General features: G+C 39.5%; 5 protein-coding genes across 7 annotated transcripts in view; 3 read left to right on the top strand and 2 right to left on the bottom strand.

The window, feature by feature from the left end:
• Positions 1-45,719, bottom strand: part of kctd16b (potassium channel tetramerization domain containing 16b) — a gene marked incomplete at both ends in the record, with an annotated part of 67,124 nt that extends 21,405 nt beyond the window's left edge. The window contains one exon of the mRNA XM_083926412.1: positions 44,882-45,719. Coding sequence (XP_083782538.1) covers positions 44,882-45,719 — 838 coding nt within the window. The remainder of the gene's footprint in view (positions 1-44,881) is intronic.
• A 13,799-nt stretch (positions 45,720-59,518) lies between these two features.
• On the top strand, positions 59,519-64,820 carry yipf5 (Yip1 domain family, member 5). Of its 2 annotated transcripts, none has more exons than XM_083927101.1 (6): positions 59,519-59,617; positions 60,348-60,468; positions 60,786-60,961; positions 62,065-62,210; positions 62,382-62,563; positions 63,648-64,820. In XM_083927101.1, the coding sequence occupies exons 2-6, from the start codon at positions 60,359-60,361 to the stop codon at positions 63,808-63,810; spliced, it is 777 nt and encodes a 258-aa protein (XP_083783227.1). In that variant the 5' UTR covers positions 59,519-59,617; positions 60,348-60,358; the 3' UTR covers positions 63,811-64,820. The 2 variants fall into 2 exon arrangements, with proteins under 2 accessions (XP_083783227.1, XP_083783228.1); XM_083927102.1 differs by having other exon boundaries at positions 59,536-59,617; positions 60,351-60,468.
• Positions 64,821-90,931: 26,111 nt separating this feature from the next.
• On the top strand, positions 90,932-152,963 carry LOC310956556 (glucocorticoid receptor-like). The gene is made up of 10 exons (XM_083926829.1): positions 90,932-91,396; positions 94,032-95,260; positions 130,477-130,646; positions 132,877-132,903; positions 137,679-137,795; positions 140,306-140,542; positions 142,734-142,878; positions 145,091-145,221; positions 147,876-148,033; positions 148,441-152,963. Exons 2-10 carry the CDS (start codon positions 94,041-94,043, stop codon positions 148,591-148,593), a joined length of 2,358 nt encoding a protein of 785 aa, XP_083782955.1. The 5' UTR covers positions 90,932-91,396; positions 94,032-94,040; the 3' UTR covers positions 148,594-152,963.
• A 1,513-nt stretch (positions 152,964-154,476) lies between these two features.
• On the bottom strand, positions 154,477-240,894 carry LOC310956191 (rho GTPase-activating protein 26-like). 2 transcript variants are annotated; one of them, XM_083926343.1, is made up of 24 exons: positions 240,276-240,894; positions 202,916-203,011; positions 200,221-200,282; positions 199,701-199,772; positions 195,253-195,354; positions 195,023-195,133; positions 194,595-194,699; positions 194,020-194,149; positions 193,223-193,323; positions 191,681-191,775; positions 190,047-190,125; positions 189,048-189,084; positions 188,733-188,798; positions 187,389-187,463; positions 187,203-187,287; positions 186,355-186,413; positions 178,629-178,734; positions 177,144-177,303; positions 174,054-174,198; positions 173,712-173,892; positions 160,410-160,445; positions 160,177-160,287; positions 159,233-159,324; positions 154,477-156,975 (listed from the first exon to the last, which is right to left on the bottom strand). In XM_083926343.1, the coding sequence occupies exons 1-24, from the start codon at positions 240,427-240,429 to the stop codon at positions 156,887-156,889; spliced, it is 2,349 nt and encodes a 782-aa protein (XP_083782469.1). In that variant the 5' UTR covers positions 240,430-240,894; the 3' UTR covers positions 154,477-156,886. The 2 variants fall into 2 exon arrangements, with proteins under 2 accessions (XP_083782469.1, XP_083782470.1); XM_083926344.1 differs by lacking the exon at positions 240,276-240,894 and adding an exon at positions 205,284-205,377.
• Positions 240,895-247,607: 6,713 nt separating this feature from the next.
• Positions 247,608-250,760, top strand: LOC310956962 (putative fibroblast growth factor 1; the record flags this gene model as incomplete). The annotated part of the gene is made up of 4 exons (XM_083927350.1): positions 247,608-247,720; positions 249,185-249,401; positions 249,929-250,032; positions 250,575-250,760. The coding sequence occupies exons 1-4, from the start codon at positions 247,679-247,681 to the stop codon at positions 250,758-250,760; spliced, it is 549 nt and encodes a 182-aa protein (XP_083783476.1). The 5' UTR covers positions 247,608-247,678.
• Between the last annotated feature and the right edge of the window lie 37,598 nt (positions 250,761-288,358).

The raw sequence follows: 288,358 nt of genomic DNA, 5'->3' as shown, positions 1-288,358 counted from the left end.
CTCAACGGGATATCTTTGTTAATAGTTCATAAACCAAAAAAAAACCTGCCTCTATGGCTTATTTGATGTGTGCAAGTGTCGAAAAAGACCATGGGATAACTTTGTGCCGGAATTTCATTTTAAGTCTTGTTGGCCATGTAAAAAAATGAATGATATTTGGATTTCAGTGAGTGGTTATGGGTGGATACAAGGTTAAAAATGTTATGTCTGATTTTGAAATTACTTTTAGGTCTCATAACGTGACCACACACTTGTTGCAAAGATGTGCGCAACAGCTCAAGAAAATGGCAAAGCGAAAGAGAATTTTGGATTTCTTCATGAACACAACAATAAGAGCAAAACCTAGCAGATCAAAATCAACAAATGACAGAAGCACCTGTAGCACACACAATGTTAGCCTAAGTACCTTGGCGAACTCTCTTTGACAGTAAGAGAGAGGGGGAACCTCGCGCGTACAGCAGTAAGACCAGGTTCATGCACTGCCACGTACAATTGGTCTAAATGCACATTCGCCTAATAACTGTTGACAATCCTATGCCCTTTGCCTGTAATACTAACTATATCAGTGGTCGATGCTCGATGGTCATCAAGGTATTTTGTAAACCAGTGTATAGCTGCTGTTGTATAATTTTTGTGTATACTTTGTGTATGCTTGCTATCAGATCATCACCTGTTGTTTTATTAATCAATATTTATTGTGTAAATCTGGCTTTCCTATGAGCCATTGCCCAGGCGCTGTTGTATGTGCATTTGTAGCCTATATCATGTATTTACTTACATTATTGTTATTAGTTTCATAGACAAATATTGTCAGTTCAATAAATTATACAACTTATTTTATTAACATTCATTTAGTTATTCATTATTATATATATGTTAAGGGCCATACAGCATCGTTTATACAGATCGTTATACATATTGTTGTCATTTGGGGAGTGAGTTAAATACTTTATCAGTAATAGCATGTGTAGCATGATTTCAGAAAGCCCTAATCTATGCCAGGTATTAGGGAAAAAGGATTTGTCTCGATGTAAAATAGGTAAACAGGCGGGGACTGCCGTCTACACACACCCGGCCTTCCAGGCTGATGGATGAAATGGCTTACAGAGGACACAAGCGCTGTGACATTGATGGACAGTCTGATATTGCCTCCCTAATCTTGCCTCACTCACACTTACACACACACACACACAGCTCTGTGTCCCTCTGACTCTTCCATCTTTCTTTCTTGTTTTCTCAGTCCTGCTCTGACTCATACTTTCTGGCTCTGTTCTCTCTCATTCCTCTTTCCTTCCTTTGTTATCTCTAGCTTGCTTTTCTCTCGTCACGTCCTTACGGGGTCTTATGATGTCTCATTTTCTTTGTTTTCAGAATCCTTTGCTCTGCCACTCCCTTCAACTCTACTGCTGCTCTCTCTGTCCTTGTTTGCACACACCAACACGCTCACAAACACACAGATTCCTATAATCATTTCACAAGATCAAACAGCCATTACTTAGTGTGAAGGACACAGGGGAAAGACAGAATTTCCCCCCTAAAAAATATTCACACTATTTCTCCTTTGGTGCAATAGATAATTCATTACCACAAGACTTAAGTCTACGCAGTGGTCTGAAAATAATCATGTCTCACCTGTCTCTCTCTCTCTCTTCCTGCCTTCTGTCTCCATTTGCTTGTGTATATTAGCCTGTGTGGCTGCAAACCATTAAAGCTGCACTAATTTTACATTTTATGTTTGACTATAATTTCCTGTACCAGTTGAGTCAAATGGCAACATGCAACATACGAAGGTGTTTCTTGTATTAACAAACTCACAGAGAATTATCTCCTAACTCAGAGCTTTTTGGCATGCTCATTGTTTTCATTCTGCTTGTTTACGCCCTAATTTGCCTTGTTTTCTGATGAAGGAGGCGGTTAATTTCAGGAAAGAAAGCTGTGATAAACCCAATGTACACTAAGGCCTTTTGTATAGTCCATATTAAACATAACATATTTTATTTGGGGTTTATGGTTTAAGCCACAAAAGAAAATCCTCTTGCCACTAGCCACCCAAAGACAATGCAAATCAATGTCTGTGTGCTTTACCATTAAGAACAAGGCACCACAAGTTTACAAAACATCAAGAAATGCCAGCAAGTTTGTAACTCTAAATACAATAGATCATGGCATGTCATTGGCGTGTTCCATCTGTTACCTTTTATTAATTACTGCCGTTTACCATCTGCTGCTATTTCTTTTTCTCCAGGCATCATTTTATTGGTACACCAACTTTCGCACCCCAGCCAAGTGTAAAAACACTTTTCCCTAGAATTTCCATGAGGCTTTGAGCATTGCATTGAGTTTTACGGATACATTTAAAAAGTGCATAAAAACAAGTGGATAGGAAGCTCGCTCATGGCACACACCATTAAGTGAGAAGAGTACAACTGATATGTGAAGTTTTGTCATTTTGGGTCATTTCTTGTTTACTTGCCTCTTCATATTAAACACGCATTGTATCACACATCCGACAAAAACAGTCTTCCAAAAGCATCGCCCATGCGTTGACTCTAACCTGAGTCTGAAGTTGTGCAGGCTGAATGTAGCCTTTGTCTGTTTCTGCTGTGAAGCACCTCGTCTGCTCTGACTTCCTATCTTTTGCCTGTCTGCCAGCTTGTCTCTCTGCCAGCCCATTAACCTGTTTGCACTTCCTGTCACTTGTCTCTCCTCTTTCAAAGAAGAAGAAACAATGCATTATGTGAAGGGATAAAATAAACACAGCAAGGCCTAATCATCTTCGCAGTTTACCTTTTCTTTGGTCATTGTCTCTGCCACCCACATAAAGTCTATCACAACATATCTATCAGACTCTTTGACTCCAGGGAATGGTGTTTTTTCCACAGTGATGCTGTTGTGTTTGCCTTTTGTTTCCCCTCTTACCTGTGACCTCATTCACTCTGTGACCGGGTTGTGCAGAAAATAGTAGTATTCCGCCCAGCATGGGTTGGAGAAGTGGAAAATAGCACGGCTACAGCCCGCTGTCTGATTACAGCAATCAATAGAGAGAGAGAGAGAGAGGGAGGGAGAGAGAGAGAGAGAGAGAGACAGAGAGGGAGAGAGAAAGAGAGAGAGAGAGAGAGATTGAGGGAGAAAGAAAGAGAGAGAGAGAGAGAGAGAGAGAGAGAGAGAGAGAGAGAGAGAGAGAGAGAGAGAGAGAGAGAGAGAGAGAGAGAGAGAGAGAGAGAGAGAGAGAGAGAGAGAGAGAGAGAGAGAGAGAGAGAGAGAGAGAGAGAGTCCATGTGAACACACAGGGGATTGTGGGTCAGAGAAGGCAGAACAGAAATCACAGATGACTCTCAAACAGCCTCTTCACTCCAATGTGGTGCACATCTAAAGAACATGTGGGACGAATATCAAAAAGAACACTGGATCCTCCTGAAGGGGAGATGAAAGAACAACAAGAGCACACTTTATCCCAGGTGGACCATAGTTTATTTCCCTGACTGTTCTGCTTTGTACTGGGTCGGTCAGAGCGGAAGGTTTCAGTTTGACGTTAACACGCACCGGTGCTCTCTGTCTTCATATCATTGGTTCCCAGTGATGCATTACTGCTCTACTCCAATGTGGAACACAGGTCAGGTAAACCTTTCGGGAATTGAAATTGAGTATTGGTGTGCGCTGGTCGTGAGCTGTTGTAGCGTACCCTGTTTTAGTTTTGTATTTGGGAGGAAGCATGAATAAATGAATGACTGATGTACACTTCAGAATGCTTTATGAATAAAAAATGCAGAAGTCATATCCTCCTATCACATCTCTGCAGCAACTGTTGCCCAAGTCCAGTTAACTGGGTTGCATATCAATTTGGATATTACACAACGCTTCCTTCAAAGGCTATCCTTCTGCATGACCAGACTAGTTTGAAATTAAATAATCCGACCAAATGACTTTGTGAAGCGTAATGGGGCAACGGAAGATTCAGAGGTGAGATGAGTTACACACGTCTGTTCACAGTAGTCTGTCTCGAAGCAGCACCAGAATCCCAATGACTGGATAATGATCTCAGGGACAGAGAGATTGATCCAGTCTTCCATCACTGTAATGAGTGGCTATAAGACACCCAAACCACTCTGATTGGGCTCCCTGAAGAAGTGGCAGTGAATGTTGGACAATTTCTCCCACTGACAAAGACATTTAAGCTCCCAGCAGGGAAAACGGAGGGGGCGCCCCCATTAACCGACAAGCCCTTACAGACTTCCTGCATATTCTATCAGAATGGTGCACACAGTTTCTAAAGTAGCAAAGGATAGGGTTCCCACATCTAACAGCTGCATCCACCGGGATATTAATTCAGCCTCTAACCACAAATGTAGATTGCTATTTACTGGGTGATAATGACTCTAATTTAGCTGAAACTGATCACAAAATCTGTTAACTGATTTAGCAATACACTTTCTTCCTCATATTGAGTAAGAATGTTAACTTCCTTGTGTTTATGCAGCCTGACAAGTACATGGTGGATAAAACAAACCGGAGAGGACTCAAATAACTCAGCACCCTTCTTGGTGTTTTTGTAACCACTGTTCTGTATATTTCAATATACAGCCCACCTACAACTTCACTCAACCCAGGATCATTTCTGCAGTTGGGCTAACATCAAATAAACCAGTCATTTTAATAAACTGCAGAAGTTATATCGAACTTTTCACTGCCATTTTTCAGCATATTCATCTAATATTAACAAAAGACAATTGGACCATGGATTTTCTATACTGTTTCGGCCACCCTCATCTTACTGGTTGCCTACAAGGGGAGATTCCAGTAAGTTCCGGTCCCAGCCAAGAAGTGGCTCAGACCAGTGATCATTGACACTTTTCTGAAACATTATTAGTAACCGATCATAACATACTGCATCTTATTTTCTTAAGTTCACCCTGACTTTACTTTTTGCTTAAAATTTACTTTTTGGCAAAATTAGTTCCCTTCCCACACACATCCAGCTGGCCTAAAAAAGTAAATCAGCAACAACCTAATTTTTAACATTCCCTTCTCCTTGCTCTAACTGAGCAGAACAATTACAGGAACACTGTGCTCCAGAGTTATCTGCATAGAGTAGAGCTTTTTTAGTTTTAGTCTGTTGTATCTGAGCACATGCAGATTAATTAGTTTGTGTATATATGTAACATATGTCGATGTATGTAGCTTGTGTGTGTGTGTGTGTGTTTGTTTGTGTGTGCCAATAATTGTGAGTTGATGAGGTACTTTTGATTGAAAACTGAACTTTATTTCTTCACTAAGACTCATTAACCAGCAAGCGCTGCAACTCTTCCATTTTTTTGTTCATTACTGTTTCCATCTAGCATTATACAGGGTTTATTTGCGGTGCAAATGACTGTAAAGTTCAAGGACTCAGCTTGACTTCAAATACAAGGCCATTGTGCTCATTTCAGAGGAAGGTGCATGTGACAGCTTTCAATTTCTTTCTCTCATAATCTTCATTAGATACTTAGCGTCAGCACAATTAAATGGCCGCCATCTCATTCGCTCTTATCATCCTCTATTCATCGCTGTAGATTCTACTACCTCACCTTCACCACCATACCTTTGAACTAGCCAGATGCTCACATGGGTCTCATTTCCATAAATGCTTTTCAAACAACCTCATAATATGCATAATTGATGCACAAAGCCCAAACAACTGCAGCTTCCCAATGGAAGAGAATGGAAGCACAGTGCATGCACACACCAGTAGTACTTCTAATATATTTATATAAAGCTAAAAATATATTTTGTACGTGTTTCGGTTGAGCGCTCCATGACTGACACATTTATTTCGTGTTGTGTAATGCCTTCACTCATCCGACTATATTTTTTCACTACTGCACAATTTTAAGCTTCATATAGTGAGATTTTTTTATCTGATCCAGACATGAGTAATGTAAGTTTCCTATAAATAGGCACCTTGTATAAGTGTATCTATCACACTTCTTCCTTTCGGCTTCTCATATTGCTTTCAACACTTTGTGTACATTGTTACCAATACTTACTGCTCCAAATCAGATGTTCATGTTTATCATGCCGCTTCATTCACAACTTTGCTCATTTGTGCAGCAGCTTTTTCCCAGTCACCTTCACATTCCATTTGCTGAGGCTACAGTTACGCCTGTTCAAAAGTGTTGTAAAAGTTTCTCCAATGAAGAGGAACATAGGCTGTGTGACTCCTTCCACCCATCTTCCTATGATTTCTCCGATTGTGGACCCAAACAACATTATGCAGAAGTTAAAATGATTCCCAGCTTGGCATTGAATATATCTTCCTCGAAGTGAGTGTTGAAAACCTAATCTAACAGCTAATAAATCTGTTTCACAACAATTGTTAGTCTTGACTTAATATGTTACGGGTTGTGAAAGAAAACCAATCCAAAACAAAACAATTGCTAGTTTAAACTTAATATGTTATGGGTTGTGAAGGGAAACCAATCCAAATTGCACTGAAAGCACAACAGTTTCATGTGACAGTGTTGATTTCACTAGAGTTTGATGCATAAATAACAGGCTGAGAAATTAGTTTTTAGTTTTAGTTTTAAAAAGTGAAAAAACAACGTCTTCAAATATTCCCTCTCTCTATCTTTAACCCCCCCCCCACACACACACACACACACACACACACACACACCCACACACACTCTCTACTCTCATCTTATATACTATCCCATTAGCACTCCTCTCCATTATTCTTGTAAGCCTATGCATCGTCCATTGCTGATTCAACGGTACAGAAATGGATTATTCATTCAGAATATTCATTCACATATGAATGTGTGTTTGCAGAGAGAATTTGCTTCCCTCAGAACATTGTGACACCTGTGCTTACATCCTCTAAAGAAAAACCTAAATGTTGAACAACATATGGAAGGACAAACATGAAGGTTTCATAGTCAGCACAGCATGTTCATAAAAGTAGGCAGATGTAAAGAGCACATGCAGTGATGAGTAATGAGTGGTGTCTTGGAATGTAAAATATTTAAAGTACACATGAATAATTACTATAATGAAGAGGAAGTTATAAAAGGTAGGAGAAGAAGAAGGAGTTCAGTATGCTGAGAAATCAAAGTTGCACTAGGCCCGGTCTCGCCATAAAAGGAGAGAAGGTAGAGTGAGAGATGACTTACAGCCATCCATAAAATAAATCACCTGTCAGCCCAACTCCATCTTCTTGTTCTTCTGAATGGGGCCATCTGTTTTTTCCATGTGTTTACAGTCACCAAAGAGAATAAACTCTTAAAGATAACTCATTTTGGCTGCAAACTCATTGGTATTCATACCCCTAACTTATCCGATTGTGTCACCGCATCCCTGATCTGCAAAGCACCCACACATGACCCAGATCATTCACTCTACCAGCACTTTACTTTATAACATGTCTATCTTTCCACAGCAATCCTCCAAAGTTTGTTTTGAAGGGCCAACCTCTCCAAATGTATAAAACTTTACTCAAAATAGCTGTGACAATTTGAAAATGTTTATCCCTCCAGAGAGTGCCTTTTTTCAAACTTTCAGGACAAGCGCTGTAAAAATGTCAAAGAGTGAGCCGGGTGACGGCTGATGACATTGCAGCTCCTTCTGGTTGGTGTCAAGCACTCTGTGATTTTTGCCATTGCAACAGCGGTGTCACTGCAGCTACAGATTGGTTAGCAGAACTGAGACGACTCAGGGCCCTTTCTCCTCACCTGTCTGCACAGACACAGATGGTAAAACAGACTGAGATGTAGAGAAAGTGAGGAATAGAAAAAGAGGGTAAAAGCAGATAAGTGAGGTAAAGATCAAAGGAGTGAGGTAGAAAATGGAGTGATTTTGTGAGCCAAATGAGATATATATAAGTAATGGGCAATTATATAATATATATAATTGTGGCCATTACCGTCATTAGTCTTGTACTCTCATTCACTTGGCACACACTATGCCCGCACTCTTGCCAACTTGCAAAATGCCCCTAAAATAGCCCTGTGTCTTAAATTATGCATGGCGATAGAAATAGACAAATTGCAGCAGGACAATTCCCTTCCCTCTCACTAGCATATTGCTGCTTTATCAAGTTGGAAAACAATACAACGGGAGCAGTATTTTTCTCAGAAAACTTCATCAAAACAAAAAGGGCCTTTATGACCCCCCCTCATTAAAATGCATAAAATGTCTGAGTCGATACACTATACAGTACCCACTGTTGATTTATTACAGGTAGGGGAGATCATGGCTTCCTTCCCAGTTGAATGGGTTCTGGGAAATGGAGTGAAAAATGAATTTGTGCAGGAGAGTGGGGATAAAATGTAGGACTGTTTGATATACCCCATCTTGGCAGTACTATTTAAATGTTTGATGGTTGTGTTTTTCCCACCTAACAGCCTCTCACCACTATCATTACCACAGAAGATTATACCGCTACATGCTATTTGCTGTCATTGATTTTCTAAATAACACAAAATCCAGGCTGAAAATCTAGGTGTAATATCATAGGTAACCCATAAAGGAGATGTCGTAAAAAAAAACTTAGAACCAAAATAGTAAAGCTGTGGGCCGTAAAAAACGAAATAATGACCTATCAATAAAAACAGCTGTACAGCTGAGTGGAGTTGAGTTGGGTTATAATTCTCAGAGTGTTTGTCGCTAGGAGGGACACCTATCAAATACACAGTCAATTGAACCATTGTAAAAAATAAAAATATTAATTTTAGCAGCTTTATTTTTTCTAATTTGAGCAAAAAGGCTTTGTAGTTCATCATGAATAAAACCTCGAACTGATCTCCATTATGCTTTGGTAGCCTTAACCTAATCTTTACCCCCTACAGCTAAATTAAGCTGATAAAGTTGATAAAGAAGATAAATAAACTTGATAAAGAACAATTAAAAATTGGTTTCTTAAGACATTTCCACCTACATAACAAAATCAAATGTAATAAGTTTATGTAGCTCACTATCACAATCATGTCTCAAAGCTTCTACAGGGAAAGAAAGGAGCTTTTAAGGTCAAAGTAATCAACAGTCATCATCACATTCTTAAATCTGAGTGAAATGTGTGAGAATATGGTGCATAAGAAGTTATAAGGTTTTACGCTTTTTTTGGTGTAAAGATGCAAATATCGGTTAAATCTCGTTATAATTGGATTTTGCGGCAGTTAAGATTTTAACAGCTACAACACCCTTTTAAGGCTGGACCTATCTATGGAATTGTTTGAAAAAATACACAAATATAGAGGGACCAGAAGGAGACAGGGCTCAACATTCACCATGTCTGGAATAATCCTGTAAAATAAGTTTTAAAGGCTGCCAGCTGGCATTACTAAACTGAAATCTTAGAATGTTGTTTACCACTCAGCGTGGTGTATGTTGTCTACTGTTGCATATGACTCACACTGTTTTCTTTGGCTTGAAAACTAAGTTCCCCTTGGGACAATGTGAACATTTTGCATCTTGCATCTTGTAAACTAGTCGTATCATTCTTCAGGCCTTTGCGGCTCTGTTTGTCGCAGAGTATTTCATTTAAATGAGGCTATAATTCATGCAAGTAAGGCATCAAGATGAACCAAGATTATTTTGTGCACTAATTAAAAAAATGATTGAAAGACAATTGCAATTATTAATTGGAAGAAAGCATCTTTGCACTGCATCATAGGGTGTGCATCTTAGCACACCCAGGCGATTCATTAAAGAGGATTTCTCTAAAAGAGCAATCTATGTGTGCTTTTGTTTATATTGTATTTTTTTATTGCCCCAGACTGTGCTTTTACAGCAGAGTGCCTTTCAAAGAGTACTCATTAAGAATGCAAATAATGCTTGGTTCACTTCAGCAGCTACACAGAGGCCTGAGAGCAGGAAAGGAGGTAGAGGAAGAGAGAGGAAGACAGAATGTGTGAGATAGGAGAAAGGGAGTGTACAAGAGGAAATGGAAAAACAGATTTAGAAAAGAAGGATCGAGAAAATGAGAGGGGAAAAAAGAAAAAAAGGAAGTCGGGGGGAAAATGAAACAAAAAGAGTGGGGCAGAGCTCTCCGCACAGACTTTAACACAACATTGAAATTGTTCATTTACAGAGGATGTAGCTTCAAGGCATAGCACAGATATTGTTTGTGGAAATACAGTGACACCAGTTTAAAATTGCTCAAGGTATTTTCCATTTAGATCCACTGCGTATTCATGTGCTTCACCCTGTTGTCAGTTCAGCGATTTTTTTTTTCTTACTACAGGAGCTGAAACTGTTCAGGGAGTTGTGCACACTTTCCTGCAGCTCAATCCTCAGAAACTGACTTCCATGCTGCCTCTTTTCCCTTCCTTTTGTACATTGTGTAGTTGCATTTCTGCATAATTAAAGTCATTCTGTGAAAATGTTTCATCATTTTCAACCTGGCCTCGGTCTCCTAGGGGATGATAACTCTTGTCGCACTCCTGGCATGTTGTATTAACTTACATTGATCCTTCCATTTTCTATACCTCCCTTTCCACTTCATGGTTGCAGGGAGCTAGAGGACAGGGTTGTATAAGCAGGAGGTTAGATGCTGAGCAGCCCCAATTTATGATGTTAATATGAATGACTGACGACCTTGATTGTCTGACAGTCCCAGTGATTGCCTGCCACTATGGGTCACCTCTCAAAAGTTAAGTATTAGTCAACTTTTTGAGAAGTCTAGTGATAAAACAGGTATGAATATGCAAAACTCCAGTTGCAGTATGCCAAAAAAACTAAAGGCCATACCTGTGGGAATCCATATTTTAACATGCACATACTTTAACACACTGACAAACATAAAATCTTGGCAAATTATCTTATCAACGTGAGTAGGAAGAAAACATGTCATGAGCTTCATCAGCAGATGGAGGTTCCTAAGATGTCAACGAGAATTAAAAAGCACCAGTGAAAGCATGTTGTGGACCTTGAAATAGGATTTAAATCTTGTAGCTTTTTTGTTTTTTCCTCCGCAGGTGAAGCTATTGTGGGTCTGTGCAGACGCTTCAACCTGCCATCAAAGAACTAGTGGTGACAAAGGCTGGCTGGAACATGCTGCAAAGACTACAGCAAATGGCCAACTAGCATTTAAGTTCTGTGCTTGCCTGAAAGAAAATAACTTCACATACCAGAAGACGGCGGTAGTCTATATTTGTTTTTTGGAAAAGGGAAACCGGAAGAGTGACTGGAAGGATTCAAGATGCTAGTTAGCCAGTTAGCACATTAATAAAACAACATGATGTTGAAGGAATTCATTATATTTCCTTGTGCAATAACGCCAACAATTATGAATCATTTCCGCTAAGGAGCTCAGTGACTAAAAATATGATCTTACCTACTTTACTTTCCTCACTTCGGTTTCTCTTCTCATGCACTGATTTGCTTAAACTGAACTTCCTACCAGAGTGATTTTTCTCATGGACGGACTCTGCATATTTAACATGCTGAATTGCTGAAAGAGACTGATGAGGATTGACAAGGGCCATCTAGTGGCAATGGCTGGGGGACAGCGCAAAAACTAGGGCGACGCTCACTATCTGCCCCACTTCGGCTAAAGGACGACTGTCAGTCAGGGACTTTAATTCAGAAAATGGGATGTACCTGCACTAACAGGGAGAATGAAGCTTTTAATGCAAGTTCAAGCAGGAAGAGAACTGTTGTTCTAATCTTCCCATCATACTGCTCTCAACTATCTAGTGAAGTCACTGGGTAATGTACATGTGTAATGTACCACCAACAGATCTAGTTAAATAGTAGTTAAACTACTAGTCTTCTGTCTCTTTGCTGTCATTGCAGCAAAGCAGTACCTTGCAGCAGAGTCATTTCTGACAGAACCACAGTTGATATCTCATAGCATTATAGGATCATTCGATCATTTTGACTAATTAATTATTTACAAATAATGCCAGTCTTTATCAACCTCTAAACCGCATTTTTACAGTGCCACTGGATTTCACAGGACATTGGCTGGATTCATTTATAAAAAAGGACCCGGGTCTTTCAGTGCACTTAACATTTCAGATTTTCTCACAGAAAGTTACACACATTGGAATGTGCAAAAAGCTAATGTAGAAAACCACTTCCAGCATGTTTACCCTTGATAGCACAACAGAAAATATTTGATAGGAAAAGTCGTCTTTGGTCCCAATTCCATGAAACACTAAATCATTGCACTGCCAGTCCTATTGCATGCTGTTGCAGTCATCTTTATCCCTCTGTCTGTCTCCTTCATCTTCATCATTATTTTTTAAAGTACAAAGAAAACATTATTTTCTCAAATAGATCTGCTTTCACTGATTGTGTGTGTGTCTGTGCGTGTGCGTGCATGTGCGTGCGTGTGCGTGCTCCCTACCTAGGCTTAGGTCATTAATCAGAAAGAGGTAACGATCAACAATGAGAGCATTAAGGGAATGGAATGAGCTATTCCATTTTCACTGGCCTCAACATGAAAATTGATTCTTGTGACTCAACTACTGCTGGTTATAATAATGTCTTCTGTCTACATGTGCATGTGTGTGTGTCTGGATAGAGCAGTGTGAGGGTTGCCATCGACTGGATGCATAAGACTGAGTAAACCTGCCACTGTGATCCTGTCTCCCCTGAGTCATCTTCTCGCTTACCTCTCCACAGCCCTGCCGAGAGCTTGGCCCTGAGCTCATCTGTAGCCCGGCGTACCTGGGGTATGGCTGCAGATACAGCCTCCACTGCTGGTACAACATCCTCCTTGACCCCAATATAATGCCCTCAAGAAGCTATCAGCAAACCTGGGAAGGCAAGGTTGCGGTGATAATGGTAAGCGTTCAGATGTCGCACCTGCAGGTTTGCTGGGGGCGACTCGATGAGCCATGCAGGTCTTTTTTTTCCATTTGTGTCTCACTCGGTTTTTCTGTCTCTCTCACTTTTTGCCCAGTTGTAGCTCACTGTCTGCCCTCCTTTCTTGCTTCATTCCTTCCAGCTCTCTTCCCTCATATTATTATGTTTCTTCACCCTCCCTTTGTTCCTTCCTGTTCTCCTCGCCTTGACGTTTACTTACTCCTTGACTTACAAATAAGAGGCTGAATCTTAGGGGTTATTTTAGGAGGCACTTGACCTTATTCATTTCCTGTTTTCTTGGAATGCAATTAGTGAAGAGAGGAATGAAGCAACAGCTGAGCATAACAAGAACACCATTCAACCAGCTGCCACTGCAAAGCTAGATATCAGTGTTTATGTAATTGGAACAATGCGCCTTTATAATTGGCTTGCCTTCCTCTGAATATTACAGGGAAATGGGAAAACTGAATACAAAATGCAAAAGAGAAAGTAATAGGTCTGTTCATAGCGATTATCTTTGTTTGGAATGCACAGCGTCGCATTAAGGGATGCATTCAGATGCTTCTACTGAACAAAAACAACACAGCATTCCTTTGTGTGGGTGCTCATAGCAAACAAGCACACAATAAGCTTAGATGTAGTGTACAAGAAGACGTAATTGGGTTAAAAAGCAGGTGGAAGATGTGCAGAAATAAACACCACCTGAAGTTCTGCCCTGTGTTGTACCAGATGCCTCAGCTCACCTCCTGTGCTTCATCTCTGCTCTTCATAGATGAAAGGAGCTGTATACATGCACTGGCACGCATTAGTATTCAGACACCGACCTTCCACCTTATCCGCTGTCAAAACAGCCACCTCTAACTTCCGCAACATCCAGAAACACTTTGACCACCACACATCAATGACAAGCCTCCTTATCATTGGCCTAAACAAGCTTGGTGCATGTCAAAATTGTGGACAGGGGGAGACCAGCTGGGGGATTTTGCTTTTGCAGAGAGAGTCAGACTAAAACCCAGAAAGAGAGAGAGAGAGAGAGAGAGAGAGAGAGAGAGACGTACGACATTTCTAGCGTTATTTTACTGTATGAGGAGACCTCAAGGGAAGCACACATCCCTCTCTAACATTTGTTTGGGGCATCTTTGCAATAGCTTGACTGGCCAATGAAGCACGCAGGCTGGTGAAGACTTGTCATAGAGTGGCTCAGAAACAAAGAGCAAGAGAGCGAGACAGAGGGGAGAGAATGAGAGACGGAATAAGACAAAGAGGCAGCTCAAGTGAGGACAGAACAATTGCAAGGGTCTAAAGGCTTGTCATGATGAAGCTCATATCTGGTGTCGCCACAGGCGGCTGTACCAGGGTGGTAGAACTTGCATGCCTGCTATTGGTAGACAGTACACAGAGTAGGGGAGAAGCCTGAGAAGTACTTTGGACACCGTGTTACTGCAACATCCCCAACAGAGCACAATGCTTTTATGTTAGAGTAAGTGGTCCTGTATTTCAATATCCGCTGTGCCTGCAGTATTTTTACTCTTCTTTTATTCCTATGATTTTGAAACCCTGTTAAGATGTTGCAAAGAGAAAATCTATCTACAAATAGTACACATTTACACTCACTGCGTATTTCCTGCTTTAAATTGAGATGCTCTGTGTTTGAAATATATGGCATTAAGGTCGTTTTCACACCTGTAACTTGTTTTCTCTGGTCCCTGTCAGTTGATAAGTTTGTAAACTTAGAGCGTTTTTTCTTTTGGTTCAGTTTCTTTTTACACAGAGAAAAATCCAAGCAGCCAAAATGCATCACTATAAACCATGTGAGACTGTTCACTCCACTTATTGTTCAGATGGCTCTTGGGGAGGAGCGAGACAGTAAATACAGGAAGAAGGTCATGTGTTCTGGATTGGTGCATATTTCTGTGATAGAAACACTGCTGCGCAATTCTCTGGCTGCTGCTGCTACTACTATAACACTTCAGTGTTCACACCTGCCCAAATAAACTACACAAAGGAGAAAAAACAGGGTCAGATTTAACCAAACTAAAAAAGGGCTGGTGTAAAAAACCATACCTGTCAAATTGATTGATGATTGTTCAAAATATCTATCAGATAGTATTGCAGCAAGTATTGTACTAACATGAACCTGAGGGAGCCAAGAGACGGATTAAAAGAGTGTTTGATATAGTCAGGATAGCTCAGCTTCTGCTCTTTCTAGTGTAACTCAAGCTCAAAAAACACTATCCTTCACTTCTAATAATGTAACTCAAAACCACATTTTTGTTAAAGCTGGTTAAAAGCTTCTAATTTTTAAACTTTACACCCCCAGTTTTTAACACATTTTGTTCTTCATTTTTAATTTACCCTGACAACCCTGGTGATATCCTCTCATACTTGATTAATCTATCTCCAGAGCCATCCAAAAAAAAAAAATTATACAACATGCTGAGTGGTACGAACTATGATGAGTAAACACATTTTGATGTGTTAAATCAGCAGAATTCCCCCTTAAGAAACCGGACAGGTTGTCCACCAGAGAATCCGAAGCCAATTTCAGCCATTTTTTCTATTGCTGCAGATTTCGAATAACTTTGCGTGTGATGCTGCACCTACAGTACAATGATTAAAGAGGAGATGCTCAAAAAACATCTTTGTGCCTCCCAACAACCATTGGGAGAACACAACAGTCCTTTAAGGTTTAAGCATACAGTCCAAATTGACTAAATGTGTAACAGCCTTGAAAGGCAGGCTCATGAAGACACAACAGAGATCTTGAGATACGTCAATATGACAGCAAGCTAACTAAATATAATGCAAATAAAGAACACCACATGAATGCAGAATGTATGTTTGTTGTGTTTTTGTATCAGTTGATGCTCAGCTGTCTGGCTCAATCATCGGAGTGAACTGCTGACAGTGATTCATAGGTACAGCATGAACATTCCCCAGCTTATAAACCCTCGCCTCTAAAGTCATCAACCTCTCTTCTCTTCATCTCTGCCCTCCCTCACGTTCTGCCTGTGTATGTGTTGTATCAGCAGAGTAAATATGCCAGCGGTGATTTAGAGTTTAAAGGTCATCTGCAGTCCTTGCAGAGAGGAGAGGGTGGAGGGCGAAATGTCATTCACAGTCTGGGCAGCGTAGCCAGTGCATGGCCAGAGGCGAGGTCACAAGGTCTGATGAAAACAAATCCATCACTTTGCTGCCCGGGTATCAGGCCAGAGAGCTGAAGGGCTACAGGGATGCAGAAGAGCTTTAGGTTACGGAGGCACAGGGAGAGATGGGCAGGGATGAAAGGAGGTTGTGTGTGTGTGTGTGTGTGTGTGTGTGTGTGTGTTTGTTTGTTTGTTTATTATTTTGTTTGTTTGTGTGGTGGTGGACTGATGCTAAGCAGGGCTGATCTGGCCAGAGAAGGCAGCAGGCTGAGGATGTTTAAAGTCAGGGATGAAGAGGGATGAAGATTATCACAGCCTGGCTACCCTCTTCTGCCTGTGATCAGAGTTTTCTATGATCCACCATCTGGCATAACAAGGAAAATATATTACCAAAAATGCTTCAAACCACTATTCAAAACACACAGCAGACATTGTCATAGCTGTGCAGATAAATATATATTATGTCTGTCAGAGAGCAAGGGGTATGGCACACGTTCACACACTTTTCCACATTAATGCTCAGCCCTGGGTTTTACTCAGAGTGGTTTACAACACAGTGCTTAACTCTGCCAAGAGGTTTGGCGACATCACAATTGCCATTGACAAACAATGGCTCAAGGCAGTGCAAAGTGATTCTTCCAGTGATTATGTGTAGAATAGGGCTGTTCTTGAGCAGACACTAAACTCTTACAATTGTCTACAAGCTGCATCTCTACAGCTTTAGCACTGTAGAATACTATGAGCTCTGACCTTGCTCGAGGGGGACTGGCGATAAGAGAACTCTCCACTAGTTATCATCCAAGTATCAAATTATCATCATTAAAAGAATTTAACTCTTTCAATTCACATCTTTTCAACCATTCTACCACATCCCCTTCTTCTCTCTGCATGTAGAATAAGATAAAGCAGAAATGCTTTACAAATCAGAATTATGAAATGTGTGTTAGCGACAAATAAAGGAGAGTGTAATCTTATACATGAGGCACCTAAAGGAATGCAATACAGATACGTGTCATTTGATATCAGACAGGCTGATAAAAGCAATGATTGTTTCTCACCTCACCTTTGCATACAGTTTTTCATTGGCACATTTGAGAATTAGATTGAGCGGGGTAAGACCGAGCTACACATTTCTATATAACAAAAATGCATTTTATTCATCCTAGATTATCTGTCTAGAGTTTCCCTTTAAAACACACTAACTACCAAATGCTTGGTCACTCTGGGGGGAAAACAGCTTCATTCTGATATGTGATTGGACAAGAGTGCTGACTACATCAAGTTCCAAGAAGTTTAACCAGACAGTGTAATTGCATAATCGTTCAGGCTTGAGACACACCTAACAAGGCGTGCTGGGCTCTGCGCCTTGAGTACACGCCATTCTCTTTGGCTCTCTGACTATAGTGAAAGTGATAGGCTGTCCCCTGAGACCAGAATAATGTACATCTTGCTGCAGCTTCTAATGGGCTAATGGTATGGGTGTGGAAAAGGATGGAGAACAGCCTCCGCCCCGACTTTTACGGATAAAGAAAAACCGAGAGAGACTGAGGTTGCGATGGTGTGAGAAAAAAAAAGATGAAAGTGAGTGGGAGAATATTGCAGAATGAAAGAAATGGACTGAGAGAGAAAGACAAAGCGTGACAATGCGAGCGAGATGAAGTGACAAGGGTAAGAAATCGAAAGATTTGGAAGGAAAGAAGAGGTGAGATGTGCAGCAGTATTAAAGACAGTATAGACGTAGTCGCTAGAGAGTGAGAGGCACAAGGAAAGAATGGTATAAAGATAGAGAGGAGAACAGTAATTATAAAGATAGAAGGCGGGTGAGGGAGACAGAGAAAAAGAGTGACGTGGAACGAACTAAGATAGGGTGTTGGTGGTGGTGGCGGGGCGGGGGGGGGGGGTACTGTGAAAGCTTCAAGAGGTTGAGCGGAAAAGCCATTTAGAGCTCTAATCAGATTGCTATTGAATGCGCAGGAATTAGACTTTGGCCCCGAAGCCATCTTGGCTACAACCAGACACACTCAGCATCCAACACTCTAGTGCAGTTGGATCTATGTCAGCCAGACAACACGGTGGCTAAGAAACCCAGAAACCCATCCTGTGTGTGAGTGTGAGTGTGTGAGCGCGCATGGGATGCATGTGGGATTGTCAGGTGAATTAATGCCATTCCTGTGTGTGTGTGTGTGTGTGTGTGTGTGTGTGTGTGTGTGTGTGTGTGTGTGTGTGTGTGTGTGTGTGTGTGTGTGTGTGTGTGTGTGTGTGTGTGTGTGTGTGTGTGTGTGCGTGCGTGCGTGCGTGCGTGCCTGTAAGGCTCTTTGTGTGTGTGTGCTTGTGTGTGTGTGTCCCTGCTGGGGAGATTAGAGGATTATATAAATTAGTTTAGCGTATTTGTAATGCTTGTGTTGGAAAAGAGATAAGATGCTAGCTGTGGAGTACATTGTTCTTAAATGTGCAGGAAATAGCCAGAGTGACATGAAATTCAATTTATTCGTTGCTCAGTTTTATTAATAAGACAAAGATGAGTAATGTAAGGCATGAATTTTTGTAAAAGACCCAACGAAAGCAATAGCAATGAATGCAAAGCAGATGTCAATTCATTATGCATTTTGTAGTTATTTTTAATGACCACATATGATGTTGCTAATGCTTCCTGTACACAGAAGATAAATGAAGTACACTATACTCTTTTTCCTCCCCTGTACCAGAAGCTGGCAGTGTTATTATTTCCTCTATGTCCTGTACTGGCTCTGTGTTTTCCCTTGGCGCACAGTCTCTAGGCTGACGGCCCTTCCCATCATGTCCAATCTGTCTGAACCCCAGCACAGGACAGGCCGCTCGGCAATGGGAATTATTTTCGACACAATTCACTGTCAGGGCAAATTGGTGCAGTGGGCTGAACTTGAGCATCCTGGGTGATGGAGAAGGAGAAAAGATAATGAGGAGACGGACACAGTGGAAAAGACGGGCAAAAAAGGAGAGACCGAGAGGATGATATAGGGGTAATAGAGAGCTGGAAAAAGGGGTGGAGTGGCAGTGGAGAGGAGGTTAGGGAGATGGATAGATGGGAGGTGAAATAAGAGAAATGGGAAACAAATGGGAAACAAATGACAAATAACCAAGTGAGTTAGCAGTTTTGTTGATTCTTGTTAGCAGTCCACTTTTTTAGTCCTAAATAACTGAAGACAATTGGAGATGTTTACTCTCAGTGACTCTACTTTATTTCCACACTTTAACCATTTGAAATGGACTGACTGAAATGTTGGTACATATTGGTGTGTCTGTGTGTCTAACTGTGGAGGAGTGGATGGTGTGGAATGAAGAGGCGGTGTGCCGTTCCTCAGCATGTGAGTGAATGTGGGAACAGAAATTCATCCAACTGTACTCTCTCCATCCCTCTTCCTCTTTCTCTGCTTTGGCTGTGCTCTCTCTTTATTTTTTTTTTTCTATCTGTGTGTAACCTGACAACTTTGATGTGCCTGAGACTCCGAGGAAAAAACCTCAGCTCTTTCCAAAGGCCCCAATAGGGGAAGAAATGTTTGAAGAGAGAAGACAAACTTAAGACACACTAATTGTGTGTGGGTGAGTGGAAAGCGCAGATCTTGGCTATAAAAACCAAATGATTTCTATTCTTATAAATGCGGTAAAATCCTAGATATAATTGTATTGTTCATCAGAAACATATTTTAAGTCAAAGTTATACATGACTATTTAAATGCCATATAATATTTTTGTGCATGTATGCTCATACACTTACCCACACATCCATTACGTCCCACAAAGATACAGAAAGAAGGGTTTGAATGTTTAGACAGTATGAAAAGAGAGAGCGAGAGGGAGAGAGAGAGGAAGAGCATTTGAATGTTTCAGCGCAGCAGAGACCGTTTGAATATTTCAGCACCAGGGAGAGTAAGAGTGATAAAGGAGCCGTGTCCCAATTTCAAACTACACAGTAATTTCGAAAGGAGTTTAGAGTATGTAGTGCATTCACACTGGACAAAAAAAAAGTATGCGATGTCAGTGATGTTATACATGACGTACTGTAACACACTTCCCTCCAATAAATCACATTATAAAGTCAGAAAACCCCCAAAAATAGCATAAAAGCTCAACTAATTTCACAAAAGATGGCAGCATTTTTTAATTGTTCTTTTATTTCAAAAGGAGGTAACTTATTTAGAGTTTTTTTTTGGCATGCTGGAACAATGTTTTGAAGGAAACTAAATTATAAAAAAATAATTATGCACTACAATAATAGCCCCTTTTCTTATATTCAGTGTCTATTATTTTTGCGGTAGTCTGACTCACCGGATGTAGACTGTTGGGGTAAAGCCAGCCATTGACCACGTATCTCAGCCAGCATGCTCCTCCCCTTCTGCTATCTATTTTGCAAGGGCACGTCACTGCATCTGGAGCTTAACGCCACCCAAGAATATTGTTCAGTTTAAAGAAATACATCAAACTGGTGTTTTCTTCACTCTGTACCAGAATGTTAACTCCTGCAGCCAGACTTTTCTCTAGTGACACAGCGCAGCGAAGGTCTGGAAATCTGACACTAGTATTTTGGCAGTGACAGATGTGATTTTTTTTTTTTTTTTGTTATTCTGATGCACTGATAGCATTTTCATTTATAGTCATTGTGTTATTTAAAATACATTGGAAGTAATGAGTTCGAAGACAACATAGTGAAAAAATGTGTCACCATCCTTTCCATAAATGTCATTGACTGAAAAAACAGCACATCTGTACTCCCAGAAGTGTGTTCTTATTAATAATATTACATATTTTTAATTATATTATATATATTATCTATCTTTCTCTATCTCTCTCTCTCTCTCTCTCTCTCTCTCTCTCTCTCTCTCTCTCTCTCTCTCTCTCTCTCTCTCTCTCTCTTACTTGTTCTCTCTTTCTTTCTCTTTCTGGATGCCTCCTCTCCACTTGGCTGGTTGCTGAATCTTTGCAGTGATTTGGTGCAGTCTTCAGATCTGCCCCTCTGAAGTACACATGAGTCGCTGGTGACTTAAAGTTTCATGTTTTGCCAGGTTGCACATGTCTACGTTCATTACGCCATCCTCCTGCACAGAGAACAAGTTAATGTGCTTGTCCCTCCGGGGAGTTAGTGCACTTTCTTCATCTTTGCGTTAGCTTTATATTTTCTAAGTCATTCTCCTGTCCCTTTTGCCTTACCGGACATGCTGCTTGGAGGCAGCATCCTAAAGTGCACTGAACTGTCACGGAAGAATGCTTCACATAATCTGCATCCCTGTCGATCAAAATGGGAGTCTGGGTCCTTGCAACCCACCAACTCAGCTTGTTGAATCACCACACCACCAAGAAACTAACAGTGGCCTAAAATAGCTTGAAATTCATTACAGTGACTGGAGGTCCATAAACATTACATCTACAAAGATGCATAACATAGAATACTGAGGGGACGCTATATGTGTTTCTTTGCTTCAGTAAAAATCTCATCAACGATACGCAATTGTTGTAGATTTTATAGCATGGGACAACGTGAAGCACATTAAAAACCTATGGTATGCATAAAAAAATTGTCTCTAACATGGGGAATTTAAATAATTCTAACAACAGCAGCAGCAGAAATGCAAAGGGCGCTCTGGGAACTCAATTTTGTCATCATCTTTTTGTTTCTAGTCCTGAAGGAACTACATTCATACAGTATGGCCGAATACAGACTCCAAGTACTAATTTGAAGCTACTGATAGTTTACTGTGTTTACATTTTGTAAAGCTTTCTACATCTACGTTATTACATTTCAGAAGGGGAATGTTCTTTTCATTTTACTACATTTATCGGAGGGCCTTAGTACCAATAGTTCACTCAAATCCATTTGACTGGTAATCTATTTACTTTTGCTTTATTTGAATGTTGCTTTGTGTTACGTCATTAGCACGTCTGATGACCACTGTGGTAATGGTGCTTGTACATAGGATTTATATTACTTTGTCCACTGCTGATTAAAACGGATATTGTTGTGTACAATTTAGTAAGAAAGGTGGGACATCAATCCTACTGTCTGATTGTTTTATAGATGCAGTTTCTCAGGACATGGCTCATTAGCAAATGTATTGTCACCACTACCACAACTTCTGTTGACTCGAGGCAATTCTCACACAGCACAAGGAGGAGAGGATATAAAAGCTCATTCCTCTTTCTACTATAGCAAACATTGCTTTTCAAAAGTCTCCTTCTGCGTGTGAAGAGTGAAGCAAACAAATTCCAAGACAGGCTACATATCAAATTAAACTTCAAAGCTTCAAAGGGTCTTTCAAGTCCAAGTCTTTGAAGTGTCATAATTCTGAGTTTTATAAATCAGAATCAGAACAAAAAAAGCTTTACTGTTGTATGAATGAAAGCGGAATTGACTGGACTTAGATTTCAGGCCAAAAGCATAGTCATGTGGGGTTAACATAAGTATAAACAGCAAGAAACAGTGAGTCCTACCTATTTGATTTTATATCACATTTGTGATTTTTGATGAAAATGCACATTTTTGTTTTTTGTTTCAAAAGGTCATTGTTCCACTTAAACATTTTCCTTGATCATAATAACAACCGACCAGGGGTATTTATAATTTGTTTTACTTGGAGGTGTAGCCTAAAGGTTAGATGGGTGGTGACTCTCAAGGTGCCCTTGAGCAAGACACATGGCCTCTCATTGCTCCAGTGTAGCTGCTCAGTAACAAGGTGTTGTTCCCTCCCTGAGGTGATCATATGAATATAGAGCATGTTGCTGTAAAGAGGATGCTTGAGGAGAAAAATTTAGATTAATTTCCTGGATGGGAAAACAGCTTTGCTCACCCTTCACTGTTCTGGAGAGAGGATTCACCCCCAAGTCACAAAGGCTATCATCGGCATTTTGTTTAAAAGACATTTAAATCTCTCTCGCTCTTTCTAACTCTGTCTATGTGTGTCTCTTTTCTTCTTGTTGAGAGCAGTGTCTAATTAATTAATAGCATGCGACTGTAAAATTGCTTCCGCCCAGAGTTCTCCATTGTGTGTAATGCCAAGTCTCTGTAGCAATTATATTTTCTGTGGTATTGTCAGGGAAATGATTAAGCATTAGCTACATAGTTATTACATTAACTACTTTCTTTTACGCTTTCTAAGTCTTGCTTGAATTCATCTTCAGAGCTTTAATACAGTGTATTATGCTAAGTGCTTGTGACCCTGTGCACATGTGTATATGAGAATATAATTAAAGCTCTAATAATTGATTAGCAAACAACATTGACTGATGATCACCTTATGAAGCTGATATGGCAAACATGTTGCATGCAGCAGATTGGATTGACATTAACCCTTTTATTGAGTGGTGATGTTTTTCCACCTGATGAAATTTAGGTTTAATATTCATCCTCCTTTTAGCTTTGTTTCATCCTACCGACTCCTGAGGGACATATTCAGCTCTATAGCTGCGAAATGTTTCACTATATTAACCAGCTTGCCATTTTTGTTTCTCGGCTGTTTGCTGCTGTAGCTTACAATGGGTTTATCAGGGCTTTTTTGCTGAAAACAGATGCCTGGTGATGAGAGCCTTGGGAGTGAATCAAAACACTGAAGTTGCAGGCTTTAAAACAAAATCAATGTGTTGAAAGACCCTTAAAAGCCTTGTATAGCTGAGGGGAACTGCAGAGTCAGGTGATCATTCTTTGTGGACTCTTCACTATGAGCAATGTCTTTAATTGACACATTGTAATTTGACACATTGTTAATACAGTATAAAAGTTAAAAAACAAACACAGTCTGAAAAGTTTTTTGTTGGATCATCAATTAAGAAATCTATGTAGTACAATATCACAATGTCACAATTAATTAATTCCTTATAATATATACACATAAACAAACATATATATATGGCACACTGCATCACCCTGTACCACTGGACAAAACCTAAAAATCACAGACCCTGCTTTTTTGTACATCTATCTTTGTACATCATATATACAGTATATGTGTATGTGTGCGTGCGTGTGCGTGCGTACATGTGTGTGTGTGTGTGTGTGTGTGTGTGTGTGTGCTTGTTTTTGGGTCAGTGCAGTCCCTGCCTCCAGAGCACGGAAGCTCCCGCACTGAGCGAGATGCCAATTTGTGGGAAATTTATAATGGCCTTTGCCAAGGAGAAAGATTAGCCCCTATAAAGCTATTAATACCTATTAAATAATGTGGCTGTAGCCCTATTCCTTTCAAGTGTTCAAAATTGACTAATGCCAGATTGATTTTTAATATACGATCATTGATTTATGTAACAGGCCTGACAGTGCATGGCAATCTGGTAATGCTCTTGACGATTTGATAAAAGCCACGTGAAGGAAAGCAAAGAGAAAAAAGACTCAGTTTGGTATGTATTTACATTGAGCTTATGCAACACAGTCAAGGTAAGATGCAAAAGACATGAAGCACAAACCTGCGAATTCCACGCCTGACCGAATGCACCTTTGACAGAGCTTGAGCTGCTGTGAAACATTTCAATTTTTTTTCCTTTACATTGCGGTGACAGGGTGACAGCATGGTTGGACTGCCCTTTAAGAGAAAGCCTCATGTTCTGTCCAACAAGCCTTCTTCAAGTGTCGCAAAATGATAAGTCTCTCGCTTAAGAGAACACTCTGGACAAGATTGTCAGGTAATTGCACAACACGTCTTGTGTCTTTTTCGTGGCACTTAAGTCTTAAACTGTGGGCTAACATTCATCAAATGTGGTAATCCAGTCACTCACTTATGTCAGGCAGACATACAGTGTACTTGCATGCATATTAGTTCATCTGTTTGTAGCAGTTTCTAGTTTAATTGTGTGCTTTTACGCAAATCAAGTTCATATGTAATTCATAAGTTGAACCAACCTTTTTAGTTCAGCAGACATCACACAATCACTAATTGCAGAGGTTAGGACACAAAGTAATTACAGCTAGCATTTTTCTTGATGGCATAGACCGACTGAGGCAAGGGACTAACAGCATACAGTACATTAGGTTCACTGTGGGACTTAAAAACCCAGCACCAACTCTTTAATTCATGAGACAAGCAGTGAATTTAATGGCCTACTTAATCAGTTGCCAATTCCATGCAAAGAAATATGTCTCAAAAATTGAAATATATGCGCACAGTCAGAATGCATAATGGCTTTTTCATTTCACCTTAACCGTTGTAGGTTTTTGGATGAAGTATTGCACTTTTTCTACAAGACTATATCCAGTCAAATATCCACTCTCAATCCAATATCTGCCTCTTTCCCTGAATCTCTCTTTCTCTCTCTTTCCCTACACAGCACCTTGCAATCGATTATACAAAACCATAGGTCAAAACGGTTCACTGAATCAATGAGAGCAGAACAGGCTTTCCTATTCAATGAAATAATGAAGGACCTAGCACTATTAGGCCTGGCAGTTGTATAATGCTTGCTGATGTTTATGTGCTGTTACTGCAAAAGACATTGTATTTCGCTATAAATTAGCATTTTGCAAAATTATGTCTTAAACTGTCAGTATTTAACTTTTAGAGTGGCAGAGAATGAAGTAGCTTGACTTTAAAATATGATTACTAAGATGACATTCCCAATATATGCAAGAGCTGCTTACCAGGTTTACTGGTATTTATAATGCTTCCATACAATAAGGGCAGTTTCAGTGTTTCAAGGCGCACTCCCACTGTCCATCTGTACTGTGCCCCGTGCTTTAGGGTACTTGCCCCCCGCCCCCCCCCCCCCCCCTCCATCTCCCCCCACGCCCCAGGTGTGTTTGTACTCACACTGCCAGGGCCTTGGCGGAACGCTTCTTGCTGCCTATACGTCATCACGCCGTAACACGTCACACGCACTGATGGACGTCATCGCGATGCGTCGCTTTGTTTACAAATCTTTCCATAGACCTCAGAGTTTTTGTGCGTCTTGTCCGACTGTTTTTGAATATTTTCATCCGACCAAATCTGCAGTAAACACTCCACCTCCGCATCTACGTGAACCATTGTTTTAAATGTCTGCGCATGGTCCGTCTTTTTTTCTATGTCTGACCAGGCGCACATAAAATGACATCAGAACAGCCGTAGGCCTCGTGCTTGTGCACGTACACGTACGCATGCTCGTGCTTGTACATTTGCAAACAAGCCCACCTCTCCCAAACGGTCCATGGCCGGCAAGCGGACCATTTCTAGGCGCGTAACGGTTGCACTCACACTGGTCAAACGAACGGATGGACAGTGTGAGTGTGCCCTCAAAGGCATTTGCATCTTATCCGTACGATCAGTATTAATCCCTGCTGTTAACCTCCTGCAGTAGATGTTTACATTTGGCTCAGGAATTTGTTTACTTTGAACAGAGTGCATGTTTTTATGACATTGCATTAGATGTTGTCTATACTTTTTACAACTCGTATCATATTTGATACATGATTTTCGCCACTTTTCTGCAACCTCTATGTTTTCTGTGATCTGTTATTTCCTCATAATAACAAGCAAGTATACAAGCTGATGCATGTTATCTGACCCTTGGTTATCAGTGCAGGCGGTAGAGGTCCTTTGAATATGAATTCAAAAACGGCAGCCCTCATTCACAGACCTGCAGATCTTTTCTAATTTTCCAAAGGTTACGCTAGGAATAACATTTATGTTGTTACTAATGTTTCACTATAAATATGATTCAGACTTTACATGGTATACTCAAGCTAAATATTATGAGTGACTGTTAGTATCAAAGAGAGGACTATGCAGCTATTAAAATATCATAAATCATGGTACATTCATATAAAAATTAACATGCAGGGGATGAAAAATCTCAAAAATAAGCAAAAACTGTTCTCTCCCTGAACAAGCCTTCTATAACAGTATGCTTATTTACACAACAGGCAATCATCCTGTCTGTTCATTTGGATTCTAGGCACTGAGCTGGGTCCTGCAAAATCAGAATAAAACATCTGTGCTATATATCTCTTTCACTGTATGCTATGAAGCTAAAGGTCCCCAAAGCGTACTGAGACACACATAAATTGAATTCAATCGAAAATTCCATTTGGGACCAGACATTTCCTGGAGCCATCAGCACGGGCATCATAATGTATGAAAGACACGAAGTACGTTTCAGCCAGAACAATCACGACTTCAAAGGACCCCCACCCTGAAAGCAACTGTGAAAAATCATTTTCAGGCAAACCTCAGGGTCATGTTTCTCTTAGGGCTTTTAGGCTGACTTAAAATGAACACTGGTAAAAACAAGAATCATCATTTGCTCGTTTTATTTTCCAGTTTTCACAATGTCCCGCTGGATCCCTGATCACGTGGTGTACCCTTTGACAATAAGAAGGGGAGGAACATTTTAAAATCTGTTGTTATTTTCTAGGATGTCACAGGTGTAAATGCCATGTCTCTCAGGTCTGTGTAACATTTGGGGAATTGGCTGGATTTTGTGTACATTCCAATACATATGGTGAATAGACTGAATAGACTTGTATAATGCTTTTCTACCTTAGCAGAGAAAGGGCTTTAATATTAACCTCTCATTCACCAATTCAATCTCATATATGGTTGGGGTTCAGTGTCTTACTCAAGGACACTTCAACATGTGGAAAGGAGGAGCCAGGAGATCGAATCAAAAACCATGTGATTATTGTACAACCTGCTATACCTCCTGAGCCACAGTCACCCAACTTAAGGCCTTTACACACCAAGAGCATGACGAATAAGCAACACAAAAATGCTAAATGCTCGCCTGCAAATATTCACACTGGCAGGTAAACAGTTACACATTCTAGGGCTTTTATTGTGAGAGATAAGAACCAAAGGAGTGGATCTGGTATGTGCTGCCTTTTTTTCAAAGTTGCCGACTAGGTTCAGACAACGGGGGGCCTCTGTGATGCGGTGTGATGCACGGTTAAGAACTTTATCTTGCTCCTGGCATGTAAAGGCCTTTCTATGTACATTACATAGAGTGTGTGTACATAGATTACAGATGTTATTATTGTTGTTAAATTTTTGTGTGTCTGTCTCTCTGTCTTTGTTTCTCTGCATTTCTGTCTGTCTGTCTCATTCCACAGTACATGTGAATTCTTCTTTGTATTTGTGTGTGTGTGTGTGTGTGTGTGTGTGTGTGTGTGTGTGTGTGTGTGGTGTGCGTGCGCGTATGTGTGTGTGTGTGTGTGCGCTGTGGAGTCTCCAGAGGCACTGCCAGCCAATAGCATCCCTGTCAGAGTGCTTCCTTATCTGATGATCCATGAGCACGTGAAAAAACAGTGAAAGCAGCCCATAGAGTGGAAATGTCGCTTGATAATACCAGATCAGATCCACTCTTTCATAACACATGGCCTTGCAATTTATGGTTCATATATTGCTGGGAATGCATAGAGATTGTATAAATTGGTTTGGCCAGATGTTTTGTGTTAACTGGAAAAGAAAAAACTAAAGGGTGGAAGTGAATAAGTAATTCTCTCCCCCACTGCTGAGGTGCCCGTGAGAATTGCTTATAACTTATAACAGTCTCAGAAGAGTGTCTTTGATGCAAATGGCAGAAGACTGTTTGCACCCAGTAGCTAATAAATCAAGACAATCCCAAACATTTTTTCTATTTTCTCAGTAAATAAAGACTCAACTTCTTCTTTTGGTAAATATACCAAAAGCAACACGTACAACTTAATTTTTTTTTAACAGGAGTTACAACCACTTCCAAGGCATATATATATATATATATATATATATATATGTATATATATTCTGGAAACCTACCATGACCTGGCATTGAATTTGGACAATCATTTTTTACCTAAATTTACCTTGTGATTTCTCTAAATGATCCGAAAACCCCATGGAAATTATTGAATCTGAATAATGAAAAAACTTTAAATAATGTGACACGCAAAACAAATAACCCGACACAAACAACTAAGATGATGAACTGAATAAAATAACATCAGTCGAGCCAATCAAAAGTAAGAACTAAGCTTTTCCCAAACCATTGTACTAATGAAAAACAGAGTAAGATAAAGTGTCTCTGTAATATCCCAGCCATGACATAATAAAGAATGTATGTGAAACAAAATGAGAAACTGCAGCCACTCTATCAGTTTCAGAGTCGTTCTCAACTAAACAAAGTCATCATATCCGGCTGCTGCAGAGGCTTACAGCACCTCACCTCCCCAAAATGAAGTCGTACTGACTCGCATTCATCACACCAGAACCAAGTTGATCACAGGAAGTCGGCCGCTCAGCGTGAATGCACAAAGTCATCACTTCAGTTGGCTGGTAGCTGAATGCAGTATATGAGAGGCATCCATTCACATTAGCACCCAGCCCAGTCATACCACATCACTCACACTCTCTCTGGGCTACTCCATATTGATAATGGATCCCTGTCTTACCGTAAGCGTTAGTGTGTGTGTGTGTGTGTGTGTGTGTGTGTGTGTGTGTGTGTGTGTGTGTGTGTGTGTGTGTGTGTGTGTGTGTGTGTGTGTGTGTGTGTGTGTGTGTGTGTGTGTGTGTGAGGTGTGTGTGTGTGTGTGTACCCAGAAGAGCAATGTGTTCCCAAATGTTCTGCCTCATTTTCTGGAGGTTTCGATGGCAGCTTAAAGTGTTTCCATTTCAATATGTCACTATGACTCCTCCTGTGGTCATTCAGTGTTTGACTTGCATAAACACACACATGAATACAGAACAAAGATGCAAAAATAAACTAGAGATGTAGTAAATTCAAATAGACGGGCCTGTAACATGACTGACACAATCTCTGGACAGTTTATTTACTGTATGCTTAAGACGGACGTGCACAAGTACACAGGCTGACAATTTCATCCTGAGATTGAAGGTTACAGTCAGAGGCATTTCTATCTGTGTTAGAGAGAAGACAGGAATAAATCACTGTCGCAGAGACAGAATAGAAAAAACAGCATAGCAAAAAATTCTTAACTTGAATTCAAAAGTTATTTTGTGGCAGTAATAACAGAACAAAATCCAGAGAAAACCAACAAAAATCTGATAGCCAATTAAAAACAAGAAAATACAAAAATGTGGTTTCAGTAGTTATACACTTCTAAAACATTGCTGCACTTGAATTGATGCAGCATCGACATGTTTGCATGTTTTTTAATCCATGCATTATTTTTCCTTGTCAAAACCTACATTAACCACAATGCAACATGACCAGGAATCTCCAGTCGTGAATTTGAGTGTTATGCTAGTAGCGGCTAATGTATCCTGATATCCATCCATCCATCATCTGCAACCACTTATCCCAGTAAGGATCGTGGGAGGGCTGGAGCCTATCCCAGCTGACATTGGGCGTGAGGCGGGGTACATCCTAGACAGGACACCAGTCTATTAAAAAGTTGACATAAAGAGACAAATAACCATTCACACTGACATACGTATACACCTACAGGCAATTTGGAGTCACCAATTAACCTAACATCTACATGTCTTGTATTGCATGGGTTTTCTCCGGGTTCTCTGACACATGGAGAACATGCAAACTCCACACAGAAGGGCCCTGGTCCAACCCGGAACCCTCTTGTTTTGAGGCGACAGTGCTAACAACTACACCACCGTGCCGCCCTTGTAATCCAGTATCACTTAAGGCAATTTATCGGACTTTGTGCAGCTCCCTCTCTCACAATAGGCTTTGAAGTACACTCCAAGACCTGTATACCTGTAAGCGTCAGCACACTTCCTCTTCAAGGAGCCACACCATGGCCATGGAGACTATATGTGTTAGATATGCAGCTGTGTCCCATAGCTAATTTGTGTCTCCTCAGGAATGTAGCTAATCATTGGAGCTGGGTTTCTATAGAAATAATAGAACATTTAACAGTCGCCAAAGGGCCCTGAGAAATTGTTCAAAATGTGACCTTTTTTCTCCAACTTTTCTCTTTCCACACTTGAGCAGCAGTGCCTCCTAATTGAGTATAGAATAAACCTAAAACAGTGCACCCAGCCTATCTTACAAATGACTCCCAGTCCCACTCCTCATTCTTTTGCTGACCTTTAGAGGTTTATTTTATGGTCCCATGGACAACCAAAATGTGTAGCTGGTTAGGCTTAGTATTTATGTTATAGCGATTTAATACAAGTGCAACACACACCCTAAAAGTGCATCTCCTGTCCTGTTCTCCAATAAAGAAAATATGAGGATCTAGTCAAGAAATAAGAGGAAAAAAATGAAGTTGATCGTTACAGTGAGTGAGGAGCAGAAAATAAAATGCAACAGAATGAAAAGGACCAGGAGCACTGTTGTTTTGGCTGCTGTTGATTTTACTCCTTAGGCGCTTGGAGAGAAAAAGAGATAGACACACAAACCAAATAAAGAGAAACAGGAGGATAAAGACATTGAAAGCAATGATAACTAACAACTGTTACAGAAAAATGAGAGCTAAATCACAGAAAACTCAAGCTCTGGCTGGAAGACAAAAGCAGAAAAGAGGCAGATACAGAAAGAGGGGCAGGCATAAAGCGACAAAGCCCTAGAGCAGTGAAAACAGCACTGACCAAACACTCCACTCCAGCTGTCAGAGAGAGAGACAGGCAAAAAAAAGAAAGGGATATAGGAGGGTTTAATAAGAAAAGGGCTATGAAACAGGAGCTCAGAGTAGTAAGAGCAGCAAAAGCAACAGAAGTCGAGAACATCTGCCAGCAGCTTCAGCACTGGCAGCTATACGCTCTGTGCACTCAAGAAGAGATGTTTGAAATCAGAGAAACACCAGCCAGAGATTGTTTACGGAAGACACAAGGCTGAGCTCTTGCACAACACCTCCATGCTTTAAATGCTCCAGAGAAAAGCGAAAAATATCTGATCTGCTCAGCTGGCAGAGAATCAAGTGCTCAAAGTAACATCAGATACAGAACAGGAAGGTGGAAACCAGGAAGAAAAACAAGAAATGTGAAAAATCCTGCTTTTGGAATACGTACTTAATAGCAATTTCTATGTTGCCAGTGAGCCAGATCTAAGCGTCTATTTGTACTGTTGCAAACCTGTTTATTATTCATGATGGATTTGTTCAAACTCAGCTGTCTCCATATACCTTTTAAAAGAACTGATAATTTTGCAACACCATCAGGCACGAGATACACTGATACCATCACCAGAGATTTAGCTGTGCCCAATACTAGATATTCTGTGTGTGTGTGTGTGTGTGTGTGTGTGTGTGTGCGAAGGTCCATGTGGTGAAACTAACAGCACAGCATCGTGATACTGTAAGTGTTACAGTCAGCACACAAACTACCTGACCATTAAAATGAGCAGGGAATCAAAAACCAAACATGTCAAAGCCCTCTAATGCCCTTAAGGAGTTGAGGTATTAACAGCTGAGCTGGAAAAAAAAACTCAAAAAGATTTGGATTTCCAAAGCAAACGCTCTTCAACAAACACACACTGAATATTTATTCTGAGTCTTCAGTTTTGGGTCATTGGCTGACTAACTCAATATGCATGTTTTTCTTTGACTTTGTCTGTTTTTGAGCCTATTTTTGGTTTGTTTGCCTGCACAATCTGGTACATCTCTCCAACCGTACAATCTTTTGTTCAGAAAATAACAAAACATAGCTAATTGTGTATTCATGTAGGGAATTTAAACTGGTAGGACATGCATGAGAGAGAAGTGAAGCTGTGGGAAGTAGAGAAGAAAAGGAAGGACCTCTCCAAAGGGTGAGTGATGTCTGAGGGTGGAAGCCAAAGTGACATTTCTTATTGGGTGTTGCATGAAAACAGGATAGTGAAATCTGAAAAGGCCAGTGTCCTCTATTCCACCTCACACACACTCAATAACATATAACACACAGAAAGCCCTAATCAAGATAAATGAGAGTTGCTTTCCAACGAGGACATGCCATTACATTATGAGACAACTACATTATTGCGCTGATCCCACTGTTTTAACAGCGAGTGTAGTGTGTGTGTGTGCTTGTATGTATGTGAGTAAAAGAGAGGACCTTAATGATTAAAAGGGATCGTTGCACCTAAATGCCAGCCTGTAACAGCTTTAATTGGCTAAATGAGTTTCTGAGGTGATGGATGTTGATAATTGTCTTGCTCCATTTGCTTGTTTCTCGTCCCAGCACACACAAGCGTGTGCAAATGAGGCTTACTATGCTCCAGAGGTCTGGGCCCATATTCACAAAACATTTGATCTAACCACTAGGACTCCTCCTACAGTAAATCACACTCAAAGTTTCTTAGCTAAATGTGTCCTCTTAAAACCTATTCACAGAGCTGCCAAGACCAACTTTTACTAAGGAATTGGGAGAAGTCTGAAGCTAAGAGAAAGGGCGGGGTTGAACCTGTTGCTATGGATGATGTCATGTTTCATGAAACTGCGATTGGCTGTCTTGGTTCAGTGAATTCTTGATAGAAATACTGTATGAGGTATGTTGCCATATCCAAATAAAGAGTCACAGATTTCACATGAAACAAAGAGTAATATAGGCTACTGAGTGGTCGAGTATATGTGCAGTTATTTGTCAGCCTTTTACATATATGGTAACTAGTTGACAATAAGCAGATTTCCATGAACGAAGCCTTACATTAATTATCAGACTACAATAACCCTGGCTGATGGTGAGAGGTGCAAATGTAACTGAAAACCAAACAGGACACAAGAACTGCTTGGACTTCTTGCCCAACTTGTACATGAAAGGAAGAGGATTATTAAATGACAGAATGTCTGAAAGGAGAATTTGCATTTGGGATAACTGCAAAAGTCAAGCTCATCCACTATCATTAAAAGTTTCTAAGATTTGGATAAAATTACCAGGTGGATTGCTGACAGCCATTTAAGTTGTGTTTGCGATTTGTTCTCAGTGACTTAAGAGTCCTCTTGACTTCTTCTTTTTTTTTTTTTTTTACAGACTTATAAGCTGGAGTCCTTAAATGTTTTTTTGTGAATACAGGCCCAGATCTAGACTCTAGGTGTATGGTATGGCCATGTGGTATGCAAACATAGGTTTGAAGATTGGAAAACTTTCGGGGCTATGTTGCTGTAGAGAGACACACACTGCTTACTAATCCCTCTAAGCATGTGTCAAACTGATCCAGTGAAGGGTCGCTGTGGCTGCAGGTTTTCATTACAACCAAGCAAGAACACACCTGACTCTACTTACTCAATCAGCTGAACTGTCTTCACACAGTTGATTTGTTGGACCAGGTGTGTTTTTGCTTGGTTGGAATGAAAACCTGCAGCCACAGCAGCCACACCTTTACTGGATCAGTTTGACACCCCTGCTCTAAAGCATTGACCAGGTTAATCTTGTGGTAAACAACGTGTCTCTACGCTAGACTGTGCTGTCTGATCTTATCTGCATAATGTGTGTGTTTGCTGTTGAGTATTTACACCCTGATGCACTTGCTGTTGTCCTGCTAAACCAATTTACCAACAAACCTCGTGTCTGCAGACCATAATCACACAGCTTCTCAGCCAGCAAATCATTATCTACACACAGCTAATACAGGCTTGTATAGTTAGGGGGCCATTATACAGGTAGTATGTGTACATAAGACCCCAGGTAGCAACCCATTACTTTTGCAAACAAACAGCCGAGCCCTCTTTGTGGCTGCCACAGACTGCGCAGTCCTCTGCGAACAACACTCAATTATTTATTACACCCTGAATCATACACAGGAGCGCGAGCAAGATGGGATGATAGCGGACACTTGCATTTTCTAAAAATCATCATCGAGAAAGAAAACACAAAGTCATTAGTCTTGCAATGCCAGACCTTTGTCAGCGCTGAAGTACTGTCTGCAGCCAAGGCAGTAAGATTTGAATCACAGTCATCTTGGGCAGTGCTTAGAAGATGTAGCACAGCCAGATGATTTCAACCAATCCGATGCTATTGTTTCCTCATTTATTTGTTACATCCCAACTCCTGTCTTAAGCAAGGAGTCATTCTTCCGTTTTTAACTCTTACTCGTGTAATGCTCTCTTTTCCATGCATCTGTTGAATTAATTTTATGCCATGTGCATTACAAATGAAACTGAAATTGTCATTGTGTGAACATATGTCTCCATGTATGAATGATAAAAAATGTTGTTCATTTTCAGAACAGTTCCAGTTTCAGTCCTGCTGGCATAGCTTCCAGCTGCTTTTTAAAAATATTCAGACTGTAATTATATTTTGTATAATTCTAAATGTGTAAGCACAACAGGCCATGCCTTGTTCTCCACCAGAAGGAGATCCCAAAATGCCGGCTAAATTGTAAAACAGTTCAATGTGAGTCCAGATGAGCGCAGCCTGCCAGATCAGCTTGGGGTCGAACCTTGCATTTACGGATGGCTTAACACAATATGATTGGCTGTGTGTCGGAAAGTGCATTTACAACAATAGCATCGGGTGACCCAAACACCACAGCAGAAGTGGGATCTGTGCCTGCTCAATGATGCGCTTTCCTGCACTGTAACAAGAGTGTGTGGATGTTGTATTCATTTTACTAATTTAGTTGCAAAAAAAAAACCCAAATAAATTAGCAGCTGGCTAGCTTTGCTGATTTAAATCTAACTCCATGATCTTGGCCATGAAGGGAAACCACACACCGTTCACTGCTATGACATAGAGTTGAGAGTAAATCAGCAAAGTATCCCTTAAGTTGTTAAATTTTATTCATTTAGCAACTGGCTAGCTTGCTAGTGAGGATGAGTCAAGGCAATGAGTACTAGCCAATCACAGTATGTCCAACATTCTTGGAGAAGGACAAAAAAAAAAGTATTTCCGAAATACAGTACAGTCAATAATAAAGTGTTGCATCATCCGTAAGTTGATCTGGCAGTGAGTCTGACAGTGTTATCCGTGGAGTACCCTTTGAATTCAAGCTATGTTTTCAGAAACCATGTCCCTGTTTCTGTTCCTATGTGTGTGTCTTAATGGATGGGGCGCTTCAGAGCCACTTGAAGAATGAAATGGTGATGAAGGTATGCTCTAGCAAGCAGCTAAGTACTTTAAAATGACACAGAGGGATTACAAATGAGACAGTATTGGAGTTTTGAATAATCCTTTGCATAACTTCAGGTACTGTCTGGTACCATACTAAAGACTATTAAACTTTTTAATTAAATAGCTAGAGTCATATGTGATTATCAAAGGTGTTATGAAGTGTAAACTGTAATGGCAAATTATCAATCTCAGGTCTCAATTATCTGACAAATGCTTCCCAACTCTATGCCCTGTGCTTCTATTCTCTCTCCTCACATAAGGACACATTAGACTTTTATCACATGTTACCATTGGTGGTTTCAGTAATTTCCTCCAGAGTTAATTTCCTCTGGAGTTGCTATATTAGTGCCTCTAGCTTTCTTAATGGACATAAAGACTTCATTGCCACTTACAAATGAAATGCCACTGACATTCTGCCCTAGGAAGCTATAAAGCACTGTGGAATGAAATTACAGTGGTATGACCATATGCTCGATCAAGCTGTGGACCACTGCTGTGTGAGTGATTCTAATGAGGCACAGAGGAATACGAAATGATCCAAAACACCATCAAACTTTGAAGTTTCATCACGAAGTTTAATACTAATAGTCTGAAAATTGACCAACTGTTTCATCAGTCACACTGTCTTTGGACGAAAGAAGATAAATGGAGGGGCTGATAGAGGTAAATGAGGAACTGAACTAACTGATGAGAGAATAACAAACCAAGACACATGCATAACACTCTCCTAAGACACCCACATAGAAATGTACTCCTTAAACACACAGGTCAGGTCAGGTATTTCAACTTACATTATTCTATGAATTTCTCCAATGGAGTGAAGGTCCTCTTTTGCATCAGAATCTCTATTTGAGAAACTGTAACAAGTGGCGGTATGCATTAATCTAAACTGTGACATGGACTCCCACAGTGAAAACAGCCGTTGATGTGATTAGGAGATGCAATTACTGATATGATGGCAATTCTGTGCATCCTTTGCATTGAGTTTCGAGCCAACCTGGGCTCGCGCATAGCAGGGCTATTAAAGCATTGATGCATTGCATCAGCCAGCCGGTGGGTTGTGCGAGTGAAGAGGCTCTCCAGCTGCAGTTTCTGTCATTATGGCAACGCTCCACACCTCGTCACACCGCAGAGCACTTATTCCAACACAACAGGGGAAAAGCATCAGCATTATATCAACTGTGCCTACCACTGCAGAGAGAATAGAGTGTCAAGAGTCGCAGAGGAGGAGAAAATGGGCTGATAGACGACGAGGAGAGGAGGGAGTCGCAGAGGGCTTAGGGGAGCTTGTTGTTTACACTCCGGTGTTCACTCTCTTTTCTTTCTTTCTTCCTCTCTCTCTCTCTCTCTCTCCCTCTCTCTCTCTCTCTCTCTCTCTCTCTCTCTCTCTCTCTCTCTCTCTCTCTCTCTCTCTCTCTCTCTCTCTGTCTCTCTCTTACTCTCTCTCAGCGCTCTGTAGTTTCCTGTATCCTCCAGAGTCCAGGGATTATGAGAATCTACGCTACGTAGTTACACTAAGCTTCCAGGGGAGAAGGTCAAGGGGAGGTTAGACAAACAAGAAGGTCTATCTTCTTTTCATATGACCCGATTGCCCTTTATCCATTATGAATTCTATACTGTCCTCCCCTTCCATACAACCCCACTTACCGCTTTGAGCTCCTAGGCAAAATCAATAAAAAATCTGCAATATAGATGCAAACCAATATATTGTTTCAATATAAGGTTGCTCTTTGTCTAATTTCCTGAAATGACTTTTGTCCTACTCACTTGCTTTAACATTGATTTATTGTCTATCATCCTACACACGTGAATAAACTCTTTTTCAAAAGTGGAAGCTAAGTTAATTTTCTGTTTACTCTCAACTACATTCAGGCTTTCATTTTCAATCACATCCTTCAGTTGCTTTTTTTCTAAAGTACTTTTTAAAGATTCATTTCCATTAGGGAGGGGATAGGGTCATGTGTGTTTTCATTTATTTGCAGCTGACAGTCAAAAGTCTCTTATTCTCATACCGTTTGTAAAAAAAAAATGCAGCAGATCTGTTCAAATCAGTTTTATCTTGCTATATCAAGTCTCAAAAGCATTGATTGTTTACTATGTAAAGAGGAAAACAATTTTTAAAGACTTCTACATAGACCACTTAACAAACAATCTGAAAACCATCACCCAGGTTGCTAAAAGGTTGCAAAAGACTAAATCTGTTTCATCCTTTCAAATTCTCATTTTTGTCAAGCCTCCTTCCTTCCTAAAATTTAAATAACTTGAAATTAATTCTCAAGGGTCCTTGCCTTGCTTTTATACTCCTAACCTTGAGTATCTTGCATTTGCTGTTGATTTAATGTGACTTAGTTTTATCCATTCTTTCATGAGGTGGTTTTAAAGTGTGTTTTGAAAACATAGTTGTAGTAGTAGTAGAGGCACCAATGCTTGCTAGTAGCATAATCAGTAGTTAATGGTACTGTAGCAGTAGCCAGTGTTGTGCAAGTGTTTACTGACGGAGAGTTCATGAACTTGTTCATTTTTTGGGCGAACGTGAACTGAACATACTGTATTTCTGCCTGATGGACGTTGCTGAGAACACGTTCATTCTGGTGTCTGTGAATGACAAACTTTCTCAGTTTAACTTCGCTCAGTAGGGTGCCAGATTTCTATAGAGCCTTCCAGGAAAAAACCCAGGCTAAAACCCACCATAAACAGGCCTTAATATGTAGCGGAAAAACACCCAATCTGGCAACACCAGCCGCCAGTGTCCTACCGCCACATGCGTCATCAAAACAAAAAACAGCATGGAAGCAACAACAACGTGTAGGCGACAAAGCAGCAAGGAGGCGTCGCATGATCATTTAAACGAGTTTTATGACAAGTTCTGGAAGGATAGGAAAAACCTTACACTTCTGTACAAACTTTGTCCACCAGCTTTAAAAAAGAAAATTAGGACTTCAGTCACACCCACAGCAAACCTGAAACGGCACATTAAACTGAAGCACCTGGCATTTCAAGTTATGTGCAAGAAACTAAAAAAATCAAAAGACATGACAGATCCTCGACCCAAATCCCATTAACTGCGTACAGTAGCGACTCCATTGGCATCTCCCTGCCGCAGCTGGACAACCTGGTGGTGCAGTATACTGTCGGAGACCTAAAGCCTTTGAGTAAAGTGGAAAGCCCAGCTTTCATAAACTAAGGGGTTGCAGCCATCCAAAAAGGTGCTATCAGTTATAAATTAAAACTGTTGAAATAATTTCTGTCTGTGGTTTTGTATGGGCTGTGGCAATCATTTTAAAAATTGTAGCTTGCAGCAACATATTGAAAAAAAATAACTATGAACTATTTCATTTTTGGAACTGTGTGAACTGAACTTTGAACTAGTTCATGTAGAAAGTGAACTTTCCCAACACTGGCAGTAGCAGTACTATGTAGCAGTACCTGGATTAACAAAGTGCCACTGGTTGTAGTAACATCTAGCAGAAGTCTTAGTACAATTGCAATAGTAACATCACCAGTATTTATATCAACAGAAGCAGTAGTACAAGGAATAACAGTATTTTTGTCTTCTTTCATAAATCAAACTGTGTTCTCCACCTGCTCCTCTCCTCTTCCTTTTTGTCTCAGCCTGAATAATGCAGAGTTGAGATGTGTGGTGGTGGACTCCCCTGTGGAGTTGAGGCCAGGGTAGCAGCTGTCCCTATCAAGACTCTCCTCAGAGCTGTCACGGCCTGTCTGCTCCTCGGCTAATCACTTCCTACTGGCCTGCAGCATGGGACCACCACTGCTAATGTCGACACCGACTGGGCTAAGGGAAGCTCGCTGAATGAACATGATGTAGTTTCATATGATGACGACTGTGTGTATCTGCAAGTTTATGTGTGTTTATGAGGGGTGGGGGTGTGCAGGTGAGTTTAGCCAGCGGCTGCACGGCTGTGCAAATGCCTCAGGTAGTGCAACGCAGTTCACACATTAACACACGTACACAGGCACACAAACTAACACCATCACCATCACCATGGCTCCTTCTTTCCCACCTGCCAAAACACATTTGCTGCACAAGGAGTTACCCATCTGTGTGCAACAGCTAATGGCACAGTGTGTCACACACCAGCACACATGGTCATATAAAAACAGCCACTTGTAATGAAGCACTTTACTCTGGCATGTTCAGCTAAGTTAAAAAACAAAACAAAAAAACAATTAAAGCCTTGGGAAAAACATTCTGACCCAAAAAAAAAAGATTTTTCTACCCTTTCAGGATTTTAAAAAGGTTGTTCTTTTTTGCCACACAGATGACAATGTTGTGTTGCACATGTTGTTCAATGGTACTGTCGGGTACGTAGCCTTTGTCAGGCCCTGCGGTAAATACCACAGAACCGACTGTCGACAGTGATGATTAATTATCAGTCACTCCAGCCATGCAAGATATCGTTAAATGCATTTGCCCTTTGGGTTTTCAGAGGCCATCCTGAATTTGAATAGCCACAAACAGAAGAAAAGATTGATAGGACCGGTGTAGAATCCAGGGCAATAGAACAAGCAAAAGAGGATTTATAGAGACAAAGGTGCTTCTGAAAAGATAAACATTAAACTTGGAAGTTGTGTCAGTCAAACTGGAGGCGGACATAAAGAAATGAATGTATCCCAAATATGTAAAAATGGGATACCTGAAAAAAGATTGCTGAAGTTTGTTGACTTACAGTGTAAAGTTTAGCCTGGACTCTTAAAAGATACGTGTGCTTAGTTGACCTAAACAAACAGCAATATTTTGGTCATATTAGTGTGTGAATGGTAGACTTAAAAATATGGATGTAGTCTCCCTGACGTCACCCATAGATGACTGAGTTGCCTAACTCCTGTCTAATTATAAAAATAGCAAAGAGGTGGCCCGTGGATGGAGCTGAGATTGACCAAAGCCTACAGTCTATGCTAGCGACCTGTTACGTAACTTTAAGACCTAATATCATTTTAATGCTTGAGTTGGAAGAAAACCAGAGAAGAGAGAGAACCAAAATTGATTTTTTTTGTACCAGGCTGTAAACATGTTTATTTGTGCTGTAAAGTTGGGCTTTTTAACATGGGGCTCGCGCTTCGCATCAGCAGAAAAAGACAGATAAAGCCTCCACTCTACTGGGAAGACTTTTCACAAGATTTTGGAATCTGGCTGCAAAGGTTTGCCGAGCATGTGGGAAGTTGATCACTGATTTTGGGATAAAGCCTCGCTCTCAGATGGCTCTCCAATTATTCCTTATATGTTCAGTGGGGTTGAGGTCAGGGTAGAATGGGAAAATAATTTCTTTAAGGTCCTCTCTCTAAAATACCTTCCCTAAACTTCCCTGAAAGCTCAATGATTTCTAAAACATGCCCAAGGCTTTAGAATGTGAAATATGGCCAATAGAGGGCCAACAAATAAGAAAGACAGGCTTGCTGACGCATGTATAATAAGGAGTGGCACAAAGAGGCAGACAAAATACCTTAAATAAACAATCATGGAGATGGACCGGCAGACATACAGAGATATGAATAAAAAGCGAGACAGGAAGCGTGACGGAGCAGTGAGCCATGTAAAGACAACTGGTGCCGCCGCGCTGCTCCTTGCCCCTGCTGCGCACAGAGCAAAATAAAGCTGGAAAGGGGTAAGGCAGGACCCGAGACAAGAGAAAAGCTGGTTATGATTGTCTAATAGTAAAATGAGAACACATGATAGGAGAAGGAGAGTAAAGACAAGGAAGGTGAAGAAGAGGGAGGATGAAGAGAAAAGAGAAAGGAGAATGTGCCAAAAATGTGACAGGCAAATAAACAAGAGACTGTTATTGACCACATTTAATCCACTGGGTGACTGCAGCATTTAGCGTGTGTGTGTGCATGTGTGTGTGTGTGTGTGTGTGTGTGTGTGTGTGTGTGTGTGTGTGTGTGTGTGTGTGTGTGTGTGTGTGTGTGTGTGTGTGTGTGTGTGTGTGTGTGTGTGTGTGTGTGTGTGTGTGTGTGTGTGTGTGTGTGATTGTGTGTGTGTGTGTGTGTGTGTGTGTGTACTTGTAAGCACACCTGTCTCTGTGATTATGCCTGGTTACCAGAATTTATGTGCACGCTCTTGCCTCTTTGTGAGTGTTTGTAGGTTCTTGTGTGACCATGTGTTCAGAGATATAGGCCCAAAACATCTGCCACTGTGCCCTCGCCTTTGAATGCGTGCCCTCTTACAAGCTGAACATTTGTCAACAAAGCAAGGAAGCAGTTGTTGTTTGCCAGTAAGCAAGATGAGGGCTGCAGAGGCAGCCCACAGATACACTGCCAGATATTGCATAAGGCAGGTGTGTGTGCATCTGTGTATGTGTGCGTGTGTGTGTGCGCGCATGCGTGCGTGTGTGTGTGTGTGTATGTGTGTGTGTGTGTGCACGTATGTGTTTATCAGTAGCCCCCACCAACACTTGAATTGGCTTGTTAGCGCTACTTCTGGGGGTTATAAGAGCCAACAGCCACCCAGTCATTGTAGCTGCTTCATGCAGGCCATTAATGCCGAGCTCATTTAGCCTAGAACAAGTCAAGCGAATCACTCTCATGTGTTTTTTGTTTTTTTTAACTCCTTTGCTCTGTAACCATGTGATCAATTGCCTTATGTGATTTATGGGGGTGGCTGTGGTTTTCCCTGAGGAGGGGGTGAACACATGGCTTAGTGGTTTCTAACCAGTGGTCCTGGCCTCCAATCATTACAGGGAAATATTGGGACAAGGTGGATAAAATATATTTTACAAAAATGGTCTTTTAAGGATCTGTTTTTATTTGCCAAACATCTGGGCACCTTGGCGCTGAAACGAGGCAGCAAAGCCAGTAGTAGAAAGAACTGGCTTAGATGTCCTTTTCCTTGAACTGAAAAATGTTTCATATGAAACCACTGCATCAATTACTCAAGGTAGGAGTTTGATAAGAGGATTTAGGACCACAAGGGATGTTACCTATAAGGTCTATGTAGTATTCAAATACCAGTAGAACACACAACTACTCAGTAAAGAAGATTTGAGTAATACATGTTGCCAGAGAGAGATGTCTGTGTCACAACTTGTTTTTGAATTGTAATTTTTTAAGGGACAAATAATCCTTTTTTTTTTCAAACCCCTGCGTCTATGAGAGAAAATGTAGCTTTGCGTGATGATGGATGGATGATAACCATAAGCCACACGCCAATCACAGCCCATCTCACACAAGGCGGTTCATTTATATATGACTCCCACAGCCCTGATCTCTGCACACCACTGCTATTACACACCGCTGCATTGACAAAGCTTTGTCTGCTCCACCCCAGCCTCCAACCTTCTAGTCTAGAGTCCTAATATGTATCAAAGATTAAAAATGATAATCACTGTCTTGCTTTGGGCACGCTCTTGTATACCTATCAGGGATTCCTGCTTTGTGCTCCGTTTCTTAACTCAGCATGCGCTGTCTAATACAGGAAGCATTATTAAGATGATAAGATGGTGCAGCCATCAACGCCACATATAACTGTATTTCCATTTGTGCAATAAATGGTTATATGTATGACAAGAGTGTTTCTGAATAAACTGTTATTAATGAATGCCTTGATAGATGCCTTGACACATTGATCTCAGAACTGTTGGCAGCCTCTCCAGTTTTAGTCTTCTTCCAGTTCTCAATTTAATGGCTTGGGGTTTGAACACAGAAGTCTGCATATGTGTTGAAATTGTAATAGCTTGTAATAGCTTTGGGAACTACAGTATATCAATGTATATCTATGATCAAAATAGGGTTCAGAAAATACAGAAAATAAAATAAAGATCTTCAACTGTCTTGGAGACCTAAAGGGGTATGATTTATTACAGCACATCTGCACAGTTTAGTATGTGTAGATTATCTAAAAAGTTTATTCTGCTTCTTGTGATATGTCTTACACGTTCTCTTACAGCATGTGAGGAAACACATCAGTGTAGGTCTCCCTATGGGTTCGGCGTGGATGATAAAGAAATGTCTTTCATTTTATAGACCTGTTTTTTTTTTTTGAATCTTTCATGGCATCTAAAAAATGGTCACTGCTACTGATTCAGGGGTTATCACAAATATGTTTTAGTCTTCTAGCAGCCAATGACTTTATATGGCTATGAAGATTTTAATAACATTTACAGTATAATATAATCTCTGGTTGTGAAATATTATTCATTGTGGGATCAGAGAATATGGATTATTTTGTGGCATGATAAAATCCTATTTAAAGTCACAATGATCTCTTTTTCACTTCTGCTCTTACCACATTCAGCTAGTAAGGAAAGATGGAGAGGAAAAGGAAAAATACAGGAGGAAATGTAAGAAGTTGAAAGGATTGGGTGGATGAAAGCAGAAAGGGGTGGAGTAAAAAATTGCACCCAGATGAGAAATGGCAAGCATTGACAAATCATTGCTCCGTCGATTACCATGGCTTAGATGGGAGTGAAATTATTGAAAAAGCTAGTTAAATCTTATGAAATATAAACTAGCCTGCCAGGACATACCGAATGCTGCAACATGCTGTAATAGGTTTGCAGACACTGAGATCATAACATGAAGTAGGCTGTCAGTTATGTGTTTGCTCCTCAGGTTTCATCGCTTCCAGGGAGCGATAACAACACCTTGGCTCAGCCTTAATTACTGGAGTAATCTCAAATTGGTTTGGTTTCACAAGGCTCAGACAAAACTTCAGACACTAATTGAGCATGTTTGCATATGGTGATGCAAGCTACCCACATGCCATGGACAAGTGGAACCTTTATAATCTCTGTTTGTCATGGGAATGTAAGCTCATTAAAAAAAACATTTGGCCTGTCCAAGTTAAAAATTAAAAAAAAGGAACACAATTCAGGAACTATAGGTACTAGAAACAGCAGAAGTCACCACACTGAAGTGTTCAGTACACACATCATTCAAAAGAGGGGTTGTCCTATACTAGAAACGCCCATCCACCCAAATAATCACGTCTCTCAGGACCAGTACAACAAGTGCGCCTTCTAGTGGGGGTGTAGTGTGCGCACGTGAATGTTGACGTGCTGTAACAAAAGCAAAGGTGTCACTTACGGTAGAAAACGTATTCTGTGTAGCTGGACCAGATCTTGTCCTCTGTGTGCTGGTTGACAAACGAGGCTGTGACTGAGGAGTTGCACGCCACCATTTGGAAACCGCACTCCGACAGCATGTCAAAAGACCTCTCCAGGTGCTTGAACTTGAGGTAATACCGGGAGGTGTATCGATCCGGGGTCCTGTCGGGGTCCCGGCTCTCGTTCAGGGTCTCCCCAAAAACTTCTTTGGCGAGGGCCACCCGCCCGCATATCAGTATCCGAGGCACCCTCCTGAACTTGGCGTCGGTCTGACTCTCTCGGCCCATGGTGCACGAGCCCCGGTACCCCACCGTGATGAAGCCGCTCTTTCTGTCCGCGGGGACGAGAGAGGACGGCGGACACTGCCGGTGGTCGCTGCCCTGGGACCCATCTTCATAGTCGCTGTGGAAGTAGTCATCAGGGCTGTGCTTGATATCGTCAGGGGTCAGGAGCTTCACTAAGTCGGGCAACTGGAAATACTCCGCCTCTTTCCTGAGTCTCCCTTTTTCCGGGAAGTGATCCGGGAGGACGACTTGCTTGTCACGGAGGAAGTCCAGCACATACCGGAATAAAAACCCGTCCCTGTCGATGAAATAACGGCCCTTGGGGTCTCTCGCCAAGTCATTAGATGCGTCTTTTTTAGAGGAGAATAGCTTACCGAGTAATGAATTCGGGGTGCCCACCAAAGTTGAGTGACGCGTGTAATAAACCTGGCCCCCTACGTTTAATTCAACAACATCTGGGAAACTGTTCTGAACTGATGCTTGCTCTTTGGGGTTAGTCCTACAGTTCCCACTCAGCGCCATCGTTTCCGTCATGAACAGCTACAGACGCGGCTACACACCTATTTCTACAGCAAGTCTTAAAAAAGTAAAAAAAAAAAAAAAAACGAACCAGGATGTTGAAAGTTGCTAAGCGGCGTCCTTGGTTATTCTGTGTTGATGTGGAGCCTCCAACTTCATTCTAGCAGGCTACAGCAATCTGAATATGCATTTTTTTTCATCGATCCGTGGTCATTATCACCTACCAGTCTTTGGCAGTTGTCGAAAATGAGGGGGGAGATTGCAGTCCGGGGCGTCCCTCTTTGAATGTTGAATTGATAGCAGGCTGAAATGGGCGACTCGGAGGAGGAAAGAATCAGTGCTGCGGGAGAGAGAAGAAATGTATCCGGGCGCATCAAAGCCTTGCATCCGTGGCTAATGTAAGAGCATAACAGGGGGGTGCCGGCTGTAAAAAAAAAAAAAAAAAGCACCGAATGAAAAATAAACTTGTCTTTCTCGCCCTTTTTCTACGGGAAGTATCCAATAAAAAGGAATATTTCTGCTCACATTCAACCAGAAAATTACGCAGAAGAACTGGGTAAACGAGAAAAAAAGTGCAACAACTTGTTTTAGGATAGTCCAAATAGGAGAAGATGCTGATGTAGAGTCACTTGCTCTTCCATTTCCCTTGAACACCAGCTGGTCCTCCGTGCAGACCAGCGGAAAGAGGCAGAATCCCTTTCAGTGGCGAGAAACTTCAGAGATTGCCCAAGCAAACCTCGGGAGTCCTTTAATGGTTTTGTCAGTAGCCTGTCACTACCAATACGTCGCCTGATCCGGGCTGAATCAAACTAAGTCCCTTCTTCAAAAAAACACAGTATTGACTGTGTTATAATGGTGTAAAAAAAAATCTCAGTTTAGATCTCTCTCTCTCTCTCTCTTTCTCTTTTTCTCTCAGAGCAGCTGAGAGGACCGACCCGCTGCTGGCTGCTTTCACCGGGAGCTGTCCGCGGTGCTGAAAAGAGAACCCCCCCCCCCCCCCCCCCCCCTTCCACACTCCCGCACCGCCTCCCCTCCCCCCAAAGCTGGGTGGTGTCTTCACGGCAGCTCCCCCATCACACACACACACACGTACACACACACACGCACACACACACACACACACACACACACACACACACACATACACACACACACACACACACACACACACACACACACACACACACACACACACACACACACACACACGCACTCACACACACACACACACACAGCATCTCAATGATTGCCGAGAACCATTGAACAGAAATCCGCCCTATTATCAGAAAAGCCTTATATTCTTAAATATCACACGTTTCTATGAATGTATATAATGAAATGATTACCCCCTGTTACATGCAAAGGTATACACTTGGTGCAGACAAAGGTTAAAAGAACTGCACTCTCCTGTTTGAAAAATAAGTTTAAGGCTTTCACTGCAGTTACTGTGCATAGTCGTGAAAATTGCTGTATCCATCTTTGTGCCGTTATTATAATAAGCTAAACGCTCACAATGCTTGAATTTGACCCCCAGCTTGAATCCATTTGCATGGCATTTATTTTTGAATATGTAAATGCAGAACATATTTGGGTTTCCAAGGTACAAGTATTGTTCCCAGTCTTGCATTTTGACTGCAACATGTTTGTGGTTTTCATTTTGGAGCCCTTTAACAAATTAAAGTCTCCTAACAAGATTACTTTATTCAAGACCAAGATATATGGCTGTAACTGGCAGTGAGTTGTAACATTATGGGAAGTTTTTGTCTTAGGCTCTGTAAGATGAGCAACAGCGCCTCCCTCTGTTTATTTTGCAACATGTCCAGACTTCTTCTTTCAGCACCATGGACAGCTCCTCGCACAGAACAGTGATATAAATATTATGCAATAGCTGTCTTATTTATCTAATATGTTTAAAAAGAAATTAAAAAACACTTGCATTTTCACAAATATTGATTGATGACAGCGACCATATAGTCTTGACTTATCAAGTACAGGATACTATCTATTAGATTTCTCCATAATTCACTTTAGCGATCAATAAAAAAACTAGTACAGTATATAGTGTAATCTGTAGTCTAACAAATATACACCGTCTGCTTCAGCTGCAGGGCCAAATCATGGCTTGTATTAAATACAAATATTATGCAAAAAAGTACAAATTATACAAAGTCTGCTGTATCTCAAAAAGTCTGGTTGATAGTACTACATACTAAACAGAGATCGTATTACATCTCTCTGCCTGTATGCTGTTTCTTTTTTTAATTTTCCTTTGGCATTTATCCACTTTATACCAAACTTGCCTCGAGCAAAACGGCATTTGTTAGCATTCCTTCACTAGATTCTACCTCTGAGGACATGATGAGATTCTAGTCTATTTAGCCTTCTATTAACTGTAGTTTACGGAAATATAGCCTCTTGCATCAGGCGGTATATATAAAGAATCAGTAGGAGCTTGTAGTTATTGTTCAGAGGCACTTCAGCAATATTGGGTATCACTCGATCATATACTTGGAAATCAGCAAGCAAGTCCTTAACTCTTGAGTATATATATTTTATTTTAACTTTTCTCCTCTGTCCTAACTTTCTACATGTTTTCAAACATGCCTCCTCGAATCCCCTAACTCAATTCGATGTAGATGGGCACTGATTCTGAATGCAATCATCAATCGTAAACAGTGGAATTATTGATGCGCATATGTGAAATGTGGTGCAGTGTTTCAAAGAGAGAGAAGAGAAAAAGGCAGGAAAAATGTAAATATAAAGATATGAATATGATATAGAAGTGATATAGTCTGTACTATTCAGTAAAATCATATTGATAGTATTTCTTGGATCAAATACAATAAGGGACATTTTCCTCAGAACTGAAAATCAATTATTCACTATAGGCAATAACTCATACTTTCTAATCAGAGAGTAGACATTACTGTAGAGAAATGGGGCATGGGAGTGTTATATAAAACAAAGTGAATGAGAGGGAGAGAGAGAGAGGTGTGTGCCTGGTCGGGACCTGAGCAGTCACCCAGAAGTAGGCCACGCTGGTAGCTTCATCATAAATACATGTAGGCACTACACCACCCCCTGCTGCATTGCTATTTAAAGGCCAGATGATTGACCACCTGTAAGGAGTTAAACCTGTCTGGGCTGACACAATTCATTTCAACTCAGCTTCCTCAGATCCCAAACGAGCTCTTAGTTTAATGGCATAAAAGCCCAGAAAACACCCAGGAGGACCATCGCCAAAGCAGACGACACATTCTTCTATGGGTTTTGTTCTCTACATGCAGTTCAAAATATATCAACATAGCCTGAGATACATCTTAATAAATGGTCAATTACAAAGTCATTTCAAAAATTCAGAGTTCCCATTTATTTAGTAAGTGAAACAAATCCCAGAGCTAAAAGGACGCCATACTTATCTGTCACGATTATTTGAGTTTCTTGCTTTTTTTTGCTGTTATATCTTTGAGAGCCAATTTCAATTCCATATTAGTCAATACAAAATATATGATAAAATATTTACTCCACAAGCACAGCGGGAACATTAATAATTTATCTTTTTTTTCCAAGAGAGACGCAATATCAGAAAGATTTTTAATTTTTCACTTGCAAAAAGAAAGCCACTTCTTACTCTCCAAGTAAAATCACAAGCCCTTTGCATCCTTCACACAGATCAATTTGGAGTGCAGTCATTTATTTTCCTTTGCAATGCAGAGAAAACTATTAAAGGGAATTTGCAGGCCAGTCACAGATGATTGAAATAAGCAGCATACCACTTCCACTTCCATCTCTCATTGCAGCCTCACTGAATGATGCCAGGCCTTAGATGGGAAATCTGCTAGTACAGCAGGCAAACATTCAATGCATAAATTCAGTTGACTCAGTTGAGTATTTACCAAATTGAGTTTCTATGAAAGCCTCAACTGTCCCTCAAGCTTGGACGTTTATTATTTCTTATTGAACTTGCTCAGCTGTAATTTTCAAACTTCTCAACAGGCAGCAACTTTAAATCAGTCAGTTTTGATTGTTGTTAGGTGAGAAATTCTGTTGAAGATGAGAGAATCCACAAAACCAATTAGAAGAGAGAAGAAGGCAGAGTATTGTGTTCGTCAGGTGGAATATGGTATTTGGTGAAAATGATTATAGACGCCATGGAAAACGACATTGCTGATGGCATAATGCCTTTTTATTTAAACTTAGTATGCTTGTTGTTTATTTGCAAGAGATTCAGATTCAGCCCTGGTGTCCATATTTTGATCAAAATCCAAACAATCACATACTGTAACACTTTTGCTACTTACAGTGTGTATTACAGTGAACGCATTAACTATTCCTTACACTGGGCCACCTACGGTATAATGTATTATATCACCTATTTATAAAAAAAAATAATTTTGGATTTGCTCAAAACTGGCCATTTTTCCAACCAAAACATTTGAAAACAGGAGTGCACACAAACAGTTGCAGTATACAGTATACACACACGCAAACCTTTTTTGTTTTTATTTTTTTTATATTTTAAAATGTATTCCTTGTGTGTGTGTGTATAGTGAGAAAAAAATCTGTGATTGCCTCATGGTTAGAAGCAAACTGGTAGATTATCTCTGGGAGGGAGAAAAGGCGTTTCCCTATAAACAAGGTCTTTAACCCCTCCTACTCCAGTGGGGCCATCAAACCAGACTAGGGTTGAACTGGGAAACTCTCGGCTGTGAACGCGTGTGAGTGTGATTAGAGCATTGTTCTCAGTGAAACTGCTCCGAGGAAAGCAGGAAAATGTGTTATCATACAATTGAGTAAAATGGACAGTTAAAACAACAATTTCTATAAATATATTATAAGATAATCACTAATATTGCATGGCTACTTTCTCCATAATTTACAGTGAGTCATCTTTTCTCCTGTGTGGTTGTTTTTTAGGAACATGACATCTTACGTTAAAAATAAATGTGTGTTTTTTAATCATGTATTTATTTATTTATATATTTATTAATTCATTTTTTGCATGAGATAAAAAAAAAAATAAGCTGCTGATGCTCAGTCCCAATTAGATCCTCTTAGCAGGCTGATGACTGGACTGAGCAGGTACACTCCCAACACCTCCGGCTGTTAACGCAGTGACTCATCACCTTTAAATGTGCCTTCCAAGACTCCTCGGCAAGGTTTTCAGCTTATTATAGTCTGCGGATGAACTCATCATCATTAAGAAAAATCTTGTTTCTGCAGTATTGATCTTTAAACATAAACTCCATGAAGTCCTTGTGGGAATCAGCAACAAGTCCCAGTGCCCCAGATTTGGTATGAAAACAAGTTATTTTTAGCTTTAAACATTTCGCTTCTAACCACTTTCACTCAGATGCGCTTTAGGAGTCAGTTGAACCTAGGAAGTACATTTAGTTGCTACACTTTTAATCACCATATCTCAAATGATGGCATCAATATTATGATCTGCAAACAGATTCTCATTCTTAGAGACATATTTCTTCTGTGGCTCAAAACACAGACTAAATGCCAGCAGACTGACAAATTTGGGATATATTTGTTGTGAATGTCACAGTGTTATTTTTTCTAGGGTACTGAGTAATACAATTACATTATCTCTGGGTTTTTGGTCCAATTCAGCAGGTCAAAAAATAAGTTTCTGCTTGCTTTGTGTTGCTTTGCTGCCCCTCAATCCCCTCCCCGTCCACTTTCTGCACAGTCCGAGGCAGCTTTCCCTGCTAAATCAGGTCCACTGCTCTCCCTGGAGACAAGGCTATTTAACAGGAAGCCCACTAAACATTAAGGGCTTTGGCAGCCAGAGCAGAGCAGGGTGGTGAGGGACAGACAAGCGTCTCCTGGATCCAGGATAAGTATAAGCCTGCAAGACACCACAGAGAGCTGGGGAGTTGAACGTCTCAGCATGTCTTCTTGCCAGCAACACAGCAGCAGAGCTGTCATCCCACTCACTAACTGACTCTGCAGGTGTGCGTGCGTGCGTGTGTGTGTGTTTGTGTGTGTGTGTGTGTGTGTGTGTGTGAGAGAGAGAGAGTGTGTGCGTGTGTGTGTGTGTGTGTGTGTGTGTGTGCGTGTTTTGTGAGTGTTGTACTAAGTGAATGCATCAAGAAAGAGGGTGTATCCTTGAAGCCAAATCCAAACAGAGCAGGTAACTGTGGATCCAAAGCTATTTTGGATGCCGCCACCAGAGCTGGGAGTTATTTTTGTGTTACTTCAAATTTTGGAGCTGACAGCAGCGGCGATGCTAGATGATGATACTGAATTTAGCTCAGACCATTTCTATAATGTTTGTTTGTGGGTTCAGACCCAATTGATAGCTAGTGATTTTTAGTGTTTACATATTTTTGTCTGAAGGACAGGCAGTCGTATGTTCTCACAACTTTTAGAGAGTTCAGAATGTGATAGTTATAGATACACTTTGGACAAAAATGCATTCATGTGTTTTCGTGTAGACATTTATCTTTATATATTATTTTGTGTTCGGCGTGTTACACAGATTCATATTCATATTGTTTTGTAGACAGATTTCAAATTCAAAAATTAAAATGGAGTTGTGTATATCATGTCCATGAGAAGAGCCCATATGACTGCCCCCGTCTTGTGGTATTCACAGCCTCATAGGAACATTTCTGAAAGCTTGTAATTCATGAGTTGCAAAATTTATGCCGACATTTTCAGAAATGGCGAAGGCCATGGGTAAGTTCTGTAATTTAGTTGTAAAGAGAGAGGAAATATTGACGATCCCAACGGCCTCATATTTTCCTCTGCCATTATGCTTTTTACATTTTCTGCGTTACATTACCTGTTCACCAGCTTTCTAAATGCTTAGCCTCGGTAGCTTCTATGTGGCTGTTGCCTAGCAGCGGTGTTCACATAGGCACCCAGGCATATTGTGTACTTGACTCCGTGTGTCATTACAAGCTCAAGAGTTCCATTTCAAGGCAGTTTTAACATCTCAATTGTTTAGTTGCTGCTATACAGTATGTAGTGTGTATATTTTTAGTTAATTCTGGTTGCATCAATAAGGACCTCTATTGACTCAGATCATTGATCTAAATTACTTGTCTCATACTATAGCGTTTATCATGAATAGATCAAGGTGTGTCAAAATGTGGATCCCGGACATGGTCATTAGTGCAAAGCTGTCCCCTCCTTACCTGTAAGCCATTCACTTATTAAAACAGGTGTATGTTTTCCTTCAATTCTTAACAAGGATTATGTTATAACATTAAATATCTTGGTAGACTTGTTCAATGGTCGACAAGCTCGCTACATGCTACCCAAAAAGCAACTGATAATGAATCCATCCTCAAATTAGCTACACCTACCACGTCAAGGGTTGCAAGGGTCTGTGGCCTATCCCAGCATGATACCACTCTGTCACTAGCTCTGTCAACTGATGAAGGAGAGGAAAATTACTTTAATTAGTGCTTTTTGTTTTTGAGGCTTGATATCAGCCTACGTGTGGGCACATAGTACTTGAGTCACAATGAGGAAGAAACAAGTAAATAATCATAATCTTGTTTACAAATCATCATGACAACCGGCCTTTATGTCTCCAGCTGGGATCTGGGACTGTTAAAGATAATAAACATGACAAATGATTATGTTAAATGATTGCAGTGCCAATGACAGATATATCGCAATGCAACATACAGTGGTCCGAGTCTTTTGACATGTATCTTCTTCCTTTCTGCAAGGTGTTTTATTTGAAAAGATAATTATGGTTTTTAGAAATGAAGTAGAACTTATTAAGCAGCAAAACACGTCTTCATCCTACATGGAGACAAAGAGTAATGTTGCTGAAAAGTGATAATAACAGCTAATTTTTTTAGAGAAATAGCCCTTCTGCACTCTCAGAGATGATCAAACTCGTACCAAAACCAGGCGGTTCTGTGTGTATCTTACAGTACAGTAACTGGCGTTTGATTCAATTTGCACCATGTGGGACTCAGAAAGCAGTTGGCCAGGATCAAGTTGTGGGTGTAGTGAAAGGGGGGAGGAGGTGGAGGATCTGACAGCTCCGTGGTGAAAAAAAAATGTCTCTGTGCATTTGTTATAAAAAAACATCCATTGAGTCAGAGTGTGTGTAAGTGTATACTGAGTCATCTTTCTAACTGGGTTGCATCAGAAACAGATGAGCCGTGAAGAGTGTGTACGGAATAACCATTCAGTCAGATTGTATTTACTCGCTGGATATTAAATTTCTACTGAAAGGGGAAATTACATTTGCAGCAGTAATGTGCTTTTAGATATGTTATCAGTATCTGACTTCAAAATCAAAATCAAAATTCTGAAGAAAAAAACAAGAGAAACTGCACTTGAAACAGATGTACGAATCACCTCACATTGGCAGCCTTTTTCCTGCTTTAAGAAGAATAAACTCTGAAGGCTAAAGACTGAGTCTAAGCAACTTAAGAAGGGATTTGTTTGCCAAAAGGGTCAGCCCATATCCGTACCGTTCTCTCCATCTCTGAGGCCACTCCTTGGAGATGCACAGTGCAGTGAGGATCTTCAAGCCCGAAGGGATCTTGACCCTGTTGATTTGGCAAACCATGCAGATGAGATGTTGCTAAGCACCCGCTCTCCCTCTGCCAGCGTAAAGGCCATGTGGGAACACTGTGGAGGGGTAGATAGCTGTGCTAGTTTACTGCCACAGTCAGCTTTCAGCTTTCCTGTGGCATGTGTTTCTGACTCTGTGAGTGTGTAGGAGAGTGTGTGTGTGTGTGTGTGTGTGTGTGTGTGTGTGTGTGTGTGTGTGTGTGTGTGTGTGTGTGTGTGTGTGTGTGTGTGTGTGTGTGTGTGTGTGTGTGTGTGTGTGACACCTTGAACAACTCTCTCTCTCTCTCCCTCCTTCTCTCCGTTCTTCCCTCCAGTATTTTCCACGCTTTACTCTTTGGCTCTTGGGATTAAAGATTGGTTTCCAAAGGTCCTCAATGTGTGAAAAATCTCTTGATCGAGCCAAATCTCCAAAATCCCTTAGAACTGAAAACCCCCTTTAAAGGTGCAGTATCTAATTTTACTCTTTCACCATTACCATCAGCAAATTACTTAAAATGCTTTAATGGGTGGTTCAGTATCTTGCATGATTATATATGTAAATGTGCTGTTGAATGACAAGTAACAAATACTCACCTGACATAAATATTGAAACTGTGATATAATACAGTATAAAGTGATATGCATGTAGTGAACAATCAAGACCGGCACAAAGCTCTCTGCATGCACAGTGAAAATGAATCATTTCTGCCTTTATGAGAAAGTGAAAGCAACAGAAAGTAGAGGATGTACAATCGAGTGTGTGGTGGGTCTCTGTTAACCCTGTCATCAGTAATTTCATCAGGAAAGCAGAATGTCCAGTGGGGAGTTTTCCCAGACAACACATTGTGTTCATATGATATCTTATGAAAAATTATGGAAACTGGTTTGTATGGTATCTTACAAAATATTCTATTAAACGTTGTGAACCTGTAACCATGATGTGACTGTGACTGTTGAGTTTAGACACCAAAAGACTCTTCTTAGAGCAGTTGCGTTCAACAGTCATACATATATATATTTCTCCATTGACAGTAGCTTCAATAATGAAACAATGCACCCAGAGCCTCAAGAAATTATGTCATTTTTTTCAACTGAAGAAAACACAGCCAAAGGCAATATGATCATCTTTCCCCAAAGGATTGTTAAAAAGCATTCTGGGAAATATATAGGGTGATGTAGATATATAGAAGAGGCAGTTTACAGACAGGAAAACACAAAAGAAATTGCAATACTTCATCATAACTTCTGAAACTTCTGAATGCATTAAACATCATAAACTGATTATTTAAAACCACGTGAAAGCATCTGAGGGAGGATTGTCTGGCACTTAGTGGCCAGACTGATGATCAGGTAATGCAAGTTGGCAATTCCACTGGAGTCCCAAAAGAAATATCTGTCTCTTAGTCTCGGACCCACTCTTTCCTTTGTCAAGTAATCACTTTCAGTTAGACAGAAAATAAACTTGAAGAGGAACATTTCATATGGTGAGCTTAGACTTAGACTGATATTGGCATTTTGTCAGCCTGTCAGTGATTTGTCAGTGTACGAATATAAATTGATTGTATGTGATATGTGATATTAATATTCCTATTATAATTAAGAGCATTGGCGTACTAGATGCACTTGTTCTTGCTCTTCTTTTCCTTCAGTATAAGAAATCAAAATGAAACACTGAAACCTTTTGAGGATTCCTAGTTTAAAAGTTATTACATAGTGGCGAGAAATATTGCTTTAAAGCATTTCTCTATCCAAACAAATTGATCTTGGCATCAACCATGATAAAGTTTTAATTGATCATTGCATCAACAATTTAAGAAATAACGAATGATGGGATTTGAATTGTCCAATATTGATTCTGCACCTTTGAAGTCTTTATAAACAACAATCCCCAAGATTCTGTCAAATGGAACCAATATTGACTTTGTTGTCATTTGATCTCCAATAACAAAATACTGCAGCGTTGACCCACTGGGCCAAATCAAATGAATGTCTAGCATGACACATCTTGCAGAGAATATAATCAGTATGATCGCAATTTATAACAAAAATGAAGGGAACTGGGAAGTGAAACTTGGCAAAGTCAGTGTTTGGGTGTGATGGAAGAAAAGGAAGAGGCAAGGCCATGCTACTGTTTATAATATGATACTTATTTTAGAAGCCTCTAAATCTGTTTTGACACATAGAACACTCGTGGGTTGAATGGTACAGTCCCTGATGCCAACCAGAGGCTGATAAGACGGATGGCAAAACTCCACAGTATACACGCGGTCATACAGCATCAGTCCTGTATCACGGCTTACCTAAAGGTTGAAATGAAAAGACACTTTATTAATGGTTCATGTGTTAATTTGGATAAAATATGAATGCAAAAAGAAGCAAAGCATGGACATTTCTGTGAAAAACATTTTTTAATCTATTTGATGCATTTTGTGTCTCTTTTGAGTAATGCCTCTATTCATCATAAATTGCTCGAAATACTCTTATTCCTAAAAAATCTAAACAATATGCATTTTGAAAAACAATACCAGATTTCTGTCCAAAGTGGTTTTACATAAGAGCGACAGCACACTACTCTTATATGTTTAAATGCTTTGGTGTTACCAGTATCATGACTAGATTCCAGAATGAGATGTATCTTTATGTTTATCATTTTGTCAGAAACTGTTAAATCTCAAGTGGGTGTAAATCTCTTTTTGGAACAAACTTCACAAACTCTTCAGCTAATGATGTTATTTTAATTCTTATCTGGCTCACTCACAGAGAGAAAGCTGCTTCAGAGAAAGGAGCCCTTCAAGAACCAGTATGATCTCTGGGAGAGGAGAGGGAGGGGGCAGGAAATTGAATTAGATGAATTATAGGAATTTATTAAATCTTGTTAATATTCTTAGGAAATGTGCACATCCATTTCTGCTGTCTCTGTGTGTGTGTGTGTGTGTGTGTGTGTGTGTGTGTGTGTGTGTGTGTGTGTGTGTGTGTGTGTGTGTGTGTGTGTGCGTGTGCGTGTGCGTGTGCGTGTGTGTGTGTGTGTGTGTGTGTGTGTGTGTGTGTGTGTGTGTGCGTGTGTGTGTGTGTGTGTGTGTGTGTGTGTGTGTGGGTGAAAATGATCTCCCATCTGCATTTTGTTTGTTGGTCCAGAAGAACATATAATAAGATAGCTCAATCCCTTGATTTTTCCTTTCTCCCTTGAAAAGATGAGAGAGAAATCTTAATTGAGGGAACGTAGGTGGTGAAGACCAGGGGTTGCTACGGCAGAGGAAATTCAGTAGTTTTAATCCACTCACCCACCCAGGCATTGACAGCAGGATTACAGCAGAGACTCTATAAAAGGAGTCAATCATGAGAGCATATGGCAATACCCTGCCCTAAATTAAATTACCCTCTCTGGCACTTTTCAATTTTCTTTCATTAAGTGGATTAAGAAGAAAGGCATGTTCTTCAAGTTTAGAAATGATTCAAAGTCTAAAGGAAGATGAGAGGCAATGGAGGCGAGGAGACTAATTTCTGTTTGATTAGTCATGGGTGATTGCTGTAGGAATTTATGTTCCGTGCATCAAATGGATTTTGTTCATCATGAGGCAGAAAAATGATCCATGTCAGGCCTGCAGCTCAAAGGTTTGTTAATTACATTTTTTCGTTTATTGTGTTTGTTTGTTTGTTTGTTTGTTTGTGTTTTCTCACCCACCTGGACTTTTCAAATATCATAAGATGCATTTGTTTGTCCTTCAGCATAAAAAGACACCAGTAATATAACAGTATTGGAGCTATGAGAGCAAGTGATTTAACTTGTGTTCTAGTTGAATCTAGTTGCCAGTATCAACAGGAAACATAATTTGACATAATGTCACAATGTTTCCTGGGGAAAAAAAATGTGCTCACAAATCATGTAACCTTGCTGAGGCAGCCGCTTTGTGCAGCACTGACCAAAAGGCTTCTCTATGTATTGTGGCCCTGAGACCCATAACTCAATCAAAGTTTCTCAAAGACGGAAAAGGCTCAGTATGTCTCTGCTGAATAATGACTAAGTTTTCCTCCATGCCTTTTTCCGCTGTATTATTCTCTCATTTCTCATTCTGTGAAGAATTGTTTTACTTCGGGCTAGGACCAGAGCCAAGTCTGTATTATCCAGTTCTTTTTCACACTGCAACAGTTAATCTATGGCTAAAAGTCAAACATGTTATTGTTATGGATGCCAGAGGTGGTTTTGTTTCAGCACTGAGGCAGAAATAATCTAGTTTTAATAAGCCCTGGGTAGGACGCTAGAATAGTAATTTTCACTGATGTGACACAAGAATATTGGTATGAATTTCCTAGTTTTCTAGTATCACAAAAACTCAATTTAGTCATTGTATATTAACCATATGTCATTGTCATCTAAATTCATATATATTTGGTTGTTCTTACTATTTCTCTTTTCAAATATGAAGATTAAAGAGTATGAGAGAGGATCACCATTTCATTATTTTTCTTTGCGTTCCTCATTTGTGGGCTAGTCTTTCATTCATTTAAGGTCAAACCTCTGTGATGCCGTCCGCCTCTCATTCCCTTCCATCCCCATTTCCTCTCAGCAGAGGTCATCAGCCTATTATTTTACATTATCTGTCATCATCAAAGAGGCTGAATCCACCTGCAGAAATGACAGAGTGATTGATCTGCTCCTCTGCATCCCGATGACAGGGACTACCTTTGTTCTTGTCAGGAGGACAACATTAGTTCATGCTCTGTCTCTATTTGTTACTATTAGACCCTGGTCTGTGGTTTCCTCAAACTATGGCTCAGAAACCAGTAGGGTCTCAAATCTACCTGCGGTGGGCAAAACAGGCTGTTTGAGATGTCTAACCATATCTTTAGGAATTGAACATGTATTTTTTTTGTCTTTGACATGTTTATTAATCATAGTTAAAGGTAGGACTTATTATGTTTCTGTGGAGGGGAGTGACCTCTAATCTTTTATTGGTACTTTGAACCATTGCATCAATTGCCAATTCAGTCACTTTACCTCTTTCTTCTTTTACAGTGTTTAGCTATTTTTAGCTTTCAATTGTTTTTTGCTGTGTACATAGGCTATTCTTATTATATTTGGCATCGGTTATTGATGTTTTTGTTATTTGCACTGTCCTGTTTTACTGCTGTAACACTGTAAATGTCTCCACCGTGGGACTAATAAAGGGTTATCTTAGTTTAGTTTATCTGTCCATGCAATACCCCAGTCGCCTGCAGAAGGCGCCACATTTTTATGCAAAGGATAATTTGCAAATGTCACAGACGGCTTCCCGTCGGCTACGTATCGTCCCGGAAGATGCACCTTTCTCCTGACACGTAGCAACCCCAACTACAACCGAGTTGGCAGGGCTCTGGGATACATTTGTTTAACAGCACGGGTACGTATTCGCATTTGCGATGCTTTTTACTGTAAGAGAAAAAATATGTATGAAATGTTAAAAGGAATATTAACTAATGTTAAGGCACCGCTGACATGCATGCTAGGTCTCCAGACCTGTAAAAGCTAACGTTAGCATTAGCTAACCAACTAGCACAGCAGGAGAGTTAACGGTACGTTAGCCACCCAAAGATTAGTAGCTTTTGTTGCGTTTGTCTTGTGTCCATATAGATGTTAGTTAGTTAGTTAGCTAGCTAATAAGAAGTCGTGTTCGTTGGCTCGTTGTCGCGGTTTTCCGGACGTACCTTAATCATTCTCATGTAACATTATTGGCACCCGTAACTCCACAGAGAGACATATTTTGGACACAACGCAGATGTTTAACATAAGTCCCGCATGCGTGGACATGTATTGATTAAGTAGCGATGCGTGAACTGTGCCGTTCTTCTTAACGTGGTACAGTCATTGTTTTGAAGATAAAAGTGTAGATGTTCCGCACCTAAACAAAATGATGCTACAATGATGGCAAGATGATATTTTTTGAGATGCTTTTCTAGATTATGTACATTTTTTTTTTATTGTTTAAGCCAACGGTACCATCTATTACACAGCAAAATTAGATATTTATACTTGATATATTTACACCCTCTCTCCCATCACTCTACCATCCCTGTAAACCAAAAAATTATTGACCTTAAGTTATGTCCCTGATTCTGCCCCTGTGACTCCAGCAGAGTGAGAGATGGCAGGGTTTGACAGCTTCAACACAGACTTTTACCAGTCCAGCTACAGTGTAGATGAACAAAGCCAGGCAGGCCATGGCTACAGCAACCCTGAAAACCCCTACAACAAGTAAGTGGAAAAAAATAACTCTCCTTACTCGTTGATCCCTCAGTAGTTAACACTTCCAAGAGTAACATTATTATTCTTTGATTTGCCCTTTCAGCTTCTGAAGACTCTTGTTGCCTTGCTGAATTCCTTATTTGACATCTTTTAAGTGTTTGTGGTTAAGGGGAAGGACAATTTTGCTTTTAAAATGTTAATTGCTTAATTGAAACAACGTCCTTGGAAAGCAACATGCCTTTTTAAGTATAAATAGGCTGATTTAGAAGTAATTTAATGTCCTTAATTTAGTTAACTGATGAGCATTATTATCATGTGTTTCCTAGGCCATATGATGGCCAGTACGACTACTCCCAGCCCATGGGCTACTCTCCCCCGGGGATGATGCAGCCCCAGCAGCCATACACGGGACAAATATTCCAGCCAACACAAACCTACACTCCATCTGCGTCACAATCCATGTATAGCAGCAGTTTTGATGATGAACCGCCACTGCTGGAAGGTAAGTGAACCACAACCTGTAGGCTGTGACTTCTATCTGCCTGTTTGGCTCTTATCAATTTCTCTAACTTCTCTTACAATATTTCTCATTCACAAGTGCAGGAATTTTGCAATGAAACTAACTAGTACAGCACAGTTTCAGTTCAGTTAGTAGAAATATTCATTCGTCGCACTGTTGGAATTATTTTAAGTTACTTTTACAAGAGCACCAGTTGACTTCCTAAAAAATAAAGTAATAGCGAACTTGTGGAAATGGGTCTGCAGTATCACTGCTAGGACGTGAACCTGTCTTTAAGGCGTGAAATTAAAGCTTAATCCGGCAGTTGCAGTCACTAGCAGAGTCTGAGAAAAGACTGGCTACTTGACAAAGTGGCTGCAAAATTGGCAGACCCGACTTTTCCAAAAAGCTGTATTTGCTGCTTAAATAACACACGAGAAAGATTTTCATTGGCATACATGCACTGAGCAACACTGAGCTTCTAATTGAGTTGTGGACGGAGCCATCCAGGGGTCCATGTACAATACTTGCACTTCCTGCTCCTCATGTTTTGAGGAAGTGATTTGTTTTAACATTTTAACTAGAGACTAAATCAGTTTGCTACAGCTGAGATCACTGTGACCTAAAGAGCGATCTCCAATCCTCTAATTGTGTCTTTCACTGTGATTGTATACATGTGTGGCACAACCCTACTATGTCTTAATGTCAGATTGAGAGCTGAGCAGAAAATGTTGATGATTGCTCAAGCCTAATTCACACTCTTTAGACTAAAATGAGTGTGACCTAGAGAGGTGAAGACAAACCTCCAGGCTATAAAGAGAAACTTTATCACATGAGTCATTTCTATTTTTATCCTCATGAAATGCACTGACTGAAAAGTCTTAACATTCTGGAAGAGAGAGATTTCTTTGTAACTTTAAAGACATATTGTTGATATTAGTTTAGACTTTTTTTTCTGACCAGTAGCCGACCCTCATTAACCTGCCATTGACCGTTATCAGACAATTAGGTACCTGAGTCCCGGTTCACCTGTCAAGGAGAGCAGCTCGGACATACTTGCTTAGTTCTGGTGTCCAATGTTTTTATGTCTCTTTTCTCTGTCTTAGAATTAGGAATCAACTTTGACCACATCTGGCAGAAGACTCTGACGGTGCTCCATCCAATGAAAGCAGCAGATGGCAGCATCATGAATGAAACAGACCTTGCTGGCCCCATGGTCTTCTGTTTGGCCTTCGGAGCAACACTTCTCTTGGTAAATCGTTAGGTTAAAGTCGGTGAATAATACCTCTTGAGAACTTGTATCAGTAAAAACAGGCACTGACATCCTGCAACACCTTATAATACTGTAGCTGTCATTATCTAGGTGTGTCTATATCTATATCTGACTGTGTGGATGTATCTTTTTTTTCCTTTCTGTTAACAGTCAGGTAAAATCCAGTTTGGATATGTGTACGGAATCAGTGCAATTGGCTGCCTTGGGATGTACTGCCTACTTAACCTAATGAGTATGACGGGAGTCTCCTTTGGCTGTGTGGCAAGTGTGCTGGGATACTGCCTCCTCCCCATGATCCTCCTCTCAAGCTTTGCAGTCCTCCTCTCTTTGCAGTGAGTACACAGGAAATCAATAATGTTTATGGATGTTAATATACCTTGTAAAATATGCAAAGGCATTTCTTAGTCTATAAACTGCACTACTACTAGACAACACGGGTGTAACGATACACAGAAGTCACAGTTCGCTTCATTAGCCGGGTTTAGGAGTCACGGTTCAGTGTGTGTTTGACAAAGCAGAAAAAAACCCAAATGCTCACGTGTACGTTTCTGTTCATTTATTTTGAACAAACAGTAGTGCAAGTGTCAAAAGACAGACAAAGTCCTCTTGCATCCTCGAGGCAACACTTTGCCCGCTAGAGACTTTGGTAAACTACTTTCATTATGAAGGAGCATTTCAAACACTTTGCTTTTAAACTGCACGAAAACTAAACAAACACTTTTAAAAATTCCAATATATCTCAATAGGCTATACAATTGAAGACCGTCTTTTATGCTATGAAACTGAAAATGCAAAATGTGTGTTGCTTTTTCTTTATATCTATTTTTATTTGTCGCAGCACATCTGGGTGAGGCCGTTGAATATGCCGTAGCATGTTCGACGTGTTTCCATTCAAATGCGTTACAACGGTTGAGCAATGCTGCCATACCATCCTTGTCTTATAACTCTGTCTGTCGCTGCTGTGCCAGCTGAGGTATTTCACTTGCGCTCGCTATAGTGTGACTGAGTCTCACGCCAATCAGCTTGTTGTGCTAACCTCACCACATTTTGTGGTCAAAACGGCACCCAGCTAAAAAGTTTCCTGGCAGAACTCTGTGCACTGTACCGTGACCTCTATGCCGTGACAGTTCAACACAATGTCATGAACTGTTACAACCCTATTTAAGTACTGTGGTTAACATTTCTCAGTAAGGGTTTCGTTGTATTAGTATTATACAACTTTAAAAATATAATTGGTATCATAACAAGCTCAGCTAATCTATATCAGAAGTGTTGGACTTGTTTTAACGTTTTTGCATGTTTGATAGGAGTTACACAAATAACTGTATATGTAATAAAACTTATTTACACAGCTTTACTACAGATAACTGTTAAATCGTGAAAGGTAACTCCCTGCTTCTCTCTTGTCCTCTTTAGGGGAATGGTGGGAATTATATTAACGGCAGCAATCATTGGCTGGTGCAGTTTTTCAGCCTCGAAGATCTTCATCTCGGCGTTGGCCATGGATAGGCAGCAGCTGTTGGTTGCTTACCCATGCGCTCTCTTATATGGGGTCTTTGCACTCATTTCTGTCTTCTAAAAAATTATTTAGTAACACTTTAAACTAACTGCTCCTAAGTTTCTGTAATTTCAGTGTAATAAGCATCAGTGTAATTATTGGCCAAATATACTGTCACTGCAGAAAAATGGGAGCTCCTGTCTAAAACGGCACCAAGGCTTGTTTTTGTTTTTTTTAGTTTTTCTTTTTATAAGCCTCCATCTCTCACTACATTCCGACTTGACCATCTGCCTCCTGTCGACTGTGTTTCCCTCAACCATCTTAAAGGAGAGGACTTTCAAATAAACCGGGTGAAAAATGACTCTCCTGTGGACCACATTGAGCCTTGAGTGATCTGATTTTAAGGACATGAAGGAGATGGACTGGTGAGCGATTAGTTCACACAATGGAAACCCAAGGAGGAAATTTAATTTGGACACACATTGACACGGGAAAGGTCCTCAATTTCCTAGAAGGACTGATAACAACCTTCAGCAAATCAGGCTTATTTGTAGCCAGTGAAAACAACATCATGCTTTTTGCAAAAGCTGTTGTTTGCCTTTTCTGGCAAACACCTAAAAATTCAAGACTAAGGGAAACACCAACATCTGCAGAAGACTACGGTAGCTCATTCTACTTCTCCACCCAGAAAAAGTGGAGGAAAATCATCCTCTGTATCTGCTTTTCTCGTGGACTGTGATGTCAGGGATCTCCTCATGTGCTTACCACAGCAGCGATCTGATCTTTGATGTAAAACAAACAAAAAATGCAGCTCTGCTATATCTTCTCACATATTATTATATTCTCTTGAGATTCATTTGAATGTTGATGCCTTTCAAGAAGAATACCCAGTTTGCACAAAAGCATTATCTAATTTTCAAAACCAAACAACTTTGATTAGATATTGGGAATTAGTAGTCTGATATATACTGTATATTTCTAGCTACAGACATTTCTCTATAAGTTGTTGCTATCCTTTACATTTCTTAAGTTTCTGTTTTCGTCGACTCACTCTGTATGCTTTGATGTGTCATCTGTTGTTCCTGTCTTCTAATGCACATTAAAGTCTTTGAAAATGATCTGCCTTGTGATATTAAAATGTACATTGTATGACCAGGCAGATACAGTAATTGTAAGAAGTGGTACAACCTGCTGTGTGGAACAAGAAAGGCAGGTGTGCACCGGAAGAAGTTGCCGTATGATTTAGGATTGCAGTTGCCTGCTTCAGCCCTCAAAACATTTGCAGTTCTTCAGTCATCAGTTTCAAGTACTACTGAAGACATTCTACCTTATTGTGATTGGGTCATTTTTAATAATTTTTCAGCTGAGCAATTTAAAGCCATTCTCATTACATTCTTCTGTTTATTTTCATCAGTTAGGCAGTTGTTGTTGACAAGTGCAGCATGCTCGTCAGTAAAAATACCCTAGCATATGAGCCAAATGCTACACATTCAAAAGCTGACAATTCTTTAATTATAGATTACAGGATTCTTTCCTAATGGTGAAAATATGATTCAACACCACTGTATGTCATTTCTGCCATTTTGATTGCTGAGTGTTACCTTTTATCTCAGGAGGATCAGCTTTTGGACAAAACAAATTGTACTCTTACTGGAAATTGCAGACCAGGCTTCTGCAGAGATTGTTGGAGATGTTGTCATCTTGATCAATACAACTACATGCCACTGAAGCCAGCTGTGTTTAGCAGAATAAAGAGCACAACTCCAACTCATCGGTTGAAGAGATTGGTCAGACTATAGCAAAAAAAGAAACACGAGCTGTAAAATGCAAGAACTCATCTAAACTGAAGGTTTATGAGAAGAAATATTGATTTGACTCATGCTTGGAACACAATCTTCTATTTTTTTCTTCTCCCTTCTTGGTTTCCCTAGCATGCACAAAACCAACATAGAGGGGGTCCTTAAATGGACAAGAACTCACTTAGGAAAGATGAATAATTCAAAAATTTAATTGGAGTGCTTTTTTCTCTTCCAACGAACTTAACATCAAGAAGATACTCAGCAAATCTAACAGGAGCAGTGTGCTCATAGAGGCTGTTCTCTCATCAGTGTTTATATACGCATCTTCTGTGTGTATAATCTGTTTTGTGCGTCAATTTGAAAAGGAGGTAAATTCAACCTGTGTTTTAGTGTCAATTAGATTATGTGGTTTCTCTCTAAATACAACATTGCTCTCATATGTTATGAGTTTCTTTTTCAATTCAAATAGCTTCAAATTATTCTGCCTCGTGGGTACGTACAAGAAAAGTGAGCAGGATGTTGACATTCACGCACCCTTTGTGTATGTACAGTATCTGGTTTCAGCCAGTTAGGTTTTAGTATTTTGGATCTGGATTCACTCAGGGCTATCTCACATTCTCACACTTTTCCCTTGGGGCCTAGAGAAGGAATTCATTCCATATTTAAACAAATCCTTATTTAATCTACCTCACCATCGGATTATCCTAACTACTGATACATTTAGGTTGTGCATTTCTGTGGTTATGTTCAGGTTAAGAAGTTGTGTGACTCACCACAAGTTTGTAAATGAGTTTTAAGCTGTTGAAAATATAAGTTAAGGGAAGGATTTCTGAAACTCAAATTTTGAAGTGGTCCCCACAGACAGAAGAAGAAGAATTGAGAAAGATGTTACAGAAAGTACTGTTACCTTTATGATATGGGTACATTTTCTGTTTCAGATCTGACAACACTACGGTAGAATGAAGCTCCTTTCGGCATAGATAAGTAAACAAACACAAAATCAGTTTCCCATTCATTGTCTATCAAGCAGCTCCAGAATTTATACTTCATGACATCACCGGTTTGAGATATCTCTGGTTTCTGGCTTTGAGAGAGAGCAGCTTATGTTCACCAATAATGATTGAACTTTCCTAGGCCATGGAAATAACATTTAAATTCTTAATTTAGGTGGTGTTCCCTGTCAACATCAGCTGCTGAGGTTTAGAATGACAAAAGCCCACGTTTGGGTAAAACGAGTTGTATATGAATAGGTTTCACAGGTTCACTGTTCAGGATTGGCTTTTCATGTGACAACAAGAAAGAAAAACATTTACACAGTGTAGAGTTACATTCTGTTGTGTGCATTCGTCTGCTTCTCAAATATTAGAATACCGTATACAAGCAGCAAACTATTTTGACTTGAATGGTTACGTGATCCATGTAAATATAGGGGTTGTGCTGGAGAGACAGGTCTTTAGTACAGTAAACAGAAAATGCCTTAACTGGTCATGTGTAGGGAGCTTATTTTAATCCCCACCCACCCACCCCCACCCTTTTTTTTTTTACACTCAGTGGTTTTCAGTCAAATTTACGATGCATTCAAAAATATACTGGACTGTTTTAGATGCAATGACATGGCGTAAGCATAAATTACAGAACTCTCCACATGACTGTACATACAGAAATGTGTAGTGCTACATCTGAAATGCAAAAATATGATTAACACTCACACACAGTGTCAAAAGAGAACTTTGATAGCTCTAGTATTTTATCGCTCCATGGGGCCAATATGGTTTCAGAATGTGTTGCCTGTACTAGTGTGAGCCAGGCTTTAGCAGCTGCATAACATCCTATCCACAATATTTTGACAATCTTAGCACTGAAATCTGAGTTATTTATGTTCTACATAGCCAGATTTATAGATAGTTGAAAGTGCATATTCCTTCCATTTCTAACAGGTGACGAGTCAATGATTCATTGTGTTCACAACGTAGAGGACGCAATAATAGAAGCTCGAAGCCAGGAAAGTAAAATCTCAAACAAGTCGACTGTTTGGGATGTTCTTCCCTGGGAAGTATTTACCAAAGCTTAATGGGAGCCAGGCAGCTGTTGTGAGGATCAAATTGGCACCAATACAAATCCAAGAAGAAGAGCTGTGCCTTCCTGTTTTTCGTCACCTCCTGAAACATTTACACCCAAACCCCTCCAGAGGACAGTGTTGAGTTACATATAATCTGTCCTCTTGGCTGATTGAATGTTGTTTTTGCTGTGTTCTTTGGCTTCAGTCTGACATTTCCCCTGGAGCAATGACTATATCCACACATCATTTCTTTTTCTTTTTTCCAAAACTTCCTTACAGTCATTATCAAGACATGTAAGGCTAACTCTGGGTTAGATCGGTATAAAGCGCTCCTGTCTAACTCACCCAGCTCATGCCTCAGACAGTTTTGAGGATTTGTCTACACATTTGTTGCTTTGTTTGTAGGATAATCTTATTTTATTTAACAAAGCAGAACATGTTTTGTGGACACGTTTTTTTTTTTTTTTTTTGCCTCAAGTGCCTCAAGTATCCTGTATACACATACTGTACGTGTACCATGGGTGGGGCCTGAGAAATCTCAAACAGTCCCTAATGTTCTCCCTGTAAACACTTATAACACAATCTAACACCATAAATGTAACTAAACTTAGAGGATTTTGGGTGGAATTCTTAAGTGATTATTGGGAAACTGCAATAAAAAAACTTTCTGAATGATTATATTTTTTGAAAGAAAACTATTATGTTACAGTTGATTGTTATAGTATTTTTTTGAGTATCTCCTTCATATCTTATTGTATTATTTTTTTATGTTCTTGACCTGTGAGTGAACATCTTTGGGGAAATAAACCTTGTTCAGATTTTGATTGATATCAATATCAGTACTGGAATGTAATATCTAATCCACATACACAATGCTTCTCCTGCTGTCACTTCTTCTTAATATTGTCAAAAATGCAACGAATCATAAAAAGCGTCATTACCATTCTCATTATCACCTACAAGCTGCTTTTTAGAATAGCTGACCAGTTGACCGGTCTGTTTGTTCCCAGGGAATAAGGACCACTATACCATTATGTTATCAAACGGAGGATAATCTTACCTCCATCTGGCCGGCCTGAACCACAGTCTGTTCTGCTCAGCAAGCTGGCCCGGCTGACTGGTGAGTACCAGCTAATGATTAAAGCATTTCCTCCTGTTAGAAAGAAATGCATGGAATGAGATGAGCTAAAGGAATGGAAGCAGAGAGAATGGGTGGATATGAACAGACAGGAGGCATGTGCATAGAAATGCACCTTTACATACAGATAACTCACTAAATACTGTGATGCCCAATGGACATGTTGTACATGAAACTAGTATCTTTGAATGCTAATGTTTTTTTTTGTGAGCCCATACAGTAGTCATGAGCTTAACATATAAAACAAGTAAAGACAGTCATATGAATATGTATTGTGACATGGAATTACATTACAGTATGGCACAGTTTCCTCTTTCTATTTACATTGTCCCACAGCTATTCACAGCTTTTGTCCTATTTAGCTTATTGGATTGGTTCCAGCCCACAAACTCATCAGTCTTGTTTCCAGCTAGAGGTGTCATATTTGAGCGTGTTCCTCTGCCTAAAAGTGGCCAAACACATATTAATGCAGCACTTTTCACAACAATAGTAATAAACTGAATAAACCTCAGCAGCAATATTTTCTATGGATATATTCAATAATCCAAAATTAGAAAAAAGACTTTAGAATTGAATAGTTTGGCGAAATGATTTCTAAGATTGAATGCATTTACTTATTTAAGCCGCTAATGTGTAAGATGTATAATATTTGTTGGCCGTCAGTGGTACTAGATATTTTTACACTGAATGAATCAGAGTAAATCTTGATATGCTATAAAAGATACTGCACAAAGGGACTTTTGCATTAAAGAATTATAATCTCAATACAATCACTTTAAATCAAATGATCAATTCACACTCCTACATCATCTCCTCATATCCTTCTTAAGAGTATTTTGATGTGTTTTCATTATTTTTGTAAAGGGTTTGATGGTGTTTCTGTTTTAAAATGGTGGACAGCAGCAGATGTAGCTGAATAGCATAATGAATATGGCCCGTGTACGCGATGCGCTCCAAAAAGCCTCACAGCAATGAGGCTGATTAGGATGTTATCTTAACTGAGGGAGCAGACGAGCGACAGGTGGAAATGTAATGATTGGTATTCAGCAACGCAGCGCCGCCTTTTAATGCATCGGCAAAGCCAACAGCACATGAATATTCACTGAGCAACTGTTAGCACAGCACTGAGTGTGATTTGCTCCTGCACTTCATTAGGCTAATTGTCCCCTCTCATTGCACTGCGGCCTCTTCTAACAGTTGATTCAGAACTCAATGAACCAACACAAATATTGCAAGGGACGGACAACAGAGTCCAGCTGAGGGAACGTGTGTGTGTGTGTGTGTGTGTGTGTGTGTGTGTGTGTGTGTGTGTGTGTGTGTGTGTGTGTGTGTGTGTGTGTGTGTGTGTGTGTGTGTGTGTGTGTGTGTGTGTGTGTGTGTGTGTGTGTGTGTGTGTGTGTGTGTGTGTGTGTGTGTGTGTGTGTGTGTGTGTGTGTGTGTGTGTGTGTGTGTGTGTGTGTGTGTGTGTGTGTGTGTGTGTCAAGCCACATTGATTTCAGAGCATTATTGTGCAGTTTCCTTGTAGTTTCCTGTGGCCGTGTTACTCTAACTACAGATTCATTCTACCTTACATTAACATATCGATGTTTAAAAACGAAAGCTTCAAATGTGAAAAAAGAAATGTCATTGCAATTACATTCCTGCTTTGACAGTGAAATGGCGCAGAATTTCTTCTAGATTTTTCCAATGCAGATTAACTCGAACAAATCAGCCCGCAGAGTGGATGTTTCCTGTAGGGCCAGACCTTTCGACATGTCACAACAGGAAAAAAAAAAAGAGGTGTAACTGATAATTGTGTTGTGTTCCATTGCCCTGGCATTATGTACGACAACTCAAAATGTCTATATTTAAAGGCAAAGACGAGGTTTAAACCATACACTCTAAGGTTTCAACAGCACAATATTTCATCATTTTTCCTGGTGGCGAAAGAGTGAAAGAAAGTTGAACGTTTGACCTAAGATAAGATAAAGTTTTTGAGTTGCTTAAAGCCAGCATCTACTCCAGTATACTGTAGCAGAAGAGATTCCCTACAACCAACATCTGCTGTGTGGGAAAATGCTCTCCTCTCGTCCAAAGAGCATTTTCACTGCGGCAAAGGAAAAGATAGAATGAAGGGATTTTGAACAGATTGTGAACGGCTTATGATAACACTACTCTTACATAGAATTAAAACCCGAACAGAAGAATAAAATAAAAACAACTACAGCACCTGATGCTGAGTGAGTCAAGCAGCATCTGGTGGATGGCAAAGGAATGATTTATTACATAATCATTTCTATAATATAGCTGTTTACTGATGTAATATTTTTACCCATAACAATTCAGCTTTGACATACATAATGCTAAGAACTCATTTGGAATGACAATAATTCTCCCGACATTACAGACCATGTGTCCGGCCGCTCATTAATCTGTCTGAATGAAAGGTTTTTAGTGTTCACTTTGGGCAGTGAAATTGTGTGCAGCAGCTTCAGATTAGAGCAGCTACAATGACTTCCTGGGGGTGTTCTTATTCAATAGACATGACATAAGCATAATAATTCAGAACATCAGCATACTACAGCAAGCAGCAACTCCCCTGACGTCATTCCGTGTTTGTGACTTTAATGTGACTTATTTACATTTACATTTATATTCGATCCTTTTGTTTTCCCCCTAACTTTATGGCACCTACACCAATTTGTATGAGAATTAGTGCTGCACATAAAACTTCACCTGACTGTATTTTTTGTGGATAATAGACTTCCATTAAAAACATACATATTTTAAGTTTATAAACCACAAAGCTTGGCATTATTTATGCTGGTGTCCCTTTTTACTTGCATAACCCTACGTTATAAAATATAAATTGACTTAATCATCTTGCCTATTTATTAATTAATGAAGGCTACTGCACCCTATTTATATAAAGGGCTGTGGTTCTCTGTAACTTATGTTAAAGCCCCATACCATTACAGCTGAACGACATATGCACAGAGGGAAGAATGAAACAAATTCTACATAGTGAACTGACTCACCCCTGGTGCATTATCATTGGATCCACTGGTAACTAGATTGAGAAGATTATACACGTTATATTGTTGTGTCAATGCTCATTTCCATGTATATGAAATAATAATGGACATGTACATTCACAGATATAAAGCTGATGATATAAACAATGTTTTCTGAGACAGTATCAACAATAAGTAAATTAAAATAGATAGGATAAAACAATTAAATATAAGTGGGCAATGTTAAAATAAATGTGCATATAGTTAATAAAAAAGCCATAAAATAAATCTATCCTATTACTCCTTAAATCATTAAATAAAATGAAATGCTGGGCAAGTATAGGCTACAACTAAGGAACGTCTATGCGCAAAGTGTGATATGAGTGGTTGCCAAATCATGTTATATTGTACCTGTCAGATGTAATGAGCCGGTTAGATCACATAGCCACATATTGGAGGTAGGAACCGTTGTTTCTTTCCATAACCTAACAGTAGTTCAGTAGTAGAGGCAGTAAGAGGGTTTTTTTATCTGGCTGTGCGTCTTTAGATACACTAAGAATAATAGATGAAGGTAGTAAGGTGTATTAATACTTTTAAGAGGTTGTTAAGAGAGCCCAACCTGTGTACTGTGCCGAAGCTATTTAAGGAATGGCATTTATCACATGCACTGCAGATGATATGCTTTATATTTTTACCTGGGGAGTAATTGAACTCTACATAGTCTCAGTATGTAAATATTCCTTACATGCTATAATACATTTTGAACAATGCGTTGAACAATAGTGGTATGACCCTGAATCTCAACAGCTAGTGAATAAATGCAGCATAGCACAGAAAACATGTGCCTCATCTATGTATGATATGTAAGAAGGCACCTCTTTTATGTTGTTTAGAGAGCACAGCACTTCTTTGAATCCACGGATGAATTACTTTTGCCCCAAGGGTTGAGATTTAACTATAATAATTATTTTTGTCACATCCTACCCATCTTAAAGCATATTCATTCTGCTCACTGGGGTAAGGATAACATCATGATTATTTCAGGAGTCATCAGCGCAGCAGTTAAAAGTAGCAGCACATGCGGTCGCAGCAGAAGTATGTTCAACCACTCTCCCCTTCCCTCCAGGATCCTGGAAGTAATTGGCAGCATGTCAGCGAGCTGCAGAGGGAGTTATGGACCTTATTGTAACTCAAAGGGAAGAGCTCAGGCAGAAGAAAGACGTCCCGACAGGGCCTTGTGTAACCTAAGACCTGAACTATTTATAAAAATGGCCAGCGAAAAACATAATGCTGGGTTTGAAACGCTGAACCAAGACAGAAAAAAAGACAGAATAAGTGAGATTGAAAGATGGAAATTCAAGCATATGCATCGTCCCTAGCCTACTGCAAAAAAAAGGCAAGACTGAAACAGTCAGCTATTGCTGAAAGGTCCAATTGTCGTTGGATAGACTGCCTATCACTGCTGTCATCTGTCATATGAGGTGCAGAACATATCCTGCATGTTATCATTGCTGCCACCAAAAAATGATTTAGAGCATCAACAGAGAGAAGATACATGGTCTGTTTAGGGGAGGAGGTACAGTCTGATCTGCTTCAACATTTTCATTTATATAAAGCCTTATCTTATTAGTCATTGCACTGATGTTGGTGTTGTTGTTGTTGTTGGCATATTATGCAATTAGGAACCTTTTACATATGTTATGTGCATCATATCCCTGCATTGTTGTAGGCATAATATAAGCAAAAAACCTGCACATCTACACTGGTTACATATCCCCATTAGTATCTAACAAACCCCTGTTTCCCTTTTTCTAACTCCAGGAAACCTCATAGGGAAATGTAAATAGCTAAAAAGCTAGTGTTAGCAATTTGTGTCCAGTATGGCAAGGGGCGTTAAACATTTGACAGCTCATCAAAGCATGTGCAAATACAGCACAATGAATGGGGTGTTTCCAGACTGTAGTGGAAAAGACTCACTTTGTCAGGAATTTTCAGATCCAGAGTTTTAGCGGACTTACTTTTTCTGATGAATTGACTTGCACAATTCCCAGTAATCTGTGTGTAATTTCAGACATTTGTGCATATTAATTTTGAATGTATAATGCACAGTGTGTATATAATATACTGTGCAACATGCACACAGATCTGCTCACCATTGTGAATGTATCTTTGAGTATAAACTCGGGAACACTTACTGGTTAGCTCAATGATACAAATAAAAAAACGATTTATTAAGCAAATTGCCATTTCCACTGTGAGCGACCAAGGTCACTAATTATTGTGAGGAGACAGAGCAAAATAAATCCCTGATATTCAGTGGCTAATATAATGTGCCTAAATACAAACTAATCATACTGTTGTACAACGGGTTACATGCTTGTCAGGGTCTTGACAAGTAATTTGCTAATACAATTATGACACACATATAACAAAAACATGTTTTCATGTTTTGCACATTTTACCAATATGAGAAATTCCTCACAACCTTAAAAATAATATGTGCACAAATGTAATCCAATATTTTTATACTTAAAAAGGTTTCTTAAAAATTATCTGAAACTGATTAGCTTTTGAGGTAGCTAATTGTGCAATATAGTTATAGATTAAGACTTTAATAAATACAACTTGTGACAGACTTACCATACAAATGTTATTGTCTGGATATCTTAGTGATGCACTTTCCAAATAGCAAACCACCATAACCAGCATGTTCAGACTAGCAGTTACCACCATATACTATATACCATATACCTACCACCGTATAGGCTAATATCGCACCTTAAAGTTTAATTGCACAAAGTTGAACATTAGCTTCAGAAACATTTTACTGACAGCATATTGGTGCTTGCAAGTTCACTATTGCCATAATAAAATAGGTAACAATGACTTAAGCTTTGAAGTTGTTCTTGATCTACATCATAACACATAAATGCAATTATGGTAATCACTTCCTCGTCATTATCCCTGCCTCTCTCATTGCTCCCACCTCACAGTACTGTATAGGCAGTGCCTCTCTGTGTCTTCAGCCATGCATGCACGATGCACAGCTCAATATCAAATTAGATCATTGTGCTCTGATTGTCAGGGCACTAATTACACAGAGCAAAGAGCTACTGCCTCTCTATGAGCGAAGTCAGCTATTACATGTAGGCCACGTGATGTACTGACGCTGCATCGTCAAACTTTGAGTGAACAGTGAATGTAGAACTGCTGATGCACTTGTGTGGGATTTTCTTTTATTGGGCTTTTATAGTAAAGTGAACATGAGTGATGGGAGGCCTGGGGCCTAGTTCAGGAGAAAACGTTCAGTGCATTGCTACACTCACACATGACATACTCCACTTCTTGTGATCTTCTCACAGCGAGAGGTTTCCGGTTTCAAATCCCAAACCACAGTCCAAAGACATGCCGGTGTTAGGTTAGGTGTTAGGTTGTCCATCTCTATATGTCAGCCCTGTGATAGACTGGGGTCCTGTCCAGGGTGTACCCTGCCTCACACCCAGTGTCAGATGGGATCGGCTCTAGCAACCCCTGCGACCCTGACCGGGATTAGTGGTTGCAGATGATGAATGGATGATGGACCCTTTAAGCTGGCTATTTAAGACGTTAAGGCCCTGCCTAGTTTTTCCCTCAGCTATGCTAGTTCCGTTGTAACAGCCCTGCTGCTACTGAATACTTGTTGCATTAGCAAGCTCGTCTGCCAACAGTCTGATCAGGTCAGCTCAGGAAGGCTTTGTCGAGGAGATCTTGTATCCATCTTGTTTATACTCCACAACTCAGTTTGTCATATAAGTCTGCCTCAAATGCCTCTTCAAGCAACATGAGGCAACGTTTTCCTGTTCTGCTGTGGGCACTTTGGGACTACAGTGACAAAGGTTAATTATACGTGTTTAGTCTTCACTGAGTCCCTAGGGATCACTGCTTCAATTCACTAGGTAACTGTCTATGTTGGTGTGTATTGTGAATGGATGTCTTGGCTGTGTAGTTGTTGTTGTGCTTGGCATGGTCTTGGTGCATTTGGCTCTTGTGCTGCTGTTATCACCGATGTTCTGTATTTACATTGGTATTAATTTAATGCCTTAATTTCTTGTAGTACTAATATTGGAGTATTATATGTCATGCCAAGACTTTTTGAGATGCTATTCTATTGGAGGCTAATGTGAAGGCTCTACAGCTCTGGAATAGACTTCCATTGAGAATCACATAAATAACAAGCAACATAGCAACATAAATAAACTTTTTTGAAACTAATTTAAAGACTATTTTTTATCAAGCTTTTAATTCATTTTTGTTCTTAGTTTTTAATTGTCTTCTTATTTCATATTATCTTCATGTGTTATCTATTTCTTTGTATATATATTCTGATTCCATACTTCCTTCCTTACTGTTTTGCTTCTATTTTGTAAGTGCACTGTACATTTTTCCGTTTGTAAATCATATCATTATAATGCTGTTTTTTGGCTTAATATGAACATAAGTATGACTGCTGTTTTGCAAACACACTTTCCATCACTGTAATTTTGCCTTCATGGGATATTAGTATGTCTTTCGTCACACATAGGAGAGATAATCAGATTCACACTCCATGTGACATAACACTCCATAAGACGCTGCTACAAGACACGATGTGTGATATAAATATGAGAAAGTCAGCATGTCATTGTCCTACTGTATAGCAGAAGAGGTACATGTTCCCTACCATTGCGTTGGGTGCTTTGTCAGGAACTGGCAACACAGTGGCTAGTGTTCAGCCCCCATACATTTCCTATAATAGCTGGAGTTAGCTCTGTATTGTATGTATTTTTCAAGAAGTGTGTATTATTGGCATTGTGTGAATGAGAGTGAAAAGGTCAGTGCACAGACAGATATCAACTCTATACATATTATATTTTGTATTCACATAATACATTCAGCTCCTTCTCTCTGCTAATATTTGGACTAAGCACTACAATATCCTCTCTGTCAACTTAACACTCATATTAGAAGCACTCGTCCTTCTATCTTGGGGCAAATTGTGCAACGCATCCTTCATAATAACCGTGTTCAACCTGGAGTAGGCATGGGAACATTCTCTTTGGCTGCATCCTAATGGCAGATTAAAACACTATGTGTCAAATTGATGCTAATCAACACAACTCATTACTCCTCCTAGATAAACAAGCTTCTCATTAGTGCCGCAATTAGCCAGGTAATGAAACCCTTGTTTTTGGATGACTTCTCAATGTCATAAATGATAAAAAGGAAAGGGACAGATCAAGATAAAATACTTAGGAAACAGGGATATTTCTGAACAAAGTGTGGCATATGGAAAATAACATGGCTCTGTAAGGGTCTTTTATTTTCAAGATGTGATTTGTTTGCTTGCATTGGCATCTCTTGGAAAAGCAAAGCAAGAGTGATTACTCACACTAAAGCCCATCTTCAAGAAGATTTCAAATAAACAAACGTTGCCTACTCGATTTTTGCTGGATCATCAGTAAAAGGGTCTCAGATACCTCTCACACAAATATTGCAAAGTCCACAGTCATATCGGCAGCACTTTTTTTTTTTTGGTTTGTTCATTTGGCACAGATATGACTTGACTTCTGTTGATGTACAATTGGGCAGGCTTTGACTGGCCTCTCCTTGTTTGATGAATCATACTATGAGTTCTTTAGCTATTGGTTATGTTAACAACATACTTTGCTGATGAATAAATAATCTAATTTCATTATTTGCTCATTAGAAATACATTGCAGAACGTCCATGGACAGATAGCAGCATGAAGTTTTGTTTTGCAATTCCATTGTCAGATTGTTAATGTGTGTGAATGTGTTGATTTCTCTGTGGTGTTAGCGGAGGGTGATTTCAGTTTGTTCTTGCCTTGCCCTCATTGTTCTTCCACTTTGGTGTCTTGAGTGTCTTTTTTTTCCCTCTTCACTCACAGTTCATTGACGAGTGTGTTAGGCAATGGTGACTCAGAGTGCACCATAGAGAAATGTGTGAGTTATGTTATCACTGAGAGACAGTTACAATCTGTACTGAACCTTTGTTTCCACCCATTCAGCTTTGTAACTGTTGTTTACCCTTTTCATGTCCAAAAAAAGTACAATTAAAAAAAAAAATTGTTTCTAAAAAGGTTGCTGAAATTAGTTACTTGCATAGAAATACATGGGAAACTAGGGTCCAGGTTAAAAAATACCCAAATTCCCCTTTAATGCAAAGTTTGAAATGTTTTAACCTGAGCAACACTTTTGTGTTTATCTCAAAGCTTTGAGACTAAAATATATCGAGACATGAAGAAAAGACAAGGTCTGAATGAAAACAATAAAAAGAGTTCCTGATTAGTTTTGACTCTTAACTGTCCTCATACATTGTCGTCATGTACATTGCTAGCTAGCTGACAACTAGACCATGTGAGTCCAAGACCAGTGTTTAGAGTAAGGCTGAAATAGCAGGATGTGATCACTCCATTTGAAGAAAATTCTGAAAATAATGTGTGACTGTGTTGGAAGCAGAGTTGAGTAAGAGGAGCAGTTTGGTCGATACGTGCACCCTGTTCGTTTCAATTGATCCTTCAGCAGTACTGAACTCTTTCACCTGCCTTACGGAGAATAAAGCAACCACCACTACAAAACAACACAGTTAGATTGGTTTAAATTTAATATGTACATATCCAACAGACATGGAGCAACATTAGCAGTCATAGAAGTTTTATCGCTGGCCAAATGCTGAATGGAGGTCCAATATTCACTTTCCTTTAAGATCTCCACCAGCTGCTGAATGCTAAACCAAAACAGTGAAGTTACAGGCCATGACACCAAAACCTCACCTTAAAAGATGCTGAAATGCTGCTTTCAATTAAGTTAAACGATGAATTTGATGATAGAAAATGAGTTGAGTTGGGATATCCATGCATCCATGTTTGTGTCCACAAACAGCGGATGTTGAGCAGTCCACTCAAAACTCCTCCAGGTATGAGTATTTAAAAACAGTCCTCTTTGTTTCAGTCTTTGGTAACAGCATGTCAGCTCCTGTGCACATACACCCCTCCCTCCCTCTCTTTATCTCAAGGAAATGTTTTTCGTCTTGGTTCTCTTTTGGTTCTTGGGAAGCCGTAGGCTGCATTTGGCAGCCAGGGCTTTGTGATTAAGCGAGTGGAGAGAAGTGCCGCCGGCAGAAAGCAGTCAGCTCAGATTCAATCCTTGGAAACTAGCCTGATCTTTTATGTCATTTTGCTAGGAAATAGGTTGGTGCTTCTTAAACATCTGACAGCTTTCCAAATAGCATCCTGTTGCTCTCAACAGTTTTAACTGGAAACATTTTAGAATACAAGGATGATGGTTTAGTGCCGAGATGCTGCTGTAGTTTCATGACTTGAATTTGTAAGCACTGCTAAAACATCACAACGCCTGGCCTGTCTGTGCATGTGTGTGTGGCACTTTGGGTGTGTGAGCAAGTGTGTGCTCCTATGTGTGTGTGTTCCTTTATGTGAACACAACTCTTTACTAAGCCGTGTCCTCTGCGCTTTGTGTACACCAACCACTTAGAACATGACAGGCCGACCCCGAAAGGTCACAACACAGCATGTATCCATGGTGACAGCTTTGTCAGTAGAAAAAAAACAGCTGGGATCAGAGCTGAAAACTGAACTTAATTTAGCACACAAATCCACGAGTACAACCAAATATACACACAAACATTTGCACACACACTGCTCTCAGCATCTCATGATGGAAACGAAGGAGAGAGAGAGATGGAGAAAGGAAGGATGAGGGGAAAGCGAGCTGAAGACCATGCTGGGATCCTCTATTCAGCCTCCACTTACATCCTCACCTGGTTGCACAGAGCAGAGGTACCAGCAGACGTGTTCGTTTCATATCCCCATGGTTTCTTTATAGACTAGAGGTAATCAAAAAGACGTGTCAACCATTAAACCCTTTTATTCAAAAAAGATTTTACAGTTCCTCTCTTTGATCTCAGCAACTGGACGAGCTCAGCCATCAGACATCAGATAAATACTTTAAATGGTTGTTGAGGAACAGAGACAAAGACACTCATTTTCTTAAGCTTTCTTATGCAATGAATGTGCATTATGTTGTCATGGTTACATTTAACTGTTTTTCCTTTAACATCCCAATCCTTATTCCAAACATACATAAAAGCTAGTCCTACTACAGGAAAAAAAAATGTTATATTGATTTTTAATCCTGCCTTTGTAGCCTAATTAAAATGGTATGAATTGTCTTTATTTCTTTGTGGTTAACTGACAGCAGTTGAACCGTAGCTCGCTGGTTATCAACACATAAACACAATACCCTGCTCTCCTCACTCAATCTGGATCACAATCAATGCCTACATATTCCCGGAGATTGCTTCTGTTTCTGACACAAAAAACTGACAAGTTTGTTGTTCAATATAAGGAAGTACTTCATCTTACGGCAACAAAATCATTCCACCACAAGGGAAAAGCATTGCAGATTACTGTAAGTGAAGGTCAGACACACATTTACCACCAAGACTGTATTTAATTTAACAGTTAGCAGTCAGTGTTTTTTTCCCCCAAAACAATATATTTTGAATAGCACAAGCCCTCCTCCCTATCATAGCACAAAATATATAAAATGGTGCCTCCGCATCTAAAAGGGTTGGCTTTCTAACAAATGCGTCCCTTTCTAGTCATATTTTTGAGGTAGGTGTTTTGAAAGGGTTGTCTTTTTTTAGATGCAGTGGCTGTGAAACGTCTATAATCCATTAACATCGAACTGAGGATTTGTCACCCGATCCCGTTTCACTCTTTTTCTCTCTTACATAAAAGAAGAAGGAGCGAGTGGGATCTGTCTGTCTCTCTCTCTCTCTGTCTCTCTCTCTCTCTCTCTCTCTCTCTCTCTCTCTCTCTCTTTCTCTCTCTCTCTTCTCTCTCTCTCTCTCTCTCTCTCTCTCTCTCTCTCTCTCTCTCTCTCTCTCTCTCTCTCTCTCTCTCTCTCTCTCTCTGTCTGCCACTCTGATTGCCAGGTGAATGACTCACCCTGTTAAATAGAACATCTGTGTGCCACATATCAGCCGTGGCAATAACAGCTGGCTAAACCCTAATAACAAATGATCAGATAACCGTATGAGGGTTGCACAAATGACACATGGTCAACAAAATTAGAGAGTGGCGACAACAGCTACAACAGCAAGTAACATTAGAGCGAATAATAATGAGCCATTTGCAGTTTCAACGGCCGTGTCTACTTTTTAAAAATCTTTTTTACTGATGAAAGCTGCTCTTGTGATAGAAAACTTGGCTTCTTAAACAACATCTCAAATAAATGCACCTGGCTCCTTTATGTGCTGTTGTCACAAAAGAAGAATCCATTACTAATATATTTGATTCAAGATTCAAGAAGCTTTATTGATCCCGAGGGAAATTACTGTGCAACAGTTTCAATACAAAGGTGGGAAAGGATCAGAGTAACAATAAGCTAACATAAATCAAATCAAAATAAAGCTAACATAAAAGAAATCAAACAATAACTAAATGTGACAGACTGCAGCGGACATTGTGGTTAGACGTAGACGCAGTTTAGCAGCAAATTGAAATAAGATAAGTACAAAGTAAATAAGTGATAAGGAGTGATAAGTGATAACAGTGTTAAAATGTAACAGCATTTCTTACAGAACTAAGTTACAGTAAAGTACAGTAAAGTGTAGCAGCATTTCTGACAACTAAATAAAGTGATGTAGTGATGATATAAAGTGGCAAAGTGACATTTGCTCAGGACACAGTGTCTCCATTGTTCCTTACCTGAACGGGGGAGATGAATTTGATGGCCACCGGAAGAAAAGACTTCCTCCGGCGTTCAGTGTTACGATCCATCGTGAATGCTAGTTTGTTGACAGGCAAATAAAGCACCCATTACCTCAACTAGAATTACGCACACATGCAAATAAGTTGGTAAAACAGGAACAATTGAAATGTATTTTTTCTTAATTTACAGTATGAATAGGTCTGCACTGTATTCATGTTACTGTATGTTGTCCAATAAACTTCAATAAAGCTTATATGTGAATGAAACCATGAAGTTGGCTCCATATTTGTTTATGGTTTGATTTTTCCCATCAGATTGGATGAAATCCTCATCAGACTACATTATTGAAATATGTGTTATTATTTTGAACATACATGTAATAACAAACACCTGTAGTATAACACAGCTATTGTTCCCCAGAGACACTTGTAGACTATATTAGTAATACGTAATCCATATGAACAAATTGTTTTAGATTTTAATTTCCAAAAAGGTTTTTTGTCAATCACTTTCTAAAATAAATGATCCCATAACTTATTTCATAAATATGTCAACATTGTTTTTCCAATGTGCCTTGCCTTGTTACCTTGTGATTATATTACCTATTAAATTTAATAACAAAATACTTGTAAGTGTAATTTATCTGTAAGTCAATGAAATACAGTATGTGTCTCTCTTGTTAAGTAACTAATGGCCTCCCTTGTCATGAATTCTACTAATCCTCTGTAAATGTTGGCTGTAATTTGTAATAGGTAACCAAAAACTTCCACTTATCATTTTTCTATTTTTGAATTACTCTTTTATTGATAATAGTAATTAGAAAACATAATTTAGTCAAATGATAACATGACGTTAAAGCAGCTACAACAATAACACAAATCACATATTCTGAGAAACTGTAACATCTCTTTATATAGTGTGGAGGGAACTCAGCCCAGCAGGTCTGGATTTGGCTTGAGAGTTATTAGAACATGTCCATGGGCACAGTTATTATTACTGACTATTGACACATCAAACACATCAATTGTTTTGGGTTAGTGATCTGGCCACTGTGCCAGTTGCCACAAAACCCAACTGTTAGTTTTGTTTTCATATTTTGCTTATGCAGGCACTGAAAAGCCTGTTGATACTGTAATTGGTATAAAAGACTGTAAATCTGAATTTGTTCAAGAAAAAATTGCACTACAGTGATACCACTGTATTTCTCCGCATAACCTTGATGATAATTCATGCTGTAAGATGTGCGACACAACTGCACAGTGTCTTTAAATGTCCTTGTCTGGATATCTCAAGGGGTTTTTGGCTAATTTCGGGGTGGCTTAAACATATGTACTACCAAGGGAGTAGTTTACATATTCTGTTTTTTTCTCAGAAAGTCTGGTCCAAATATATGATCAGGTCAAGAAAGCATACAACAGTAAAAGTTACAGAAGCTTTAGAATAAGGCATACATTAAAAAGAGGGTTAGGCATCCTTTACCTTATGCCGAGAGCTCCAAAAGTGAACATTTATGACCTCATTTGTGCTTAATGTATCACTTTGCTTGTAACGCCAAACCTTTTTTGGAATCAGTGGACTGCAAACACAAGAATCCCCACAGTACGGAACATCATAGATCTGCTGAAATCATGATGAGGCATTTTCTGTCACTGGGCAGAGCCTGATGATGGGGATTTATCCATACCACAGGGGACTTCCACTACTGAGATAGCTCATCTGAACACAATGCCCACATTGCTATGAGACAGATCTAGATTAAATTTAAAAAAAAATGTAAATATCCCTTCAACCATGTGTTTGAAACTGTGACCGTGGAGCATCAAACAGTGTTGGAGGGCTATGTGAAATTCAACATATGAAAAGTTGCGATTCAAGGTATCCGTGGTTTGCAGTATCATACAATGCCAATGTTTTTTTTATAGCAACTGGGTTGGGTATTGCCTTTCTTCTGTCTTTACCACAACAAGATCCTTTGGGGAAACTGCGGTCCCTTGCTTGGCATGACTGTTTTGAATGCAGTGCAGCAGTGGCAGTTGACTGTTATTCCCCTCGAGATGTTTGTAAGAGTTCAGTGAGCATACTTGACTCATTCCTATCTTTGAGGTGTTTACCTCCTCACGCATTTACATATTTGTGTGTTTGTTGTTGTTTAGATTGATGCTCAGTTACAACCTGATTGGGTTGATGCAGGAGAATACTGGTGCAAGTAGAGGTCAGGCTGCCAGAATTGACTGATTACTACACGCAAACTAACTTGCACAATCACATGCAACATATGCCATTTCCCTTTTGACATCGGAAATCCTGAAATCCAAGTTAACTTTTCCCATTTCAGAACAAATTAAGATGAATTATCTGTTTTGATCTTGCATTTAATATAATATGACGCTTAAAAATCATGATGCAGTCGTGACACCAAAGTGAAAGTGAAACCCAATTTTCTTCATGTTGCTGCCTCTCCCTATCGGTCTCTGTCTATGCTTTGGGGCATACAGCATATCAGATTAAAAGTTGCACTACAAGTGAAGTTAATGGTTTTGCTCATGAGGAATGTAAGCAGCACCTCCACCTCAGATAACCTCATTCTCTGGATGCAGTGAACTCACTGACTCAGAGCACCTTTACAGCTCTTTTCAGTTCGTGTTGATGATAGCAACTTACAAATTTGATTAACTCAACAGCACAAAATCAGGGGACACACATATCTGAGACACAGTAAACCATTGTTAACGCTTTGTCCCTAGAGTTTTCCCATTTGTCAAACATGAACTGTCATTGTATGTTTAAGCAAAGATAGATGACATAGTAGTTTGTCCTTATGGATGTAAAGTGCTGGGATAAAGCCAGACATTACCACATGCAGGATGTCAGTACAGTGTTATTACTGCTCTGGACATGGACGCCGGTGAAGTTTGAGAAGTCTCATGGACTTAGTAACGCCCTGGATACTGAGATCTTCCCAAAGCCTGACTATAATGCGGAGGAGGAAACTCACATCCTTATTGTGGAGGACTTTCTGCTTCACACTTACAGACCTTTGATTGATGAACCCCCGGCCCCAGTTTCAGGAACTACAACAAGTCAGAGCGTTTTGTTCCTCCTATCCCAGAATGATAAGCCGGTGTAGCCAGACCATACTCCAGTGGTGCAACAGCGCTGCTGTGGTAGGTCTGGCTATGAGAGAGTACCTCAAGTATAGAGGTATGAGTTCATACTGTAGGTAGACTATTCACATAGTTTTGTAAAATCTCTTGATGGAGTCATTATGGGTGCATCTGACTTATTTCCAGGTGTCATGTGATCATGTTTTTGAGCCATTGGTTGTGTGATAGAGGGATTACATTATTTTATTAAGTAGAACTGCTCGTCTAGCTAGATTGGGGTGAGATTGGAATCATCTGGAACTAAGAAAATTCTTTAAAAAAATTAGGCATTACAGCCTAAAGTTTTGTAAATGGCATCAAAGTGTCAAAAATGAGGATCAGCCAGACCCCAACATGTGGTCGCTGGTTGCTAGGGTCTGTTTGCTTATAGGACTTAGATTTGGATTATCACATCTTTTAATTGCCACTTAGGCATATAACCATGTCTTCTGAATAAACTGTGAGTCACTATAATTTCTGCACTGGCATGGATTCACTTCCAAATGTGCGAGTAAGAACATCTTAGATCAGTCCCTTGTGTGGAATTTTTATAAGCAGATGACATTTTTAAAAAACAACAATAATTTAAGCTGAGGTTTGGAGCTAAGGGGCAGTCAGACAAGTGACCACTTTCTCTAAACTTACTTTAAATATATATGTATGGTATGTGACATGAAGTAGTGTTGTGTAATAAGAAGCATATAATTATTTAAAACATATTTTTTATGCCAATTTGACAGTTTATATTATAGTGTCATTAACCAGAGCCCAAACTATTTTTTTCATATAGTGGAGAAGGTTGTTGTTTTGAAGTTCTATATTTCCAGAGCTGTAGATTGACATGAAACAAAATTGCAACCAAAAATATAATCCTTTAAACTGCTGTCTATACAGCTGTGGGACTGTGTGGTGGGTGGCTTTTTAAAAGAATGTGCTTTTGGCTCGAACACACATATATAAAATGGATTTATGGTTCAAATAAGTTAAGAGAAAAAGCAGTGGCTTGTTTTGTTCCCACGCTGGATGGCAATACATGTTTAACATAACTAATTTAAACTGAGATGCATTACACATTTGACATAAAAAAATATATAGAATACATATATGTATATATTTATTCATATGTTTAATGTGAAGTGGCTGTCTATAAAAAGAATTGCCCACACAGTGGCAATCTAAATGCAGTCTGTCTCCTCCTGCGTTGATCATTTTACCCTACAATGTTTTTTTATGGAATGCCTTTTACAGGAATCATGTTTGCTGTACATTACTCCAGCCCTCTCCTCTTTATATTTGGATCCAGTACATTTAAGATCAGTTGTGAATTTTCCAGTCAAAATCTTAAAAAAAATTGTTTGATTCCTCATAAATTTCTAGACTTTCAAACACATATTCTTAAGATTAAAAGCTGCTAAATGTTCCATGCTGCATCCTCAAAACAAAGGGGATCATGTTTTATTGTTTTTTGTTTCGACATCATAGTTTCCCCCTCAGTATCAGGTCAAAAAAGTTTTTTGTATTCTACAATTTTAAAACTAGTTTCTTTTTTTTGTTTTAGTATTATACTGTTCCAAGTTTGCTTTTACGTATTATATTCTTATAATTGTATTATCCTTACTTCTGACTGAAGCAGGGACTTTTCCCATATTGCTAGGGAGATCAATTGTACACTAATGGTGAATGAGATGTTTTCTAAGATGTCATTCATGTTTGCGTCTTTGCAATCAATACGATCTGTGACATAAGAAAATGAAATTATGCTGTATAGGAATTTAAACCCACACTGACATATGGCGATAAAAAAAAAATCTGCCTCTGGAAGAAGTTAACTTGTTATGTTGAGTGAGAAGTGCTGAAACTATCATTTTCACAAGGATATTATTAAATGTGTAAAGTGGCTTTCTTAGAACTAGTCGCAATTTCTACCTATTAATTGAATCTGTTGGAGGATCTTGACTTTGACATTACTTGAAATAGATTTCATGTGCTTGTCATGTTTGGCATGCTGCACCCATCTTGTCCCTCCTCTTTCTTGTCTTGACAAATCCTAAAGAAAATATTTGCATAAAGTTTAATCAAGAGAGACACTTCGTGTAGGCGTGGAGGTGTGTATGTTAGCACTTAAACATTTAGGCTTATAAGGGTAAGAATACTCTCTTTTGTATGGCAGAAAGAGGGACATAGGTCAGATGCCATCCAGGAAGAGACAAGTTTTCATCCAGACTTACAGTCTGACAGAGGCGTGTTCGACTACGTAAAGAACTCAAGAAAACTGATCTACTAAATCTACTGTACTGTACAGTATTTGTGTATTTGTACTTGACTTCCTAATGTACAAGTAAATGTTTCAAAGCCTTGGTAAATTTCATGTTTCAGTTTATTCTTTACTCAAACATGTGGCTAACAGAATACTTCCTCCAATATAAATAACAGCTCCAGTACATGGATCACTACTCATAAGGCTTTAATTATTCTTTGGTCACATCAGTTCCAGATATTTTATTTCAAGATGGAACTTTCTTTGGATGACTATGGTTGCTTCTGCTTCAAGGTTGTAAATAACTTGTTTTTAGACCGTCTAGAAATCATTCCTCGCTGTGTCATTTTCATCCTTCCTAGATGTTTCCTACTCATTGTATTGGTCAGCGTTCCTCTGTCTCAGAGAAAAAATATCAAAGGGTGTGAACTGCCTGTTCACCCTTAAAAAGAAATCCTTCCTTCCTTTCTGTACTTCCTTCTCAAAGAAATACTTCCTTCCTAACCGTTCTTCCTCCTTTATGTTTGACTCAATTGTGTTGAGTAAGTCCTGCTGTTTGAATTATACCTTAATCGTTTTGGGGAAAACAGAGTGGCTGTTCTAGCATACTGTAATACAGAGAAGCGGGCTGAGGAACATGCCAATAAGTTTGATCTAGGTCTGTCTTTCATTGACATAAACATTGACCTGAAAGTTGACCTTTGTTGCATTGTATGGGTTATTTAAGAACCAGGGCATTTTTAGGAGCAATCTAAACAATGTGCTAAACCAAATTTTAAGCTTTATTCATAATGATGCTTATTTCTAAACATTACACAGGTGAAAGATTATAGACATTGATGATTATGGTTGGACAGATGTGCAAATGAACCATAACTGCTAAGAAAATGAACTATTTATTTGCGGAGAATTTTTAAAAAGGTGCTGAGGGAGTCAATAAACACTGACGATGGCATTTTGGTTCATTCAACAGGAGCCCAGTACAGTCTGTACAACATTTCATTCAAGAATAACTGCAGCAGCAACAACTGTGCTGTATATAATCCTACAATCATATTAATTTGCTCTTACGTAGCAATTTAAAATTCAAAAACGGGCAATACCTTGAGCCTCAATACTCACTCTGCAGTGCAATTACAAATCAAGGCCATGGTGTTAGTCTGTTTCCAGCCACTAACACCATAGCCTTGACTGGTCTGTTTGACTCTAATTAGCTTCACTGACATTAAACTAAAAACTCCAAGAGTTTCGGATTGTACCTCTTTGGATTCTATTGTGGATAGGATGCCCAGGTGGCCTACAGCATCCCAGGTTGAAATCTGTCATACATTATTTGTTACATGTTATTCATCGTGTGTTTCGGTCGTCATTTTTGGTTAACCTTCTAACAAATGCAAAAAAATATAAATATCCTAGAAATACTTGCCCTAAACTCTTTCAGCTGCTCCTGTTCCTGCTCCAGGCCTCAAACGATCCAGTATAGAAATCTGATGCACCTTGTGAATCCAGGATCTTCTTGTTGAGGAGAAAGTGCTAACCAGTGAGCCATACAAATTGCCTTACACATGTTTACTTAAAACACTTAATATTGATGGTTTTGGTCTTATTTGGAGACATTTTCCATTCTATTGCCTCCATAATGTCACATTTCCACTTTACATTGAATAATTTGAGTACTGAACAATGTTGCCATTGAAAGTGACATTTGAGAATTATAAATGGGACATTGTTTCTGAAACACATCGCTGTTTAGTTTTTAAAAGGGCATTTTTTTATACTGTGGGCACCACAAACAAAATTCCTTCCACTTTATTATATTTGGCTGGTGGCAGAAATCTCTAATCCACATGACTGGATACCATTATGACATTGAATGAGCTTACCCATAACCATGATTTTGTATTTGTAATTCAGTCAGATAAAAGCAAATGGGCCAGCCAACCAGGGACGAGTGATTCTTGAGTTGAATCCAGGATTTCAAAGGTCAAGAACATTTGAAACCCAAACTTCAGCCTCTATTAGTCACCAGAGTGTGCATGTGCATGTACATTAATCGATGAATATTTACGTGAAGGTGTCTCTACAGCAGCACATTCAATGAAACTACTACTATGCATACAGAGCATGGTGTATTACACAACCACAGTAACATACTTCTCTGTGAATTCCCAGTTGGACACGCATGCACATGAAGCACCACACGTCCAGTGTTTTTATTATTTATCGGTATAGGGTCACCCATTGTTACCTGGCATTAAAAACTCACAGTGTTCCCTGCAGATGTTTTGAGAACAGTGTGGTTTTCTCAGGCCCTGGGGAGCTCCTGCCTCTCTCCAGCCACACTAGCTCTTAATGAGACATCCACATGCACAGGACACACTCTGCTCCTTCTAATCGAATGACTTGCATGGAGGGCCACATCTGCACCCCACTCCCCCATCCAATTTCCACTGCCCCTTTTCCTTCTTTCTTCTTCTGGCCTGATGGTTTGGCCCACCCTTGTTTCTTTTCTTGCAGATGGAACAGCAGGGGTGTCTGCGACTGTCTGCACAGCACAGACTGCCCACTTCCATTTCTGTCCTCTCTTCTTCTTATTTACCCTAGGCTGCAGAAGACATAACTCAAGATGGTCCTGGTTCTGGTGCACTGAGGTGCCATCAGGACAATTCATTTCTAACTAAAGAGTGATGATCTTGTCTGGTGAAGGTGACCAACAAACCTGTGTAATGGTGTTATTTCCACTGAAACAACTGATTCACTTAAGTAAGTTGATCAATTAATTCAGAGCAATTTAGGCAATTATTTCTATTTGAAAAATGCAAAAAAATCGTCGGGAGCACACCATGTGAAAGATCAGATACAGAAGTGCCAGGAGGGCTGCTGGCTGTCAGGCTGCTCTTTGACCTCTCTGCTCCCTATTTACAACTGTGCTTTGCTGAGAGTGGAGACAGATCTGATCAGAAGGACGATTAATGGCCTTCATCTGAAATTAAGTGCTAAAGTGTTTTTTTGTTTGGAGGTTGTTCTGGCCTTGAAAGGACGTAGACAATGTACTGACTGTGCTTCCTCTTTCCTTCAACAGCACCCGACATGCTTCTCTCATTATGTCTTTTGAACGAACTATAGATAATTGACTCTAATTTTATGAAGATTTCAAAACAAACCCGTTTCATATATTTCACTAAAGAATTTACTGTCTGTGTCCAAACACTGTCAGCAGTCTGCATTTGGGATGTATTCTGCAGATCCAAGACCTCACATGACCAACAACTATTTATACTTAGGTAATTACATTTCATCCGTATTTATAATACTGCATCTCAGAGGACGTTTTTTTTTTTTTTATCTTATAGTTGATGAGATGCTGGAGCATGAAATGTTGCATTCTAATAGCCAAATTGTGATTACGTGATCTCTTTTTGGGGGGGAAATAGAAAAACCCCTCCGCCTCATTGCTCAGGACCACTTGACCCTTAAGAGACCCTCAAATGGAACTTTAACTTTGGGGTAAAAAGCTTTAAAGTGAGTTCTATTTACTGTGACAGCTGAAGAGGCTGAAGCGGAACATAAGTGACTACCTATAGCTGACTCCCACCATGCCGGAAGGTTAGCGGTGGCCTAAGGAGGCACGTTTTGACAGATTCCTCAGCAGCAGAGCTTCAGGAGGGAAAGGGGCGTTCACCGGCAAGTGTCAAACTAATAGATGCGTCATGCTACCACGGATTGGCAGAAGGTGACAGGAAGCTGATTTAATCTGCCTTAAAATAAAGCAAAAAAATCTGGCTCTAAAACAGAACTGAATAAAAAAACTAAATCATACCACCTGTATTTACAAAAACAATTGTCATTATGGTAAATGTATCTCCTTTAAGACAGCTCCGACCGCTTATTTTGCCTATATGTAACATCACTACCACTCTGACAGTTGCAACAACAAGCTTTTATACTGAAGGACAGGGCAGAAACGCCGCACTTATTTCATTTAGCTTGACATCGTTTCACTAACTGTCCGCCCTGCCCTGCCTGAGTTTGCAGTTGAGTGCGCCAGGGCAGCACGGTTGTATTATATAACTTTAATGTGGGCTATTCACGGCTTTAATGGCGTAAGAGCAGAACATCGCGCCGCAGAACTGTGGATTCGTCAGGGAATTATCCTGAAATGGCAACCGAATGAGTGACCGATCACTTTTTTCCCCCCCACCGGACGACGTGCGTTAAAAGTTATCGACAGATCGGCGCACACGGTGGATCTCGCCAGCTCCAGCTAGGTCAGCGACGTTGTTGACTTTAGTTATAAAATAGTTTATTGCGGACGATGTTTTTCTGCCGTCCGGGGAAGGCGTCGGCAACAAATCCAGGTGACATTTCACCACGCAACGTTACTGCAAGGAAAGGGTTTTATTCGAGAGCTTGACTGTGTGGACATTGCGTTTTTTCCCTCACAATTTCCCCAAACTTGGACACGCGGGAGATGACCTAACCGGTGCATCCTTCTGTCACTACAGGTATGTGTGTTTACAATGCAAGCGCTTGTGTTCTCATTATAACGATGGAGAAATATTGAGACCCCCCCACCCCCACCCCCCCCGACTAGGCCGACGATGAGAGTCCTCGGGTGCTGCGTCGTAGGCGCACTGACAGCCCAGCGACGCGCAGTCAATCTCGCCACGAGCGCTCGGATGATCAGTGTTATTTTTGTGCAAGAAAGCGAAAACGTTGCACGGACTTCAACGGAACCACATCTTATCAGTCTCTCCTGCTGTAGGCGTGTGATCAGTGCAATTTCCCATCGCAGCCAACAGGTTGCACTAATGTTGTTGATTATGCGCTGCGCTGTTCGGTGGGGGAAAGTACAGTCAGGAAACCCCAAACTTTTTAAACTTTCATATACTCTCGTATCTTCGTTACCTTCTCTAAAATGCACTACACCCGCAACCTCAATGCGAGAATGTTCCATAGGCTAATATGGAGTAGTGGTTAGTAGACAGAGCCGCCTATACTGCTGTGGGCGGGGGGAAAGTGGTGAAACCTATGGGCAATTTTTTTCCCTTTTGATTCTCCACCAGGGAGTGCGATAGAAATGTAAAAATAATTTCTCATTTTTGTCAAGAAATTACCGAGAGCTTTACAAGACCCCACGAGTCTCCGGACCCCACTTTTGACACCACGGGACAGCAGTAAATGTGCTAAAGGTGCCGTCAGCTGCTGCATATCACCATGTAGGCTATATCTTATATGTGCTGTATAAGATATAGAGTCGTGACTTCTAGAAAGAATGTCACGACCGCTGCTTGAGGCAAGAAAACTGATAGAACAGAACCAATCGGCTTCATCGCCTTGATCAGACATTCTCAGGAAACGATCCATATCGTCTTTAACTGTTAACTGTTATTTTAGGGTAATAGCTTTTCTGTTTGACAGATATATATGGCAGACGAAGTTCGGAACACTCTGAGCGATGTATACCTGTATAGCCGTATTTGTAATATTTAGTTAGAGACACTGACTAACTGCCACAAGATAGACAGATTGCCTAGTTAGTTCTTTTCTGCCCCTCCAGCAATGGCAGCTATCGTTTGTTAATGATTAACATTTGCGAGCTGCAGAGCCGTCACATGCAGCTTTTTTCCCCCACAGATGTTTCTGCCACATGATGATTATTTTGTTTTTATTTTATTTCAATTTCTAATTTCCTTAATGACATTTTGACTAAAATGTTAATTTACTGTCTCTCGCAAATGGAGACGGGCAGTTATTGGTGGCTGCTGCAAATGCCCAGAGGCCCGTTAGGGGTTAATCTCTTTGGACAGATGTTGGATGTTGTTGCACACATGCTTGGCTGTATGTGGGATTGTCAGTGGCACTGACTGCCTGTTACACAAGTCATGCCTAGGCATGTCAGCACCTCTTGAGTTGAGTGGAGGGCACAGTTCAAAGAAATAACATGAACATTGTGGTCAGTTTTGTTATGTAATGGCTGTCTTTTTTACTTTGTTTTCCCTGTAGTGATTTTGCTCAGCTTGGTTTGTGTCATTTGTACCTCTGCCATATTGCTCCAGTGTGGGTGTTAGAGGAGGAGATTACTAGAGCCTGACAGATATATATCAGAGTTATTAGTATCTATTGAATCGGGATGTTTTCCGTTATACGCTCATATGAAAACCTTTTGTACAGAACTTATAGTCTAATGCAGAAAACAATGCTTGGGGTGATTTAGAAATGGCGTCATATAGCTGGTTAATTTATTTTTGTATTTAATCCTCTAGGGTGAGCAATTGACTGATACTGAAATTTATGTTTATTTAGCTTTTTTTATTATTCTTTATTTTTTCAATGTTCATGTCAAGGATTGGTTGGAAATGTGCAGGGTTTAAAGTTCTCTTGCACCATGTCTGATTTAAGGAATAGAACAGTTTTAAATTAATATAGTATTTAATTCAATACATTTTTTTACATTTATTCCTGGATAACCTTTCTGGCTTCTTGCTTTAACCCCTTAATTTATGTATAATAATGAAATAGTTAACTATTCACTATTAAAGTTAACTGTTTAGGAAAGTAGCCTTCTGAGCACCTTTGCCGTCATATCGTTGCAAAATCCATATAATAAAGGCCTATTGTCATTCCAGCTCAAAAATTTGCCATATTGGCCACCATATCAGTAATTGTTGAATTTTCTCCCCTCTAAAATCGGTATCAGTATTGGCCTAAAAAAACTTATATAGGCCGCGCCCTAGAGTTTCCCTTGAAAATTAGAACTTAATGAAAATAAGAGGATAGCGTAGGCAGAGGGATAGTAGTAGATGTGAGCCTTGCACTGTGCTTTTAAATTGCACACATTATTAATGTAGATGTTTTAAGACACAAATAACTGTGAAAGATCAATATTAATGTATGTATGTATAGTTATGTAGCCACTGTGTATGCATTATCTTTTCCAGCATGAACTCTATTTTATAGCTTAACTTTTTTTCTTTCTCTCTCCCTCTCCCTCTCTCTCTCTCTCTCTCTCTCTCTCTCTCTCTCTCTCTCTCTCCTCTCTCTCTCTCTCTCTCTCTCTCTCTCTCTCTCTCTCTCTCTCTCTCTCTCTCACTCTGTGTGTATTGTGCACTCTTTTGCTCCCCCTCACTGTACTGTCAGGATAAAGAAATGGATCAGGGTGGACTGAAGTGCAATGGTAATCGAGACGACAGCCTGACATTTAGGGAGGCAGGAGCCCCTGTAGGCAGAGATACGGTTGACACAGCTGGTTCACTGCTCCAGTCTGAAACGCACCTGCCCGACCCCAGGCCTCTGCCCCAGCCCGCATTGGCCCCAAATGGACGGGGTGGAACCAAGGACCAGGGGGGGCTCGGAGGCCTCTTTGAGGGTCAGCACCATGTCCTGTTTGAGGGGGCAAACATGGAGGAGGGTAAAATCATCGGAATGCAGAAACAACACCTGGATATTGATGTATTCAACATGGAGGACAAATACTCTAAGGACAAGAGTATTTCCGATCTTGACAGAACATCCACCTCCGTCATCAGCACCTCAGTCTCCTCCATCCATGGAAACCTCCCTCTGCCCGACCTCTTTCCCCAGCACATCAAGCAGGAGGGCGTTTTTTCCATGGATAAAAACTTGGAAACTTACAGCGGACACACAGGCACTGGTCAGTGTGATTTGGATGTCAACAGTCGCCTAATCGAGGATACCCAGATTTGGCAAGACCTGGAACTTCCTAATTCTCTGCCAGAAATTAATGAATTGGAGTTGGTTTCAGAAGTAGCACACTTGGATGACATCCTGCATAACAGCAGGGGTGACGGGGGCCCTGTCAGTGGCTTGCTAAGGGAAACAAAGTCTCTTGTAGTTAATGGAGTAAACTGTACCAATGTGAACGGCACAGGCCAGCACCACCCCATACACCATCAGCACCAGCAGCAGCAGCACCACCTTCTACAGCACCAGCAACATCAGCTTCACCATCAACAGCAGCCTGCACCACTTCTCTCTAGCGTCATGATAAAGGAAGAGAAGGATCCTGATGACTCTTTCCCCCACATCTGTACTCCCGGTGTTGTGAAACAGGAGAAGCATGACAGCTGCCAGTCGCAGTGTCTCCAGAGCAGCATGAGCTCTCTCCATGGAGGAGCTGCAATGTCCTCATCTTTGGATGTCGGTGCAGGACCGAGCTACCACTACAGAGCCAACGCGTCCTCCACAGTGGGCCTACAAGACCAGGAGCCTTTTGGCATGTACCCAAACCTGCCGTTGGTGGGGGAGAACTGGGCCAGGGGGAACAGGTTTGGAGAGTTGTCCGGGTTACAGAGGGGTGATGATGGGCTTCCCTCGGCTGCAGCCTTGGCAGCGTTCAGCTTCTCCAGGTAGGTCTGACGGGATTATTTTATCTTGCTCTGTCTACTTATGTGTCTGTTGCGGAGTTGGTGTTGGCTTATATTTGTGCCCTGCTTGACTTTGTATCTGTGTGCTCAGACCTGGGTATTTGCTGTGCTTTTAAAATGTTAAAATATGTACAAATTTCAGTTGATGATTATTCATTCTGTACTGTAGTCTTAGCTGTGATAAGTTTCTCAAAGTAGAAACGGATCTGCTCAAACACTGTGTCAGAAAAAAATCTGTCTGTCAGATAGTCATAACAGAAGCTCTTAGCAGTATGACCTTAAAAGCCAAACACACCAAATTGGACTTTAAATACCTCTTTTTGTTTTGAGGAGATTTGTTTGTTGCAATTGCTTGACTGGATTATTTTCTATTCTCTATAAACTATATTTATATTTATATATTCACTTCGGCTCCTCTAACCACAGAAAAAAATCTGGTCTCTGTTGATGCTCCTGAAATCAAATCAAGCTCAGAGTGATCTATCAGGCACTTCAGCTCCCTGCAGGACACATTGAGCGTGCCTTTGGGAAATGAAAGCAGTCAGTGCATTTCACATTATTTAAGCCTGAGTCTTACAGTGTAATACTATCACAAAAACATCACTTCAATTGGCCTGCTCAAATTTCCCAGCTTGGGATCAATAAAGTATTTCTATTTTATTCTATTCTATTCTAAATATACAGTACTCAGGAGAATGTTGTTGAATGTTTGTCTGTGACTTTTTTTGTCCGAGAAGTGCTAGCACCCCTGGGGTGGAGGGCATCTGGTGCTTATCGCCAGCAATAGGCAGACACAGCAGGACACGCATTCCTCCAATTCATCCACATCACATATTAGAAATGCCATGAAAATGAAATATAGGAATAAATTCAGAGGAGGCAGATAATAGGAAAGGTGATGACCTAGTTGCCAGGTTGCAAGGAGGCAGGGTAAAAAGAAATACTATTGAATGAGGAAGTGAATGTAATCAATAGAGATGTGATAGTGTATAGTGCAGTGTATAAAAATATCTAATCTTGTGTGTATTGCAGCTTTGGTGATTCCGTTCACCCGGAGCAGTTTTTTTGTGGTTGTTCAGAATCAGATGTTGAAAATCAATGTTATTTTGGGCACAACTGTGAAACTTTTCTCATACACAGTAAATCATCCTAATTTGACCATGCTCCACCTTCTAGTATTTTTCCAAAATTGTGCTGTAACATTGTGCTTGTTATAAAGATATCACAGAGTTGCGTAAATCTGTAATTCCTACAGGAAATGAGTCATTGAGAAAACATGATTGCTTTTTGTGAGGATGCAGTATGGTCATGTTAAATGTGAGGGAAATGAGAGTGGGGACACACCTAACTTCAGCTTTGATAACTGAATAGGAAAGCAGAACCTTAAATTAGAAATGTCTTTGCTTTTTTATGAGCTTCTTTGTCACCATGGGTTGAATGGGAAGATGACAAGAAGTTTTATTAATGCAGGGTAATAAAGTGTGTCAGCAATGTCCTTCTGAAAGGGCAATACGTCCTAGGGTTGTGAAGATATTTTCAATACCACAGGGAGAAAATTACAAAAATGAAGGCAGAATTTAAAAAAAAAAAGATTAAAACAATACAAACAACATCAATAAGAACACTTTTAAAAAGTTGTCTGTTGTAGTGCAAAAAAAAAGAAAAAAGTAAAAACAAACTCAGACTCTCCTGTTTAATTTATTGATTTTTATAGCTTGGTGATTTCTGTGTACATATATATAAGTTGTTGTTAGTCAGGTTTCTCCACAGTGTAAACGGGGATCTGGTCCATGCTGATGTATTTAGCTACAGTCCTGTTTATCTTGTGTTTCTGGTGATTTGGCAGTGCCACCATATTATCATTGCTAATTAAATAGCATTGGTATAGCAGGCTGCCACTGTTTCTGTCTCGTTGCTGGTTGACTTTTCAGACATGTTTTTGTATCATCCTGTTATATAAATGTCTTAATTTTAGACGGCAGGACGGATTATTTTAGCTCCTTAGCTCTGTCGCTAATGTTACTGATGATTGTTAGACACTAGTCGCTAACAGCTTGTTTGAATCCTTAGCCTTTCCCTGGTTCCGTCACCGGAAACCCAATCCATTTTAACCAATGGGTTTAGCAACCATTCGTGTTATTGCCTAACCTCAACTATCTACACACACACTCAGAACAATTCGGTTTTCCGTTTTCGATCAGGCTTGTTAATTTAATCAAATAACAAACTGCATTGTTTTATAAACTGAATTTTGTAATGGCAAGAAGCTTTGCCACAGAGTGCTTTTACCCCAAGCTTCTTCCTGGTAGGTCAATGCTCACTGCACAAGCACATGTGTGCTTCCATACTGTGTTACTGTGATGCAAGGCACTGATGCTCTGCAAAATCTAAGCAGTGCTGTGCAAAAAAACATACAGTTCAAACAAATGACAAAAACAAACCGACTTGTGGGCCGACAAACATGCGTAGTTTGGCAAAAATCAGGTATTCTCATCTCTTAAATGATCATCTTCTCTGAAATGATCATGCTGCACAAATCATTAAAGGGATCAACAGATTAACCAATTGTTTAATACCCCTCTAAATGAGACTACTTGAAAATGACTCAATCATTGGTACACACAAGTTGATTAATTTAGACACAATGTTTCATTAGGTTGAAGATTGACTTCAAAATAAAATGTTATTGATTAATACTAAAGGTGTAACTAATGATCACTTTTATTTAATCTTTTCTTGAAAAAGAACTAATAATTGCAGATGAATTTTTTTTCATGTTATAATTGATTGGAATACTAATTGTTTCAGCTTTGTATAAAACTGAATTTGTGGCTGTTTCAGATGCAGACTGTGGGGTTTACTGTAGATCCTGCTAGCTTCAATGGGGATTAAATGATTTAATCGTGCACCTCTTCTAGACTTTCCAAATGTTATTGGACCGTATGAATCAAATTAGTAGTAGTAGATAGTGATCGTTTCACGGGGTTGTGACATTGAGAAAAAAAAAATCATCCATGGATTTATAATTGTCTCTTTCACCATGTAAGACTATGGGAAAAAGGTATTTTTGGGCTCCTTGGCATCACGTCACAGACACGGTACTTGTAATCCCCATTTGGCCACTACGTCTAATTGTCTTCAAAGCTGGTTGCGCTTCCTGAGGACCTGGTTCACCTTAACACATCTTAACGTTAGCCTAAAGTTAAATATATTTACTTGTGCTTCATTTATTATTATTTTTTTGTATGCAGCAGCACATCTTTTTTTACATGAAGCAAGTGACAGTACATAGCTTTATGTAATTACGCATATTTATCTTTTCATCTTACAATGTGAGTCATACAGATGTATAGTAAAGGGTTAAAACATTGATTTAAACTCACCTCTGTTGCTGTGCTGTATGCGTCAGTATGTGTCAGAGCAAGACAGACTGTGTCTGTGTGTCTGTGTGTACACAGGGATGTTGGAGGGCCACGTGTACAGAACTGCTCTAGTGAGCTGCTGCCTCTCTCTGCTTAAACCATCACTCAGTTACTTTTTTCTTCTGACCTTCTCATCCCTGATGTGCCCCTGCAGAGCTTTATTTTAGATATTTCACACAGGCATACAAAAGCAGTAGACATGCAAACACACATATGTTACATGTTAGAAGTGTGCTGCAGATACTTGCATTGACACCCACACACATACCAATCTTTTTTTTTAAAACATGAAAATTGTACTTTTGTTTGAAGTTTTTAATTTGTTATATTAAATAATGTTGAATGCTGAATTAGTATATGTTGCCAGTGCATCGTCATTAATAGTATTGTGTTCTGCTAGACTGGGGTTTGCTGTTGATTTGTAAAGATGTGTTGGTTCAAAGGGCTTAATGCTCCTCTTCAAATAACTTTTCAGCATAGGACAACTTGGCAGTTATTTACATTGTTTCCACAGTTATTTAGGGCTCCTGTTTGATGTTATTCTACTGCAGTTTAATTAAAGCCTAAACTGGTGTTGATGGCCTCCTAGTACATGAGCTACTTCTAATGTTTACATGAGCACAGCAGATTAAAGAGGCCACAAAAGATTCTGCAACAAGTTCTAAGTGTAAAATAAGGTCATCTACATTTTAGAGATGTTCTGATACCATTTCTCCTTCCAGACACGATTATGAGACCTGCACTTGTGCAGCCACAATACAGTGACAGCATCAAAGTGCATCACTAACTGAAACTGGCAACAATAGTGCCACCCCACCAAAACTGAAGCCTTGCATACTGTTCACATAGCAGTTTTTCCAGTGTAAAATATTGCCAAATTGCTGACATTTTGATAGCTCGGACTAACATTACACTCACTTTTAGCAGAGCAAACCTGAAATCAATAAACAGTATTTTATTGATGGTTGCACAGCACAACTTGGTGTGTAGGCTACTGATTTAGAGTGGCGAGAAGAATTAGTTTCTGGGAAAATGGTGGTTTTATCAGGTGAAACTACTTTTAAAGTTTTGTTTGGGTTTACTTTTTTGGGACTAAATTACTTGATACTGGATCTTAGCATACCCGATCCAGCATTTTAGGCCAAATTTAGATTTGCAAAACATCATATTTTAAAGATATTTATGTGGCGAAGTAAAATGATAAACCATTTGGAGAAAAAAAAAAACATAAATCGTATGAGCCTCAATTTATTTTTAGCTGCAATTAACAGATTGAGAAACCCATACAGCAGAACAGTAAATATGGGTTGTAGTGAGGGATTTCAGCAGTATTTAGGCTTGTACCATAAATAATAATAAATAAGCAAGTAAATGATGACGATAAGAATGATGATGCGTTGGTTGATAAATGATTACCATTATGATTAAATACAGTTGCATTGTTTTAACATGTTGTTGCTTGTTGAAAGTTTAGGTGAGATTAGTCTTTGTTGTTAGCGGGCATTGCAGCTGCATTTTAGGGTTTTGTTTTTAGCTGTGGGTACTAATTTACTTAAGCGATCACACTCTAAAGCAAAATGGGATGACTTAATTAAATGGAATCATGGTCTGTCAGCATTTGTGAACATGTCATTTTACAAATGTATGTTGTCCATTTGAATGATTCCAAACAAATTGCAATATCTAGCTATCAGAGTTTTATTTTAAATTTGTTAAGACTTTTGCCATATGCAATGAATAACAGTGAAACACAGTTTATTGCACTGGGCATCAACTTGTTTATTAAGCTGCATGTTATTTTTCATGTACTATATTGTGATACAAAGTCAGTCCTTTTCATTTCCATTATCTTACATAGTTCCACAGCATATAGATAACACTGCTTTTGTCATAATTTGAACATACCATGCATAAACATTATATAAGCTGCATACTGTGAATGTCAAGTCCTACTGTAATTATCCCTCATAGTCATTTCAAAACAGGCAGATAAAGCAAACTAAAGCGAAACTGGGTCAGACTCATGTCTGTTGACTCAGTTTCCCGAATCTGTAATCTCTAAGATTATGCCAACCTCAATCCACATTGTTTGTTTGAGTTCATGTTGCTTAATAGGCTTACTGATAACCTTTGCTGTATGCAAGGCTACATTTCACTGCTCTTTGCCTTTCACCTCTTACTTTTAATTTACCACTTTCCATTTTTCCCCGATCATATTTTCATCAGTTGCAAACACTCTGTTCACATGTTGTTCTCAGGATTAGCCAGACTGGCCTTACATGTTCATGTGGGACACAAGTTTGAGGAAATTTGCTGTGATGCCTTGCATTACTCTGTGTGGAGGCGGGCACTGTAATGCGTGATATCGAAATCTTACTCTGAAGCCAATTCTGACTTTCTGGAAAGTTTTGGAATCTATTGATGTCCCCTGTGTGTGAAGTTAGATTTTCTAAAAGCTGTGATTCTAACTTGGTCATCATTGTGGAACTGAAAGATCAAACTGATTCCATCTCTCCATAAAGAGGTTTTATACATGCAGCCTGAAGTCACTGCGGGTGTGTCAGCTCTGATCATCAGCCAAGACGTGTTTCCCCACAAGATGCTCTTTCATTCACTGTCTCGTCACCCTTCTTCCCTCTGTCTGCCTTGGTTGCTCTCTCTCTCTAGAGCTTTACTGTACAGAGTCTTTGATGTAGGCTTTGTTTGGGGTCACTGTAGTGCAGACAGTCAAAGGAGGGCTAGGCCTCTTAGCAGCCAAGCTGTTTCTTTTTTAAGGCTGTTTTGGTCACTGTTGGTATGTTTACGCTAGTGTTAGGTGTCTCAAACATACCCAAGGCTTATGTAGCAGGCCACATGACTGATTTAACCTCTTTTTGCAGGACAAAGCTCTTTTTATTCACTGCAAAATAAGGAAAATTAAAGAGACACATTTATGCACAATAGCCATACAATAAATACTACTTTTCAAAAGCTTTCCTTCTGAAGCTGAGATATAAAGTGTTATTAAGAAATTGTCCTTTTACTATAATTCTCTTTCTTCATGATGGGTTTAAAATCACATAGCCCAAAGAAGGCTACACAACAGACTCATACCAGGTTGAATATACATTATTCGGCGTGGACTGGTGGCTGGAGAGGTGCCAGTTCATCTCCTGGGCACTGCCGAGGTGCTGTTGAGCAAGGCACCGAACCCCCAACTGATCGGGGCGCTGGTCACTGGCAGCCCCCTCGCTCTAACATCTCTCCTTAATTGCATGTATAGGTCCTGTTTGTGCATGTGTGTATTTCGGGCCTGTGTGTGTAACATGTATAATAATAAGAGTGAAAAAATTCAATTTCCCCATGCGGGATAAATAAAGTAATTCTTCTTCTTCTTCTTCTTCTATTTGGCCCGTACTGACCACAGGACATCTGTCTTGTCTATTAGTTGAGTTGTCTTATTTGTTTAACGTAAGAGTTCATTTCTGACCTGAAAAGAGAAGTTGTTTTTTCTTCTTAATGTAATGCAGTAGCTTTTTTTTCTAGAGCTTTCAACCAAATCCAAAGGTTGCATCTGAAATCATATACTCTGCATTACAAACTCATGATGTATACAATTGTTCAACATACATTTGTGTAAATAAACAGTAGTATTTTCTGGACGCACTGAGCAGTTATTACCACGTCACTTGTTGAGAACCTGGAAAAGGTTAACAACTAGTCCAAAAGTCGCAAGTGACAGAATATTAAAAAAAAAAGGAAGTTGTAGAAATGTAAATTGAATCGTTTTTGCCGTTACAGAGCTGCCTTGGTCCTTGTCTTTTCCTTTTATGAACGATGTCTTTACTACTGCATAATAGTATGCAATTCACAGTATCCTGTAGTTTAATATTAAGGTTTTCGGGATTCAGATGAAATTTGCTCAGTCGTCAAAGAGTAAGCTCAAGTATGGGGCTTTGGTCACGTAACAGGTGGCTGTATATGTTCTCGTCAATGCTGATTTTAAAAGGAAACATAAACTGAATTTCTTCATGTTGTGAGAGAAGACAAAATCCTCTAAAGTTTTTCCTCATTCAATATAATTTGCCAGAGCTGCCACTCAAGGACACTTGTGGTTATATTTACCTAAATTCTGTATCGTTTCAACACACTTCCATCTGCTGTTTGTAACGAATACACACATTACACCCACATACTGCGCATTATGAGCAGGCACACAAATGCCTCATTGCACATCATGTGATAGCTATGGTTGATTGTCAAAACTAGCTAGGAGTAATTTCTTGATATACATTATCAGTACTCAGAATAGATTGTGAGATCCTTGAAGAACAACTCCAGCAGGATTCTTTTTAAACCCATCCTTGTCTGATGAATTATGCGATGGCCTCTGCTTCAAAGTTCCTGTCAGTGCTCTCTCCCTATGCCATAAAATTAATGGCTTACATACCAGTGTAACCTAGCTCTGCTTGAAGCGATTGGACCAGAAATTAACCATGTGATGGAGGCAGTCTATTTCTTCCCCTCCAATGCTTCTTCAGCTATGTTCACATGAAATTCGATGCATAAACTGTCAGAAGTGGGCATAAAAGTATAGCCCTGATTGAACTGACTCACTCTACTTCATGAACAGAGGATTGTGCTTGTTATGTTTGGCAACAACTCTATCAGGAAACAGGAAGTGCAGTGTCTAGCGACTAGAATGGCTTTGGCTGCTGCCCTCTTTGGACGAAGTACCATTCTGGGTTGAAAAAAGTATACATGTTTTTTAAATTTTCACAGATATTGTTGTTTTTATTATTGTGTGGGTGTTTTACTTGTAAATCTTGTCTCATTTGCGTATTTACCAGAAATCACATACATACCGTCATTTCTAACCAGTTCTAATTAAACAGCTCATAAGTGATCCATATGGCAGCTATATTCGTTTTTTTGCTTTCTGGAGTGTTACCTTTCTTTAATAGTTTTAATGTTTAAAACTGAAGATTTGTAACAAGCAATGGATTTTTTTTTCTTTGGGAAATTCTATTCGTAGCAGAAAATCTAAAACAAAATGTTGGCGGAAATATGCATAAAAAAAAGAATCAGTGCGACACATCTCAGGGTTTTCCCCAGGAAACTGGTTAGTGGAGGTGGTTAGCTATACCATCCACCACCAACTCTAAAAAAGAAAGCTTCGATCTCCCCTTTGTTTCCTTGTTAATTTATCCACCGTACTTTTTTTAGCACTTGTACATATAGGAAGTTGTTCTTTGTGGTAGCCTATTTGTCCCAATCATCCTACACAACAGTGACGAGTGCACAGTTTATCCCATTTCAAATAGAAAAAAACCAACAATAAAAACACTGCCTCCAGTTCAAAACACCTTGGTGGACACAGAACTCTACCAGGTAGAGTGCTCTCAGTGCATTTTGATCAGTTAAGTTAATCTAGAGATAATGTGATGATTTTATTTCCTCATCGACCAATCGATTGGAAGAGTTGGTACAATTTCAGTCGGCCTAGATTTGTTTGGTTAACCTAGTGCCAACCCTAGTTTCTGCTTCTTCTTCACTTGTCTATCACAGATGCGGTCGTCTTTAATCCCTCCTTTCCGAGTAGCAAAGAGGGAAAGGCCTTTAATCTGTTTAAGGAATACACACGTCGTTCTGTCCACATATCCTTTGCTTTCTGAAGGTTCCTGATTGGACAAAAGGAAAAGTAGTCTGGGTGTGCCTGGGTTTGAGTGCCAGGGTTCGGAGATCACTATAAATTCATCTGTTAATCTTCCTCGCAAACAGAAGTAGGATACTTTAAAAGGGAATTTGGATTCTCAGTTTGTCTGTTATTTATGATTTTGCATGGTAAACATTCAGTGCAAATTACAAACAATATTTTAGTGATATTTCAGGCTCACACAGTTTCTTGCTTTAACCCCTGTAGATTGAGTAATAGTCCGTACAAGTGTAGTGAATAGAGAATATGTGATTCTTTAGCTCCTCTACTGGGTTATTTTTCAAGAGACAAGAGTGTAGAAGTTTTCCCACCACCTGATCAGTGTCAGTGGGGTGGCAGAGTAACTAAGGAGACTGTCAGCAGGAGGCCATAGGTTCAAGCCCCCCTTTCAGCAGTCCCAGAGCTACAGTTCTTTTGATTTGCTTAGTGTCATTTAGTTACAGCTAATGACCAGTATCACTGACCTGCCAGCTTTTGAAGCATGGAGATCAATATAATTCAGTGTAGAGTTTGTGTTTGGAATTTCCAATCAGCCTGAAATGAAAGAAATACTTCCTCAATGCCATTTTTTGAAAGCCAGGGTTGGAAAAGGTGGAGTCTTTGGTCTCTACAGAGTAATAAAAGAAATGTGGTCCTTGGTACTAGGGTTGTCCCGATACTAGAATTTCAAAGTTGATACTGTTACCCAGGAAAATACCACAGGGAGAAAATTACCATAGGAAGAAGGCAGCATTTTAAAAATAAAGATTAGAACAATACAAACATCAATAACAACACTTTTAGAAATTGTCTGACATGAAAAATAATAGTAACATCATTGGTCATTCAACATCGTAACCTCATTACATATGGCAAAGCCCCAACAAGTGGTCACGTAATGACTTCTAGGGGCTATTTATATTTAATATGTATTTATTTAATATTTGTTATTGAGCAGCCTTTAAGAGCTTTGTCAGCTAGTGTAAGATGACACTTGTCCTTGAAGACTGCTAGTGATGTGAAAGTAGGTGGATTGTTATGCTGACAAGTTTGTCTAAATAAAAATGTAATGTATTTTCTTTGTATAATGATTAACAGAAATGCATTTTATTGCATCAGTCCAAATCTGCATCAGATTTGCTTTTGCCTGAGCATCTGTAGATATACACCCACGTACACATGGTAAAAATCCTCAGTATGCATTTGCAGCTCTCATTGCTGCATGTGTACAGCACAGAGGACCTTGTGCCATAGACCGATGAATGATTTACCTGACCAAGGTTACTGTACATGTGGAGGCAAACATTCCCCCCTCAAAGCTGTCATTCAGACCTACACCTTGTGTAATCTTGTGATCCCTGACACCTACTTTGAGGGAAACTTTGATAATGGCCTCATTTTGCCTAGGTCAAAACACCATTTAGGGGATTCATTACAGGGCCAGCCTCTATAGTCCTAGGTGACCCACTTCTTGTTGTATGTTGGCTTAGCTACTGCTGCACACTTATATCAAGCTCCATTTTTGAAATATACGATCAGCTATTTCAAGCTGATGACAGGGTCTGTTCAGCTTTGTCAACTCGAACTGTCAGAGCTACATATTACACAATGACTTTACCAGAAAATTCAAAGTATGCCTGGTATGAGAACAGCTTGAATTCGTCATCACTAAGGTCTTGATTAATTCAACTAAATGGGCTTGCCCAGGCCATTGCTGTACACCCACTGAGCAGTCTATTCAAAATCTAACACTGGTTGTGGCGGACATCTAATCTACATTTATTTTGCACTGTCAACATTGGAAAGCACTTGAGATGTTATGGTTTGCTGTGAAAGTACTTTCTTTCTCATTTCCCCAGTTTTGAATGCGTCATGCTCCTCCAGTGCGTGTACATGACAGTGTCTATTTGATCCTGGCTGCAGCTACTGTATATAAATAGTAGGGGTGTCACGATTCTCCAAACCCACAAGTCAGTTTAACTTTCAATTTTAAGGACATCCTACATGTCCATTTTTTGATTTAAACTGCTGTGCCATTGTTAGACTATTGAGTCTTGATTTTGTGAAGATCAACAGGTCGTTTGTTTTATACCCTAAAAACTGTCATTTCCATTTTCAAATTCTTATTTAGAAAGATAGGCTGCATGGTATCAAGTGTGATATGGATGCCATGTTTTTTTTGGGAATGTATCAAATAATTTATTTAAATTGCCAATCTGGCTTTTGATTTCAATTTTTTTTTATTTTGAATTGAAATTGTGACACCCCTATTAAATTACAGCAAAATAAAGAACATGTTTAATAGAAAAATATATCTAAAGACTACAAAATGAAGGTGTACAACAGATACTGTTTACAAAAGAAGGTATTTTAAGAGAACACAGACAGATTAAAGCAATGTTGGCGTCCAGTTTGTGTTGCTCCATTTATCTGGATTGGTGTGTCATGCTGGTCCAGCATGCATCGGTATCAACACTGCCTGAGGTAGAACAGTTGTAGACTGTGTTTATCATCCTGACTTAGCAAGCAGCTGGTTGACAGGCTGGTTGGTGGCTGTGTTTATCACTGTTGTATGTGCAGGACACATGAGGTGAGCTTCAGGGGTGATACGGTCGTAGACCTCTCTGTCTAAACCTTTCTCTCTATCTGTCTGTTTATTTTTCTCTTATCTTATTCTTTTTCTCTTATTCTTTTTATCTTACCACCAGAGTTTGGATCAATTCAGTTTAAGCAAAATGACACATCACTTCACCTAACAACAACAGTAGAGCTCTTATTCGGGACAATTGATATAATAACTATAGAAATATTTTCCTTGAAGAGCTTTTCAATCCCTGCATCGACTAAAGTAAAAGTACTTTGAGTTGTTTATTTGTCTTAGAATATTGACCCACCTCACAGCCACCATGTGGTCATTCTTTAAAATAGAAACCCCTCTGTGTCTGGAGCATGTCTTTTTTCAGCACAGCTAGTGCTAAGGCCAAAGTACTATTTTTAAATGCGCTTTAGCTTGAGATAATGTGTTGCTGTAAGTTACAGTGTGCCAATTTCTGACTTGCCAAAGCAATTTTGGAAATAGATCTGAGTGGTTGAAGAAGCAGTCCGCCAGCCAATTTTATATCCATTGCTTATTTATTGACATGAGTTGGCCGTAATTCAAATATGAGGATAACGATCTTGGCTTTAAAGCTTGTGCCTCTTTTAAGTTGTTGTTGTTAAGGTTAGGGTTGCCCCTGATACTGCACACAGTGTCGCTGAGGTCAGAGCTGGTCTTTCTAAGCAAGATAAACCATTGAGAAGCTTTGGAATTATTCTGTCAGAGCTCCTGTTTTATCGTAATTTCGCACCAGCTCAGTTTTATTTAAATCACTTAGGACAAAATAGAATGTTATTGTAAATTGAAAACGGGATCTAGGGATGTCAATGTCTGTCTGTCTGGCTGTCTGGTGGCGGTTGGCCCATTACTTTGGCCCAGAATGAAACATCTCAGCACCTAATGAAGGAATTGCTGTGCATTTTGAATCTTGGTCAAACCAGCAGGTCAACGTTTTCATGTATTCAGTGAAATATCTTAACATCCACTTGATTGATTGCCACAAACAGACTTTCATGGTTCCCATGACAATCAACCTGAAAATCTTTTGTAATGCTCTGGACCGGCCATGGATTAGAATGAAAATTGATGCTGACATTAATTGCACCATCAGGTTGCACTGTAATAACCAATAGTTTATGAACAAATATCAGACTTTCCCATTGGCTCTTCTTTTAAAATTAAATAGCAAATGTTATCATGCTTATTTGATTAATTAAGATGGTAATTAATTAAGTAGAAGCCTATGTGATGTGAGTGACTCGCAACTTGCTCCACGCGCTGCCTGGAGATGCGCAACCACAACGCTCCGCAAAGGTTGACACAGAATACCGGCAATTCACCAACAAATGGACAGAGAAGTTTTTATTCATAACTTTCACCGTGAAGCCTGTGTTTACTCTGCAACCAATGTATATCGGTGGACACACCGATATACATTGGTTTAACTTGATGAGGCATTTAAAGAAAAATCATGCTAACTTCAACACCACTTTCCCACTGAACTGTAAAAAAATACTCACAACTGCATTTATGTTACGTTGATTTTTGTCAGTCAAGTTTCTGATGAATAAATTAATTTTTCAGAAGTGCTTGTAAGCCAGGTAAAGTAACTAGTAACTGAAGTAATCAGATATATGTTGTGGAGTGAAAAGTAGAATACTTCCCACTGATTTGTAGTGGAGTAGAAGTATAAAGTAGCATGTAAAGAAAATCCTCAAGTAAAGTACAAGAGCCTCAAGATGTACAGTACAGTAGTAGTGAATGTTCAGTGAAATCCTCTGATGTTAATTGTTTTTGACAAGGTTGTTGCACTTTGAGTTGGCCTATTATTACTTGTTTTGATCAGAAGTTATGCTGTTGCACTTTGAGGCCTATACTATTTATATTGATAAAAGACAATATATGCACTCCTATGTCGCTGTAGTGTTTTACAATATCAATTTATGTGATGCTGTTTAATTTCCAGCCCCCCATTTTGGATCATTTTCATCAACCAGCCCCAATTCCAAATCAATTGAATAGCCCTGCACTATGCTATCTAGTCCTACCCTTTGTAGTTTTGGTAAATGGTTGTCGGACAAAAATATATTTCTTTAAATGTGTGGTGGACCTTTGCCATTATTGTTTGACATTTTACAAGCCAAACATTTCATATCTTAATAAAACAAATATTATTTATTTGAATTAATAAAGATAACAATTTGTTAAAGCCCTGGTTCGCACTGACTGTAGCTCTAAATGTCACCAACATTCTACTCTAAGATGTAGGTAGATTATTTTAGAGTGATGGCCCCTTGTGTAAGAGTTACGTACCTACCACTTCCTCCGCTTCTACCCTGACCTGGACCTATGAATATGTTAATTCTGTGCTTGTTAGAAACTCAGAGTAATGAAAAAAAGTGTAGGACTGTGTAACCAACACCACCCACACACCTTACCCTCTTTCTTTTCCTCCTTACACTCTCTCTTCCTTCTTTGATGTCTCTTTTATGTCTCTTTTACCTCTTCAAGTATCTCTCTGCTTCATTGCAGTCATTGTCTCTGTTTCACTCTGCTCAGTTCAGACGTTGCACCATCAATCCTCCATTGCTAACAGTCAATAGTAGAGAATAGTTCTCATGTCCTTGCCTATATCGCAGTACTGATCCTCAGTAATGTAGTTGTTAATTAAGAGGTGAGCATAACTTGGTCAAAACAGATTTGGAAATAAGAGTTTGAAGCTCTGCAGGAGGCAGCGAGACCACAGTGAACTACTTCATTTGCCACTCATAAATTATTTCTGTCAAACATGCTGAACCAGTTCACTGATTGCTGACAGTAAATCAGCCGCTTAACATTTACTGCAACTTAAGGTATGGACAATCTTCTCACCTTGTGCTTTTTGCTTCCTTCCCTTAATCGTATGCTATAAGAACAGGGCAGGCTTGTGTGAGAGAATGTTGTACTGTAGAAGACTTTAAAGTAGGGCTTAACTTAAAATGGGATATTTTTAGGTCAGATACAGAGAGTAAATCGGCCCAATTTCCTTGTTGATATGTTTTGTTTTATTAAAATGTTGTATTTGCTATTTATTGGTACAATCGTTGTTCCAACAAACAAACAGTGAAGTAGAAGCTGTTGTGTTAACAGTTTCAATGAGAGTAAGTACCGTATATCCTAAGCTACTTTGAAGTGGTGATAGCAACAGGAAGAATTTCATGCCTCCAACACGTGGACAGGAACTGGTTACCTTCGGTAGCCCATAGCCGTTGACCCTTAATCACTTTGCGGGAAAGACGTAAGTTGCGTGTAATTTTATTTCACTGTAAATCAGTTGCATTGTATTAGTTCCAACCGGAAACTGCAAGAACCAGGTTATTTTGTAGCACAATTGCTTACAGTTAAGACAAAGCTGGGGATTTGATCCACTCTTAAGAAGGGTATGGTCTTATTGGCACTTGAATGTTCAGAAGGCAGTTTGCAGTTGTACCATGCATGCCAATATGTGCTGCAAAAGTGCACGGCATTAGTGTGATTGTAATTCTGCACAAGCAGCATGCCTGCTTACAGTGGGACCTAACTGAGCTCACTGTTTCATCAGCTTCCTGAACTTAAAGGCTTAGGTCTGATCTCCTCTCGTCTTACTGCCATGCATCTGTAACAGAAAGCAACAACCTGAAGGAATCTGTTTGGAAATAGGTACACATTCACATAAATGTAAGCAAACTCTGTTTAATCTGTCATGACTGAAACACATCAATTAATGCGTCGATTGGCTGCATCTGTTTAGAGTTAGTTCACAGGTATCTTCAGCTCCTCCATATCTGGTTTTTCGTGTCTGTTTGCTCATGCTTGTAAGCCAGCCAGCAGAGTTATGTAACAACTTTCACAGATGTATTCAAGCAGACTCCAGCAGCAGATTTCTGGAGGTCTGGCGTCAGCCTGTCAAGAATACCTTGAATGCACCACACATGGCTGTTATTAATCTTGGGTGGCACCCTTTAGTACAAAAGGTTACATGGATCATAAATAAACATTTGTGGTTTGATTGTGTACGTTGACTTTAATTAGGCTTGTAGTGAGTTATAGACTATAATTACAGTAAAGGCTCAATGTATGTCAGTGAGTACTCAGCTTGTTTAATAGATAAGTTCAGTGTAAATTTAAAGTCACATTAAATAGAATAACAGGTGTAGCAAAGTCCTGGTTATTGACTAAAGTTGATTAATGAGATGTAAGTTTAATTAACCTGGACAAAATGAAATAAAATAAAGATGAATGAGGTTCATTGGTGTAATTTTGCAGTCAGACCAAAGTTACTCATATAGGCCCTTAACATCTCTTACAGTGGGCTCTAATCACACTACTTGTGTTTTTCACACTCTGATAAGTTGATGTCCAGAGCAGAGACTGCAGCTGTTTATTTGACTGCCGTCGGCCGCAGAACAGACCGCAGTGCGTCTGTTGCTGTTTCACTAAGACAGAGGGCACTTAACTCAACATTCTTGTTTTTTCATTATACAATCAGGAAATATCCATAACGATTTCTTGTTTGCTCGTTAGATATTATTAAAATGTACTTATCTGTGTCACTTAATAATTATGCTTACACTTTATGCTTTTGTCTGTTCTCAAAGACTTCAACTAATTCAACTCTAGCATGCAGTTTTGATTTCCTCTCTAATGCGGCTTAATAAACAATGTTAAAGCATGCTTAAGTCAGCTGTCTAAGTCTCTTCTATGGTAAATAAAGCAATGTTAGGCAACCTGATTTTTTTCTATCACATGCATACTAAAGCAACGTTTTAAGTATTATGTAGTACATAGTATGTATTATTATGCATGTACATTAGAAACACTGTTTAGTTGTGCCTCTTATCAGTATATGTCAGTTCATCACGGTTAATGAAAACGAATCAATAAGACACAAGAAAGTACATTTTCCTTTTGTATAGATCATGTGGATTCAACTTTGTCTGAGGAGTGGATCACAGGACTTGTGTGGGAAATCGCAGCTCTTGAGATTAATGATCACATGTATTTTCACAGTGATGCTGATATTAGGTATGCTATATGCATTTACTGCCACTTGCTGACACTGACATACAATATTTTAAAACATCTAGCTTAGCATTAATGTTACTTGTATACGCATAGAAATGATGGTTGCTTGCTTCGTGACAATGAGCTGAATACTATTTCACCTGCCGCAGGATCACCTCGCTGCCAGGATTGCCATCTGCCAAGTAGGTCTTAACAGCAGCAAAGTGTGACTGCAGTCAGGGTCAACAGCAGTGTCGTTTGTGTGAGTGTGTTGAAATGGAAAATTAATGAATTTAATAAAAATAAAAGTATGGCTTAATATAGGATAAGGCTAGCCTAAACTATTGTCACAATTTGGTGTAGTTTTACTCATGGTAATGGTAGTTTTTTTCTGAAACTACTGTATCCAGGGCTTGGATCTACATGCACTGTAATGGAAGCACTGAAAAATGGTCTAACCATGAATATCATATGCATATCATAATGTATGTACAATATGTAATCATGTGTGTGTATGTGTATATATATATATACTTAGATATGATTATACATTTCATAAAACTTACATACAGTACACACACATACAGTGTCCCAGCCAGTGGTCCCAGTCTTCTGGCCAGTCTTCAGTCCCCTGGCTCCAAAAAGACACATTCTTCCTTGTTCTTTCTGTGGCCGTTGTTGGTCTAGGAGAAGAGCAAAAGGAGGAGGAGGAGCCCAACAAGCGCTACTGTAAATGGACCATAACCCAGCAGGGCCAAAGCCTCTCTCTATATCGGTCTCTGTTGGCAGCTTTCTCCCTTATGCTTTTCGTCACTGTCTCCTATTTCTCACTCTTTCCCCACCTCATACTTAGTTTTTTTCCCAAGCCCTTTGTTTTTCTATTTCTCCTCTGTCATTTCAGTTTGTTTGCAGCAAGCACCATCTTTTTTCTCTGAAACTACTGTATCCTTTTTATTGGACTTTGTTTCTTCTGTTCCCTCAGTAGCTAAAAGCTGGCCAAGATCCGCGTGTGCAGGGCTTAGCTTTGTTTGTGTACTGTGCTTTCATGTTGTTTTAGAGCCCACTCTTGCTTATTGTTGTTCTAAAGCTGCAGACCTGAGCTGCCCTTGATAAAGTTCCTGACAAGCTTCCTATTTGCCACAGTAGGGGCAAAGATTTCTTTATAGATCTTGCAAACATGACAGTGCAATTTTTCAGGTGATTAATTCCTAACTGATGCAGTAGTACAAAAGTGATTGATTGTTGCCATTCCTATTGAACTTTCAGTTAATAATGTAGGAAGAAGTGAGTGTTTGAAGTGAGTGAAGACTGCTACTGTGGACCTACAGTATACAACAAATCATTATTGTATTTATTATTATATAAAACATGAAATATGTTTATCACAATTTGCCTTAACCCTCACATTAAGAAAATTCCTCCTTAAGTCCTCACATTTAGAAAATTGTCACCAATTGTCATTTTTGCTGTGATTAAGTGATTAATTTAGATAATTATTTGATCATCAGTATTGTTATGAACCTCACACATCTCTTACAGGGATCAGTTTGTTTTCTCTGATCCTCAGTGAGAGTCTGCTACAATGGGGCCTAAATGTCACCACATGCATTGACATCATGTTAATTTCATGTACATCTTGATCGTTCCTCCTCTTTAAAGACAAGAAAATACAAACATTGGTCGGACCTCCTCAAGTTGTGTTCTACTTTCGCAAATTTTGACTTTACTGTTTTGAATCTTTACATGATTAATGTTGTGCCTGCTCAGCTGCTCCAGGCTCCCCCCTCTCCTCCACATGTCCCACCTCACTGGTAGATCAGCCTTTTATCCATTAATTACAGCTGACACGCTCCCTTTTTCCTCAATCTGCTCTCCTCTGTACTCTCCCCTCCCTTTCTCTCTCGATCTGTGCTCTTTCACCAATGTTTCGCCACTCTTTCTCCATCTCCTTACACCGAAATGGCAAATGGTGTTTGACTGAATACTAATGCCTTTGTTTGGCGCTATTCTGTGTGATTTTAGCCAAAAACGTGTTATTAATGAGTAAAATGTATTTTTTTTATTTTCTGAAAATGAAAAATAAGTTTTCAGTGAAAGCTGTTTACGTAGAAGGTTTGTAGGTATTTATAGTGCTTTATTTGGTAAGAATAAAGATGGATTAATGAAGTCCAGGGTACATAATTAAAAGCTCTTTTACATAATGCATAATCCATGCCCCCTCAATTTGTAGTGAACAGCCATTCATCATGTCTGCAGGCGGATGCTAGTGTAAAACATAACACTGAGTGAGACAGCTTCACTGGACTTAGTCACGCTGTTCTCTCAGTGCCGTTGCTATGGAGCTCAACTCCAGGGTCAAGTTTTTCACTTCATTCTGAAATCTGACACATTTTTAACTAAAATGAGCAGTTAACCATCCAAAATGGAAGATTAATTATAGAATATTTCTTAACTCTGAGGAGAAATTCAGGGCTGCTGGTGCAGACCAGCAACCCAACATTATGAATGTGGACCTTATAAGGCCTTAAATATCCTTCAGTGCTGAGTAGCCTGATCATACCCAGACTGCTGTAAGCTAACAGGTGTTTGACAAACTGTTAAAGGCCACTATACTGTTACAAAGTGGAAGGAGCTGCTGGTTGCAGAAATAGTTAGGGTGGGGTAAATTAAAATTCCCTTACTGTCGATATTGCTTTAAGAAAATAATGATATACGATATTTTCGTCCAAGAAAGAGCTTAAGAGACACATAGATACTACTACATAGATACACATAGATTATCTATGGAATGAATATGTATGTTGCAATACCTATAAGTGCCCACAAAGTATAAACACTATTTTACTGGGGGCGTGTCACGATCAATAAATCGGACCAATCAACTATCATTGATCAACATATATGGAATGAGGATAGCACAGACCTACATTTTGTTGGCAGATCAGAGTCTGCCAAGTAATTTCAGAGAGGTCAAAAATTACAATTTCCTTTTATTGTTATTTAACATATATTGTAAATCCCTTTGAGCTGCACTCTACCATGAATTCCACACTGTGTTACACATGAATGAATGATTGACTGTGAATGCGTTTGACTCGCCCTTAGCAAGTGGCCGTGTAAAGATGGCTGGTGATTGAAAGACATGATGGCATCATTCTTAGACACAAACCATTGCTTCCTCTATTGCAGTTTAAAATGCTCTATACAACTGAGATGGAGGTGAGAAGACAGGAATCATTCATGTTTATTTCTACTCTCATCTCACTGTTGTTAACACTGTTGCTGTAAATAGATCTTCACTGGCTGATAATTACTAACTAACTAACTGACAGTAGCGTGATATTAACACCTCCGTACAAAGATTGCAAGGTCGGTCAGTCAGTCGCAGTACCCTTGAGTTCTAGCAGTCAAACTGGAAGTAAACTGGATTTGCAGGCTTTTATTTGTAAATTAAAGGAAAGAGGTCCGTTGTTGTTTAGGTCAGATCAGCTGCACAATCTTCTAAATTTTAAATCATCACAACAATACCAGTACCCTTAAAGTGACACTGATATATATAAAAAAAGAATCTACTGCGTTCGATAGCCATCATGTGAATCTGGACACGCAAAATTGCACGCTGAACTGCCAACTCCGTCAAATACGCCGTGCTTGGCTTCAACACACCACCGACTGCATGAGTTGTACCTGCTCTGTTAGTGGGACAATCACACTTAAAATCAAGAGACGCTTGCAATGATTGGATGCGTCTATCATCGCAAAATAGTAGTTTTATTCAAATAGTCTTTTTATTCTAGATCTGTGTTCAAAATGGATTGTGTGCAGGTATCGTTTGAATGGAGAAGTTTCAATACTACTGTATAATGGGTCATTTTAGTCCATAGCTTAAATGTATTGAATAGCAATATCCAGCCTCATTCAGTGCACTGAAAGGATTTTGTCACCCTGTTGAGGTTTCGCAATATGGTTTCCATTATTTACTTTTAAATTGCTGTGTGGCTGCTTTATAAACTTTTTCTTTAATGGTACAGTATAATGCCAGAAAACACTGCAAAGGCAACCTGACACTACACCCACTGGCGATCACTGCGGTGATCTGAGACCAGAAAATAAAGTGCAGTTTGAGAAAAAAAAATGAGGGTCTTAACTTCCATCCCACCTGTAATCCATTAAAGTACAGTTGAATGGAAAAATAAATTACAAAACCATAACCTAGTGCTTTTGAGTTCTCCAAACAGTTCTCAGACACAGTGCGGCGGAGTGGGAGGTCTGTCCTTAAAAGATCTTTGCTTTGCTGTTTTTGTGCGCTGAAATAAAAAAAAGAAAAGCAAACAGGACTGGTGAGCTCAGATGAACATTGATTTGGGCTGGCTGGAGCACCTGAGGAGATGTACATAGAAAGGCTTGAGGAATAAGTGTGTGTGTTTGCATGTGTTTGTTTTGCGTCAATACATGTGAGCGTAAATGGTCCACATATTCTTTCTGAGGCCCACCTCTGATGTACTGATTTGTGAACCCTAGGCTTTATTGTGGTTGCTCCATTAATGTCGACACATGGTGAAAAATGCCACTTTTACCACTAATGGTTTTGTTTACCTCCATTATATCAATGCACTGGATGACAATTTCACTGCTGCTTTGCTGGCAAAAGGAGATTTGTGGAGAATCACGTGTAGCTAACATTTCCTTTTTGCATCATTTTTGAAGCTGCCTCTCAAATGTTGTACGTATATACAAAATCCACGTTTTATCTGTTATTTGTCCAGAAAGCTCTTGGAATTAGCATTTTGAGCAAGCACATGCCTTTGGGAATCTGATAACAAAACAATAATGTTTTTATTCTGTTCCGGCAAACATGCGCTACTGCGAGCGCTATTGACAACGGCAGAGGTAATTTCCCCCTTACTTACTGTGAGCTTGTCGTTGATGCTATCTGTGGTTGTTTGGATTACAATAATAGGAGCAAAGCCAACTGAATCACCTCTCCAGAGCTCTTATCAAGCTCTTTATCCCTCCCTGCTCTTTATTTTTACATCAGTCAATGAGTTCACCTGAGTGAAAGCTAACATCTGGAGGACCCTTCTCTCCCTCAGGCAGGGCCAAAGATCAGTGCTGAAGCTCATGTTCTACTGGAAACTGAAAAGTTGTTGAGGGAGGGCAGTAGCTACGGATTCTTGTCTTCAATGATTCCATGAATTTTGCATTTCAATTGATTTTGTCCTAACTATTTTTCCTTTACCTCCTCTTCCTCCACATCACACGTGTGCTGTTTTTGAATGATGCTGTAGCAGAGAGGTCTGTTTATGGAATCTTGACTTGTGAAATCTGTGAAATAATTTGTGCAATATAGTCCCCCCCCCTATTTTATTTATCTAATCGTCCCTTCTGCTTTTCACCTCATATCTCCATTAACATTTTCTCGTCTCAATTTGTCGAAATGCTCGGATCAAGCCAATCCTCTTTGCCTTCGTGTGATTTCACATGAGGGAGGAGTGAATAAAAGGTGTCATGCAGAGATGTTTAGTGTACTTCTCTTGGTTAATGATTGACTTTCATCGTATCCATCTCTTTGTGCATGCATGGGTGTGTCCTGTGGGGGTGTGATAGAGGGAGAGAGGGCAACCTTATGTGTATAAAATCGAGGCTAGTCAAATAAAAGTTGTGTCGTGCCCTTGTGAAAGCAGGGTGAAAGTCTGCTATGCCTCTCTGATGTCCCCCACAGAAATATGGCAGGAGAGTGAAGTTGTACCAGACTGCAGGCAGCTGAAACCGGAAACACATAAAAATTAAATTAGTTTGCCAAAATATTATGAAAGAATTATGTTTTATTAGGGTAATGGATTTCAATGTGCATACAGTATGTTTTGGTTTTAGTGCTGCAATCAAGACTATTGGTTTTTATGGGCACTTTGACAGCCTTAAAAAACAAACATTGCTTCAGTTTTCTCATAAATGATAAATATTTAACTTAACTTGCGTGTAATGCACAAACTGTTCTGTTTTCGGTAAAATCATGCATGCATTAATTTACATGCTGTTGTCCAGAACCAGAGATGGGCAACCACGGGTGTGTGTGTGTTTATTTTGTTTTTTTTGTAAGCCCAGAGCGTATCTGTTTTCTGACTACATTTCTCTCTTTCATTAGTGATTTTTTTGTTACCGCGGCACGTAGCTTTGCCTGCAGGAGGAATGAGTTGCAATACCCTTTTGTTTTGTCTCTGTTATAGTTTGACTGCTGAGCCACTCTGGCACAGAGAGGGCTGAGGGAAGGTAAACTCTATCAAGATGATTATGTCAGTTTCAGGATTTTGTTTTCATAATATAATAATATAAATAGATGCCTTTTTTTCTCTGTATTATCAAAACACAGTCCATTTTTTTAGTGATATTAATATTACATGACAAAGATCTTCATCGAATCTGGGAATGATCCTAGGTTCATCATGATCTATCAGGTAAAAATAATGGATACATAAAAAACCACAGGACAAAGGTGACAAAAATGGTGTTTCTGTTAAATATATTGAAATAATTTACTGCATATTAAACTGGTTTCTCAGAACTGGATTTGTCCCTTAGACTCTGTGATGGGATTGGAATATTATTTGCAGATGTATCATCAAAATGAATCAATCATTTACAACTATTCTGTAAGGGTTTTGGGGTTACAACTAGATGGATCAGTTGTGCTGTAGCACGTCAGTGCAGATTTGAAAAGAAGACTTAACACAGTGCAGACTGTTATTTCCTTTGCAAAGTTAAAATGCTGCCAAAGTTTGGAGAGTAAGGTTGATTCAGAAGCTCCTGTCAGTCTCATGTGTGCCATGTTTAGACATGTTCGGAGAGTACATGTTTTACATTCCAGGAACATCTTACTTTTATAAATTTCTTTAATTCAGTGTCTGCTACAGTAGAGTTTTATATTGCACCATTATAAGTCCCCGAGTAATTGTTTATTCTGTTGTTGTGCTTTATTATTGATGCACAAAACTTGCACAGTGCTCATAAGAACACACGTATAAAGCTTTTATGATGAAGCAAAATGTTCTAAATGTAATGCCTTTATGTACAATTTGTGAGCTGCTATATTGTAACAGCAAAGCTACTTGCATGAAGTAACATGCCAACTATGTGCTGTATGTACTTGAATATACTGTTTATAAATACTGTAAGCCAGCACTTGAAAGACAAATTGCATTCCCATGCTAACCCCTGACACCAATTGAGAAGGAAATATAGTTATAGGAAGGACACTTTGTAATCTACAGTTGTACATGAATGATGTGATATGATATTTCATACACAACTTCTTGAACTAGACTTGCTGGCATTAACTGCCTCTGGGCGGTAGGACTGCATATGACGCTGCATTCTCATTCCACTATTGCGTTGTCATCAGAAAGACATGACAGGAAACTAGTTTGGCAATGTGATTTCGTTGAACGGTAGCCGTTCCCAGCTTATAGAAGATACACTTGTAAGTGATACCACTGATCTGGCCTGCCATAGTACACGTGCACTGATGCGTGCATCACCAGCCATAGAATAAACAAATTGAAAAGCACATTCCTTAACAAATCTCTGGCTCTTGTAAATGTTGACCTTGTTCAAATTCAGATCTGATTTTTGATACCCACCCCTGTTCACTACCCTGTGCAACCTTACTTCCATTGCTTGTCTCCCAGCAGCATTCAGTTTGCTGCTTACTATTCACCAATGCTTTTGGCAGACAGAGGTGTATGTATGAAGATGTAACCCTCCATTAGTCAACATAAGACACCACAGCTCTCCTTTACTCATGTTGCTGCTGATTCTGTGGACATTTTCTCCCCATTCCTGCCTGTTAGCTCCATTTGCATGCCATGTTCTTGTCTGTACAGTATGTTTGACCTGTTTTCCATCATTACTCATTCTGTTGGGGGAAGAGACTAGGATACTGACCACAGAAAGGTTGGGCTCATCTCTAACGGCACACTTTTGGGTCTGCAAATTGTCTCACTGTAAATTCAGTGTTGTAATTTAACAATTGTAAAGAAAATCACCAAAATGCTGGAGGCTAAAGGCCTTACCGCACTCTGGACCCCAACAGAAATACCACAAATGTAATGGCATTAAAGTACATAATCTCAGTAGAGATACACTACAGGAGGAAAAGATCAGTTTTAAACCTACCACGTTTTGGTTGATGCTAGTGCTAATTCTATGTTTCGATTGGTTGCTAGCGGGCAGCGATATAATGTAAATTGAATGAGAGGAGTCAATGGCGTCCGTTCCCTCGATGCTAGGAGCGAGTAATGTTAGCTAGATGTCTCCATTTCGTCAGACACAAACACTTAAGCTTTGTCAGGCCAGACCTCAGGGCAATACAAGGTGCCCATATCGAGTTTCAGCTGCTACTGTATTTTGTGTAGAGCAGGCTGACATTCAACACTTGTTCAGCTCCGGTTCTCAGCCCTCAGTATCTGTCGTGTTATATGTTTTAAACCTTTTTTTATGTTTTAGTCAAGTCAATGTTGGCCAAATTGCAATGGGGTTTGGACATGTTTTCCTCTCACCACACCACTCCTTTCCACCTCCGTTTTCTTTAGTTAGCCTTGAGAGTGGCTAACCAAACATTGTGAAATTGTTGGTATTGAGGTATTTTCTTGTTTTGTGTGAGGATAGGAGTTTAAGCCCAAAGTACCGGACTTCATTTGTAGAAATCTCCAACAGTAGGATGTTGATATCATCATTATTTACACGGTTATGGCCTTGATAAATATTTATAGCTGTGGTAAGCTTTCTGTTATGTAATCACTGTTGGCTTACATGCTGCATGTCACTGCTGCTTGTTCACAGCAACAAAAAAGAAAGTGACAATTCAAGCATACTGTTACATCATCACCATTGCTCTTTTGATTATCATAAGACCGAATTATGATATTAATAGTATTTCCCCTTCTTATGTATTTGTTTATTTCGAGCATGTAATATTCAACAAAAAAGTAAAATAAAAACAAATGTTAATATTCTAGTAATAAATTATGAATTGGTGAGGTGGACTTTTCAGTCAACATGCTGTTGTGAATGAGAAAGATACAGGGAAAGAGTGAGGTGAAAGGGGGAGGGAAGTCTTTCTTGTGGGTAATTTGTGGGGGGGCAAAGCATTAAGGTGCTAAGTGAAAGCTAATTACATAAGGGCACCAGGGGAAATGGGTGCTGTGTGCCTGCAAGCCCTGGCCATCTATCTGATTTAAGACACACAATGTGTCAGCAGCAAATCGAATCTGCAGGGAGCAAATGATGGTTCACAAACATACACACACACACACACACAAACACACACACACACAGGCTTTATTACAGCAGTGTTAGGATCATCCTCCCAAGTGGTGGATAAGGGTCCCGTCTCCCCACCCACTTATGTGCAGCTGGCTGGGTCACTGACTTTGAAGAAATGACTGATCTGCTACAATACATAGACTGTGACTAGAACTGAAACAATTGGCAATTTAATCAAATAGCTGATCAAAACAAGAATTACGACTATTATCCTATATTATCCTGTGTTGAAATTTGTAATTTTTTTCTTAAAGATGTCAAAAATTGTGTGGTTCCATCTTCTCAATTGTGATATATGAATATAATATTTTTTAATCTGATATTCATTTTTGGGGGATTTTAGATTGGTGGACTTTTAGTTGCAGCCCCAACTGCAACCGACCATTATTTCCATCATTGATTAATCAATTAAAATGGAAAATAATTCAAGTACGTAAATTGGTATTGAATGCCCATCCCTCCCCATCACTTCTTTTTCAATGAGACACCTTTTCATAGATAGGAAAGCGGTAAAATGAAAATTCCGTTGTTTTGGTTTATTTCACTAATTTCTGTTAAAACACATCACTGCAGCATTGTAGAAATAAAGACCGGCTTGGGCCCGGAAATTGTATTTTGAAAGCGTGTTACGTCATGACTCAACAGCTGCATAACCCCCACCTGGTACAGCATTGATGTTAAAATAACTGCTCATTATTTGGAGCCCATCTTTCTCCCATTGTCTAGAGTTTTTTGCATTCATATGAAGATATCTGTTCACAGAGATTAGTGTTACCCTAAACACCAGAATATCCACCTCCTCTTTCAGTCCATAAACACACGGTTATGTTATTTTGGAGAAATAAATATTGTAGATAATGTTATCAGTTTGATTAAGTGGACCATCTATATCCTGCTAAAGGTCATGAAAAACATTATCTAATGGCATTATAGCACAGAAATCATATTGAGGCAATATAACAAGGATAAGCTTGAGAGATTGTGCCATTGCCCTTTACTCTGCTCCCTGTGGTCTACACCATGTGCCCCAATTTCATGTAAAGCTCTACATTCCAATACAGCACAGCTACTCTCAGAGGATTTAGCATGTGACCTCATCTAGCCTAAACTGTACGCTTCTCAGAAATGAATAGTATAAGTTTTGTCTCGGATTTAGCTCCTTTTTACGGCTCTCTTATATTCGGGACATTGCCTTGTACAACAAAGTTATAGATTACTGTCTGTATGTCCCATGTCACTTTCCAGTTGTCTCTTTAATATGCCCTTTTCTTTTCTGGGCTGCTTTGCCTACACACACTCTTGTCTCAGGCTGAACCTGTCTGAAATCAATATCACGGTCATTATATTTAATACTAACCATGAGTAAAGTCACTGAATAATCACATTTATGTCCATCATATTAAACAGGAAAGAACATTAAGCATATTGTCCAACAATCGTCAAATATTCCTTATTCCGTAACCCTTTTTTTTAAATCAGTTTTTAAATACAATAAACCTTTTATCTGTTTTGATAACATAATCATGTATCACAATATCCCCTCATCACCACAAAATGATTCCCATTGAAAGACAATGAATAGAGAATAAACAGAGATATTGAATTATTGCACAGCCTTGAAGCTAGGTCACTCACAACGTTGAAGCTTCATTTTCTCTCATTCCTTTCTGCTTCAAGAAAGAGGCACCAATTGTATCTGTGGAGCAGTTTGTATATCGCTGTTATTTATTCATATGTGGAGTGGCACCTCTGCTCTGCATATAAGCAAATGTAAGTGCAAATGTTTCTTTTTGTAAACCGTTTTTGTCTTCTTACTTTGCAGTTGTATCTTTTGTAGTGGAGTTTTAGTAAGCTTTATGAGCACTACGCTGTGAATAGAGCACACATGCATCTACATATTAGTTGTAATCAAAAGAGCTGGATTGTGTTCAGGTCTGATGAAAAGAAGGGGGCAAAGCAGAAAACAGCTGATTTATTTCAGAATCTGTATTAAAAGTTATCTGGTTCACTGCCAGTCGCAGTGAAAATGACTGTTAATGAGATGTCACCATGGCTGCTTTGCTAATGATTCTTTATGAGCATCTGCGGCGGTGTGTTATAGAACACAAATAAGACGGAACAGACAGAGAGAGAGAGAGAGAGCGAGAGAGAGGCACAATATAAAATGTGAAAATAACAATAGTGGGATCGCAACAAACCTCAACTGTCACTCTGTGTGTGAAAGGAAGTCGAATTGGTTGTCGGAATTGTAAACTTGTTTTTTTCCCTATTTGAGCTTTCACTTCTCCTGCGCCCTGACTCACCTCACTTACTCACTCTGGCCTTCACTTATCAGACAATAGCTTGAAATAGAGCTGCAGAACAATTCGCAGCTCCGATTTAAAAAAGCTTCCTTGGGTTATAAGACTCAATTTACATCCCTTTTCAAGTCAATGTGTAAAACCCAAGCTGTTTACATAGTTTACTGTCTGTGCAGGGTTTACAACACTTTGGATTTAAAATGTGAGTGCAGGTTGCATCCTCGCGGACCGTCCACTATTTCATGCTTTCTCACTTTGACATGTTTTGCTAGGAATGCATCTAACTTCACGTTACTCAGACTACTAACAACAGAAGCGGTAACTTCCTCCTACATCCAAATAAAGTGATGACCAAATGAAGCAATAAAATAAATTCAGGCATTAAGAAATTCATTTTAAAAATCATTCATAAAGAATCTTGACACTCAAGTAAATTGTTTTTTTTTTTATTTCCCCCACCCCTAATTTGACTGTATTCTAGCTAAATAGGCTGATGTGAAACGATGATTGAAGTGACAACACTGTGTAGGAGATGTAGTCTTTCAGATATGAGGAGGTGTGTGTGGGTGGGTGGGTTGAGTTTACTGGGAGAAAACGAGAGAAGAAAAGTGGGAGGCATCAGACAATCACATGATGATTGCTGAAACAAGGGTGGCTTTATAAGTGTGCTCCTCTCTAGCAACCGAAGGCTCCACTCAGTAATTCAAAGACCAAATTAACACGCACACACACACACACACACACACAACACTCAAACACACACACACACACACACACACATGCACATACGAGCTTCCTATTAGTGACACACACACACAGAAAACACACACACATACGCTGTGTATGCTTGTCTCCGGGTAGGTGAGTTGGATAATCCCATGACTCGCCTGACCTCCTCTGTACTTCCTGCCAGTAGTGACACTCCATTGGCTGAGAGGCTGAGCACGGGGAGGGGGAGGAGGCTGTCCCAGCAGCAGTAATACAAATATTATATAATCTTGGCAGAAGAGGTGGGGCGAGGGAAAGAGGAAGGAGGAATAGGAAGACAGGGAATGAGCAATGAGAGAGGACGAGAGAGATTCAGTGAGAGAAACAGAGGTTATGGAGAATGAAAGAGGAAGTGAGAGTGGGGAAAGGCAGGAAGGCAAAAGTACAGTAAAGTTACACAAAAGATATGCAAAAATAAGAACAGATTTTTTTTAGCATAATGGTTTAAAGATGCATGCAATAGGGCTGCACATTGTTACCAAATGATTATATTATGTTTATTTTTCTACAAAAAGAAATAAGATGCTTAAGAACTTGACATATTTGAATACAGACCTGCATCAGACATTGTTCCTATGACATCCGTAACATTACAACATATGAACTGCACAGAACTGTTGTATAATCTGCATGTGCGGTCTTACATGTGCCATATATGGCAGTTATATAACACATGACACTACCTCTTTTTAAAGAAGAATTTAAAAAAGTAAATGACACTTTTAAGGCTATAAAATCAATAATCTGTTGCTCTAAAAATAGCATTGACAGTCAGTGTTGAAAAATGATATATTCAAAATGTTGGCAAATTATGACCTTAAAATCAAAAGTCATTTCATTATTCATTTCATTTTTCATTACTTTATTTTTTTATAGTATAGAGAAAACAATTGATCTGTTATCCTGAATGAATCAAATGATCATACAGTCCAATGAATATATCCCAGTTTATGAATGGAGTGTGTGTAAAATAACAATATCCCTTTTGAATATGGATTACATCCCCGTTTTTTGATGGGCCTCCGTTAATGATGACATTTCAGGACACTCTTATTACGAGGAAGTATGGACAACATGGATAATGTTCATCATGTGCCAAGGTTGCCATAAAAAAAGATGGAAGTGAATATTTTTGCAGAAACTAACATGAAATCATAACTATTCAGGCAAGTTTAATGTGGTGGGAATATTCAATAAAATCTATTGCCTTTATTTATATCCTCTCAGTCTTTCTCAGTGCTGTCTGAACTAGAAAGAAAGATGTATTTTCTGACATATGAATGTGTTTTATTTAGGTGAGGACAACTCCAAGACTTTTCACTCAAAAGTAATTAATTAATTAATATTAATTAGTTAATACAGGCAAGTTAGAAGCTTCACCAATTCCTTACATTTACATAGTTTAAATGTCTACTATAACATGTTTGGTTAAGTCAGTCAGGTCCCTTGTTTTTGCTAAGCTTCAGCACTGTGAATGTTCTCATATTCTTTGTCAATCTCCCACCAACACTCATCTCATACTTTCTTCTCCCACACATTGGCCTAAAAAACATCTTTGATCTTAATGGAAAAAAACAATCCTCATCGTTTCCCACTGTAGTCACTGGTCTATGATTCCCCAGTGACACAGCAGGTCAGCCCAGTTCAAACAGTCTGCCTTCATAGTTACAGGCACTTTGTTTGTTGTGGACTGTCATAAGCTTTTCCACTGCCTCATCATATTATGTCATTAAGAAAATGTATAACACATTTATGATTTGTCTAGATACCCTGTGGGTTTGATTTTATTCTGATGCAAATTAAATCAACAGTCGGCATGTTCATGTGATTGATTAAAAATCATCATCCAACCAGGATGATGAACATTGAATTATGCTTATCAGCAGTGGAATAAAATGTACAATAAGGCACTGTTTGATTCCAAACTGAGTCGTTGGGGAGTTCAAAATTGAATTACCGTTGTAGGTAATACATTCAATAAATATAGAGAGGATTGTGCATTCTTAATAAAAATCCTGCCGGCACAGACTGTCTGTAGCTGTAGGATGTAATTTCTTCTTTTTTTCTTCTTGGCACTCCAATATTTCTATACAGCCTCTTAGTATTGACACATCATTAGCATGTGTTCACACACAAAAGGTGCTTGTAGGTAGCAGTGTAATAGTTAGGGAATTGATTGGTGGCATGCCTCACATGCCTCGTGTGTGTGTTTGTGTGTTTGTGTTTGTGTGTGTGTGCGTGTGTGTGTGTGTGTGTGTGTGTGTGTGTGTGTGTGTGTGTGTGTGTGTGTGTGTGTGTGTGTGTGTGTGTGTGTGTGTGTGTGTGTGTGTGTGTGTGTGTGTGTGTGCGCGTGTGTGCGTGTGTGCGCGTGTGTGCGTGTGCGTGTGACTGAGCAAGTGCACACACTAATTTATTGCGGCCTGGTCCAGTATGGAGGTGTTCCTAATGAGGCTCAAATCTCCACTGCATGGCCCACACTTGTTGGCTCAGCGATGGAAGGAGCATGTGAGTTTGAGCAGGAGCACAGGGGGTTATAAATGTTTTTCAAACCCCACCCTGTGGTCATGTTACATTACCAGCGTTTTAAGTCATAAATGTGTAGAGTAGAATAGAATAGAGTTGTGTAACATGCACCATTTTTAGCTCTCCAATGCACTTTAAAATATAGAAAATGGCAATCAAAAGAAGAAGGAAAGATAATTAAGGTAAAATATGCATAACATAAAATACTGCAGATAAATGTTTCTAATGAAAACTATAATGATCTAAAAAATAAAAAGCAAATACTGTGTAAATGCTTCCACGCCTCACTTGGTTGGTCGGCGTCATGTGATCTCCCGCTTCACTGGCACTCTGTCTTTTTCCGGTGGCTGAGCAATCCCAAGAGAGCCGTCACGGGTCCGACACTGCTCGATAATTAGTGTTCACGGCATCTTCACTCAAATCCAGCCATAATGGCTTTAAGTTGACAAGTAATGAGAGAGGCAGAAAGATGAGCACATAGCAGGACACCATACCTCATGGCGGAGAGAGGGATGCTTCTATAAATACCCTACTACTACCAGACTGACAATCCAAAGTTAAGTCCAGTACATATTAGAAAACGTGCCAAAATTTGCAGAGACACTATTGCAGACACTAACCCACTAACCAAAGCATGCACAGGTCAGAATAAGACTGAATTGGTATATTTGTGTCAAGCAATGCAATTTCTGTAAGTGTTACACACAAATGCAAAGCTCTTATTGCACAAATAAGAATTAATTTATGTTAAGTAAATCCAATTAAGTATAGTTTATTGATGTAAACCAAAATGAAATAGAATTGAATCAAAATGGAGCTTATGCAAATTTAAATTAAGAAATTGCTGTGCTGTCGAGACCTAGAAAGTTGTCCAACATTGTTTGCTTACTAGCGATAAAGTTAGTCAGAGAAGCTCTTATTTCTCCTACTTTGGGAAAAACTTGTTGGCTAGATAATAAAAGATAATTAAAAAAAAAACAGATAATACATCAAACATAAACAGGGTAAAATGAGCACTTAAACTCAATTGGGTTGAATGTGTCCCTTCACTTCCTTTGAGGAACTTTATTATTTTTGTTTAAAGTCAGTATTGGATCCCATTTAGTTTTAAGATAATATTCCTTGATTGACATTTCGCAGCACTCACATACATTGGCATTGGATTTTCCCTGCATTTAAACCATCCTATACACTAGGAGCAGTGGGCAGTCACAGAGCAGTGATCTGGGATCAACTCCAGTTATTTTGCCAGGGCCTTGGTCAGGGTTACTGACAGGAGCACCAAGCTAATGTACATGTTTGTTTTTTGGGTGGTGGGAGGAAACCCATACAAATAATGGGAGAACATGCAAACATGCAAACAAACAATGTGATTGACAGCAAAACGCAGTAGGGCTGAGCTGAAAAATGCATCCTTGTTGGTGCAGCCCAACCTGTGCTGTTTCATACAGTTAAGAGTATGCACAGGATCAGTTGGACAACATAATGACTGTACATGTGTTTTTTTTTTAGGTTTTGGGTTTTAAATGAAGGTCAATTTGGTTGAGGTCGATTCCTGTACATCTATCAGGGACTAAGTTGGCATCGATTTCTTCCAAGATACACCAACTCTTCACAGACTCGATCACAGTCCAGTTTCCATAAGCTAGTGTCGTCTTTCCAATGACCATGAGGCTCTGCCAAATGGGAATCGAGGCCGTGCTTGTTGGGGAGATAGGCAGGAATGGCTTTTGGTCTTTGAGATGGACACAGGTTCCATTTATATGCACTCCTGTCTGTCTGGCAAACATGTAGCTCTGTAGCTTTGAGGTGTCTATAGGCCTGAATGCAAAGTCATTTGCAAGCTTAGCAAGCCAAATCTGTTATGTCATGCTCACATACATTCCATTGAGTGTTCTTCCAAAACAAATTATTTAAAATATCGAAGAAAAGATTTAAGCCCTTCAAATGCTGTTACATTCCTGTCATGGATTACACAGCATGTCAGTCTAACACTGGTTTGGAGTCTGTTTGGCCACAACAAGCTCCTTAAACTTGACCTACTTTCAGTGCACATGCTGGCACTTTGTCTCAAATACACCTGACACATTTGTGTTGGGGCCTAGCGAAAGGAGCTATACTTAGGAGCTAAACATTAAAAAAAAATATATATATATATATATGGGCTGAGATTACATCTGCATGGCTCTCATAGACATTTCCGACTTGGCAAATGCCAACGTTTTGTCACGGTCCTCTGTATCTGTTACTGACATACAAGGCACTCACATGCACTCACATATACCTGCGGCCAACTATCAAAAATACAACATAGAAACTTTGATTACAACACAGACACACACACACACACACACACAGAAAGTGACTTCATTCCTTGCTCATTAATCTATCGATAGTTGTTTGCTGCTATGTTAATGGGCTGAAAGTCGAGTACAGCCCCTTTTAGCTTCACGCTGTAGTTGAGGTGTCTCAGTTACTTTAAGTCTAATCATAGACACTTGGGGATAATAACAACTGTGTGTGTGTGTGTGTGTGTGTGTGTGTGTGTGTGTGTGTGTGTGTGTGTGTGTGTGTGTGTGTGTGTGTGTGTGTGTGTGTGTGTGTGTGTGTGTGTGTGTGTGTGTGTGTGTGTGTGTGTGTGTGTGTGTGTGTGTGTGTGTGTGTGTGTGTGTGTGTGTGTGTGTGTGTGTGTGTGTGTGTGGGTGTGTGTGCAAGATTTTCAAGAGATTTAAACAAGGCTTTAATGTGCATAGTAACACAATTGGAGGCTTGGAGTGAGATTTAAAGCTTAGTTACTGCACAGAGAAGCTCTCACCAATTGATAGGCTTCATCAGGTTTGACTTATTTGCGTACACATTAAGCATCAAAGGGAAAACGATCAGTGAGTTCATTGAAATGAAATGTAGTGACACTTTATTTAGTAGAGTTGTGACATCACAACCCTACAGGCGCAGTTTCTGAATATGGGTTGTGTGTATTTCTCCGTGGATTGAGTGTTTTGATGCTTTCACACCTTCTTTATAGCCTCATCAAAAAAAATCTAACATTTTACAATAACATTTTAACAAACCATCAACAATATCACATTTCAGTCCAAGAGATTAGTCTGAGAACACTCCCAGTCAGATTTACTAAAATGATGCTTCTTAAACTCCCTCTGAACATCTTAGGGTTGCATCATTGCGCTGTATTAAAGAAAAGAAAAAGTTCCAGTTTTTAAGTTTTTGGAACCAATGATTTTGTTTTGCAAGAAATATTCTACATGCATGTACATTAAAGTTTAATTCTTGAATCGAGTATTCAAGCCCTTGTCCTGTTCACCATAGGAAAGACATCAAGCAGAGAAACAGCAGCACAGCTGAAACGTTTCTGTTCTCCATTCACATATTTCCCTTAGTCGACCAGATTTGTCAACAGGGTTTTCATGTCTCCTAGCAACAGTAAAACATACCATTGAGGCTGTCTATACCAACAAACAAGCCCTCGGCAGCCTGCCTTGGATTTATCACAAACATTTTTGCTGCTGGTCTTTACATATTTTTTCTCTCCTCTCTCTCTGTATGCATTTCAGCTCATCACCCAGATCAGGAGAGACCAGCAGTGCTGTGGTGCCGAGCCAATCCAAGCCCAGTGGGCAGACACATAAGATTTGTTTGGTATGTTCAGACGAGGCCTCTGGATGCCACTATGGGGTTGTAACCTGCGGCAGCTGCAAGGTGTTCTTCAAGAGGGCCGTCGAAGGTTAGTGTCAAACACCAAACTGCAAGCTTACACTCAATCAGTCACCCAGAAATGACATGTAAATGCAAATACATTTGAATGGTAGTATTTAAACAAATCTTTGTAATGAAAAGCATTTAGAAAAGTTTAAAAAGTGTTTTAATTTTAAGGGTTTCATTTTAAACCGATGAGCTGTGGCCACATTTACACCAGGTTATAATCAGATTTACATATTCATGTCCGTGTATTCTATATTATGCAGCCGCAACCTTGTACTTGTGCACCTAGTAGTAACAGCATTCATCAGCGTTGTACATCTTGTCCCAAAGATTCTCATTCATTTCTGGTACATATAATCAGCTTTTGTCAATGAAACATCTCTGCCGTTTGTCTTCTTATGCAGAAGAAAATTTAATTGTTTCCCAAAATTCAAGGTTAGAGAATTGTAAGGTGGTAGTTGTTGAGCTTTACTGGAGCAACGTCATACTCATTTGTTTCAGTTTTGTCTTTGTCCTGACCTTGCATGTCACTGTCTCTGCTTCTCTGGCCTTTCCTGTTTTTCTTGTATCAAATCAGGGAAGATTTATAAGCAGTTATAATTGAAAACCAAATAAGGAAGGAAAATCCTGCTCCAGAAATACTACTCCCCTTCCAGTCAACATATTATTGTTCTATTTAGGGCGGGGCGGTATGACCAAAATCTCACATAACAATATAGGTCATTTCATATCCAGATGAATATATATATCACAATAAAGCACATTTTCTGTAAAAAAAAGTAATTTTATATATATATTTTATTTAATTCATTCATTTATTTTTGCTTATGGTAGGCTATCCATAGAGGCGAACTGCAAAATACATTTACCCAGTAAATTCTTGGACTATATATTATTTTTTAAGTCACCGTTAACATCCGGAATTAATACACCCTTTCATTCCGGGAGGCGGGCGCCAGACACAGGACTGCAGCGGGTGCACATCAGTCCAGTGTTGCCCGCAGTCACTGCAGTTGGAGTGATGTGATTTCTGATTTCTGATACGGGCATCTTATTAAAAGTAGTTGTGGTTATAACATAAATGTGTTTTGTTTGTACCTTTCACTTTTTCACGGCAGTTAGCAGGTCATTTCACTGAAACACTGCAGCCTGTGTCACACATGGAGCATGTGGGTCGTGCGACTGGTGTGTGTAGCCTGGTCTGTGTGTGTGTTACAGTTGTTTTCTAACAATTTAGTGCAGAGAGAAACACAGTCTATGGCCGCCCTTAATACACGCACAGCCCTAGTTCTATTCATAGAGGACCAGTATTATAATGAGCTTGTAAGACAGCAATTCTGCTTCGCTTTACATGTATTTGATATCTTTTAATGCAATATTTAGTTCTTGTCTCAGGCAGTTTTTTTTTCAGGAAGCTGGTCTTGAATCTAATTGCCTAGACAAGCTCTTGAGATGGGAGGGGCAGGAATGCATCTGACAAACAGAGAGTAATTTATGTTAAAGGATTTATGAAGTGCATTCCATCTCCCTCTGCTTCTCTCTGCGTCAGTTCCTCCATTTCCTTTCTTTCTAAAGCTACCTCGACAGTAATTAGTTTGAAAAGGCTTTCTGAAGGAGTTTCTTGCTGTCAATTGATTATTTTATCCATTGTAAATGGACAGGTAATGCCTCAGTGAACAATAGATAAACCACTCTATTTATTATTGAGTCAATAGTGGCACTAAAAGCACAGGAATAAGCCACACTACAAGCTTGTTATCAAAGAGACTGACAGCTGTGTAATTTTCTGACATTGACAGTGCCTACTTTCGCTCTTGTTTTCCTCTATATCTGTAACTAACGCTGCTACTGAAATAATAGTTAGTGAACTTGTTACTCTGAATGTAAGGTGATGGAGTAAGATTGTTTGTCTTATGCAACAGCTCAGACACTAAATTGTGTCTGAGCTGTTGATAGAAATACATTTCTACCTAAAATCTCCTACATAAAATCATTTTATTTTCTACTTACTATTCCTATAATATTAGTATGAACACTTGATTTGAGCTGGATAATTTGCTGCAGTTAACTTGCTGAGTTGCATGATTGTTTTCATGATGTGGCGGTGTTGTAGATGCCAACTGCTCAAACTGAAGTGTGTGTCTTATTTTGAAAAGAGCTGACTGCCGTAGCATTAAGAAAGTTATATCTGCTATTTTTGTTTTTTCTCCCCCCTCTCCATTCATTCTCCGGTCAATGTCTCTATGGTGAAGGATGGAGAGCACGGCAAAACACAGATGGTAAATAAATGCACTTTTAATAATATATAAATCAATTATAATAATAAGTATGATGTTGATGATGATGATGATGATGATGTTGATGATGGTAATATCACCTTTGATTTGCCCATATCCCTGTATTCCTTCAGCATTGAAATATGACCAAGCTGCCCAGACAAGGCCACATCCAGGTTCTTCTGTTTTCATGCATTTTTCAGAGAATCCAGTTTTTTTTTTTAAATATATATTTTTGTATTTTAAAAAGATTCAAGATATCAAGATTGACAAATTACATTAAAAACTACAGCAAACTATGCGTTTCCATGATGCTTAGTCAGATTTTCTCTGCTAGAGATCTGGTGTGCTTTGGAACTTTGCAACCACAGTGCACATGGGGCATCTTTAGTGGTTTGGACCATAAATATAACACACATAATGTCATCACACAATATGCTTGCCTTGGGTATACCAAAGACACTCGTTCCTTATCTATGAGTAATGAGCTAATAAGTAATTCTTGCTGAATTGAAAGAAACTGGTTAAACTTCTTTGCTGCGAGTTGACAGTGCTAACCACTGGCCCACTGAGCAAACACACCCTGCATTTGCAGCCCTAGATGCTAGTTTTGGCTACAAACCCAGCCAGAGGCTTCAACTATGCTGACGGGTGCTGCCCGGCCCTTGTGAGCAGTTCAGGACAGGATAAGGTTGAGAGGATATCAGTGGGATTCAGCTGGCGCTTTTGACACCACAGATGGCTGTTTACGCCATTGTTTGCAATGGTTTCCTGTAATATCAGCGATGGTTGCAACTGCTATCTTGTTGTCACACCACTCACTGCAGACTAATTTCCAGTCAATGTGAAATATGATTATTCGTTAGTTTCATTCTGTCTGTGATTTTGATAAATGTCTAGAGAAACATTGCCTTTGTCACTAATATACATAAAAGCATATTTAAAATATGAATTTAGCATTAACCAACAGCTTTTTAGTAACTAACAAGCTTTTTTTTTTTTTTACAGTTACAGTATTCCAATTAGGTTGTATACCACTATGATGAAGTACAACCAATTGCTGCTTCATATTGAGTGAATGATTTATTTACTTCTAGCCAACACCAACGTGGGGTGCTAATTGAGCTAATAATTTGCTTGATGTCCCAGATTCAGTGTTTGCTGGTGCCCACAGTACATTCATTCTGGCTGCTGTATTTGGCTTAGTATTCACTGGCTTGTGAGCAAACATGGGTAACTGACTTACTGTTACAAAGGTAGTTACACAGACCAGTCTTATAGCAGTCTGACATCCAGCATAATACAATGTATGAACAGTGGACAAAAATACACACTTATTTTAAGGTATTTTCAACAATACAATACTGTACAGGTAATAACATTGAACAGAACTGTATTACTCAGCCTTAATGAAAATGATCATGGGAGTCACAAACCTGGATTTTGATGCCTTTCTTTTAGAAATCACGTGGAGCTAAGACGTGTGCACAGAGATATAATTGGCCCCTAATGGCCATTATAAACATGGCAAGAGCAAAGGAGGGAGTTAAGAGATAACAACATTTAGGTTTTGTTTTGTTTAAAAAGTATTTACATGTCTAAAACAGCTTTTTAGGAATCCATTTGCTGAAAAGGGTCAATGAAGTGTATGGTTTGATACAAGAGGCATGTTTGATTCTTTCTTAATCACTGCCTATGGTCTGTTTCCCACAGTGAGACATGATCTGAGCTGCAAATGTGAAGTTCTTTTTTGCGTTAGTGACTTATCAAGCTCATCGGAGGTGAGTCTAGTTAATGATGGCAGTCGGATTTCATAGAACTGTCATAGTGAAACTCAAAAAGATGTCCATGGCATGGTTGGCATGATGTGATAGGACATCTCCTTATTCATCAGATTAATTATGTCTCAGTCTGAACTCAAAATTAATTTTTATTTTTTTCCTTGGGTACATAAGTTAACTTGTCAGTTAAATCACAGACATAAGTAACATAACAAATATACTTATGTTAACCCAAACCATGATGTTTTCCAAAACCTAACCAAGTAGTTTTGTTGCCTAAACCTAACCAAACTGCAACCCTTCACAATGTTAACCACATGTTTAAAACTGCCACGGTTTACGTATGATGTTGTCTGCTATCTGCTACCAACGGTAGTGGTAATGATTTAGGAAACGCTCCTTTTTAATTGTTGTTGTAGAAACAAACAACCTATGTGGTAACATGTGTCCAAGGACTCCCGACAATAAAAAAACACAATTTGGTCCTCTGTATTGGTTGTCTTTCACACTGTTCATATATTTTAATAGTTTAAAAGCACTTTTTCGGCATGTTTTTCAGTGTTAACTAGGCATCACCCATGGTATGCTGATATACACACGTAGTTATGATAAAGAAATTGGCTGTATGAACATAGCCGGTCACTCATCGTCATTGGTTTGGCATTATTGTAGCTACCTGTGTTCGACATTGTAGTGAGTCATTGACTTGTTCACTAAAATACTGGTCGCTGTCTGAGTTGAGCTTTAGATAAGCATCTAATAAGAGCATCCACAAGCGCATTTCGATGGGGTAATTCCTTTTCAGTGGAGCTGTAGATAAAGTAGGTCCATAAATGTGTCAGCTGACATTACTGGCAGGAACAGCAGGTCAGAAAAGGTCAATAGGTTACCACCTTTTGATGTAGATGTCAGGTTGCATAAATCAGGAAAAGAAACATGCCTTCAAAATGTGTTTATTTGTCCATTATCCATCTTTCTCAGTAGTTTAAACGTGATTATTACATTTTGTGATCGTTTTCAAAGATTACTTTTATTCACTTCTCATTCTACTTATTTCATGATAAAGATGTCGGTCCGCAAATCATCATAATTTTTCATCGACAAATTGGACACTAATGATTGCCAACCTATAACTGTGGTTAATCCAGAATGCATGTCCAGCCAACTTGTGATTTGTGGTTTGATTATTGCTCTGCTTGATCATACAGTAGCTAAAGATCACAAGACCGTTTTATGGAACCAATTAGTAGACCCATAGATAAACACTGTTCAGAACTGGTTTGACATCATTAAAAAGAGGGCTGAGGCTTTTCTGAATACAAAGGCTGTTCTTATTTCTTTTATTACGATTATCCTTTCAATGTTTATCACAATATTCTGCTATCATGTGCTTCTAAGATGTAGTGATACAGGAAAAACAATTTCACACTGTATTGTATTATTTTTGACATTCTATCATATGGCGCCAGCAGTAATATTGAATGCCCTTTAGTTCAAAAAGCTGCATCAAACATTTAATTTCAAAGATCAGTAACCATTCTCATGGTACCAAAGGGCATTTCATCAAGGCACTCTTGACTTGTATGTGTAAGGTACTGTTTCAGGCGATGTTTTATGTATATGTTTACGTATATGTCCGTTAGTAATAGGGGATGCTTGTGAATTCAACATTTTTCAGTGTAAGAATGCAACTCATAGAGGAGCCTGAGCTGAAAAAGTAAAAAAAAAAAAAAAAGGTTCATTTTATGTTAGATGCAGCACAGATCACCCAACTTGGTAAACAATAAGTGGCTATCAATGAGAAACCATGTCTTTCTATGCCCTTTTGCGTTTTATTGTTTCCCTGTTGGAGAGAGATGTAAGACAGCTTTTTAGGAATCTATTTGTTGAAAAAAGTTATACAGGCCAATTAAGCCATAACAAGTGTATGGTTTGATGCAAGAGGCAGAGTTTTATGTGCAAGTAGTCTTTCTAAATCACTGCTGAGGGTCTGTTTCCCACAGTGAGACATGATCTCAGCTGCAGCTGAAGTTTTTTGTTGGGTTAGTGACTCATCAAGTACAGCAGAGGTGATTGTAGTTAATGACAGTAGTTGGATTTCATAGAACTGACATAGTGAAACTCGAAAAGATGATCATGGCATGGTTGGCCTGATGTTATAGTACATCTCCTTATGAATTTTGTCTCAGTCTGAATTCAAACGGATGTGGTGATGCTGGCAAGATAAGATTCACGAGACACTCCTCAGGCTCCGCACATGAGTACTGTATGTGATAAAAGCAAGAAACTGTTGCTAGGTGGCCCAGGCTAATGGTATAATTGATATGGTGACATGTCATTAATGCATCACAACAAAATAAAATTAACAACAGTACAGTAGGGTTGTCAAAAGTATTAATTTAGATAATAACTTGCAAAAATATCTATACTTTTGCAGAATGAATTGCTGGGCCTCTGAGGATAAGATGAATCCTGTCTGCTGTGAAGGAACTAATCACAGTCTTGAAATGAAAGTTTAGCACAGCTGCACATTAGGTTAGAGTAGTTTTTAAGTTTACTGTAGTATTGCTGTATTGTAGCATAATCACCAGCTCACCAAATCCAGAACAAAGTGTAACAGTGTAATGGAAGTTGGAAAGTATTGAGAGTTACATTGTTGGTAATCGTCTTTTCATTACATTTGTTACCAACAACAAAAATGGAGAGTAGCGCCAGCTTTATCCTTTAACGTCCCAAACTATTAAGGTGATGATGGAGCCTGTTTCCCATGAATAGTCCTTGCATATCACTAGTGCATGGGCCACAATATGATTGTGGACCATGGCAGGGAAGCTGTCAATACCAGAGGAATGCGACAGGCTTGTCAGGCTTGCTATAGAATCAGCAGGTAGCTAGTTTGGTCATAATACATTCTGCCCAGGCTAATCCTTCTCAAACTACTTAGCTAGCTAATGTGTCTCCTTTTGTCCCCTCTTCTTCTCTCTCACCTCTTTACAGGCCAGCACAACTACCTGTGTGCAGGGAGAAATGACTGCATCATTGATAAAATCCGGAGGAAGAACTGTCCAGCCTGCCGCTTCAGGAAATGTCTTCAAGCCGGAATGAACTTGGAAGGTAAAGAGTCGGACCCCTCATTAAATCAGGCCAGACTTCATTTAAACTGACTAGAAAGTCACAGTGAAAAAGCAGTTGGAGTGGATTTAGCTTTCGTAACTTGAAGGCTGTTTCTAACTGAAACCAATTATTAGGGTAGGGTATAGTTAGAACCAGGATTTGATTAAATCCTGCAGATTTGATTGGATTACTCAATTAAGGGTGTGTCTAAGCAACTACAGGGCAATATAGAGCTGTAGATGACTGCTGGCCTTCACAGACACACCTTCTTCACCCATATGTTACATCTGAGCGGTAAAAAAAAACAGACTTTAACCAAAGACATCTTAATTCATGCAGGCTACTATGTGGCTACTATGATATTGCTTCGCTAGCGACAATGAGCTAACAGTCAAGTGGGCTTTTGTGCTAGGTGGGGTTCACTCAAGACCCCAGCATTGGAGCCACATTTGATGTGATAAATGTATGTATACACCCCCATCAAACGTCAACTCATCAAATATTTTATTATAAATATTATTTGTGTGTGTGTAATTAATATGCAAGAGAAAAAATCACCAGCGAGACACAGGATTAGGACTTATTTTTTCTTTCACTGTATCTTTAAGTATTAGCTTGTTGAAATTCCCCTTCATTGACTGTCATGTCATAAGCCCTGCGATGCTGCCACCCACTCTTTCCACCACAGGTTCCAATGTCTGGTTTCTGCTTAAACCACCATCACCCAAGTTAATGGAAAATGGGCAAATCACATTATTTTGTATATGTCATGTCACCACAGCCCCTGCTCAAATTATTGTGTGAGAACATTCTCATGAGAAATACACTAACAGGGATAATGGAGCATTGCAATATCTAGAATCAAGCGCATAGTTCAACACTTAAAGTAAAGTTTACTGAATTGTACTTAGTTCTAATAATCAGTACATACTAAGAATACTTCCATAGCTACAATGATAATTACTTTAACTAGATTTTTTGTAGCATTTCAACTATTATGAAACTTTGAAACTACTGAATATTACTGTTACAGCACTGACAGCACTTATACACCCCATCTATTCCCAGACGCCAAAGTGAGCCAAAGGTTGTTGTTATCTTGGGAAGACACAGGAAAGGACAGATGTCATTTGTTATTGACTTTTCTAACAGTAAGATTGAGAAGCATGTTGGTATTGGAACAGGACAGTTTACAAGATTTACCTTCTCAACATGGCAGCCAAAAGCACACACGTACATACAGTAGCATTGAATATGGTGTGCTGGTATGCCAGCAAGGCAGTATGAGAACGCTACCTACTCATTCACATTGATGGATGCTTTATCCACTGTGAATCCCAAGTCCACAGCCTTGGAGGTGATCTTTCACCTGATTCTGCTTCAAGGGATAAATGTTGAGGACACAGAGCAACAATTAGGGTTTTAGGTTCAGGAAGATGGACATGGGAAGCAACAGGTGAGGCACAACACCTGCTTAAGAACTTGGTCGTTGGTTTATTTCAGCTGATGCTTCTGTGGGGCATTAAATTGTGTTGAGTGAGATTACGTGAAAAGAGTATATTTTTCAGACAGAGGTAAAAGTAGTGTAATATACAGAGATGGGCAGACAGGGAGAGGGATTTGATGGAAGTCAGCGCATCAGCAGACAGGCTCCCACCAGAAAAGCTCTTAGTTGCCATAGAAACACCTGGAGAGGAAATTAAAAAGGTAGAGAGGAGGAAAAAACATGTTTTTTCAAGGTAACCTGTCAACCCCTGATATGTTTTGCACATTTAGTGGAAGAAAGTGTGGAAACCATGCCCTGATCGTCTCCGTGTTGTGTGCAAAAAATACCAATTTGCCACTGCTGTTGTTGCATCAGAAACTTAAAAAATAAGCAAAAAAAGTACCTCTGAGAAATTATTACATTATCTATTATATTACATTTTATATACTGTATATATATATAAAATGTAATATAATAGCAACTCCAACAATTTTGATTATTTTTCCAGTGTTAGGATTTGCTGCATTTTTCTGTTTTTATGACGGTCAAAAGACATCCTTGGGAAAGTGTGATTGACTTTTTTCAGATTTTATGGACCAAATGATTGATGATCAATAGATGATCAATTAATCGGGAAAAGTGACAGATAATAAGGAAATGGTAGCCTGCTAAGTGGAACATCTGGCTGTTTCTCCTTGTTCCGTAGGCGGTACAATTGTACTATACAATATACTGTATGCCTCGCTGGAGAAAACACATGACTCTCCATCAAATTCATTCTGGTGGCGACAATAATCTAAGTGTATTATCGATTAATCTCTAACAAACTGTTTGTTGCTTTGGCCTTTAACTTGTTCTACTGTCTGAGGTCTGTTTTTGCAATGATATTGTTTGTAAAATCAGAAAGCATACACTTACTTAATATCTAAAAAATAAGTCAATAATAACTCTAACTGCTTAATGATTCCCTTTTTAATGTCTCCTTCCCTCCCTTTCTCCTCCTCTGTCCCGCCCCGTCCCTCAGCAAGGAAAAACAAGAAGATGATGAAAGTGCCGCGGCCTTCTACTACAGTTATCCCCAAGTGCATGCCACAACTCGTTCCCACAATGCTGTCTGTGCTTAAGGCCATCGAGCCAGAGGTCATCTACTCGGGCTATGACAGCACACTGCCTGACACCTCCTCGCGGCTCATGACCACGCTCAACAGGCTGGGGGGACAGCAGGTCATCTCTGCAGTTAAATGGGCCAAGTCATTGCCAGGTAACAGAAAGCTCCTTACCATGTGTAGCCTTCAGTTTGGTTTGGATGTGTATCACTGGGAGTATTTCCAGCTTGCAGTTGAGACTAATGTGTTGTGAAATGGGCCAAGTCACTGATGGAAAATTAAGTCATTCGTTACTTTTAATACACACAGTTGGTTGAGGAAATTACATCACTTTTAGATCAAATGGAAAAATTTGCTGTTTCACAAGACATTTTGTACACAGTGTCATAGCTTTCACTTTTGCCCTCCAGTTAACTGAGCATATGCTTGTCAGCATTGTAAAAATTCCTCAGTGAAACTCAGGAATCTGAGTTCACTTGAAAAAACATAAATTACCTTAATGCAAAACGTCAAAGTGTTCCTTCTAGTGGTTAGAACAACAAGATCGAGGTTTTCTGATACAGGTGTCAGGAAGGCCTCCAGTACCGCCCAAAATGATGGTAATTTAATTCATTAAACCCTGAAAAAAGTATTTATGTTCTTTTTCTATCATGACTATCAAACTACATAATAACAGAAAGTTTGATAGCATTAATTTTGTGTACGTATAACCATACGGAGTTAGTAGTATATGACTGTTAAAACCTAATATATATGCATTTTTTTAACGCAATGGTATCAGATAAGTACTTTGCCAATACGGAAGTTATTAGTTTCTGTATCAAGAAGGAAATATTAGAACATCTGTAGTTAAGTCATTACTCTATTCAGATGAATAACATTGATAAATGGGTGAAGCGGTAACTGGTTTAATTCTAAACCCTGATAAATTCTAACCGAGGTTAGAAAAAGTCTCCCAGACGTACAGTGGGTAGCGTAAACGAAAACTTTGGTGCAATGATTTCAGTGTGTGTATTTTTGATCACTTGGAGTACATTCTAACAATACTGTGATAATACTTATAACTGTGATAGTTTGGGTCACAATGAAATTTTCATACCATTTAATCTCTAACGATTATGGGGCTCTTCAGATTAAGACTGCAGTTTCCAGATAATCTGGAATAATACAGGTAATGAAATGCAAAGAGGGAGCGATTGTGTGGCTGATTTAATTATGGATAGGCTAGTTATCTTAACTGGGGCAGTGGTAGCCATTGCAGATGTATTCAACCCAAGACTGTACAAAAAGAAATAATTTTAATTTTCACCTGATTCATTTCAGCAGAGGAACCAAAGAACAACAGATGTTAAGCAACCATGTAATAAAAAGTGTGACCAGACAGAAGAGAAGTATAATCGTGGTTTATGAAAGAAAACTTAAATTACGAAACCCAACCTCTCCAAAGTACTTGAATGTGCATAAAGATGATGCTATTACAACCTAGTAAAATGCTTTACTTATCTCTGTAAAGAAAATGTTTCAGTTCCCTTTTTCATCTCAAAGCAATTTAAATCACTGCCTTTGTCAGTGCCATTATGACTTATTTTAAGGTTTAATAGTATTATAGTAGTAATGATTTATTTCATGAAATGAAATGGAAACACAAAAAAGAGAGAGTTTGGCATTTTAACTTCCCTTGCTAGTTTCAGATCATGAAGGAACAAAGCACATGACTTGATAATCACACCAAGTATTCGCATGGAGACTTTCTCTTCTCACTGAAATCGCTGCTGTTGGTCACACCAAATACTTAAGATCAGATGACCCAGAGAAAACCTCTCAATGAAACCATAACGTTAGCTCCTTTTCTTTTTTGCTATGATTTATCTGTGTGTGACTGTATGAGGGACATATCTGGCTCCAATCTTTTAGTGTATGCATTGTCCACAGCTGGCTGCCTGCCAAGGTGATAGTGAGGGTTACATAACTAAGCTAAACCATGGTTTAAAACAAATGTAATGTGAAAGGACTTTTCATGTGATGTTCCACTTTGATAGTTTGGACAGTGTGGAAATGACTGAACTGCAATTTAATTCCAATTTGAACATCAATTTAACTAAATTGTCCTATTTTGCTTTGTGTAAGCTGGCGTTGTAATTGTGTTTTAATGATGTATTCAGCGATGTTGCTACAGTATCACAGGTAGCAACAAACACTGTGCAGTGTAATAATTAGTACTCTGTTGACTAACAATGTCATATAATTAACTGCTCTTTTAACGCGTGTGATTATGATTGTGCGTCTCTGTCTGTCTGGCTTTGACTGTTTGTTGTCTTTCCAACCCGCTTTATCTGACTTTCCTAGGCTTCCGCAACCTGCACCTGGATGACCAGATGACATTGCTGCAGTGCTCATGGCTCTTCCTCATGTCCTTCAGTCTTGGTTGGAGGTCATATGATCAGTGTAACGGCAGCATGCTCTGCTTCGCCCCTGATCTCGTCATCAACAAGTGCGTACAATGGCCAGCTGTTGTATATTTATGCAGTTCTTTCTTCAGCATGATGTTTTGTCACCCACTTTTATTTAGCATTTTCACATTTCAGGGTGTCAGTCTCACTTCATCACTTGGCTTATATATCGCTCATCTATTGGTTCATGATTCAGCTTGGCTAGAATAGCAGTCCAGTCGTTGGATATAGGCACGACACCTACATTATATTGGAAATTTGGCAGTCTCTGTGTGTTAAGTTGTTAAATTAGGTGAAAAGAAGTACTCACTGGCACAGTATCTTAGGAAGTACATGGCTGCCTGCACCCTCCTCAGTTCAACAGTGGAGTTAACTCCTATTAAAGCACACTAATAAACATTTATGTTTGTTTAACCCCTTAAAAAATACTTTACTTGCGGTTTTACAGGGAGTTAGGTGCTTCAGCTATTTGTTGCCAACTTTAGACAGAGCCTGTTACCCCGTACTTCCACCCTTTATGCTAAGCTTGTTGCCACCTTGGTTTATTGATTTTCTCAAAAAGAAAGGGGAAAAGTTGCCAAAATTTCCAAAACCTACTGATATTCCTATAAGTTTAAGAGACAAAAATAAATATAATAACCATTTCATCCAGCAGTCCATCAGCTTACTTTAATACCATGAGTCACAATATTACCAAAAACCAAAATCCCAGGTTATGCAATTTTGATTTTACAGTTTGTAGTATTATCAATATACGGTACGACCCAGTTCTTAATGATAGTGTTGAATCCCAAATGCTAAGAAAACTGCATTTGTGTTGCAAATAATTACAAGAGTAGTGATTTATTGAGATGAATATTTAAAGGAAATAACCCCACCACATGCAACAAAGCACAACCAGTAAAGCACATTCCTCACACAGGCAGAAGAGAGTACATCAATTACATGGTGAACCATACAGTAAATATACATATAAATTGTGCTTGAAGCCACAGAGAGACACCACAGGTACAACTGCAGTCTGGTAATTACAAAGCCACATTATCTAGAAAATTCATTGGCTACAGAAATGGATTGTGCCTGTGTGTGTGTCTCTGTGCTTAACACAGTCTTTGTATTCCCTGCAGGAAACAGCACTGTTTCTAGCTTTTTGAATTTCCTGACTTTTTAAGTCCTTGTGGAGGTGTAACATTGTCCTATTTCATTCATTATCTTTATATTCATCTATCAAACCTCCTCACACTTTGCAGGTTTTTGCTGTACAATATGTCGGATAGCTTCATTTAATCTCCTAATCATTTTGACCAAGAGAGAGAGAATGATCATTTTGTGAGCTTTCAACAACTCCATCATTCCATACTTTCCATATTGGTACCAATGTAGTATCTGGGTTTTTTAGTACCAGTAACTCACTTTGAGGATGTTTTACTACAGAAGCCTAAATAAACTGCTAATGAGTGATAATATGACCCACTAATAAAAGCACTTGTACTTGCCTCTTTGCCAAATATTTCAATCTGCGTGTCTGTGGTGACATTCCCTGACCGCAAACCTGACAAGATTGAGGGCTCTAAAAAAACTGGCTCTTCTGCAATTACATCTTACTGCCAAAAAGGCCGCTGGAAATAATGTATCTCAAATTTTACGGATTATGACTTTAAATCAAGATATATTTGATCAAAGAACAACAATAAGTTTCATACGTTTTGCTATTGACACATATCTTGATTACTTAAGTTTGCTGAATACAGTAAATAGCAGGGGCTCTTGCTTTAAAGTAACCATTGACTCCGATGTGAGTGGCAACAGTGCAACAAACACTGAGCTTTTGCCCCTGCCTACCTGCACACAGCTTAACCCCTTCATTGGATGTACTTGGTTTGATCTGTGGAAAGCCACTCTCAAAGGACACATAAAAATAGATATATAAGGTGAAGAAGTCATCACCCGTAGCACTGCAGTATTTTAGAATGAATAGATGGCTTTAAACCCATGCTATGTCACTGTATTGATTTTAGAGGTAGAAAGTAATGTGGGACGTGTGTTAGAGGAAGTCAGGTGTGAAAATCCATCAGGACTTATTTTCGCAGTATGGTTTTCTCCTGCTCGGTTGTAGTGCTTCCCTGCTGGGGCTGTTCTTTTAGAATTGAATAACATGAGTGAGAGCGCTTTAAGTCTAATCTATATGTCTTTGTTTTCCTTCCGTCTCCACCTGTTCTACACCGCCTGACCTTACCTCCTCCCATCTTACAGAGAGCGTATGAAGCTGCCCTTCATGACCGACCAGTGCGAGCAGATGCTGAAAATCTGTAATGAATTTGTCAGACTGCAGGTTTCCTATGACGAGTACCTGTGCATGAAGGTCCTGTTACTGCTCAGTACAGGTAATGAAACACACTTCTCATTGAAAAATAACAGTTGTGTTTTTCAAATTTGCAGTTATTCTGGGATTAAGACACCTATGTATATTACACTGTAACATACCACAAACCCCATACCAGTGTAACATACCTGTTACACTGGTATGGGGTTAGTGGAATGGGAGTCACGCTTTGCCACACCCCACTCCAGTATGGGGACAGACTTCACCTTATATGCAAATTTCTACTCATAGTTCAGCAGTATTGATGAGATAGGACAAGTGAATACGTTTCACATTTCTGTTTCTCGTAGTGGCTACTGCAGGCATATTGCTGTGCCTCAGTGCCTCATGGATCCAGTTTATCATTAAAAAAAATGTGTCTGCACTTTGGTCGAGTAGACAACAAAGCAAACAATAGCTTGTTTCCCGTTGCATAATCAAAAGATTTTGATCTGCACATGTACACAAGGCCACACATTAGCTTTATGAGTATTGCAGTAAAACAATACAAAAGCTTTAAAGTGTCTTCAACTGTATTTTCTTCTCGAAGTCACTTACATTTTAAGGTATAATCCTTATGGTTTCAGTCCTGGTTGATTTGGCAACTCCTGAGATAGCAATAATTGATCATATCCAACTAATATGTATTTTAAAATGTTATTTTTTTTACATTCAGGGTCCTTTCATAAGAACCTTAACACTCAAACTGTTTTTTTCTGTGAAAGCCTGTTCATCTTGTACAGTCACTGTCTCAGTTGAAAAGATCTTCAAGGGTGCACACTTAATCTTTGTAGACAGCCTATTTTTTTTCTCCCCATTAACTGGCTGAATAAGCTGCCTTGTCTTAACCACATGTTTACTTCAGAAGTGTATCTGAATATAATAAAAGGCACAGTGAGCTACTTTATGTTTATTTTGTCAGAGCTTTAAATACAACTGTGCGTGTTTGGCTGACTAAGTAATCGTCACAATCGCAATTGCCTAAATAAGTGTGCCTCATTAAAAACCTTTTTCCCCATTTTGATCAGTTTTGTTGAGTGGAAATTGGATTCAGAAGAAATTTACTCTCATATTCTAAATTTATTCCTCATGCATTTTGATTCGTTGACATTGATTTGCTTGAGTTGTTTTAAAATGTACAAATTAGTGATGGTTAGATGGTATTGGAGTTGGGACTCTATCTAACGTCAGGAAAAAGGACAAATGTTCAGCAGCCCTCACTTGTTTTTCTTTCTGAAGAGATAAAGTAATAGTTACAAACAACAATGGGCTGCCAGTCCAGCTATGTAATTGACACCCTTAAGATCTCTAGGAAACTTCTACAGCATGATAAAAGTATTAAATGGGTAGTTCAATTAAACTTTTTCACAATTAGATAAATTACTCTTTGCAGAGGAGGAGAGCATTCCGTCCGCCTCACTCCCGGTGAATGGCAGGGAATAGGATGCACTTTCGAGACCATTTTACTCATTGTGCAGAGGAAATTACATTTCCATACTGAGTCTTGCTCGCATTTTCATACCTGAGACCCATTTCCATGTGTACCCCTCAGGGACGGAAATATTATCGGGTCAAGACAACTGGTTTAAGCTGTTTTAATCATTTCTCATTCACATGGATGAAGATTAAAGTCACAATGTGGCAAAATTTCGATTACTGCTAAACATAATTAAGCCCAGAAGGCAGACTTCACTTTGAGCAGAGTTTGTATCTGTACCACACAATTTAAATAAGCGTTCATAGTAACTATTTTCTACTAACACTTTAAGCCCTGTTAAAATAATACACTCAGTTATTTTCAAACTAAATTCTCCAGAGTAGAGAGCATGAAAGGCAATCTGTTTTTGCTCTTACTCGCTAAGCCAAACCTGAACATGCATAATGAAGAGGCCAGGGAGCTTGTACTGCGGTATCTCCCATTTATCTGATTATGTAAATTGGACATCATTTCACCTTGGCCCCGCCCTCTGTGGCTTTGCATGATCTCTAGGCCAGTTTACTGTGCCATTGCCTGGGCCCAGTGCCAGGCACCAGACTGACAAGAAGTGTGTGGTGATAACGGTATAACTTGTACATGCAGAGGTTATGATTTTTATGAGTTTTTTTGAATGAGATTTTTATCTCATTAAGGCCACAACATTTAGGGAACACACTACACAGTAGCTTTTGATGTTAACTTTAGTTTTGCATATTTTCCACTGCCTACAGCATTCTGGTTAGGAGGTGCGTGCATGCATCTGTGTGTGTTTAGTCAGCCTCTCCTAAGGGTCCTTTTTAGGGTCCCACACAGTAAGATTTAATGAAGTATTGATGTACTGTGCGGTTTGTTGTTTTAGAGAACAGGACAGAGAAAAGACTAAGACAAATAGTAACATTACGGATGGATTTTCAGTTTGAGACCGATGTTTAAATGTACCTTTCCAGCTGTTCATATCACCAGCTGTTTTCTCAGAGACTCAGTGAATTTATAGACATGAGAATTTTGGGGTACTTCTGTGTCAGCTGCCAGTCTAATATAAAAGTATATAAAATGTCCTTTAAACTAGTTTAGTTATTTTATTTGTTACTGGTGATCCACTGTTATGAGGGATTTTTTTTTCTTCCCATTGCCAGACAACTTTCACACTGATGTGTCTCTCAATGCCTGTGATTGTTTTGATTTTTGTGTGTGTGCAGTACCTAAAGATGGCCTGAAGAGCCAGGCGGTGTTTGACGAGATCAGGATGACGTACATTAAAGAGCTGGGAAAAGCCATCGTCAAGAGAGAGGAGAACGCTAGTCAGAACTGGCAGCGTTTCTACCAGCTAACTAAGCTACTGGACTCCATGCAGGAGGTTAGAAAAACACACAGACACAGACACACACACACACACACACACACACACACACACACGCACACGCACACGCACACGCACACGCACACGCACACGCACACACACACACACAGAAAGATATATACTGCATGCTTTTTTTTCTAAGTTTGGCTACATATTATGGATTGGAAAGCAGATGTGTCTATACTATTTCCCAAGTGAACCATGGCTTCCTTTTTACATCTTTTATTTCAACCACAGATTATCTCCTCAGCTAAAGTTAAAGAATTAACTGGTAAAGCCTCTTTACTGCAGAAGAACTCCGTACAGACCCAAGCTAATTTCAGGTTAATCCTGTTTTTATATATATGTCTAATAGACTCTCACTAATCTGTCTGTGTCTTTGCCCTCCTTGATGTCTCCTCCAGATGGTCGAAGGTCTTCTCCAGATCTGTTTCTACACCTTTGTGAATAAAACCCTCAGTGTGGAATTCCCAGAGATGCTGGCAGAGATCATCACAAACCAGATACCAAAATTCAAAGACGGGAGCGTCAAGCCTCTGCTGTTTCATCAGAAATGACTGCCTTAAACTGTGAAGCAATGCCTTAAATCCTGCCCTGTCCGGTTACCTCTCTGGGGCCCCAAGCTTTTGCCCCGAGCCCTAAGCCTTTGCTTATCTGCCTCCCCCATCACTCAGATTCAATTCCTCAGTTTTCCCAGTCCCCCTCTAGGAATTCTGCCACACCCCTCCAAGCCTCAGCCATTCAGCCTTATCTCGGAGCACAATACCTGTGGCCTCACGCCTCTTAACCCGTTCCCAGGTTGGGCCAAACTACAGTAGGACAACCAACCACGAACCTGTAGAAATAGTCCTCTAAGGAAATTAAGTTAGCTCTGAATGTCTCATTGGCAGGATGCATTTTTGGCAATCAAAAAAAAAAATGGTTAGCCTCCTCAGCCTCCTCATCCCCTCCTCCGTCCAAGGGGCCTGTCCTCAGGTTTCTAATGCTGTTTCTTCTGGTGGCCACTTGCTGCTTACTCTCTCCTGCGTCCAACGTTTTATTGCTGTTTTTACTGACAAGCCAACACCTTGAAACACCTTTTCCACCCTCAAAATGACACCTATTATATTGTCCAAGTTCCCTCCAAGTTTAAGAAGACTTTTTCTCTGCTCACCTGCCCAGCTTGTTTCTGTTTGCCCTTCACTGCTCCACTGCAAAGATCATGTAGTCGGTGTTCACTTATTGTGGTTTCCAGAGGACTCTTAGAGATGGAGGGGATAAACAAAAACACAGAGAATTTACTCTTGACATGAGAGGATCTTTATTTTCTTCTGGATCCAAGGACATTGAGGATAAACTGCTCTCAGCTGTGAATCAGTTAATATTTCTGAAATGATATAAATCACATTTATATACCTGACCAATGGAAGAAGAAGAAAAAAAAAAAGAAAGAGGAATATTCATTTATTTCATGCCGACATTCACTCAACAAGATGTTTACACAGGATGTATCTGCGAAGGGGAAAACAGTGCCTTTTAGCTTTTAAAGCTCTTCATAGCCATCCTCTCGGAACAATGTTTTTTTTTTTTGCTTAATAATCTCACCTGTTCTGTTTTCATTTTCCAAGCTGGCAATTGCTTTTTTTCTTCCCAAGCAGCCATTTTTGGTGTTTTCGATGTGGGCAGCTCTCTCTGTCCTAATTCCCAGACATGTATGTAAGACAGCCTATGGTACAGATTAGAAATGTATAAATACTAAAATCTTAATTTTTAGATCTTTAAGAATGCGAATCAGGGAAAAAAGACAATGAAAGTATATATTTTTCCCATATTAAATATATTTGATAAAATACACTATCTTCAAATAAGTGTAACATTGTTACACAAAGCTGCAAACCACACTGGGCCTAAATTGACACCACTGGAATTAAACAAGGCACATCCGATGTTTTGTAATATTTAGGTGCAGACTGACTTAAAAATTAAGTTTCAGATCTTCAAATTATCAGTGTGTTGTTATTTGGAATCAAATTTGTATTCAAATATTTACAATTTATCATGATGCAGTCGAACAGGTGGGACCTGGATATGCATTACATTTAAAATAAACATCCAAGGCATCTCTGTTAATAAATAGTCATAATGATTCAAGCAAACCAGGACTGTAGCCGTCCTTTCATTGCCAGCTGCATTCATGCTTAAGGTCTAGTAAAGTATATTGTTTCATACAACTTTAACATGACACCATAAATAACACAGTAAGTACTAGACATTTTTCAATTTTGAATTGAACAGACGTGATACTCCTGATTGGTAAACAGAAAGCGTATTATTTGCGATAAAAGTATTGTGTTTCACTCAAAATACTATTTTACGTTAGATAAACAGAATCAGCTTCATCTCAAATCGTTTAAACAAACAGAACGTGGGACTATTATGAAGTTTTTGAAATCACCATGGCTGAAAAGGTAATTAAATATATATAGATATATATATTTGTTTTGTATATGAGATGTAAAAATAGAGACATCCATAATCGATGGAACCTCTGTTCTCAGCGCAGGATTTCACCTCTAAAGTTGAAATATTTTTTGAAGAAGATGCAGTTTTGTCCAAATAATTTATTAATCAAAGCTCAGGCTATGAGTGAGTATATAACTTGGATGTGTTCGACTAGTGCCAAATGTAATATCACAATTTTATATGGAGATGTGTAAGAGGGATTATTCAGTTGGGATTTAGTTGGGTTTACTGGATGCACAGTGCTGTGATAAAGCCCGACATAAGGCTGTTTCGCCAGGCCCCTTCAGCTATCTCTGCTATCAACTTGCAAGGGCACCATTGCTACATCCGGGGCTAAGCGCCGCCCAAGACACTTCTGATAGGTTTAAAGAAATACAAACAAGCCAGAGCATTTTTTTTCCCTATCCCAGAATTGTTAACTTGTGTAGTAAGACCATATCCAGCGCTGACCTGACTTGGCCTGGCAATGCAAGATGCGTTGGGATTCAAGATGATGTGGTTTTTGTAACTTTGCGTGATGGTTCAGGAGAAAGATGTTCATTGTCACACCTACACCAGCTTAAACTACTGATTGTTATCTAAATAAGATACTTTTTTTGGAGATGCACAAAATGTTGTATTTTTTGAAATTGCAAATTAAGCAAAAATATCTGCTGCTCTCAAACAGGTGGTGGTCAGCATTTGGTACATTTGTAGTGTGAAAACATGTCGTACCAGCTTATGTAATAGCCAAAGCAAAATACATTAACAGTGCAGTTGTACAGTGGCTTCAACTGGAAGCGCATACACAATGCTCCCCCCCTCAAAGTTCTGTTTTCCTCAGTGTTTCTTGTGACTGCCAGGCGCCGCTGCCTAAAATGTGAGCCATACAGATTTTCAGCCGTTAACTCTGAATGGTACTCCCCCCCTTTGCAGTGTATAACTCTGATTGGCAGTTAACAACCAGGTAGCAGGTTGCCATAGAGACCGGTCATTTGTATGTTACTTACAGGTAACAGCACAGCAGACTCTGGACATACAAGCCCATATTCAGTAAAAGCCATCATGTTTTTAATGAACCATTCTGCCAAAGGACGGTCACTTACAGCAGGGTTGCTTTATGTACAGTGCAGGCTTATAGCTTCACTCACTAACTTAGTCTTGCGGGGCTTGATGCCGCTCACATTAGTGTTGATTATTCTGGGGAAGGTTTGACTAAACTGTCTATTTGTTTGAGTGATTTTTGCATACAGTATTACAGTTGTTTCCAGGTGGTGGTGCTTCAGAAATCAGCTTTAACGTGTAGATGTAACCATATCCCTGCTAATTTCTGAATGGCCATAGGTGTATATAGCAGCACTGACATATCCAGTGCAATGTAAACAGTGTCTATTATTACAAAATATTTTTACATGGACATAACCTCTATACTCCTATACATTTTTCTCTTTTACCTTTCAACTACTTGTAAAGGCCTTGCAAAAGGGAGACAGAGAGCCATAGAAATACAATTTCTAATCAGGAAATAGATAAAACCATAACAAATATAAATGCTTTTGGAGATTGATCTATTGTAAAAATAAAAAGACAATATTTTCTGTGATTTTGAATACATGAGTTTGATCCTCTTTGATATGAATAATTTAACCCGATCCTTTTTGTACATTGAACGAGTCAAGAAAGTAAATATTTTTCTGTTTGTTGGTTTGTGTTTGATAAAGGTAGACTTGTTGAATACATTAGGAAGTGTTAAACATGTTTGTCTTGTGAAGTAAATGTAAATTCTACGAGTCAATGGGAAAGTCTATATGAATGCTCACTGTGTTTTAAAGTTATATGGAAACGAGGGAGAGGGAGGAGTGGAAGGTGAGAAGACTGGAGGAGGTTTTTGCGTTATATAAGAGTGACCAAAGCAGAGGAGAGAAAAAAAGATTCAATAAACAAAAAGAAGTATTCAAGCAGTTACACTTTAAGTAGCAATTATTATCCAACTTGTAGTACTTCTTATTTTATTTGAAAGGTATCTTTTGTAGAGGTCCAGGCTTTGGATCCCATGTATATTGATGTGAGGATTTACTGGTCACTTTAAAATAGAAAACAAAAGAAAAGAAAAGTTGAATCTCGGCGTAAAAGTAAATCTACCAGAGCCTGACGGAATTGCACTACCCTCAAACTGGTTGATAAAGTCTATTTTGTATAAAATACATGCAAATATTATCTTTAAAGATTAAGGGCAGATCATGTTTCACTGGTACATATGGCTATGGCTTTCATTGAAGTCTGTTTTGTTCGTATTTCAGTTATGTAGATGTAATCCAATGTAAAAACAAAAAATATAAAATGTTTGTTTAAAAAAAAAAACAAGTTTGTTTTACTTCTGTATTACACCTCTCCTGTAGTCAGTGTCGATATTTTCACCTATTTGATTAAATGTTGAATTAAGTTATCCGTGTTGTTCTTTGGTATTGGATTTGGCATCGTGTTGGTAACAACCTGGATGATACTTTTTCATCACCGGTTAGAAAGTGGAGATTTGGAAGGACTGATTTCTCTTTAGTTCAAATATCTTACACAATAAAGTTTCCTGTTTCTCAATGCTAAGCTTCAGTGGTTTTGTTTTTCTCAAGGTCATAGAATAGGATGTAATAAAAAAAAGTCATAGGATAGTATGTCATAAAAAAATCATACAATAAAAATATGTCTGGAAATTTGTATCTGAAAAAGTATTGTTTGGAAATGGAAAATGTGTAGGAACCCTGAAGTATAGTATGTCCAGAAAAGTGAAAATTAAGTTTATTTATTATAGTATGTTGAAAAAAAATAAAGTTACAATATAGTTAGTAAAAAAGTGAAAAAAGTCATAGTAAAGCGTGTTGAATAAAGTGAAAAATTAAGTTATAATAGTATGTTTTAAAAAAATAAAGTTATAATATAGTAAGTAAAAAAGTCATAGTAAAGCGTGTTGAATAAAGTGAAAAATTAAGTAATAATAGTATGTTTTAAAAAAATAAGGTTATAATATAGTAAGTAAAAAAAGGGGGGAAAAGTCATAGTATAGCATGTCGGAAAAAGTGAAAATAAAGTCATAGTATAGTATTTCCAAAAAAGTAATAAAAAATAAAGTCCCAGTATCGTATGTATGGTATGTTGAAAAGTGAAAATATGTTGAAAAAAGTGATAATAAAGGTATATCAAAAAAATTAAAAGTATGTCAAAAAAAGAAAGTCATAGTATAGTATGTAGAAAAAAGTCATAGTTTAGCATGCTGAAAAAGGTGGAAAAAGTTGAAGTATAGCATGTTGAAAAAAGTGAAGAAGTTGCAGTATTTTTATATTGAAAAAAAATGATATTTTAGTATGAGGAAAAAGTAAAAAAAATAAAGTCATATTATAGTATGTAAAAATGTGAAAAAAATCCTAGTATTGTATGAAAAGTCATAGTATAGTATGTTGAAATAAGTAAAATATAAAGTCATAGGATAGTATGTCGAAAAAGTGAAAAGTCATAGTATTTTTATGTTGAAAAAAGTCCTAGTATAATCTGTAAAAAATGTAAAAAAAAAACCCATAGTATGTTGAAAATAAAGTCATTAATATAGTACCTCAAAAAAAGTTAAACAAAAAATCGCAGTATAGTCAGTTGAAAAAAAGTAAAACGTAAAATGTACTATCTCGAAAAAAGTCTTGGTATAATATCTTTAAAAAAGTGAAAAAAAGTAATGGTATATAAGTATAATATGTCAAAAAAAAAGTCAAAACAAAGTCAGATAGTATGTTGGCAAAAGCATGTAGAAAAAAGTCATAGCAATAGTACATTAACATACAAAAGAAGCACTGCAACATGTTATAATACAGCCATAATATTCAGGCACTGAAAGAAACAGACCCCAGCTGCAGCTGTTCAACATTTATCTTTAATTTTGCACAATCTTGTCAATTCACCAAAACATCTGAAAGAATATTTAAGGCTGTAGATAGACTTAAATGATACAGAGATCTGGCCAACAGAGAGAGATGGAATCAAGGAATTAAGTTAGTATGCTAAAAATACAAAATATAAAATTTCATACTTAAAAAAAAAAAGATACCTTATCAAATGCTGCGTGTTTATTTACAATGTCAATAAAACACCTCAAAATGAATACAGTTAAAGAAACTCTCATAAATAAGAAGTTCAGATATGAACAAAGTAGTCTCATTTCACATTTAAGATTTTCCTATTAAAATGCTAAAATGCTCTTTCAATATTCTGTCCTAGCAGAAAAAAACATTTGTTCACTGAAAAGTTCACCAAGTGGTTCAAGGAAAAAGTTCAGCTTTGACTCTTGGAATTAGGACATTCATTGGAAATCATTCACTGGAGCCCCACGGTGACCAGCTGGCATATACATATCTGATCGCCTCTTTAATTAATGATTTCGCTTTTCTTGAAAATGTCTGAGATCCTCTGAAAACCACATCTACATTTTATTTACTTGCCCCTTGGTTTAAACTCCTGTTCCACATGTTAATGTGCGTGCTCAGGTAATGACACTAGCATCGTCTTTGTGATTCTCCACAACAACAGAAAAATGACATACACGCTGCATATTTTGACTTCAGTTGTTTGCCAACTCCGTGCTGTTGAAGAGGAGAGCATCAAAGGTAAAGCAACTGATTTAATCACCATGAAGGTTAAACTAGGAGAGAAGGATTCAGGCTTAAAATAAATACATATCATCAATCATACGTATTTCTGACAATAAACAAGATAACATGGATGGTTTGGAACACGGGTGCTCTTTGAAAATACAACACCCTGAAATGGTGCTAACCTTACTCAACACTATACATGATACTGGATCCAATTATTTCCAACAATCATCAATAATGAGGAAACGCAGCGAGGCCTCACAGCTGGGTGTTTTTTTAACCAGGAGGAGTTAGTTGTTACTCCTACTTTGCAATGCAATCGGCTGATCTGCCTGTGGAGATTGTTTGAAATTTTTCACATTTTTCGTGAGGGCTCTGCAGGGAGATGCATTATAAATGAGGATAAACCCAACGCTGACCTTCTGTCAAACTGAGACAACCTGATCCTGTGGCGATCTGCCCTAGGGCTCCGGCTCCTGAAACTGGAGCCAGGTTTGGTCTCGTCCTGGGGAATTACCTGGACCAAGTACTCACAAACACATTTACAGCCGCACAAGCAAAACCCAATCGTTTAAACTGGCTTTAAACACTCCGGTCCCCCAATGGGATCACTAATCATTCAAACTGCACACAGTGAGGAGGTGAACTAGCAAGTCCAAGGTTAACCCTCCTGTTATCCTTGGGGTTAATTTGACCCAATTCAATGCTTAACATCTCTAAATACATGGAGACATCATTGTTTGCTTCATATTCAATAATGACTTTTCCTAATTTAATGAGGACAACTGGGAAAACCTAAAGTTGGCGTGTATATATTTTTTCAGTGTCCTGTATCTGATGCAATAGTGTTCCTTCTGGTCAATTTGATGATTTGAATGATTTAATTATTACTATTATTAATATCGGTTTTACAATTCAAATATTTAGAAATACTTACTTTAAAACACAAAAACAAATATCCCTCGATCCAAGTTTAGATCAATCGGTAAGATATTTTATTTTCCTGTATATTTCCGAAGTCCCATGATACCGTAGGTCATCTGGATGATAAGAACAAGTACACATACAGAACCTGAATTTAAAACTTAAGTAACAACTTTGATTCTGATAATTTTCTGGATGTTAATAAATTGCTGGGATCAAATTGACCCCAAGGATAAATGATGTAAGTAAAATTTGAGGGGCCGCTTGCTTTTTACAGTATCTTGTTCCCTGTCATCATCTTCACAGGAATATCATTTTATTTCTGGCTGATAGAGGAGATTCTGAAGCAATGGCAGTGCAGTTCAAAGTAATAATGCATGGGTTGAAAAACCTTAGAGCTCAGAAATATCATTTATACCCCTCATTACCCCCCTTTTTTGTTTCTCTCTCACGCACATTCCAGGTTCATTACCACATCATCTTCACCAGGACTTGGGAATTCATCCACACTAATCCAATAACAGCCGGAACCACAGTAGGACTCGTCTTTTTTTTCTTCTTTTTTCCAGTGCAATTCATGGGTTTCCCCTTCAGTCCTGCATCAAATCCATTCCATATGGTTCTGCTTGGTCCAGTTCAATTCCCAGTCTAGTCAAGACAAGAGAGGCCTCCTCAACAATGGTCGCGTCCAGTATAGAATATGATCTAATAGAGTCTGGTCCAGTCTTGTACAGTCGAATCTAGGTCTCTACAGTCGAGTTTGGTCAACTCCACTCCACTATCATCCAGTTCAAGTCTTTTGGTCGGCCCTGGACTATAAAAACTCCACATAGTTTTCTGGTATCAATCCTGTTCGGCCGTCTAGAGTCCCTTCCAGCCAACCGGGCTCCCTGGAGGCATGAACTGGAGAGAGAGAAAGAAACATTGATTTTCTTTAAACATCTCATGATTGATGGGAAAACACCGATAAATATGTGGCACATGTGGACGAACACATGTACACAAGCCCATCTGCAGATAGTGTGAGAGAGAAATAGTGTTTAGAGACAGTCGCCAATAACTGAGAACAGGGTAGTCAACACATTCCCATGTTACTTTATATCTAAGTGTTTCATAACTAAATGCAGGATTTTGAGTGGACATATCTGGCAGCATTATCACACAGCAATAGCTGCTAATAAGTGAGCATGAAATAAGTGCCTGGATGTGAGATGTCAACTCCAGAAAGAGGTGTTCAACTATTTTGATCAACTGCAGATGAGTACTGAAATAATTTTTTGGTAAAAGGTGCAAAACTTTTTGGAGTCTTGTTTCTGACCACTTGACAAATGTAAGTCCAACTTCTTTTAGCTCTGTTTTGGTCTCCACCACTGCCCGTGGGAAATCTCTAGCTCTCTTGTCTGTCTGCCTGTGCTGGGAAGGTACAACATACTGTCTTTTATGTCGACTGGCTGTGCGCAAATAGCAATAAACAAGTTGAAGCTGAAGCTGTGTTTTCTTATAAAAAAATCTGTCTAAAAAGCTGATTTAGATTTTAGGGTATACATGTCCAGCTCTCTGGACTAATATTGAAGGGCTTGACATGTATGAACTACAATAACACCAAAATTTCGAGGAAGTGTGTATTGCTGTGGCATGCAGTATACTGTATTTTTTTATACACTAAACAAGAAAACCTCTGGCAAAACATGGCTCGAACACAGGAGGTTGAAAGGACCCGCAGTGCATAAGAAAATTGTGTGTGCACATCATTTTGTCCTTCCAGGGAGTCTAACTCACAAATGATGGAGACCACCACATGCTACCACAAGTTACACCAAAGAAATTAAATGTAAACTTAATATGCGACAGTGCAGAGGGTTTAAATCTTTCTTTTCTTAATTGATCACCCGGATTTAAAGATTAAAAAAACAACATTATGAATCAAAAACGAGGTCTGTATAACAGCTAAGAGAAACATGAATATATTGCATTGTCACAGTATTCTAATGACTGCTAAAAAGGCATTATGATAATAGTCATAAGCTTCGAGGGAATAGCCGTCCTCGGCTAGCCATAAGCAGACTGGGGTGTAGAGATGCTGCTGTGGGGATTATGAAGTCCCATTTTGACAGTGCTCTGCATTATATAACCCTCAGTAGTCTTAACACACCTAACTCTATTTAGGATCTGTGTCAACTGGCATGACCAAAAAAGTGAATCCCTACCATTGTGTGTGTCTGCTTCCCTGAACATTTTCACTGCATGACTTTATTAAGTACCATGATAACTATTAAGTTCTATTGTTATTCTGCCTGATAACAAGTGAAGCCGCCTAAGTCCTGCCTAAGTACTTTTATTATCCCTAAATGTGCGCAATCTGGTCTTCATTAGGAGAGTTGCGCCAAAAAAAAACTATGAGGAGGTAAATGTGATTCATAGTTTTGGGCTTGAGGTAGGAGAGGCTGAAATTAGGCTGAAGAAGACACTGAGCCTTTCTGTATTGAGATTCCTATGCAGTAAAAGGAAGGACGCCTTTGAATTTTCAGTACCTTCATGAAACCTTTATGCATGAAGGGTTCTTTGATTTATACTCTTGCAAATGACTGACATATCTGAAAGATATTAAGTGCTTGGCTGCATGCAAAAGCAATGCACTGCACATAACTGCATCTGTTATATTCCGGTCTGCTTGCCAGCCTCTGATATTCTCTGGAGATGTGGGAAATAAGAGCAAGTGCACATACACACTAAATTTACAGCCTGGTGTTGCACAGAAATACTTTCAGTAACGGAAAATGTATATCACAGACTATGGATCAGGCTTCCAGTAAATAACTGCAAGGTAACAACTAAAAAAAACGTTATGCAACACTAGTGCACCTTCCTCTTTCCTCCAACATGACAACCACACTAAAGGAAAAACTTTATGGAAGAAATAATGGAGAACTTTTCCGTTTCATTCTAAAAATTGTAGTCAAGGAAAAATAGTATTCCAGTGCTAATATTTTTGGCAAAATCCCAATATTTTTCAATCCCAATAACGAGCTCTAACACAGCTAAATGAAGTCCATTGCACTTCAAAGGCAAACTTTTTCTTTTTGATGACAATTGTTTTGTTTTTTCTAAACATCAACCCACATTCTCATCTTTTTCCTTTCTACTGTTAAGACTGACTCACCATTATCAAAGAGGGTCCCAGCGATGAAGGACAGCTCCGAGTTATGCTCTGCCTTGCAAGCGTACAGCGCTCGAGCCTTCCTGCCTGCAATACTTTAGACAATTAAAGAGTGAGAGTGAGACAGTAGGCTCTGGGCTGGTGAAGGAGAAAAAAAACAGATAGCTTTCAGTTTGAAACACTTCAAACCCCACACATGATACAAAACAGTTTTTAAGTACCACGTGCCTTTGTTATAATGATGGGATGATGAATGATATTTTCTAGCATGAGTCAAACTTTACGGGAGTGATGTTTTTTTTCACTGTTGTTGTTGCACAGTGTTCGCAACATTTTATTGGGCACATAATGGTCATATATTTCAAATTTAAGACGACTGTAATTCTTACACGTTACACAATATAGCCTCCAAATTCCCTCCTTTCATTAGAAAGGACAGAGGTCATAATCCACTATATGATGGTTCCTTTAAGCTTGTGTCTTACTTACTCAAGGACACTGCAGAAAGGACATTTGCAGCAATAGGCCTTTGGGTTAAAGAGCTCTTTCTTGAATTACCTTGCTGTCCTTCGTGAATTCAAAGTAAACCGGCAACAGTCGGAGCATCTGGTATGATGTATTTAAAAGAGCTACTTAAAACTTCCATAAGAATTTAGATATGTTGTTTCCAGTGGCCTCTTTGGTGGTAAAATTTGCTCTTTGGTAATCTCTATTGAAACACATTCACCTCTCTACTTCTAGTCTGTCCCCTATATGTTACCCTTTTAAATTTCAGCTAGTATTTATTTGTACAAATCATTTATTGAATACTACTTGACGAGTGGTTGAACATTTTGCATGTGATTATACAACTTATATACATCTTGTGCACACAGGCAAGTGCACCTTTGCTCCACTGGGATTAGTGACAAGCTGCAATTAAATCATTACACATAATGTGGATCAACCTGACAGGTGAGGAGTCACTGGAGGTGGAGGACGTCGGCTGAGGACTTGATGGGGCTGAGAACATCGGCCAGGAGGGTGAGCGTGGTGAAGTGGGACTGGGAGACATTGCACTGATGGACACATACGCACAAAAGTGGTATTTATAGCATGGGCAGTATGACATTGATAAAATACTGTAAAGTATCAGCTGTGATCAGTGTGACATTCTCAAATAAAGACACATTTTTCTTACCTGGTTGGTATGCTGCCACGACTCTTTGGGTTCAGCCTGGAAACAAAAGATGAAATAAAAACCAAGATGAAGTCATCCACGTGAATGAATGAGCCATAAAGTACTAAATGTTTTTCAATAAACAAAGGAACATTATTTCAACTAACCTGATATTTATTTAGATATTATGTCACAAGAGAGATTACGTTACAGAGGGTTTTTTTTTCTTTCTCACTGTCCCCTTAATGAAGTCTTGCATTAGCTTTCCAGCCAACAAGGAACAAATTATCACGTTCACAGAGAAGACCTCCCAGCTTGGCAAAAAAAGTTAAAATAAAATTCAAATTTAGCTGTAAGGAGAAACTGATTCCTTAATAGCTCTCAATGGGTGATGTGAGTTGCTTAATGTGCTCCAGCTCCGACTACAAGAACAACCTCAAATGAAGGCTAATTACCATGATGAAGAAAAACAGTACATTCTGGTGAGCTCGCAGAGTCCAACCAACCGTGGATACACTTGGTCCAAACATCATTTTAGTACCTGCTCAATATCAAATTGACAGGACTAACATGGTTACAGACAAAATTAATATTTAAATTTGTTTCTTCTATCGAGTGTAATCACAGACGAGTTAGGTTAGGAAAGAGTATTTATCTACAAGAATTGAATCTAATTTCCAAATTGTCAGACGATGTGACAAGAGTTTCTCCCTCAGAAATGACACACGGGCCACTGTCCGTCACCGCCATTTAAGCTTGATTCTGCCGCCCATCAATGCCAAAGCACAGGTAGGCTATAGGCTACCTACACATGCGGATATGTGTGTGTTGTTTATGTGGCCACCGCACCTGTGTTTGTATGTTAACAAGAATAGAATGTTATTGCTGCTGATCATATCCAAACACTTTAATACTGATGCTGTCTGTGTAGGTCTATGTGACCACGGTGCTATGGGATGCTGTTTATGTTTTGTGACTGTAACATTATCTCTAATAGGCCTGTGTAGCATATGGCTTGTCTGAATAAACTTGAGTGCAATGAGTCAAGTATAGTTGTAATGGCCTGTAGTACTCGTTTTAGGACATAAGTATGATTGGTCTGACTGACTATAGACCCACCCATTTTTCTCAGGGCACACCCACATTTTGATTTCTGCCTACGCTACTAGTATCCATGTTGTGCATGTGGCAAATGCAATAAACGGCTTTGCATTTTATCAGCACCTTTAAGTTACATGCAATAAATGGCTTTGCATTTTATCAACACCTTTCATTTGCATGCCTAAAAGTTGCCATTTTATCAGCACTTTTAATTTACATGCAATAAACAACATTGCATTTTATAAGCACTTTTATTTTTCATGCAATAACCGGCCTTGGTTATTGCATTTTATTAGTCTCCTCTTTTCAGTCAGCTTCTAAGTGTTTTGCATTGTCCGCTGAGACACATCTTTTACAGTCTCCTTGCATTTTTAATCATATTGTTCAATTGATTGCTTTTTTATGTTAGCTCTCTATTTCTGCTTATTCAGAATCCATGGTGCAGCTCAAGGTAACGTATAATTTTCTGTGGGGGGTATCATGCTCTACCCTTGGCTTCACTACCCCTTTAACATAATCAATTATATTATTTGTCATGCATTTTGAAATAAATTCTTACTTTCACATTCTAAAACTGGAATCATTAAGTCTTCCTGATTGAAATGGCTTTTAGTTAACATACTTGTTTTAGGACATATTAAGTATGACTGGTCTGACAGACCATAGGACCACCCATTTTTATCAGGGACAACCCACACCTTTATTTCTGCCTACGCTACTGGTGTCCATGTTGTGTATGTGGCAAATGTACCTGCTCCCATCTGTGCACTCATGGGTGTGGTGTTTTTAAGTTGAGGAGGGGTCAGGCGCATTGTCGGCACATTGCTATCTTGTGGCAGGAGAAAATGATTGTGCCATTGACTAAGAAACACCTGGTCCAGTCAATAGTGTAGTATTTTCCTTCTATTTAAAGGGTGCATTATTCAGATAGGAAGATTAGCGATGCACAGACTGCAGTCATATCTGTGGTTAATCAACATATATTTGACAAGTTGGTCATAAAAACTCTGAAACTTCCGGAATTCTGAATAATAGCAGATGGGTGAAAGTCAAATGGGGTTGTTGATGGAACAGAGGACTGTGAAACGGACGAGGGTCCGCCACTTCGCACTCAAACTGAACTGTTTAATCTAGAGATTACTGCTGGCTTCTCTCATTTCATTAATCTGCTGTTTAAATAACAATGCGCCAGCTGAAAGCACACCTGGTATTTTAAGGGAATGGGAGATGACAGTCTGATTGGTTTCATTCATGTTATGCCCAAAACACACCCTGGACTAATACAATCCCTTTGACCCTTGTGCCATACTTTGCATCCAGAACATGGAGTGTCTAATTAGCATTAGTGGAGCCCTAAATGCACTCGCACCATGCACTTTAGACCACATAGATCGTCTATATAGTGCCATAAAGAGTTAAGCATTAATCGACCTTTTTCCACTTTCTTTACACACAGAATTGACATATTACTAATGTCTGTGCAGGCAGACCATCGCTCATTTACGTAACTATCAGACACAGGGCAGCATTAGCAACTATTTGGAGTCAGGCCACCTGGTGAATGCAGGTCAAATAGTCACTCCTCTCTTTGCTCTGGTTTAATCTCCACCAACTACTGAGAAAATCACCTGTCTCTCCAGCAGAGTAATATTCCACTATGTTCACCAGCTAGTTGCTGGACTGTCTGTCTGCTGTTTGGGGCTGTGCCAAAACAGTAATGCTGCAGGCTGGGAAACCAAAACAACAAGCTGAAGGAGAACTGCAAAGTATGGTGAGGTTAGATAGGTTTGTCACTATAAGTGCCTCCTTTACATAGGTATTTCATCCATCGTTTATTTAAAAATATTGACTGGAGCCACTTCAATAAACATTATTTGAAAAAAATGACTATGCAGCAAAGGCATAATATTAGAATAATATCCTGGTTGAGTTAGGGCTCTAGTCCTTTTTTTCTCTTATCTACCACTTTACCACATCTATCTATCTACCACATAATATCAACTCATTCACAGCAGGGCACTTTCTTAGTATAGACTTCCCCTCTTTTGATGATGTGAAATGTGGTTGCCATAGTGACACTGCCATCGCTTAAGGCTAGATTTGGGAGATCATGGTCTGTCTTTATTTTTTTAACAAAAGCATTTTCCACTTCAACAACCATCATTAATACTGTGACTTGTGACTGACGTGATAACACAAAGAGAAGTGATAAATGTACATGCTGAAAGGAGTCGATCAGCTGATGCCAACAATGCACTCCAGCAGATAATGTTGGCTATAACTCTGCAATGGTATCTCATGTCACCAAGTGACAAATATAAACAGAATGATGGATCACAGATGAATTTGGAGGTGTAAAGTTCATTCTTGACCTTGGAAATAGAGCTGGCTGTTGTTTAAAATATTACCATTACCAATGCAGTACTTCATCTGTTGTTCTCTACTTCAGTGGATACTCGTCATGTGAATGGAAGCACAGTGCTCGACTTCACCACACCAAATGCACAAATCACAAGAAAGCTTGCTGTAACTGGCTGCAAGTAAAACCATAATAGTAATTTTTGATCTAGATGTGGGTACAGAAACGATCGAATGCAGGTATTGTTTTACTGTCAGTATAGTGTCAATATACTACTTGGTATTGGGTTATTTTGGTTGATACCTTTAATGGTACCCAGCCCTAATTAGAAACAGCAGTTGTCAAAACTTTTTTCACCACCTGGTCCACTTAGGGCGCACTCACACTGTCCATACGTACCGTCCCTTAGTACTTTTCACGGCTACAGTCTAGTTTGTTTGACCAGTGTGAGTGCAACCGTACCGCGCCTAGTTCGGACATAGAAAAAAGAAGGACGGACCATGCGCAGACATTTAAAACAATGGTGGCAAAATGTTCACATTGGTTTGATGCGAAGGTGGAGTATTTACTGCAGATTTGGTCAGAAAAAACACAAAGCCAAAGACATTACCATGTTTTCTGCGCTGCTTTCCATTATATGGCCAAAACACTGCGCGCTTTTGTAAACAAAGCGACGCATCGCGATGACGTCAATCGTTGTGTTTGACGCGTGACGTGTTACGGCGTGATGATGTGTAGGCAGGCAAGAAGCATTCGCTCCGAGGCCCAGGTAGTGTGAATACAAACGGGACTGGGCTGCGGGGGAAGAGGGGGGGGGGGGGGGGGGGGGGTGGCAACTACCCTAAAGCACGGGGCACGGTATGGATGGACAGTGTGAGTGCGCCCTTAGTGCCTGTTTTGGAGCTTTACAATGTATTACATGGATGATGGTTGTTTGTGCTGATAGCAGTTTATATATCGCCTTTGTAAAATGAATCATTTGGTTTGAAATTCTCAACCATTTGAATGTTTTTCGGCAAGTGTTAAGCAGATGGAGCTGAGACTGATGGATTGGAAACAGAACTGGAATGAAATCCTTTGAATTCTGTGATGCACTGTGAAACTGACCTGTTGTTTTTTTTTGGTTTTTGCTCTTGACAAATTAAAATACTGGTACATGAGCTGTGGTATAAATAACAGGATGGTACACTGTTTACTACAAAAATAAGCCTGAATAAAAAAGCTGAATTAATTAAAAATATCAAGACATTTTACCAATGTACCAATTTAGATTCTAGGTCTTAATTGTTTTTCACCATAATTGCAGTCCTGGATTGGTTTACTTTCTTTATTTTAATGGAATATTACTTTGTATTTTAGACCTCCAACTTAAAGAAAACCCCAGTAAAAAGCTCTGCTTGTGTTCCTTATTTGTCTATCAAACTTATCAAACTGTCAGTTTGAGTGACTGTCTCAACGATCCACCTTCTCTCTCCATTTGTCACTCAATGCTTGTCTGTCAATGCACTCTCTCTCATCTGCTTCCTCTGTTTCAATTTCTTTCTATGCCATCTATCTCCCTCTAACCCATTCTTCTTCTCTCCTTCCCTCCAGCATGGCTTTAAGAAAAAACAGGAGGGATGGTGTCCAGCTGACAATCAAGATATTTTGAGTGAATATATAAATAAAGAGTATTTTCTTGACTGAATTTTCTCAGATAAGACTTGCATATTTGCCGCCATTGTGCACAAAAAAATGATAAATGATATGAGCTACAAAGTGAATCATCTTGTGTCAGGTGAGTTTAGTCTCCCCATCAGAATCATAGCACATTTGACAGTTGATTGAATTGAACCACTATCGTATCTCTCCAACAATCAGGCCATCATTCCACTGTGCTCCCACATACTCGACGCAAAACAACACTTCTACATCAAAAATATATATATCTCAATTAAAATCAAATGCAAAGACACATGGGAAAGAAAGCTGCCAACAATGACAGCATGAGTGTACAATGTATAGACAATTTATGTAAGCAACATTTTTACAGCTTTGATATTAAAAACAATCATCTCAAACTGAATTGAAACGATGTGTTTACCACCAATATCAATTTCTGTATTAATTGCTGACATAAAAAAGTATTAAATGCTGCTGCACTGCAACAACAGCATGCAAGTCTTGTCCTAAATACAAGTCCAGTGTTCTGTCGATCGATTTTTAGTGACAAATGTCCTTTTAAGTGGACAAATACAGTTTAGGTGACTGACATGTATGACCTTCACATATCAAGTTTGGACTCCTAAATAAACACAAGGGTGCAAAGTGCTCTGAGAAATATTTCAATAATGAGCATCATAAAATTAAGTTTCTACGGTTGTCACAGAGGCATGCAACATGAACTCAATGTGCCTGTGAATATTCTCATTTGTCCAGGTCATCTTTATCCCCAAAGCAATTTCAGTCAAAAGCAGTTGGACCTGGTTAATTGTCTAGGAAGACGTTTCACCTTTCATCCAAGAGGCTGAAGAGACATGAATTGATGAAGCCTCTTGGATGAGAGGTGACACGTCTTCCTAGACAAATAACCAAGTCCAGTTGCTTTTGACTGAAATTGCTTTGGGGATGAACTCAATGTGATCACAATGAGAGCAAGATGCTCATTACAGTAAAACAGAGGACAAGTAAGAAGTTAGACAAGTGAATAAACTGCACTGCTTCTTTCCTCAGTGAGTACTTACATCTAAATGAATGACGACATGAATATAATGGTGCTGTGATGCTATTATGAAACACTATCTCACCTATATACTGTACAGCTGAACATTTTCAATTATCAAAATAACTTTAGATTATAAGAGAAATATAATTTTCATTTATCAATTAATTAAAGTCCTTTCATTGTTGCTGATCAATGAATGCAACTCATCACCAGAAGATTATTCACATTTAAGTCTTTCAGCCTTTCTAGTACTGGTAATCTTTTAATGGGTAAACTGAAGTAAAGTGTTGAGTTTCAAGGACAGCGGCCTAGCTTTTATTTAGAAAACCCAGAAAAGTGAAGAAACTGGAATCAATAGTTTGATGAAACTGGCATTTCTGTTGAAAATAGAAATTCAAGTTGTAACATGTTGCCACACTCGTGTCTGTGTAGCTTGAGATGATGGTCTGATAACATAACTGATAAATATATATATACAGCGCTGCAGATGGGAGGGCAAGCTGCTGAAGAAGGCAGAGAACAGAAAATGCCAGAGAGAGAAAGTCTATCCAGAACTTTCTCTGATCATAATTCCTCTAGCAAAATCAAAAATATCCAGTTATCAGGGTTGCACCTTTTCAAAACTTGAATCCCTCATAAACAGCTACCAGTGCCCTGTTTAATATCTGAAGATCTAAGAGAGCAGGAAAAAAAGTATAAAATGTAACAGGAAAGACAGAGATGAAAATATTCAGAAGCAGCTCATCAACAGCAGAAGCAGAGCAATGTAGCCTGGTGACTGGTACTGCATATGAAGTATATATACAGTATGTGTGAGTGTGAGTCACCCATGTCATTCATACCCATTCACGTGTGTGTTTTTTTCAGTAGGGCTAACAGCTCTCTTTTACTTGTTTACTGTTACCTCTCTCCATCCAGTGCTTGCTCCTCACTTCCCTTTGGCTTTTTTTTTTTTGCTTTTCTCTCAAATGCCAAACAGACAGAAGGAATAGATCAAAATGTATTACTTTCCCCAAGGGAAAGAAGCAAGACAGAAAGAGACGTTTGCCATTTACGCTTTCATCTCAGTGAAAGGGTCCCAGGTCAAATCCACAGAGTGAGACTACTGCTCCCTCGTCATACATCATTGGCTTTTTTTTTTAAGTAGTTTTTCTTTTTTTACCCCTGCTAACAAGAATCAGGGGGATGTGATTTAACTCTAAAGAGATATTTTGAAAGCGGTGTGAGTTCTCCGGGAATTTCCCACCCCCAAACAAACTACCTCTCTTGCTTTTAACCTCTAACTTCTTTTGTTTTTTGGTTGTTGTTTTTATTTCTGTTTTGCTTTGTTTAGTTTTGTTTTGTTTTAGTTGTTCTTGTTTTTGCTATATAAATTTGATATATTATTATTACCTTAAAAAAGAGCATGATGAGTACTGACTCAAGGTGCCAAAACTGAGAGAAACATCTTCCTCAGGGGAATGTGGGGCCTTTGAGGGCCCAGTCGTTAACTTCTGACCTTTGTACCTTTCTCTCATCTGAGATGAGAGTACAGAGAGTGGATTTTCTGTGAAGAGAGAGTGTGTTTCTGGGTGATTGAGAAAATATGTTCTGGGCTGGGATCCAAGTCAAGAACCCCAAACAGACTGTGTTTGCTGATAAAAGCATTTTAAAGTGTAGGTCCGGCGAAAATGGACCCCATGGTGTGCACTCATGGGTGTGTCGGTCTTAAAATGAGGTGGGGTCAGGCGCATTGATGGCACTTTACTAATGTGAGGCAGTAGAAAGTGATTGACCAACAAATACCTGGTCCAGTCAAGAATGTAGTATTTTACTGCTATTTAAAGGGTGCATTATTCAGATAGGAAGATTAGTGATGCACAGACAGCAGTCATATCTGTGGTTAATCAACACATATTTGACCAGTTGGCTCATAAAAACTCTGAAACTTTCTGAATTCTGAATAATAGCAGATGGAATGGTGGAACAGAGGGCTGTGAGACGAGGGTCCGCCATTTCGCACACAAGCTGAACTGTTTAATCTGGAGATTACCACAGGCTTCTCTCATTTCATTAATCTGCTGTTTAAATAGCAGTCTCGTGGCTTATTTGATGTAATTTCATGCCGAAAAAGACCATGGCCATTTTGGCCGGACATACACTTCAAGCTATAAATGAGCTTTAATAAATCACATCTTGGAATCTTGCTTTAGTGGAGTAATGGCAACCTGAGCAGAAAATTAAGTCATACTTCCTCTGTGTGTATCGTTGTGATACACGGTGTGGCTATGTGTGCATGTTAGGTCACGTAGGTCGTGTGTGTATTTCACGTAGTGGGGTGTGAGTCATGTGGCAGCAATCACAGCCCACTTTTTTCAGTATTTCGAGGAGAGAAACTTTAAGCTTCTGAAGAGGCCTAGAACTACTGGTCCTTAAGTTTGCAAAAAAAACAGGGAAGGCTCCATCTGAAAGAAGTGTGCATCGTTTCGCTATGGTTTCTGGGTTGAATGACATGTTTTCTCGAAAACAGTGTGCAACAGGCTTTGAGGCACATTTTCTCTCGTTTGGTGGTGAGAGGTGCTACCCAATCAGCAGCAATATAAATCCTACCGTATTAAAAAGACTTGAATAACATAACAGGGTGTTCAACACACCACTGTTTCCATTTAAATTAACATTCTGATAGGTTTTGTCGGGGCTAAACACACCCTAGGTTTTGTTGCAGGGTTTTCAATGGATACTCCAGTAATTTAGTATTTGCACTTCCACTACAGTGCTTTGGGAGATTCGCAGGATACGAATTTAAAAGAGAAAAGTCCAAAATGAAGCAAGGCTGCGATATTCTGACTTTTAGTTCCAAGTATGAGTGAGTGGTAACACCAATGTCATTTAAATTTCACAACCCTCGTTTCTCCGAGTTCAAGAGATAGCTTTGATGACATCACTCATTTCCACTGCTGAACAAAATAATTGTGTGTGTATGTGTGTGTGTGTGTGTGTGTGTGTGTGTGTGTGTGTGTGTGTGTGTGTGTGTGTGTGTGTGTGTGTATAGGTGCATGCGTGTCTTCAAAGCACATGAATAATAATCCAATAATCTGTAACGAGCAGGTCTGGATCGCCTCCTAACCTGTGAGTAAATTCAGATCAGATAAGAGCTTCCCGAAGCCCTAAATCCATCTTCTCCATATACAGTAGATTTAAAGGTAAATAAGAGGTAATAACATAATCTGTAGCAATTAAACCACATATCATCTAAATCAATAAAATGCTAAATGATCCTGTTAATAATCCTGATTAAGTTTAATTACACGGCTATTGTGCACCAACAAAATATGTGTTGGAGTGATTCTCTTCACATTTTCAATTTGTGTGACCTTACAAATTCTATTAGGATTGCCATTCTTATTGAGAACATTTTGCTGAGCAGCCTAGCTACAGAAGCTATTCACGACTTTTTAAAATTATAAAGCTGAAATGACGTTTTTAAAGCAGGTGTCTAAAACTGATCCAGTAAAGGGCCACTGTGGCTGCAGGTTTTCGTTTCCAACCAAGCAAGAACACACCTGACTGGACTTATTCAACCAACTGAATCGCCTGGATTGTTGGAATGAAAACCTGCAGCCACAGCGGCCCTTTACTGGATTAGTTTGAGACACCTGCTTTAAAAGGACAACCTGGCACAATTTTAAGAATCTCACCAAATCTTACAAGCTCCTTTGAGATTCACACTTCACTGACTACTCCAGCCGGAGACCTTTTGAGATATACTTTCTCTCCCTCTTAACATGGTTCTTGATAGGCTGAAAATCACTCAACAGCTCTATCTTTAAACGGGAAAGCAATCTAGGCCCTTGAAAGTGTGAGAAAAAAAAGTAGTCAGATTGAAGTAGCTAAATCATAAAAAAAAATGCCATCTTGTGTCTCCAACTTTAACTTTCCCTAGCTCTGCTTTTAAATCTAAAGTAAAACCCTCTACTGTGTGTCTGTTCATGCTGAGCATGTATCATCAGGTGCCTTATCATGACCAACAGGTTGTCATTTTCAGTCATTGACTGCCTCTTTAATGTGACTAATTTGCTCTCCATGCTCTTGAATATCTCTTTCTCTCTGTCCTCATATTGCCAACAAACAGTCATAGAGAACATACTGTATGTCTTCCATCAATGCATAACACCCTGAGGTGGACCCTGGCCTCAAAAAATGCCTAAAAAAGCATATACAGTACAGTTCTCATTTAAACTAATACAACAACAAAGGCTCATTAACTGGATTACATTCTGTGTAACATTACTGTGTCCTTCTTCATCAAGATCAGACTTCAAACATAACATACAACTTTTAAAATGACCATAGCTTTTCAACTCAAGTGAGTTTAGAGGACGAAGCTGCTTTTCAAGGGGGTTTATATACGATTACTTAGTTACACAGTTTGTTACTTAACTGCTTTTCTGTACCCCTGCATCCCAGCTCTCCCTCTCCCCCTCTTAATTTACTTTACCCAAATTGCATTGAATAGTTGTTTACTGCTATATTAATGTTCTGAATGTAGAGTACAGTGCCTCTAAAGCCAGTTATCTTCACCTTTCATGTTTTTTTTTGTTTGATTCTGTGATGCATAGCTTCCGGGTTTGGGACCCTGATTCTGTGAAGGGGGGTCTAACGGCCCACCTGCTAGCAGGGACTGCTGTGTGCATGTGTCTCTCTGCTGTGCTCTGTTGTCTTGCAGGTCTCTAGGTGGAGCTAATTCAGAGTAACTGGGAGCACCTGGCCAGTCTCACAGGAGTCCATTATGTATATATATATATATATATATATATATATATATATATATATATATATATATATATATATATATATATATATATATATATATATATATATATACATATATATATATATATATATATATATATATATGTATCTCTCTCTCTCTCTCTCTCTGTTAATAGTTAGGTTCACACCAAACAACACCTTGCATCCATCACCTATCCACTCATCCACCTGCATATATACACTGATTGATTGACTGATTGAATATACGGTATTTTGCAGTATATAATAAATCGCACAACTTTCAGTTTGAAAACTGCTCAGGAGCCCGGTCCTGACAAGTACAAGAGTTTTGTAGGTTTTACAACTCAATATACATTACAAAATAATAAAACAATTATAATAATAATACAATTTCCACAGTTGCTACCAATATAAAGCAAAGTCCACACACATACAATCACTTTCACTGAGCGGATGTCTTGCATTGATTGTTACAAGTGTGCTTAGTGCTCAAATATGTTGCTTCAGTTGATTACGTCAGTCAGATTAAGACCTGATGTGCTCATCACATCTAGAGGTGGGTGCATGTACAAAAGATGGATGTAATAAACATCTGTGAGCGAGAGATTGAATGAGGATGAAGGAACGAGGAGAGTTACTGGGAGGGAGTGGAGGTGGCAGCAGGGAAATAGAGCGAGAAAAGTTGTAAAGTGCAAGCCTCTTGGTGACAAGCTGTGCTTAAAGGTCTGTCAGTAGTTGAGATGATTAGCAGTGTGTATCTACTCTTGATCTAACAAAGTGTATGTCAGCACCAAAATGGCTTGTAAAACCAACACGATGGGACAGACAATCCCATATGTGTGTGTGTGTGTGTGTGTGTGTGTCTGTCTGTTTGCGCATGTTCAGCCTCACATCGTTGTGAATTCCATATGCAGGCGTGGGTTTAGCCTTTTTAATAACTTCGGCATGGGTATGCGCAGTGTTAATATAGTAGAGGTGCTTGTTTAGACCTGTGAAAATATTTTTGTTTAAGTTGGTTTGTTTTTTTTGAGTTGTGTAAACTGCTGGCCAGACACAGAGACAGCCAGAAAAATAGGCATCCTGCGTATGATAAATCCAAGACACACACGCCAGGTACTAGATTGTATTCAAAACATATTTGAATAGATTATGTACCTGCTACATGATACATGTAGGTGACTGGGATTTTGTGTACTTGTTTTCCCCGTATTCAGGGAAGGTAGACACAGTATTTCATTGTTGGTGCAGTTGAGGTTCAGTTCCTTTCTGTAAATGTTTCCCAGACACTTTTGCTTCTCTGAGCTCTTGGCTCAACAGGGCCTGTGTGTGCTAACGTGTGTGTATATGCTCATGCATTCCTATGAATTTGCATGAAAGAAAGGTGGGTATGTACATTCTTGACCTCATATGTTGTATGTGACTGTATTTGAAGTTTCCATTTGCATGTGTACATATTCATATTTACGTTTCTCACAAATGGGTCCAAACTCTCTGACAATCCTTCATCCCTCACTCACAAACATCTGTGAAGCTCTAAAGCTTTCATCTATTTTTGCTTTGCTTCTCTGTGTTCTCTTTTTTATCTTCCCTTACTTGTGCAAGGCACTTGAGCTGCACAGTAAGAATTTCCTTCAAAAATATTATGGGATGCTGATCAGTTAAAACAGATGTTCTCTTGGTTGGTTGTATCCAAACACCCAAATGTGTTCCCTCCTACAAAAAGACACTCTTTAACTTCACCGTACAGTAAACAAAGATACTGTAGCTCAAATTAGGGAATTAAGAGAAAATTGGAAAAACATAAACCGGATTAACGTATTTTTCGGATTAAAAGTCGCTCCGGAGTATAAGTCTCACCGGCCGAAAATGCAGAATAAAGAAGAACAGACATTTCATCTTGAAAGGCAATTTAAAATAAAAATATAATAGAGAACAACAGGCTAAATAAGTGTACGTTATATGACGCATAAACAACGAACTGAGAACATGCCTGGTATGTTAACGTGACATATTACGGTAAGAGTCATTCAAATAACTATAACATAAAGAACATGCTAAACGTTTACCAAACAATCTGTCACGCCTAATCAGTAAATCCAATTAACTCTTCTTCCTCAGTGTCACTTCTGAACAACTCCGCCAACTCATAGGTACGGAAGTAGCAGGGAGCATCTCTTTTTTCACAATGCACTTCTGCCATGAACTGCGACTTATAATCCGAAAAATACGGTATCTCTCAATGTGATTAATTAAACTGAAAAAATGTTTTTGTATTATTTTAATGCTGTATTTGACTTTTTTTTTTATAGACTTCTACTATATATTATGTAATTTATACTATATACTATGATTATTCAGTCATTGACATAATCTGATAATAACTCACAGTGAGCTAGGCCTTATCTGCCGGGTGTCCTGCTCTCCATCGTTGCTGGTCAGGCTATGCCTTGGGGTTCGACCTTGGCTGCTGCTGCTGCTACTGCTGCTGCTGTTACAGTTGCCAGAGGAGGAAACCGGCTGCTGCAGCTCAGCGACTGCGGCGTTGACAATACTGTTCTTCTTTTCACCTACAAGCATAGCGAAAGATTTATTAATTTGGTGTTTTCAGCCAAAGAAAGTTGTCAATTCTTTTGCAAGTAACCACTTTTATACTGATGTGCTGTTTCCTGTTCTAAAACCATACATCTGTTGAACAGTGTAAACTCCTTTTTCAGGTGGTTCAGCTCACCTTTCTGGGAATGTGTTGGTGTGTGGAAGAGGGTGAGGGGTCTCTCGCTACAGGACGGGGCTTTGCTCTCAGTGCTTATCCTCCTGGATAGGTTTAGCTGCATGTTGGTGGAAACGCATGCGGAAATGGGCACGTCCCTGAATATCTACACAAACAAGACAGACAATCATGTGTGAGTAACTCTAAGGAATCAATATATATTTACAAAACCCCACAAGCATGGCTTGGAGTTTGCACAATCAAATTGCTAGATCTTCGAACTGAAGGTCCGACTCCAGAGCTGACATCCACAGCAGTTAGTTCATCAAATTCCATGCCCCGTATCACTATTTTCCAAGCAACTGTAGCTTTTTAGTTTCAGAACAAAATTACTTCTCCTCTGATAGGAAATGTGCCCCTGACAGCAGAAGCATGCAGTAGGGAAAAAACGCTAGAATTTGCAGATGACAGAGGCCTCTTCCTGCAGCACTAACTCTCCCCACTCTATCCTGAACCAATAGAAACGCTCCCTCTTGTTCTTTCTCTCTCTCTCTCTCTCTCTCTCTCTCTGAAATTACATGTGATTGGCCAAAGTCTCTGTCATGGGCTAGATTTTGTAAAACCTTAAAACAGGGCCAAGAGGAGGTGCAGAAGTCCAGTTTTCTCTCAGAACACTATGATGAAAGATCATGCCCAAAATGGGCAAATATAAACTGCCTCACACAGGTTCAATGTAGTAAATCAAAAAAAAAAAAAAAAGCATTTTGATTCATCAAAATACATTTATTCAGCCTTCTGTTCATGTAATCATATGTTATTCATTGCACTGTCTACTGAAAACCAAGGTGATCAATTATCATTGACAACGTTATAATGAACCATGTACTCACTTACTTAGTCATACACTGTTTGGAAGCTAGATCCAAACAAGCTGTAATTCAACCTTTTGTAATAAATGCGTTCATTCAAATACACATTCTATTCTGTAAGATCAAGATCATTGTAATCATTTTAACATATAGCTATAGGCTACGTCTACTGCACTCAAAATGTAAATTAAATGTAATCCAAATGTCCTACCTTTCTACCTTTGGATGTTGCTGTAAATTATTCAGAATTCTCCCTCTTTAAAAGGGTAAATAATAATCATAATAATCATCGTGATAATAATGTATTTCATTGACATAGCACTTTGCATTACACTAAGCGATTACAGTACTTACATACAAGGCTAGACATGAAGTCTGTCGAAAGAATATAACCTTTCTATGTGTTTCAGTTTGCTCATTTTTCAGATCATGCCTAATTGAGAACTTTATTCTTTCAAAACAAAAACAAGGGAATACATATTCTTTCAGACTGTATTTTCCCTCTCTGTAACGCACAGATGATGCGCTACTATTAACTATTTTGTTTTATATTTTAGATCATGCCCAATAACCTTGGTGAATATAGTGAAGTTAGAGAAACATAATGGGTATTACCCTACACAAAGCTCTGCACAATCATCAGTGGTCCTATGACTCACGTTATGCATACTTTATTATTCTTGCCAGCATGCTTTCTGTTGAGAGACGTTCTAGCATGGGAGCTGAGAGTAAATCTAACATTAATTTCTGGATTCATGCCACTGAATTACAGCCTAGACTCTGCTTAACATTGATAAAAATCTGCTTGCTGCTGTGTAAAACTAATTTTAACTGGGAACAATTATATATGCTGAAACTTAACAACAGGGGACATTGTGGGCTTCAATCTGTGATAACATCGTACCATTGCTGAAATGCATTTCTATCCCTTGGAGCACAAGCATGCAAGATGAAGACATTCTCATTATGTAATAAAATATACCGCACTGTGTTTCAAGTTTATTTGATCCTCATCAATTTTTCAAACCTGATGGTGATGTTTTCCACAAATGCTGTATTGCTTGTATTTGTCTGTTACAATTTCATCCTAAGTCAATGTAACCATTCCAACATTCATTCATCTGTCATTGTTTTTTTCACCCTTGCTCTTCAGCCACCTCCACACCCATAGCTCCACTCAAGATGGAACACAAAGGAAGAAACAGATTGGAGCGCAGGAGGACCCATTTCAACACTCTGGATTTGTTGTGTTGGTGGCAGGGAAATGCAAACAAATGTCATCAACAGGGTCACATGGAACCAATAAATGTTTTGGTATTGTACATAAGCATATCATGAAGCTCATTAACCAAGAGTAAATGATTCCAATACGGTTTACAACAAAATTTAATATTTCTATTTTACTTGACAGATAGTGTCAAGGAAAGAGAATAAAAAGCACTGCACACAAGCTTGGAGATAAATTCATCTGACAAAATGTTTGAAATATGGACCTAATCATTATTTTATTTATGGAGAGAGGGCCATGTGAATATTCTGCAGGTGTAAAATAGAAGACAGTGGCACAAGGACTGTAACGAGCCTCTGTTTCACAACATGAACACTTTTATAGTCCATTTGGTTAGTTTTTGCACATTGCACTTTAGACAGCTGTTGTGTAGAAAGTCTGGATAGAGACAGGGGTGTGCGTGTGGGTTTGCGTGTGGGTGTGCGTGTGTGCGTGTGTGTGTGTTTGCTTCCTTCACTGGCTGACCATATTATGTGTGCAAAATGCTAGGGCCTGAAACATTCATGCTGATTTGGCTGTTGCCATGGTGACATCTGTAAGTAGCTAGGCCTACTGATAAGTGGCTTTGAAGTGTATATACTGTAGGCTAGAGTATAAGAGAGTAGAGTGCAATTATGGTGTGTGTGTGTGTGTGTGTGTGTGTGTGTGTGTGTGTGTGTGTGTGTGTGTGTGTGTGTGTGTGTGTGTGTGTGTGTGTGTGTGTGTGTGTGTGTGTGCGTGCGTGCGTGTGTGTGTGCATGTGCGTGGTCGGTGTGTATGTGTGTATGTGTGTGTGCAGATATAGAAAAGTGAAGTGCATTAATTGTTGTTTAAATACACAATGCACATAAAAACTAATCCCATTGACAGAGCCATGGGAATAATTTAATCCTAAACCACATCCCCAAACTATGTTGCTTATGTTATTCATTTCAGAGGAATTTGTAGTACATTTAATCTCATATTCCTTATTACCTTCTCATGGTGCTCTATTAGGATCTCTACTACAATGTTCTGGAACTTGATGTCCATGATGGCTGCTACCGTCTCCTCCTGTGGCCGGAGCAGAGTTGGCCCAAAGACCACACCCAGATTGGCAATGGTCATCAGGTTCTGCTGGTGGTGATTGGCCACACTGTTGAGGGGCGATAGACATAGACAAGTGAGTCCCATTTATAGCAATGAGGGATGACTAAATAACAGAACACCTCTCTGTATAAAACAACACAGTTCAACACCAGCATTTTATGAAGATAGGATTTATTGTCGTATTAGTCTGCATTAGTTTAGTAGATAGACACAGAGCTGAGGAGAGCTGTGTGTTTACTATAATCCAGCGATTCAACCTATAAGCCAGTGCTGACGATAGAGATGACCGCTGGAGTGATGCACTTACCCCAGGTAAAGATGTGCATGTCTTCAGATGACCTGCACTCACTTACACCTACATGTTGTACAAATATGGCTGATGTCCCATTTGTTGCACACTGAAGAAAATCCCCATAAAGCCAGAGTGCTTAGATAGGGGTTTGCAGTGAAAACACAATGACAGTACGCTGCATTAGAGGAATAATTACACATAAGCCAAATATGCCATGACCTGCTTTTTAGCTTACAGGCTACATCAGCTTGGGGTTATGTAATCTACAGACAGACAACCTGATTTGATTCGCAGATTTTTTTGTCTATAAAGTATATTGTTGCATAAGTACGGTATGAAAAAATTAGAAAATGTGGAGGCAAAATTCCTGGGAGAAAATAAACAAAAAAATGAAAATGCAACTTTCAGGGGAAAAACGAGATCTGGTGCACTCATCAGCATATGTGCTGCTGAAATGTCCTTGTGAAAAACTTTCTAATTCAATCAACTCAAAGGGTGAGTGGCACCCTGTGATCTTCCAGTAAGCACCGATGTGGTGATTTTCAGGTCAAATTACATCTTTGCTAAAACTGGTCTCAATTACATACAACATTGTTTCACCAGCACCAATGACTTTATGCCAGTGTAAAGTTGAGTCCTGCTTGATTGAAATCTATCCATTTAAATCCCATTAAAACAAAAGTTCTAACATCTTTTGACCAAATCACCAAATTAGTCCTCACTGGGCTGCAACCATGATAGCTTTTAAACTTCCTACAGTAGCTTCTACAGAAAGATCTGCACCTGACCATTAACACCTCTTTCCCTTCGACGGATAAGTCGAGAAATAGATTTGGCCTGATGGCTGTTGGAGGGCTTTTTCTTTTTACAGAACATAATACCTTAAGGCACGTCGTCAAGAGATCACACAGAGCCCTAATCTTCCTTGAGGATGGACAACAACAATCAAGATAAGGAGTATCACAGTGATGTCAATAGTGAAAGCGGAGACGGTTTGAGAGAAAAGGAGAGCGCCGTTTCTCAGGTGTACAATGTTTGATACTACTGCAGTTGTCCATGGGTGGGAGATGTCCACCTACGTGGCCAGGTGTTTCATCAGCAGCTCCAGCATCTGTCGGTTCTTCTCAGGCAGCCGGTGCACAAGGGCATGAATCTCTGTCACTCTGGCCTCTTGGTTATCTAACTCTGGACAAAGACAGATAAGACACAGAGAGAGACTGTTGAAGACAAAGACCTGGGAGTTTCACATTTGATTACTTCTTTACTGATATGCATGCAGGGCCACCCTTAAGAAGTAGCTGGGCGCCCGAAACAGACAGAGATAATAATGACAGTCATACGCTTTAGGGTTGAATCAAAGTTGATGTGATTACTATCATAATGCAATTGAGAAAACTCTCGTAATATATACTGACAAACCATTTATTTCTTAAAAGAGAGGGAGACACAGAAAGAGTTTCAGTCTTAGTGACCTTAGTTTTTAACCCTGTTGCAAAACTCCTCGTGATTAAGAGGTAGACATGCAGGACAGACGGACAGGCAGGGAGACCTGTTGCTGATTGATTATAATAATAAATCAAGGCTGCAGAGCTAGTCGGTTGAAAGATAACGACAGGCTCACACTAGATCAACCCTAAGGCCCTGGCTGTCAGCGCCAGGCAATACACTCACAAATTGCAGAGCATCTCACACAACATTTTCTTAACAACTCACAGAGCTGAAAGGCTAAAACATATAGACACAGACAGTGAATATAGGCCACAAGCACTTATAAACACACATACGGAGAGCAATTAGCAGACGCACGCAGACGACAACTCAACAAAAACATGTAATCTATCAATCACACGCACACGCACACGCACACGCACACGCACACGCACACGCACACGCACACGCACACGCACACGCACACGCACACACACACACACACACACACACACACACACACACACACACACACACACACACACACACACACAAAACAAATATACATACAAACAAATAAAAGTCTCTATAAGATAAGCATGCATGTACACGCTTACCATCACTGAAAATGTTTTCATTCTATTCAGGAATGAATTTACTTGTATGAACTTGTCTCACTACCAACAAAGCCGAAAATGTTGTGTTTGGGTGCTTTCGGGATTAGTTTAACTGCAAGCAAGCATTTTTTTTTTTTTAATTATTTTTCAGTGTGATGGACAAATGTAAGTCAAATACAAACAGATCATTGTATCAAATAGCACAGAAAGTTATTCTGAAATTATGTGAAATTCTGGACATATTGGAAAATATGGTTAATCTCTTTATTGCAGAATAAGATGAAATGATCGATATCAATCTTGTGTTTGCATTGAATATAGACTTGAAGCCAGGAGGCAGTTTACTAATAAGCTGATGTCATACGCGCACCAAAACGAATCACAATAAAATATATAAGAAGAGTATTTTTATATTTTTCAACACTCAGGTACTTAAGACACAAACATTCACAAACACAGCAGCAGCTGTGATGAGTCAAAAAAAAAAAAGACACATAAAATGTAGGCTGTAGTCAGCAGCTATGATACTGAACATCTTAGGGCACTTTTTCTCTCTCACTTTGAATTTCAGCTCTTCAGACTACCTTCCCTGTATTCATGTTTTGTCTTTAAACATACTGTGGGGGTGCATACTGTTAAACATGCACATAAAGACATTAAAAGCCACATACGTGTGTAAGATCAAATCAGAATGTATGCATATCCTCTCTCCTTGTCATATATGAATGTTTGAAATCGTGACACCCCTACGTTAGATAGCTTAAAACCTGTTTGTTTTTTTTCTGGAAGTGAGTTTTGGTGCATGGATCTAAGTTCAATATCCACTGTACTCAGAGAACAATACATTTATTTGAGGAATAATATCCAGCACGGCTACATAAACACTGTATTTCAAAACGATGCTGTTGGAATTTTTTTCACAATAACCCACATTGAAGCTCATTAATTGCAAACTCTCTTGTTACACAGTTAATTGGGCTAAGAGTGTTGCCAGTTTTAGAAACATTTCTGTTTTTTTTGTGTGGCCAAGTACCACCTTCCTTACAGCTTATGGCTCTGAAAACATTGAAAAATCCACAAGTCGGGTTATCACTTTGTCAAAACTTCATCTGTGAATCTCTTAAGCAGCAGGGGATTTTGATTATTTATAGAGTACATACTTTTACAATCAAAGTCAGGAAGGCAAACACGTACACACACATACAGTAAATGAAGCGTGCCTTACTTCAAAAAGGCTTGCCACATCTGTTGACCACTCTTAATTATCATCCAGCATCACCACCCGTTCTACTTTCTCATCATTCATTATTCATACTGGACATCTCCTGGGGCCTCATTTATAAAACTGTGTGCAGAATCCTTCCTAAAACATTGCGTTTGCACAAATCCATGAATGTGCTGTGCAAAAAATAGATAGATTTGTAAAACTATGCGGCGCGCATTTGCACGCAATCTTTCTTTTATAAATACAAATAATTTCTCACCTGCTGTGCAGTGATGATCTCTGCCCAGTGTCATCACACTTTTTTCCACGATCTACCATAAAAGGCATATGTTAAATAGCTCATGATAATATGGACGCTATCTTAATTGGGATATTTTAATGACTGATGTGAGGAAAATGACACAGAAGAAGGCGGAAAAAGCTCCTTCTCCGAGGAGGAAATGAGGGTGCTTTACGGAGGTTGAGCACCGCAAAAAGGTGTTGTTTGGAAGCCTCAGTAGAGGCATTTCAAATAAATATAAATAGAACGAGGCACAACATGTAACAGCAGCTGTGATTCAAGTTAACTCGACTGATATTATTTGTAAGGAAGTTTAGCATATTCATATATAAAAAAATCGGAGGGCTATTTAAAAAAATGGGAATAATATGTCAGGTATTAATGTGTTTATAAAATATGAATGCAGTGAGAAAAGAAATTAAGGAAGATATTAGAGTGCATTATTTGTTACATGTGAGATCCACACATCAACTACTTTCTCTCTAGGCAGGGTCAAATTTTACTTAAAAGAGATGAATGTTATCATTTTCTAAATGTAAAAAATAATTGTATCTTATCTAAAATTTACCTTTTCAATTCATAATTGTTGGCCATAACTTTGCACAAAACTTTTTTACAACGCCGGCCACATGGACACACCTGCTGACATAAGCAGTTACAAAATGGAATTAAAAAACATGTTTACTTGATAATTTATTCTAACTGCATCTTAACTGCATGCCAACAGTATAGTCCAAAATTAAAATAGCCTATCCACAAATACAACTAGGGTTTATACAGTGTGAAATACATATAATTGTATACATGTGTTTATTCTGTTGACTGAGCTGTTTTTCATGGTGTTTCCATCAAGTGTCGCGGATTCCCGAGATGCAAATACTTTAGCTATACTCACGCGTGATAAATACCAACGTTTGCCACCTCACATTTCTGTTTTTGTACGTTGTTACATCATCCTGCCATTTTATATCATACTGCTCGGATTTATACAGTGGTGGGGTAAAACAAATTACAACAGTAAAAATAAAAACATCTACAGTTTAACACGAGACATTTACTTTTTAATGTTTAACCAAATTGCTATGGTTACTTTATTTGCTTTTTTCCCCTCATATTTTAGATAATTTATCACATGATCTTAATGTATCTGGAGCATGACTGATACAATTTAAGGAACGGAAGGTTGAATGTCTCCTATTTCGTTGAGGAAGTACTGAATCATGGTTAATAAAGAATATTTTTGAGGCTTAAATTGAAAAGTTGAATTTTTCTGAGTGGTTCCAGATTTATACTGAAAGTGCATGCATGCTGTTAAAAGCTGAACTCACTCATTATTATACTATACACTCATTATCATACAACATACAAATGACTAAATGTAATGTGAAAGGGGTGGCTCATAGTGACACACACAAAGAATCACCACCTCTCCACTCTATCACCTCACTGGGTGATAACATGTCAATGTTTTGTTTACAGCTTGTTCTGCTTCCCATAAGTGCCCAATCAAATCAAACGATACTGCTTTATATTTCACGTAAAAAAATACATTTTATACCCCCTGTAACAAATGTTCATAGAAGAAACAAAGATTAAGGCTATTTTAGAGTTTAAACCCTCGTTTCCATCAACAAAAGAAACAATCACTCTGAACAGTAGCAAGCAAATTAAAGGTGTTTGATAAGTGTTTCTGACAGAAAGCGTTGCACGTCACTAACAAGCATCAGACTTTATGGACTGAGTATAAAAAATCTGTGGGAAAATGATGAGGAGGAGGAGGTGTCTGACCGGCGGGGTAAACAACAGGTGCTTGCCTTTGTCTTAGTAAATCTCCAATTTTCAGTTTCCTGTTTCTTGTCAAGCTTTAAAGACGTACTGGGAGCTGCCTGGCAGAAATGATCAGAATTATTATGCAGGATATGAAAAGACATAATGTTTGAGCGCTGTTTTTGATGTTTTAGAGTGATGACATTCTTCTCTTCAGAGACCCTTTAGAGCAGGGCTAGCCAACCCTGCTCCTGGGGAGCTACTGCCCGGCATGGTTTAGGTATTTCCCTGCTCCAACACACCTATTCTAATGATTATCAAACCTTTGGCAAGCTTCAGCCTCTTGACAACGAGCAGATCATTAGAATCAGGTGTGTTAGAGTAGGGAGAAACCTAAAACATGTAGGGCAGTAGCTCTCCAGGAGCAGGGTTGACTACCCCTGCTTTAGAGTAAGTTATGCATGATAATTTGGTGTTGCAGGAAGTGAAAGAGGGAGTGTCAGATGATCACTCGGTTCACTTCATCGTTAATGTGAGTGTTGGTCTGTCGAGTGTCGAGGTGACGATGGAGCAAAGCGTGAAGGTGACAACAAGCTCTCAACTGGTCTCAACTGGTCTATTTATAACCAATCCTCACCTAGGGTCATGAGCTTTGGACAGTGACCAAAATAGTAAGGCTGTGTACTAAAAAAAGAGAACTTGAGAGAAAAGTTCAAAGCCTGCATACTTTGTGAATTACACACAAGTGGCCTTTGGAAAATTACAAAAATTGTGTGGCCGACCACCCCAATACTGACTACCAATAAGGAGTAGGGGATACGTGGTTTCTTAAACTGTTCAACAATCCAACAAGAACTTTGTCTGAAGCATAGGATACCTTTAGCTTCCTAACACCACAACTGACAAAGATAAGCAACAGAAAATGGATGGGTGGATGGATCCAAAATCCTGATCCATCTTGTTACTCGTTAAACATAAGAGGGGATCTTTTGAAGCCTGTGAAATGTGTGCAATGCAGCTTAGACTCAACCCTATATCACCTTTTATCCTTTCATCTCTCCTTTATGTACTAGGTTATGAAGAAAAACATCTATTAATGCTAAAAGTGAATGATGTTTGGCTCAGTGTTTTAGCACCGACACCTTGCAGCAAAAAATAACAGTCAGATGAAAAGCGAGCTGAAGGAATTTTCACAGAAATAAAGATGTCAGACACAGTAACAGACGGGGTAAGACATCTAATGACTGGAGACAGAATAATTACTGTATGTGTGTTTTCTTGTTTGCACATGCCAGAAGTGGGTATCTGAAAACCCGGTGACACTCTACCCTCACTCCCTTCTTGTCTTTCTCTCAAGGTCTCTATTTCAAATCAAATACACTAAAATGATTCCAGTTATTTTTGGAGAGTTTAGGCAATCAGTCTTCGAGACAGCTGAGAACATTAAGAAAATAAATTATTTATCTTGCCTCAATACACCGCACCCATCAGGTGCTAAAAAAAAAAAGAATGGAAAATTTTGCAGCTGCTGTTCAGCCCAACAAACCTCAAAACACTAAGCTCTCGTTTTAACTAGATATTTAAGCCAGATTAACATGGGATGGGAGAGAGTAAGATGAGACGAAACCAGAGTAGGCTGAGGAAGATAGGGTTCGCGAGAAGGGTGATGGGTGGAGCTGGAGAGGATATGTGGAAAAGAGGAGGAGAGAGGGAAGAGCTTAAAATGGGAGTTCAACTGAGGACACTATCCTCAAAACACCCCGCTGCCTTCTGCAAAGTTCTGCCTTGTGAGTACGCCTACAAAAGCGTACTCACACAAGTAGACACGCATTCTGCACATATGCATTCACGCACAAATGTCTGACATGCAAATGTCTGACATGCAAATGCAGACACCCACAAAAACTGATGAATGGGAAAAACAAAAAGAAAGAGAGGAAGAAAAACATAAGACTTTTGGCAAGGTCAGAGACATATATCTATAACTTTATATAAATAGTTGGCGAACACATGTTATATTTTATGATTATTACAAAATCACTACATTGCACTACATGCACTACATGCATTATATCATGGGTGGTCCAAATTAGTATCAAAGCGGCTACCTTGGCATTCTCAGCTGCCACACTCTGCATTCTCCTAATACAAACTTTAACACACATCTCATCTCATTTTCCCTCCAGTTGGCCTCACTATGGAGCCATTTCCTGGTTGCATTGCCAAAGACATAGTCATTTCCTGACTGTTTCTTCCCCTGTCAGCTCGGCTTTCTAGTGGCGTAGCTACTGACGAACAAAGCAAACAGGTCACTGACACATCCTGTAACACAACAGATCAGACTGGACCAGACTAGACTTATCTGCACCTGGGCTCACTAGGATAAGACCGATAAGAGATATAGTAGCAACACAAGAAGGGACCAGACCATACAAAGCCAGGCTCAAAAGGCCCAACTACACTAGCTCAAACAAGGCCAGACAAAACATAGAAGAAACTATTCTGTTATGAGGAGTCATGGTGCAAAGTACCTATTAGCGTCTATATGTCAATTAGTGTTTGTAAATCATATTTTGAAGTCCAGGGGCCGCGTGAGCAAAATAACACAAACACGCTGAAAGGATTGCAGTGACTGTTAAAGAGTTAAGGCAATTTGTCTTCAAGACAGCCGAGTGTTTTTTGAAAATGAAAAGCTGCATTAGACTTAATACACCGCATCCACTATGTGCTATTAAAGGTAATTTTGAAGCTGCTTATTTAATCCAACTGACCTCAAGACAATAACCTTTTACTAAGTTGACATTTTTAGATCAGCTCACCAGGCGTCTCCTCATCATTAGGAATTTGAATCTCGTATAAATATTGTGTAAAAACACGCAGCAGGTCAGAAACATACTGTGGGCCACACAACATACTGTAAAGCAGCAGACGGAGGGCTCAGCAACCAGAGCATATGGACAGACAGAGGTGACTATTTTTAATGCAATGAATTTCATGATCACACTCACAAGATGATTCATGTGAATGATATGTTCTCATTCTTCAAATGAAATTGAGGACGAATGCTTCGAAATTGCTTCAGAGCTTCATTGGGACAGAAAAGAAGAAGAAAAATAATCCCTGTCTCAAGTATTACAAAAATGATGAAAAAAAAAACACACACACACACACTCTAATCCATCTTTAATCCATTAATAAACTGTGCATATCAACAGCACATGATTCAATGGGATTTCTTAAATCAGTAAGGAAGCAAAGGATACTTAAGGATTATCCTGCTAAGCGGTTGTTAGAGCTCCGTTTAAACTGTATTGTCCTTTTTTTAAATACAGTATGTTGTTTTAAATCCAAGGGGTTCTTAGGAAAGCTGTTTGCGGTGTTTTTACATGGTTAACCTCGAACTGCAGGAGAGTCTGTTTTATATTCTGCCGGCTAAACTCACATTTGAGAGGCAAATAAGACACATAAAAGGGAGAAAAAAAACTCACTGGCAGCTTTAATGAAGCTCCTCTGGTACTGGTACGTCATGAGAGGACCGGGCAGCACTCTGGAAACACAGTAGACAGAGATGTCAGAGGCAGAATGTCAGGTTGGAAAATGGAGCTTTGCAACATCAATAAATATGTGCGGTTCTGGATGAGCACTCATCTGATTACGTTCTCCTTCTCATCTTTTATCTCCACCATGCCAGCGTGCACAGCTGGACATCAGTATATCACTTCTCCTGAGGAGTGTAATGACTCCTACTTGTTCTCAATGAGGCCTTAACTGATGTCCTAATGCTGTGTGTATGTGTCTAAGTGTGTGAATAGTCGGTCTTTCCGTGAAGCTGTCCATTTATGTACCAATGAACTGCCTGTATGAATGTTGTTATTGTCTATTCAATTCAATTTACTTATTGCTCGTGTGTTTGTGTTGTGTAGAGTGTAGATTTAGTCAGGTAGAGTAGACTGAGCACAGCTTGAACACCACTTCCCTTTATGCATTTCTCGTTCTGCTTAGCCGCCATTTCCCGGCCTCCCACACACAATCATGATCATTCCCTCATTACCAATTGGTGACAGGAAAGGAAGTAATTTAACCATGAGCTGCTATACAGTGATCAGCTGAAAGACTGGGGTTGTGCTGGGCATGTTTGATTGTATTCAGCAATACAAAGTGTAAAATATTTTGTGCTATCAACAACCCCTGTATGGGATTAGATGTTTCCAAAATTAATAAAACAGGCTTCGCATGAAAATACGGCAAATACAGTATGGAAAACATAACATAACAAATGTGAAAAAAACAATGAATGGATTCAACATGGGTCTTTGATGTTATTTGGCACACAAACCTCAGATAGTGCTTGATAGCACTTGTGATAGTCTTGATCTCCCACTCTGAGTTTTCAAGCTCCACGTCAGCACATGTTTTAGGATCTGATAGACAAAAATATGATTATTTAAAAAATGATATAACAGCAGAAAAAATATATTTTTAGTTTTGACTTAATGTGTTTGTTGTTTTTGTGTGTGTTTACCCATAGCAAGGTTCAGTAGTTTCTGTACTCTGGAGTTGACACCGACGATTCTGTACAAGCCCTGGTCATCGATACCTAGAGAGGAGAGGTTGATGTTCTTAATCTGGGAAAATATTAACCAACCAAAACATAATACAGAGGAAACATACATACTTCACCAAGAGAACTTCTCCAATCAAATGTTAGTAAGTACACTTACAAATAATCCTAAAATAGATTGTATGGGGCAAACAAAACAGGCAGGCTTCTGGTTTAACTTCCAAAACCGTAACCACATCTCCATGCTTATGAAGAAGTTGTCTTTTTTTAAAAACTGGAACCACTCAAAGACTGACATTTAATTTATCTGTTACAGAAAATCAGATTTCTGGATCTTAAAAGGTGTACGAAGACTATGACTCAACATACATTTCATGAGGACCAAGAGCAGTTACAGAGTTAACGTAATGACAGACCATTTCAGTAAAATTGAAGCACATTTAACATCTGAGTACATGTGTATTTGTCTTGACATTTGTTTAATCGACATCCATATTTTGTTCAATTGTTATTTTTATATGTCCTTTATGTAAAGAATTACTTGGAAATACGAGGGCCATCATTATATATCATCTAAATGTAAATGTGTCTTCCAGGCAATGAAAAGCCAGAGCACTCCGTAATAGATGCTCTTAATGCAGCCAATGAAAGGGAAAGGGAGTGATATTGCACATGTGGACCTTTACTGTGACATTTTCAGAAGAGAGGGACCTCAGAAGACAACACACTCAGAGGATGGAGGGTTTAAATCCTGCAGATGACCTTTGACACTTGTCATTTCAAAAACCCCAACAGCACCTATGCTACACAACGCAGAAGTTAGAGTATATAATTCTATTTCTACCATGCACGCACCTTACCATGTAGTCTAGTATGTATACATGTACATATTGCATATGGTACATTAAAGTCCCACTCCAGACAAGACACAATTTAAAGTATTTAGAAACTGCTCTGCTATAAGTAATATTTATTTTAACATGGTTTGCCCACATAGAGAGCAAAAAAAAAAAAAAAACATCAGAGGGGGCAAGAAACACGTATACTTAACTAATATATCCATGGCAATATTATATGTCTTTCCACAGCTTCTACTTTGCTGTTTAAGTGGATGTGTATACGTTGATATGTGGGGAGTATACTGTGTGTATTTAAAAATAATTGTTGGTACTGTGTTCTGCTGTGGTGGAGCACAGTACACAGTTGTGAACTGAATCTAACTGCAAAATAGGGCCCATCAAAGTAAAGAAGCAGGAATTCCACAGAACTAAAAGAATTAAACAAGAATCTGGGTTAACACTATACCTCGGGTCTCCACTGCATAAATGAACTTTTTCATCACGTTGAACCCGGTCACATCCAGCTGGGCCACTGATGGAGAGGAAAAATTACAGTCAGAAAAAAATGTTTGTTTTACATTTGTTTTGATTTCTAAAATGAGATATGTATCTATTTGAAAAACAAAAGTTACAGAGTATTTTGAATATTCATATTTAAATGCAGCATCCATGATATTTATTCTAATCCTTATCCTGACAATACATAAAATCAAATGATAATGCAAAAAAAAAAATGTACCCTTGAACAAACAGTCAATTGATGCTAATTAAAGCTACTTACTGCCTTCAGCCTGGTTGTCTTTGTTCAGATTGTATACCTGCAAATAAAAAACAAAACAATTACTTCAGCTAGAAAATGATTTAAAACTAAGCTTAATGAAGGCAGGCTATATTTGTATCACATCTGTAGTCAACATTTTACACAAAAAAAAGAAAAGAAAAACGTAAAACATGAACATCAATATTTTTTGTTTGATTACAGAGTGCCTGAGCTTTGCAACTGCTTGTTGAAGCTTGCAGTGACTTTATTGATGGTGATTACCTTTGCACGGTTGAATGTAGACACACAAGGATGAAGGAGGTGTTGGGACATGAACGGGACTGAATGAGACTGTGAAAAGAGGTACTACCTCACACTTCCAGTCTTAAGGCCTTTAGCCTTAGCTGTATATTGAAGTGAAATTAGGGTGTAAAATCATCTCAGGGTCTTTTTAGGCAAATTCAGTCATCAAATAAGCCATCGAGACACATTTTTTTTGTGTTAAAACTATTAACGTAGATTTTCCGGAGAGTCGCCTGCCGCGGCTAACTCAGGTGAGCCTGGGGCAGCCAGTTGAACGCATCACAACGCCTTTTTTTTCTGCTCCCAGCTAATCCAGAAATGAAGCTGAAGCAGGCAGAATGAAGTCTACCGTCAATGCTAGCTATCTGTGGCGGCAACCAACTGTCACTCAAAGCAGCCAGCTCCTAATTATGAAACGTGATGCCTTTAATAATAGCCTAAACATACTTTTGTGAGTTTGTTTTTGTTTTTTTTTTGCACCAGGCTATAAACATGTAAACATACGTCTGCTCTAAATTTGGGTATTTTAACATGGGTATCAATAGGGATTGGCTCGCTTTTGAGCCTCAAGAGGCCATTTGATGAACTGTGCAATGTTCAGCCCCAGAGGTTGCCACTTAGTTGGATCTCTTGTTTTGCTTAGCAGACACGTTGTGCCTCTCGCTCCCTCTCTTCACTCTGTCATATAAGTACAAACTGGTAACCGTGGTAACCTACCGGTTCTCTCCCATCCATGGCCTCCATCCACAACCTGCGGTCTTCTTCTGATAAAGCCTGCATGGTGATTACTCCCGGCCTTCACACACAAATAACACACACACAAAGAACACACACACATACACACACACACACGGTATATTAGCCTACTGAATATTAAGATCAGTGGTAAACACTGTCGGTTAAATGCTATCCATTAACCCTTCAAATACCAGCCAAACACAAATAAGGATAAACATTCAAAAGTTCAAGTAACTAGCATAAAGAGTTTAAGAAAAAAATCATTTGATTTGATTGTTTCAGCTCCTCAGATGAACACAGTAGCGTAGAAGGATTTCTGTATGCAAATCTCAAACTTGTTTAAGAATAATAAATTCATTCGTGGGTGCCAGAGGTATGAGTACTGTATCACCTTCCAGTAAAAACAGATGATCAACAGCTTTTTCACCATAAAAGGATACAAAATAAGGAGTTAAATTAAGCCTTAAAATCCACAGAGGATTCATTCGACTAAGCAACTGCAATATATCATCCTGATACAGGTAACCTTAAGCACACACACGCACACGCACACGCACACGCACACACACACACACACACACACACACACACACACACACACACACACACACACACACACACACACACACACACACACACACACACACACACACACACACACACACACACACACACACACACACACACACTTCTCTCATTGATCAATGGACCATCCCTGTCTTCTAAAGGTTTCCAATAGGTCCAATAGTCTATCACCCTGTCACTGGCAGCACACTCACCTTCAGCTGTCACCGCAGCACTAAAAAATCCCCTCCACACACACCAATCTATACACTGTCCTTCAAACATGAGACACCACCTAGCATACAGTCACACACAGAAGAATGTGTGCAGCCACATAAACACACAAGTAAATGCAAATCAAAACAAATGTTGGACTTAATCGAGATATATTTATGACACACTGTGCAGCAGCAACCAGCAAATTATGTGTAAATACACCTTTGAGGAAATACTATATCTACTTTATAGAGAAACACACATCAACAAGTGCACACCACAATACAGGCACAATGTGAAATGTGAAACAAGGTTGAAAGACGATGACGAAGTGAGCTGATTTGATGGAGGAGGGTTGAAGGTAAGGAGGAATAGGGAGGGAGAAGGGGGGGAAGGAGAAGTATAGAAAGGGACGCCTGCATGGGCCTCTGCATAAGAGGACAAACAGCGACAAAGTCTCATCTTCAAGTACAAAACAACTGAGCACCCCCATGTGTCTCTCAGCTGTAATTACACCATGTAAATAAACTCATGCCACTGACTGAACTGATGGCTGATCAAAGCAATGTAGTTGTAATTAGTTACAGCTACATTGATTAATTAATTTACTGGTGTCAAATTCCATGATGCCTCCATTTCTCTCTCCTGGTTTGTTTATGTCTTTTTTTTCAAAATGTTGCTGGGTTGCTGGGAACAAAATCACCTGAAAATAATTTGTTGCCAAATAGATTCATGCCCCCATATTCCCCAGATAATTCCAGATTTTTCCTGTTTCAGAATTCAACAGTGATTTGAACAGGAGACACATGCAACCAAATCAAACACTGACTGACCTGTCCACAGCCTCCACATCAAAACAGAATCTCTTTTCTATCGAGTCTGTCTTCCTCCTGGTGCAGGACTTTAGGGTAAAGTTCTCCTCGTCACCCTGCCAAAGAGAGAGCAAAAGAAAAAAAAACATCCTAGTAGATATGTATCATTTTGATGCAGGCATGACCAACTATAAAGTATTAACCATGCAATGTATGAAATTTGAGAGGATGATGGATATTTTCTTGCACAAGTCAGCAATAGATTAATCAAAACACTAGTTATGGTTTTAGAGTTAGGTACGTTTTCAATAATGACTCACTCTCCTTCCTCTCATGTCAGAGGACAACTGAAATTACGGACAGTTTTCCAACTTGCTTGATTTCCAATTGGAGTCACATCATTTTGGTCAAACAGAAGCAATTGAAACAATTTGAGCATTGTCTCATCACTGAAGGAACCAAATCAGAAACTATTCATGAGACACTCAGCTCCTTAGCTTCAGTCACGCCAGCGACATGTGCTTAAATATTTTCTTCGTGTGAAAATCGGAGGGTTGTATCAATTAAACATGATGTAAGAGACTGTCTGATGTAATGTTAGCCTCTTCACTAATGGGGTTAAGGTTACATCCACATGACAATTTGGGTAGTGGCAAATGTTGTTAATCACAAAAACACATAAAAACTGGTTTAAATTAATTATAAGGTGGTTATCTTAAATTTCTGGCCCTCATAATAATGTTATTTTGTAGACAGGCACATGGATGTGCTACTTTATGAAAAGGTCTCATAATGTCTGACATGGATAAAATGTTTTATGCTACATGTGTGGAAGGGAAACCAGGATCGTGTCGGCACCTGATTCTCCTCACGTTACCTGGTGTTTATATGAGGAAACGACTCAAGAAACACTAATGGGCCCAGGTCTGATGTCTTGACTATGATCCTCTATATGTCCTCTTTCTGTCTGTGATGTAGTGTTTTTACTTTTCCTCCAGTTACCCACTCAAAATGCTCTGTGAGAAACCTCAGAAAACAGGGCTCAACTTGCTTCAGCTTTGGGTTATTTGGTATGTAGGAGTAGAGAGTGATTACGGATAGTATAGATAGTATTTGTAGTGCTTAATACAAGTACTAAAACCGTATTCTGGTATAAAATGGCAGCACGCGTCAAAAATGCTCCTCGTCTTGGTACAGAAGGACTGACGCAACACTTGACATTTTCTTTTGATGATTCAACATAGTGCAACGGTTTTCTGCTCTGCTCGCAAAACTTCACTGTAGCTTCCCTCAATATATCCTGTGACAATGTGTTGTGTGAGCTTGTTGTGTTGGAGAGCAGCCCAGTGAGATCAACTGGGTTAGGACCAATAGCAAATCAGACAACATGATGATAAGCTATGGCCCTCTATAAGAGGGTGTCAAAGCATGTGGAACATTTTCATGCACATAGATATGATTTATGTTTACATGTAGATGGCTAGACAGATGGATAGCCTGGATGTTTCGGGACATTGTAACTTAATCTGTATACACTGTATATAAATGCTCAAAGCGACTCACTGTTTTCCCTCCTGATTTAGGGTCAAACAGGACCATGGTCATCCTCTTGGGCTCACGATGGTATGTACAGTAGTACTTCACCCAGGTAGATACAAATGAGCCTAAGGGAGTGAGGGAAAGAAATGGTGACAGGTGAATAGAGGGAAGGTTAATAAAAACAAAAAAACAGTAAAAGAAAATAAATGAAAAAAAATTATGCTGTCAAACAGTCAGAGAAAGACAGAGACAGAGGCAGGAGGGGGAGACAGGATAACAACGAAAAAGAAAAGGATGGAAAAGGTGTCTTAGTCATGTCTGCATTAGTGCTAGATAGGTTACCGTGGTAACTGCACGTGGTCAGAGCTACTGTCACGTCCCCAACCGATCAGACTTGTCCTCATCAACCGTAGGTTCATTATGGTTTGTTTATCCTGCTGCTCTGACAGTGTGTGTGTGTATGTGTGTGTGTGTGTGTGTGTGTGTGTGTGTGTGTGTGTGTGTGTGTGTGTGTGTGTGTGTGTGTGTGTGTGTGTGTGTGTGTGTGTGTGTGTGTGTGTGTGTGTGTGTGTGTGTGTGTGTGTGTGTGTGTGTGTGTATGTGTGTGTGTGTGTGTGTGTGTGTGTGTGTGTGTGTGTGTGTGTGCAAAACAACATGCCCCATAAACGTACTGTGCCTACATACTATATAAACAGAAACCCCCACCCACACACATTCTCATTCATGTTTCCATGGTACTACAACTGAATTTAGGAAAAAAAACAAGATGTGACATGTAGACACACACAAACACACACACACAGATGTGGGCCGATACGTACGTTTCTCCTGCACAAACAGGTATCCCTCCATGGTGTGCTGGCTGACACTCTTGTGTTCATGTGGATTCTCCTTCATCTTCCTCATCAGACTCTCCACCTCCGACCGCGTGCTCTCAAAACGGTTCCTTGTCTGTCAGTACAAGCACAGAGGAGCATACGCCTCAGGCCTTTCATTGAACGGTACGATCCTGAGTCAACACTGTAGCTTTTACAGTAGATACCCCTTTATCATCAAAATCATTTTTTTTTAGATGTCCTCTTTGAGTAACTGTTTGACCTTTGAATTTCTTCCAGCCTACAGCCTTTTCACATTTGGAGGATTATTTTCTCCGACATCTTTTATCGTCTGAATGAATTTAGATGGCCTCTGAACTTTCAACATGAATGCTTTAGGGTAGCATATTGGATGAAGTAGCCTTTTCAGTTTATTAAAACTAAGAAAGTGAAGCCCCTCGAAAAATGTTATCGTAGTCTTTATTTCTACAGACAATTCTTTCGTCAATGGCATACTTATATATTTATGAACAGTGCTCAAGGTTATCATGTGACCTTTGTTTCTTTGTGTGTGACCTTACATTCTGTATACTGATGGTGAGATCAGTCTTGAAGTGGTTGAAGTCCTTGGCCAGCTCATAGCCGTGGTGATAGTAGGTGAACAGGCCTTGGAGGAATGCTAACAGCTGAGGGAAACAAAAACAGCAAGAAAATGAAGTAAATGAAGGAAGAATAGGATGGACAAAGATAAGGAAAAGGATAAAGAGAGGAAAGGACGAGAGGGCAGATGAGGACAATGGCGAATAAATGCCGAGTGAGAAGAACACAAGGACAAATGGAAAGAGGAAATATAATGTGGAGAGGGAGGAAAAGGTTGAGGAAGAGAGGGAAAATGCAGATGGGGGACAAAGTGGAAAGTTTAGTGAGTGTCAAACTAATTGTCTTTAGTTCCTCAACAACTACTACTGAGGCGATATTACATAAAAGAGAAAAACAACAAGTGTCTTACAGGCTCCACAAAGTCAAACATCTTCCTCTCTTGGACCTCCTGCACCTTGAAGACGTACTCCAGTGACACCTCATAGAAATGCTGCCGTACGTTATCTACCTGGTTGTCCGCCTACAAACAGGGAAGGTTATTAAGAAAATTGACAGACTGATATCCATGGAAAAATATGAGAACTATCACTGATCAGGCTAGGGGAAAGAAGAGGGATGTGAACTCAGACACCATCTTACCTCATGTAGATGTGACTCTTTCTTCCTTGCTGAAAGGCTAAGGTGCTTCTCCAGCACTGCACAATACTTCTCCGTCTCTTTGTCATATTTTTTCTTGGCTTCCTGTTACAGATAAAAAAAAATTAAAAAAAATGTATTTGGGTGACAGACAGATCATCTAAGCTCAAGGTAACTCAATAGACCAAACCTTTATTTCAATTCTCATCATATTAGCACAGAAGTAATTTGATCTATTGGACTGCCATCTGCAACCAACCATAGGCCTTGTGCAATTGAAAGAAAAGCTGAACTGGGGATTTTGAGAACTGAGAGCAAGGCAAACATAGCGCATAGCTTTCATTTTTCAGGGTGTCCATGATGTGATTGTTCCGCCAACAGCACAGCTGCTTATTGAACAACAGACTGTTTCATCACAACTGAGCTGAAATCACTGACAAAAGACAGTTCTGAATGATAAACCAGGGACATATAGAGCAGGGTGTGTATTTCATAAGACAGCTGGATTGGAAATTACTGAGAAAACGAAAAAAAGTCTCCAAGAAGATCAAGAAACACACCAGTTATTGTTTCTTTTGCGATCACGTTGTTAATAGTCACGTTAGAATCATTAAACTTGAATCTAATTCAGGCCAGACGCAGGGGAGCTATGGATATCAGGAAAGGGAGACAAGTAAACAAGAGGAGAAAAGTGAATGGATAAACAGAGGAGGGGCAGATCAGGGTGGGTCTCCCGCCGTCAGAGAGACCCTTGGGTGTAATTAATGTACATCTGTCCCAGCCAGTTCAAATTATTGCATTTCTGTATCCAAAACCCATAACGTGACCGGGCTGAAAATTGACAAAGAAGCTCAAAAACTTGGGACATCCTAACAGAATCTGAATATGTGGTACTTCTGTTGTGTTTTATCATGAAAAAAACCTCACGATCAACTTTATTAGTTTATAAAAATGGACTTATTAAATAAATAAATTAAGCATTTTTCATTATTTATCAAGTAATGATGTCAGACATTCACTGGTTCCAGCTTTTCAAATGTGAGGTCTTGCTGCACTTCTGTTTTAAATCACTGTAAACTGAATATTTGGGTGTTTTGATCCGTTGGTAAAACCAAACAAGCAGTGAAAAGAGACAAAATTGTGATGGACTTTATCCAGCAATTTAATCAGTTAACTGACAAAAAGAATAATGATGGAAATAATTGTATGCAATGTAACGCAAACACATAGATACACAAACTGTATCACTTAAACACCATCTCATAATATGTCTTGTAGATTGAAGCTCTAAGCGTGCACACTGGAAACCAGTGAGCCAAACTTCTGTTCTGTTTGTCATTATGACATTACCGATGCCGGAAAGTGAAGAAGATACAAGTCAAAATGTCTTTTATGGAAAAGGCCTGTTGGGGATCATATTGTAAATCATTCAGCAACACTGTATAATGGTATTCTACAGGATGTTTTTTACATTAATGTGATCAGTTTTCTCCATCTGTTGTGTATTTAATTAGCGGAACTCGCTAGTCTTCTTGTCTGGTTATTGTGTTTGTGTGGGTTAGTTCTTCAAACCCCCCTTTGAAAGATATTTGCCCAAAAACCAATGCAATGCAATAATGTCAATAATTCCTTGATCTCAACTCCTACAGTCACATGACAAAGGTGTTTTATTGCCGAGCCAGTGTCAACAAAAAGAAGAGTCCTCAGAGCCAGAGGAGGAACAGACAGCAGCTGCAGAACACATCAGAGATGATGAGCATTCCTCTAAACAACAAGGCCTCTGTTTCTTTGACTTTTTCATATTCACTGTGGAAATCATGTCTGAAATGACAGCTGCTGCAGACCTCTTCTGCGTGTCCCTCATTATGGGTTTCATGACATAATTCAGAACAAAAATACATGTATAAAAACAACGGAAGGGCTTGATTGTCTGAGTTCCTTTAAGAAAGTGATGTAAGAGTAAAAAGCACATTACACAACTAGTATAAATGTAATGTTTTTTTATGAATCACCTTTTTGTTTTTGTTTGTTTGTTTTTTTACCAAATCATTGGTAAAAACTTTTGGGCATTTAAATGTGTTTACTTTAAGTTACTTCCATCCTCGGCCAGCAGGTGGCAATCTCCTCCCAGTATAATTGCTAACTGATGATTTCCTTTCCCCAGAAGAGTAAAGTAAATGTTTTGCCACCACAGATGCAAGTTGTACTCCACCTTCCACTGCTCTTTCATGTCAGCATTTACTAGGAGCTCCCACTGAAACATGAAGCAAACCAATACATCATCACTCCCTGCCTGATTCTGCATACAAAGTTTTTGTAAACAATCACTTTATTGGTGTATTTTCTTTTAGTTCTGCTGTTCCTTAAAATGATTGAGATAATCAGATCACATTCATTGTAAATGTGTAAACCTAAAGAAGGTGTTATTCAAAATTAAATTTACAGAAGCATTGCAGATGCTCCAATTTATTGCAAAAATATATATAATTGATTAATATGTCTCAAATGTGTGTTTTCTTCAGGACCAAGTTTATGACACTTGATCACACCTCTCCAAAATCATTGCTGCAGTAGCGGAAAGGTTTCACTTATTGCTGCAGGTCTGATGTATTTGTTTTTAGACTAGTATGGGCCTCACATAACCAGCTCTATGTCCTTTAGAGTACAAGGCTACGAGCCTCATGTTAGTCTCAAAAGCAGTATTCTACTATCTACACTTGCAATGACAGTTGAAACTTGAAATTTGTGAATTCTATAGTGAATAAGATCAGGACCTGGACCTGTTTTAAACATGTCTCCCCGTGATTCACCTAGAAGTCCTTGTGTGTCAGCTCTGGAGCTTTAGGACAAGGTGAAACTGTGCCAGGCGAAGATGCTGTCGGTTCTTTTAGGGCTAAACCTGGATTAGTACATCCCTCATGGTGACCTAATCGTACAGATTATGCGTTCACTTCTTAATCTTGCCACCATGTACAATCAAACAATGACCTGCTATATGGGGATGGATTATCAGAGTATCCACTGATAACATGTTAAATACTGCATGTATCAGGGGAACCCCCATGGCTACTCATCTAGGTCCTATGGCTAATGACTGCACAGGGTAAGTGCACCATGACCTGCTGTAAGGAGATTTAAACACTGAAACATGGCAGATATTAAACATGGGGGATTAAACAAAAACATACAGTATGGTATTTATCCTTTAACTAGAGATTTTTATTTTACTATTTTAAGTCTACAATGCAATAAATTCTCCTGATTATCTGCTTGCTTATGTTTTTCCATATCCTCCTGTACATTCAGTCGAGGTACAAAAAGATTTACACACAGGAACTCCAAAGACAACACGGGCCATGCCATGAGGGAGCCCTGCTGGCCTATGAGACACCCCTGTGATTTAGGGCAGGATTATGTATTCCTTTAATCTCCTATCCAGGTCATGCAGCAATGGTTCAGACCTTGATTCATGGATAATAATGGCAGAGGAGTGAGACCCTGAGACATGGAGTAAATATTATGTTTTTATTTTTATACTATTGCTTTTTATTACAAAGCTGTCTTAAAAGCACATTCTCTGGGTGCGGTGTCAGTGTGCTAACTGAGATGGTTAACTGCAAAATAAAGACTTTCAGGGTGTCATTTACACATACAGGTCTGCGCTAGAGGCAAAACGATGCATCGTGTCATTTTTTTTTAATCTCCAAGACATACTGTACTTTTATCTGACTTGTTATCATATTATTGCTCCTAGAAAAACTATTATGACTGACCTTTCATTCAGTGTGTATACATTTATGATCACTGAATACAATAAAGGCATTTGAAAATGATCAGCGATATTCTCAAAATTACAGTACATCGAAGACCCCTTTTAACTCAAGGAAATACTGTACTTATCCTGGAACTCTCTGTAACTTTTATATGTGCCAATAGTTTAAAAATGAGCAGACTTTTTAGAGTTTTCTAATAGGCTCAAGAGAAATTAAAAAATGCAATGACTACAAACTATATGGGTAATTTTACCCAGATGTAAAGATAAATTAAAGAAAATAAAAACTGCAGTAATGTCAAAATGGTGGTAGTGCCGTGGAAGTGATGTAGAGGTGCGAATGTTGCTGAGGCTGCAAATGATTCACCTGCAGTCTTCCATCAAATTGTCAAAGGTCGCTTATAAATTACCGCCTCCTATGTGCTGGGATCTTAACTGAAGTCTTACAGTTATTAATACTAAGCAGAGTTATGAAATCTAAACTGTATATTATTATCATCAACTGTATGTGTTGGGTGGGTGTTGGTGTCCGCCAGGGCCCCTCTAAAAGCTGCAGAAGCACTAAAAGGATTTTATTGATTTACTGATGTATGGTCCTCTGCCAATTTATCAATATGATGTACAACCAGTCGCCAAAGTCATCTCTATCACCAGTCCTGTGGCTGTGTCGCCTCCTTACCTTGGCTGCACTGATCTGTTCTTTCCTGAACCGCTCTAGAGGCATAATAAGCACATCGCTGGCATTCTCGATCTGGGGGCGCACAGATAAGCAAGTATACATTACTGTATTACAGACATCTGTCAGATTAAAATGGTTACTTTTCATTTTTTGTTAAATTCTAACGAATGCTCTTATTATCTAAGATAAAATAGCAAACTGTAACCATCTTAATAAACCTATGAATTTAGAGGTTCAACACGCAAACCAAGCCAAAGTCTATTTGTGACAATTACAGGATGCCAGACATGACATCTAGGAATGAAAAGGACTAAATATATGAAAAAATTTACTATTTCACAGAGAATATCTTGGTTTACCAAATTGTAAAGAAGTCAATTCGACTAATTAAAAAAGGCGAGTTAGCCCGACACATTCTCAATATTTGCTGAGTAATAAAAAGCATTATATGCAAAACACAGTTACCATTTCCTCCCATCAAACACCTTTAATATGCATTAAAATTAGGTGGGTCACTCACCATGCGTGTCCTCTCGTCCTCCAGGTTCTGTAGAACCGCTGCAAACTCCTGAAGGGACTTGGCTGAGGACACATGTAGACAGAAAGAGGGACAAAAAAGAGGTAGAGGGAAAAATAGAAAGTATGTATTTCAAACTGTTATGGTAAGAGACCCACAAGCACAGGCAAACAGAAAGAGGGAGAGTGTTTTAAGAGTGTTGGCACAAGGTGGTGGGGATGGAGCTTTGTTTCTGCTCTTGAACCTCTTAGAAATGTTTCTGCACTCATGACACAGCACAGCAATTAGCTGGAAATGAAGATGGTTTGTTTCTATGGTTATTTCACAGCAAGCATAGCTCCGTGCTGGTGTCGCCGTTCATTGGCAAGCGAAGACCGGCTACATTGTTTTGGGTCAGAATTTCCACTTCAATTGCCTCCATCTCTGTCCGACACTTCACACACACTAGGGGTGGAAAAGTTCACAAAGTCCACTGTTAGGTTCATATCACGGTTTTGGGGTCTCAGTGTTCGGTTCGGTTGTTTTTTTCTATTTCTTTTAGATTCTAGAAATTCCATGTATCAGATCTATAGCCTTATAATTAGATTGTTTTTTAATCAGATATCCGTACGGACATGTCATGCAATAATGCAAAAACTGAAATAATGAGGCAGCTTGTTTATGGATTACTGTAACAATCTTAAATTAAAGTGAAGTGAGATTTTGAAACAGTAGGAGAGACATTGCTACATTTACACGTTTATACATTTATATGGCAAAAAGGTAAACAATTGTTTGCCTTCTAGGTAAGAATATAAACACTTATACATCATCAAATCTTAAAAGAAAATGAAGAAAATAAGTTTTCTTTCAGTAAAATACGCACAAACAGCAATCTTAAATCGGCTACATGTATCTCTGACAAACATTGTATCCTATAAACTAGAAAGAGGAGTTCTTAAAAGAGACATTCGTTTTTCCACTTGGAAATAAAGTGCAGTATCTGGTATACAATCATATAAATATGGCGTAAGGCAAATGCTACGATGCACCTCATAAACCGAACGGTAAACACATGTCCCGAACCGTGACAAGCGTACCGTACGGGAGAGATATACTTCTCAGATGAAATGAGTCCACATACATACGGAGCATGTGCACTGGAAGTTACATGTCTAATTTGCATTCACAAAGACAGTGGAATCTGAAATTACACCTTAATTATCAACACAAACACACACTTACTCAGCTTTTTAACATCAAACTTCAAGATACAGGAGCTACAGGATTTGGTTTTTGGAAGTTTGATCGAACTAAAAGGGAGCCGAACTTCAGGGCTATGCAAGGAATGCATTGGAAAAAAGTGCAATCCTTTAATAAAGCTCATAAAAAGCAGTCAAACCTTTCAGTAAGCTCAATTACACATTCTTGATCAATCACATGGAAAATGTGATACTGAGAGAATAACAAAAATATACAGACCCAGTACAATTAACAGAGGCTATTTTTCGGCTATTTGCTAATTTTTCCATTGTAGTGTGAGGAAACTTTTAATAATAAAAGTAATTTATTTAAATTGATGTGCTGAAGATCCGTATGAAGGGAAATCGTCACTGTATCAGAGAGAAAAAACAAGTTTGGACAGGAGTATGACTAAGAATATCCTAAAAACAACAGTGCCATGGTTCAGCCCAGTTGAGCAGCAAGCTGTTCAGGAAAGATAGCTAGAGTAAGTTAAACAACAGTAGTGGGTGGGTCAGGCCAGTGAGAAACTGCAGCCTGCACAGACAGAGCCAGGCAGCAGGAGAGGGTGTGGTGGCTGCTGCATGTTTCACAGCAGGTTGCTTGGACAGTGACAGAAAGAGCACGGCGAGGCCTAAATGAGATCATGGAATTAATGTATTCTCATGTACTGTAGACCTTTACACTGGTAGAAAAATGTACTTGTATTGTTAGCACATCACATAATGACAACAAAACAATGAAGGTGAAAAGTGACTGTTGATTACATTTTTACCCTGCTTTAAATGCTTCAGATTTTTCACATGATTTCCATAGCATTCAAACAAATACAACAGCATATTTGGGCCATTGTAGGTAAAAAATATATTTATTCTAGAGCCAGGAGAGGAGGGTAATATTCAGAGAAAAAAACTCAGATTAAGATAAGATAACAATGTGAATTTTACGAGAAAAAATATTCATAGATATTTTCTGACATCATAAAGTAAAAAAAATACTCACATATTGCCTAAGATTTAAATCACAATTTAAAATATTGGGTTTTTCTGTTACATCCCTTCATTTTGCAAGGTTGTATCAACCTCACCATCCCACCACAGACTCTGCTGCTTTCTCATAAATGTGTGACTTCTTCTTGTAAATGTACCACTTTAATCTCAATGAATACGCAAGTTTTATACTTATAATCCTTTTTTTTCTCTGCGATTTCTTTTATTCCCTACCATGGCGTTAATATGCCTTTGTATAAAATAATACGCTTTAATACTGATTCAGGGCAAAGATATCATTTAAAACTGGCTGTTATGGTTTCCTATATAATAGCAATGAAAACCAACCTGGCCTTTAAATCAGTGCTGATGAGGCTGTTCTATTACAGTTACTATCAAAGGCAAAACATTGTCGACCATCTATTTACAGGCTTTTCTCTGCATGTTCAGGAAATACTGTATATTGGATTTCATATCAGGAAGCTCACCTATGCATATCTCATCATCGGTCTCTGCGTCTCCAATACACTGGAATTTGAACTCGTTGAGAGAGTCAGCAAACTTCCTCTTGGCTGTTGACAGACCTGAGAGAATGGAGAGAAGAGAAAAAGAGGCAGTTAGCTTTACTGATGTTTTATGTCGTCAGCGAGGACATTTTATAAGCAAATACAAAGCTTTGCATTCTTACTTTTAACTCAGGTCACCTGACCTTAAAAAACATGAAATACACCCATGGAGGAGAATATCTCTGTATTTTTATTATGCAGTTACTGAAAGTGAGAGTGAGTGGAAAACGGCTAAATGCAGACAAGAGGATACTGTGAGTGGATCCCCGGTGGTGTTAGTGATAAAGGTCGACAGGTTTTACATTTCTTTGGAGGTTTTTGTGTCTGCACGTGTGTGTGCTGAGAAGTGCACAAAGTTCCATTAAACTTAAGTCACATTAGCCAAGTGAGGCGGTGAAAAGCCTCGGACAGATGGATGCCTTTCAAATAATACATGAGGCGCTAAAAGCTCCAAGGAGACAGACACTCACAGAGAGTTTGGCTCTCTGTCCATTTAAACTCAAGGCAGGGTCACCTTCACAACAATGTCTCCTGTTGCTGGACTGGCCGAGGCTTTTCATAACTTTCTTAGATACTGCACATATTGAGGAACAACACGTCATCCGAAGTTAAAAGTTTTTTTAAATGATGACGATATAAAAGGATAATTATGACTTTACTTTCATGATCAAAAAAGAATGAAAAAAGTGGTCAACCTCAGCGAGGATCTCCCACTTTCCCAGAGAAAAGAGGACCTGCCATGCTAAAGTACACAAGTAAATGCATATTGCAGAGGAGTCTTGTAAACTACTGCTAGAACTTAAAATGAAGACAAGGATGCAGAGAAATAATGACGGAAAGAAGAGAGGATAGATCAAGAGTCTCATGGAAAGACAGATGGGAGTCAGGGAAAGGACAGTGAATGTAGAGAGAAAAGACAGAGTGTAATTGACCATGTTCATGTAAATACCACACTATGCAGATATCTGTGTGTGTGTGTGTGTGTGTGTGTGTGTGTGTGTGTGTGTGTGTGTGTGTGTGTGTGTGTGTGTGTGTGTGTGTGTGTGTGTGTGTGTGTGTGTGTGTGTGTGTGTGTGTGTGTGTGTGTGTGTGTGCTTGTACGTGCGTTTGGAAAAATCTGCTGCAGCCTGCCAGTCGACGGAATGAAACACAGGCCAAGAGGAGCTCCTGCATGTGCTGCCAGAAACATACAAACACTTGCTGGCACACTTTGGCCCTCTTTTGGGATAGACACAGTAAAACACAGCGGCTCAGTAGCGTCAAAATAACTAACGTATGACCAAAAGGAGACCTCACTCTGACCTTGAAGGATAAACCGTGGTTTTACAGTGTCAGTGTCCAGCAAAAAAAAAGAAATACTTTAGTTCAGTTTAGTTCAGGCAACAATAGTAGTCTTAGGCCGTGACACACAATAAAAGGACGGACCGCGTTGGAAATGATCAAATTCAACAGTTATTTATTCTGAATTTGAAAAAAAAAAAAAACTTTCCAGCAGTTGAAAGAAGTTATATTAATGGAATTTAGTTTCATTGTTTATAAGTGAGTTTCTGAATACAGGATGTGTGCATTTCTATGTGTTTTGATACTTTTACAGTATTTATATAGCACCTACTCATGCTTTATAATCAGGAAAGACACGGAAAAGCTTACTTTTTACAATATGAGACCTTTACATTTGACAGAGCTTGCAGTGACTCGTTGTGAACATGGATATTGAGTAACAGAAATCAAATAGCAACAGCAACACAACAGTTTTGGCTTACTTATGGTGTTTGTCTCCAGTGTCGACCAAATGAAAATGTCTTCAGGTATAAGACAGCATGGCTTTCCTGTTTTAAAAGCAGAGCTCTTTGAAGCTGCTGTGTGTGCATCCATAGCTTTGAAAAGCCAGAAATACCAGCACCTGGCAAAGTCATCTGTGAGATACTAGCCGTGACTCAACAACCCAGTGAAGGCTCTGCTGACATATCGGGGTGTTATTGTAACATGCTTGTTAATAATTCATTCCAAGTGAATGTTCTTTTGCAGGAAAAAAATATTCAGGAGAGGGTAGGGAATCATTTGTTTGCATGAAGCATGAGTGCAACACTGATAATCAGCCTTAAATCACATTCATCACTATACATTTCTTTCACTATCAAAATAATTCACCTTACTTAGTTATACTAGCAAAAGAGGCTGCACTGACAACAGGTATAAAACAGTATTACAACATATTACTATGATCATCAAACTTTTCAGATGTGATGCCATTGAAGTGCCTGTTTTCTACGGCAAATGTTTCACTCACCTGGGTGGCCTCAGAGTGACTGATCTCACACTGCGTCCAGCGAGCTACACAAAACTATATCTCTTTCTACACTGTGCTCCTCACTCTTGCTTCTCTGCTCTCTATTTATTTTTGGCCTCCTTCTCCCTTCCCTCTCCTCTCTGCCACTGACAGTTCCTCTCAGCACCTTGTGGGTGAAACGTGCCTGTTGCTGTTAATTTCTCCACTCTGGCTCCTGCCACACTCCACGTGCTCTCCTCCATAAACATCATAACCAGCCACAGACCAAGGAGTAGGAAAACAGAAGGGCATTTAAAAAAAAAAAACATCCCCATTAAACTTACACTGTGAATCCACATCTACTGCCAACAGCAGTGGGTTTCAGTTCACATTATGTTGCTAGTAGCAACAAGCTATCACCAGCATACATAAATGCCTCTAAAAAGGCAGACCTGGATAATGTCAGTTCATATTTGAGTCCTAGCTCACCATGTTTTTTTAATTTAAGCAAAGAAATCCTTTAATTAAGCATCACTCTCAACTTTATGGTCGTTTAAACTGTAGTTTCAGGCCAAGCATTGAAACATTATAAAAACATTTTTAATAGATTTGTCTGGTGGAGTATCCTCTAATACTAAATGCTGTCAGAGGCACGTGAGGTCAGACCATTATATTTTACTTGGGCGTTAAAAAGTACAGCCCTCACCACAGTTTATGAATCAGTAAAATAAGCATCCAAAAGGTTTAACGCTGATTCTGAAAAGAAAGTGGTAAACATCTTTAAGAGTGAAGTCATTAGGAGTTACAGCTGATTTCTATTTAGGATAAAGAGCCATGTAGCATGACTGCAGGATCTGGGAGTGTAAAGTTAGTTGCCTTCAGTATTGTGCCTTGAAGTTAGTTAACGTTTTCTCCAAAGCTTTAGGAGGAAGAAAATGGTGTGTCCTGCCTTCTCAAGATGGACCATTGTCTCATTTGTAACCTGTGATAAAACAAAAAACGATATACCTTTTTTGATACATTGCGCTTTGAACATTAAAGGCTGAAAATCTGATTGCATCATAAGGCACCACAATCTGAACTGTGGGAAAAAATAAACAAAAGGCCGATTGCCCTTTATTCCTTCAGATCACTGCAATAATTTAGAAACAGTAACCATAATATGTTGCATTGTGCAGAGAAACTACTATGACTGAATTAGTTGCTAATAGAATAATTCAAATTTTATAAGCTCCAAGTTGTATTTACATGCCACAAGTACTTTCACTGTTTACCTTTATTTGACTGATTACTGAAGAATGACTTTATTCTACTTTGGAAACAATGAGTTCAGGTTGCAAGACTCAAAGACTGTGATGAAAACAAACTCACAAGCATGCATGTGTGTTTAGATTACATGCCCTTGGAGGATGTCTCACTGTACATTTTGGCAAACAATGTAATGAGGTGACATACAAAAGTTTTTCTGGCTCATATATGCAGATACATCATGCATGTCATATGGTTCCCCATAGCTATGTTCTCCATGGATGCTGGCAACAGCAGCGCACTCAGACACATGCAAACACACACATACATCCATACATCTGTACACAAGCACACATCAGCGCAAGGCAGGGCTCTCAGGAGCAGACTCACTCAGACTATGTTTCTAAATCTAAAACACATTGTTGGCCAATGGGATTCTGTAAATTCTGGCCAACATAAATGAATTACTACAACAAAAAAAAGAAAAAAGAATTACATGCCACAACAAGTACACTGTCCAGAGAAGCTTTTGTGTAAAAGAATGTCTTTATACAGACGTAACAAGCACTGATGCCTTACCTTTTATGGTACTGAAGCTATTTATCACAGTGATTCACAAGTTCCAGCCCCAGGTCAAAAGATACTTCATCAACAAGTAGATAGAAGGTATATCCAGGACTGGGTAGAGCATTATGGAGTATATTTTGATTAAGAAACCAGTTAATACAGCAATGGACCAGTACCTTTTATGGGCACTTTAGCCTTTATTGCAGACAATGGTAGAGGGATGACAGGAAATGAGGATGCAGAAGATCCCTGCCTATTAAGCCAATACATGCATTCATTAATGTGCACAGTGCATGTCAATAAACCACCACATTTAATTGAAATAAAGTGTATGTTTTGTTGGCCCTGCTCCTACAGCGGCATTTCATCGTTGGTATTGTGCCTAGGTCTGTTGTTAAAGTGATAAAAAATCAACCGCTGGATGGAAAATATTTGAAATCTCTTGAATATGCAATATCAGATTTGCAGCTGCAGGGTAAAAAAAAGCCACATTGTTGGGGGTTCACAGATTGGAGATGCATGGATGATGCATGTGATGCTGTCACTTCTATTTAGTGTTTGTGTGTGAGTTTGCGTGTCAACGTATGTGTGTGTGTGTGTGTGTGTGCGTGTGTCTCCAGGTCCGTGTCATGGCAGGAAGGACAGCTGAGGACAGTGGCAGCTAAAAATAAATGGCCCTGTTGACACTTGCCTCTCTGTCCCCTTCCCCTCTTCTTTCGCACTTGTGTGACAGAATTCCCCCCATTCTTCTCCCTTTCATTCCCTCCTGAGCTCATGATAACGCCCAGTGGAGACATACAGACAAACAACCACTACCCAGCAATTGCAGCACATGATTTTGAGACTTGTATATAGATAAGTATTTAGTCTTGAACTCTTATCATATTTATGAAAGAACAACAAGTAATGTGCACACTACATTTATTACAACCTGTCAAATGTATGCTTCCATGCCAGATCTTATGGAATCATTATAATGTTTTACAACCTTTTCTTATTGTTGTAGTTTTGGCTATCACCTATATCAGATTGTATTCACTGTAAGTTTATTGCTGAGATCTAAGAATGTGGCACCGTCGTTGAAAAAGAAATTATAAAACAACCAGCCAAACTTATTTGAGAAAATGCAGGTGAACAGAATAATTATCACCAAAATGATCTGTTGTAAACTGTTTACAGTCATTATTGTGATATGAAGATTTTGTCCCTATCATCCATGTCTTATTGGTTTAACTTTGATCTACCACACATGCCAAACAGTTTTCCTGCGCAGTGAGGGACAGTTCACTTTTTGACAATTTAATAATGTAACTTTATTGCCGTAATGTTGCTTTGTTCCCAGATCTTAACGATTACTTCTTTTTCGCTTCCCTTTAATGGTCCTGTGACCAAAGTCAGTGGAATTTGTTTTTGGCTCAGCACGGTAAATACCCTCCTTACACAGTATCAGCAACATAACATCTACATTCATGAACTAATCACCTTCATCCACCAACGATGGGATGATCGGTACTTTGACTAAGACAATGTATACAAGTGTATGTTCCTCTCATGAGGATTCTATAGGAGCTTTGTTTCCGCAGTGACATGTGGCAGTTCCGGGTTAAGAGTGTCAAAGGGTGTCAGCACCCATGCAGCACCCATGCAGCACCTCTGTGTGGCAGGCTCTATCTGAGCTTCTGTTTCCTCCGACCCCCTCCCGAAAAGCCCAGTGTGCTCCGATTGGTTGGCTGGTTCGCTCTGCTGTGATTGGTCAACTGTTTATGCTGCTTGCCGGGAAATGTTATGCCCCTTACCATAAACTGAATCCGTTACCTCAGCAGCTGAAAACACTGTCTACATGAATGCTAGCCAGGTTAGCCACGCAACATGCTAATGCTAGCTTTAACAGGTTAACTTCCCAAATAAACACCAAAACAGCATTGAAGTGGCCGAACTTACAGCTTACAGTTTGAGACTGTGTGTAGCAGCATGACCAAAAGGGAAGTTTGGCTTCTTCTACGGAGACAAATTCCACAAATTCGTAGAAATCGCTACTAGCTACCGACACCCTAAAAGGACAGTGGTTTTGGATACTGCTGGGCTGGAATGAGGCATCCTGCTCACAAAAGCACAGTGAACACACACACACACACACACACACACACACACACACACACACACACACACACACACACACACACACACACACACACACACACACACACACACACACACACACACACACACACACACACACACACACACACACACACACACACACACACACACACACACACACACACACACACACACACACACACACACACACACACACACACACACACACACACACACACACACACACACACACACACAAAAGGAATCTTTAATTAACCACAACCATGCAGCAGCAATGTACAACGGGTGCTATGTGAATGTGTATCAACTCACAAACGCACACATACACAGTCGAAAGAATGGGCCTGTGTGATATCAACAGGATATCCAGCAGTAGCTTGAACTCTGCAGTAGCTTTGTTCCACAAGCATGTGAATAGAAACCCTATTCATCAAGTGGGGCAAACACACACACACACACACAAACACACATGCACGCACACCATTCATCTGTGGAGACAAAGACAGATTTCAGTCTCCTCATCTAATTCTTTACAGGACCCAGCAGCCAAGCAAGGAGATGGATTTGTCAAAAGACTGTAAAATCATACTACTCAGCGCAATGTATTCTTCTACTTATAAAAATTGTGGGATTTAACAGGATGTTATGTACTTCTTAGACTGACTGTATCTAAATAAGTGAAAGTGATGTTCAAGTGAAAGTGTAAAATCTGGTATAGAGTTTAGCTTGAAACACTTTCATTTGATCTAAAATTAATTAATGTCACCGTGTAACTATTGCTTTGTGGTTGGCATCATTCCAGGACCAACAGAAGAATACGCCATATGAATTGAATGTACTTCCACATGTGGTTTTAGACTACTACAATAAATCGCTGGGTCATTGTTTAGCACAGTTCCAGCTACAGTATGTTTTATATTTGTTGAGTTCCCAGCCCTGTGGGTGAGAAGAATTTAAAATGAAGCATCGTAACTGCCCAAAAAATGCTCATCATGTTTTATTATATGCCCAAAAGATATGTCCTTTGTGCGGAATATTGACTTTTTAATAGACTTTTTGAAGCTGCACTAAATAATAAAAAAAGTGATCCATCAGCCAGAAGGAAAAGCTGCTACATGTTTAATGCCATGTTCATCACGTATTGTACATTGGGTTTTCATCTAGGTTTAACAATCATATAAGGAAACACAGTTCTGTGCTCTTATACTGAGTTTACGGTATAGCCGGACAATACTGGATTTTTGAGTATATCAAATCAATAGTTAAGATATTTTTTCCTCTGGTAACCATTTTTACCATGAATAAACACTCTAATTTTCACTCTTATATGCAGAAAAATGCAGCACTGTTTGTGGCAGAGGACTTGAGAGCACAACTGCAACACACACAGTACAGTACAGTAAAGGAACATTGGCTGCCAAAACCCTTCACCTCTCTTAGGGAAATCCTGTAAAACTGACCCCAATATCTGACAGCCAACAACCTCACCCCTTGGCAAAATACTCTACCCTGTATTCTGTGTGTGTGCAAGCATCTATGGGTGTCTGTGTGAGCGACAAAAAGACAGAGAAAGAAAGATGAACATACACAGAAAGAGAGTAGCGGGTACCGGAAAGGTCAATACTTTCAAACTCAAACATCCTCACTGTGGCATACTGACAGCTTTATGCAAAGACAAAGATAATCCAATTGAAACCTTGCGGGTTTTAACCTAATTTGATCTCTGTTCAGCCCTTTTCCTTCCTCAATAATAAAGTATGAGTGGCCCGAGAACAAGTTTGAAAAGAAAAAAGAAAAAAATGCCAAGTGTAAGTGAACATCATCACACATTATGCAGTTCATGGCTGGGCTTTCCTGTTGGAAAGAGAACACTTCAGTTCGACAGTTAGCGGGGAGGAAACACTACTTTCATGGCAACAATAAGTCCCAGAAGAAGGGAAAGTGTGAGAAAGAAAAAGGCGAGGAAGGAGAGATGGCTTCTTTCAGGCATTGCCATGGTGAATGCAGGTTGAGGTGTTAAGAAGAGGTAAAAGGTCACACTTCGTCTGTCCGTTCTACTCAGCTTTATAGGAAGCAGACTGGGTCAGTGTACATTGACCCACAATATGTACTGTCTCATCATTCTTCTTGTGCCCACAGTAAGGCAAATATGAGTGATTAAGGTCAAATCTGGCCATGAATGCTGATCCTGTTACAGTTTGACATTTCAGGTCCATCATCCGCCTGTAATACGATCCACCAACACAGCTGGAGAACAGCAAGGAAAAAAAAATTCAGCGCTGTCCAGTAACATTATGTCTATACCATCTAATACCTCGTCATGCAGTCCCTGCAGGCTGTAAAGTGGGTTAATGTTAAGAGGTTAAAGGTGGATTACTAAAAGCAGTAGAATCAAATTCAGCCTCTTCCGTCACTGGAATATTGTGACATGCACTGTGACGGAATAGTTGACTGGAAAAACAGCATGTGACTGTGTATTCCAACTGCACACAAACAATAAAGTCACATTTCGAATGCTTTGTTATGACACAAGAGAAGTCATATCCAAGACTGTTTCAACGCTCTAAGTTTGATTTGGATGCAACAGCGATAACGTCACTTCAGAGACTGAACGAAAGGGGAGGAGATTGGCAGAGAAATAGGAAGAAAGAGAGGAAAAACACCTCAGAGTTATATTTTATCTCATCACCTTCCAACGGCTAAGCTGGCTGCCTGTACAGTTCAAAAGGAATGCACTGAATGAAACACAATGAATGGATTTTCACCAGTAACACTGCTAGAAGTAGTTGAACAGTTAAGTTTCTGAATCGACAGAAATCTATACCAATTTCGATAACTGATGTCAGTGAATAGGTGGCCACCCGCACAAAGTCAATGTGAAATGTATTAAAGAAGCGTATTTTTGACCTGCATTGGGAATCCAAGGCTTCTGAGATAGATGGACACAACTTCATACATTGTGTAATGACAAAGTGCAAGGGACGATGCAATGCATTCTTGTGTCATATACACATGTATTTACAAATTTAATAAAAACTCTTAGATTCAAAAAAGCAGAGGTAACATACTGGGCATCATTTCAATACTTTCTAAATTCGATCATTCAAAGTGATTGACTCCATCAGAGGTTCACGTGATTTCAGATACAGGACAGACCTTTTACTGACCACGTAGCTCCACTTCCCACAACCAGGATGGGGCCCATGAATGTGCGCTCCTCCAGGCCAATCCAAAATGTACCACTTCCACTATAGCTGTTTCAAAAGATATGTCGTCCACACACACTCACACACAGTTTCTACATACCTGTCAATCACAGACTAATTGCCGCCACTTGTATAAATACTCTTGCTGGTGGTTTAACAACAAGCTTACAAAGACCCCCCACCAGTCAAATGCCAGTAATTCACTGCCAGGTTTATTTTTTACACGCGTTTGACCAGAAGGCAATGCAGAAATACATTAGGTAATATTATAACCGAACTTAAGGAATTACATTTGACACAAGTTTAAAATATTTAAACATTTTAAACAGTGACTTAAACTATACAACTGTTAGCATTCCAGTATTTTAAGTAATATACAGCATATGTCATTTGTTTTAATAAACCCGATGAAGTCAAATGTTTGATTTGGGTTCTTCAGCTTACAACTTTAAATCTCTAATTTCATAAATCCTAAAACATTTGTAACATAGTGACAAAAACGTTTTGTTTATCCGCCATGACCATGAACAGATTACGAACATTTGTTTTTATATTTACTAGGATAATGTTGTGAAAACCTTTGTGTGTCTGCCAGCAGCATCTCTGTGGCCCATAAACACCACTAAGCTGTGATGAACTCCCTCGCATGTGGGAGTCATGACAGCACACACAGACAATCACACACACACACACACACACACACACAATCACACACACAATCACACACACTATAACAAGGGTACTCACTAGCCCACATTTGGAACCACTTATAAAAGCAAACATGGGCCAACACATGACACAGCACTGGAGTTGACAAAACAGACCCAGCACACACACACACACCCGCACACGCTGGAAACACTCCCTTTGTCTATCTCAGCAGATGGCTTTCATCACATCTGAAAGTGACAGTGAAGCGACTGAGGGAACAAGTGTTTGTGTGTACGGGAGCATTTGTGTAGTGTAAAAGTTCACTGTAATTAGACAGTCAGCTCTTTTTAATTTTGCCCCAAACAGTAGGTCCGACCTTTCATGGAGCTAAACAATCTAGAAATGGCAAACGAACAGTACGCACACACCCCACTTGCATCTTCATTCCTGTTTAATGAGTGTCAAGCTGCCCATCCCAAGGAGAAACCCGATGGAAGGAATTTAAAGAAACAGCTAAGAAAAAGAAAAGCACAGAAAAGAAAGATAAAATCATCTCCTCCAAATCTCACAGAGATTATAAAGTCAATGAAGCTCTGCGCTAGTTTATTATTGCTTTTCTTTGCCCTGTAATAGCACTTTGCTCATCAGAAACTGGCTGAATGGTGGTCAGAGGCCAACAAAGTGAATAACAATGGCGAAATGAAGCCTGGCAACAAAAAGAGCCTAACAATGACACACAGAGTCCCGACTAGAATGAACTGAGAGTGAGATGGTGGAGAGGGGGCAGGCAGAGTTCGGAGAAACAGAAAGAGGAAGAAAGTCATATAGTTTTAGTGAGGGACGGAGGGAACTGAGCTGAGAAACAGCTGTAGCTGAAGGAGATGGGAACTGTTTCTGGCTGGATTAAAGGCATAAAGAAAGAGAGAGGAAAGAGGAATATATTGAAGGGGTCAGGGAGGGAGGAAGAAAAACAGTACAGACATTTTCAAGTATTGATGATTACATACTGTTGTGCATTGCTACTCTCAAGGCACCACCTCAAATGTTGCAATGGATTTATTATTTATTTATTTATATGTCATGGGCTTCTGTTAAATATAGAGATCCTATTTGTTTATGTCAAGCATGGCTGCAAATGACGATTATTTTAAGCATCACGCCATCTTTTCACTGAGTGATTAATCATTTAGTTGACTAAAACGACATTTTTGCTTGATAACTGGCTCAAACAATTGATTGTATATCAAAATTGAGTCTGAACTTTCTATCAACTAATCGTTTCATAACTTCTCCCATAACGGAAATCATGTCTGCCTCAAACTCCTGCATTGGTCATGATCTTCCAAAACACATAATGTCTGATTTGCATGCAAGTATAAATGTTAAAATATCTGACCACTTTGTCACTTTATATCTTTACAAAGACAATGGAGCATTGAACATCCAAACACTTTCTAGTGTCTGTTGGTCAAATTACTGTAAGTTACTGACTGTATTATTGTGTAATTGACTCTAATAGTTGGAAATTGTGTGTGGCTATGGGGACAAACGAGAAACACTGTACATCATTGAGGCTTTCATGCTCTCCCTCCTCTTGTCCAGGCCACATAGCTTTCGTATCCCAGCAACAGGCACAAAGAAGCCAGGCCACCACAAGGAGAAGGAAGTTCAGTTCCTCTGTACGTCGGTTGTTGTTTTTTTTGTAGTGTCTCATTCAGTATTTTTTCCTGTGTCTACATCTGTCATTTTTAATTTCTTTCAATATTTCCCTCTCACTTATTTTTCTGTTCATCACTTGTATGCTCTTTTCCCCCTATCCCTCCCTCACTTTCTCTCTGTAACCGTCTTTCAACCTCTCTTCTGCTCTGCCACGCCTGTTGCTGACACAGCGAGCGGAGACAACCGGGGAGGTTTTCCTCTCCCTTTATTTTTTAAAAAGAGCGTCTGTGGGGTGAAATCATCCTGCGGACCGCCAGCTGCTGCTGGAAAAATCCACAGCAGGAATGTTGGACAATCTGACTTGGAATCCGAGCGGAGGATACAGGGCCAGAAATGCCCTGCTCTTGCTAAAACTGACCTCGTAATTTAAAGGAAAACACCAGGTTTTTGACCAGTTTTATAACATTCTTGTGAAGTGAGGAGAACACAGACACCACAAGTATCCATGTGCACCCAGTAGCATTTCCTCTAGAGCTTTATGATGTTAGCTTTTCATGATGTTAAGATCGACTGCAACAAGACAAGGATTAGAAGAAAAGGAGAAGTGACGATTAAACGGACAAAGCAAATTGAGATTATCCATATAATTGCAGTTTACTTTTGGAACCATTTCCGATGAGCAGCCATTATCATCCACTTTGCAGTGGTTTTAAGCTTTAAAGTTGCAACTTATGTCACTTTATGTTTTGTGTCAACTTGTGATTCTTCTAAACATGTTTAGTCCATAAACATGCAATGACTATGAAACAATTTGAACACACAATTGCTGTTACTTTTTGATACTAAGAAATAACTTCAACATTGCCTGATTGCTGCTCCTCAACTTGAGGATCAACACATTAATTGATAATACATTTTAAAAATCATTTTTTTAACCCTCAAAAGTATTTCCACATATTTCAAAACTTATTTTTGCATACAAACTTCAGAAACTTAAATGGGCATTTTCTTCTATTTTCTGAAACCAAACCAAACCATGGCTGTTTAATAATGAAAATAATATATGTTGCAGCCCAGTGGTCCCCAGAATCACTCACCTAAATGCATTCCCTGATAAGATGACCATGACTTAATATGGAGCCCAGGCCTCCTCTTCAAAAGAGGAAATGTAAGAGAATACATGACCTTCCCTTTACACAGAACTGACAGCGAGTGTGGAGAACATAGGATGCTAGAAAAACCCCAAAATACACTCACATACACTCTCACAGACAAGGTGAGAGCCAGAGAAGGAAACAAGAGGCAGAAGATGACAGAGTGGTTTCTGTTGTGGCTTGTTGCATATTCCGAGCTGCCTTGGAGACTCACTTGAGGTCATCGCTGGTACAACAAGACAAGCTAAATGCCATTCCAACACAAACAGTGGAAAAAGAACTTTTAGACTTCATCATTATGTGAAGAGGTTGTGAATAAATCATATTAAAGCAACACTACTGAGGCAACTTTGTTCACACATGTTTCCATCAGCTTTGCCCAAAAACTTTATCTTCAGAACGCCGTGTTCTCAAATAATGAACCAAAACAACCCAACTGCTTGAGTCTTGACGTGTAGTATAGCATTTCATTCAAACAGTTCAATGCTGCGTTCAAGTAGCAGTCCACTGTGTAAACGACTGTTGGGCACATGGTAGACCAGACCAGTAAGGAAAGAGTAGCGATAGGAGAAAGAGAAAGGAGAGAGGGTGGAAACCACACTAACCAGATTAGTGCCAGTCTCCAAATAGCCTTCGTCCACATCCTCCCGTACGCCCGACACAAACCTGACCTCTGTTCCAAACGACAACACAAACATACAGCAAAACACTGCCTACAACCCTCTCTGAGAGCTTAACCGTGACCTTGTGAGCTCACTCTAAACTAACGGCATTAGGTGCGTTTCCATTAGGGTAAAATGTGGTCACTCGGAAAAGTTTCACTGCACGCCCTCTCAAATGGCCACTTACTCGCCGTGTTTCCATTACAAAAAAAGGCCTGACAGGTATTTACCAGACTCCGGAGGTGACGTACCACTTTGAATGGATCACCGGATCACTGGTGATCAGCTGATCAGTGATATGCGGCGCTCTTCCTCAAAGTGAGAAGAAAGTACAGAATAGTTTGATGTAAGGTGGCCCGTATGAGTCACAAGGCCAACTTATGTCCAAGTTACATGGAAGAAAACACTCCATCTTAAAAATTCTGGGTGCTGTAAGAGTGGAGAGAAAGAGGGAGCACGCAGAAAAGGGCCGCAGATCAGAAGCGCTCGCCACTGCAGCACTCACTACAAGCCCGTTGCACTATGGTTGACTACCCAGAATGCGGCGGGTCTATCTCGCCAAAAACACCCCTAATTTGCATGAGTCACTCAGAAGGCTGACGCTCAAAGCGGGATATGAGGTAGTAGTCATGCCACAACAACCCGTGCCATTTTTAAAAGCCGGCCAAGCAGTAGCAAACACACTTTTATCAAGAACATGGGGCAGCAAAAATCAAAGAGCAGAGTTATCGATAGGTGGGCCGACGAAGAGGTCTGGGCCATGTTGGTTTGCTCTGCTCCTTCCATCTTGGCATCTCAGCTGATCGCCAGCACGGCAATGGAATGTAAACAATAAGTCACCATTGTCTTGATAACATAATAATTTACTTATTCAGTAAATCTAAATCAATGCAAAGTATGGAAAGTCAAATTATAATAAAGGCCTCAAAAATCGCTAAAATCAGAAAACCTACTCAGGAGATGATGGCATCATGTTGATTCAGACTTGACCTACATAAGTAGAATGTATTTCAATTGTAATAGCTATTATGTCTGCCATGCCAGTCTTAAAGACATTACATGGTTAGGTTATGCTTTCGATGGCGGCGCTACAGTGTGGCAACTTGCCCTCTATGGATGCCAACCTCACTTACAACTGAATACTTGGATGAAATGCCAGTGAATTAGATGCCAACATGCTGTGTGAGTGCCAGTGCTGACTGTACTGAAGATGTTTTGTACGAGAGCCAGTCTTCTCTGTCTAAGACGACACAGGACAGCAGCTCTGAACACAGATTCTGTGCGACATTAACCAGGAAATAAATCAGTAGTCTATAACAGGATTGGGTGGAATCCTCTCTCTCCTCATACCAGACAGAGAAAGGGATAAAGAGGGAAGTCAAAAAAGAGTGAAAGTCATAACTTAGAGAATAAATGGGAAACCAAGGTTAACAACATTTAACTTGTGTATAAAAATGATCATTTGGATTTTGGTTATTGCCAATTTTGTGTAATCTAGCCACTGTGGCAGGTAAATCATTGAAAGTCTTGCCTAACTGTATTCTTTATTTAAATTCCCAAATAAATGGCTTTTGAAATTGTGAAAATTGGCAGTGAACTAAGGAAATTAACTACTAGTCGTTGAACTTCTGTTCTGAATCAGAAAGCTTTCATACAGTACCAATGTGGCAAGCAACAATAAAATGTCTCGAGCTAAGAACCATAATCCTACTGAGCTTTCAACCATATCGTCCACATGATTGAGCCAATTCCATGACAACTGAGCAAACTCCCTTCACTGAGGAAGACCGTGAGATGATGTTAAAAGCTTGTACGAAAGTAAGTAAGTAGACCTGGAGTTAAGTTTTTAGAGCTGAAAAAATTAGTTAATTAATAGATTACTTGATCGACAAAAATTTAGCCTGCAACTATTTTGAAAACTAGGTTATTCTTTCAAGCATCACAAGCAAAACTGCATTACATTCACTGGTGCTAGCTGCTCAAAAATAAGTATGGCCTGAGGTATTTAGTCATGTATGGTAATTTACTGAATATTTCAGTGCTTTATTGGACCAAACAAAATGTTGTGTTGGGATGGGGGGGGGGGTGAATATTATGGGCATTTTTCCCTATTTTCTGACATTTTATAGACAAAATAAATGATTGATTAAGAAAATAATCTGCGGAATAATCTACTAAATAATAATTACTTGCAGCCCTAAATATTTTGTCAAAATATTCATAGGCACAGTGCAGTTTGCTATGTCAAAGTGCTACAGCTGCATGGTGTTCGTACTAAAAGCTTTCCCAGGCTTACAGTGGCCACCCTTTCTACTTTATTTGTTGTAGCTCTGGGAAGTTTAAACCAGGAAGTGCCAAACAAGAACAGGAAGGGGAAGTGGTTTTTCCATCCAGACTGGTTTCCAGCCAGAAAAACTAAACCCAAATGCTGAACTGGGAACATTCTGTTATATTTTAAGACCGGAAATATCTCATGTACTATGGTGTCAACACATTCATTTAGAATGAATCATCAAACAGCCAATAATGAATGGATTGCTGCAAAATATAAAACGAATGCTTGACTGAATGGTTACTTGCGGTCCATTAGAGAACTTTCTGACATGTACAACTTATTTTAACTGCAGTTGTTTGAATTAATATTTCATCTAAAATGATTATTGTCAGAACCCTAAAGATATTAAAAAAAATATATGAAATCCTCATGTTTTTAGGATTTTGATCCTGACAATGGACTAATCAATCAACTACTTGTTTCTGACCTAACTGATATATGCTTGCAATTAAGCTTGTATAACAGATAGCTATCATTTTTATTCACCTGCAGAAAAGTATTATTAAAAAAGAAACCAAAAGTTAAAAACTGCGCACATCTGCTATTAAATGTATTAATATTTATAGTGCACACTCAAAACCACCACAAAATCAAAAGATAAAGCCTGGATCTGCTATATGGCAACAGAGACTGGAAACCATAAATGTTTGCCAAAACTAAAACAAAAAACTGTGATCTCGTTTATTTTTCTGAGTCAGTGAACACACATAGCCTGAATGGCCACCACATGGCAACCTTTACCTTGGAAAAGGACCAGTTGTCCACTGGGCAGATACAGAGTAGTCATCTCGTTGGGTATCCAATGCCATCTGACATTTGCCAGCCAGCCTAGCAACCCCCCGCCCCCCGCACCATGCTTCCTTTTATGTGTTGTGGCAGCAAAGAATTTGCTGGAGGTGTTGGGGGTATTCGGAGAAATACAGCTTCAAACAGAATCCTTAAAAAAGGAATAAGAAATTGCACTTTTATCTAGACGTGGAGTCTGGCCTGCGAGTCTGCCTCTGAACATTTACTTTTTCAAATCTCTCCCTTTCTCTGGCCATGTCCTTCATCTCTTTCCCAGAGGCAAAGAAATATATGTTTAAATTAATATTCTTTTAGCTCAATGAATTAGCCTCAAAGTCATTCCCACCAACACCCAACCCCCAACCAACACCCAACATCACCATCACCAGCACTTAAACCTCAACCTTTAGTGAGCCAAACTAGGGACCAAGTACCTAGCTGTAATCTCTCTTTCCTCTCTTCTCCCATTGTTAATCCTTCGTTCTCCTGTCAACATGTTACCAGGTTATCCTATTAATTTAACAAGCTTTAAGGTTTGAATTTGACTCCTTGAGCAATCTTTTCCTAACATGCATCGTACTTGAGCGAGAAGAAAACTCAGGGTTTAAATTGCAAATGTGTGGATGTGCTGAATTTTGTTGGCCATAGCTACAAGGCAAACTAATGGGGCAAGCGTGTGTCTCAGCATGCATGTGTTCATTCCGCTGTGCGTACGCATGCATGTGTGAGCAAGCTGTCTCCGACACCTGCTGCAGCCTTGTGCAAGTTGCTGTGAGGTTAAGGAAGGCCAGGAGCAAGTCTCTACATAATGGCCCAATAATGTTGCATTAACATTATCATGTTATATTTGGTAAAATCATTAACATATGGGGATAATGGCATACATTTTCAGACATTATCTGCCGGAAGTCAATCATGTGAAAAACAGAGAGCATTTTACACCTGGGCTCCATCACCTTCACAAAGCTGGCCTATCACAGCGTGGACGTATAATTGTTGTATTCCAAAAGTTAAAGAAATGGTCAGGCACAACTTCTCCAAATACGACATGGGAAAGGATTGGGGGAGGGGGTTTCTGAAGCTATTTGACCCCCCAAAGAGTTCTTCTGAGGAAGCGCACTGGCAGCTTTAAATGTTTAAGACGAGTTGTGAGCTGGGCCAGTCAGAAAGAGGACAGGAGGTTTGGGGGGTATGGGAAGAGTGTGCAGAGATGGCGTGCAGAGTTGGGCTTTCCCATATACACAAACAGCATGAAACATACAACTGTTGCCATATTAATACCAATTTCAATGGTTTTCACATTTAAACTTTACTTGAATTACAAAACGGCTTAAATATGTGACTCAATCTCCTGGAGCCTTAAACAGATGGTGCTGTGTCAAAACACGGAGCGATAATCTCAAATACATTCTCAGCAAATGCAAACCAGGCTGCATTCCCTTTGTCCAAATTTTACACTTTTGACATGCAAGAATATCTCTCTGTGTTTTCATACCCTCCGCATTGTGTCTTTAATGTCTGTCTGTTCTATCACACCATCTTTCTCCAAGGTGCAAAATCCTATTGTAAATACAGTTCAAACTAATGAAATGAAGAAATGACACGATGACTGCAACTCAAAAATGAGAATTCATTCAAATACACTTGGAGTAGTTTGAATAACTTCAGACACATTTTGGCAATCTTCAAAAGGATAAATGCCTTGTTCAATGGCACTCTAACAGAGAGGTGCAGAATTGTTGTTGACTATAATATTACTGTACATAACTTTTCAACTTTGCCTTAGTGGAAATAATTTACTTCAAATCAGATCATTGAAAAGGCACTGAGTGCAGTACATTTTGAATTTGCTGTATCTTTAAGTTTAATTTGATAAAAGTTTTAATTAAATCATTAATATTTTATAGTTCTCACTAAATAATACCTTTATTGTTAGTCTTACAGTCTGGATAAGAGGTCTGCAAGAAAATGCCAAACTGTGGATTTTAAAATTGTTGTTGATTTTCAAAGCGTCAAAAATATTCCATAGATTTGTGTCTATAATCCTCCTAAAACCCTGCATGCTGAGCAAAAAGAGGGCTGAGGAAAAACCTGTTTTAAAAGATTCTAATTAATATTGAGTAAAACAAAACTTAAGAAGAAATACAAGACTTAACAGCTAATAACTCCCTGAAAGATGAGTCTGATTGATTGCTCAGATAAAATACATAGGCTACTGTACGGAAGATTAGAGCACACAGTTATGTTAATAAAATCATAACTGATTAGCTTGACTTACATATCTGATTTATTACAGAAAATACAGAAGCTGAACACGCCACCCTGCCTTACACTCATTCTCTCTCCAAGTAGGAGACTAAAAGCAGCCCTGAAGGCACCATCATACGCTTTATTAGCATCCAAACACACACAGCCTCATTTTCTTTTCATTGGCTATTACAGTGTGCACAGAGAGCACAGATAAAGAGAGACTACTCGTTCAATCCTCTGTTACAGTCTTTTGATTGTGTAGTCAGTAACCCCCCCCCTCTCTCTCTCTCTCTCTCTCCCTCTCTCTCTCTCTCTCTGACTCTCTTCCCCCCATTTCTCTCTGTGTCTCTCTTTCTGTCAGGACAGATCACAGCAGCCTGGGGGCTTTGCGGCCGAGTGGCTGCTGCTCGGTGGCTTGTCAGTTTAAGTCCTTCCTCTGAGGGCAGCCCGACACAGAGAGAAACAAAGATGAGAAGACACAAAAGATGACAGGGTTGGAGGTTCAAAACTGAGCAAGACGATATTTGAAATGCCACCCTGGTAATGCACTCACACAGGATTGGGGAGAAACAAGCTTGAAGTTGAACTTTGAAGACATGATATACACTGTTTGCCTAGAGGCAGCAAAGTTGCCTATTGCGAATTCCATCCTCCTTTCTGTCGTTCGGGCAAGTCCATGCCCCGAGAAAGTTTACCTCATCTTTATGGACTGACAGCAAAATGGCTGTTATTCTACATTATCTACTGAACAGCCTCAAAAAAAATCTATAAAATAATGTTTACTGAACATTACTAAAGGAGGGATGAAATCTACTAATGATACTGCCACATTACATCTGAGAGCAAAGTGTTAGTGGAAAAATTTGCATCAACACACTGTGCTAGGAGGTACACATTTGTATTCCTGTAGCAGCCAAGAACAAATAGTGTTCTTATTATTTAGTTGAACCACATTTCTGAACATATGTTCTTGCAGACCACAAACCATTGTGAGAAACTACCACTGTCAGAGTAAGTATTCAGGGTGTTTTAAATGGAAGCTGAAAGGAGATACATCTCAGTTTAAAATGTAAGTGTCAGTCTGTGAAATCCCACTGGACAACCTACAAATAGATTGGTCTACAGATAATCCGAAAGGGGAATTCCACTCGATTTACCCTTTTAACATGTTGTTAGTTTGGTTCAGAATGGTCTAATCAATAGCCACCTAAAGAAACTTTAATAACCCCAAATTAGCGGGAAATCAACATGAGTACAACATGTGATGGTCTGTTGACATTGGAGGGGAAACTGACTTTGTGGGACTTACAGCACAGTGAGACAAATGAGCTTTACATTATTGTGGTTTTGGTGTTTCAGTTGTGGGCCAGGAAATTTGCTTTTATCACCATATGATCCTTCGCGGTTCCAGCAGTGAGCTTTTGATTTCCATTGGACAGCTCTTTGTGTGACATCTTCAATTTGAAAGATGATTTTTCTTTTTCTTTTGTGCCAGCTGTGTTAAACAGGAGTGGTGGTAATGGGGATGGTTTAATGTATTGTTACATTACATTCCTCTGAACAATTAAAATGTCATAACATTACTAACTGCAGCATCACTTTTAAAATTAAAAGAAACACCCTACACAGGGCCCTATTTAGATGATCTGGTCTCAAGTGCATTCAGGGCGTGTACAGCTCCGCTTTTGCTAGTTAGCTGGTGCATATTGTGGGCGCAAAGTAAGGCGCAAGAGGCAAAGGGGTTTTTAGTCTCTTAATTCAACATAGCAACCAGCTTTTAGCAACATGGGCGTGAAAATGACAACTGTGCGTCTGAAAATATCAATGTGCTGTGCTGTGTACCACTTTGCACTGGGTGTAAGAAAGAGCCAAACATTCTTAGATTTTGAAAAAAAATAATAGCAGTATGATAAAAAATCAGTACATCATATGCCACTCTTGTCTCCTTAGATCCTTGCTTTAGATAAGGAAAAACACTCAAACTCCTCTTAAGGCATACTAGTATTAACAGATCAAATAACATTGTACTATTTACAACAAAATAAGATGGTTTCTTTGTATAAAATACACACACACTTAATACTGCACACTGGTCCTCAGCAGAGCAGCACCACACATCACACACCTGAAGTCTGCCTTTGAAGGAAGTGAAATGGTTACACTACAAAACACTGTTGGTCCACCAGAGGAGAGCCCCACCCTCTGTAACCAGTATCCACCACAAGCCATGGCAGAAACAGTCTTTGCTATAATTTCCCGCTTAAATCCCACCCCCCTTGGCTTGCCCTCCTAACCCGAGTCCCATCGGCATCCCTGCAGGATATGATCAGGACCAAACGGCAGAGTAGGAAGATCTAAAATATCACTACAAATAAAAATATAGTTCTCAAATCCTAAAGACAAAACATAAATAAATAATACAGAGATTCCCTCATCCTATAGATCAAAGCCATTTTCAGACAGGCCAAGCCCACCAAGTTATCCCCAACAATGACACCAGACGCATGAAATCAGATAGAATAAAGCGAACACACACCTACCAGATTACCCCCACTAAACCGGAGCTTTGCACTGGGACACCAACCCCCCACACCACCACTCCGTGTGTGTGAGTGTGTATGTATGTGTGTGTACAGTATGCACATCAAATGTGTGAGGGTGTGATAAAGAGCAAGGCATAAAGGGAGGAGAGAGCAGTAACCTGGGGATTAAATATTCTTAGCAGGGGGTTATTTTTGGAGCAGCATGGGAGCTGAACACACACACACACACACACACACACACACACACACACACACACACACACACACACACACACACACACACACACACACACACACACACACACACACACACACACACACACACACACACACACACACACACACACACACACACACACACACACACACACACACACACACACACACACACACACACACACACACACACACACACACACACACACTTCCTCGCTCTCCATGCCAGTGGACTGTGGTTAGTTTGGGTTGGCTCTGGGCGGCAGTGTATACAAGTCTTCCCCTCAGTCCACCCTTGCACATGCTCCGTCTCTTGCACTCCAACACACAGATAGATAGAGTTGAAAATTGCATGTTTCTACAGTATTTCAATATGAAAGTATACTGCAGAACTAAACATATAAATGTGGGAAACATCAATAATGGGAAAAGTGGGGCAGTGAAACAAAGTATCAAATCAATCCATTACATATATAATAGGTTGTGACTGGAGGGCTGCCACTTCAAATCCCTCAACCAGCTGGGAAAATCTAGGTGGTGGAAGCTGAGCAGCAGCACGCTTCCTTTCCTCTAACAAACACTGCTGAAGAGCTCCGGCAATGGAGATGGAAAGAGTATGACCTACTGATGTACAGTAAGACTGTTAATTTAATAGAAAAAATTAGAGTTCTCGTATCAAAAGAAATTGTGTAAGTAAAACAATAAAATTGTTAGGTGTGATCTAGAAAACTAAAACATGAAATGTATACATTTAAAGTTGCTCTGTTGTTCTTAATTGGTTAATAATGCATTGAAATTGACTCCACAACTGGTCAGTTCTCAATTGTCATGTTCATGGAGTCCCGACACATACATGAATATTATGTGATTTTTTGGAGGGGCCAATACAACAAACAGACACACTGCCCTAAACGATTAATGCCAGGTTAATGAATGATTGTCTATTTACACACCCCGCAGACATGGAGCAACATTGGTACTCATTTGTAATGCTGGAACAATATGTCCAGACAACTTATTTCTCTTAAACAGGTTTGAATTTGCAATAGCTGTGCCCGTGTACACGCATGCATCCAAGCCTTCATGCATTCACACAACTCTACAAATACTTCAGCTGTCCTTTGGCTAAAGACCAGTCTTTCCACAAAATCTTGTGCAGGTCCGTGAATCCATTTGGAAGTTATCATACGTGACTTAATGCAATAGGTCATTATCAGATTGTTTGCTGCTGCAGCTGGAAATGGGGCTGAGGAGATAGTTGCAATGAATCCAGAAGAGTAAATGTGAGGGATATATAAAACTTTGTTGATCTGCAGAATATGTTGAAGGATATTTAATGTGGCTTTATCACTGCGATTGACCCCTTTTATATACAGTATACTTGTCTTTCAGGCAACAAAAATACTTATTTGGTCCATGGTATCCAACAGACACATTTCCCCTGCAGTTCAATAATAAATGGTCTAAAAGAGTCCTTATTTTTTAAAGTGGTTAGCACATTTGCACTGTACTTCGCACCACCGTGAGCTAAGTTGGGTCACTTCACTGCCTTGAAACCTGAAACCTGAAACATTTTCTTCTTCCACTTACTTTGCATGCATTTGCACCACCTCAAGCTTTTTTTCTTGGATTCATTTTGAACGTAGGGTGAGATTAGACTGCCTCCTCCAAACAGGTAGACTATATTGTTAATCGTAAAGTCTTTATTTACTTGTCCTCCTTTTTCATTGCAGTTTTCCATCTGCCTGCATGTGTAAGACTGCTGACTCTCCACCAGAACAGCAATAGTTACAGAGAGGGCACGCCTCAGCTCCGGTCACTGTATTGTGTTCAATTATTCAGTGCATCCGTTCCTTCTCGAGACCATATTGCATTCATCTCCAGCACAGATTCCCATACAGTATATTATATTATAAAGTATATTAGCAACAACTAGCAATATAGTGGTACTTTTCTGAACTGCATCATTAAACTAGCCTACTGTGTTTGCTTCAGACTGATGCCTGGTATGATTACTTCACCACAGTGGGGGTTTGCTCCTGTCTCATTGTTATAAAAATAACACAACCTCTGGCGAAACGCATCACAAGGCCAGGCCAACAAGCGGTCATGTCTGTAATGGTACAAAATGAAACAATGGGAGTGACGGAGAGAGTTAGAGGCTCCTGCACTCCATTTAATACGCCTTCACTCCTCTGCCATATCATAACATAACATCGGGATCTTCTGCAAGAACTTTTTTTAATAACACAAAACAGAGTTATATCAGGGAGGGAAACAGGATGAGAGAGACAGGATGAAACAAGAAGGGTAACAGGAATTTCCATGTCAGATTGACAAAAGGAAACGAGGAGGGACAGGAGGATGAGAAAAAGAAGGTGAAGAAGGATGGGTTAATATAAAAAAAAATCTGAATTGAATGAACCTAAAAAAAAGTCAGCAGGTTCCATAAAGGCCGATCGAAGCTCACACAATGAGACTAATTAGAGACAGGTTCAAGTAGTCAAGACAATGGCGTGTGCATGCTGTTCTTAAGCAGCCTGAGAGGTCGAACATGGATCTAATCGGTACGCCATGGCAAACAGCAGTGTTAAAGAGAGAGCGGCGATGTTCTTGACCAACGAGCAGCTCCTACTATTAGAAACATATGAAGGATTCATACATCTAATATAGACTTTTAAGTGTAATTCCGGCGCAAAATCATGCCATGGTCTTTTTCGGCACTTACATATATCAAATATGCCATGGAGATAGTTTTTTGGTGTAAAAACTATTAACGGAGAAATCTGGGAGAGTCTCAAACAGCCGGACATGGCTAACACTGATTAGCCCGGAGCAATTTGGTGAAGGCATTAAAATGGCATTTTAACCACTAATATTGCTCAAAATAACACCTAACCTCTGCAGTGGTATGATAAGTATCTCTACAGAAAAAACAAAGCACCAACAACATAGTTAGTGAACCCGGAGTTTATTAAAAGAGTGTTTTGGCTGAAGGGACAGGTATGGCCTTGGGTCAGATCTACAGAGCGAGACACACTCAAACACGAATATACACAGATGCACGCACAAAGTATGTAAGTAACCTTTGACTCTTCCTGGGGGCCTACAGGCAGTCAAATTAAAAAAACATCTCAAAACATTTCCTGAAGCAGCGGCGGTTGAAGGGACAGGTATGGCGTTAGAGAAGCATTCCAGCAAGTTGCAGTAGTGGTGGAAATTGAATATCACTAGGCAACATGTACTGTAACTCTTAACGACTACTTCTATCAGAAAACTGACACTCATTATTTAGGGCATGTTCATTAATCCTGATTAATCCTATGGTTTCAGGAAATAAAGCGTTATAGAGAGACACAGAGACTGCTTCTATATAGAGTCCAGACATTGGTGGTACGCCCCTGGCAACACGTCATAAAGTCAGTTGAAAATCATAACTTCCCCGCTGGGTCAGTGTTACAGGAACACTGGTTAAGCAACAACTCACCCTTAGCCTGACAGTTAGCCTGATACAGTGACTGAGCTTGAACTATGTTGAATTGACTTTATGGAAACAAAGCAACTGGACATTTGTTTGACTAACCAAAATAAGCTTATCTGGTAAGCCTACTTTATGGATCAAGCCTCTGGTATCAGATTAGGTTGTGATAAAAAAGCCTTCTCAGGGTTAAATGTGGGATGTTGACTTTTTACATGTTAATCATTGTCCCGCTTTAACACAATGCTTTAACGCCTATATCAAAAACATGTAGCGAGGAAGGAAATTAGAGTCAGACTTTTCTCTATCACCATGCCGAGATTTCATATTGGTAAAAAAGGAAGAGAAGAGTGTGATATCTCTAATGAACTAACCAGATATTGAGGATATAAAGTCGCTACTAAGGAGATGAGTTTTAAGCTGAAGCTTCTTGATAAGTACAGTCATATGTCATGTTTCTAAAATCCCATGAAATGCGAAAAAATGTTCACATAAATAATTTCTAATTTCAAAATAAACTCTTGATTGTCCTTGATAACCGGGGAGGGGAAGGCTGTGGGTTCACCTTTCCCTGGATAGGTCAAAAACATTTATCATGTTGTTATTTGTTTCCCCAAACATAACAATTCATTTGTGTATTGAACAGATGGGGATCTTTTTTTATCAATCTTCCTGCACGGACACAAAAACTGTCTTTTTCATGCTTGACACAAAAAGAAAAGATTTAAAGTCATGGTTCAAAGAAAAGAATCTAAAAAGAAAAACAACAAGAGCTCACAATCCCAATAAAAGAGGATTGTGTTAAAAAGGTGTCCTAGGAGCTCAGCAGGCTGTACGTGCAGTCGTACAACTCACTGAGATCAAATATAGCACATGACCTCTTCCTCATCCATTTGCAGCTACAATACTTTTATAGTTTATTATATGAATATTTTTGGAGCCATTTATGTTTGAGATTTGTGGCCCCTTTTTTTGGCGTGGCCCTCAAGCAACTTCTGCATTACTTAGACATCCTACATTTCCCAGAATGCCCTTTTACAGCCTCAGAGGAGCATGCCTAGCCTGACTCTCACCAGATGAATTTTGTTCCGCCTTGCTTCACTCGTACATCTGGGATCGCTCCATAGTAAAGTGATTTCAGGAGGCTGGGCCTTATCAAAAATCCTTGCATATGAATGGATAAACCACTTCTCCGTCATCATTATTGACGTGCTACTTTAACCACTCACACTGAAACCAACCCGTGACATTGATGAGAGCGGCACAGGGAAAAGCCTAACCCGGTCGGGAGAAGGGCGAAAACACCGTTTCCTCCAACAAAAGCCTTCAGAGCCGTTCTCTGGTGTTCTTTTAGAGAAGACATATTCACTAGATTGGACAACACGGATGAAATAGCAGCATTGATGTTGACTCCTGCTACCTCGATGCAAGCCGCCATTGTCGTCTGAATCACAACAGTCACTTCTCGGCTATGTCATATCTATAAAAACCATGCCTGGCGGCCCTGATTGGTTCAACCACCTGAGATCACTTTCCTACAGAGCAACCGCAGATGGTTGAGTGGAGCTAGGCGGAGTCAAGGCGGAAGCAAGACAGAGTGAAATTCATCCGGCGATAGTCAGGTTAGAGCATGTCTGCTTCATTAGCTATATGCTTACCAATGCATACAGAATGCAATTGCAATCAAGATGTAGCAACAGCGAGGAAGCAACAGTTTTGCTTGTCAAGAAAACAATATTTTTGTGGAAAATATATGCAATCAGAAATATAGCTGAACACTGCAACCAGTAACACTGTATAACCAGCCTGACACAACTCTTCTTTATTATATTTATTTATTATTTTCTTCTTACCAAACTCAGCTGCTGCTGCTGCTGCACAGGATAAACTGAACCTCAACAAATGCTGGTGGAAATATTCAGATCATTTACTTAACTAAAAGTAACAACAACGATTATCATTGCATGTCAAAGTCCTGCATTGAAAATGATAGATGAGTACAACTATGAATTATTAGCAAAATGTCATTAAAGTATCAAAAGTCAAATTACTAATTATGTTGAAGTTATATAAATCAGAACTCATTTGTAAATTGCGAATTGTCAATTTGTTAAGTAACCATTTCCATAGTAGGGTAGTATAAACTGACATTAAAATAAAGTACATCAAAATGAGTACTCATGCACAGTACTTAAATAAATGCAAAGCAACATAATGTCAAGTGGCCACAGGAAAACCAGGACATGTTTTCTCCTTCCTGCCCACAATGAAGTGAGCTTTCAAAACAGAGACCCTGGAGCTTAAAATAAAATATGAGTGGCTTCTTAAACTCAACAAAGAGGGATTGTTCTCTCCTGTATCAAAGACAGTATCGTCCCTCCTGGGCAACAACAACCGGCTTTCCCCTTCCAGCCTCCAGACTCAGGCGGATAAGAACACCACGCCGGCCTCAGACCTGTAACACTGACTCTTCTCCTTTTTCTCTGACTCACTTTAAGAGCTTTGATGTGGGAGGAAAATAGCTATTTTATCAACAACATGTGTCAGCTTGTGTGTGTATATGTGTATGGGAGTATGCGTGTGTGTGGGTGTATTTCTGTTCGATTTAAGCCACACCTGTCAGGCTAAATCTGCTACTTTTGTAAGTTTTCCTGGTTTCTGGAACCAACTCCTTGTTTAAGGGTTGCAAGCCATACCTTCTCTCCACCGGGCTGAGAGTTTGGAGTTCATTATCACACAAGTCTTGAATTTGGGATTGACAGCACAACACTGCAGGCTCAGGACTTAATGATAACCTCGAGCAGAATATTTATTTTTCAGGGGTTGAGATAAATCTCCCTGTCTTCAACTGACATGTCATTTCCCTGTAGGATAGAAAGAACCTGCATTTCATTCCTTTGGTGTTCAACATTTAACCTTAGTCAGTAGCTTCCCAGTTTATGGGCATTATTACACTGAGGCTTATTTTCTTCATCAAACGTCATAAAATTCTGCAAACAAAGTCATTCAAGTCTTGTAACGTCCAAAAGGACAATATCCTGTCAGGTTGGACACTGAAAATAAGCCTTAGGTCAGATCTACAGAGACAACACACACAGTATGTACTATAAGTAACCTTTGACTCTTCCTGGGGGCCTACTGGCAAATTAATAATCTCAAAACATTTTCTGAAGCTCTGTTTCATTCAAATTTTCAGTAAAAAGAGTCCAGACTAGTCGCCAGTTGACATAGATGGAAATTCTTTATTTTTATTGGGTACATTAGGTTCCAATCAACTGTAACATCCTGCTTATTTAACAAGATAACAGCCCTTCTCCGTGTCTAAGTTTGTCATAAATTTTAAAGTGAAACACTATCTTGACATAAAAGCTCCATCGGGCTGCTGTTTATTTGTCATGCAGGAGGACGAAGGTGGGGTGTCAGGTGCAACAATTCACCACCTTCCATCTGCTGTTAACACAGCTCCAATTAAACAACTTGCATCCATAACCACCTGCAGTAAAAGCCGGTTTTTAAGCAGCTGTGAAAGGCGCAGCTGTCTCTTTTATGACCTAACAGCAATGGTCAGGTAGCCGTGTGCAGAAAGTTAAAGAGCATTCCTCAGAGTTCACGTTCTTTCCTTTTGTCTTCCTCCACTCCTTGTGCTTTTATTATCTCAAGAGTTTAGTATCTTGATCAAATTCATGTGTAGCCAGCAAAAGAAAGAAAAAAAAACAAGAGTAATACTTTTCTAAAATAATAATAATAATAATAATAATAATAATAATAATAATAATCCTATTAATAATAAAGTTATTTTGCCAGGTTTTCTGGTTTTACAGAACCAGTTCAATCTTTAAGGGAGAACAAGACCAAGAAACTGAGGCTCAAGTCAAGAACATTATCCTTATCAAGTTGGTTTTTCTATATTCTCAATCATGGCTTCTGAAGTTCCCCGCCACTCAAAATGTGTTTTACTCATTGTTAACGCCACTTGAATGTTTAACCTTGTGCAGAATGATGTATGTGTAAAGTTTGATACTAGACGTGTATCTGCTGAACATGGGAAGTTTTTCTGTGCTCACCTTACATCTCAGTTTAAGATGTAAAACCATACAATTCAAATGTTCATATACATCTTAAAACATGTTTTGAGGGGATATTTACAGACAGCCTTGATTGTGAGGGCTCACTTGCTACACCTAGACATTTTAATATAATGATGCTGCAACATTATAAAACTAAAACAACAGTAACGCTACTTGATGTCAGTAGGTGTGTATTGTTTGAACCAGTTGTGTTCTGTACAAGAAACTCCACATTTTCTATTTTCAACAATGAGCAGCATTAGAAATCGTTCTCCTTCTCCAGAACTGTGACTTTGGGGCCGAACAGATATAGAGTTTGAGTCATCTGTATGTTAGAAGGTACACCACAGACGGCAATTATGTTACTGTAAGTGTCAGAAGAGCGTTCCCATCACTGAAGGTGATGAGGTGGTGTGCTGAAGCGTTACAGATTTAAATTTAAACATTCTGGTGTTTATGTGTGAATCCCACTTCCCTCTTCAAAGTTTCATGTAGTCTTAAATGCTAACATGTTGAATTATAATTAAGTTATTGCTCTAAATGTATTTTTATCTTTACCATGAGAAAACAAGTCCTTCTTTCACTGCCTCTGATGACACATTTTTCTATCTAACCCCATAAAGCTAAAAAAAAAACGCTGTGTTCCTAAATCATTTTGTATATCTACATTCTTCTCTCTTGCCTCTGCCTGTCTATTTAATATACAATTTGATTATATGAAGACTGCCTGAATAAATAACCAGAGTAAACCATGGGCAAGGGGATGCATGTGTGAACAGCAACACTTCTGCACGACTGCAACAGCCTAGTGAAAAAAGGAAATATGTCATCATGTCACATGTGTATGCTTCTTTGGGGCTTACAGTGGAGGTGGCAAAAATAAGTCACATATTGACATGAGAGAGAAAACACACAAGTAAGTAATGCCAAAGTGAATCTATGAGCTATCATTGCCCGCAGTGTAACTAAATAAGCGCCTGAGCTAAAATATTTACCAGCTTCCGTTCAGCTGGAGTCCAGGCAGGCCCAATTCTCTACATCAAAGATTTAAGTAATGAGATGAAGCAGCACGCTGAAGCTAGAGATTTACTTCTGTGGTGATTGTTATGAGCTCTGCAAGTTTTCGATCCGTGCATATACACATGCCATTTCTGCAACGAATCTGTTTGCTTAGAAGTGCATTTTACAGACACTTCATGACCTGATTTATGACCCTGATAGATTTTTAATGAGCATATTATACAGTATATGTACTAGGCAACATAGCTGTTCTTAATGAATGCAACCTGTTGATGAGACATAAGTAGTTTTCCCATAATCCAACTGTTACTGCCTAATCTAAAGAAATGTATATGATCATGAGTAATTCCACATACTAATGTACAAATACAAAATACCTTGCAACCAAAGCACAAGGAGTTCAAGTGTGTGGCTGCCAATGTCAAAATGTGTTGAGGCAAATTGTTTAAGTATTATATACTAGACTATTATATTCTATTTTATTCTTACACAAAATCCCAGTGTTTTGCAACAAATAATTACTTACACAAAACCTGTTCTGCTGCAAAATTCTAAATGTGGGTGTTTGTGCTACAAATATACATTTTTTATATAATTTTGATCCATGTGAAAAGTCAGTAATGGCATGTGCGTGTGTCTGCCCCCTTACAAAAGCGAGGCAACAATAGCAGAGCTGAGCTGAGTCGTGCCCTAATTTCCTTCTCCTCCACACTACGTCACAGCCAGAGGAAGACCCCCAACCCCCACTGTGCTGTACTGCAGTGGCAACACACACACACACACACCTTCTAACAAGCAGAAATGTACTGATATAATGGGAAACACGCATATGCAAATCAAGAATATTAATAACTTCAGACGTTATTCTGCATGCATGAAAACACAGACGCACACACCCTTCTCTCCTCTTTTTGACGTCTGCAGAAGAACGCCTTCAGACAGTGACACCCTGCCTCGCTTTTCTCTGCCTGGTTCTTGCTTCCAACGCCCCCCCTCTACCTCTCCCCCTTCTTCTCACCACAATCTAGATCGCTGTGCTCCTCTATAGACGGGTAGAAAATAAGGCCATGTCCGCTTTAAAACACCATTGTGAGAGAACTACACCCCCACCTCCTCTTTCTCTTACCCACACTCTTTTTCTCTTTCTTTTGCCCCTTGACATACTCTTACTTTGCTCTGGGCCTTTTTAAAAGAGGGCTCACTCCCTCCATCAGCCATAATTGAGAATTAGTTATGGTGTGGTGTGCATTTGTGTGTGTCTGTGACCCTCATCTATCAGCACAGTTGACAGTTGAGCCCCTGAATGACTGCTATTACCCTTCTTATTACTCACCAACAGCGAAGTGGGTGGCTGCAGAAAAACAGAGACAGAAGGTAAAGACAGAACAAGATTGAGAGAGATGTGGATTGGTGGTCGGTCGCAGAGAATTCCCACTTCTTCTTCTCTTGTTCAAACACACACAAGCTCTCATAGCCCGCAGCTTATTTGTGAGGTTGCTAGGGGCAGTTAATGGTTCAATTTTGAAGCCAGAGTAAATGCCTGAAACCTAAGCCATTATTAAGACAGTGCTAATGGTCGGAGGGCTGTTTTTAACCAGTAACAGGCCGCACACAACAGAGCATACATGCCTGAACAATGTGTGTGCTTTTAGGGTCAAGCCTTTGATATACTGTACTTTTTGGTACAGGACAACCAGTTCACTATGTAATTTTCATATATCAGTGGTTCTTGGAGAGTAATTGTAGTTTTGAGCTATGTTCATAAAAGTTTAGGCATCAACCATTTCTCCAAAGGGCCTAAAGGAATTGTTTTATTGGCTAAATCTAGACAATTATATAGGCCTATAATAGTCACAGGAAATGATACAGTTCAGCCTGCCCATTTTTATCCAAATTACACCAGAGACAGACTTCCCTGTCATGCCCAAGCTATTGATAAATTGAAACAATTTCTAATTTACATAAACTCATATATTATCCCTTAAAAAACGACATCTGATTTTTTCACTACTTTGAAAACATGTTCTTAAGTCTAAACCAAATCTAGACTCAATATAAGAGTAGTCATCTAGTGAAATTTGTATTTTCGATATTATGTTCTTATTTTAGTGCAAAGTTGAGATGATGTGTTTCACAACATTTTGACAAATTATATGTTATATCACACATTGTTTCCTTGGGTCATCCACCATTTACTTCTTTCTTTGTCCATATTTTCTTTTTACTGTCTTTGTATGTCGCTGTATCACCATACATGTATCTGTCCTCCTGACATGTTAACCCTCCATCAGTTAGCATCATGTCCTCTGATCTTTGAAGGTCAGGAGACCAACACTCTAAGATTCCACACTGTAGGCAATGCTGTGCACAAAGAAGTCACTTGGCCACGTGATTAGTTAAGAAATGCACTATATCCATGTTCACACTGTACATGCACAAACAGCCAACACTAACACGGGACTCAAACAGCTGTGTTCTCTCATGTTTCAGTCCTCTGGGGCCAAAAAGCTCAATTTAATGGTTAATGATATCTACGCATATAACAGAATGATATGCCACGCTTTCATTGTTACACATGCATGTGTGTGTGCGTGCGTGCGTGCGTGCGTGCGTGCGTGCGTGCGTGCGTGCGTGCGTGCGTGCGTGCGTGCGTGCTTTCGTGCCTGTGAAATGTGCCTGAGAATTTGATAGTTACTGTGCAATGACTCTCAGACTAAAACATCCCTAACTCCAGGAAGCAGCATTGTCAATGCAGCGGCAGCGGACGAAGACCTCATTGTGAAACACTGGTCCATGAAAGCTGAGCCCTGGGACTCCAAGCTAGTTGTAGGTATTGGATATATGTATGCATTGGATATATATATAAACCTACTGGCATGATTTTCATGAAAAAAGAACCCATTGAAATTTGGAGCAGATCCAATTAATTTTCACTTTTGTTAACATTGCAAGATGGTGCATTTGTGCTGCCTTCATGTGGTGTCTTGTCTGAAAAATGAGCTTCTGATCATGTTTCATGGCTCTCCTGATCCGTTTCCTTTACTCTTCGTTATCACACAAATACTGGAAACAGCTATCAACGCAGTATAACATTCTGAGCAATAAATTACAAATTCTTTGAAGCATCTACTTCTTTCCACTTCACAACTTAAAGGTTGGTAATACACCAAAGTCTAAAGAAAGACTTCCCAACTCGGAAAATGGGGCAATCCAAGGAGCACATGAATGCACCATTAGCCTTGTCACCTCTGCCATTTGAGTTTCATTACTGCTAACATAGATTGATCTTTTTTTTTAATGTAAATTACTGACTGACTGATTACAACTGGTCTGTTACACTTTTCGTTCAACCCAAACGGATGCTGCTCAAAACAGGTGTTTGTACCACATATTTAATGTCTCAACATTTGTCAATTTTCATGTGAAAAAGTTCTATAAATTAGGATAATTCTGTGTTTTACCCAGAATCTATTCTACAACTTAAAATTGAAACAAAGGGTAATACAAATAAAAATAAAAAGAAAGGTTCATACTTGTATTTTTGGTTTCTGCTAGAAAAACGTTTACATGTTTTAACATCCAAGAAACTAATTAGGTTCATACTGTCTGTCTGAACATAATTGTAGCACTCTCGGTCTGAAACGCTCCATTTTAGAACCTGTCTCTTTAAGCCCCCATCTGAAAACTGGTCTGCTCTGATTGGTCAGTGTTTCTGGGTCTTCCTTATCTACACTCTGGGTGTCACTGCACCATCATTGCAGCCAAGGAATGACTGTAATGGCATGTGGCGGCACTTAGCTATATACTGTATAGTATAGCTATGACATCACAACCGTACAGAAGTCCTGAAATGCAGTTTCTGAACACACACTGTGTGCATTTCTCTGAGCGTGTTGATACTGTCATAGTATTTAGCACCTCAATCTGCTTTATGATAAATTAAATAAAAAAGACATGGAAATCTCAATTTTTACAATGTTGGACCTCTCGGGTTTAATTTCTGGAAAGCTTTGGGGCTGTTTGATTGACTGCAGCACCAAACAATGTGGTTGTGGTTATTTTAAACATTATTTTATTATGACATTTCTGCCACATTACATGGTGAGGATGATGATAGTAAAGAAGGAGGTCTGGAGTCCCATTCAGACACTTAGAACAGATGACAGCGACATACTCTCATGAGCCAAGTGAGGTGAACTTAAAAAATAACTTTTATTACCTCACCTCACATGGCAACATCATGTGTCAGTGTGTCACATAAACTGTCTAAACAGTGTGTCATTTTCCCCTCACAGCACCAGTGTATGTCAAGCTGGCAATTAGGGTTCGTTTGGCTGATTGAGCCGTGTCATGTTAGAGGTGGAGCAGAGAACCAAACATTTCTAAAGACTCCGTAATAACAAGCTAGATCTGCCCTTCAATGACATCCGACTAACACACAGTTAAACTCATACACACGTTTGTGCATCTTGGTGTGTGTCTCAAAAGTTGTTATTCAAGGGAGACTTGGTGGTTTTCAAAGTCTATACTGAAACTGTGACTGTGTGTGTGTGTGTGTGTGTGTGTGTGTGTGTGTGTGTGTGTGTGTGTGTGTGTGTGTGTGTGTGTGTGTGTGTGTGTGTGTGTGTGTGTGTGTGTGTGTGTGTGTGTGTGTGTGTGTGTGTATGTGTGTGTGTGTGTGTGTGTGTGTGTGTGTGTGTGTGTGTGTGTGTGGTAGGGCTCAAACGATTACTCAAGAAACACGAATAACTCATTTAATTAAAGGGATACTTTAAATCCATCGAATGAGGCAAAACGTGTCGTTTCACTTTATCGCGCTCTGCCACACCTCCAATGCGACCACCATGGAGACAGGCCAAACACCGTTCTTCTGAGCACAATGTCCACATTGCCATGACAGACATGGATTACAATGGTTAAAATATCGCTTTGATTTTAATGTAACTACATACATCAAATCATCACAAAAGTTATCTCAGGACACTTTACAGAGTAGGTATAGACCACACTCTATGAAGTGTGTTTCCCTACGGATGATTATTACGGGCTTATGCTGTGGATACCACATCCACGATGGACAGTTATTTAATTATTTTGAGGAAAAGAGAGAAAATAGCACGGGGTGAAGAGAAGAGACAGCCCAAAGATAGGCAGCGACATAACAGTGAGCTTCACTATTTGTCCACAGTAGCACTGTATACATTCTGAGTAGCATGTCGTAAATGTTTCACTTTCTCCTTCTGTGGTAACATGCATGTAGTCATTACAGTAAAAACACATGTGAAAGCTGTCAGGAGACTTTGGGGCTCCTCCTCCAGCAGCAATTAGAACCTAACAAAAACATTAGGGGCTTCCCAGGACAGTCACACATCCACTCAGTGCCTCGAGAAGAAGACAGAGGAGGTCAAGGTGAACTGAAAGATGCAGCAGGAAAGATTTACAGTGCATGGAGAACTTCAGGGTGCCGAAAATACTTTTGGAACTGATTGATCTCATGTGCCAGCAAAGGTCAACAGTATTGTGTAGTACAGGTATAAAAAGATTAACTAGGAAAATCTGCTGACGTGCCCTTTGTTAGGCAGCGGCCTGCTACAATGGCACCAAACAAGCAAATGACTCTCACACTCATCGCAACCGCTGTGAATCAGGCCATGCTGTTTGATTTCTAGGTCTCACCAATGGACAAAAGCAGAATTGTCTTTATTGCCACACATCAGCTGACTGGGCTTTGTGGTGACAGAGAAAGGAGTGAGCTGTAGTTTAAAAAAAAAAAAAAAAGGTACAGCAGATAACACAAGGGTGGAAAGTTCAGGTTAACCCACAGGCTGGACTTTTCAGGATTTGGATACAAGCAGCGTGAATCATTCTTTTTATACCAACACACAATATTATCTTCTGTATCAGGAGTGTGAAGTTGAAACAGTTGAAACAGAGTTTATGGTCAAAACAAATTCAATAAAAAAAGATCTTGTGCTTGACAGGGCGGAGACATTTGAACCAAGGCAGTAAAATACACCAATGAAAGTTGAATTTCTACATTAATATTGTAATGTAGTTTTTTCAGAACTGTGTGTAGGTACATCGAGAGCCAACAGATACCAGAGTCAAATTGTAAGCATTATTGACCCTTAAGCCGATTCTATTTCTGAAATTCAACTTTAGATAAATAAGTGAGAAATTTCATAAAACATCATGCAGTTCGATCCAGTCGTGCACTATTGTGGATCCAGGCAAAGACATTTCCTTTCCTAACGATACCAAAGCCTCACCTAAACTAAACATAACCATATCTATCCTCATTATACCTAAATATAACAATTAGGATTGTAATGCCAGAACCATGCCTAACCTTCCGTTTTGCATTACTGCCCTTAACCCTGGTGCCCACCTCTCCGGGTTTTCATTCACATCAACAAATAACTAAAACCTCTTTAAGTCCATTATAACAGCTATTTTATAGGATGGACATTCTGTTAGTTAAACCCCTTATCAGCATTAACCAGCATCACAGCCTTTCACACACTATCAGTGTGAGTAAAACATGCAAACATGCACTACACACTCCCTCTCTTCCCTCTAAATGCCTCATAATGTAAGCTGATGGGAACAAATGTGCCGACAGCTTCAGGGCTCACTCAAATTTCACCCGCCTTACCTCTTAACTTCTGAAATGTGCTTTATAGGTAACACACACACACACACACACACACACACACACACACACACACACACACACACACACACACACACACACACACACACACACACACACACACACACACACACACACACACACACACACACACACACACACACACACACACAAGCCTAAGCTTTCCATGTGATGTCAGTACAACTGAGATAAAACTTCCCAAGCAGTCTCTTTCATAGACATACACCTGAAGGCATCTTAACTTTCTGTGACTCATTCTGACAAAACCACATGCACCAAAACTGATTTATGTCAATATGCACAGCAGCATGGATGTCAGTCAAACACACACACACACACACACACACACACACACACACCTTTCTACCTCAACTTACTTTTCAAAGCCTGGACCAGAGCCTTGCCATCTTTTATCAGCTCCTTGATGAACTTGTTGGTCTTGTCTAGCTCCAGCTCATGGGACTTTAGCCTCTCCCTGAACTGCGGGCTGTCCAGGTAGCAGTCACTGAACTCCAGAGCAGGTAGTCCCATCTTCTTCGGCCTCGACACAACCTGAACGACCCGGCAAAAGACCTCCAAACAGGAGAAAGGGGGGGCGCCAAGAGGAGGGAAGTAACCCTGAGCTGCTACTATAGCTACTGGTGCCGCTGCTGGAAATGATGGAAAATCCAATTACAACATGTAAACAACGGGGCGGAGATGTGTCCGACAGCAAAGCCTACCCACATAACCTGGCTTTTCTTAATCTAAAGGCAAACGCTCAAGTTGTCACAAGCAGCGGTCCTCCTGTCCCTTGTCTCAGTCACGCAGTCCCGACACTGCATCCAATTCAATGAAATAAAAAAAGTCCCGGCGGAGTCAGTGTTTTAGTGGAGGGCTTAGAAGAAGACACTTGCTCAGGTAAACAGCATTCCTCTCGACCAACTCATTGTGGACCGGACAGAGTCAACCGGGGCGAGGAGGGAGGGAGGGAGGGACCGAGGCAGCAAAAAAACAAAACAAATGTAGCCTCGTAAATGCGGTGTCTTCTCTGGGCGGTTTTTAAATGCACTGCCTTCTACACACAGCCCAGCCCAGCTCAGCTTCAGCGCTGCAGACCGTAATCAACCTACCCGGACACGGATAATAATCCCCTGATTGACGTCTCTCTCGTCCAATGAGATGACCGGTCTGGAGCGCTGACCTTCTTTGAGGGCGGGTGTGCGATGAGCTACTCGAGAACAGAGATAAGGAAAAAAGGAGAAGAAGGCTCACTCTGGTCCTGTTTCGAGAGCAGCTGCAGCTCCTTCAACATTTGCATCAACTAATCCCAGAGGCGATTCTAGGGTCTGTTGGGGCCAATCCATCATCACCACTATGTTATAAATAATCTGATGCCAACAAAACAAATGCGGAATTTTAGTCACTTTTAAATTATGTATATAAACATTGAAAAAACCTGTAATTCAAACATATTAATATGAAGAACAATAAAAAAAACAGGAAAATAAATAAATAATAAAACCAGAACCAAACTTAGGTGGAGTCAGGTGGGGCCCCCTTAGGGAGGTCAGGTCTCCTACTGACATTGAAAACTTTGCACAGTGTCAGCCTGCAGGGGGCCCCTTACTGGCCTGGGGCCCTAAGCAGTTGCCTGCGCCTCTGACCAAGCCAACTAGATCTCATTTCAAAGATTCCTCCAAGTGGTAAATGTAGCATCATTTTAGTATTTGCTTTACTGATTATTTTTGATAGTTTTTATACATATAGTGCACAGAAAACCAGGAAAAATCTACAGCCATTTTAGAAGCTCTGTGAAGGTGTAGTTAGTCTAGGTCAGGCTTTATTCCAGCACTGCACATACAGTAAGCCAGACTAGCTAAATGTTAACATCAGCCGGATAAAATTGTTTGGGGTATTTGGTCATAATTGGCCAATTTAAATTTTATGCGTCATCCAAAATCATGGGATCAACTAAAGTTATTTTAAATGTATCCTCTAGGTCAGAGAGATTCAGCGGAGGGTCCTCAGAGTTACTGCAGGGGTCCGCCAAATTGTTTGATAATCTTTCCTTGTCTTTCCAAGTTTTTTTTGTTTTTTTTAAATATGGCTAAAAATATACATTGACATGACTACAACGTTTTATCAGCAAAGATAGCTGGACATTAGCTAGATCTGGACAGAAGCGGTGGACTGACCGACAGACGGATAATGCTAAACAAACAAAACATCAATTTGTATATTAAGGAAGTAATAATAATAATAATAATAATAATAATAATAATAATAATAATAATAATAATAATGAGGAGGTCACCTAGACTGATGAAAAAACACTGAGAGAATCATCATCTTTTATTCTCTATTATCCTTTATCCAAGTTAGCAGAGAGATCTCTTTTCCACACTAGACCTACTTTAGATACATGCAAGCAGATATCTGGGTGGGGTTGAACTAGAACCAACAAGAAGGTTGAGCGGCAGAAATCGGTCACTTAAGATAACAAACCCAGTTCAAGTATTACATTTGATTTTATAATATGTATAAAATAATGCATTAACATTTTAAGATAGGGGAGCCCTGTCAGTAGCGGCACAGTTAAAAAGGTACAACGGTAGAGTACATGCAGGGCCAGATAGTCAGTGCAGTGTTACATCTTCTTGAGCATACACAATCTTTGTATGCAGCGGGCCGGGAGCCTGGTTGGTGGGAGGAGGCGCTGATGTCATTTCAGGCCGAGCGGGGAATTTCTTTGCAGCGGTATCTGCCTCGGATTAAGGGGAAACTGTCACCGCTCTCTGGCGCTCTCTACTGGCAAGATGCTGCAACGCATCACATGCAACACTCGTGGAGGGACTTATACTGTACAATTACTGTGGTTCATGTTTTAATCAAGAAAAAAGCAGGATGTTGACTTGTGATGGGAGAGGAAAGTCACAACTATTTTTTTATGCTCTACATGTCAAATTATCCAAGAAGACAAACTAAAAAAAACATGTTTACAGGATTTCTTTAATTTTTATTATTTATTATCTGCACATAGCTTATAGTTATATATTATATTTATACTCTATTACTGCACTATAGTTCTGTTTACATCTGCTCATCACACATATGTATCAAATCTGACCTCATCTGAATCCGATCACTGTCCACTTATATCTTTTCTGCACTACAGTTGTTGCCCCCCGGGGATAAATAAAGTTTTTTGAATTTGAATTGATTTAACACTATAAAAAAGTGGTTGCTTGGTGTTACAGGGTTGTCCCACAGGGATTGTGACACTATGGACTGGTGTTACCTTACACCTTTTAATCCAGGTCTGTGTCATGGCAATGTATGCATTGTGTTCAGATGAACAATACAATGGGTAAAGTATATATTTATGTTTTTATAGTGGCGGCCTGTGGAAAGAACCTGTTTTTCTGTCTGGTAATTTTGGCGTGCAGTGATCTGTAGGGCCTACTAGAGGGGAGAAGTGTGAAATAGCCTGCATCCCAAATTGATTAAAAATGTATTAACTCTATATTGTAATTTCTGCTACTGCTGTCTTACCATTAAAATGATGACACATTTTTATCTATTTATTTATTGTTTGTTAAATGCACATCAATGTCAAATGCACAGTTTGCGTGTGTGGTTAATCTGTGAACACAGCTCAGATTCAGGCCTGGGCTGCTTCCTCTGCCAAAGCGCAGCACAGCGTCTGGTAGCTTGCTCATTTCTCCATCTGTCATAGTACGATGTACAGAGATAGCCATTTACAGGAAGTCATGGCCTGTTTTTTTCTTTTTCATGAAGTCTACGATGCATCAGGCAAGCTCAAGAACCAGTTTCAACCAGTTTATAATCAAGGATTGTAAATGAAAAATTCCAATATTAAAGCAGCAGGTCTATAGTTCAGATTCTAGTCAATATCCCAAGTTTCCTAAATGTCGGTCTGAATTTGAATCAAACGTGTATAACATTATGGAATATGCATACTTGTTTACTCCATTCGATATGATGATGATGGCTTTTGAGTGCAAATGTGAAATCAATGTGGACATGATTTTTCTAACTTTAAGGTGGGCCGAAACTTGAGGAGGATATTTGAGTTGTGAAGGGCTGAAGAACTCCACCTGTCAGCTGTCGTTTGCTTCATGTTTCTAGAGAGAAATATGCATACATATTTTTAGCGGCAGATAATTAGGTTACTGTTCTCTCAACAGGAAGCTTTGTGTGGGAGGGGAGGTTGATGCAGAGGATGGAATTAGACAAATCAAATTAACAGCGTCTTGATGGCCATAAATCATCTTCGCAGTGATACTGATCAAAGCCACAGTCTTTAAATACACTATGGAGACAATGTTTTTACTTTATCAATTTCCGGAGAGAAGCCAGAGCTCATCCTCATTTAAGAAACAGAAATAATATGCTCTAATCAATGTACGTACTGTGCCTTAACACTGGCCTCACTGCAGACTGGGTTTATGTTGCAGGGTTGGAGACAATTCCTTTCCAACATAGTTCAGCTATAGTACATGAGCTCATACAGGGACTAACCATGTGTGAAGGATGTTTTCCATACACATGTTACAACAAGTTAAGTTCTTTCAGGATGTGAAAGGATCTGTGACATTTTCCAGAAGAATGATGAAACATTGTTCCTAACCATCTGATTAAGACTGCCATTCTTTGAAGCACTGGTTAAAATATAATTATTATGTTATTGTAATGCCTATTTCTCACATATTGTTTTAGTGTACTGTTTGGCTGTTAAATGAGAAAGTTTGTTCGTTCTGTTGGGTGGTGCTTGGTTTTGACTCGACTTGGTCACAAACTTTCTCATTTTACAGCTAAAAGGTTCACTAATATATGTTTCTGAAGACACTTTATGCAAGATATAGGACACTGTGTCAGACCCTCCTCAGCTCTCATCCGTCAGTTGCATCCGTCAGATGCCATCAGGAGCACACAGGGAGAAGCAGGTGGAGGCGGAGGCACATGACATTTTCACAGATTGTTTGTCTCATATTGCTGTCAAGAATCCTGACTCAGGATACAGTGACAGTCTCAGCAAATGTGAAAAAACATTAGGAAGTTACTTCTTCTTCTGAACTATTCACCAAAAGAGAATTTATTATTAGGCCTATCATTAAAGCTGCTATAATCGATATTAAAATAATAACAATGGATTAAATCAACGTGTGAATGGATTCACTAAGAGTTACTGCAGTTCTCATCAGCTCTATGGAGCTTTTCAGTGTCTTTCAGCTCATTGTTTTGATTTTACAGACGCAATGGAAACACTCTGAGGAAACCTACACTACCAGTAGCACCAAATCGTAGACAGACAGACAAAGGTAGGGAGTAGTTGCTGAACAGAGTGGAGCATTTAGCACTTGCTGAGCCAGATATTCACCTCAGGAGTTGTGAAGTGGACCCAAACATTTCCAAATTAGTCATAATGTTACACATGCTGGCTGTGTAAATATGCAACTGTAATACTAATACTAATACTTTCCAGATAACATTTTTATAAAGGTGATGCTATGTCTCCATTGTGAAAAAAAATCATGGATCTGGATTTAGACATCACCAGAACTAAAAGAAGAGTAACGGTCTGAGTGTCTGAGTGTCTGTGTGACAGCGCTGTGTAGATAGGTCCGGCAATGTGAGACTATATGTAGAAAGCCTCTACATGTGATTTTTCACTTTAGTAATGAGGGGGCGTCTCTCAGCTCACAAATACATATGAAAGAACAGCAGATCATTTTCACATATTATGTAAAGGGAACTTTAGCCAACTAAAGTGTCACTTGAACTTAATTAATATAATAATTTTGTGGTATGGTTTAATATTCAGTAGCTACTACAAAAAGCAACCAAACAGATTTTTCTATTGTGATACTTGACTTACTCTGCCATCTACTGGTATATAAAGGTAAAGCAGCCATTTCCAAGAAGCTTGAGAAGCTCAATGCTGAACAGGTGAGAGAAAAGTAGGTCAGGCTCTGCACTTTTTTAGCGATGAAGTCAGTCTTTTTTTGCTGCTCATCCTCTGGTCTTGCATCTCTTACAACTTAAACATACTATTAATGTGCAGATGTACTGTCGGGGATGAATTATACAGACAGGAACTTGAAGTATCCATTAGAAGAAGACAGAGGCGAGGCAAGCACTGTGAATAATTCACCCAGCCTGCACACCACTGATGTTTATTGTCATGCAAGTGCGAGACAGACAGTGAGCGTGTGCAAAAATAGATACTGAGATTGGTGCATTCTTAGAAGCCATTTCCATCATTTTGAGAAATGTCAACACCCCACAGTACATTTCTAAATATATACTTTTCAACCGAGTGCGTTCACTTTGAAAGTTATCATGACGTAGATGACCTCGGAAATGCTTTTGCTGTGTCCTGCAAAATTCTAAATTCTAAACTACGACCATCGTTTATCTTCTGTAGGGGTAAAAGTGATTCTGTGATCCCAGTAATAGATTTGTATTCTCTTTCTTCTTACAATAATACTGTTGTCTCTCAGGATTTTTCCGTTAGGAGCTGGTTGGGTGTGAGTGACATTCTAAAGCCAGTCCAGGATTTTTTTTTGCACATAAACTGTCTAGAAAAAGTGTCAAACTTCCTGTTTGGTACCTTCTGTTGGAGCCCAAGTTACTGGAATCTGAGCAGCAGCGTGACACTACTTTTAGGAATAGAAAACCGATTCTGTCTATTGTTTATGAAGTATGAAATCTGCAGACAAACACTTTATTCTCCTTCCATCCCATGCCTCTAATGACTCTACCTGCATTCATGGATGTGGGATAATTTATTGCCAAAGTCACAACAGCTGGTATTATTCTCACCTTACCTGTGTGTGTGTGTGTGTGTGTGTGTGTGTGTGTGTGTGTGTGTGTGTGTGTGTGTGTGTGTGTGTGTGTGTGTGTGTGTGTGTGTGTGTGTGTGTGTGTGTGTGTGTGTGTGTGTGTGTGTCCGTGTGTGTGTGTGTGTGTGTGTGTGTGTGTGTGTATGTGTGTGTGTGTGTGTGCGTGTGTGCGTGTGTGCGTGTGTTTGTGTGTGTGTGTGTCTGTGTACTGTACTGCTGTAGCGGGAACTACCACGCAGTCAGTTTTGAGTATTTTGCCAGGTGTATACATCTGTCTGTCTGTCTGTCTGTCTATCCCTGTGTCTATGGCAGATTTATGTCAACACAATGGCGTCCCAACCATGCAAGATACAATTATGCAACTTCTACAGGTGTGTGGTTTGGATCAAAATAGGTGTGATCCGAGCAAGGGGGGTGTAAGATTGATTCTGGAAACTGAAGTCGTTCTCTTTGTGTCTTTTATAAATGTTTATTCTGTGTTGCTCACTAGTGTCTCCAGGAGGACACCTCTATAAGAATGTATCAGCATTCAGCCAGACAGCCAGCCAGCCCTGCTCATTTCCAGGCTCTGGCTGGATCCCTACGGCCTGGACAGTCTCTCTCTCTCTCTCTCTCTCTCTCTCTCTCTCTCTCTCTCTCTCTCTCTCTCTCTCTCTCTCTCTCTCTCTCTCTCTCTCTCTCTCTCTCTCTCTCTCTCTCTCTCTCTCTCTCTTTTTTTTTTTTTCCCTATTCTAGTGTGGTAATATTAGTCCTGACGTTGGCCTGCTAAAATGAGTCCTCTGACGTTGCTAGAGGGGTGGTGAGTGAGGAGGGGGTAGGTAGGGTACAAGTACGGAGACTTTAAAGTCTTTAAAGTCCACACACTTCTCTGGTGGAGAAAAGAGTAAGAAGATTTGGCACTAAAGGCAATAAAAAGAGGACAAGAGGAGGGCATGCTGGCTCACCAGGGGCACTGTCACATGACTTCCTCACAGGTAGGTGACTGACTCACTACATAAGAGGAACCTTGTAGCATGTGTTGGAATCTAGTTAGCTAGTAATCGCCTCTGCTGATTCACTAACAGATGTTCTGATCTGATTTTGATTTTACTTTTTTTAATTGATTAATTATAGCTGATGTGGATCGTGTGTTTGTGCATGCTAAGGATTAAATGTAGCAATGTTCAGCATCCATTAACTCTTTTTCTTCTTCGTTTTTTTGAATGACACATTTGTGAATCAACAATATTTTATTCCCAGCAGAACTTTGCTCTACTTTAACCTAAACATCATCTTCCCTCAACCCAAACATACACACATGTTCAAATATACTCCCACGCATCCGCACTCTGACTCGGTCACCGGTTGGACTTTTGACGTCATTCCCACCAGCAGCTCCGTCCGAAGGTCCCTGTGGACACAAAGTAACCTCTCATATCCCGTAACTCAACATTCTTCTCCAGATCCTGTCTGTGAGTGGGTAGGCCTTACATTCCTCTTGTGGCTTTGCACTGCTCTGTCTTTTGCTTTCCTTCTCCCTCTATCATTCCCCTCTTTCTCCCTCTGTTTCTCCCTCATTTCAGATGTGGGCCAGCCTGACTCTATTGCAGTTATTCTCTACCCCTGGCTACAAATGATGACATCAGCCAGAGTTGTACAGTATCACTGCTGACTGGGTCCTTCACTGCTTCCTTACTACTTTTCCATTTGACGATCTCTAGCCTTCAGGATATTTAGATTACATTGCGGCTTTAAAATGGACTTTTTTTTGGATAAGCTTTTGAGTAGGCAGACAGTCCAAGGGTAAGACAGACAGGCCTGGCTGGATCGTTCCTCGGGCGGAAAGATTTAAAGTGTTTGGCTGCTGGAGTTTTGTTTGACTGTTAAAATGTAGTCTGCCTAAGCTAACTGAATGAAGGGTGATAATACAAAAGTCTTTGCCTCAGTGTGAGGAAAGTAGCTCTTGTGTTCACTCACTTGGTAATTACAATGTCACTGTTGAATATCCCTGATAAACTATTGCTGGCAGTTGCAACATTTCCAGGAGGTAAAACCATTACGGCAAATATCCTCTGCCCTTCGCTGTGTCCACGTATTGTTTATTTTGTTGTCTGGCCTTGCACGGATTTCAGGTGAAAGTTACATCACTGCCATCTGGAAGTTATTTTTACAAAAAACGGACCTAAGTGATGCTCAGTCAGAAAACAAGTTTGATCATGTGGCTGCTCTGCCTGGTTCCGTAGCTGGTTTCATCACTTCATAAAAAACAGACTGCCTTAAAAGGTTGACAGAGAGGAGGAGAGACACAGAGAGAGGGAGAAAGTGATTGAGGGAGCCCAAACCTTTCCCGTAATCAAATCATGAAGGCGGCATTGGCCTCTTCCTGTTTTCTCTCGTGTCTCAGACACGATCCAGGTGACGTGAACAGTGAACGCGATGGATCTCCTCTGTCGTTGCAGACACAGGGACATCACTCTGTTTCGTCCAAGCCTCAAACTCTCAGCGTGATGTCTGAGGGAGATGTCACAGTGCTGCCGTTTGGACCTACGTCTCTGGACATGTCCAGGCAGGAGCACCGGACACTGACCAGACTGTACAGCCAAAACGGAGGATATCACCTGAGGATTTTAACAGATGGAACTGTGATTGGTGGCAGGCAGGAAAATGACCCCTATGGTGAGGAAGGAGTCCTTTTTGTGTGTGATTTGTTGTTGTGTCTCAGAATCAGGAGCAAACAAAAATATATAGAGGAGAGACTTCTAGCAATACCATTATAGAAAAGATTAAAGTGAAGCAAATTTGGAAAATATAACTCATATGCCCTGCTTATTGTTATGACTTTTAACATTTTAAATGAATAAATTAAATGATTGTTTTATCTCCCACGATGATGAAAAGTTTTCATAGTTGCTAAAATAATGATAGACAAAAGAAAAGAAATAACTGTACTTGTATAAATGGATGAATATTGAGGCTAATGAGTGTGAGAGTTTATAAATACTTGAATTAACCTCCAAAGCCTTCTCATGCGAGGTAATAAGTACGTAAAGATAAGTACCTGTGTACACATTCAGATGATAGGGCCTATGTTTCTGAGAAAAATGATGGTTACATTGTGTTTAAGTAAGTTTATCTTCCATTTTCTCCTTGGAAAGGCAACAAAAATGTGTTATGTTGAAAGGTTTCATATTCTGGTGTTGCAGATGTACTGAAGCTGAAGGCTGTGAGCGTGGGAGTGGTGGTCATCAAGGGCGAGATGACAGGAAGGTACCTGGCTATGAACAAAAATGGACGCCTCTACGGATCAGTGAGTTTTTGCACAAAATTACTGCCACTATGAAGCTAACCTAATTTTAAATGGAAAGATTAAATCTTACCTAATAGTTTGATGGTTTCATTGGGGATGCTTTGGTTTGTAATAAAGGGTTTTTCCACAACTGCAAAACACAAGGCCACAAAGCCAATCACTGTGAGCAATAATTTGTCACTGGAATTTATGAAACAATGGATGAGTGACATAAACAATTAACGATTTACAGATGTATCATGCTGTGATAAATTCCACATCTCACTTAACAATTGCGGCCATCCACCAAACCAACTGCGGCTACTGTCCATATTTTTAGTTGCGTTCTAATTGTCACCAGTACAAGGACCTGAGTTCTTCATGTATCACATAATAAATAAATATCCTTATCCTTGTTTCTTATTTCAGTTATTTAGCACTGTTCTGTTGCTGTGTGTGCATATCCACACAGCATTTAAAATCAATTTACAGGAAGAGTTAGAAGATTTGCAATAAAACAAACTGCTCTCCTCTTTTCACCCCCTTTTACTTTCTTGTTTCAGCAAGCGCTGAACGACGAGTGTTACTTCCTGGAGAAGTATGAAGAAAACCACTACAACACATATTGCTCTCAGAAGTACAATTGGTATGTTGGGCTTAAGAGGAACGGCCAACCCAAAGCAGGACCAGACACCCACCAGGGTCAGAAGGCCATCTTTTTCCTGCCAAGGCCTGCGGGCAACATGTAAAGCAAGACGGCACCAGGAAGAATGGACACGCTCACTTTAGTCTTTAAATGCACATTAATAGTGCAGTTTTACACAGGACAAGGTTTCCCATTTAAGGTCACTTAAAATCCTTTTAACGGTGCGGTAAAGCCCAAGGCAAACACATGATGTTGTTTTACATAGTTAGTTTTCTATTTCAGTGTTAATAACCAACCTGTTTGTTCATTCCTCTTGTTTATGTACAATTTGATTACTGCTCATGCAAGCAGATTACACTGTATATGATCATCACAAGCATATGAGTTAGTATACTTTCTGTCAATAAGCACATATACACCCTCTCACTGTAGACAGAAAATGTGTGTGGTATGAGTGCATGTCAGCCTTGATAAATGGGTATTCACTTTGAACCCTAGTATGAAATACCACTGCTGGAAGACAGCAACGGGACACTTTTATACAGAAATAGTTTTACAATTGATCACGTCTGGTACAAAGGAAATCAACAAAGCAGTAAACATAAAAGAGCCGACCATCTGGCACTGAAATAAAACGCATGCAAACAAAGTCTGCACTACAGGGAATAATAATCGTAATACAAATTTGTCAGTGCCTCGCATAAAGGTCCCATTATGCTAATTTTCAGGTTCATACTTACGTACATACGTAGTTTGGGTTTCTACTAGAACGTGATAACATGCTTTAATGTTCAAGAAACACATACTTTTTCTCATACTGTCTACAGTAGACAGGTGTGACTATACCTGTATTCACTCTTTTTCTGAAACGCACCGTTTTAGTGCTGTTCTCTTTAAGCCCCCCTCCCAAAAAAGCCCAGGCTGCTCTGATTGGTCATGGTTTGTGGTTCTTCCGCATCTGTGCTCTATCTGCACCATCATTGCAGCTGAAGAATGACTGCAATGGCACTGTAGGAGCACTTTCTACTTACATAGAGCTCAACAGTCTGAATCCGTACATGTACGTGATAATCCCATTCATATTCTGAATCAGGAATTTGCCATAGTGTCTCAACCATTAAAGGTAGACCTAACCATGAGCTATGCGATTGTGAAACAATGGTTTATGCTCCTGTAGAAGCCACAAGTCCGTGTATCAACCTTGTTTTAAGAAAAATATGTTTTATTCCTGATGTCATGAAGAAGTACTTAAGCTACCCATAATCCAAAGCAGTACAGTGATGTCTTTGACTGGTGGAGCAACCTGTAACAATTGAAATGTTGACCACAACCGCAAACGGCGAGAGAGCTGCTACCACTGAACTCTACAATTGCTTATACACAGTCTTGCACCTTTATCTTATCTTCTGTTTTCCAACTTTCTCTTTGCGCTGTTGGTTGGCCTGGTGTCTGTGGTATGTCAGGTTGACAGTCTTCAAGCAGATGTGAAAACTATGTTTCAGTAATCAGTGACATTGTTATTTAGCTGTATGTTTATGAAAACACGGAACCAAAGAAGAATTTAACATCTTGGTGACACCAAATGCTCAAGTGTGAATTGTTGGATTTTGGTTGTAAGGAGGCAGAGACGGACCAAATATTGACCATTCTGTCCTGGACCATAAACCCAACATCAGATGTTTCTGTAAACGTATTTCTTTTTAAGTCAAAACACAAGTTACTGTAACACTATATAGGTTAAATTACTGTTGTGAATATATATTTATAAAGTTGAATTGCTAGTAAAATTGTATTTAGCTGAGAATTGCAATGGACATGTATTAAATAATAATTTATACATACATAGTATGAGCAGAAGGGTAACTGTAAAAATAGTAATACATATTGTATTAAGTGTTATAAAGTCTGCATTATTATCCATAAAGAATTTGCTGTAACTATGATTGTTTTTCTTCCTAAAACGCAGACATGTGAATAAAAGTTTGCAAGTATTATGTGTCCAAAATATCTGTTGTTAATTAGCTTGCTGTATGCGTGTGTGTGTGTGTGTGTGTGTGTGTGTGTGTGTGTGTGTGTGTGTGTGTGTGTGTGTGTGTGTGTGTGTGTGTGTGTGTGTGTGTGTGTGTGTGTCTCTGGTACTGTCTATGAACATCTGTGTTTTTATTAACACATTTCACTTTTACAGGTGTTTACCAGAGACACATTCCTCCTGACATAAACAAGAAAAAGATCATGTTTGGCCACAAGATGGCAGCATTGCTTTAGGTTCAGTGGTGTTTTGCCCAGACTGGCAATGAGGGCTTAAAAAAATCTCAGTTTATTATCTTTACACATATGGGTCTCGCCGAATCCTAGTAAAAATAAATCATGAATGAAAATAGGTAAATCTAGGAAACCACACAGTTGCTGCCAACAGCAGGTGTTGCAGCTGCAGGTACTGTATGTGACAGAGTACACTGTTCCATTAAATCCATTTAAATCATTAAATAAAGACAATTACCAAGACATTGTGCATTATTTTATGCAGGGGCAAAATCACCATGTGAAGTTAATCTTCTAGAATGAGCACAGTCTCAATTCTGATCACACTTTATTTAGATACCTGATTGTAAGCCCATTTTCTACAATAAACTTTAACTTTAAATCAACAAAAAGCCCATTTTTAATCAACAAATATAGTGTTTGATTGTGTCTGCAACCAGATAAAATATCAAAATAAAACAACATTGATTAAAATTGCAATTTATATCACATCAAAGAAACTAGAACAAGATTCTGGTCAAACATTCAGCGCCAACTTCCTACTTGACAGATTTTCTTTTAGAAATATGTTGAATTATATCAGCACTTAAAAAGTATTGATGCGACCTTAAGGATTCTTTCTGCAAAGATGTCCGCCAAATTAATGTTTCTAATGTTCTTTAACAAAAACCCATTTGCACTAGTTTCAGCAAAGCCTTGCTGCTTTCCAGTTAAAATAATTGTATCCATAAAATTGTGACAGATGACACCAGCCCAACGGAGAGAAAGACCTCTCTTCACCCCGATCAAGTATTTTCACCACATTTTTGGAAGCAATGACATTCTTCATCTAATCCACACTTAATGTGTAACGGCTGAAACAGAACATGGCCTTAAACGTTGTTTCAGAGGCAAGAGTGCCAGGAAAAAAGATCCTGGAGGAAACACTGGAACGTGGTTTAAGATGTTTGGGAGAATTGGAGCTGATTCATGGCTCCAACAAGTTCCATATTATTGTGGGGTTTAAACCGAGTTGGTAGGGAACGTTACAGTAGGACTATTACTTTTCCAAGAGTGTGACAAATTGCTATTGCAAATCGAGCAATAGTTCTACATTTTCCAATTTAAGAAATGACTTTCTGATGACACTTTGTAAATGTCAGATCAGAGCTTGATTATCCTCCTTTCCACCCCCTCGTTTTTTTCCTGATAATTAATTTAATAATGAATTAAATAATCAATAATTTCATTGACTTCTCTGCTGAAGATCTAAATTCTATTCTCAGTTGTCAGTGAAGTATCAGCACTACTTTGCCCCTCTCACACATGCAATGCAATCATGAAATTATTTAGACATTACCCGGCATGGTTGTATGGGACGATTCATCAAAGTGAGTTTATTGCAGCTCCCTAGTACAAAGACCGTTCAATCTCTGAGTGAGCCCGTATGTGACTACAGCCGCTTATTCTTCTGTGTATTCACAGAGAGCAAGTGGGCGTGTTGATGGCGTTTTGATCATGTGTTAGCCAATAGCAGAAGAAAACACCTACGGCAGCGGAGAAGGAGGGTTGTTTACATAAAGACGGCAATGACAATGTATAACTGGAGAGACAACGAGATTGGGAGGTTCTGTCGCCAAAATCATCAGACAAATTCAAAGAATTGTAACCATTCTGCAGATTTAGTACTTTTTCTTTTGATCCTGTTTGTATATTTTTCAGGGAATTATTTTTCCCAGTTATCCTGAGGTAAAGATTTAAATGCAGGACTTGTAATTAAGTATTTTTACAGTGCAGTATTTATACTCGTACTTAAGTAAAAGGTCTGAGAACTCCTCCCACCACTGGCCGACTATAATTATCTTTTAATACCATTCTGAAGCACTGTATTTTCTGTTTTTCTCTCTTCAGTTGTTACAAGCCAACTAACCAACTGAAAGAAAAAGAAAAGTAACAACATTCAAGTTTGAGAAGTACCCAGTGAGTAATAAAATAAAAATGAGTCAAAAAATGAATCTGCAGAACAAAAAAAAGGTAGGTCTGTCTTACTTGAGGACACTGACCGAACACATGGCTGCGGGTGGACAAATACTGATTATTAGGAAACCTGTGACCTCTCGTTTACAGGACAGTCTCTCTCTTTCTTTCCAACAGGCCATGAAACAACATACACACACACACACACACACACACACACACACACACAAACCTGGTTGGCCATTGGCCTGCAGGGCTGTGCAGGGCAGGAAGGGAATCATTCACTGTAAACTGAACAAGGACTGGCTTCCTCTGGGAGTCCCCTAGCCTGACAGCAGCCAAGATCCCTGCAACACAAACCACTCTAGCAAACACACACACACACATACACACACACACACACACACACACACACACACGCACACACACACACACACACACACACACACACACACACACACACACACACACACACACACACACACACACACACACACACACACACACCACCTCTCTCTTTCCTCAATTTTGTCTTCCTTTACGCTCCCTTCCTGCCTGTCTCTCAATTTCCAGCCTCCTTTAACCTCTGTCTCTGTCTTATTGCTTTCTCCTCGTCATTTTCTCCCACCCAGCATTCCTTCTCTACCTCTTTATTCCTGAGAGATGATGAGGTCTCCAAAAGACCCATGTACCCTTGCTGTGGGACTCCAACAACTTTTGTCTTAGATTAAGTTGTACTAACTAAGAATAGACAGAGGTAGATTGGAATATCTCAATCATATTACAGTGATGTACAGATATTACAGTGCAAAGTTAATTTAAAGCACGCCAAGGCATTAAAAAAAACTATATCCTCCAATAATGACCCATTTCTTTGGATAAAAAAACTAACTGAACCCCTGCGGTGGCTGTACGCTGCCCTTCTGTGCTCCACCTTTGCTCTCATCCTGTTCTGGTGGCCTCATCATGAAAACAGAGATGCTTTGTCAACATTACTGTATGCATGCTATTCCCTTCACCTTTCTCCTCCACACAAGCAACCTCACACATACACACACACACACACACACAGGAAAGGAAACAGGGGATGCATATCCGTCAGCTGATACAACTGAAAATGCTGACACCAGTCTCCCCATCTGCAACTGCTCTCTAAGACACGAAGGGAGGAAGGGAGAGAAAATAGGGGGACAGAGAAAGCGAGATGGAGCATTCTGACAACCCGGAGAACTTCCTGGATGCTTGTGGTTGGCGTTACAGCAACTGTTTTCCTAATAGACGATTTGTGCTGGATAGACACATTCTGTGGGGGCTCCAAACATGCAGCTTTCCCTCAGAGTAGGAGCGAATGGCATTTGTCAGCCAATAGACCCTTTGGGATTTAGCCACAGTATCACAGCAATGGGAAACTGAAACAGTTGTTCCTGGGCTGATAGAAGAACAAGAGGAGCTATTACTGTAAAAAAAAAAAAAAGAAAAAAAAAAGAAAAAAAGTTCTGAGAGATGCATGCATGTTTTTTTTGGTGTGCTACTTTTTTTGACCTTCTTCACATGGCAATCATTTAAGTCGTCTCTCTGCTATTTCACGGTGGCATATGACCGGCTCGCAAGAATGTAAGTTGAGAGCTGCTGCACTGTTTTTGCGAAACAAAGCAAAACAAAACAATGAGCCAAAAGCGACCGAACGCTTGTTCAGCGCAGCTTTAAGTCTCCAATGTGCTTAAGGGTTGAGTTCATCAAAGCTGCCACATTTTATCCACTTACTGACAGGCAGCGGTGTGCTTGTAACTGAAGTAGTGGATATGCCAGCGGCGTGGCTAGGGTAATTTTTCCCCCAGTTTTTTAGCCCTGAATGTTTTGATTAGATTATGTGCAGCAAGGGACTGAAGAACGTAGAAGATGGCTATAAAGGAACTAACATAATGAAAGGTTTATTGATCAGCACCAACAACTACTTTCACTAACACTACTAAATAATTGTGTAGGTAGGCTCAACGTAGTTTGGCATATAAACATTCAAGATATAATGTGTTAACTAGTTAGCTCTAGAGAGGTGCTGAGGTGTTTGGTGTTTATGCTATGCTAATAGGCTGCTGGCTCTTCATAACATAATAACTTCATAACTGACATCCAAACAGTAGAGAGATATCAATCTTCTCATCCAATTTTTGGCAAAAGAGGGAATTAGCTGGGCTGGTCACCAGGAAAAAAAATTGTACCATTATAATATTGTACGTTTCTGCAAACCACAGCAACGTTGCTATTTGATATTGATATTTTTGGCACCCTTTTACGTCTGTATGGGACATTCAGGGCTTTCAACTGACTCCAATGTAAAATTATAGATATTAATATGACAAGTTCTTTCACCCAGGAGAGACCGCGTTTCATGGCCTGTTTGTATCCCGTCCCATCCCATGTCAATGTGAAATTATTACGTAACAGAGGTATTTTTTTGACCAAACCATGATCTTTTGCTAAACCTAACCATGTAGTTTAACCAAGGTAAGCATGTCGTCTTGGCCAAACCTAAATAACATTAATAGGGGGTTAAAACTGTGTGTGTCGGTATGTGACGAGAAGGGAAAGAGAACAGGTTGCAGCTGCTCAGAATTGATATTAAACATATCTTTGGTTTGCAGGAACGTACAACGCTAACATTTTATTCTGGCGACTGGGTTGAATAAGCGGATTTCCTAACTATCCATTTAAACTTGAACAGCTTTTTCGGATGAGTTAGGAAGTGTTCTGTTCATACAACTGACAATATGATACAGTATTACAGTTCTTTTTTTTAAACCTTGAAATGTTACCAGTGAAAACTATTGTAGCCAGTAGTTCACACCAAGGTGGTTAAACTTGATAAAATACTCTCAATTCAACGTTCACTTACATGATTTTTGTCAGAGCTTTCAACTGTATCACAGAGACCTTTTCAATGACTAGATCTTTAGTAGGGAACATCAAATGTTAAGGTAACGTGTCACCTAATATTTTGACCAATCACAAGCACACTTATTGATCAGCTTCACACTTACAGGCAGTGCTACCATGACAGTGTTAGCAATATAATGTTAGCATACTCGTCGTACTGTGTTTCAGTGTTACAAAGCTTTTATTCTTTTTTCCCCCCCTTTTTTAAAAACTGGTTAAAGAGCAACATTATTCATCTTCCAAGCAAAATAGACAAAAAGAAGTTAAAGATCATAGTTGTTGTTGTTAAACTATGTTTCTCTCTAATGTAATAACCTCCATTGAGTATTTTAATTGAACCTGTTGTATTTGTGATACATTGCTGAGGCTGTTCTATTTCTCACAGTGGGCACTATATGGAGTGCATTAGGCGGGAAAATTATATAGTGCTTGTTGAGCAAACCAGTATTACTTCTATATCGCACGACTCTGCATTTCAGGATTTAATCTCAGTGCCAACGTTCAGTGCCGCTGCAGGAAGTAATGCGCCCTGAATGTAGGAAGATAGAATATTGTAGAAAACAAGAATTTAAAAAATTTGATTGACAGAAAAGAAAGTGTCCCCAGATGGACCTCCATTGTCACACTCTTTTTTTTACAAATGTCCTAAAAAAAAACTGTGATGAATAGGAAAATAGATGAAGTGATGATTTCCCCATCACACCTCCACTCAGCACAAATTGTACACACACACACACACACACACACACACACACACACACACACACACACACACACACACACACACACACACACACACACACACACACACACCTTACTGAGACCAGAAGCTGGCATGTCTTCTCAGCTGTGATGTCTCACATTCTCAAATTGACTCTCACACACAGACTAACTGCAGTGATGACGCCTGTGATGGTCAAAAATATCCTAAATGGAATTTTTAGCAGTGAAGTCATACTTCTTTCTGCTCCATCTATCCTTTTAACATCCTGGGAATTTACACTACCGACACAAACCCTGCAGCCTGACGCCAGAGATTAATTCAAAACATACTCATTCACGCATCTACAGACACATTACATGATTAAAGTCAAGATATTAGTTTCTAAGATCCTTTGTTGACACCGTGGCAGCTGATATCTTGACATCCCCTTTATTACTCAGCATCCTATGGGAAACCTTCTGCTGAAAACACCTGTATTCATGCGTCTTTCAAAGCATCTGTGACGTTTTGAACTTCCTGATGACGTTCACAGCAAAGGAAAGGGCCTACTGTTCAATTGTACGGTATTGTACAAAGGTATTATTCACCTCTTTCCCATTGTAGCATCAAAATAGAAACCAAATCGTCAGGTGCAACGTCATGACGTCCACTGAAAGGAAGCTAATGCTTTTCCAGGAAATTAAGCATTATGTTGATGATGATTATTACTACACACAACTAATATCTCAGTAGCATGGGTCCAGGATTTCCCCAGAAAATTACATTTAAGAAGAAGAATGTATATTTCTATACATAACACCAATATGGAACCCTAAGTTTGACATTTGGTATCTTTATTTTGCAACTGCAATTTTGTCATTGAAGGAAATCACAATAAATATCTCTTGAACCCTGTATCATATATTAATACATTCAGATTTGCATTCCTGTGCAAAAAAACAAGTGATGTGAAACAGAAAACGTCCATGTACTAAAATTAAGTTTTCAGTGAAAAGCCCACACCTCTTACAAAAAACAATAAAGGCATGTCTGCCCTTGTGTCAACGACATGATGCAAAAGGAATTACAGCATCCTCTTTTCATTTCCCTGGAAGTCGTCATGGAATCATTCTTATTCTGGCAGTGAATGCGTAAGCAAAGCTATTACACCCACTCCTCTGCGTTGCTGCCCAGTCTCCTTTCTGGGAAGGAAAGGTCCAAGTTTAACCTCTTATCTCTTCCTCTTCCCTTTCCCCTTCCTGTCATTCAGAACATGAAAATAAAAAGAGGTCCAACTGGTGGAAAAATAGATCTCTAAACAAACGTTGAGGCCTATTTTTGGCAAATACTTCACATTCCACATATCCCAGATATCACACTGTTTGGTTGTGGCCGTGGCCATGTCATCACAGGATACTGTGGCTTCCTCTCTCTTTCTTTCTGCCTTACTCACTCCCCTGTTTTATTCTGTTCCTGCTTCCTTTCTTTTCTGTTTTTAGGCAACATCCTTTTTTGTGTGTGCCCAGACCAGAGGAGTAGCTATATTTGTTCTCCCCTTCTCCAGAAAGAATGTCTAAAGCAAACCGGCCTTTTGAAGTGGCCCATTGTCTGCTGACCTCAGAAGGTGAGGAGGGGGAAGTGAGGCAGTGGTGGAAGAAAAGGGACCAAAAGGTGATCAAATAGGACAGAAGAGGGAGGGAAGGAGAGAAAAATGATGACAGACGAGAGAAAGTGGTGTGAGAAAAGAGAATGAATCCTACTGCCACATTGTTGATTAAGACTAGGGTCATGGTCGCTGGTGAAGATGGTTTCATGAGTGAAAACTTCTACACCATATTTTCAGAATGACCTCCAGTTCAGTGCCCACATTGTATTGCCAAAACAATTGCTGGTTCAACCCTGTCTCCTAAGAATTCCACGTTAAGAAGACTCACAGGGCGGTGGTCGGAATTGGTGGTGGGTGTAGAAAGCTCAGCATTTTGACTCAAGAGGCTGGGATTCATGTTCCAATGCGTCATTAGGTTTAGGTCTAGTTCACACATACACAAGGATTTTGTAAACCATGTTTTTCTCTTAAAAAAACACATTGCAGCGCTATCAAGCGCATGCCAAACCAACAGGTGACGATACCTACAGACATGTTGGCCAATCACACAATCACGAAACAGGGTTCCCTAAGCTTAAAGATCCCGAACTTCACAGGTAATTCACTATTTCACTATTAAAGGCTGAAAATGACTGTGTGATTATGATGTTAAACAAATAACCAAATGCTTTGATCATGATTTAGTTGATGAATGCACAAAACAAATGAAATATGATGACAGTGATTCAATAAAACATTTTTTTCATTGTGTTGATTAACCCATCATCTGGCTGGTTCCCTTTCTAAAAAAAAAAAAAAAGCTGTGGCATAATATCAAATATCTTTTGGGGTTTTGAATGAAGGGAAGCTGTTAGTGAATGGCAGCAAATTGCTTCCTTAACTCTGCTGAACATGCAATACAGAAGATCGGTAGAAACTTAAAACAACTTGGTGTTATCCTTTTAAGTGCATCATTGAAGCTGAACGCAGCTCTGCTCTCGTTTGAGGTGAAAGCTCCATGTGATCCAAGTTCAAAGTGCTGCTCCTGGGCCTAGATGAACTGCAGCGACAGCATGGTTTTATGTTTGATTTATAAGGGAACTGCTTCGAGCACACCCTCAACATTGTTTTACAGCTTCATGCTCCCGTCCAGCATACTTGCCCCCGGGCTCAGGGCACAGGCAGGTCTTAAAGGGACAACAGGAGGTGAGAAACTCTCTTTTTCCAGTCCTCTGGTTATTTTCAGACTCCCTCTGTTCCGGCCCGTATTCTTCGCTTTCCTCCCAGAGATTTTGTCTGTATAATTTTGCTAAAAATGAATGCCAAGACCTTCTCACTCAAAATAGTGCGTCTGTTACTGTAACATAACAGTGGGCGGTTTAGTCAGCTGTCCAACAACAAGGAGCGAACAGAACTGAGCTGTATTTCATTTGAAGCAGTTAAAAACACACAGCTGCTTATGATATATTATCAATTAGAAACATATTATTTTCAAAAGTGAACATGTACATTGTTTCTATATGGTTATAGATTAGTTTCCTATCCCCCCGAAACCATGCTATTCATTCTTTCATTTTCATTTTCTAATGTTTCCAGTTTGATATACAATTTAAAAATAAATCAATTTACAGAGACTTGAAAACAGCACAATGTATGTGTTATCCTTCTTGGTTAACTATTTTGTATCCCTAAAACTAAAATAATTTCCACAATGTCCATCTCTTCATGGTTTGTTTTTCTTGGAACACAGCTTGTGAATGATTTTTGATAGAGGGCCCTTAAATCGTGGATATTAGTGTCTACTTGAGTGCATCAAGCTCAGCTGCATAACTTTGATAAAAATAAAATTAAAAAGCACATAAACTCTGATTAAGCAAGCTTTGATTTCCATTGATTTCTTGGAAAAGTAGTGAATAATTCTAAAAACGTATCGTGCGCTGTAGGAAATGGTGGTGCATAACATACATGCAATGTGGAGCCACTGGGAACTACATTTGAAGTAAAATAGTATAAATACATTGGAACTTTTCATTAATTACACTCATTAACACCATCCCAGATGTTTGCCATTATTATTCAGTTGACAGTAAAAGTCAAAGCTGTGTTAACATTGTGAACAAGACAAAAAGAGACACAGTTTTAGACACGTGGCAGGCATTGTTTGCAAAAAGCCACTGATCTCCATTTGCTTTTATTATTATTATTAAGTATTCAGATTCAACTGAGACTCCAAATGAGATGAGTTCCAACTTCAGTAAAGTTCACAGTGTATTTCAGTGTAATGTTGACGTTAGGACTTTAGCATTTACTCAGTTCTAAGATCAATAGGTAACCTGCGTTTAATCTGATGGACTGAATTCACCTTCTGTAAATGAGACTACTCAGAGCACACAAGGTCTGTCCCCTCTTAGCCGGTTCGTTGACTAATCGGCCTGGTCTTAGTCAGCTAAGATTAGTCGAGTATGCATTTTTAATTATTTTTCGGGCTGAATTACTTACTTCCAAGAAACTTACTGTATGAGCACATCTCTGGTAAATAGGATTTGATTGTGGTGCTATCACATGATTGTTTGGGGAAAATAAATTGTTTTACAGATCTGTCGATTAAATCCAGTTGTTGAGTTAAGTGTTAATTGAGAAAGAATTTCAACAACTTTTTTCCACAGAAATAGGTTTATCTGGCTGCTAAATGCACCATATGTTGACCAGATAGTCACCAACTTTCTGTTATTTTTTTTATCCCCATGTGTAGCCACCATTGCCAATGCAAATACTGTGACGTTGTAGCGTGACAACTTGCACACAAACTTTTGTATAAACCAACTTGTGGCAAGTCGTGGACTCAGAGGTGAGCTAACAAACTAGCAGTGGTGTATACAAAGCATAGAGAGGTGTCTGTTGTCCACTATGTCTGTTGCTTTGCAGCTTGAGAGGAATCTTGTGTGTGTTTAATTTGCAGTGAGTGTGTGTGTGTGTGTGTGTGTGCAACTTTTGCTTTTTCCACCACGGACTCTCTCCTCCTCTTCATTTGTGTCTTCACACACACACACACACACACACACACACACACACACACACACACACACACACACACACACACACACACACACACACACACACACACACACACACACACACACACACACACACACACACACACACACACACACACACACATACACACATACACACACATACACACACACACTCACTGCCATGGCCCAAGGCACACAGTGTACAGTTACTCACATCCCCAGGAAGCGGAGGTATGACATCACCTTATCATCTCCTTTGGGCCCATGGGAAGACCGGAGGGGGGAGAGAGTGAGAGAGAGAGGGTGAGAAAGAGAGGAAGAAACCCCAGACTCCATGGAAAATAAAAGATAAGAAAGGAGTGAAAAAGGTAGGGGAAGGCAAAATGAGGTGTTTGAGAATGTGTTACGTGTGTGAACATCACAGCAAAATAGGATGAATGGACTGTTCTCCTCTTAAACACTTGCTGCATTAAAGGTGTTACCGTCAATCCCATGCAAACACACACGTAAACGACACTTATTTTATATGACATGTATATTTATAGAGACCTCTGAAAACAATCACTGTGGTCGGTGCAATAATCCTAGTTATGCATGCTCTGAAAAGAGGTCAGGGTAAGGAAATAAACAGTGTGCTGGGTTGTATTACTCACACATGACCAAGAATCACTTATTATCAGGACTGACAGTGAGCTGGGATCCAGTACTTGTCTCTTGGATTAGAAATCTTACCCACATGGGTATACGTACATCATCTTGAGTATTTTACTATTACTGTGTAGAAAATGTTGTTTACCCATCAGTTCATCGGTATTGTATTGAACCACGAAATGTTTTTTCTTTATATTTCCACTCATAGACAAAGCATAAAGACATTTAATGAAATTATTATAAAGACAAAGCATTTAGTATATTGTTACTTGGCAACATACAGTACATACGTTCTGCTGGTTTTGCCTCCTTTTCTCTCCCAAGTTTGTAATGCATGGGTCATTTAATACTTCAGTTAATACTGCAGTCACTTTCTGGACTAACTTTGCTGCTGTTGTCTTGGGTGAGTATAGGCGGCCAGCACCCGGAAGGTTGCTATGGATAAAGAAAATGAGGGAAGCGACTGCACACTGTTCTTTATCGTGAGTGGGGAAGTTAAGTGGGGTTTATAATCACCACAGTGTCCCCAGAAAAGGGGATTGCGCCGTAGACAGTATAAAAATGGATGTAGCCTCTCTGTCGAGGTCTGTTCTTTCAACTTGAGCCAGTCGTACTCACCTACGGGAGTCGCCATCTGCCTCATTTCCTCTCACTGAAAAAGGGCATTGATGTGACGTTGGGGGGGGAGGGATTTACGTCCATCCGGCTGACGTATACCTCCGAAGCGAAGTGAGGGCCAGTGGCTAGCTGTCACTCAAGAGGCTGCGCTCCTAATTATTCATAAACTTTAACCTCCAATAAAATAAAAACTAACCTGTTACAAAAAATTTCACCCCCTCAGTGTTGTCATGGAAATATGACCTAAACATACAGAATAGAATTTTTTCTTGTACCAGGCCTTAAATAGCTTTAATTATGCTGTGAAAATGGTCTATTTAACATGGGGATCAATGAGAAATTGCTCTATTATGAAAGCTGCCCTAGCAGCCACTTGGAGAACTGCAATTTTTGGTACTTCCGCATTGGATCAACCAGGAAGTCGCTGTGGTTGGGACTTGTAGAAAACGTCCACCAGATGCAGCTGCCTCACAATCTGGATAATCTCATGACACATTTTATTTTTTACAGACTTTGTCTTTTTACGTACATAAAAGCAAACCTAGCTTTTCTTGTTTGTGTTTTTCAATCCCTTCCTCGAACTCTGTGAAGCAGGAGGAAGAATGCTGCGTTTTTTTCTTCTGCTAATATACAGGACACTATTCTAGTAATATAAATACCAAATACACATAAGACAATGTGCTGCGTCATTAGTATAGTAATTAAAACAAATAGAACAACAACAGCATTAAGTGAACTGCTGGTACTTACGGCAGCTATTTCAGGATTTTTCAGGATATGACAAAATATCAGGTAACAATCAAATATGTGACAAAAATGAAAATGATGAGGCATTGCTGAGCAGTATGTGTGAGGTTGGGATAAAGCACAATAAATCATAGGACTGTCCTATTAGATGTATCCGATGCCTGACATGGTATCAAATGTCATTACGTTGCGTAACATCAACAAACTTGCATTCAATTTCCCAGTGCTGCACTACACCAAGAACTGCCTTGACTCTCAGTCTTGTGACTGTGACTCTGAGGCCTGAATAGACAGATTGCTAGTACCTCCCTTTGCCTTGAACCTGAAAATGACTTATTTCAGGCACGTCGAATTTTCTCAAAGCTGAGAGATTGCTTTTTTTTTTTTTTTAAATAACTTTCTTTTATTTAAGTATTTTCACATTGCTGGGATCCTTCGAAAATATATTTTTTTAAAAGATTCTTTGAGACAGAGATTAGAAAAATAAAATCCTAAAAATGAAGGAAATGGAAAGACAATAGTCAATATAGTCACAGGGATACTTACTAACAGATTTAGTGGCACGAACCTAAAAGGCTTCACAACTGTTGCATGACAAATACATATACTTAACCAACAGCTGACAATACGCTTACAGAATAAAAATATCTTTAATTAACGTCACTCGGGTGGAAATAGACATAAAAACGCAAGCTCACTGGAAAATCCATCACCGACATTCAATTGTTTTTGAATGAGTGTGTTTAAATCAGAGACAATGAAAGGAAATAAGTGTTTCAGCATTGAGTCAGTCCAGGTCTCTTATCAAACTGGGTGGGAAAGAGTTTAAGAGTCAGTTCCACGCTATAATACCACTGAAGTCAAACAACCACAGTAAATAAAGGTCTCTGTCAACTACAGGCTAAAATCAGCCCGTTAAATTTTAATGATATTCAATTCTCATTAGGCAAGAGTGTTTCTTACATCCACCACTCATTTATCTTTAGCTTCATATTTCCATCAGTCTGCTTTACATGTGGGTGCAAAAGAAATTCAACAAAACCCTGTATCTGCCATCAAAGTTTTCCAAAATAAAGCAGTTCATGTAACTCTGGAGTAAATCAGTGACAGTGAATAAACTGCAAGAACCTCGTCAGTATCGATAACAGCTCTCTTTCCATTCAGATAAAAGTTGGCTTGAGCATCATCATGCGAACTAAGCAGCTCACCTGGTGTGCACATGTATTTTCATACTGAAGCAGCAGCGCCTGTTGTTGTTAATACTACACACACACACACACACACACGCACAAGCACAAGCACACGCACACGCACACACACACACACACACACACACACACACACTCAGTTGCTTTTTCCTAGAAAACTGTACACACAGGAAGTGACATGAAACAAACTACACCTAAAATGTGTACAAAAAAAGCCAGTTTTGTTTTATTCTGTTTGTTTTGGTTAATCATCTAGGCTGGCCCACTCCAACATAATTTTCAAATCTTAGCAGATGTTATAAATGTGACAGAATGCACCCACACATGAGGAAATGTAATGGTACATTTTTGGCAAACAGTTACGTTCCTAAAGTGTGTGGAGAGCCACGATTTGGCCATAACAGCACATCACACACTAACAGATTAATTCATGAATTACCTGACTCTCCAAACTGGAAATCTTGCGCAATGAAACGTGACTTTATAGTGAACAAACTTTGCCTTGGTCCAGATGGGAGAATCCTAACCAATCCACAGAGTTAAATGAGGAAGTAAACAGAGTGTAAGTTGTTGACTGTTCTGTCTGATATCAGGCAAAGTTTTTGCATTACTTGTAGAAAAATGAAGAAAACATAAAAAAAATATGGATGAAGTCATGGAGACGGCGTGGACGTGGACTGTACAAGGTACAGTGTGAGCTAGACATGAGTAAAAAAACTCACAAACATCACAGTTGTCAAGTATATAACATCATGCTAGCAAGTCAATAATGCTGTGTAACAGTAACAGTAAATGTAATCTGACAGTACATTGTATGACAGCGTCGTCTGCGTTCAACACTCACAACGGCATCTTTAATAGCTATGATTTGAAATCAATGCAGTTGGGATGGACCTCTGAGCAGATCGGGGTATGTGGTCATTTGAGTAGTTCAAGACAAAACAGCAATTGTTAGTTGTTATGGTGACAACACACATCAGTGGAGCCGAGTGTGTCACAGTCACTAACACCTATTAGTGCTACTAAAAGTTCACAGCATTGATTCTGCGACAGCCAGCATTGACAGCTGAGTGGCCTCTCAGAGTGACAGGATGTGGTGGCTTTAGGTAAGAGCAGCAGCAAGCAGTATAATGGTAAATATGCCAAAAAAAAAGGTCAAGGTAACGACTATTTTAATCATTATGAGGTAAAGCCATCACTGAGACATAATCCTATATTGTCCAGCTCTCATATTGACTGAGACATGTCATTCACTTAATAAAAAGCAGAACTGAGGCGTCACAGCATGGCATTGGTCTATAAATGGCTCTAGGTCTATTTATAGATTAATAGATGGATGGCTGTAGCTCCCCTCAATGTCACTGAAGCTCAATGACATAACAAGGGCCAATGTGCCACTGTCATTGTGCTATTTTTGCAATCAAAGATAACATTTTACAACATATTGAAGCTTGTTGTTTGTAAAAAAGGAAAGTGGCAACATATTTTGAAGATCTGTACGTCTCTCTGGCCCTGAATCTTTTAGCAGGGAGCTCAGCCATCACCGAAGAGTCCGTCTCTGCTGATCATATTCAGCATCACAATGCAACTTAAGGGAGCAGGGCCGTGCAGCATCTCATTCAGTAGGATGCGGTCCTTTTGTCGTGTTTGTGTGGGAGTTTGTGTCCACACTCCTGCATGCATTTGTGTGTGTGTGTGTGTGTGTGTGTGTGTGTGTGTGTGTGTGTGTGTGTGTGTGTGTGTGTGTGTTTTTCTAAATATAGCTTTGTTTCCCTGGTAACACCTGAGGATCGTACTAATCCCTTTAGCACATCAACTCTCATGAACATTTTTTTATCAATGAAATTAACCCATTCATCAAATGCTGACCTGCATTTGCAAAGGTGAAATAAAAAATTACCTTACTCACAGTCTCTTTCTCTTTTACACACTCAACAACAGGCATAAACATTCACATAAACATTTATTTTCATAAATACACACACCCCTCCACCTCACAACATGCATTTGTGATCACATAAAGTCAGATACGCTCTGGAGGGGGTGTGCTGAAAGCAGATCCATTATTTTAGCTTCTGCCTGACGCTTTTGTGTGCAGCTCAGCAGCTGAAAGGGAGCGATCAGCCAACCATAACAATCCATAATGGCTTTTCTGCCTCATCCACAAGTCTAGAAGCGTGCCTCCGGTCGGGGCTATCCCCATGCACCACCCCCCTTCCCGTCACCCTGGCTCCAGCCTCTACCACCCTTGATGTCTGTGAGTGAGTGTGCATTTGCGGGTGGATGGGTAGGGACTATGTATATATATGTGTGTGTGTGTGTGTGTGTGTGTGTGTGTGTGTGTGTGTGTGTGTGTGTGTGTGTGTGTGTGTGTGTGTGTGTGTGTGTGTGTGTGTGTGTGTGTGTGTGTGTGTGTGTGTGTGTGTGTGTGTGTGTGTGTGTGAGTGTATGGGAATTCAGGGCCATGACGGTGACAGCGGAAGACCCCATTGAAAAGGAGTGGAGTCAGCCAGTGCAACTAGGGGCCCCTGAGCCTGTCTGATCACGCAACAACAGGGGCACCAGGCCCCAGGATTGGTGCAGAGCTGGCTTGTTGGATGCTCTGAGGATCAGCACGGATGTTGGGAAAGAAAGTCTCCTTTTCACCTCATCAACAACAACAAAAAAACGCAGATTGAAATGGCAAGAACATTTTTGATTCATCATTTTGTACTGATTGGCAAAAGTAAGGAGAATACAGTGGCACATCATTTCTTCATCAGCAGAAGCCTGAATGGACCAGAATATAGTGCAACAAGACATGCTGTGTAAAAGGCTATTGGATATATATTATTCCCAAATAGAAAATATAGCATGGAATCACTAAGACTACGCCGCTGCTGGCACAATCTGAAAATACTGCATCCACAACAACATTTTCAGGCCATTTTTAATAACCTGTCCACACTTTGATTCTCACTGACATACACTATTTTCTCTGTTTCTCTTGTCAGATAGCGTAACTGACATGAGTAGCGTCAAATAGTTTAAAATAGTGATTTGAATGCAGCATTTTCAATTTCTTTATCAACTCTGGAGAGGAAAATTTACAAGAAAAACATGCATTTTCAGATTTATGCTGCTTAAAGTGGAAACATATATGTTTTCAACCTTCCCTCCTCATAGTGTTTCCAAGTGGTTAATGTTACCAACAGCACGGGGTACATACTGCATTTGTTCCCAAACAAACTGTGCAATGGAGACAGCGAGATGGTTTACGTTACTGCTAGCAGCCTGGCTCCTGTCCAAAGCAAGAAACAAACATACAATCCCAATTTGAACCATACTACCAACACTCGGTACTATTAATAAGTAGGCAGGTTTTGTTGATCTAGCTTAGTGGAAAGGATGTTTTTTTTCTTCTCTGGTAAGCAGTGATGCAGGGTAACATTTTATGTCATCACATTGTGCAAAGCCCATTCACTTTATAGTCATACGATAAAACAGCAAAGTTGCCTATTGCCACTTAGCTCAAAATATACTTTCTGTCTAGTTGCGAAAGGTCCATAAGAATTCATCATCTGCCTATGTCTGCATGTTTCTGCGTGCAGTCACAAATTTATCTGTGGACACATCTGGCTATGCAGACAGAAGGAGAACGGGTTATCTACTCCAAACAGCATTGTATTTCTGTTTATGCAACATATTGTATCTTGGGTAACATTGCAAAATATCATCCTGAATATTTTATCCCAACAGAATGAGGATATACAGTGGTGTACAATTAAAAGATAGATTTCAATTTTAAAACACAAGTGTGAGCATCGGAAACAAACCTTTATAGTTAGTTTAGAACATAAATTATGGAAGGTGCACTTCCTTCCATAAACTGCTGCCTGAGTGCTGGCAAAGACCACTAACCGGCTTCCATAAAAGATTTACCTGATGAGAGCAAATGCCAAAATTCCTGCAGTCTTTACAGCTGGGCCAATTACAGACGCAGGCCTGTGGCTTTTTTAGATAGCACTTGGTAGTTTTATTAGGCGCTCAGGTATGCTTGGTTCGGTTTCAGGCCCGATGAGCCAGCACGAGATGGATGCTTGGACTATAGGACTTTTAGGAAGTGCCCTTAGACTAACACTTAGATTTGAGGCTGTAAATGGTCAGATGTCATACCCATCTTGATTGACAATAAAAAGTAAGTATATAACATATAAATACTCTAATATGTGTGATGTAAACATCAGACATAAACAGACCAAAGACTTAATCAAAAAGTGGTCAGAGGAAAGTCAAAGTGATAAAAAAAAAAAAAAATACTGATGATAGTAACAATAATGACAAAATGGTAAAAGGTGGGTTTTTCAAAGGACGTGTAACAATAGAAATAAATAAAAAGTATAATGACTCAGATGTAATTCAGTTGATTACAACTAACTGTGTTAATCAGTTTTAATTAAGTGCGCCTCTCTCACCATCCTTAACTGCCAACACCTAATACCTCCATGAATTAACAACCTTCTTTTATAGGAACATCAGGCACCAGCGCTGGCTCTACAGTAAGTACCTCCTCTTCCTCTGCTCTCTGCTGACCACTCCCAGGGGAGCAGCATCCATTTTAGGGAGGAAAAGAGCAACGCAAGAAAGACAAAATGATGGAGGAGGAGGAAAGGAGAGGGAGGACTGAGAGAATTAAGGTTATATGTTGGGGTGGGTGAGCTGGAGAGCAGCAAAGAGGTTGAGAAAATGAAAATAAGAGGAGATGAGAGGAAGGGAGGAAAGGAGAGTAGACAGAGAAAAAGAGAGGAAAATCAAGTAGCCATCCGGTGATCATTTTACAGGCTGAGGGGAAGTGTTCCTGGAGAGGGGATGGAGCCAGACAAATGACTGAATGAGAGCTAAGTGGGTGGCAACACTGGCCTATAACAGAGCTACTGGCCCTCATCAGTCCTGCAGGTAGACACCAGGGATCACAGAGGGAAACTGTGACTTACAGGCACAGATAAACAGGAATATTACAGAATTCTACCTTCCACGTTAAAGAGAGGAATTACACACAGAGAGCCTGTGTGTGAGACAGATAAGGGTGTACAGTTACATGTCAAACAAGCTCACGTTTTCAACAATATATTATTTCATAGTGATCAAGCTTTGTATACTGTTTTGAGATGATTCAGGGGAAGATGAGGAGATTAATGTCTGTACCAAATTTTATCATCATCAGTCTTGGTGGACCAGCTGCTACAGAAAAGATAAAAACTTGTTTTTAGATTTGTTGTCACGGAGGTATTGTATCTACTGCAACAATGCACCCAGTGTACCCAAAGTCATGTGTGTTGTTACAGTTATCCTGCACATGGATTAATGCTGCTTCTGTATTAATTAAGTGGATTACGATGACTAGTGCTAACAGTGCAGGACCACACCACAAAAAACTACGGCCCGATATTTAATTTTTTAAAACTAATTTGTGACATTCAAGTCTCTAGTTTTCCTGTAAACATAAACAGCCTAGACAAAATGTCAGAATACTGTTTGTTTATTCAAAGGCACCTGCGTGTGCAAGTGTGAGAACCAAGGAAGTTTGTGAAGCCTGCCCGCCTGTTCGCTTACCAGCTCGGATGTCCATTAGCAAACTGACTGAATAGGTGCATTGCCACTATGGTTGACTACTCGGAATAAGGCGGGTCTATCTCGCAAAAAAACATTTGCATTTGAGTCGATCAGGAGACCGTGTGACCAGGTAGAAAATGGCACTGTCATAGAGCAGGGCCTCTTTTGTCCCCTGAGATATACCCGATTACCGCTAAGCGGGATGTGATGTGCAAAGCGGGATGTGAGGTTGTACTCATGCCACAACAACCAGCGCCATTTTGAAAAAGCTGGTGAAGCAGCAGCAAGCACACTTTTATTAAGAATATAGAGCAAAAATCACAGAGAAGAGTTGTCGATGGGTGGACCGACGAAGAGGTCCGGGACATGTTGGTTTGCTCTGCTCCTTCCATCGTGGCTTCTCTTTCTTATTGTTCACGGCATGCGCTGTAACAATGATCAGCTGATCGCCGCCGATAGAAACCCATTCAGAGTGCTACAACACCTCCGAAGTCTTGTAAACCCCTCTCTGGCCTTTTTTTGTAATGGAAAAACAAGTGAACGGCCATTTGAGAAACTTTCCGAGCGTCCACTCTATAGGGCTGGTGGAAACGTGACTAATATTGCACTAAAACTCTATATCTCTAAAATGAAAAGCTTGTTCTACATGAATTCATCTTTAAACTGTGTTTAAAAGCCATCCTCTCCCTTGAGTTATCACAGAGACTGTCCCCCTTCAGTCTTTGTAATAACCAGGCCCCTCTGCATTACACATTATAAATTAATAGCCCCGTGTGTTGACATGAAGTATCGAGCGTGTGGTGTACTTTGAGCACAAGACAAATCTCAGGGTTTGTTGGAGCATTGAACGCTGTAAAACAAAACTGCCCATGCAGACGTTGCTGTAAGCAAAAATGCAGATGGCAAAGGGGGTGAGTTTGCATATACAGAGCAAGAAGAATATGAGACAGATGGTCATTTGTTAACTAATCTCTCACCACGCACCTTTGGCACATTTACACTATGGCCATACATGTCTGGCTAAAGACCCAATTCCCCTTTTTCCTCTTGCTGTATGAATGTGGTTCCCCACATCCCTTCTAAGACATTTTTTTTTCTTCCATGTCAGCACACATCACCATATTTCTTCACGGCATCAACAGGTTTCATGCCCCCAAGGGCATTATAAATGTCAGGTTTCTCTGAATGTAGTCAATATCTTATACAGCTCTCCCCAAAGTTCAAAATCAGATGAAACCAAATGAGGTGTGATGATGATGAGTAAACTGAGCACCAGGTGTCCTTGTCTTTCCTCTGTCTGCCTCCACTTAAAAACAGACACGCTCACCTCTCTCTCCTCTCTCTCTTTCAGTTCAGTTCTGCTCACTCTCTGTCCTTCTCCCCCTCCCCTGGTCCACTTGGCAGCCTCAGAGTCCTGGGAAGGCAGTGAGAGATGCTAGAGAGCATTTGGTTTCAATGCTAACAGATACCATAAACTTCTGGTGAGAATCTAATAAGGAAAGTGCTCTCTTCCTGTAGCCAAGGAAAGCAGAATTATGCATGAACATATCAGAAATTTTTTATTGCCTGTGTACCTGTCTGTGGAAACTTTTGGGTTACGACTGAAGTTATGAGGGTTGTTAGTGCTCAAAACGGCCATGAAACTCTTTGAATGAATACAAGAAAAAATCCAATCAGATTTACAAGCTGAACAAGTCTCAAAAGTCATCAAACTGTTTCTCTGCATGTAAGGGTCCCAATTCTTGTTTGTATCCGTGGCTTTGCTTGTGCATGCAAGTGTGTGTGTGTGTGTGTGTGTGTGTGTGTGTGTGTGTGTGTGTGTGTGTGTGTGTGTGTGTGTGTGTGTGTGTGTGTGTGTGTGTGTGTGTGTGTGTGTGTGTGTTCAGGAGTCCTGTAAGGCCCCTGGTATCCAGCAGAGGAATGCAGCAGTCTCTTGAAAAGTAGTTATCAGCTAATGAGAATTCCACTTGGAGCAGGAAGGAAGGGCTTAGAATGCGTGTCCCTCAGCGAATTGGGGCGAATGTTAATCACGATGCCTTTAAGTGCGTGCGCACACACACACACACACACACACACACACACACACACATATGCTTGCATGCATGCACACACAGGAGTCTAGACCGAGCAGAGAGCTGCAGAGCCTGACACATGAATGGACGGGAGGGAGGGGGGAAGATGGGGGGGAGAGCCAGAGAGGATGTTTTTAAAAACTAGGCTTGGTGTTGTCTTCGTGGTTTGGAACTAATTGGTTTCAGATGAAAATCAGCGTGCACAAACTCGAGAAGGCCTTAATGTTCTATGCCTTGCACTCCATCTCCCTGTCACAAAACACCCTCCACCTCTCTGTCTTTCCTTCACTTTCTCTTCCTCATGGTTTGTCGTCTTTCTGCCGTCCCGACCAGGCTGTTCATCAAACTTCATCTTGTTTTAATGCAACGACCGCAGTGTCATGGAGGTCATAGCTCAAGACAGTTTGCCTTAAATAAAAATAAAAATTTGAATTAATAATGAGTTTGGATGCAACATGCTAAGTGGAGGTCTCTCTGGTTCTTCAGACAACACACTGACCACTATACTTTCTAGCAGTCTGTATTTCCTCCCTCTTTCCCTCTTTCTTTTTCTCTCCCTCCGTCTCGCCTTCTCCCCTTCTTGCCGTGAAGGACACCAGGCCTCTAGAGATCCAGTCCCTCAGGAAGAAAGCAAGCGTCCCCCTCCCTCCTACTGTTTTTTCATAACCTATTATTTATGTCTGACAGACCTCCTCCAGACAAATGGCTGCCATATGGAGAAAGAAAAGCAGAGGAGAAAGAAGGAAGGAAAAACTCTCTCTGCATCCTCTTTCTCTCTCTGGCTTTGTGAGTTTCTCTTCAGGGGTTTTGAAATTTCAATCAGTTTTTGACGACACTTTGTGGGCTGTGTTAATATTTCCTGTCGGATGGCTTGATGTCTCGTGCCACACGAATGGCAGCACTTACGTCTGAGCTGCCTGCTGTCTCATCGAGCTGATGGAGATATCAATCCTGTCTCATTGTTAAGAGATGTACAGCTCCTGTGGGCTGTAAACCACGACCGCACTTATACCGTCTCTGTGGTCCACAGGGACACATTTCTCTGCCATGTACTGTACATTTGAAGCCTTAAGCATGTCTAAATGATTTGTAAAAATACAGTTTAAAGGTATTGTTGAGATAGTTTTAAATACAGTAGCATTAAAGTTATAGTCATAGTAACGCATTGAGTGAGTTTTAAAAATATTGGCATTGGACATTAAAAGTCCTGCAAATCTCCATTCAGCAGGTCCATTTGCCAGTCAAAAATTAACAGGCCAACAAGGATGATCTCTAATATCTAAAAAGATATTTTTGAATACAACTTGACACACCTCTACCTGTACCTTCATTAAAAAAAGAATAAAAAGAGCAAGCGTGTCTGGGGTGTAAGTAAGCCTTCATCCCGAGCATCCCATTTGAGTCCAAATAGGGGGCTGTTTGTTTGCATGTCCATAGTGGCTGATAATAACATCAAAGGGCACACATGAATCAGAAAAGAAAAATAAATTCATTAAGAAGTCATTGGTGCTTAATCAATTATACACATCATGTAGAATATAAATAAATAAATATATCGGAGGTTGTTACAGCAAACACACACTGATATACATTTTTATTTGCTGAAAATTAAGTATTACAAACCATCTTGTAATGGGTTCACACCAGCTGCAAGGCCAGTTCAGGCACAGGTCGTGACATCATCAAACTCGGCCTTCGTTTTATCTCAACTACACATCTCTAAAGTTTCAGAATTGCATCTTGCTTAGTTGAGACTGTGCTATAGCGGCGACAAAATCTGGCCACAGAGAGACGAATAAAAATACAAACACTTGGTAAAGTACTCATAACTGCCTCTGTTGTAGTTCCCACTACAGTAGGTATCTGCTATGATGACACACACATATACACACACAGCTCTCTTCTGGGTTTTATTCTGCCAGTTTCTTTCACAGAAACATAAGTAATTCAGTCTTCTACTGTACAGGTGAGGTGGTCCTTAAAAGACATCCCTTCTTTGTTTATGTATTTCCTTTATTTCTCTGTTTCTTTTTTAAAAGTTTATCCTTCTGCGGTTATTCTTCCTGTCTCCTCTTCACTGCTCTCTGGAGTCCCTCTTCCTCTCAGAATAAAAGTGTCTCTCATGTCTTGTCCCTGAGGGAGCAGCTGGCCAGCTAATCCCCAATGGGACCCTCGCTTCCTCCTTCCCCCTGCCCCCCTCCTGAATCTCCCTTCCTTCCCTCCTTCCTTCCTTCCTCCCTCCAAGTCTAATGTAATAGCTCCCTTGTCTCTTTCGGACAAAACAGCACTCTTTCTCCTTCTCTCTAACCCCCCACACCTTTTTTTTCTTTCTCTCACAGCAAAGCAACATTTAAAGCAGGAATAGGGAAATTGTAAACAGCAGGTTTTGGGGCCTGGAGGCCGAGGCAGAGTCCAGCAGGGCTCAGAGTCCAGCAGAGCAGAGAAGCAGGCCTTTGTTACTGGGGATTAATAAGGAGGTGAGGGTAGGGTTGCCACCTCCAACACCATACCCCTATACATCCTCCTCTAATCACAACACACTCCATTACACACACACACACACATAAAATTAAGAAAATGTCCATTGCCTGCATAGATGTAAGCCCAGCTTAACATTGAATCCGTAGATGCTTTCCAGGACTTTAAAACAGAACCACTTTCACTTCACACTCACAGATGTTTACTTGGCTGTGTTTCACATAATGTGTGCAAATCAGTATCATTTGTTCCATTATGGCACTGTGGTCACTCTTACTGTTACAATCATCTGGGGAAAGTGACCATCTGCGTTTAACATTGTGATTCAATAAGGAAGAGAACATATTTTTCCATAATGAATAATGAATGAGCCATTACCTGCCGTCTGTCTCCAATCTCTCTCACTGTCTTTGTTTCATTGGGTTGATTAGTTTCACTTTCTATTGCTTCTTCTGGATGGATCCACCACCATGAGTGACTACATACATACAGCTTGGTGAAACACACTTAATTCAACAAGTGTTAAAAAGAAGAGAGCAAAACTGCAGCTGTGGTTGATGTGGCCATGATCGTAGCTAGCCAGTGGGTTTGACCCAAGAAACAAATTAACAAATGATTGAATGGAAGACTACCTACCCAGCTTGTAAAGAGAAAAAGGTTTGGATGTTGTGTGCAGAGATGGTATGTTCTGAAAAGAAAAAAAAGTGTACTTTCGTTTCATTTGTAAAGTACATAACTGATTTACTATCAGATAACATATGGTTTCAGTAACATGTGTTTTGCTCTTTTTTCTCTATTATTAAAATCTCTCTTGCCTCTCTAGTAATACAATGTAGCATCCTGTAGTATCTTAATGCAATGTAGTATCTTGTAACCCCAAGTTCAAGCGGACTGACACTTGTATTAAAGTATTCATTCCTACTATTGTCTGAGAAAGGCTTTAAATAAATTAGTTCTTGACGATAATACGTTGACTTTAGGTTTAAGTTAGTTTAGTTTAGTCGTAGTCCTAATCTGGAGCCATTTAATTGCTTCAAGTGTGGATCTCAAACCAAAATCAAATCTATCCTGTATATAACAGTTGAATTTCATCAATAAACAATGTATAAACCCACTAGTCTGCTGCACATTTAAGCCCCTTTCCCACTGGCCAAAACATCCATGAACACCTACTAACATCTGGCTTTTGTCTTTAGTGGGAGAGGAAACAACTGGCATTCATTCTCAAGGTGACTGCAATAGTCACAGGTATTTATCAGCTCCAGCTCTGATCGACAGTGATAGAAACGTGACATCCGGCAAGCGATGGAACATGCGTCTCGGTTAAAGTTCGGAGTTCTCATACCCTGGTTAACAGAAACTCAGTGCATTTACATGCACATCAGTAACCCTCAAATGGCTTTTGACCCCTCAAGTGGCTTTTGACCCGGAAATAGAATAAGCCAGGAAGCAACGCCGCAGAAAACAGTAGAGCATTACCTTTAAACCGAGGGAGGACTTCGCCACAGCGATTAACATCACTACCAAGAAGACCCGTTTCTGTCATAATTCAGTCCAAAAGACAGCCTTTTTTAACCTAACTATCGCCGGATGAATGGATGTGAGTGGTTAAAGTAGCATGTCAATACCAATGACGGACAAGTGGTTTATCCAATCATATGCAAAGATTATTGATCTTAGTAGGCATATTAACCCTGTTTCCCGACACGTTCGTGACGTTCAACGTGACACATCAGAAAAAATAGGCTAGTCTACCGGTAACAGGAAAATAGTCCATCGTCTATTTTTAGCAGGTTTTCCCATGTTGCAAAATGATCCCAATTAATTTAAACTTGGCTACACAACTACAGACAAAATCTGATTCAAACTACAGAGAGTCTCTAGGCACAACAAAACAACATATAAAGACATGGACAGAATGAGAAAATTATGCACCTGCTCCTGCATTAATGGCTGCTGGCATGAAAATACAACTCAATATTCCAGACAATTGAATGATTCTTTAAGAATAGCATTGCCATCTTTGTCTGTGTGAGCATGAACCATATTGAGGATTTTGACAGATTGAAGGATTTTTGGTTTTAAAATGCATCTGGACAGCTTTGGTTTGCAGCCATTAATTAAAAACACAGGAGGTGTCTGCCTTCATGCAGGACCATCCGGCCGAGGCTTTAAATCTCTGTACTACAGCGGATAGGTGTACAAAAGGGCCATCCATCAGCATTGACCATTGTTCTTATTTTAACCATCCATCAATACCTCACTGTAAATCACAAAATTACATTTCCTGTCTTCTGAAGAAAACCCTCGGCATGTGGCTAGAAGGTGTGTACCCTAAAAACACACGTGCAAACTGGTGGATTCCATCAAACACCACGGCTGCGCTTGATGTATGTCTGCCGTGGAGAGAATGACAACCTCATGTTGAAGATTTAGCGTTGAGCTGGAAATGCAAAGTGAGGCAGGTTAGTGTCGCTCTTTGATGGGAGATATCAAATGGCTTTTGAGGGTTTTCCTCTCTTCGCCTTTTATCTTCCTCTCTCTCTCTCTCTCTGTCTCGCTTCCATCCTCTCTGTCTCACTCTTGGTTTAGCGCTGAACTTTCCATCCACAGCCTGACTCTCCCTGTGTGTGTGCTTTGAACTTCTCAAACTGTTCTTTTGAAGGGCAGAGTCATAAAACGTCCTTTTATGCAGGCCAGGACTCTTTGATGGGGTTGTGACTATGTACAATGCTCTGCTCTAAGCCTAAGAAACTTCAGACAGGCATGGTTCCACCCACGCAGACGAACGGACAGACAGATGCTGGGTCCCAAATCGCGCACTTTTGACGCCGGAAGTCGATAAAATGCAGTGTACCGCATTTGTCCGGTTGCGCACTCAGAAACGGCCAAACCGCCCTCAATCACCGCCACTTTGTCTATGTAGCGGTAGAGGCAGGACTTAATTCAAACTGGAAAATGGCGGAACAACAGCGCAACGGAGCGGCAACAACTAGATTCACTTTATAGATGTAAAAAGAGGATCACAAGGATTTTTGGTGGTGTGCTGAGTCAGAAGAGTTGTTGGAAAAGCTTTTGGAAAAATAAACAGAATAGGGAATACGATCGTGATTTCCGGTAAGTGCAGGGGAGCAGTGTGTGATTTGAGACAGCACTTACTGGGGAAATTGAGTGTACTGATCATGTCAGTACATAGGACACATGTCAGTCCACTCTTACTGCAGTGCGTGATTTATTTGGGGCACAGCAAGAAAGACCCCATGAATGACAGGGAGTCAGATTAAGTGTTTTTACATTTTTTATCTTTTTCTTTTAAATTTAGTAACGAGGGTTGAAGCCAGGAATTTGAAAAAATTCTGGCTAAAACCATTCAAGCATTTGGTACAAGATGTTGACACTCCAATATTTTACTGATGATCAATAAATATATTATATGCAGTAATATATATATATATATATTTGCGCCGGCCGTTCCACTCATTTCCTATGGAGGAGGCGGTAGCGCTTAATGTGGCAGCAGCACCCAAGGTAGTGGCTGCGCTCAAAGTTCAAATCAGTTGAACTTTGCCGCTGACCTTTCAAAAGCGCAACCAATGAGATAGAAGCTTTGAGTGTGCGATTACATTTCCTAGGTACTGGCATCAAGCCAGTTAGAAAGAGGGAGAAAAAGCTTTATTGTTTGTGTGTACCGAACTATCTAACTTTACAATAAAGTAATTTCACGATCTCGAAAGAAATCGTAATGCTTGGGGGTTTATAAGCAGTCACAACAGGTTTGTAATTAGGCAGTTTACGAACGGTTGTTATGATACTAACGTTGGTTTAGCCAATACTGGGTTTCTGCGCCCAACCTCGCTGTGAGCCCAGCCAAAAATGCGTATCATGTGAAGGCCCCTTAAAGACCGAATCACATTCACTTTCCAGTTGTTGGCTGAAGTATGATATAAATGTCATTAACACACCCATTCAATCTTGGATAACACGGAGGATGAGCAGCTCTATAGATAGATATATAGGTAGATAGATAGATAAGAAATTAGCCCTCCAAGCTAATGCATGCTAACTACGCTATCGACAGTTCAGAAATGAGCAACAACATTTTTTGCAGACACTAGATATCAAACAAAAACCAGAGACTATATCATATTAAGTTGTTGTGAGCTGTAAATTCACCAGCTTTTCAGGAGAAGGCTACCTTGAAGACTAACCCAGCAAGGCCTCTCTTCCTCCAGACAACTGCCTCCATCTCACTCACCCTGGGTCCAGGTCCACAGCTGCTTGTACCCGAGAGCAACTTGAAAGCAAAGGACCAAAATGTCCCTACGATTACACTGCACACTGGCTGTCCAAAATAATTATGATGATTTGAATGTTAGTCTTTCAGGGGGCAGCCCGTGTTACAGAGTACAGAGTACAGAGATACTGGACAAGCTAAACTTCTAACCCAAAAACAGACAGCCTGTTTGGGAGTTGGGGCAGCCACTAGGCCCCAAACCACCACACATGTTTACCATTGGAGCCTCTGTTGTGGTGTCACACCCTGTGAATAATGCACATTCTGTCTTTCATCACCTGTTTTTTTCACCCGTGACTCCTGTTCACTCTTACCATCTGTTTTCTCTTGATTTACTTGATCTTTGATATTGGAGGGTTTTCGTTAAGGTATACAACGGTTTGACACTGTGGCGTTCTTGCAATGTGTTTTTTCTAGCAGACTTGACTGACTCTTTCTCCTCTTTTTTCTTGGCATTGGACTGACTGTCAAGTAGCAGAAGTCAGTGCCCTATCCGAGTCATTCTCAGCTTCCTACAGCTGCTTCTCAATAGAAGCCTCTCATTTGTTTATTAGTGGAAAACTTGCGTGAAAACTGCACAAAATAATCATTTGACATCAGCTGTAGCTTTTAACACAGCTCTTAAATGACCGAAGGCAATCAGTATTTAATGATAACTAAGGGTATGAACAGTAACAGTGAAGTGACACAGAGATAAGCTCCAAAAATTCAGGAGCTGAGCACAGAGAGACTTTCAGAAGCCTTCTCTTTAATCACTGACACACCCACACACGTTACCATATGGTACATAAAGTACAGTATAACATGGTATGGTATGACATTTGTATCGTACAGACCATACTTCAAACAGAAAGCCTGTCTGTGACAGCAAGTGTCCTGAAGTGTCCTGTAGCAGGCAACTGATTCCCCACAAATAGGTGGGCTGTTGCACCCCACCCTGACCCTCAAGGTCCTTGAGGAAAAAGGCCAGATAAAACCACTCCCTGGGTAGAACAGGAGTAACCTGCCGACCACTGCACTCATTTTGAATTGTAGTCGCTCCTACTGATCAGAAAAGATGCTTCTGTAGAGAGGCGTGGGATCTGTAGGGGACACCCCCATCCTAACTTACTGTATACCCACCTAATTTCAGTTGATCTCACCTTGGGGTGATCAACAGATTATAATAAAAAAGTGTGCCAGACTTTCTATTTCCTTATGTTAAAATACAAGGGTGTAAAAATCTCCCAGGCTTATACAGTAGATGTATCCTGTCCTCCATTCTCCTGTTGGTTCCCAGTTGTCAAACTGTGGCCATTACAGTCTGGGTTGGGTTTCCCATAAGCATCCCAACACTGAGACAATCTTTGTTCCATTGTGAGCCGTGAGCACTGAGAAGCTTTTGGGAAGCTGGAACCTGGCTGTTCCCAGGATCCCTTTCACCTGAGCAGGAGGACAACAGGGGGAGAAAGGGGTAACACAGAAAGTTGCTGTTTGAGAGCAGGAATTATGTGAATACAAACACACATGTAGACGCGCACTATCACACAAAAATATGGACACACATACACTTCCACTCATACACATGCAATAAACATTCTTCCTCGGACACACACTTCTAACAAAGCAGTAGTGGACAGTGTAACACTACAACTTGGTGCAAATATTGGTCATTATAGAAGAATTTCCTGTAATGGTTGGAGAAAAGGCTTTCTGGGGTAATTTAATGTGGTTTACTGACTATTATGTGTTTCTACACAATTTTTTCATTAAGAAATCCACTCCACCTTAGAGATTTGGTTACGAGGCTTGGTTGGTTTGCAGTTTTGCATGGCAACATTATTCTTATTCTTTTACTCTAAATGAGCACCACAAGTCAACTTTCGTTCACACAGTCAGTGGTGTGGCAAAGTGCTCTTCAGACATGTCTATGCAGGACACGTCCATGTATCATTTTTGGCCTAAAGACACAATCCAAGACATACCAAAGATGATCCTCTGGTCCGCCCAAGTGAACCTCTGGATAGCTCAAATGCTCTGGTGTCCTGCCTCTGTGTTGGCACCCTGCAAAAGCTGTCGTTTTTATAACCCTTGCACTGTAAACTGGAATTATACTTCATTGAAGATGTAAGGCAATGTGGATCTACGCAGAGAGAGGTGTAAGTGGTAACAATAAGTCACAGAAGCTTACAAAGGAGATGACATACAGATCTTCTAAATTGCAACCAATAAGCTACATGGATTGGTCAGGTTCTGCTAAATTTCTGAGGTGGAAATCTGACATCAGTGGGTGTTTCAGTTGAAATTTCTGGAACTTGGAAATTCCAATTTCCTAGTTCATCTGGAGTGCACTATAAAAATGCCAGAAGTAGTTGTGTGAAGCATGAATAAAAACAGCTTGAGAGAGAGGTTCAAACACAGCAAACTTTCTCACCTCATTACTAATAAAATACACATGTTGCATCTCTGATTTTGAAACATTTCTAAAAAAAGAAACCCTAAAATCTAGTTGTTCAGTTTCTCAACTTGACAGTGCATTGATATACTTTTAGTTACAAAGAAAATAACTAAAAGGTTTTAAACACACAGTCAGAGTCAATTCTATAAAACACATTTGGAGCTTCTCCCATGCTAAAAACGGTGATGATTTGGTTCAAAGTCACATAACCACATGACAACTCGCTGATTGTTTTAACATGGAACCTTTTTATTTATTCAGGGAAGTTTCACTGAGAGGAAGCCTTTCTTTTGCAGGAAAGCCCTGATCACATTTGCACAGTTACACACATTCACACATTCAGAAGGTGTCCAGTACAACCAGTCTGATCTGCTGACCACTGAGAAGGTCCAAGTTGGGGATAAGGGCCTTGCTCGAGGGCACCTCAGTGGTGGTAATGAGGGAGGGGTGCTTCTTTTTTAACTTTCCACATCCAGAATTACGCTGTTGGTCTAGGAATTGAACCGACAACATCCTGTTCACAAGCTTGCAGTGAGATGAAAGGCAGGCCACAGAAGGTTGAGATGTAGATCAAACTGTTGTATTTGCACCATATGTCCTTTTAGAAAGACCCATGTTTCCTATCAGCAATTATAAAATTGCAGGAGGAAATTAAAGTCTATCAAACTTCATCAGTGATTATTAACACTTTAAATACCACTGATGGTGATGCATTTCTGAAACAACAAAACTCAACAAAAGATGTGCTTTCAAAATGTATTGCTGTTCTATCAAAGTGAAACATTCCTGGGCCAGGAAGTCAGCCTTTAAAAAAGCAGAATGTTTGTGTGACAGGACCCCACTAACTTCTGAAATATCAATCACCCTCACATTCAGAGTTCAACGGAAGTGCTGTCAGGGTTGAGTATGTGAAACAGATTTCTAGGACAAGATCTCTATGCAAACATCATAAGGCCTCTGTTAAGCCGGTTTGATCATCAACCTGTTTTCTTGCTGAGCATGTCTTCCGCTCTTGGGTCTGTGGAGTGTGTATTTGTGTCGCTTTTGTGTGTGTGTGTGTGTGTGTGTGTGTGTGTGTGTGTGTGTGTGTGTGTGTGTGTGTGTGTGTGTGTGTGTGTGTGTGTGTGTGTGTGTGTGTGTGTGTGTGTGTGTGTGTGCGTGCACACGTTCTCTATAAGAAGGTCTAAAAGGAGGTAAATCACCCCGTCAAAAGTGAGCGCTGTGAAAACATCCTGAGTGCACACTGAGACACACACACACACACACACACACACACACACACACACACACACACACACACACTAGAATTGTCCATGTGAGAAGAGTAATAATTCAGTTGGTGGAGTGATTTGAAGGACAGTAAAATGATTAAAATTCAAATGAATATCAGTACTTTTCTTCTTCTGAGAATTTTACATTTTTAACATGCACATATATTCATCACAATCTTTTTAGGGCGGAAAGAATGAGTCAAATGGCACTTTTCATGAATTTGACAGTATGACAAAAAGTTCCTCGATAAACCACATCCAACATGTTCATTTACAGATAACCTTTAAGTTTCGACCGCAAAACCTGTTTAAGACTTTCTTCTGATCTGAACACGTTGTGACACCTTATTTCATGAGCAAATCTGGCCCACAAACATAGTTTTGTTTCCATTCTCCTCATTTCGGAAACTTGTTTTTTCAGTTTCCTCTGTCAGTTGCAGACAGCTGAAAGTTGCTTCACCAGAGAGCTAAATATAACACAAAGACATCTGTGGTAAGACGATTTTGTAATCATGCAGATTTTTTCAGAGATGTGAAAATGTGAACTTCTCAGTTATTGTAAGACGACTTCCAGGCATTATGATGAGTAAGGTAAATTATATTCAGGAGATGTGGCTTCATTTGAAGAAGCTGTGATTCACTGGACTGAAGGTTCAGGAGTTTTGAACCGTAATATTAAGTTTCTCCTCTTTATCATTATAGACCTGCAATTTAAATCATGATGGGCTGAGAAAGTTCCTTAACCATATAACATAACAAACACATATCAAAGAGTATAATGTGAGTAGAAACCAAATTTAGATGGCTAAATAAATTCTAGATTATACCTTTAACAGCGGGGCCATATGAAATCAGAACACCCAGCTGCTCTTTGTTTTTAACATACATACTTGTTCTATTTAAAAAAAAAATTCATATATATATATATAAGTCATATATTGTTCTGTAGTAAAAATAAGAAAGTGCTTTGATGCCTGTCATAGACCAATCCAGTCATGGGTCAATGGGTCACATAGCAACAGGCTGCAAAGGCCTCAGAGGAAGAGAGAGAGACACACAGAAGAGAAAAAGGAAAGACAAATGCTTATCGCTTGAGTGCCCTCATGTCGGCAGTGCCATCTCTGACTGTCACCACCTTGAGTGACACACATCGGGGTTGAGGGGTCAGCAGGGGTTGGGAAGTGTGATGTATGTGTGAGTGTGTGTGTGTGTGTGTGTGTGTGTGTGTGTGTGTGTGTGTGTGTGTGTGTGTGTGTGTGTGTGTGTGTGTGTGTGTGTCTGTGTATGTGTGTGTGTGTGTGTGTGTGTGTGTGTGTGTGTGTGTGTGTGTGTGTGTGTGTGTGTGTGTGTGTGTGTGTGTGTGTGTGTGTGTGTGTGTGTGTGTGTGTGTGTGTGTGTGTGTGTGTGTGTGTGTGTGTGTGTGTGTGTGTGTGAGGAGCTGTAAACTTCTTTGGAGAGGAACAATAAAAGCAGTGATTGCAGGAAAGGTTTTGAGTCTGTTTGACCAAGTTAGGACCTAAACTCAGGAACTACTCAATGACTAAATGTTTTATCATCCCTTTAACTGTGAAAATTACATTAATAGCAGATTAAAAAGCTCACTTTTTTTAGTCTAGTCTTGGAGTCTACTAGTAGAAGAATTAAAAAATCAGTGACATTGAAAAAATTCCCATCTTAAAAGGCTTAGTATTGAGAGTAGTATTAACCAGTTCTTAATTGTCAGTGATTGCCAGGTCAATGTTTGATCACTCACTTCACATGGCAAGCATTTGCCTAGATTGCCTCTCCTGAGCTAAGTTTGCACCGTGTGCAAAGTAGCTATGATTCACACAAGTGTATTGTATGTGCATTTTATCAGGTGACACAGTGATTTGAGTCAGCAGTCTATAAATAACTTGATGCATGACACTTGATGAAGGATATGAAAGGCATGCGAACGAGTTTGGGTATGAGCTGATTTTAGATTCTATTTCTTTTCATATTTTTTTTTTTTGCTGTATCCTTATATCTTATTGGGTTAAGTTATGTCCCTACACCAATTAGGAATAAAAATTAGAGTTGATGTAAACAATGGAGTATATAAAAATAAAAAACTCTGTATGATTTAATCTAGTATCCATTTTGTTGTTGCGGATTGTGTATTGTAAGGTTGTTTTCTCAATTTCCAAAAAATCCCTAAATTTGATTGTAGCCAGAGTGACTGGGCAGGATTTTAATGCCAAAATCGAGGTCCAAAGATGGAGGGGAAAAAACAAAAGGCAGAGCAAAGGTTTCAGCTTCATGCCATTGACAGGAAATAGTGAATATGTGACATTTGAAGGGACACTTGGTCACATTATAGAACAGGAAGGAAGCAAGGTAGGGTTAGAAGCTATGTGCCACATTATGTGTTTGTATCTGATGAATGTGTATGTAGGGGGAAAAGGCCTTCAATAGGATTTTTAACACTTGGTGTTAAGCTTTATTAAAGGAAGAACAGTAGATGACGGTGACCGGAGGATGGTGAGTGGAAGGTAGAAGTGTGTGTGAGTGACAGAATAGAGGATAGGTAGGGGGCAAAGCAGTTGGTGGGTGGTGTGACCATTGTGAAAGGATAGGCTACTGTTAGTCGGGTGGGAGCTGCAGAGGAGATTGGAGGTGAAGTGAGGGTGTGACTGACACATGGATAGAGACGACTAGCAGGGGGTGGGAGGAGGTGGCAGGCAGAGAATAATGGCAGCAGGATGCGGGTGTGCTGCATTGACGAGGGTGTGTGTGTGTGTGTGTGTGTGTGTGTGTGTGTGTGTGTGTGTGTGTGTGTGTGTGTGTGTGTGTGTGTGTGTGTGTGTGTGTGTGTGTGTGTGTGTGTGTGTGCGTGTGTGTGTGTGTGTGTGAGTGTGTGTGCCACTAGAGTCTATGCATGTTGTCCATGTTGTTTCAGGTGTCCATACACCCCCAGCCAACCAGCAGGCCCTGGAGGGAGGACTGGCAGCTCATTAGCCTGATCAAAGACTCTGACTCCACTTCCCCCTCTGATTTAACACACTCACACACACACACACACACACACACACACACACACACACACACACACACACACACACACACACACACACACACACACTTTGCTGTGTTTACCTGGCTAATCCCAGGCTAATCTGCCTGATATGCAGGATGTGGGGCTCAATTAGGGGAAATGAAGGTGTGGTGATGAGGGAGGGGTGGGGAAGTAAGAAAAGGATAGGTGAGATCCAGCAGATTCTCCCCTTTTACAGAACAGGGGATCAACAAAATATTCAGAAAATTGATAAAACTGTTGAGTACTAGTGTCGTGGTAGCCTCAGATTATTTATTTTTTACATAGCATAGTATAGTATGTCCTATTTGAAATTTGTATACAGTACATCGGTTGATATTAGTAAATCAGAGCAGTCAATCAGCCATAAAAGATTAGTAAACTTTATATAGGAGAACTAAAGTAAACATTTGGCTGTTAAGGCCCAAGCACACCAAACCAACATTACCATCACCAACCAACAAAACAGTGCTGCCTGTTGCATTGCCTCACGTCGCCTGTGTCTGGGCCAAAAAGCTGCACTTGAACATATTGCAAAGACTACAGTGAACGGCCAACTAGCAAATATTTTCTACGGCTGCGTGAGATGAAATAACTGTCCGTACCATCAGTAGGCAATAGTCTGACAAGACAGATTCATGACACTAATTAGCCAGTTAGCACATTAACAACAAACAGTTATGAAATGTCTCTGTTAAAGAACTCAATGTCTAAAAAAATAAAACAGAATAGCTGCAAACAAGGGCGACTTGGGCCAAGGGCGCCGGACATACTGCAAAAACTAGGCCGACAGACGCTCACTG

This window comes from Echiichthys vipera (genome assembly GCF_963691815.1).
Source record: "Echiichthys vipera genome assembly, chromosome: 14".
Lineage (NCBI taxonomy): Eukaryota > Metazoa > Chordata > Actinopteri > Perciformes > Trachinidae > Echiichthys > Echiichthys vipera.
Note: the sequence above shows the minus strand (reverse complement) of the source record. Positions and strands in the feature narration are given on the sequence as shown.

Bases quoted from the DNA above. Each gene is read 5' to 3' on its own strand.
- yipf5 (XM_083927101.1), top strand. From the start codon at position 60,359: ATGGCAGGGTTTGACAGCTTCAACACAGACTTTTACCAGTCCAGCTAC. The intron at 60,962-62,064 runs GTAAGTGAACCA...TCTCTGTCTTAG, and splicing joins TGAACCGCCACTGCTGGAAG to AATTAGGAATCAACTTTGAC. The intron at 62,564-63,647 runs GTGAGTACACAG...TGTCCTCTTTAG, and splicing joins GCAGTCCTCCTCTCTTTGCA to GGGAATGGTGGGAATTATAT.
- LOC310956556 (XM_083926829.1), top strand. From the start codon at position 94,041: ATGGATCAGGGTGGACTGAAGTGCAATGGTAATCGAGACGACAGCCTG. The intron at 132,904-137,678 runs GTAAATAAATGC...ACCTCTTTACAG, and splicing joins AGCACGGCAAAACACAGATG to GCCAGCACAACTACCTGTGT. The intron at 142,879-145,090 runs GTGCGTACAATG...CCCATCTTACAG, and splicing joins CCTGATCTCGTCATCAACAA to AGAGCGTATGAAGCTGCCCT.
- LOC310956191 (XM_083926343.1), bottom strand. From the start codon at position 240,429: ATGGGACTACCTGCTCTGGAGTTCAGTGACTGCTACCTGGACAGCCCG. The intron at 200,283-202,915 runs GTGAGCTTCCTG...ATGTGTCCTCAG, and splicing joins CGATGATGAGATATGCATAG to CCAAGTCCCTTCAGGAGTTT. The intron at 156,976-159,232 runs GTGAGTCAGTCT...CTCTCTCTCCAG, and splicing joins TGGGACCCTCTTTGATAATG to TTCATGCCTCCAGGGAGCCC.